Source organism: Phacochoerus africanus, chromosome 1, assembly GCF_016906955.1.
Source record: "Phacochoerus africanus isolate WHEZ1 chromosome 1, ROS_Pafr_v1, whole genome shotgun sequence".
Taxonomy (NCBI): domain Eukaryota; kingdom Metazoa; phylum Chordata; class Mammalia; order Artiodactyla; family Suidae; genus Phacochoerus; species Phacochoerus africanus.
This window is the reverse complement of record NC_062544.1, coordinates 53,391,504-53,679,861: the sequence shown is the minus strand read 5'-3', so window position 1 is coordinate 53,679,861 and position 288,358 is coordinate 53,391,504. Positions and strand designations below refer to the sequence as shown.

General features: G+C 39.6%; 1 protein-coding gene and 1 pseudogene across 3 annotated transcripts; both read right to left on the bottom strand.

Moving 5' to 3' along the window:
* Window positions 1–109,190: 109,190 nt before the first annotated feature.
* Window positions 109,191–110,698, bottom strand: LOC125111830 (NEDD8-conjugating enzyme UBE2F-like; annotated as a pseudogene).
* Window positions 110,699–123,867: 13,169 nt separating this feature from the next.
* Window positions 123,868–278,447, bottom strand: OXCT1 (3-oxoacid CoA-transferase 1). 3 transcript variants are annotated; one of them, XM_047766433.1, is made up of 17 exons: window positions 278,141–278,447; window positions 267,561–267,669; window positions 265,155–265,245; window positions 257,639–257,774; window positions 252,387–252,536; window positions 247,098–247,204; window positions 245,090–245,150; window positions 208,774–208,881; window positions 207,107–207,221; window positions 204,579–204,673; window positions 202,779–202,827; window positions 196,450–196,522; window positions 195,745–195,820; window positions 153,343–153,432; window positions 140,784–140,864; window positions 132,933–133,034; window positions 123,868–124,676 (listed from the first exon to the last, which is right to left on the bottom strand). In XM_047766433.1, exons 1-17 carry the CDS (start codon window positions 278,216–278,218, stop codon window positions 124,635–124,637), a joined length of 1,563 nt encoding a protein of 520 aa, XP_047622389.1. In that variant the 5' UTR covers window positions 278,219–278,447; the 3' UTR covers window positions 123,868–124,634. The 3 variants fall into 3 exon arrangements, with proteins under 3 accessions (XP_047622389.1, XP_047622397.1, XP_047622406.1); XM_047766441.1 differs by lacking the exon at window positions 278,141–278,447 and adding an exon at window positions 276,808–277,015; XM_047766450.1 differs by lacking the exon at window positions 278,141–278,447 and adding an exon at window positions 276,812–277,015.
* Between the last annotated feature and the right edge of the window lie 9,911 nt (window positions 278,448–288,358).

Here is a 288,358-nt window from a genome sequence, read left to right as displayed (position 1 = left end):
AAAGAGTATTCAGGACAGAGAGAAAAATTTGCAAAAGACTGAAGTTTCTATAGACAGCATAGTGTCAGTCTTCTTCTAGACTGAAGTTGAAACTGAGTGGAAATTATATAAAGGAACAAGCAGGGGAAAGAAAAGACTGGAGAAGTAATCAGGAGCCAAATCAAGAAGAGTCTTATAATCACTTCAAGAAATCAGAACTTTATTCTTAAATGTGGGAACCTAAACTAATAGAGAATTGAAGGATTTCATCAAAGAAAAGACATAATTAGATTTATGTTTCTAAAGATAGCCTGGCTGCAGTAGGAGGAATGCAATGAATGATAGCAAAGCTGGAAACCAAGAGATTATTTAGCAGATTGTGCAATAATATTAGTCAAAGGTCATGGTGGCCTGACTAGGGAAGTGGCAGTCACTATAGAAAAAAAGGGGGAGGCAGTAGTTTTAAAAGCTATTCAGAAGACTGGATAAATCAACTGGATTTGCTTCTTGAATGTAGATGGTGAGAGAGATGAAAGAGGAAAAGCTGCCATCCAACTAGTGATTCAAGTTTTGGGGAAGATGGATGGTGCCATTCACTGAGGCAGTGAACAGAGGAAAAGGCTCAGGTTTGGAGATGGGAGTGAGTGTATTTTGGATGCACTGAATTTGAGGTACCAGTGAGACATTTACAGAGATTTCCTGCATGTGGTGAGAAGGAACCTTCACAGGAGGCTAAAAAGGCAGGACTAGAGTTAAAGAAAAGAGTAATGCCATATAAACCAACAAGAGTCAATGTTCAAGAAAGAGTGATCAGCAGTTTCAAATTCACTTCCTGCACATCAGGCACTGAGCTAGAAAATGGAACCCCCCAAAATGACTAAGATATTCTTACTGCCTCTGGAAATATTATTGTGCTGTTTCCCTGTGTCTGATCCCTACCCTGGCTCCCTTGATTCTGAGATTTTTATCTTCCTCTCTACAATTCTCCTGGAATCTGGAGTTCTGGCCCAAATTCCAGTTTGTATGGAATGGTACTTAAGTCATGCTAACTCACTTCTTCTTACAAAATATGTGGTACTTGACTCCCCACTGCTAAAAATTTGTCTATATTCCTTTCTATACTTGATAGGAGTCTGTTGTTTCTATGCTCCTGTTATGATCTGGCTCATTTTGTTTCTAAATGTTTCCTTTCTACTGCCCCTACCAAGCCAAACTACTTGTGTGATATGTATATGGAATGACCCTAAACTGGATGTTCGTAAGACAGAGACAACCTATATTCTTAAAGATAAGAGTCCAAGAGGAGTCTCAAGTCTTGCTTTCAGTTAAGTTTTTTTCTCTTCCCTATAACTCTGGTAACTCCTTTGTGTGTTCTATTAAGAGAATACTGTGAAATTTCTTCTTTCAGAGGACATTTATCAGCAGGATATCAACCTGATAGTATCTTTGGACACTCAGGTTTTATTCAATACGGGAGTTCTGAGTCTTTCTTCCTGTTATATCCTATATGTTAGACTCCCCATGGGATGGGAAATAAGGGCAGACCATGGAATCATCTGTTCCTTGGTACTGCAGTATCACCTGGCAGATGGAACCTTAAGGCTGAGCTCTGGAGGAAGGCATTCTTTCCTGCCACTGGCAGGAATTTAGGGCAGCTTCTTTCTGGCTCATAAAGCTGTCCTTTGTAAACACTATAATTTTGGCTGTCTAGTCCTTTCTCAATTTTCCATGCTAAAAGGAGCTGAGCCTTGGCATAGAAAATGCACAGTATACTACTTGGATAATAATTGGGGAGCATATTATAATGGATGATTTTTTTTGGTAATAGATGTAATTTTTTCCATCTCTGCTTTTCCTAGACTGGTATTAAATGGGCATACAGCCACTGCCAGTAGTTTAATGCAGAGAGAAGATGGTATAGAGTAAAAACCAAGCTATGATTTTTCAAATTTGTGGTGAAAAACTCATATACAGTTTATAAAGTGTCAATTGTGTTTTTCACCCAACAATACACAAGGGAATTAAAGTGCAATTCAGCAAACATCAAATATTTCAGAAGAGTAGAGTCATATCACACAGGATGCCTTAGAAAGAGTATCCTATAAACCCAATTTTCATATAGTCAGAATTATTCTTTTTTTCATTTATAATAATTTTTATTTTTTCCATTATAGCTGATTTACACTGTAAACAAGCTATAATAGAATTATTCTTAAAATTATTTAAGTCTTGAGTTCCCGTCATGGCTCAGTGGTTAGCGAATCCGACTAGGAACCATGAGGTTGCGGGTTTGATCCCTGGCCTTGCTTGGTGGGTTAAGGATACGGCGTTGCCGTGAGCTGTGGTGTAGGTCTCAGACACGGCTCGGATCCTGCATTGCTGTGGCTCTGGCATAGGCCGTTGGCTACAGCTCCGATTTGACCCCTAGCCTGGGAACCTCCATATGCCGCGGGAGCGGCCCAAGAAATAGCAAAAAAAAAAAAGACAAAAAAAAATTACTTAAGTCTTGACAATATTTCATATTTTTGATTTGTGTGTACTTTTAATATGTTCAGAACAGGCACTTTTTTTTTTTCCAGAGTTAACGTAGATGACTATTCCTCTGGTAATCTAAATTATATTCTAGCACCCAAATTCTTATAGTTGGTTTGGATTTCCAGGTATTGAACAAAAAGAATATTTCCTTTAAAAAATAAAATAAAATATACTCAACTTTAAAAAAAAGAAAAAATTTAAATCTTAGAATAAAATTAGCCAGGCAACAAAATTCTACATCTTGAGATACACATAAGCTAGCAATCAGTAGGAGAGCATGAGGACCCCGAATATGCCTCCTTTTCAGGAGACACACAGTTTACACAGTTTTCTTTTACCCTGGGAACACAGCTCAAGGATTTCACCAAATCCTGTGTTAGAGCTCCTCACTGGATGGAGGAATAATTATTGTTATGTCTATGCTGCTTCCCGCTGGCTTGCTGGTCAAGGGATGTATCAAGGGCTTAGCACAGAAGACCCAGTTTAAAGTGCTGGTAGAAACATTTGAACTGAAACATGATCTATATAATATGCATAATTTTGTGAAATAATGGAACGGTCTACATAGCTGCACTAAATATGTTATGTTCTATGGTCAAGATGCAACATGACCATAGAAGGATCCAATCTGAATCTCATTCATAGCTTGAGTAAATTTTGGTTTATCAGCTAAAGCAAAAGGACCTTGCTTCAAACTGATTCTAGCAAGCGTCTCAGGAAGTATCTCTAGTATATCTCTTTTGTGGTAGGTCAATGAAAAGAAAAATATATTTCAGAAAAGCTCCTCCTTATTTCGAATTCACCATAGAACCCCATGACTACAACAATATCATATGACTGTTTCTCCTTAACTAATAGTCCTTAAGTTTCTGTGCAGAATATTCAGTCTTCAGATATTTCATTTTCCAATTGAACCTCAGTAGTATTTTAGATTCTTTAGCAGATGGTGCCAATTAGATAATATTCTAGAAGAATTTAATCCATACTTTTGTTTTGTTGTTGATGCTTGAGGCAGAATAGCATTGTGGGGAGGTATGGGTTTTAATGCAGACAAGTGAGAATGCAAAACATCATACTTTCATTTGCTCTCTATGTGGCTTTGGGCAATTCTCTGACTCTCTAAGCTCCAGTGTCTCTATCTATAAAATGGGATAATATCTATTTCATTAAGTTGTTATGAAGATCACATGATGTATTTTAAGTTGCTAATAACTAAGTCAGTTATTCTCAAATTCAATTTGCATAATAAGTATCATCTTAGGATTTTGATAAAAATAGCAAGGCATTCAGAGGTTCTGATTCTAAAGGTCTGGGGTAGAGGAGTCCTCATCTATTAACAAACACCTCAGATAATTCTGTTTCAAATTTCCAAAGAGCATTCCTTGAGAAACACTGCATTAAACTAAACTCTTAATAGATGCTAGTTTCCTTTCCCTTCAAGGAAACAATTCCTAGGAAAGTGTAAGACTTGGATTTTGGAATTAGACATTATCCCCAACCAGCAGCTAATTCAGAATTTTTGCTAATGATCTCAAAGCTCTATTCCATTGTCAGAAATTGATCTCATACTGATAATACTCTTAGAAAACAGATGCCATCAGATGGTTAACTGTGCCTAACCTACAAACTGACCCCTTTTTCATTAGTCCAGTCAATGAATATTTATTGAATGCCTGATATGTACCAGGCACAATTCTAAGGCAGCTGTTAGCAAATTGTGGCTGGTGAGCCAAATCCTGCCTGCTGCCTGTACTTGTAAATAAAGCCTTATTGGAACAGAGTCATTTTCATTTGTTTACACACTGCCTATAACTGCCTTTGTGCCACAATGGCAGAATTGAAGAATTTTGATAAAGACCTCATGGCCCTCAAAAAAATTATTTACTGTCTTGCCCTTTCAGAAAAAGTTTTCTAACCCCATTCTAGAGATGAGTTTTTAGACACAATTCCTCTTATTAGTCCATTATTTCTTACTTAATATCCCTAAACATCTAGCATTTCCTTTTCACTTTAAGATGTCTCAATATTACAAACTTGAAAATTCCTATCCTACTTCAGAGTCAATAAAAAATATATTAAAAAAATTTTAAACACAGTGCTTTGAGGGAAATTTTCAAAGTTCACCACTTGTTTCATTGGATCATGACGTAGTTAATATGGAAATATATCAGTTTGGATTCTTTACACCAAAAACTAACTTTGACTAATTTAAGCAGAACATGGAATTTGTTAGGGGTATGTATAGTAGCTAAGATTCTGAATAAGCCAGAATTCCAGAGAATCAAGTCAGGAACAGGACAAACTCTTCAGTAAGCTGTAGGAAATTAACAATCGAGTCTAGGTATCATGTAATGAATGGCTGCATTGGTATATCCTGTCCATGTATCATTCCTCTCAAAATGTAAAACCCTAGAGGAAAGTTCTGATTAGCTAATGTTGGATCCATTTCCATCGCCTAGAGTCACACAGGGCATCTCAACTTCCTCCCCACCAAGAGTGCCTGGAACGACAAGGAAGAAATCCCCCCAAAGAGAAAGAGGAAAGGCTATTAGGAAAGGCTATAATTAAAGTAGACAAGAAAACATCAAACGCCCAATATCAGTTCTTTCAGAAAAAAAGGGGAGAGTTCAAATTCTGCTTCCAAAATCTACTTTAGGCCTAGATTGAAAAGGTGATAAGAGATCTGAAATGAGGCATTTTTCAAGAAGCTTGTTTTTTACATCAAAATCATACCAGATTTCATTTAATTCTTGGCAGTTTCATTTGTACCTTTCCAGAATTTCTTCTCACCTATTTCTCACACTCTCCAGTCTATGCAGTGACTCTTAGAGTAGTGTTCTTTACAGTGTTTCTGTGTCCATAAAGTTATCCCACTTCTTCATCCTGATTGAGTCTAGAAGGCATAGGTGATTGCCAAATATTGATAATGTATAATTAACTGCCCATATTTCCCTCTAATTCCCCTTTTGACCAAGATACCAGATCACTAACTAGGAATATGAATGGAAACAACAGCCAAATTTGCTTTTGATTTATTTAACAAACACTTGATCCTTAATATATGCCAGATGTTGTCCTAAGTCCTTCACAAATATTAATTTATTAACAACACCGAGAAGTAGGTACTATAATTAACCCATTTTGTAGGTGACAAAACTAAGTACAAGAAATATTAAGTAACTTAATATCTTCCCTGAGGTCACACAGCTGGTAAGTGACGGAATCAGTGTTTCATTCCAGGCAGCATGGCTCCAAAAGATTTCTCCCAGAAGCATGCTGCCACTCAAACTTTGCACAGTTAACTAATTCACAAAGAGGTTGGAGACATGACATTGACCTTATTAACAACAAAAGATCACAACCAGTTTAATTCTCTCGGGTTCAGCTTTGTGGAATTTAATATAGCCAATTTGCAGTAAACAAACACAAAACTTTCATCTTCTAATTACCATTATCTACTTAATGCCTTACTCAGTTAAGTGATTCTACAACCTATTGTTCTGTCTCTTTATATTTTCATTTACTTGTTTATTTCTACAACAAGCATGTACAGAGTATGTTTTTTCCAGGTAGCTTTCAAAAGAGGCATAAGTTCATGATATGGGAAAAGGGGTATCTAATCCAGACTTGAAGGGGTCAACGGGAAGCTACTATAGCAGGGACCTATAGGCTCCACGGAAGCTACATTCCAGGTTGGAAGGAGGTGCTGACCAGTGGAGAGCAGGCTCCTGGAGTGAGAAGCCTTTGCCTAGACCCCGGGGCAGGGAACTGCACGTGAGTATGACCATAATGTGAAGTGAATAGATGAATATTTTAGAAAGATCATGGGCAGCAAAGTGGTAAATGAATTAGGGTTGGGTTGCAGTGGCAAGGCATGAAATACAGAGCCAAGCTGGGGAGTGTTGTGATAGCCCAGGTGAGTGAGAATTGTGATCCAAACAGGGGCAGTGACACAAAGTATGGAGAGATGGGGGCAAATCTAAGAAATAGTAAAAAGACAGAATCAGTAAGAACTGCAAAATTTGCACCAATTGTAAGCATCTGTTTCATCTTATACTCCCTCACTCTATCCCTTCTAGATGGCTACTGCCCCTTCTCTTTGATCCTTTAGCCTTTGGTTATTCCTATTCCTAACAACCTGTTTTTGGCCTCTGCTATATTTTAATGGATGCATTTCCTCAAATGCTCAAGGCCATTAGCCATAGGGATCCTCAATGAAATTTCCTCACTGGCTCTTGCTTAATCTATAAGCTACAGTTTGATTTTTCTGCCAAGAAAAAGAAGAATAAAACTCAACAGGAAGCTCATTTGTCCAAAAGCAGAGGATCTGACAAACTAGTCTTGTTTTTTCTGGAAATGTCAAATCTCTAAGATAGAGAACTCTTTAAAAAGTTGTTCCAAATGGCTATCTCCCTTTCACCTACTACTGCAAATCCTGTTTCCTCTTTATTTTTCCCTGCCTTATCACTCAGGATCTGCATAACCAGCCAACCATGTCAATCACTCCTTTCTCTACAAATCTGTGGCCACCAGAGATGACCCACACAATCTAACATTTTGCTAAACTATGTTCTATTGCCCTTGTAGTATTCCATGTGTATCTCTGAACCTTCCATCCAATCAGTGCTAGAAGTGCCTGCCTCTGCTGTCTCCCTACCCTCACTCCAAGTGCTTAAGGCAGGAAGTAGGCTCAGTAAGCCAATCTCTGAAGTTAACAAATTGAATTATTCTGTTTTCTTCAGAATACTTCCCAATTCCCTAACTTCCCTGCAATAGATAGGTTTCTGAAATAGCTACCCTATGAGCCTATTTATATTTATTCTTTAACCTGAATATCCTGCCTCTTCACAATCTCCAAAACCCTCCACATTTTTGTTCATTTTGACACCCACAAACATATTTCATTCATTCCTCCTTATTTACCCAGCTTATACTATATTTAAGATGCAGCTTCCTGGAGTTCTCATTCAAGATGGTGACTAGGGGGATCCTGGGCTCTTGCTCACCTCTTCCCATAGATGCACAGAATCCAGCTAAATACGCAATGACTTCCTCTAAAAAAAAAAACTTTGAAAACTGCCCGATTCTACATATCAGGCAAATGACAGAAGGCCCATATGGAAGTGGGTAGAAGAAACTGGGACACAATCTCACCATAAATCTCATCTCAGGGACAGTGGCCCACAATCAGGAGTGAACTCAAGACCCAGAGCTTCCCCCTGAGGAACAGAGGGCTCGAACCCCACATCAGGCACTCCAGCTTTCAAGATGTGCTTCTGAGAGATGAGCTTTGAGAACCAACAAGGCTTATGAGACCCAAGACTACAGTGATCTGAGAAAAGTTCTTAGGGGCCTACACACTTGGACTCACCCACCCCAGGGCCCAGCGCAGAGGCACTCGGACTTTGAATGAAAAAAACTTATTTGTTCATCTTCAAGCATTGGTCTGAGGGGCAGGCATCTAACTCAGCACACAACTAGGGCCCTGCTGGCTTGCAGCCATCTTCCTACCCTCTCTCTTCCTTGCTCTAACTAGCAGGTACCATCTCTTCTTAAAACACTAGGCTCTTTTCCCTGAAGGTGCCACCTATATACGTTCTTTCTGCCTCATTCCAGCTAGTAGGTGACATCTTTGCACCCTCTCTCTGCCATGATCCAAAATACCACTGTCTCCTAGACGGGAGCTTTTTTTTTTTTTTTTTTGGTCTTTTATCTTTCTAGGGTTGCACCCACGGCACATGGAGGTTCCCAGGCTAGGGGTCTATTCAGAGCTGTAGCTGCCGGCCACAGCCACAGCAACACCAGATCTGAGCCGAGTCTGCAACCTACACCATAGCTCACGGCAACGCTGGATCCTTAATCCATTGAGCTAGGCCAGGGATCAAACCTGCAACCTCATGGTTCCTAGTTGGATTCGTTTCTGCTGCACTACAATGGGAACTCCTAGATGGGAGCTTTTATGCATGTCTAATTGCCCAGTTTTTTGTAGCTGCTGCCCAGGGGTCACATTTTAGAAGCAAGGGGAAACTGTGATCTTGGGTCCCATGGGATTATAGCAATCAGAGAGCCAGTTCTTGGCAAGCTACCACCTCCCAGAGCACCACATATACAGCAGACAAACACAGCCCCTGGTCTGTCTGTAAAACAGGCCTATCTGCTTGCCATGGGACTTTGGCCTAAGGGGTAGACTTCTGGTGTGACACACAACCAGAAGCCTATGGAGGGGCTCTCAGGAACCAAGGGTCAGCCTTTGAACCTCACTGTCAGCCATTGGCCACTGGCTCTGGTGGGCGTTTTGAGGAGTTTAACCTCCACTGGGGTAGTTTTGTTTGGCATAGGGCAATCCTCTAGAGAATTCTCCTAAGGCAGTCCTTAAAGTAGCTAGGGGATGCGTGCTCCATCAGGGAAGGAGAACTGGGTGGGGCACCAATAGTCTTCATGTTAGCATGAATTCTCAGTGGGCAATGTTCCCCCAAGAAGATGAAATTAGTTCTTGGAAGGTGTGGGGAGGTAAAATCTTAGACATTATAATGGTTTGTGTCTCTCCAGAGGGCCACAGGATATAAACAAATGTACAATATATCTATGGTGTTAAAACTTCATGGGAAGAGAAATAAATAAGGAAAAAAAATGTCCAAAATGTTCCTCAGAGGGGTAACGATGAAAAAAATAGGTTGAGAAACGCCGCCTAACAGTGTAATCTATTTGCTTCCTGAAGTCCTAATCCTCTGATTACTACATCAATTAACACATGTTCACTACTCATTTTCTATTCCCCTCAGTGCATAGAACAGGTTATTTAATAAATAGTTGTTCCCTATCTGTGGAATTTAAAATACGATACAGCAGTTCCCGTCATGGTGGAACAGAAAGGTTCCAACTAGGAGCCATGAGGTTGTGGGTTTGATCCCTGGCCTTGCTCAGTGGGTTAAGGATCCAGCATTGCCGTGAGCTGTGGTGTAGATAGCAGATGCAGCTCAGATCTGGCATTGCTGTGGCTATGGTGTAGGCTGGTGGCTGCAGCTCCGATTGGACCCCTAGCCCAGGAACCTCCATATGCCACAGGTGTGGCCCTAAAAAGACAAAAGACACACACACACACACACAATGCGATACAGTGCTAGCAGCTGACCCAGCTCATGAGAAAATTCCTATCAGAATCTGTTTAGTTCTTCCTTGATTATAAGGTGGGGTGTTCCCCTCATGCCCTTATCTCCATCCAAAGTGTTTTAGTTCAAAACTCTCCATTAAGGGAGGGATGGACTGGGGGTTTGGGATTGGCATATGAACACTGAAGTATATGGAATGACTGACCAACGGGGACCTGCTGTATAGCACAGAGAACTCTACCCAATTCTGTGATAATCTATGTGGAGAAAAAGTCTGCAAGAGATGGATGTGTGTATATGTATAACGGAATCATTTTATTGTACAGCAGAAATCATCACAACCTTATAAATCAACTATACTTCAATAAAATTAGTTTTTTTTAAAAAAAAAACTCTCCAGCCCGGGGGATTAAATATGTCTAATGCTGGTAAGTAACTCACCAACTTCATCCATTCTGCTCTACTTTCTGAAAAAAGGTCTTTCCTCTACATCTTTCTCTCTAGTTTCATTAACTCCTCCAATTCCCCTCCTTTCTACTGCTTCCAGAGTTACCTACTCTTTCAGTCTTTCTCAATCTGCAGACTGGCTCAGCAAACTTGCATTTGTTGGTTACTGAGCCACCTTCTCAGCTCCAAACTCACCTTTCTGACTCAGCTTTGAGTTGCTGCCACTGGGGGCCTGAACCACATCTCACTTTGCTAGATGGCTCCCAGTTCGGTCCTGGCAAAAGAGACTCCTCTAACTAAAGGGATGCTAATGACAGGCAAAGGGAGAAGAGATATGCTCCTTGCCGAGGACTTGCTTTTCCAGTCACTGTCACCTTAGCAACAGCTTATCAGCTGGGCAGAGGCAGATGATTTTGGTTTCCTGTATTTGTTTACACTCAAATAACTGGCCTCATTGTACCCTTCAGAGATACCAGAAGACTGCTCTATACCATCTCCACAGTGGTGTGGGTCCCAGCTCTGTGATGTTCCTTCACCAAGGACAAGTTCCAATCACTTTCCTTTGTCCTTCCTGTAGTTACTAGATCTATGTCACCTCAGTGTTTCTTTCCTGCCTTTTCATTTCTCCAATTCCTTATATTCAATCCTCTCTGTCAAAGCAGCAGGAGTGATTTCCGTTTTCCTGACTAGACTCTGGGCTCCAAATGTTAATATGTTGCTTTTGGCCTATCACTTCTCTGAGTCTTTATTTTTGCTTGGTGAAAACTGGGGAAACATGGGAACCTTGCCTTCAGAGTACCTGAGAGAGAAAGCTGATGAGAAGGGAAATACACAGCAAGGGAACAGATTGTACTTTGAGATCCTGACCCCAGAACTGAGCTCAAGTCTCACTCCACCCCCAGTCTCCCTGAATGTGACATCCTTTTGAAAATAGAATCTTGGCAGATGTAATCAAGTTAATATTAATATCATACTAGATTAGTTTGGGCCCTAATATAACAATGTTTCCATATAACAAGAAGGAAATAAGGACAGAGGCAGAGAAACAAGTAGAACTAGCCACATGACAACCAAGGCAGAGACTGGAGGGATGTGTCTACAAGCCAAGGAATGCCAGGGATTGCCACTCAAGCACCAGCAGGGAGGAGAGAGGTGAGGAAGAATTCTCCCCTACAGCCTTCAGAGAGAGCATGGCCTGGCAGACACCCTGATTTTAGAATCTAGCCTTCAGAACTGTGAGAGAATATATTTCTGCATTTTTAAGCTGCCAGATGTGTAGAGATATCAGCTCTAGGAAATGAATACAATTTTTCCAGGCATTAAAGCATTTGTTTCTTATGTGCATAATTTCAACATTTCTATGCAAATAAGCCCTTTCTTTTTTTCTTTCCTTTCATTCTTTTCTTCCTTCCTTTTTTTTTTTTTTTTTTTTTTAATAGCTACAACCACAGCATATGGAAGTTCTCAGGCCAGGGACTGAATCCAAGCCACAGCTGCAACCTACACCACAGATGCAGCAATGATAGATCCTTAATGCAATGCCCTGGGCTGGGGATCAAACCTGCAGCTCTGCTGCAATCCAAGCCAGATTCTTAACCCACTGTGCCACAGCAGAAACTCCAAATAAGCCCTTTCTTTAATTTAGGAAATAATTTTCACTTAAACAGAAAGGACAGTGAAACTAATATTAACCCCTGCCTGTCTCCTGCTTCTTAATAAATGATCCCTATTCATTATAACATTTAAATATAGGCCTTTTTGGCCTAAGCTTTTTATGTCCTGTCATCAGGATCTTAGATAATTCCCTTAAGCACAAATACTGAAAATGCACTTAATTCCTTCTTTATTTATAGCCCACAAGGACAATACAATGTTTTACTTACATAGGCAAACAGACACAACTAAGCCATTTTTAGACTTTGCAATTACTTATATTTCTTTTTTAATGATGTATTAGAAAATCATAATGAATATGCCAATGACATGTTAACTTGTTACTCTTCCTTATCTAGTGGACTGTTTTATCAGTAATAAGACAAGAAGCATTTTGACCATAAATGCCAGAGGGAAACAAGTTCCCAAAGTAATTTGCCATTGCTAATTAACGGCAAAATTGGGATTTTCTTCCATTTCAAATGAACTTCAAATAACTAAAAACCAATGACTACAATCAGATCCTCAATTACACCAGGACAAAAATGTATTCTGCTGAGAATTCTGAGGCTATTAGGAGGGCACACCCCAGACCAGTTTTTCCCAGCTGTAACTCCATGACTCTGGTTTCCAGCTCTTGTGATGAGCTGAATTGCTAAAACACCACTGCCTTTGTTCTTCCACTAGATCAACGACCAAGTCTGTCAAAATGGCAGACTAACGACACTGCACACGAGGATCATGGCAAACCCTCTTTGTCTTGGGAAAAGTTCTAGGATTGCTTTTTTTTTTTTTAATAGCTATATTTCTTCCTGTATTCCCTTTACCATTTTCATTAAGGCCATGGCTACAAGCTGCCAAAACCTTCAAGTAGAAGTCAAAAGTATCTCTCAACTCTGTCACCTCAGTCCCCCTCTACTGTCTACCCCTACCCTGAGTGTTCTCCAACTACCACCACCACCCAGAGAGGAGAGCAGCTCATCTTTCTTTATGTGTCCTCCTGTAACTCCTTTGTTTGCTTCTTTCCCTTTTTGTAATGGAGAAGCACCACACTATTGTAACTAAGCACCTAGGCTTTGAAGTAAAATGAAAAGACTTAGGTTCAAATTCTGTCTCCACCACTTATTAGTTGTGTGTCCTCAAGCAAATTATTTAAAATTTATGAAACCTATTTTCCTCATCTATAAAATAGGAACAGTAGTATCTATTTAGGGTTATTTTTGAGGATTAGCAAAATTTATATATATATAATATCTATCTATCTATCTATCTATCTATCTATCTATCTATCTATCTGTATAATGCTTAGCTCTCTTGATATAACAAGTAACCAAATAAATTGGCACTTGCCTTCCTTTGCTTGATGTTTAGACATAATCACATTTAGATTAGACCCAAATAACCTCAGACACATCTTATATTCCAGTGGGGCTTAGCTACTAAATCTCAGGGCAAATGAATACTCCCATTTTGTTCCATTGATTATAGCATATCTGTGCAGAGGCACTGTCAGTACATGGCAAAAGAATGACTATCAAAGGCATGGAACAATGAATAATTATAGTAGGTTCAATACCCAGCTTTTAAAATACACTGTATCTATACAAAAGACAATTGAAAGAGAAATTTTAAATAAACATACTCAGTGAGATCCATAGTCATTTTCTGTTCATCTGAGTTGTCAGTTGGTTTTGCTCTTAGTTTTCTTTTTCCTGTAGAACAGTAAGGCTGTTGAAATTTGCTCCAGAAATTGAACCAAGAGAGGCAGAATTTGCTCTTTTTTCCTCTGAGAAATATTGTGGATTATTGTATTCTATGAATAGTATAATTACTTCCACAATAACAGAAGACTGAACAGTCACAGGTGTTGGGTTTTGCATTGCGCCCTGTGGGTGAGACCATCATTAAAAGCTTTGTTCTCAGTGTCACCAAAAACAGGCATCACTGTGCATTTTGCAGTTGCCAACACTTGAGTGTGTTCAGAGAGTCAGGCTCTCTGAAACATCATGAAACAACTTCTCCTGGAGGAGGCTACCCATTTTAGACTATAACTTTCATTATGCCTTTCCCTCATCTGCAGAACTGAGGAGAGCAGCAGATGTCCAGAACTACAGGACTTTTTCTTGAAAGGCACACTCAGTGCTGAATCTTCACTGTCAATGTCTCCTCCAAACACACTTTCAAAGGCTTCCTATGGACTTGCTAAGATTTCTATTTGATCTGTATGTGTCCTCCATCTTCCTCTTACATATCTGTCAGGCATTGTGTCCCCTGCAATTATCAGAGAAAACCATGGTTCCAACAGTTTGGACCTAAGCAAATAAAGAATGCAATTGTCATTAACTTAGATGAGGAAGAATGCCTAAGATGAGGAAGAATGCCTAAGAGGTAGGCTTCAGGAGGAAAGGGAGGAAAGTCAGGGTAGGAATTCAGTTTTGACTATGTTATGTTTGAAACATCTATTATTCGTCCAGGTAGAGAGGTCAAGTAAATAGTTCAATATGAGACAAGGGTTCCCAAGAGTGGTCAGGACTAGAGATATACCTGCAATAGCTGGTGGCATGTAAATGGTATTTGAAATCATAAGACCAGAGACAATGACCACGGGAATTAGGATCAATGGAAAAGAGAGAAGGACAAAGAACAAAATTTGGTGGCAATTCAGCAATAGTAAGATGTAGAGGAGATGAGAAGAGATAAGCAATTAGTATGTTTTTATTAAATTCATTTGCTTTTCCAGGTAAAATAATCTCAGGTTGCCTAAATTGCATTCATGAGACATGTTGCCTAATTCCTATACGATGGTGAGAAATGAGTGAACTTAGCATGCCAAGTGGAATAGAGTAAGTCATGTCATGAACTGTATACAGAGAAATGAGAGAACAGTACTCCCATAATTTGAACCCCGACTTTTATTATTGCAGACCATGTTTCATATTTTCTTAAGAAAGCAGTTACTTAAAACTTCTAACTCTTAATACCTGAATCATCAGATCTTCAGTTCTCAAAAATATTCTTACCAAGTTGAATTCTTAAACCCCAAAACAGTAATTTACCTTTTTTTGCCTATAGATTTTATATTGTCAGATTTCACTCACCACTGGTCAAACCAGATATTTTTTAACCCTAGGCAAAGTATTCACTATATGGCATTTTCCTGGCTTTATCTTACCACGTACTTGAAAACCATGCCTTTTTTTGTAATTGAAGTATAGTTGATTTGCAATGTTATGTTAGTTTCAGGTGTCTAACAAAGCGATTCAGTCATATAAATATATATATTATCTTTAAGATTCTCTTCCATTATAGGTTATTACAAGATATTGAATACAGTAGGTGCTATACAGTAAGTCCTTGTTTGTTATCTATTTTATATATAATAGTGTGTATATAATCCAAAAATCCTAAATTATCCCTCCCCCAGTTTCCCCTTTGATAACTATAAGTTTGTTTTCTATGTCTTTGAGTCTATTTCTGTTTTGTAAATAACACTATCATGATCAACCAAAACTTTCTCATTTAAAGAGATTACCCTTTGTTCTGCTTTCAGCAGAAAATAAGAGCTATTGAGACTGAACAGACTTACTTGACAGTAAAATGTATATATAGCAGTCAGAAATGCCCAGAAATGCCAGATAGGCAACTTTGATTAAAATATCAGAAACTTTAGTAACTCAATGATAAGTTTATTAGCTTTACTAATTTTTATCAAGTTGCACATGAACAATGTGATTTTTAAGTGTAATTTTTAATTGAAATTTTTTGCGTCTTTAATGAGGTATAACTGACAAATAAAATTGTATATATATTTAAGATGCAGAGCATGATGATTTGGTTTACATTTACATTGTGAATGACTCAAGCTAATTAACACATTCAACTTTTTTTTGCGTTTGTGTGTGGCGAAAACAGATCTACCCTCTTAGTAAATGTCAACTATTTCACACAGAATTGTTAAGTATAGTTACCACGCTGTACATTAGATCTTTAGAGTTTACTCATCTGACATAACTGAACTTTGTACTCTTTGACAATAACTCCCCATTTACCTCACTCTCAGCCCCTGGCAATCACTTTTCTGCGTTCAATTTTTCAGACTTTACGTGTAAATGAGATCATGTACTTTTTATTCCTATGGAAAACATAATCTCTTAGAAGAAAAATGTGATAATGCTTAGGATCTACTCTCAGCAACTTTCACACACGCAAAATACTGTGTTTTAACCATAAACACCAGATTAAACTTTAGCTTCTCAGTGCTTATTCTTCTTATACCTGAAAGTCTGTATCTTTTGACCTACATCTCCCCCTCTCCTCCTCTCCCTACTCTCTGACAACCATCTTTCTACTTCCTGTTTCTATAAAGTTGGATTTTTTTGTTTGCTTGTTTCTAATGTGAATGATACCATACAGTATTTGTCTCTCTCATGTCTGGTTTCTTTAACTTAGCATAATGCTCTTTAGGTTCATCCATGCTATTGCAGATGGAAGGTATATATCTGTAAGAATTGAAATTGCGGTCTTGAAGAGACCTTTCATAGCTGCCCTTTCATTTTATTGATGCATTTTTCTCATTTTTTTAAGCTCTTTGAAAATTTCATTTTTTTTCATAAAACAGGAAGTACTGGTCAGGATTACAACAATCCTTATAAAAAAGGGTGATATTCTAATAATTTAAACAACTCTGATCAATTTAACTGTCTGCAGTTTAACAAGAATGACTAAAACCTTTTCAATTTCTAGTGAGAAAGTCACCAAATTATATGAAATAGAAACTAGGGCCTCTGGGGAAAGAAATACTTTAAGAAATACTAACATTTTGTATTAGCACCATTATAAAGGTTGGGCAATTATTTTCACATACTATTTTTATTGAATTATCCTCAAAAATCTCTTTCATTAGCAGTTAATTTCCTCTGACATGAAATATATAATACTGCTCCATTCATGCTCTGGTGTCTAGGAAATACTTATATATACTCTTAGATATATGAAGAGATGGATCATGTATCTGTCCATCTTTCTTCATTGAAAAACTTACTTTTGACTCAACTTTGTAATTTTCAAGTGAAAGCCCTGACTTCCAATCCATTTTTCCATGGATTATTACAATGACAATCAGAAGCTCAGAAGGTCCTCACTCTTCATAAGTAAGATGTCCTGTAAAAATATCTCCACTTAAAATATTTTGGTAAAGATAATCATATATTCATTGTATAAAGAAAACTGAAATAAATTTTTTATTAAAGTGAAGATTTTTTTACAATTGATGTATAATTTATAACGTATTAGTTTCAGGTGTACAGCAAAATGATTCATATATATATATATGGATATATATATATATATATATAATTTTCCAGATTCTTTTCCATCATAGGTTATTACAAAATACTGAATATAGTTCATTATGCTATACAGTAGGTCCCTGCTGCTTATCTATTTTATATGCAGTAGTGTGCACATGATAATCTCAAATTTCTAATTTATGCCCTCCCACCCCCCCCCACTATCCCTTTTGATAACCATAATAATTTTTTTTTTTTGCTGCTCCTGCAACATGTGGAAGTTCCCAGGAAAGGGGTCAAACACAGACCACAACTGCAACCCAAGCCACTGCAGTAACAATGCTGGATCCTAACCCACTGAGCCACCAGGAAATTCCCCATAATAATTATTTTTAAATGAAAGAGTAGCTACGTTTCCCAGGTCACTTCAACCTTGGAGGGAAAACAAGCACCTAAGTGCAGTCACAGGATGGTAATTCTTCCTCCCAAAATGTGTCAATATAACACTCCACTTATGAACACTCTGAGTGGTTTCTGTGCTTTCCACGATTGGATTTTTTTTTTTTTTTGGTCTTTTTGCCTTTTCTAGGGCCGCTCCCATGGCATATGGAGATTCCCAGGCTAGGGGCCTAATCGGAGCCATAGCCATTGGCCTACTCCAGAGCCACAGCAACGCGGGATCCGAGCCGCATCTGCAATCCACACCACAGCTCATGGCAACTCTGGATCCTCAACCCACTGAGCAAGGCCAGGGATGGAACCCGCAACCTCATGGTTCCTAGTCGGATTCGTTAACCACTGTGCCACAACGGGAACTCCACGATTGGATTCTTACATACACATGTTGAACCTACCATTCCCCTCCTCTCTCCTCACATCTAGACTCAGATGTTTGTGGTGGGATCTTTCCTCTTACTGGCACAATACTACCTTTACTTGCTGAAGGTCCAAAAATGCATACCTGCCAACGCACTGCCTCAACCCTCTGGAGCCTCCAATACTACTGAAACACCACTAATATCTTCTGAAAGGTGGGCCTTTGTCTTACTCCTCTGCTGCAGATAGAGGCTGGTTCAATCAACAGTTCAAGCTATTCTGCTTACTCTATATTTGAGTATTTAACAGCAGTAATCCCTGATAAAGTCCCCTTCTCCCATCTGGGCTAAATTTAGCATAAGCCACAAAGCAATACTGCTTCGGGTTCATGATTTCTTAGTAACTCACCGAGATCATTACAAAAGCACTTTAAAAAAACTCAAAGTCACCTTCATTCTAAGACTGGGTTCAAACCCTTGAAAGGTAAGTATTACTGGGTGGGAGGACAATTTTCCTGAACAGATCTTGTGTTGTACTCAAATCACCCTTTTCCCTCCAATCCCGGGGCATTTTTTCTTTTTATAATCTTTTGAACCCCTAGCAGTTTCCTTAAGATGCATGCTTTCTCTGGAAACCCCAGCATCATTTACAGAAATGGATTCTCAACAAGCCCATTCTTTCAGAAGTCTAGATAAGGTCAGGCATGCATAAGATTTAGAGCTCAAGGTGGGGCCCTTAGCATCCAAGAAATTATCTCCTAATTTTTTGTTTAAACAACATAAGATATTTACCTTCCTTAAGATATGTGTGTAGATGTGTGTGAGGGTTCCTGTTGAATGTCAGTCTATGGTAATTGTAGGGGTGGTTTGTGTGAATGTGTGAGTGTGTGTGTGTGTGTGTGTGTGTTTCATTAGAGTCATTTCTATACTTATTAAGTATTGAGAGACTGCTTTTTTAAATATTACCTGACTGGATTTTTGCATTTAAAATGCCACATTACAGCTTCATTCTTGCCCTGAACTGTATTTTTAAATGTAATAAATGATCTTGAGCCTTCAACTGAGAGTGTCTCATGGTCCACAGACAAAGGAAAAATCAGGACAGTTTTAATCATGGTGAGATGTAGTCTTAGAATTCCCTACAGTTTTGTGTGACTCCATTGACAGTGACAAATGAAAGTGGTCTTCACACACCAATGACCTGTGCACCATCCTAACTGGGACACATTTAGTTCCCAATAAGTAAGGAAGTAAAGTGTTCTCATGATTCTATATTAGCAAGTTGATGATGGGGTTGTGGTCATTTGATTTTTTTACTCTTTAGCTATAAATCATAACAACAAAGAAAAAAGAAGCATATAACTGTGCACAGTTCTTTAGATCTGTGTGCCAGCTGTCCTTTGCTATTTCTTTCTCCTAAAATTGAGTTTCATGTTAATATTAAAGAAAGTTAGACATTGTGGCTCAAAGGGAGTTTCAGGTTATTGGGGAAAATTGTTTCATGGAAGAAAACTGATAACAAAATGCTATTTATGCAATATTCTGAAATGATCACGACATTTGAGAAAAGCAGTTAAACATGACCTTCACCAGGAGTCATAGGATTATATCATTTTCAAGAGAAGTAAAGGACATTAATTCTATCAAGCTTGCTTTTGGAATGAATTTTCAAATTTTATCTACTGACTAGCATTTCAATTTGTGAGATAGTTGGACTTTGTATCATGAAATGTGGACAGTGTTCAGTCCAGGTACAGAAATTGTTGCAGTGATTTCTTCTACAGACGCTAAGATGACAGCATCCAATATTCCAAGGAAATGAAAAGCTATTTACCTGATGAACAGCAAGACAAAAGATGAACTAGGATATACAATTGTACTTTTCTCCTAAATGACTCTTGGGATCTATAGTACGAGACTAAATTAAAACAGAATGTGTTTTCTAATCAGGTCCTTCTGGCATTTCAAGGAGCTAAACATTCAACAAAGTACTAGAAGCAGGGCACTCAATGAGGTAGGTGATATTATAAAGTTCTTGATATTCCTTGCAACAAAAACCTGATTTATTCAAAATTACTTTAGGAAATAAAGTGATTCTTCATCTTGTGACACATGGATTCTAGCATTTTATTTCAGAAACCATTAGTAACATAACCTTATGAAATTGGGCATCTGTTGGGAAAAAAGCATGAAGGGGAGGTATCCAAGAAACATGCCAACACAGAAAGATGTTTAGATTTTATATCTAGCTTATGTCATATTTTAACCTGAGTACAGAATATAATGTCCTTGTCCATTATTTCTAGGACTCTCAATCCCAAAAGCTCTCTTCAACTGAGGCCATTTTCTCCTTAACACTTTGAGCATGTTAACAAGGTCTAAATAAAGGCTGAGTAGTCTAAGCATGTCTAGGGATCACGAGACCATAATCTCATAGAGAATCAATTTTCTTCCTATTTTGATCTCATCCTATTTTCTTATCTCCTTGCCATGCACAAGAGCCAGATTCTGAGAATGTACATTTCCTGAGCTAGGTTGGCAAAAAGAGTTACCTGAAAGGGTGAAATCACATGACCAGAGAGAGGGGAGTATCTAGAAAGTGGGAAAGCCTCAACATCATTGCAGTCACGATTCCAGCCTCTAGTAATCAAGTCTTCAGTAGCAAGTGACAGAAAACCCAATCCAGATTACCTAAGCAAATGAGGAATATAGGCTCCTGTAATGCAAAAATCAGGAATGGTTCAACCCAACAAACATTGTCAGCAGGACAGGTATCTGTCTGCTTTCCTTTGTGTTATTCCCTTTTCAAAGAGGTTTTTTCATGTAGGTAAGATACTTGTTAGCAGCTCCCTACTTATAGCCTCCAGGTCTAAACCCATGAACAAGAGAATGACTCAACTAATGACACCAAAGGCCTGGAATCAGCCTCAATTGGAAAAAAAAAATCACTTTGGTTTAGGCTCTGTGCTGTTCCTAAACCAAATCTCTATAGAAAAAGTAATGTTGGAGATCCTGTCGTGGTACAGTGGAAATGAATCCAACTAGGAACCATGAGGTTGCGGGTTTGAGCCCTGTCCTCAATCAGTGGGTTAAGGATCCAGCATTGCCCTGAGCTGTAGTGTAGGTAGCAGATGTGGCTTAGATCCCACATTGTTGTGGCCATGGTGTAGACCAGCAGCTGTAGCTCTGATTTGACCCGTAGCCTGGGAACCTCCATGTGCTGCGGGTGCGGCCCTAAAAAGACAAAAAAAAAAGTAATGTGATGCCAATCTTGGGTAGCCTGCTATCCCTGGAGCCAGAGAAGCCTCAGTTCTGGTGACAGCACAAAGACCAAGAGCAAGGAGTTAGGAATGGTGTCTCAGGGTAAAGTCACATCACCATGACCAGGAAAAGAGACCATGGATATTAACAGGCAAAAGCCAGAACTACCCCACTAAGCACTATTCCAGGGGGTTAACCCTGTCTATATATAATCCACTGAGCTTTATACAAATATGTCAATCAACAGGGGCATCATTAATTCCAGGAAGGGAACTGGATACTTGTATTTCAAAAAAAGCTCTTGTAGCTGACTCAGTAATGAGCCAGGTAAATCACTACTAAATGATCTCAGTTAATTCATTTTTAAGTGAGTGTGGTAAAATAACATAGCAATTCTTCAACTTTCCAACACTGAGCCTCTTAAACAATGCTAAAAGCACTCGAGCCCACCTACCTACTTGCCCACTCATACTTCACCAGGACCAAACACACCTCCCTCATCAAGGTTGTTTCAATAGGATAGCACTCAAGAAAATCTTCTTTTTAAAGTATTCTAAACAGAACTCTGAGCTCTGCCCTACTTAACAGTAATGTGCTTGTCAAGGTTTCCAGTGTTTCTTAGAACATTTTTAAAGTGTATGGCTGATGGAAAAATTTGGCTTAAGCTAAATATTAAAATATAGTAATATATCAAGTTTACAAATACTTAGCCTCTCCCTTCCTTGACTTTTTTTTTATTATTACTCAATGAATTTATTACATTTATAGTGTACAATGATCATCACAATCCAATTTTATAGCCTTCCTTGACTTTCTCGCTTAGCCATTCTCTGCACAGTTACACCATGGATCTTAGCATTGTCTGAAGCTATGCTACCCTTAAGCTTGAAAATCACGCACGCCTCTCTGACCAGTCCCCTTTCCTTCTCACTAATTTATTTGACCATTTTTACCCTCATGGAGCCTCAAGTTCATTGATAATTCTGTTCTTTCCCTATCCAATGGCTTTTACCTGTCTTTATGTCCTTCCTTACCCAACTTAGATTCTAGAGGAAATAAGTTCAGTAACTTTGCACTTCAATATCTCTGTCTTTTCTTTGTCTTTGCCAACCCAAGCCCAGAACTTCCCCACCCCCAAGTCTGCGCTCAGGCAGCTGAGTTTTTCTAGGAAAAAATCCAACATGCTAGATCTATCATGTCACTCCTCTGCTCAGAACCCTCTGATAGCTTCTCAGCTCACTCCGATTAAAATTCAAATTCTATCACTGGAATCTAAAACAGAATACAAATGAATCTATATACAAAACAGAAACAGACTCACAGACATACAAAATAAATGTATCATTACCAAAGGGGCAGGAATACGTTAGGAGAATGGGGTTAACAGATACAAACAACTATATGTAAAGTAAACAAACAATAGGGATGTACTATATAACACATAAAACTATGTCCAATATCTTGTAATAGCATACAACAGAAAATAATCGGAAAACACATACACACACAACTGAATGTCTTTGGTATACACCTGAAACTAATACAGTGTTGTAAACCAACTGTTCCTCAATTTTTAAAAAATCCAAATCCCTTTCCATGTTCTAGAATACTCTGTGATTTGAACCATATTTTCCATTCTGGCCTGTCTCTACTTCATATCACTCCAGCCACTCGGACTTCATTGCATTTACCTCATTTGCGTTGACCTTTACCTTTACTAGGGTATTTCCTGACCTGAAATACTCTTCTTCCAGATCAGTAAGTATCACTCCTTCACTTCATTCATGTCTCTGCTTAAATGTCTCCTTCCCTGACTACCCCAGATAACAGATGTCCTCCCACAACTGTGATTTTTCTGCACAGTGTTTATCACCATCTAACAGTTTATACATTCAAATAAGTGTATCATACACCTTGACCTTTTTCTGCTGTGGGAATATAAGGTCTACAATGAAACAAATTTTGTTCTGTTTGTTGCTATATCCTCAGTACCTAGAACAGTGCTAACACTCAATGAATATTTGTTGAATGAGTAAGTAAATGAAGAAAGTATATTTGTACTATTATAAGTTCTTGGTCACTTGCTTCAACCAAACCTCAGCTACCTGGTAATTCCACTAATTTCCCACTCTCTATAATGACTATTTCAAAACTCTTCCATTTTCTTTAAAGCTCTGCCAGCCAGTGCTCAATTTCCTTTCTGAACTCAGCCTCCTCTATCTGGCTTTAAGTATTAATATTCCTCGAGACTGAGCCCTGGCATCTTCTCTTACTTTACTTTCTCTCCTCTGGAAATCTTACTACCACCCAAGGCTTTAATTACCACTCACAAACCAGTAATGTTCAGATTTAGACCCCTAGCCCTAACCTTTCTTCTGAGCTCCCAGTATGACTTTCCACATTTTCCATGTATTTTCTCCATTTAATCATCATAAGGAAACCTCAAAATCAACCTGTTCAAAACCGAATTCATCTTCTTTCCTTTCAATATAGCCCTTCACCCTGTTTCCTATCTTAGAAAACAGAGCATCCTGTACCCAATCATAAAAGCCAGAAAATGAGGAGTTGGCATTGACACCACCCTCCTCCTTAATTCTCTCATATAATCCTTCACCAAAATCTGCCAGTTCTACTTCTTAACAGTTTTTTGGTGTCTGTTACTGAGAAAATCTCTTTCTAGAGAGGGTGATATACTTAAAGAGACAGGGGAGAAATACAATTAAAAGATATCTTCACAATGATAACAAAGCAATGGAAAGGCTGAAGTTCAAATTGCAACAGGCTTAAAACAGCAACACTCATGTTAAGCCACTGGCACTGGGACTGGGGCTTGGAGAGAAACTTGAGAAAACACATTTTTTGAGTTGAGAGTTATTAGTACTGGCACATGCTTCTTAGAAGTGAGGAAATCTCTTCCCCCCTGAAAAACAAGGGGAAGCGTGATAAACTGCACCTCAAAGGGGTTCATAATTAGGCAAGAAAAGGTGGTGTTGTCTTTCTTCCAAGCTCTGCTTTAGAGATTTGAATTATAGCTTTTGGAACATATTATCAACTGAGCAATAGCTGTCTTATCCAGACTCAACTGCAAGCAAACTGAGTTCAGAGACTATGGGCATTTTTCATCTATAATGTTTGAGAAAGTATAGATCACTGGATTACAGCAGTGTTCAATTTTAAATTTTTTATTTGATTAAAAACTTGTAAATTTTATACCTTACAAGAACCAAATGAACTGACATGTTTCAAAATTTGAATTACTGATTTTTTTGCACTTTTCCAGCCTTATTTATAAGCTTTTCCCTCTGAGAATGGTAGAGCATGCATTCCTCCATTCTTCTCCTTCACTCAGTCTCTCATAAACACACACTTTAAATCTGAGACTCAGAGAGTGTGCTAGTAAATGATGTCTCCAGGGTGGTGCGGTGGGTGGAAAGCCCTGATTTGTAGTATTTGCCAGTTCCCTTAGTGTAAATATTCCCACAGTAGCTGATTTTGAGCTAGCAACCAACTGTAACAACTGACTTGCAAAATTCCTGAATATTTAATATCAGCTCTCATGAGTCAGTTCTACCCAACACTAGCACTGCTGCTGGGACTGCATTTTCTCTGTATTATGCTCCCAATCCTTTAGCCCTTAATTATCAGCAGTTTATGAGCAGAAAAAATAGTACACAATTCAAGTTCAGAACATAAATAGATATAGGTAGCATTACCTTGCTGGTTAAGTAGCTAAATTCCATTAGGATGATTTTGTATGCTATGGAATTGGGATAGCGGATTCAAATGAGAAATCTTCTCATACCCAAGGGAATTTATGGCTACCTGTTCCAACAAGACATGGAACAACTGGGAGATATTTGTTGAGCATCACTAGCTATGTTTCATTGACAAGACGGCTTTAATCTGTGAAAGCCTAGGTGGTACAAGACAACTTACAGTCCCTGAAGGTATACAACAACCATCAAGATCTAAAAGAGAATTAGGAATAGGTTACACAAGCATTCTACAGAATTTTTATGGAGCACAAGAAAAGGGGGAACATGGGGGCAGAGAAACAACCCAGAGCAGCTTAGGGCATAATTGATGTTGTGAGCAGTTTAGAAACTGCTCCTGTCTGAGGACACTGGCAGTAAAGACCAGTCCAAGGATGCTAAGTGGTAAATGCATGACAGTTTCTGAAATAAAGTGCCATGGAAGCAGATGAGCCCACTCCATCAGGGATGATGAGCCCATCCACAGGGATGTTGCCATAAAGTTTTTTGTGCCTGAAGTCTATATTTATCCTGATTCAGCAAGTGGATCTGAGCCTTGATGGCCACACATGGGAGCAAGAGAGCAGAAAGCAGGCAAAGGGGTTCAGAGCCAAGTGTAACATCTCCCTAGAACCATCTGGCTTTTATTTTTTAGCTACATCTACTGAGAACTCTTGAGACCACAAAATACAGGGAATAATAATTATTCCCAAAATTGTACAGCTGCTAAGATGGTTCCATCTGGCACCTCTATACCTGCAGCTATAACCCAGAGATCTCTGAATTTCCTTGCATGTTAACAGATGGTGTTAGCTAAGGGATGAAGTGTTTTAAGGGATTTAGGAGGTTCTGTACTTCAGTGCTTGTTCCCTTTGAGTCCCTGGCAGTATTTTGTTCCTCTTCTGTTCTATAACTATTTATGTCATAGATTTAAAGGACATGGTTAGAATATTCCAAGAGTTATTAAAAGCTGGTAGAAAGTCTTCTTTTTGCCTGTTTTCCTGTCCCCTGCACAAGTTTGAACAAAAAGGCACCAATCACGTGCTGAATGAGTTCACATATAGCAATAATAATGATCTTAGCTATGCAAAAGTAGTGGGAGGTAGGGATGATAACCAGCCTGTGGTATCTTGCACACTAGAATAAGAAATCCCAGAGTTCCCATCATGGCTCAGTGTTCACAAACCAATCAGTATCCACGAGGATGCAGATTTGATCCCTGGCCTCACTCAGTGGGTTAAGGATCTGGCATTGCCATGAGCTGTGGTGTAGGTCACAGACGTGGTTTGGATCCTATGTTTTTGTGTCTGTGGTGTAGGCCAGCAGCTGCAGCTCCAATTCAAACCCTAGCCTAGGAACTTCCATATGCCACAGGTGTGGCCCAAGGAAGGAAGGAAGAAAGAAAGAGATAAATCCTAAATTGAAACTTAATGGAAATTACAGAGTACTGTTCCATTACAGCAGAAGTGGAATTCAGTGAAGGGAGTCTTGGTGACTTTTCCTCAACATGAAGGAAGCCCACTTGGTTTCCATCTCTGCTTCTCCTTTCCAGTTTGCCCCAGCTCACTTCCCCTCCTCCCCACCTCCTGCACTTTCTTGACTTCCTCCTTCCTTTTTAATTTCCTTTTTCATTCTCTCCCAAATGCAATTTTCTAGGTTCAGCTCAGAATTTCCTTTAGAGAAAGTCACTTCAAAGCCACTTGGGCATAAGGTAACTATGGTTACTGCTCTTCAGGACTGTCCATAAACAGGAGGCAATGTGAAGACTAGATGCCCATCATCTACTTAGGATGTACACACTGAAGAAGCATCATCCAAGAAGCCCAGCACTCCCAATATCAAAAGAAAAATACCTCCCCAAGGAAGAAATCATAGCCAAACAAATCATTTTAAAAGTTAACTTGAGACATGGGTAGAAATTATTTCAGGATGCTAGAGGTGTGCCATCCTTATATACAAAATCAGCAAGCATTTATTTTAACCCAAGACTGGCCCTGGGCAAAGTTTTAAAACAAATGCTGCTTATATTTTTATTAATTTCTATTTTTACCTAAGTAGCATGCATAGAATTTATGAATAAAATAAGAGGAGGAGAATTATTTTGTGGGTAAGAACACAGACTTGGAAATAGATGGCCTGGTTCAAATTTGGTTGTGTATTTCCAGCTGACTTAACTGCCTTGTGCCTCCATTTTCTCATCTATAAAACAGGAATAATGATAGCCCATATTTCACAGGATTATGACAGACTTCACATACAGGCTGAATTGTGTTCCTCCAAAATACACATGTTTAAGTCCTAATCCCTAATACTTTGGAATGTGACTGTATTGAGAGGTAGGGTTTTTTAAGTGGTGATTAAAGCAAAATGAGGTCAAATGGGTGGACCCTAATCCAATTTGTCTTTATAGGAAGAGGAGATCAGAAGATATGTACATTCACACACGTGCACACACACACACACACACACACACACACACACACATGGTCGGAAGGAAGGTCATGGAAGAAGAAGAAGGCCGTCTACGAGCCAAAGAGACAGACTCTCAGAAGAAACCAATCCTACCGACACCTTGATCTTGGATTTCTAGTCTCTAGAACTTTGAGAAAATAAATTTCCTTTGTGTAAACCACCTAACCTGTGGTAAATGCAGCAAGTAATATATCAAATTAATAAAGAACAGGTCTGTTGTGTTCTAAGTGCTCTATTAAGGTTTTATTATTATTATTACCACTACTATTAAAAGATTTACACTAATAAAAATAGCAGCCTTCTACCCATCTTTCACTATCACATAAGCCCATTTTCTTCAGGCAATATCTCTCAACTATTTAACTTTTTAAAATTAATTCATTTGTTTTATGGCTGCACCTGAGGCATATGGAAGTTTTCAGCTCTGATCTGAACTGCAGCTGCCATCACCGGATCCAAGTTCTATCTGTGACCATCATGGCAGCAGCACCAGATCCTTAGCCCACTGAGTAAGGCCAGGGATCAAACTCATATCCTTATGGACACTATGTCAGGTTCTTAACCTGCTGAACCACAACAGAAACTCCTATTTAACTCTTTATTTCCATATTTCCCTCATATTTCTCTCCTCTGTCCTCATCCCTCTCCTCCCCTCCTATGTCTTTCCTCTTCCTCCTCTTTCCCTCCCCTTTCCTCCCTCTCTTTCTCTTTTTCTCTTTCTCTTTTTCTCTCTTTCTCCCTCTTTATGTCCCTCCCTCCCTCATCTACTTTCTGGAACACTTTTTCAACCACCTCTTCCATACATGTAGCAAAATGGATGAGGTTCACAAACACAATTTGAAAGAAGCCAGAATACAGAAGAGTAACTAAGATATGACTGTGTGTATATAAAATTCAAACATAAGACAAAAGCAAAATATGTGCTAACAGTCAAGATGGCGAACATCCTTGGACAGGAAGGGAGCACAAGGGATACTTCTTGGGGCTGGCAATGATTCATTTCTGGACCTGGGTGCTAGTCGTATTTGTGCAAAGTGCTAAACTATTATATTTATCACTATTCACTCTCTGAATGTATACTTTGCTTTAAAAAAATGCCAAGGATTATGATCCAGGAACCTGGCATGTTTCTCAAAATAAATAGCTTTTCATCGCAGTTCATTCATTCATTCTCTTATTCAGTCCATCAATGAGTCTCTGTTTATTGAATATCTAATATGTGTTAGACACTACCTAAGCATTGGGCTCAAAAATTATAAATAGTTAAGATGCTTGCTGTAGAGTCCACAGTCCAGGAGCAGAAGAAATAACCAAAAAATATATATACTAAAATGAACACTCAGTTGCTGCAGCAGATTCATGGAAGCTTAATAACACTCCCATTATAGGGCATAGCCCACATCCCACTTCTGTTATAAGGCCTTTCCTAACTAATATTCCCCATGTTGAGTTGTAGAAATGCCTTAATTTTTCACAGTGGTAAGTCTAATCACCCCAACTCTATTGTAAGCTCTTTATGGGCATTGACCATATTTTACATTTATCTTCTACACCCTGCAACACCAGACACCCCAAGATAATGAACTAGTATTTGTATTTGCAAAACATTTTCATATATACTATGTCATTTGATCATCAGAGCAACCCTGTGGGATATGTAGGATAAATACTACTGTAAGTGGATTTTAACTTTATTTTATAACTAAAGGAACTGAAATCCAAAAAGGGTATGGCCCTGACCAAGACTGCTGGAACCATAATAGACACAAGAAACTGTCTTCCAACACCAAATCCCATTTCCTTCATGGTACAGACTCCCTTTACAAATTCTTATTGGTTTTTCAATTGCACATAAAAGTTTCAATGGCCCTTAATAGACCAAATATGAACTCTTAGCTCTTACAGATCTTAAAATGTTTAGAGAAAGATTTCTCTATCCTGAGGGCCCATTAGCCCCATAATTCCCACCAGCACTCAGCAACCCAAAGGTGTAAAGCATATCACACCCTATGTCTTCCTACCCTCAACTGTGGACATCATCCTTAATCCTTCTAGCTACCCAGTGTCATTCATTGTATCCAGAAGTCCACTCCTCCCCTAATGATAATCTGAAGAAACAGAACACACTGAATCCTCTCAGACTTTAAGACTTTGTCTCATAATCTGCTCTGTCAGGCTCCCTTTTAAAATATCTAACAGGGTACCTGAACAAGAAATGTGATATTGAAGTTCATTCCTCTATCTGCCTTCGACCGCTGATCCCAAGTATCCCTGCTGTCCTGTCCAGAAGGGGGTCTAAAAAGGCTTTTGAAATCAGAGGCAGAGCTGACACCACGTCTCAGCTTCCAAAGGATGCCCATGATTTTTTGCTGGCTTCTGGATGTGCCTGACACCTTAGTCTACTTGCACCTGTAAAAGACTATAGGAGGTTTCCATCTGGATTTCATTTATTCGTGCCATCATGATTTGAGAAGGTTCCAACCTGTCCCACACCTTCTCAGCTTCTGGAGACAAGGTAGAGGCTGGTGATGGGCAGGAGAAGCCTGGCTGCTAGAGTATCAAGCTAGACTGGAAAAATGGAACAATCTTTAACCTTTAAAGTGCATATGTAACCAAATGAAAGACTTTGTATGGCCTTCATCAATCAGCACTGTCCCAACCAAGACACTGTCTCCACTTCGGACACAGAAGCTTTTGGAACTGGGAACAGTTTCCTTATTCTGTGTTGCCGTCTGTGAGAGGAATATGACCACTGGGTTTCTTGGACTCTAGAGTGTTAGAGAGTTCCAATGTGTCTACAGCTCATTTTCCCCCTTGACGCATGCATGTACCAGAGCAGCTGACTAGAATAAGGTCAAGTAATAGCCACACATTCTACCCAGAGCAAATAGGCCCCTCCAGACTTGAGTTCCCATCACCAAGACTCTCTTCTCCCCATGGAAGACTTCTCCTTTATGGTGATTCCTCTTTCTGCTTTCAACCGGCAGGTGACTTTGGTTATCCCTCTAAATCCAACTGCAACTGATCAGTTGTGTCTGTTCATCTCTGAAGCCCTATTCAAAATTCCATGCTGAGGAGCTTCTTAGACCCTCCGCAAGGAAATCAATGCATGCACATAGATCTTTGAGGTGGGGCTGGAAAAGGGGCATTTATTCCTCACAATAGGCAAATCCATCCCAATCTCAGCTCCAGCTCATTCTAGTCCCATGAAACACATGTGGCCTAGTTCTGGCATTTTAACTGAAGCTTCTGCAGAAGGAGGATTCTTCTTTTCTTCAACTGAGAACGTGTTCTAACCATTAAGAACATGGTATACCCAGATAAACGAATTGAGGTGGATCACTGAGTGGAGTCCCAGGCTAGTTGGGTCATGTACAATCAAACAAAAGTAGTATTTGCAGCCAGATCTTCAAAGATGGCACCCAGGGAAGAGAGATGCTCTGTCCTGACTTGAACAATCAGGGATCAGACTAATAATTCTCAAAGATTAAATCTTCTTGGAGGGACCTGAAGTATCAATAGATAGTCTGTCAACATGATACTATACATAGAAAAGTCTAAAGATACTACCAGAAAACTATTAGAGCCATCAATAAATTTGGAAAAGTTACAGATAAAAATTTAATACACAGAAATCTCTTGCATTCCTATATATTAACAGAGATCATAAAGAGAAATTAAGGAAACAATCCCATTTACCACTGTATCAAAGAGAATAAAATACCTTGGCAAAAACCTGCCTAAAGAGGCAAAAGACCTGTACTCTGAAAACTATAAGACACTGATGAAGGAAATCAAAGGTGACACAAACAGATCAAAAGTTAACCAGGCTCTTGGGTTGGAAGAATCAATATTGGCAAAATGAGTAAATTACTAAAGGCAATCTACAGAGTCAATGCAATCCCTATCAAATTACCAATGGCATTTTTCACAGAACTAGAACAAAAAAAATTTTTAATTTTTATGGAAACACAAAAGACCCCAAATAGCCAAAACAATGCTGAGAAATAAAAATAGAGCTGGAGGACTCATGCTATGACCTAATACTATACTACAAAGCTACAGGCTCAAAGCTGTATGGTACTGGCACAAAAACCAAAATATAGATCAATGGAAAGAGATAGAAAGCTGAGACATAAACCCACGCAGCTATCATCAACTAATCTATGACAAAGAAGGCAAGAATACACAATGGAGAAAAGAAAGTCTCTTCAATAAGTGGTGCTTGGAAAACTGGAAAGCTACATGTAAAAGAATGAAGTTAGAACACTATCTAACACCACACCACAAAATAAACTCAAAACGGATTGAAGACCTAAAAATAAGACCAGATCCTATCAAACTCTTAAGAGGGAAATATAGACAGAACACGCCTTGACATAAATACCTGCAATATCTTTTGTGATCCACCCCGTAGAGAAAAAAAAAACGAAAACAAATAAATAGGACCTAATTAAACTTAAAAGTTTCGCACAGCAAAGGAAACCATATAAAAAGACAACCCACGAAATGGGATAAAATATTTGCAAACAAAGCAACTGAAAAGGGATTCATCTCTAAAATATAAAAATATCTCATATAGCTTTATACCAAAAAATAAGTAACCCAATTAAAAAATGGTCAAAAGATTTAGACATACATTTCTCCAAAGACAGACAGATGGCCAAAAAGCACATGAAAATATGCTCAACATCACTAATTATTAGATAAATGCAAGTCAAAACTACAGTGAAGTATCACTTCATACCAGTCAGAATGTCCATCATCAAAAAGTCTACAAACAATAAATGCTGGAAAGGGTGCTGAGAAAAGGGAACCCTGCCGTATACTTTGGTGAGAATGTAAGCTGCTGCAACCACTATGGCAAACAGTATGGAGGTTCCTTTAAAAACTAAATATAGAACTATCATATGATCCAGCAATCCCACTCCTGGGTATATATCTGAAGAAAACCATAATTTGAAAAGACACATGCACTCCAATGTTCATTGCAGTACTACTTACAATAGACAAGACAGGTAAGCAATCTAAATGTCTATCAACAGAGGATTGGATAAAGAAGATGTGCTACATATATATAGTGAATATTATTCAGTCATAAAAAAGAATGAAATAAGGCCATTTGCAGCAAATAGATGGACTTAGATATTATCATACTAAGTGAAGTCATACAGAGAAAGACAAATATCATATGTGATCACTAACATGTGGAATCTAATAAAAAATGATACAAAAGAACTTAGAAAACAGAAATAGACTCTAAGATTTTGAAAACAACTTACAGTTACTTAAAGGGAAATGTGGAGCGGGGGAGGGATAAATGGAAGAGTTTTGAAATAGTCATTATAGAGAGTGGGAAATTAGTGGAATTACCAGGTAGCTGAGGTTTGGTTGAAGCAAGTGACCAAGAACTTATAATAGTACAAATGTACTTTCTTCATTTACTTACTCATTCAACAAATATTCATTGAGTGTTAGCACTGTTCTAGGTACTGAGGATATAGCAACAAACAGAACAAAATTTGACATATATACACTAAAATATATAAAATCTATAGGTAAAAAGGACCTACTGTATAGCACAAGATAACCTACTCAATACTGTGTGATAACCTATATGGGAAAATAATCTGAAAAAGAATTGATATATGTATATGTATAACTGATTCACCTTACTGTACACCTGAAACTAACATATTTTAAGTCAACTCTACTCCAATAAAATTTATTTTTAAAATAAAATAAAAAATAATATTTACAAAAATAAATAAATAAAAGAGAAGGAGAGTAGGGTTGCAGCAGGAGCCGGGGCTCTGAGGAAGTATGTAGGCATTTATTGATTAAGGTCTTTGATTATGAAGGAAGGTCAGTCATGTGAGTAAGGTTTGGGTGAGGCAGAGACTGGTGGAGCAGAGAATGTACTGAGAACAAGAGAACAGCCATCTTGAGTGACCTGATTATACACTTAGAAATTTGGAGAAATATTGAAGGGGCACTTCCTGAGTCATGGAAATGGGAAGTTCAGGACAATTTTGCCTAGTTTGCATGCAGTGGGGAGATAATGATAATTAAAATCTTTGATACATAAAGAATTGTGCTACAAAAAGATATTCTAAAATGTGGAGGAAATTATTAAGAAATGATTAAGACTTTCCACTGGATGTAGGAAGGGGACTATTCTATAATATCTTTTCATGTTATATGTAATGACTAAAATAAGTCTTAAAGAATAAGTATATATTTTCAAAGTAGACAAAGTAGTTATGAATGAAGAGTGTTTCAAGAAGAAAAAGCTATATGTACACAAGCATGGTGGTGTGAATCAGTATTTAAAAAAAAAAAAATTTAGTCAATCAATCTTCACTATGTTTCCCCTAACTATCAGACTTAGACCAATCAGGGAAGTACAGGGGTTTGGGTTGGCTGGTATGCAGGTATCAGAAAGGGAAAGAAGTTCAGAGCATAGGTTCTGGTGTCAAACAGACTTGACTTCAAATCTCAGCTCCACTACTTCTAAGTTGTGTGAACTTGGGCAGGTCATTTAATCTCTTTATGCCTGGATTTCCTCAAACATCAATACTTGATATGAGTATACATGAGAAAATGTAGATAGAGCACTTTGCCCAGTGCCTATATGTGGCAAAATAGCCACTCTAGTATTTCTTGCACGTTGTTAATTTGGTATATAGGAGTACAAAATACTTGTATGGGTGTACAAGATAATAAATTTTTGTAACCACAAAAAAAAGGGACAATCTGCAACTTATCGTTTGGCCTATAGTCTTCTAGTCATCATGCATATTATTTTAGGAGTGGGATGTTAGGGAAAGTGACTAGTATCCTGTCTGTTCCATGTGTTCTAATCCAGGGTATATGGAGGATAGCTACATATAATAACTGAATAAACTGGGTGGAAGACTTGTGGATGTGTGCTCTTGATGTTATTCACACATATTAACCTATCTCCTGATATCACTGTCTTCCACTCCATTGACCTGTTTGTCAGCCTTGTCTTACCCAGGATGAGTTTGTGTATCAATCAATTGTAAACTTTAGAGGTAGGCTAGGTGCCACACATATTCTGACAGGACTTATGAAGCATTAGGGGATGAGGAATAATTACCCTTTAGAAGTACAATCCCTTTACATATGAATTTCAGTGACCCAGTGGACATTTATTTGTTTAACCTCGACATTTGGATATCAATAAGAAAGAAACCAAAATAATCCTTTAGTACCTTGTCCCTTTTTCTACCAACCAAATGTTACCATGCTTACAATCCATACCTCGTTAACCAGGGCCTGTTTAATAGCTTCCCTATGTAGAGAATGTCTCAGAGCTAGTATGTTCCTTTGACATGAAGTTATTTTACAAAGTGAAATCGGAAGGGGAGTATACTGAAATTCATATAAAGTGGCACAATAAGTTTGAAATAGTGAGATCCAAGTAAATTTATCACAAACCTGCTGACTGGGCTAACCAGGACACAAAGAAATGGAGGGTTCTATGCAGAGTTATTTACAGGCTCTTCCACAGCTATAACATCGCCTGAAACTCCAGCATCTACACATCTCCAAAAGAGGCTTTGCATTTTGGCTATGTTGAAAGATTTTATATTCTCAGTAGAGTTAATTCATTGGAGAGACTCGTATTAATCATCATTATATTTTAGTAAGACAAAAAAAATCTAAGCATAAAAGACGTGTGTTAAATAGCATAAAAAAAGGAAAGAAAAATAAAAGAAATATTTAGGAATAAGCTTAACCAAGAAGATGAAAAGCTTTTACATTGAACACTATAAAATATTGCTGAAAGAAATTAAAGATGCAAATAAATGGAAAGACATTCCTTGTTTGTGGACTGGAAGAGTTAGTATTGTTAAGATGTTCATACTACCAAAATCAATCTACAAATTAAATCTAATTCCTATCAAAATCCCCAACATTTTTTGCATAAACAGAAAAATTCATCATAAAATTGAATTCCAAGCCAAAATAATTATAGCCAAAATAATTGTGAAAAAGAACCAAGTTGGGGATTTACACTTTATGATTTTGAGATATAACACAAGCTACATTAACAAAATAGTGTCATACTAGCATAAAAACAAACCAATAGACTAATGGAATAGAACAGAGAATAGAGCATAGAAAACTCTTGTGGATATGTTCAAATGATCTTTGGCAATGGTGCCAATACTACATCCTGGGAAAAGGAAAATGCCTTCAACAAATGATGTTGGGAAACTAGACGTCCACATCCAATAGAATGAAGTTGAACCCTTGTCTTACATCCTTTTCAAAGATTAATTCAAAATGGATTGAATACCTAAACCTAAGAACTAAAACTATAAAATTCCTAGAGGAAAATATAGAGGTCATGCTTTATGACATTAGGCTTGGCAACGATTTCTTGGATAAAACACCAAAGGCATAGGCAACCAAAGAAAAATGAACAAATGGAATTATACCAAACTTCAAAACTTTTGGGCATCAAAGAACATTACCAACAGAGTTAAAAGGCAACCCATAGAATGGGAGAAAATATGTGAAATATTTAAATGTAAAGGGATAATATCCATGATATGTAAAGAATTCTGATGACTCAACAATAAAAAATCAAATAACTCAATTAAAAATTAGGCAAAGGACCTAAACAAACATTTCTACAAAGATGATATAGAAATAGCCAACAAGCATAAGAAAATATCCTCAACATCATTAATCAGAGAAAGGCAAATCAAAACACAATGAAATATCATTTGACACCCAGTGAGATGGCTACAAAAAAAGGAAAAGAAAATAGAAAACAAGTTATTGGCAAGGACATGGAGAAATTGCAAGACTTTTGCACTAACGGTGTAATTATAAAGTTATGTAATCACTGTGGAACAGTACGAAGGTTCTTCAAAAAATTAAAAATAGAACTACTATATTACTCAGCAGTCCCACTCTTGCATATACATACATATATATATACACACATATTTATATGCAAAAGAATTTAAAGCAGGTTCTCATAGAGATAACTACACACCCATATTTGTGGAAGCACTATTCACAGTAGCCATGAGGTGGACATAACCCAAATGTCCATCAATGAATGAATAAATGAACAAAATAAAATGTTGTGCATTAATACAGTGGAAACCTTCAAAGGAAGGAAATTCTGTCACATGGAGCAACATGGATACAATTTGAAGACACAATGCTAAGTAAAATAAGTCAGTCACAAGAAGACAAATACCATGTAATTATGAGGTATCTAACCTATTGAAATCAATAGAAACAGAAAGCAGAGTGGTGCTTGCCAAAGTCTTGGTGGAGGGAAAAAAGAGAAGTTGTTTAATTGACCTAGAATTTCAGATTTGTAAGATGAAAAAATTCTGGAGATCTGCTTCACAACAACGTTAATACGGCTGAACTGTACCCTTATAAGTGGTTAAAGAGGTAAAGGTTATATTATTTGGGTTTTTGTTTTGTTTTGTTTACCAAGAATAAGCAAGTAAACAAAAAGACACACACATTTTAAAAGAACAAAAATTATATGCGGGAAGCTCAGTGCACAGAATATGAGCAACAAAGAGCCCCACAGCAGTACTGTGTGCCTAAAAAAAAGGGCCAGAAATGCCTCCACATTATTTGCTATTTGTGAGTGCTGCAGAAACCTTACTGACTTTATGCTTTTGCCTCAAGCCAGTCCTAAGCCTGGTTTTGCTGCTCTTGAGAGAAGTCAATATTCTGAGTGGGGGCATACAAATATTCACAGTTTATTCATCCATTCAACAAACAATTCCTGGGACTCAACTACATACCAGCCACTGTGTAGGCCCTAGGGATGCAAAAAAGAAGACAAGGCCCAGATTTTTAGAGAGCCCTCAGATCAGAGGCTGAACTACATTCCCAGCTGAGACATGTACTGGTCTTCTGCATGATTGATGGACAAAATAAGAGCCAGCACTATAATGCTAAAGTGATAAAAAGCCAGAAATATGTTAATTCAGTCCTTCCCAGATATCTTGCTCACTCCACCAACCCCAAGTCAAAATGAACAACATCTATAAACTACTCAATAAGCATAAAAGCTTACAAGCAGTACTTTCTCATTGGAATGGAGATCCATGGAATGTGACCCTAGCATTATGCACAATTGCTTTACTAAAGAGATTCCTGTAAAGCCTCTAAAGCAACTAAACCATCTGAAAGTTGTTGTCATGGAAGTGGATCTTTAGTCTCCACTGTGGACAAAAAAAGAACAAAGAGTGTTGCTTGTCATCCAGCTATACAAGGGTTAAATCGCAACCCAGTGCAGTTGCCTCCAGATTCTCGCATCTTCCCATACATAGGAAGGCATGAAAATCATTAACATGAGATATCTGTTCTTTATAATTAGCAGTAATCTTTTACCAAGATGTGTGATTGACCATATATATTTACTAGCCAAAACATTCATTATATCCTAAATCCTCCCCTACCTCTTCAGAGCATTTCTTGAGATACAACAGAGAGGCGATTTCCTGGGCTATAGTCCTCAGTAAGTTTCCTGAATAAAACTGAAACTTACAACTGTGGTTGTGTATTTATCTTTCAGTCATCCTGGTATTTACTTTCCAGCTAGTCTGTGTATTGATGCCTACAGCCTCCTTCACAAGTCACTTTCCCATCATCACTTCAATACTCATAAAAGTAACCAACACATATACTTTAACTGGTAAATGGAAAGGAACAGCTTTATGAGGCAAATTTATGGTTTGAAAAGCAGTCTGGAGTGAACTTTTCGACTGACAAACTAGTAAATCTGCAAATCACTAAAAATGTCTGGGTCATATTTGACTCTTAAAAAGTGAGTTTTTGCTCACTGATCTAGGTTTTTCTTAGATTATATATGAGGTCTTAGAAAAATGATTCATGGGAATCACCCAGCTAAAACAGTGATTTCAAAGGTCTATTTACTTATAATGCAATCATCCTCAAAGTGTGGTCAACCCATGGGTTAGCAGCAGTAGCATGACCTGGAACTTGTTAGAAATACACTCATCCCAGACTTATAAATATTTTATTTTATTTATTTATTTATTTATTTATTTCTCTTTTTGCTATTTCTTTGGGCCGCTCCCGCGGCATATGGAGGTTCCCAGGCTAGGGGTCTAACCGGAGCTGCAGCCACCAGCCTATGCCAGAGCCACAGCAACGCAGGATCCGAGCCGCGTCTGCAACCTACACCACAGCTCACAGCAACGCCGGATCGTTAACCCACTGAGCAAGGGCAGGGATAGAACCCGCAACCTCATGGTTCCTAGTCGGATTCGTTAACCACTGCGCCACAACAGGAACTCCCCAGACATAAATAATAGTTGCTGGAGATGGAAGCCAAGGAATGTGTGTTTCAACAAGTCCTCCAAGAGATTCTCATGCACACTGAAGACTAAGAAGCTGGTTCTGAAGCTTGATGGTAACATAATAAGACGCCTGCTTGGGTTTTGTACCTCATGGATTGCTATGTCCAAGATAGAATTTATGTTCTATCTACAGCTAACCCCAGATGGAACTTTTTATTTACTATACCATTCTTTTTTGCATATGCATCTTTTAAGAATCACTTTATCTTGAAGAACTTATTAATGGATACATGAATGGATAGATAGATGGATGATTGGATGAATTGATGCATTCATGGATGACTAAATGTTTCAAAATCTGTAACACCTTGTTTGAGTAAAAGGAAAGGTCAGTACCAGGCAGCAAGAAACAGTGGATTTGGATTTTAGTGATATAAGACCACTATTCCTGTTCTTGGTCCCAATAATTTTTTTCCCAGCTAAGAAGTATACTTGTAAGAGTACTTATTTTGAGTAACCAACTGAGGGCTGCTGTTGAGTCACTCAGTCCCCCTCAGAACAGGCTGGAAGCATCACACTGATATCCAGTTCTCTCATGTGAATAGGCAGATAACACCTGCCCCATGCCTGTCTCACAGGGACACTGAGCATACTAACTAACAATGACTATGAATTGCTTTTGAGGTTTTGGGGGATGGCTGCTATATAGACAAAGGACATATTAATTTAAAAGATCAAACATTTGACAGCATTTAAAATAAATATTGCCAATGTTGCCCAGGTTAGATAGAAGCAGAGGAGCTATCTTTCCCTTAAACAAGAGTCAAAAATTTATATTATGTGTCTGCTTCTTTCATAACAAACCCCATATGTGTGGCTCATAGACCTCTTTCCTCTAAAATGTGAATAGGCCTTACATCTAAAACAACTAGAGAAGGAAGGATAAAGGCTAAAATTAGCAGAAGGAAAGAAAGCATAAAGATCAGAGCAGAAAGGGATGAAACAGAGACAAAGAAAACAATGGAGAAGATCAATGAAACCAAAAGTCGGTTCTTTGAAAAGATCAACAAAATTGATAAACCCTTAGCCAGATTTATCAAGAAAAAAAGGAAGAGGACTTAAATCAATAATATTAGAAATGAAAGCAGATAAATTACAACTGAATCCATAGATATACAAAGGATCATAAGAGAAATATAAGCAACTATATGCCAATAAAATGGACAACCTAGAAGAAATGGACAGATTCTTACAAAGGTACAAGCTACAAGACTGAACCAGGAAGAAACTAAAAATATGAACAGACCAATCACAAGTACCAAAACTGAAAATGTGATTAAAAACCTTCCCAAAAAGAAAAAATCCAGGGGCCTGATGGCTACACAGGCAAATTCTACCAAACATTCAGAGAAGAGTTAACACCTATTCTTCTGAAACTCTTTCAAAAAAAATAGCAGAGGAAGGAACACTCCCAAGCTCATTCTATGAGGCCACCATTACCCTGATACCAAAATCAGATAAGGATACCATAAAAAAAAGAAAATTACAGACCAATATCACTGATGAATATAGATGCAAAAATCCTCAACAAAATATTAGCAAACCAAATCCAAAAATACATTAAAAGGATCATACACCATGATCAAGTGGGATTTATTCCCAGGGATGCAAGGATTCTTCAATATTCACAAATCAATCAATGTGATATATCACATAAACAAACTGAAAAATAAAAAAAAATGATCATCTCAATAGATGCATAAAAAGCTTTTGACAAAATTCAACACCTATTTCTGATAAAAACTCTCCTGAGAGTGGGCATAGAGAGAACCCACCTCAACATAATAAAAACCATATATGAAAAACCCACATCATTCTCAATGGAGAAAAATTGAAAACATTTACACTAAAATCAAGAACAAGACAAGGATGTCCACTTTACCACTATTATTCGACATAGTTTTGGAAGTCCTAGCCGCAGTGATCAGAGAAGAAAAAGAAATAAAAGGAATCCAAGTTGGAAAAGAAGAAGTAAAACTATCACTGTTTGCAGATGGCATGACACTATACCTAGAAAACCCTAAAGACAGCACCCAGAAAACTGTTAGAACTCATCAATGAACTTGGCAAAGTTGCAGGATACAAAATTAACACACAGAAATCAACTGCATTTCTATATACTAACAATGAAAGATCAGAAAAAGAAATCAGAAAAACCATACTATTTCCCATCACATCAAAAAGAATAAAATACTTAGGAATAAACCTTCCTAAAGAGACAAAAGAACTATACTCTCAAAACTATAAGACACTGATGAAAGAAATCAAAGATGACACAAACAGATGGAAAGATATACCATGCTCTTGAAGTGCAAGAATCAATACTGTCAAAAGGGAATTCCTATCATGGCTCAGTGGTTAATGAACCTAACTAGTATCCATGAGGACATGGGTTCAATCCCTACCCTTGCCCAGTGGGTTAGGATCTGGCATTGCTGTGAGCGTGGTGTAGGTTGCAGATGCAGCTCAGATCCTGCATTGCTGTAGCTAGAGCTCCAATTCAACCCCTAGCCTGGGAACCGCCATAAGCTATTGGTGCAGCCCTAAAAAGACAAAAAGACTATATATAAATTCAAAATGACTACACTACCTAAGGCAATCTGCAGAGTCAATGCAATCCCTATCATATTACCAAGGACATTCTTCACAGAATTAGAACATAATATTTTAAAATTTGTGTGGAAACAAAAGAGACCATGAATACCCAAAGCAATATTGAAAAAGAAAAATGGAAATGGAACAATCAGGGTTCCTGACTTCAGACAATACTACAAAGCTACAGTTATCCAAACAATATGTTACTGGTACAAAAACAGAAATCTAGATCAATAGAACAGGATAGAAAGCCCAGAAATAAACCCAAGCACCCTATGGTCAACTAATTTATGACAAAGGAGGCTATAACATACAATGGAAGAAAGATAGTCTCTTCTATAAGTGGTGCTGGGAAAACTGGAAAGCTACATGTAAAAGAATGAAAATAGAACACTAACACCACACAAAAAATAAACTCGAAATGGATTAAAGTCCTAAATATAAGGCCAGATACTATAAAACTCCTAGAGGAAAACATAGGCAGAATGCTCTTTGATGTAAATCACAGCAACATCTTCTTTGACCCACCTCCTAAACTCATGGGACCTAATAAACTCAAAAGCTTTTGGCCAGCAAAGGAACCATTAAAAAGAAAGAAAAGAAAAAGAAAGAAAGAAAGAAAGAAAGAAAGAAAGAAAGAAAGAAAGAAAGAAAGAAAGAAAGAAAGAAAGAAAGAAAGAAAGAAAGAAAGAGAAAGAAAACCCACAGAATGGGAGAAAATCTTTTCAAATGATGCAACAGACAAGGGCCTAATCTCCAACATATACAAACAACTCATACAACTCAAACAAACAAACAAACAAACAAAAAACAATTGAAAAATAGGCAGAAGATCTAAATAGACAATTATCCAAAGAAGACATATGGATGGCCAACAAGCACATGAAAAAATGCTCAACATCACTAATCATTAGAGAAATGCAAATCAAAACTACCACGAGGTACCACCTCACACCAGTCAGAATGGCCATCATTAACAAGTCAACAAATAACAAATGCTAGTGAGGGTGTGGAGAAAAGGGTACCCTCCTTCACTCTTGGTGAGAATGTAAACTGGTACAACCACTAAGGAAAATGGTATGGAGGTACCTCATAGAACTACTGTATGTTCCAGCAATCCCACTCCTGGGCATATATCTAGACAAAACTTTTATTGAAAAAGATACATGCACCCCTATGTTCATCACAGCACTATTCACAATAGTCAAGACACGGAAACAACCTAAATGTCCATCGACAGATGAATGGATTAAGATGTGGTACATATATACAATGGGATATTACTCAGCCATAAAAAGATAAACTAATGTCACTTGCAGCAACATAAATGGAACTAGAGATTCTCATACTAAGTGAGGTAAGTCAGAAAGAAAAAGGCAAATACCATATGGGATCACTTATTTGTGGAATCTAAAATATGTCACAGAGGATTCTATTTACAAAACAGAAACAGATCATGGCCAAGGAAAGTGGGCTTGTGTTTCCCAGGGGGGAAGGGAGAAGGAGTGTGATGGACAGGCAATTAGGGTTTTGGGATGCAAACTGTTATATTTGGAATTGATGGGCAATGAGGACCTACTGTACAGCACAGGGGACTGTGTGTGATTGGGTCACTTTGCGGTAAAACAGAAATTGAAGAAACATTGTAAATCAACTATATTTTAATAAAAAAATTAAAATGTGAATAGAACACTGAGAACCTAGGAGGAATAGATGAAGATAAATAAAAATATACCATAAATTGTCAGAATGGAATCCTTTCCTAGCATCATGTAGCACACAAAATTGAATTATACTTAACTGTATTTCTGCTTCCTTACCTTTAAGCCTGGCAAAATGAAACACTTCATTTTGAATAGTAGGGAGGGAGGAGCGATAGAAAGAAAGAGAGGGAGATAAAGAGAGAGAGAGAAAATTTCCTAAAATCTCATACACCTCCTTTTAACGAGAACAATATTGCTAGTTTCCAGATTAGACAATTCTAAATCCAGCAGATTTGGCAGATCATTTCAATTTTCATATTCTCAACTTTGATACGAATTAGAAAAAAACACCTAAAAATGTTATCTCATTAACCAGGTAATTCTACACAAAATCTTATAAAAGCTCACATGAAATCCTGAAGTCTTAGAGCTAGAAGTGATTTCAATAATCAGGATGTCCAGTTCTTTCATTTTAAAAATGTGGAAAAATTAAGTTAAATGATATCAAATGATTTGTCCAAGGAGGTTGTCAGTTAAGGGAAGGGCAGGTCTAGAACCAAATCTCTGAGTTTTCAGTCCTTTATTCAGTATACTTTCCCACATTGCCTTTCCTAGTGTGTATCCTGGTGGATTATAAGACAGGGGATAGGAATAGAAGACTCAGGAAGCTTTCATATACAAATACGGTTACAAATTATCAAAGCATCAGCACCAAAAATATTCAGGTTGGATTACATTCCTCTCTACTTAGGAGGAATTATCCCTAATCCTTTCTGTATTCTGCATGGGAATCCCAGGGCAGGAATAGGAAAGAGATAATCAGAAAGCCTCCTGTTTCTCACTTTAATTTCCCCTTCCTCAAGATACTTTCCTGAATCATTGGGGAAACTGTCAAAATAAATATAAAATTTAAGTGCATGATGGGAGCCCTTGAACTGTGCAATACAAGGTATGTACAATCACACACCATGGCCATGTGCCCAGGAAGGTGCTTCTTCCTTAAACTAATCAATGATTGTCTTTAGGTTCATCCTATTTAGGAACCCCTAACCCTACTAGTGACCCTAACCTAGTCTTAACTTTGCCCAAGAGGTAAATGTCTTTTTCTTTTTGAGGGTGTTCTGTGGCCTTTCTTTTGGATCAGTCTTTTTTTTTTTTTTTTTGGTCTTTTTGCCATTTCTTGGGCCACTCCCATGGCATATGGAGGTTTCCAGGCTAGGGGTCTAACAGGAGCTGTAGCTGCCAGCCTATACCACAGCCACAGCAACTCGGGATCCAAGCAGCGTCTGCAACCTACACCACAGCTCACAGCAACGCCGGATCCTTAACCCACTGAGCAAAGGCAGGGATGGAACCTGCAACCTCATGGTTCCTAGTCGGATTTGTTAACCACTGCACCATGACGGGAACTCCTCTTTTGGATCAGTCTTATCTAGATGGTCACTGCATTAAAATTTCATCGAAAACACATAAAATGCATGGAAAAAAACCCACACCACTGTTATCAGGCAATTCCAGGTAGTAAAGCCTAGTAAGGTGTACGAGGCATTCAGAGGTCCAAGCAAGCCAAGTACTGGGATGATAAGTTGGGCTTGGTCTTGAGGATTTTCTCCTCTTTCTACATACTCACTGCCTAGGGGATCCCATTTGGTTCCATGACTTTAAATACCACCCATATACTGGCAGCTTCCATAATTTTATGTCCTGAACCAAACTCTCCCCTAAAGTAATCTCCTATATAGAATTCCCTACTCAGTTTCTCTCTGTACAAAAGGCAATTCAGACTTAAAATGTTCAAAACCAAATGGTGTATTTTCCCCCCTGCAAACTTCTTTCTCATATAATTTTTCTTTTCTCAACAAATAAAAATTCTGTCCTTCCAGTATTTAAGCCAAAAAAAAAAAAAAAGGGAATAAATGCTAGAGGGGGTGTGGAGAAAGGGAACCCTTCCTACACTTTGGTGAGAACATAAGCTGGTGTAACACTATGGAGAACGGTATGGAGATCCCTTAAAATAAATATAGAACTACCATATGATCCAGCAATACCCACTCCTTCCCCACCCAATCCAGTAAGACCCATCTCCTTTCTGTTCTCCAGATAAGCCATGCTCATCTCCGCCTCACTTGCTCATGACCACACAGGGCACATGCCCTGACTTTAATAGAATATGGTATATAGATAACTACATTTATACATTTGCTAAATTTGAGGATAGCTATTCATGATAGCAAATTGGTGTTCATTTTACCAATTAATAAGTTACAAATTTCCTCAAGATATCCAAAATCCTGAGATTTTATGCCACTAAAAATTCCATTTGATTGGCAAACTTTCATTTAGACCTGAAATTTTAAGTCTAGGAGTTCCCACTGTGGCACAGCAGAAACAAACCTGACTAGTATCCATGAGAACACGGGTTCGATCCCTGGCTTTGCCATGAGCTGTGGTGTAGGCTACAGACACAGGTCAGATCCTGTGTTGCTGTGGCTGTGGCACAGGCCACCAGTTGTAGTTCTGATTTGACCCCTAGCCTGGGAGCTTCCATCTGCCTCGGGTGTAGCCCTAAAAAGCAAAAACAGAAATTTTAAGTTTTATCAAAACGTAATTTTCCTGGAGTTCCCGTTGTGGCTCATCAGAAATAAGTCTGACTAGTATCCATGAGGACGCAGGTTCGATCCCAGGCCTCACTCAGGGTTTGAGTATCTGGCATTGCCATGATCTGTGATGTAGGTCGCAGCCACGACTCAGATCTGGAGTTGCTGTGGCTGTGGCGTAGGCCAGCAACTACAGTTCCAACTCGACCCCTAGCCTGGGAACCTCCATATGCCACAGGTATGGCCCTAAAAAGACAAAAAACAAACAAAACAAACAAACAACCAGAATAATACTTCCAAAATGCAAAATCTGTCCTCTGACATGTTGGAGCAACTAATAATTTGATATGCAAAGTGTCCCTGAAAATGCACTCTACCATGAAACTTACTTATAACTTGAATGTCGAAAATCTGACCCAATGGGAACAGTTTCCTCTCTCACTTAAATAAAATAGGAGAGAAAGTAAAGAGAATCAGAGGCACAGAGAGACAGAGACAGACTTTATAGGTTGGAGAAGAAAGGCTTAGTTCATAAGAATTCCATTTATGTGTTAACTACTGTCAAATATATTTTATTCTGTAGGATTTTAACATCAGATGGATAAACATGATAAAACTTTCTTTTTCCTCTAAAGGTTTGCTGAAATCCAATCTTCATCAGAGTGAAAGTTCTGGTTTGAAGTTGACTTAGTGAAGCAATATTTGGATTCATATTTTTATGTCTTGAGAATTCACTCAAACACGATGATGAGACAGTGGCAAGATTTTCTAGCTTTATGCATTTACTTTGTTTTGTTTTTAAAAATCTTGAAATGGAAAAAAATAAAGTACATAAAAGCAATGAAGCCAAAAATGGATTCTGATATTACAGTCACTGATAACTCATTGAATTTGAGCATCTAAGGTGAAAATACTGCTCTCAAAATATGCGTGGAGGAATTCTGCATCACAATTTTCTAGATTCTTAGTAAAAATGATTCCTGGACATACTTCAGCTCTCCTGAGAATAAATCTAGAGATAAGTCTCAAGATTTTTGCTCAACACTTCATGTGATTTTTCATGCTGGATATTTTGAGAACTTATTGCAATGGAGGCTGGGAAGCAGGTAAGAAAGAAAAAGAAAAGTGAGAGAAAATGTCCTGTAACAAGGCAAAATAAAAATCAGATGAAGGCAGGTGAGGGACTCTCTTCCAAAATCCAGGGAGCTGCTATCCTGAGCCCATTTTAAAAGGGCTATTGAACTGGTTTTAAAAAATGCTCCAAATCTTCCTGAAAAAACACAGATCTTAAACACTGAGCTGCTGGATTACTGTCTCTACTCTGTGGGTGCCTGGTGTTTGGTGTCCTATAGAGGCAGGATGTCTAAAAGAGCAACTACCTGTACTGGAGAGGATAAGCAGTTCACAGGGTGACCCCAGAGTACCTTTGAGTTCAGAACACCTTGAATGGGATGACAGGGGTAGGGGCTGGAACAGTGCCACTGGGAACTAATGGGAGGCCTGCAAGGATTCATCTGGAAAGAGGACTGCTAGGAAAGATCTTTGCCAAGAGGACAGCCAGGTTCCTGTGCCCTGGGCTGGCCCTTTTCAGAGGAGTCTGGACCACTTCTTACTTATTCTTGGTTCACGCTTTGTTCATACCTACACATGCCACACTGTAAGTGGCCATGCATAAGAAAAGAATAGACAGACAGATAAGAAGGTCTGGAGACCCCACTGTTTATTGGCAACTGGCACACGGTCACTCAATCTCTAGAATTTAAGTCATCTTTCCTACCCTTAGCCTTGTGGTCCCCACCTTGGCCACCCTGCCCCGGGTCATTGTACACAGACATCTCTCCCTGGATGCCAGCTTCCTGCCCCCACAGATAGTTTCCAGAGACTGAAAAACATAAATTCCCTTGTAACTCATTTCTCTCTTCCCGCTTGAGAGAGTGAAGATATAAAGCAGGCACATTTAAAAAGAGAGGGAAAAAAAGCCTGTTTTCATGCTCTGTGCTTGCACTGTGTGGGCAGGGCTGATAGCTGTTAACTTGTTCTGGGAGTGCTGCCCTTGTGATGGTGGGGGTGGAAGAGGAAACCCAAACAATACCTGATTATGCTAGGAGATGATGTGTGGTAAGGATGGTGGATGAGCTCCGTAAATGACTGCCTCATCCCCTGGGAATTAGGACACACTTTGGAAGTGGAAAGGTCAGGACTCCAAAGAGACATTTCTCTCTTACAGAGGTCCTTCATCTCCCCTGATTCAATATCTCCATCCTAGAGAGAGTGTGAAGGCAGGGTCATAGCTGAATTTGAATATTCATGGCTGTCTCCAGGCTTCCTCATCTCCAGGAGGCTAAGAGTGAAGAGAATTTCTTAGTGAGAGAAATAGATGTGGAGACAACCCAGGGGAGAGAGCCCTTTAATCTTTCTGGAAGCCTTCAGCCCCACGTGTAGTCCTACTTCTAAACCAATACAAACTGGCCAGAGCAGCCATATCCTTCACTCCCTTTCATCTTCCTTCCCCTCTTCTCCATTCTTTATTCCTACTCCTTCCACAGAGCCTAAGTGGCAGAGGACTATTTCTTGGTTTTAGCACAATGGGCAGAACACTCCCAGGTCCTTTTGACACACTTCACACTCAGCTGCAGCCAGTACCTGCCATGAGCTTCAGAACATCTCAGTCTTGATCAGGACTGAGACCCTGCACGTATTAGGAAGTTCCTTCTTTACTAGAACACGCCTACATATAAGACTCAAGACAGAAATTGGCAAGTATGAGTAAAAAAAGTTATGAATTCCAATGGAAATCTACAGGTTTATTCCTTTATTAATTAAGGTTCCCCAGAGAAACAGAACCAACAGGATTACAAGGAAGAAACAGAGGGACAGAGACAGAGATTGATTATAAGGAATCGGTTCATGGAGTTATGGAAGCTGACAAGTCCCAGGATCTGCAGGGTGGGTTTGCAAGCTGGAGACCCAGGAGTGTCAATGGTACAGTTCCAGCCTGAAGCCTGGCAGACTAGAGACCCAGGAAGAGTTGATATTTTAGTTTGAGTCCAAATACAGGAAAAAAATCCATATCCCAATTCAAAGGCAGTCTGTCAGAAGTAAGTCTCTCTTATTCGGCAGGCAGCGGGTTAGTCTTCTTGTATTATTCAGGCCTTTAACTGACTGGATGAGGCCCACCCAGACCACAGGAGGCAATCTGCTTTAGTCAGTCAACTGCTTTAAATGTTAACCTCGGGAGTTCCCATCGTGTCTCAGCGGAAATGAATCTGACTAGCATCCACTGAGGACGCAGGTTCAATCCCTGGCCTTGTTCAGTGGGTTAAGGATCCAGTGTTGCTGTGCCCTGTGGTACAGGTCACAGATGTGGCTCGGATCCCACATTACTGTGGCTGTGGTGTAGGCTGGCTCTGATTCAACCCCTTGCCTGGGAACCTCCATATGCCACAGGTGCCGGCCTAAAAAGACAAAGAAAAAAAAGGTAAAGGGGAAAAAAAATCAAGGCAGGGCCTCTTATAATAAAATAATCTTTAAAAAAATAAAAATAAAAAAAATAAATGTTAACCTCATCCAGATATACCTGCAGAGACATTCAGGATAATAATTGACCAAATACCTGGGCACTCTGTTAAAGTGACACATAAAGTCAATCATCACAGTTTCTGACAGCTGAACTCTCATAAATATGACTCCTACAAAATAAACTAATAAGTGCCTCATTAGGAAAGATTATAACAACTCTATTCTTTATCATCATGAAATCCTACCTCAGGAGCTATTTCCTGGAGTTTTAAGAAAAATAGTTGTGTGACCCACCACTCATCAGAGGTTATAGCCAGAGTGATATCCTATAAGAGAGAGGAATATTGATTAAATGGTTAAAAGGTTCCCAACCATTACATAAAAGGGAGTGATGGGTTTGTTCTTTCCTGGAGGTATTTGGAAAAGAGGAGTTTTGCTATTAGAATATCTTTCTAACCTCCAGAGTGCCCAGAAACCTCCAAGGGCAAGGAATGGAGTGGTGGGCCCATCTGTGCAATTAATTCTTCTAGTCCATGGCTCCTACTTAGTTATATTACTCTCCAACTGTACCGTAGCTCAGAGCTCTGATTAGTTTCACAGATTGTTCTGTAGTAAAAGCCCTCAGGACTTTTCTATTAATAGTCCTTTATGGAGGATACTGATCTTCATGGGAATACTGCTGGCACCCTGAGACATTCCAAATTTAAGGCTTTTATCTTGATCTCATGCCAATCAACCCTCACTATGTAAACAGGAAAAACACACTTTCATCTCTTTGACATTTCCTTTTCCAGGTTGATCCTGGAGAAAAATCTAGCCTCTCTGCCAATTTTTCAAAAAATGGGATCCACTCTCAATGACTGCAAAGAGTGCAAGGACCTCAACTTCCAAAGAAGGTGAATAGAGGGAGCCACTTGAGTGGCCCTGGGAAGGTCTGGACCACCTGAACAATTTTGCCTGAGTGTATATCAAGGATGCCAGGACATTAAGGAAAAAGAAAAATGTCCGCCAATAATGGCAAAAGGGCCACCATCAAACATGCAAGCAGCTCCCAGAACAACCCTGTCTACCAAAGACCATACCATTATTTTATGCCAATCAATCCAGAAAAGAAGGAAGGCAGTGAGATTGCTTAGAGCTAACTCTAACAGCTAACCCTAAGCTCACGGGACTGTAAAGGCCTGGGATTTATAACAAGTGCATAATAAAGTGGCACAATTGATTTATTTAAACATTACCTCACTGGCAGTAACAAACATTCTGATATTAAAAACATTAACCTGAAGAATGGCCATAAATTCCCTTCAGAGAGACAGGCTGTGGTCTCTTTGTATCATCAGTAAAACCATGCCATCCGCTGTCTAATGTAATAACACACACTCAGACTCCCCCCCACATACACTTAAACTACTTTTGGAGGATATGAGGAGCTTGTCTTCCAAACAATCAGTCGATAAGATTCCGCTCTGAGAATCATCAGCATCCAGAAAGAGCAGCTCATCCCTTTTGATTCAAGTCCTAGCTATTTATAGAACAAGACAAAGATTCATTGCTTAGGTAGAGAACTGTTCTCAGTTACTTTCCCCCTCTTCTTTTAGCTATTTCAATGAAAAGTACCCATCCTTTTAATAATACATATCATTTTTTAATTTAACTCAAAAATAAAGGATTAAAATCAACATATTTTCCAATGATGTGATGAAAATAGAACCACTGTACACTGTTGGCAGTAATGTAAATTGGTACAGCCATTATGGAAAACAGTATGGAGGGTCTTCAAAAAATAAAAATAGAACTACCTTATGATACAGCAATCTCACTTTTGGGTGTATATCTGAAGGAAATGAAATCTATGTCTCAAAGAGGATCATTTTTGTTGCATTTCTCACAATAGCCAGGATATGGAAACAAACTATGAGTCCATTAACAGATCAGTGGATTAAAAGAAAGGATAAAGAAAATATATACAATGAAATATTATTCAGTCACAAAGTAAGAAAGAAATCTCACTATTTGCAACAATGAAGGTGAACCTTGAGGATATTACGCTAAGTGAAATGAGCTAGACAGAGAAAGATAAATTACTGTATCATCTTAATTAATACATAGAATCTAAAAAAGTAAGACTCATAGGAAGAGCAGAATGGTGGTTGCCAGAGGCTGGAAGATTAGGGAAAAGGGGAGATGTTGGTCAAAGGGTATAAATTCTAGTCATAAAATGAATGAATTCTCAGGAGTTCCCGTCGTGGTGCAGTGGAAACAAATCCGACTAGGAACCATGAGGTTGCAGGTTTGATCCCTGCCCTCGCTCATTGGGTTGAGGATCTGGCATTGCCATGAGCTGTGGTGTGGGTCGCAGACGCCAGCTCAGATCTGGCATTGCTGTGGCTATGGCATAGGCCAGCAGCTGTGGCTCCAATTGGACCCCTAGCCTGGGAACCGCCATGTGCTGTGGGTGTGGCCCTGAAAAGACAAAGGACAAAAAAAAAGAAAAAAAAAAAAAGAATGAGCCCTAGAAATCAAAACTACAGCATGGTACTGTAGTTAATAATACAGGATTGTATACTTGCAATTTGCTAGGAGAGTAGATCTTAAGTGTTCTCACCATCCACACAAAGGATGATAACTATGTGAGTTGATGACATATTAATTAATTTGATTGTGATCATCATGTCACAGTGTATGCATATATCAAAATATCATGTTGTATACCTTAAATATATATAATTTTGTCAATTATACCTTAATAAAGCTGGAGAAAAAAAACAGATGCTTTTAATGCCATTTTGTTACTGGGCATCAGGCAAGAAAAAGGAAAATGCAAAAGTCTGCAGAATAATGCAAAGAGAGAGGCTTGAGGCTGTCTATGAGGTGAAGGGTGTGTTCTAAGAGTAAAGGGCATGAAGAAAGGACCACTGTAAATAAATGGGTCTGTGGTGAGGGAAGGAAGGGGCAGAGCACGGGTTATTTGAGGAAGAAGGAAGAATTAGCTAGAAAAACTGAAAAAGGAAAACATACTCTAGGAAAAAAACCTACAGTGGTTGCAAAATAGAGAAAAAGTAAGACTCAAAATGGTAAAAGGAATTTATTCTTGAGCACATCAGGGTAAAAATAGGCACAGATTAATATAAATCTTTACCAGCCATGAACTACCTACCCCTACCTCTGGACATGAGGAAACAGACTCCTATTTGATCAAGCCAACATAGTCAGGGCTCTATTACCTCCAGCCAAACGCAGTCCTGACTGATGCAGGGAGAGAGAGGAAGCAAAGGGAAGCATCTGAAGCACAGGTTGCTGACTGGAGTATAAAAGGTGACCAAGGCAGGATGCTGAAGCAGTAGGTCAAATGGAAAAGGGAAAAGGTAGAAGGTTCTTATAGAAAAAGAAACATCTTGACTGTGTTTACACTTGTCCCAGACCCAGCTCCAACTGGGATGGCCTGATGGCTTTTGACCACAGTGGGGATTGACACAGGCTGCACAGCAAGAAGCAACTTTGAGCTTCCTGCCTTCCTGTGGACTAGATTTCCTATTTCTCTATAGGAAAGTGTTCCACATGGCCGCCATATTTCTATTTTATTAGATGCAAACTGGATTAATAATTCAAATTATTTTTGAACAATTTATCATGTTTATGCTTCAAAAAGGTTTTTTCATTGCCAAGAAATGGAGGGTGATAAAAATGGTTGGATACTTTTCAATCCAAGAGCAATGGTTTCTTCTTTTTTTTTTTTTCAGTGCTAAATCAAAACATGACTGGGCTTGATTTTCACTTTTAAAGAAATTCAACTTATTTTAACTGAAATTCATATAAAAAGATACCCTTAAGGAGATGTCCAATGCTTAATATCTGTCAAACCCACAGAAATTTGATGGTTTCTCCCCCTTTTATCTAGGAACTGGGACAGAAGATGTCTGTCCCACAACCCTTGATGATACCATTCTCCAAACCCCATGAGCTCCCAGTGGAGAAACATCAGTTTGGATTGTTGCTATTTAAATAATATCTTAAGACAAAGCAAGGATCAAAATATGGGACTAAAGTGATGCAATGAGTCACCCCTCAAGCATAAAACTTAAGCATGTTCCATAAAGCTCAGTAATCAAGATAAATAATGTTTTATGCGATATTTTTAAAAAAGCAATCCCCCCCAATCCATGTTGAACAGAATATAAAGTTTTAAATAAAGACAAAGTTGGGAGTTGCCATCATGGCTCAGCAGTTAACAAACCCAACTATTATCCATGAGGACACGGGTTCAATCCCTGGCCTTGCTCAGTGGGTTAAGGATCCAGCATTGCTGTGAATTGTGGTGTAGTTCACAGACACGGCTCAGATCCTGTGCTGCAGTGGGTCTGGTGTAGGCCAGCGGCTACAACTCCAATTGGATCCCTAGCCTGGGAACCTCCATATGCCATGGGTGTGGCCCTAGAAAGACAAAAAATCAAAAAAAAAATAGAGGAAAAAAGAGAAAAAGTATATATACATATATATGTATATATACTTTATATATATATATACTATACATATATATACATATGAATGACTGGGTCACTTTGCTGTACAGCAGAAATTGTCACATGACACTGTAAATCAACTATACTTTAGTGGAAAAAATTGGCAAAAAAAATCAAATCAGCAAGAGTAACTTGATATTTTTCTATTTTTGTGTATTTGAAAAAGTTAATACTATATTTTTCTTTTCTATTTTCATAAAAGTAACCCAATAATGTGACTTCCTGATAATAGATGTCTTCTTTCTCCTTAAGCGTGGCTAGAACTACCCAGGCTGAACTGGTCTTCATTGCAAAGTCCTCATTAGTGCAAATAGCCCAATAGGTATAAATGGAACTCCATACCCGAACCTTGTTTTAAATATCCTTGCCATATGTGCCCATGAGTCATGAATTATGCTTTTAGGCAATCCTGCTAGCAACAATACTTGATCCAGGAAGGTGTCTGACTTGAGGCATTAACTAGAGAAAATAATTTATTCCTTCAATTCTGTCCCAGCAGAGCACTACATTTTGAAAACGAAAACAACTCATGTGGATCATACAGAGTGGCATGCATTGCTACAGAGGAAAATGTTTCCAAAAAATCTTTCAGGAGCTCCCACTGTGGCATAATGAGATTGCTATCCCCAGCCCGGCACTGTGGGTTAAGGATCTGGTATTGCTGTAGCTTCAGCTTAGGTTACAACTTTGGATTAGGTCACAACTGTGGCTCAGAGCTGATTCCTGGCCCTAGAACTCCAAATGCTGTGAAACAGCCAAAAATGAAAACAAACAAAAAAATCTTGCAGACCACATTGGAGATGTGGTTGTAGTTCTCTTGGTGGTCATTCTAAGTGACACAATTTGACTGTCACTAAGCCATTTGATTCAGGCAAAACTCTAATCCTCCTTGCCCAGGAGAGCCAAAAATATTCCTGAAATTCCCTTTTTTGTGGAGATGGGACATTATGATTTTTCATAAATTCAAGTTGAAATGGACCATCATGTGTTGTTTTCCTCCAACATCTTTTTATACGGGGCTACTTCATGTCAGTCATTAGATCATTTTTCACATTTATAAGGTCTATGCTTTATAGCAAACATGGTCCAAGTTATTTTTTAATGGTAAATTTAATATCTATTCACTTCTCTTGTATTTCAATCTTCTACTTGCTTCTGGAAAAAAAAAAAAAAAAGACCAAATAGAGATGAAGAGTTTCATCTAATTTAGCTCATGCCTTCTTACTTTCATTATTCTGTGCCTTTATTCTTTCCTGCTGAAGTACCTCAAAAAGAGGCTGGTTCTGTATGTACTGTGGACCTGGATGGAAGCCAACTCAGTATATATGTGCTACTTCAGAGAGAGACCAGTTTCACAGATACTATGGTACTTCAGAGGGTGAGAGGCTCTGTGTATCCTGTAATGGTTATGCAGAGCCCAGGAGGAGGGGAAAGCAAGCCTAGAAGCTCGCTGAGGGATAGGCGCTTTGCTTTTCCACCCAGTGCTCTGGGAACCTCATAGTCCTCAGGTCCTCAGTAGCAGTGTTCCAATGACCAGGGGTAGTAAGATCTTGATGTGTCTGTGGGTGAGGGTGAAGGCTGTATTGAAGGAAATTTGATTGGCCGAGGTAAGGGTACAAGGGAATGAAAAAATCTTTTGTTTGCATGAGGCCTTGTACGAATATTTGTTTTTTGCCCCAGGTAGACAAGCCACTCAAAAACCTGCCTCATTTTCCATCCCTCTTTCTGCCTCTGTGCTCTGTTTTACTCTTCACTTCTTCTTCTTCTTCTTTTTTTTTTTTTTTGTCTTTCTAGGGCTGCACCAGCGGCATATGGAGGTTCCCAGGCTAGGGGTCTAATCGGAGCTATAGCTGCCAGCCTACACCAGAGCCACAGTCACAGCAACATGGGATCCAAGACTCATCTGTGACCTACACCACAGCTCACAACAACGCCAGATCCTTAACCCACTGAGCAAGGCCAGGGATTGAACCTGTGTCCTCATGGATGCTAGTCAGGTTTGTTTTTGCTGAGCCACAACAGGAACTCCACTCTTCATTTCTTTATCTCTCCCCATTTCTTTTCTTTCTTTTCCCAGTTGAAGCAGACAGTAGGAGAAAAGCCCAGTTCTCTCAAGAAGAGTGAAAAGTGGGGTGGGGGTGTTAAGGATGGGGCAGGGTGGAAGAAATCTTATGGTTTAAACCCTTGAATCAGGTTCTGGGGTCTGTTCCACAGGATGCCTGTTCTCTGTAACACTTTCAGCAGCAAGCCTGAATAGAGTCCCTGGGCAAGCCTCCTGCTTCAGAGAGCAGACCTGGCCTCATTGCTTCGGTTGTGCTGGAGGTTGATCCACAGTCATTCAGGGTTTAGCTAAGGTAAACGTAAACGCCAGCATGCACTGCAGTCAGCCTGGGGGAGACTGATCACCTCATTGGCAGGAAACTGTCCTCACAGGTGGTGTCTGCTCTCACCGTGACCCAACTCTGAGATCAAATACTCCCCCAGAGCCAGCATCTCATTCTGTTCTCTCACTCAGCTCTCAGATCCCCACCGATATCAAAGGGTATTCCCACAGGGCACGATGAAAAAGGCCAGCCTGGCCCCTGTAACTGAGCCGGCAGGACCACAGAAGTGTGGAAGTTAAGACTCCTTTGAAGTATGCTTCTTGTAACATGTAGGGGAGCAGGGGAGGCAGGAGACACAGCTACACACAGTCATCTGCACTGGCCTCTGCCAGTTTCATTCCAGACTTTCTGCTCCAAAGGAAAGATGTAGAAAATAAGCTCATTCATTCCATCTGATTTCAAATAAGGAAGGACACAGAACATATTTTTAATTTGTAGGCATTTTCTGCTCTCCTCTACCATTTAGCGAAAGGGTTTATCAATCTATCCACTACACCATTGTCCTGTGGATTAGATAGAGCCTGAAGCTAATCAGGTCAAAGACTTCATTTCCAGAGGGATCAGTCAGTTTTACCTCCTTTCAAGGCTTCATTACTCATGAATCCAAACAGCTTGGACATATCTGCCATTGTCATATGGAGATAAGAAGTTTTTTTCACTGTGTTCACTGTCACCTTCACACCCAGGGGCAACATTGACTTGATGTTGGCACATCACAGCATCACATGAATGCCAAGAAAGGCCTCAGCCAGAAAGCACGAAAGATCCAGATTGTTCTTTCCTCCAACTCCCAGGTTTGTGACTTTGGGTAAGTCATTCTCCTTCAGTTTCCTCATCCCTAAAATAAAGATGATAAAACCTAACCCCTGTGCTACCTCCTACGCTAGACTGTTTTGAAGTTCACAACAGATCCAACATATAAAAGTGTTTAAATACCATAATGTCTTTAGAAATTACTCAGTAGTTATTTCTATTCAGCATTTTGAACTATAATCCTCCATAGATCCTGGGTGGAAACTACCCAGGCACAGACTGAGATAATTCAGGATAATTCAAGCGCCCTACTAGGACAATGCTATCATCAACTTGGAGTAGGGAAAAGGTGGCCCTTCATATTACACATTGGGACTGGATTCTAAGAGCCCATTCTTTCCCAAAGCAGATGAACCAGACATGAAAAAAAGAAATGGGCTCTCATCAGTGGAGTCAGAGTTACGAAAAGAACTGATGTAAAGAGAAGTCATTGTTGAACCTAAAATGGAGGCAGCCCTGCTAAATTTGTGAAACAGAGATGTAAAGGAAATACCAACTTAGAACAGACATGAGTTGGGTGAGACATTTCCAAGTGGAAAAATCTTTTCTCCCTCAGCAAATATTCTTCACAGCACTGCCAAGAATTCTTTGGGTTCTTAAAGCATTTCTTGTATTACTGTAGATACTTATCACTATGGGCAGAGGATTTATGAACAAGGTGTGTGATGCCTTGGACCCTGGGACTATGTCTAGCGTGTGTTAAGCCCCCCAAACTGATGACAGATGAGACATTGCCTGAGCCCCTCCAGCCCCTCATCACCTCCAGCACAGGCCGAGAGAGAGAGAGAGAGAGAGAGAGAGAGAGAGAGAGAGAGAGAGAAAGAGAGAGAGGGAGCGAGAGAGAGAGAGCGCGCGAGCACGCTCAAAACAGTGTTATTCAACAGACAACACAGCTCATGCTTGGGAGGGAAATTTGGGAAGACAGGTAGGTGGGGAACCCTGAGGACTTCTGACTGAAACTTAGAATAGTTTTATTTTGTGGGTCTCTGTTCTGTAGTGCTAATTCAGTGTATCTGGAGGATTCCATTCGCAGGGCTTCGTTACCGTGTCTACTTACAACTTCACAAATAACAACTCGATATTTTACTAAGATATCTGAAGAAACAAAACCACTAACCTACTTTTCTTTGGGTGATTTCAAAGCACTTATCTCCATATCTAAGAAAGCAGACAAAGTTAAATCTAATAACAAGGGAGCAGAAAATATCCTTGGTGTCTCCTAGAGAGAAACCAGGTAAACCTGAATAAACCCGTCTGTTGAGCTCCCTTCTGTCTGCCAAAAAACGACACTGAGATATGGTAGACCAAGCTTTTCAGGATGCCAAAGTTTTTTTTCCCCCTGAATTTGTTGTTTAAATGAGATTCCTATGCTCCACTAAGAATATTTGTTAAACTGAATTATTTCAATCTGTTGTTGACCAGACTGAGTTTTATACAACTTGGGGCATTTATTTTCCCTGCAGCTTGCCAACTGGAGGAAACCAGGCAGGTGCAAACATTTTCTGTATAGGATAGAGACCTATTTTTCTTGCCTCCCTCTCCCCAATCCCAACTCCAGCCATGTGAGGAACAGAGACAATATACTACTGTTAACTTTTACTGGAGGAATTATAATCTCATGAATATTTCAGTATGTCTATGAAATCAAGATTGCATTGTCTGTACTCTTCGTCTCTCACCACATAACTCACCTAACTTATTTGGCATTATCACAAAATGTGGTGTTCCATCTAAATGAATTTTTCAGGTAACCATAACTTACTCGTTAGAGCCTGTGAACATGTTTTATTTGAAGATATTTCTAAAATACATTGACTGTTTTTTTGCCTCTTAAACAGAGGTTACCTGTCATGATTTTGCTCTCTTTATTTTGCCTGACAACTCAAGGTCAACAGCAAGAACATCCGATTACCCTGCAGTGTTGTAATACAAAAATGCTTTTCAATTTGAGTGGAGAGGGCCACTTACCCATACAAAATGGCCCTAGGCTACTGCAGTGTTTGTTTACTTATAGTTCCTGAATCTGCCTTTTCTCATTTCTCTGCATCTCCCATCACAATATGATTATTTTGCGACTCCTGCTCATTGGATTTGCCCTTTCTGATATATTTCTAATATATTATGAACTTGGCGGCTATAGTCATAGGCTTGTTAAAATTTTATATACTGCAAAAATATACAGGTACAAAGTGAAGATCAGACGGACTATATAAAAAAGTATGTGAACTTATATGGATGATGAAAAATCTGTTTGGTTGCTTATAGGCTTTTTAAAATATTACTTTCTGACTGTTAAATTTCAGGTGACCAATACAAAAGGGAAGGCTGGAGTTCCCGTTGTGGTACAGCGGCAACAAACAACTTGGAACCGCGAGATTCTGAGGCCTTGCTCAGTGGCTTAAGGATCCAGTATTGCCGTGAGCTATGGTGTAGATCGCAGATGTGGCTTGGATCTGATGTTTATGTGGCTGTGGCACAGGCCAGCAGCTGTAGCTCTGATTGGACCCCTAGCCTGGGAACCTCTGTATGCTGTGAGTGTGGCCCTAAAAAGCCAAAAAAAAAAAAAGGAAGGTTTCAGGAAGTCTTCTGGCATTTAGACATGTGAGATGGTTTTGAGTCATATTTGTTCATGGCATATATCTTGTAAAAACACAGTTCACCAGCCAGATTGTAATTATGAATATGAGGCATATGTTGAAAGAAATATCTGTATGAGATTATATGATTAACTAATCAATACACATGATTAACTGGCCAATATACAGAGCATTTGATCATTTGACCATTGACAATATTAGCTGGCCATTTTATTTATCAGGAGCCAGTTTAGCTCCTACACAAAGGGCCTTAATTAGGAAGGTTTGTTAATGTCATGTCTTGCAGTTCCCAAAATGCTGAAGGGAGAAAGTGGCTTTTATCATGCCAAGCCTTCTCTTCTCCATGATCTGGATGGAATGGCCATAGATGACCATATGCTCTGTGGGGGCAGGAAGGGGAGAGGAATGAGACCTGAGTGTCTGAGTAGGACTGTCATCATCAGGGTCACCCAGAAAGATGGAAACTTGCCCTGAAACAAGTCAGAAACAGCTAGTTTCAAAGCTATGAGAGCGGGGGTTTCTGACTCTGTGAAACAGATGTCTCTAAAAACAGCTCTTGCCTTTTCTCCCAAACATCTGATACCAGAGGAAGCTAGAAACTGGGGCAGCTGAGTATAGTCAAAGGGCTCTCACAGAGTCAGAGGGCTCTATTTACCCTTACATACACGCCCCCCCCCCCCCGCCCCCAGCCATCTCTACCTTGACCAGTGTGGCCTATAGCTAGGGACTTTCTTGACCTCTGGCTTCAGGTTGAATTTGGTCACTGCAGAGCCCCAGGACAGGGTCATAGGGAAAGGAGAATGAGGGTGTGGTATGTATTTCCTGAGCCCCTCCCTTTGAGGTCACCTGGCAGGCTGGCCACATTCCCTCCAGCTAAGGTCAGGTGCCGCCAATGCAGCCTCTCCTGAGAACTGACTCCTGCAGGTTTGGACAGCTCCTCTTGCGTCTTCATTCGGGTGGTGCTGGCCCTACACTTACTAGAACAGGGGCATGGCTCCATTTCTCATGGGTACCCTATACCCTGCTCACAACCTTGTGCCTCCTTTTGCTTTGATTTTGTTTTTTAGGGCTACCACTGTGGCATATGGTAGTTCCCAGGCTGGGGTCCAATTGGAGCTACAGCTGCTTGCCACTGTACACTGGATCTGAGCCATGTCTGCAACCTACACCACAGCTCACGGCAATGCCAGATCCCTAACCCACTGAGTGAGGGCAGGGATTGAACCCACATCCTCACGGATTCTAGTCAGATTTGTTTCCAATGCACCACAATGGGAACTCTCTGTGCCTGTTCTTTTATTAGACCATCTGTGATTCATCCTAATTGAGCCTGCAGTCTGTTTCCTGCTGGGACTACATGATATAGAGTGGGCGTCATCTGACCCAGGGTGACCACTCAGTAATTGCAAGGTGGGTATGCTTGTACGGGTGAGATAAATAAGTGCAAAGGCTGAGTCCCTGGGGCTGGAGCCTGATGATCTGCCCACAGTACAAGTTTTTTGTCCTTCCCAGAAACTGATGCCTTGTTTCAGAGGAAAGAGCACATATAAATATGCTAGGAGGTTAATTAACCAGGTTAGTTAGGACTACTAAGTAGTGTCTGAAGTGTCTGGATCCAAAATGCACCCAATATTCAAGTGGCTCCCTGCACAGGTCATCCAAACCAGCAGGTGCCTCAGCCTCTGAGGGGCTTTATCAACTTCCAAGGATACTAGTAGAAACTGAACCATATCAACAGCACCTGGCAAGGGCACGTCTGGTCTGGAAGGAGAGGGCCATGGGAAGAACACTTTGACGACATTAAAATCCCTGGTTGTCATATAGAGAGACTGAGACAACCACATGCTTGGGCAGAAGGCTGACTATTCACAGTTCATCTTTCTCCAAGCCTAGTTGGTCTCACCTTTGTCACCTACACACTAGGTTTTGTGCCTTTAGGTTATCTCCTCTTCCAGGGCAGGACTGGAACTCTTTGTCTGACCTACTCTCATCTCTTGCTGATCTGTTTATATAATCATGACATGGCAAATAAATAAATCACATTTATTATAAGTACGATTTATTTACAACATGCAGAGCAGGCTTACTCCCCAAATGTCTTAACCAAGCCTCCCTTTTTACATGCACTATAATTTCACAGACTGTATAATTTTGGTATAAAGAGGTAAGTTCTATAACCATCAGAGAGGCAGCTGGTCTAGCAATTAGGAACGAGAACTCTGAAGCCAGATGCCTGAGTTCACATCTGATGCTATCACTTTACTACTTATGTCTCCGTTTCCTCATCTGCAACATAAGGATAATCATGGTTATCTCCTGCTTAAAACTTTGTTTTGTGCATGACACCTATGTGCACTATAGGAATATTAACAATGACTCTATTTGACCAGGAACCAGAACAAGTGTTTTTGAAATCTTGACAAGACAGGGAGGGAGGTGTCAGGAAGTGGGACCATGAGGAGGTTAAAGTAACTGACTTTCTTGCAAGCTTTAAATAAATCCTAAGAGGAGTAAAATATCATGGTTTCTCAGATGAGTCACTCATCAAATGCTTTTGAGCATCAAATGTATGCCAGGCCATCTTTATTAGGCATTGGTGATATAGCAGTGAGCAAAACATGCAAAAGAAGACAGGGATGTTATAGTCTAGTGGAGGAAGGTAAGCAATAACTATATTATATTATATTAAATTATAATGTTAAACAACTATTTGTTATTAAATATTACTTTGACTCTCAGCCTGTGCCAGTCACTGAGATTAAGACATATAGCCCTATCTTATAAGACACTTCAGTCTCTTTGGGGACTCCAGGCAGTTATAAGGAAAGGTCACATTTACTGAAAACTAATCAGTGTTACTGATGAGTTCTACTGATGATAGAGGTGAAAAGCCTTTTAGACACCAGACATTTACAAGGGCAGGATCTAGTGGAGTCACTGTGCCCACATGAGGTTATGGGCCTCATGCTTGCAGATTCAGGAGCTCAGTTTAGTTATGGTGGCCAGTGCTGTGAAAAATGCATGGAACTGACTCCCAGTAGACATGTTCACAAGAGATTGATATATAAATCAAGATATGAAAGTATTTTCGAGAGCATATTTTATTCCTGTGACAAAAACCAACCACTGATGGGCAATGCGGCCCTACTGCGCAGCACAGGGAATTGTGTGTGATTGGGTCACTTTGCGGTACAACAGAAATTGAAGAAACATTGTAAATCAACTATACTTTAATTTAAAAAAAAAAAATTGAACCAGAAGGGGCAGCTTCCTGCTAGGACTCAAGATACTAGAGGAAGTGGAGGAGGGGATAGAAGCCTGAACTGATAGTCAGATGGGTACTTAGCAAGTTGGAATCAAAGAAAAATGAGTTAATCATAGATGGAAGGAGTTAGGTGGCGTCAGGTGAGACTTCTGCACCATGGCCACTCCCTTCGGGAGTGTGCTATTTCCTTGTGTCCTTCACATTCCCATTCTGACTTCCTGAACTATGCTGGATACACTCTCTACTAATTTTAACTCTTTCTTGTCTCTGCTCCATGCAGATGTCCCCTTCTAAGGCTAAGTAGTTTTAGCTTGATCCTAAGTGCCTTCCAGATCTGCTGTGATCCTGTCCCTTGGGGTAATGTTTGCTAATAGTTAATGTCACATCTTGGGTGACCTCTATGGCTTAAATTCAGAAGGGGCTCTGAGGTCCCACATCAAATAGCCTCCTGTGGACCACTACCACTAGAGGCTGGGGGAATCACTGATGTGGAAAAGCCCAAGAAAAGGTAGGCCTCACAGAGGGAGGCTTACACCCCGTGAGAGGAGTGACAAGAACTTTGCAGGTGGGAAGAACATCTGGCGCCAAAGTGTAGGCAGAAAAGGGCATGACTGATTTGGAGAAATGAGTGAAGCAAATTTCCAGCAGAGAAGAAATCATAAACAGAGTATGACTCAGAATACAAGAGATGGATGTGACCATTATACAGAGAACCTGGAACTCCAAAGGAGAGACTTAGGAATATACTATAGAAGCAGGAGTCTGCTGAATGTTGAACAGGAAGGTGACATAACGCACACAAAAATAAAAGTCCTTTGGAAGTTCCCTTCATGGCGCAACAGAAACAAATCTGACTAGAAACCATGAGAATGCAGGTTCAATCCCTGGCCAGGCTCAGTAGGTTAAGGCTCTGGCGTTGCCACGAACTGTGCTATAGGTCGCAGACAAGGCTCAGATTCCGCCGTTGATGTGGTTGTGGCATAGGCTGGCAGCTGTAGCTCCAATTTTACCCCAAGCCTGGGAACTTCCATATGTCACAGGTGTGCCTCTAAAAAGCAAAAAAAATTTAAAAAATAAAAGTCCTTAGAAAATTAATTTAGTAATAATCCACAGAGGAGAGTGGGGAGGTAGATTTGGAAGAAGGAAGTGGCAGGAAATCACTCTTGTGGCTAGGACAAAGGAAAACATAGTATACCCAACCTTAAGTCCATTCTTATGCCCTATATTTTCATTAAACCAAATAATTACATTAGCACAAAGGCATCAACATTAATACTAAGGCTCAATTATTTAAAGTTATCGAAAATTGCCTTTGGAATGGAGAAGCAGTGAAATCCTGCTGTATAGCACTGGGAACTATATCTAGTCACTTATTATGGAGCATGATAATGTGAGTAAAAGAATGTATATATGTATGTATGACTGGGTCACCTTGCTGTACAGTAGAAAATTGGCAGAACACTGTAAACCAGCTATGATAGAAAAAATAAAAATCATTTTAAAAAGTTATTGAAAATTGGACAATGATCAAAATGGCCAGTTTCATCTGATTCTCAACTGCCTTTCCATCAAACATATTTCCTGGCTCCTTCCAAAAGCACCCAAACTTTCACCAATTATTTTCCTTCCAAGTAAATCCACGTGGAATAGACCAAAGTATCTGAGGGAAAGGCGCTCAATGACAACTCTGGAAACAGACTAAGGAATCTTGTATACTTCCTGTGAAGTAATAGAACAGAGCTAATTAGCATCAGGGCACAAGCCATAGTCAGAAATGTTAATTTATTCATCAAGCTTAGGAAACTATTACGACCTCCTGTGTCAACAAAATGACAGTTGAACTAAAAGGACCTTAGGTCAATTTCCAAGGGCTAAATTCCAGATTCTCTACATTTTAGGAATACAGGCTACAGCATACTGGGGTCAGAAACATGAATTTCTTCATCTGTTCATTGAACAAATATTTGTTGGGAGTCAATTATATGTCAGTCATTCTGTTAGGCTTTGGGGATATACAGAAAGACATGGCCCTACTAGTTTACAGTCTAGTAGGGCAAACAAATGATAAATAGCTACAAAAGAAATAAACAAAATTTAATCATAATGAAGGTTGGGAGATGGCAGCTAGTTAGCTAGCCATAAAATATCTCTTTAAAGAAGGTAACATTATGCTGAATGTCTGAGCCTTCAATACAAAGAGCAAGGGAAAATTTTTCTTGGCAGAAGAAGTAACATCTCCTGAAAGCTAAAAGGAAAATATTACGACAAAGAAGAAAACAAACAAGGAGGAAGGGTTAGTAATGGCTTATTAGACATTCTCTACATGCCCTGTTTTAAGTGGTTACACGTATTGCCTCTTTTCAGCCTCACAATTTTCCTATAAGATGGGTAATACTATCATTTTTGCTTTACATAAAAATAAACAGAGGCAAGAAAGTTAAGTTTTTCACCTGTGGTCATAAAGATAGTGAGTAATGGAGCTGGAATTGGCTCCCTGGAAGCCTGACTTTGATGCCCACATGACGCTTGGAGTGTCCATGGAACTGCAAGGTGGCAGGATGGCTGGAGGAGAGGGAGCCAGAAGAATGGCATGAGATGAAGTTAGAGAGGTAGGTAGGGGCAGATCAGAAAGGTACTGAAGGACTATGATAAATAACTTGATTTAATCCAAAGTGGAGAGGGAATCTCTGAGGAGTTCTAAGTAGAAGAATTACATGGTACAATTTACCTTTAAAAAGATCCCCCTAACCACAGGGTTTAGAAGGCCTTAGACTAATAGCATGACCATCACCTGGGACCCACTAGAAATGCAGAATCACAATCTCTAACCCAGGCATATTGAATCTTGAGAATCTTTATTTCAGTGAGTTCTGTACATGAGTGTATGCACATTAAAAATTTGAGAAGCACTGGATTTTCTATTTCCAGCTTGTTGGGAAGAAGAGGAGAAGCCTGTAAATGAGACTGGAGAGATGTGGGCACTAAGGAAGGAGAATGACTGGGAACAGGTATGGTCACAGAAACCAAGAGAGGAAAATATCTCAAGAGGAAAAGAGGTATGAGTTTCAGCCATGCTGCTGAGATGGGCCAATAAACCAGACAAGAATCACCTGGAACTGGCAACAGGTCCTGGTGAATAAGTAAGAAGAGTAAGGTCCAGTGGAGGGTGGTAATAAAATCAGAAGTCCAACTGTAATCTTGGGCAAAGCCTAACATGTCTCTGGAAAGTGAAGTCAAGAAGACATAAGGCTTGAGGCAAGTTGATGTACTAAGGTCAGAAAGAATAGATGTTTGAAAGAGGGAAGCCTATCACATCAAGGTCAAGATCTGAAAGAGGAAAGGTCAGGAAAACAAATGCCCATCCACCAACAGCTGATTTAAGGGTCTTAACCACCTGCTGCTCTATGTACCACTCTTGACCCATACACACCATGTTACCCATGCATGTAACATACATGACAATGTCAAGAACCTGGGAGGCATATACTCATTCCTCAGGTAGGATCCAGGTCAATCATAAAGCCACAGTCAACTTGGAAGTGAACAAAAAGATTTATTTATTCACCTACTACTTGCCAGGCACTGGTCTAGATGCTGAGGATAAAACAGTGAAAAAGAGAGACAACTGGTTCCCACCTCTGTGGTCTAACAATGGGAGTAGAGTGAGAAAATGGTGATGTCTAGAGAAAGGGGGCAGAAAATAAGCAAATATATACACAAAGTGATGTCAAGTAGTAATAGAACCATAAATCAAACCAACCAGGGTAAGGGGCTGGAGAGAGATAGGGATAGTGCTTTGGATGAAATAATCTGAGAAAATATCTTTATGGTAGTAACATTTGAGCAAAAATCTGAATAAAAAGAAGAAAAAGTACTAGAGTTTCCTCGTGGCTCAGTGGGTTAAGGATCTGGCATTGCCACTGCTGTGGTGGAGGTTCGGTCCCTGGGCTAGGAACTTCAACATGTTGTGGGTATGGCAAAATATTTAAAAAAAAAAAAATTTTAGGAGTTCCCATCATGGCACAGTAGTTAACGAATCCAACTAGGAACCATGAGGTTGCGGGTTCGGTCCCTGGCCTTGCTCAGTGGGTTAAGGATCCGGCGTTGCCACTGCTGTGGTGGAGGTTTGGTCCCTGGGCTAGGAACTTCAACATGTTGTGGGCATGGCAAAATATTTTTTAAAAAAAAATTTTAGGGGAGTTCCCATCGTGGCACAGTGGTTAACGAATCCGACTAGGAACCATGAGGTTGCGGGTTCGGTCCCTGCCTTTGCTCAGTGGGTTAAGGATCCGGCGTTGCCACTGCTGTGGTGGAGGTTTGGTCCCTGGGCTAGGAGCTTCAACATGTTGTGGGCATGGCAAAATATTTTTTAAAAAAAAATTTTAGGGGAGTTCCCATCGTGGCACAGTGGTTAACGAATCCGACTAGGAACCATGAGGTTGCGGGTTCGGTCCCTGCCTTTGCTCAGTGGGTTAATGATCCGGCTTTGCCGTGAGCTGTGCTGTAGGTTGCAGATGCGGCTCGGATCCCACGTTGCTGTGGCTCTGGTGTAGGCCGGAGACTACAGCTCCGATTTGACCTCTAGCCTGGGAACCTCCATATGCTGCAGGGGCGGCCCAAGAAATAGCAAAAAGACAAAAACAAAACAAAACAAAACAAACAAAAAAAGATTTTAGGAGTTCCCGACGTGGCACAGTGGTTAACGAATCCGACTAGGAACTATGAGGTTGCGGGTTCGGTCCCTGCCCTTGCTCAGTGGGTTAAGGATCCGGCATTGCCATGAGCTGTGGTGTAGGTTGCAGACGCGTCTCAGATCCCACGTTGCTGTGGCTGTGGTGTAGGCCGGTGGCTACAGCTCCGATTAGACCCCTAGCCTGGGAAACTCCATATGCCACGGGAGCGGCCCAAGAAATGGCAAAAAGACAAAAAAAATAATAATAATAATTTAAAGAGGAAAAGGATAAAATTGCAACCAGATTTACTGTAAAGTACTTACCTATATAGAACCTTATACAAATTGTTCTGGAAATGTGATCTTTATTCATTCAGCAAGCCCTCAGGTGGGGAGGCATCTTTCAAATTGATAATTATCTATCATAAATAATAAGAACCAGGCCTCCAAGAAATTGTAGCAAGCCCCCTGGGACAGTGGCTTGAAGCTGTCTTTCTCTACATGTCTGCGGCAAGGTGAAGCCAGTGAATCTGTGAAACCCAAGCAGGATGAAGGGGCTGAGCTATCAATCGACTCAGTCTAGACAGTGCTGAGTTCCAGGGTGTGGGGATACTGAAGACTCCAAGTTACTCCTACTCTTATAAACTTCTCCCTCCTTCCCCTATAACTCATTATTAAACCATTTTCTCCCAGTGGATTCCCAGAGCCACAGCCCTGCTACAGTACAGTGAGAGCAATTCTCTAAGCCACAGCTTCTTTGCTACACCACTAACCCCAACAAAGAATCAAAGGACACTGAACTTCTGTTAAAGGGGAAATCTTTTTACCTCTCTTTGCTTCACTGCAAATGTTCCATCATCTGAAGACCCAAACCTAAACATATAAAAGCCCCCACTTAACGGGAGCTTCATGGAAACATCTCTTCCACTGTTAGTTTTGAGGATACCTGAAAACTCTCTCCAAAATTAGAACTCTAAGTCGGTCGTGTCTTTCCCATCATGCCCCAGTTAGGTTCTATTATACGAAAGAAAATGAATTTCCATTCTGTGGACCTGGAAACCAATGAGGGAGTTTGATTTTCCACATTATGTACCTCCATTTGAACTTGTTGGAAGTCATTCCTTTCTGGATTATGCCTAATTTTGAACAGGTGGCCTCCTTTATTCAGTTCAGTATAATACCATTCCCAAAACAACTAATAGAATCCTTGATGCCCTTCTTAGATGGAACTGGCACAAATGTCTGCTTTAATAAAGCTGAATGTTTAGCGGTGTTTCTTTTTCCTTGAAAAATGTCACGTCTATGCTAAATGCCACACATTTAATCCAAATTTCCTACTTCAGCCGGAAGAGGTTTGTCACAATGCGACATGATTTACATTTCCTTATAGTCTATCAAGACTCTCTGAAAGATATATTACTTCAATTAGGTGTGTCAAACCATCTGCCACAGAAAATTCAAAATGTCCTCTCTGCCACCTGATGAAACACAGTTCATTTATTCAGAAGGTGGCTGGAAAGTTAGCAAAGGCTCAGCGCTTCCTGGAGGGGAGGGTTGCTGTCATGAGACTCAAAAACAAAAAACCTCACTCATAGTAAAAACAGAATGCCTGCTGAAGGCAACATGAAAGAGAATGCAACAGATGCCCTTATTAAATTAGTTTAGCTTACAATAGATTGCAGATCCCAGGTTGACTTAATATGAATGAATCTTGGCATAATCTATGGAACTTGGAAACTTGATCAGTTATTCTGCAGCTGCTATGCCACACCACCTGCATATTTTGTGTGCAGATGATGTGCAGTCTCAAAAAACCTCATTAAATGTTGACAAGCAAATTGCCACACATGGACCATCTACAAACCCTCCTATATTTCAGTGGAGGTGAATGGAAAAATTATGGGAATAGGGTGTATCATAAATTGCTCTGGATTTCTTCCTTCCCTGTAGGATTATCAGGAAGTGGGGAAGTAAACGCTGAGTGCTTAGAATCAGCAGTGAGGTGTGAGCAATATTAATGTAGTCCCAAAAGGAGAATGGCCTTTTCATAACAGGAATGTTCTTTATCACTTTAGTCTTTATCACTGCCAAATTGACTTTTTCTCAATGTGGAGTGGATGTGAATTAGGCTTATGGTTCATTCTCCCAGTCCCCCACCAGCTGTCTCTGAAATCCTTTCCCTCAAAAACAGAGTTGCTCAATCTCAGCACTACCGACATCTTATATCTGATAATTCTTCGTTGTGAGGGGTTGTTCTGTTTATTACAGGATGTTTAGCAGCATACCTGGGGAGTTTACCTACTAGATGCCTGCAATTAGACCCCAGTCACAAAAATCAGAAATGTCTCCAGACATTTCTAAGTGTCTCCTGAGGTGGGAGGGACAAACTGTCTCTGGTTGAGAACCATTCCATTAATAGTTTGGAGGAGAAGAGATGTCTGACTTAACCATGGCAAGTCACGTGACAATTTCCAACCCATTCAGCCTGATGGCATGGTCAAGATGGTAGCAGTCCCAATTATTAAGAAGTACCCATTGTTTCTTCATGCTGGTAATGGAACTACCAATGAGTCCAAATTCTTGGGTTTCAGTGATTTGTGGACATAACATTATAACAATCCTATTCCCTAGCAGTCATGATAGCGATAAATACGCCATTTTCATGAGCTGGATTAAGCTGTCCAAGGTCATGAGGTATCCTGCGGTCTTCCCAGTGAAACCAAGGCAGGGCAGATCAAGAACTTATAACCTTCATTTCTCATGTGGTTTACTCAACCACAAGAAAAGCAAAGCATAATTCATCCAGATGACAGGTGATAACAATTCAAACTTCAGTTCTGTCTCCTGTATGAGTGTGTCAGAAAGCAGTGAGTTGGGCTTCCCCCAAAACCATGAATGATGACAGCTGTAAACACTATGATACTCAGCATAGTAAGAAGTTCACACAGCCAAATGATACTATAAACTAACACGTTAAAAAATGTCTTATGCTTTAAATCAAGAAATAAATGTTAAAGAAATTGGCATTGGTCTTTGACAAACTCTCTCTCACCCACCCACACAAAAACACAGAATTGCTCATGGCAATTTTAACCTAAAGTTTGGATTCTACTCTACTCAATAAAGGATAGGATTTGGGGTCCTAAATCACTGGTTTCAGTATCTAGAAGTTTTCCTTCTACCATTACTTATAAAACTTATTAAAAACAGGTTAAAGACTCAAAAAAAAAAAACCCTTTTCTAAAATTTTACTTCATTTTTTATGAAGGGCAAAACGTATCTCTCCAATGCAGAGAGGTCCTCCTCTTACCATCTATTGGATGCTCCTTGGATCTTAATTCTCCTAACACCAGAGCACACACTGCCAAGCTAATAACAGAAAGGTCTTACATTTTTGTTTTATGGAGTTTTTTTATGATTTTTATTTTTTCCATTATGGTTGGTTTACAGTGTTCTGTCAATTTCTACTGTACAGCAAAGTGACCCAGCCACACATACATATATACATTTTTAAATTTTATAATGATTTTTATTTTTTCCATTATAGCTGGTTTATGCATTCTCTCAATTTTCTACTGTACAACAAGGTGACCCAGTTACACATTCATGTACACATTCTCTTTTCGCACATTATCATGCTCCATCATAAGTGACTAGACATAGTTCCCAGTGGATCTCATTGCTTATCCATTCCAAAGGCAGTAATTTGCATCTATTAACCCCAAATTCCAAATTCATCCCACTCCCTCCCCGACCCCCTTGGCAACCACAAGACTGTTCTCCATGTCTATGATTCTCTTTTCTGTGAAAAGTTTCATTTGTGCTATATATTAGATTGCAGATATAAGTGATATCATACGGTATTTGTCTTTTTATTTCTGATTTACCTCATTTAGAATGAGAGTCTCTAGTTCCATCCATGTTGCTGCAAATGGCATTATTTTGTTCTTTATAATGGCTGAGTAGTATTCCATTGTGTATACATACCACATCTTCTTAATCCATTCATCTGTTGATGGACATTTAGGTTGTTTCCATGTCTTGGCTATTGTGAACAGTGCTACAATGAACATGCGGGTACATGTGTCTTTTTCAAGGAAAGTTTTGTCCAGATATATGCCCAAGAGTGGGATTGCTGGGTCATATGGTAGTTCTATGTATAGTTTTCTAAGGTACCTCCATACTGTTTTCCATACTGGTTGTATCAGCTTACATTCCCACCAACAGTGCAGGAGGGTTCCCTTTTCTCCATACCCTCTCCAGCATTTGTTATTTGTGGACTTATTAATCATGGCCATTCTAACTGGTGTGAGGTGGTATCTCATGGTAGTTTTGATTTGCATTTCTCTAATAATTAGGGATGTTGAGCATTTTTTCATGTGTTTGTTGGCCATCTGTATCTTCTTTGGAGAAATGTCTATTCAGGTCTTTTGCCCATTTTTCAATTGGGTTGTTGGCTTTTTTGCTGGCCATCTGTATCTTCTTTGGAGAAATGTCTATTCAGGTCTTTTGCCCATTTTTCAATTGGGTTGTTGGCTTTTTTGCTGTTGAGTTGTAAGAGTTGTTTGTATATTTTAGAGATTAAGCCCTTGTCAGTTGCATCACTTGAAACTATTTTCTCCCATTCTGTGTCTTTTTGTTTTTGTTTTTTTATGGTTTCCTCTGCTGTGCAAAAGCTTGTCAGTTTGATTAGGTCCCATTGGTTTACTTTTGCTTTTATTTCTGTTGCTTCTGACCTGAGAAAACATTTGTAAGGCTGATATCAGAGAATGTTTTGCCTATATTCTCTTCTAGGAGTTTGATGGTGTCTTGTCTTACATTTAAGTCTTTAAGCCATTTTGAGTTTATTTTTGTGCATGGTGTGAGGGTGTGTTCCAGTTTCATTGATTTACATGCAGCTGTCCAGTTTTCCCAGCAACACTTGCTGAAAAGACTGTCTTTTTCCCATTTTATATTCTTGCTTCCTTTGTCAAAGATTAATTGACTGTAGGTGTCTGGGTTTATTTCTGGGTTCTCTATTGTGTTCCATCAGCCTGTCTGTTTTGGTACCAGTACCACACTGTCTTGATGACTGTGGCTTTGTAATATTGCCTGAAGTCTGGGAGAGTTATGCCTCCTGCTTGGATTTTATTCCTCAGGATTGCTTTGGCAATTCTGGGTCTTTTGTGTTTAAGTGTTTACATGTTTGTTTTATTTTTTAGGGCTGCACCTGAGGCACATGGAAGTTCCCAGGCTAGGGGTCAAATCGGAGCTATAGCTGCCAGCGTACACCACAGCCACAGCAACTCAGGATCCAATGTCTGTGGCATACACCACAGCTCACAGCAATGCCGGATCTTTAACCCACTGAGCAAGATCAGGGATCGAACCTCTATCCTCCTGGATGCTAGTCAGATTCGTTTCTACTGAGCCACGATGAGAACTCCTCACATTTTCATATCATTGCTCCATATGGCACTCAGCATCTTCCCACATATCATTTCAAGCAATTTTTATAAATACAACCATCTTTACTTGTCAATTGAGAAAACTGAAACTTAAGGTTTTATTCAAGATCATCTTGGGAAGGAAGGAGTGAGGAAGAGTAAACACTGTTCCTCTGATTTACAACAACAAAGCAGTTTTTTCCATTGCATTTTTTTCTTGCATTTGTCAGGATATAAAAGTGAAGAACTAGTTGCTGAGACTGTTCAATGCTGTTATGTTTAGATGCTTGCATCCAGTGGTGGAAGATGAAATGTTTAAAAAGGAAATGGTAACAAACTGTAATGTTGTTGGAGACCACTAAAACTGCTGAACTTTGCAGTAAACAAATTTGGCACACGTGCAAAAGCACAACCACTAAGAGAGCTTTATCATTACCTGCACCTGATTTTGCTTATTAACCTCTGTCACCTTCCCTAATAAAAGTCATGTGGGCTAAAGTGTAGGAACCTTTGTTCTGTGGAATAGAGTGCCTCCTGGTCACCCACTTTCTAGATGTAAGAGTCTTGTGTGTTCTGTTATGCCGCACCATCTCTCTTTCCAGATCTCCTATTGCCCTGCAGCACTTGACGGGGCGTAATGTGTCATGCTAGACTGGTTCTTTGGAAGGCAAAATGCTTGGTGTATCATATTCTTTGAGTCCAGGAGTTCCAGTGGTCAGGGGCTACTGCAAGGACATTACAGGCTCTAGACTTATCATGCATGTGTGTTTCTCTTTCTCCTTCCTTCACAAATTTACTCAAGTTAAATCACATTAATGTAAACACCAGGGGTAGCCTTGTAGTTAAAGGAAAATCATAAAAAAAAAAAAAAAGAAGAAGAAGATATGTTACATGGCGAGGGAAAGAATCAATTTCCATTATTGTGTCTCATGATGATAGGAAGGCAATTTATATCATATCTTTAGGGGTTTTTTGTTGTTTTCTTAGCACCAGCTCATAGAGCTACCTCTTTTTTTTCTCCCAAGCCAACTGCCTTTTCAACTCATTGCTTTTTCAATAGCAAGCACAGGCCCCCACACTTTTCAACCCAGCTCCCACCCCCAACTGCTGGATCTATGGCAAAGGGCTCTTACCCTGGCATAGTATTGACAGTGGGAGTAAAAAATTAAAAATTGCATCCTAGTTCAGCACTTAGGGAAGAACAAGCAACCCGAATTTCATGGTCTCACACTCCTCTTAGAAACTAATTTACATTGAAATATGTTTTCATGTTCAGTGGCTTATAGGAAAATTGAGGCTCATAATGTAAGCCAGCCTCCCTAAGGTGATGTGAATAGCTCATAACAAAACAATTTTGACTCAGCCAATGTTCAGCAGACAGTCATGAAGAATAGGGCCCAGGTGATGCACATTGTATAAACCTGAAACTGAACAGATTTAGGAATTAAAGCATTTAGAGCTTATCAGCTGTTCCCCATATATCAATGTGTGGTCCTGCCAAATAGTGCTGTCCATGCTTGTCATCCTTTTGCAGTCACTGTGCACCAATTATCTCTGCACATTTATCCTCATTATCTCTGATTATAATAACGAGAATCTAAATTTTCAAGGAGCCTTAAATTATGTCCTGATACTAAGGGGGGGAACATTAACTCTTTCAAGTCTTTAGGGTGTCATTAAGGGTACAGGATGCTAAATGACACCTATTTGAAAAAAACAATCTACCTCTTTTACTGCTTGGCACAAAACCATGAGTTTAATTCAAGTGACAACATAATATCCATGCCACACAAAATAGTGATATGAGTGGTAATCCTAATCTGTGTACAGAGTTGCAATGAAAAAATAGTCCTGGTATTTATCAAACACTGTAGTTTGATACCTTGGATGCAGCAAAGAAGATGTTAATTTCTCCTGAAGAGTTTTTGCAGCACAATCATAGCCAATGTGAAACTTTGAATTTTTTTGGTTTGTTTTTGGTCCTTAATTTCATGGCTCTTTGCTAAACAATAAAGTCTTGGGCCTCATAAACCAGAGGTCTTTTGAATCTGACAGCTCCAGCAAACACATTTTAAAGAACTCCAGGACCTTCACAAAGCCTGCCGAGAGAAGTAAGCTCTCTAGGATTTACACTTCGGAGACTATGGAAGATGTCATATTATGAATCTAAGAACCAGTTTCTCCTCAGTGAAAAGTTATTAAGTAAAGAGTTAAAAAAAAAAAAAAAAAAAAACACTTGCCTTTTCTAACCAGCCCAGCTTCTTTCTCAGTTTTCACAGGAATTCCCATCTTCTATCATAGAACATTTGTGTTCAAAATGTTTTTCATTATGCCCAATCCTCTAAACATAACAGATGGCTTTCCAATTTGTCTAGAAAACTCTTTGAGAGGCTATGTTTTTGCTCATTATAGTGATTTCATTTTACACCCTGACATTTTGGCATATATACCATCACTACAGTGTTTGAAAAATCTATCAGTACAAGTCAGCCCCACTTCTGTCCTGAAAGGAGACATGTGTTCATTTGCTCTCAGATTTGATGTTTGTATATCAGCTAATAAAATACAAATAACAGTATAAGAATTGTTACCTTTTCAATGCAATTCCTGGCCATACTTTTAATATAAAGGATTATATTCCCATTGTATAAATAAAAGGAAATAAAGAGGTTTCCTTGACACAAATAACATTCTTCTCATTTAGGTTAGTAGATTTTTTTACATTATTATTGCAGTGTAAACCTGTATTTTTTCCGAGACCACCTCACATTTCAAATTGAGACATTCACCTATCACATGTATGGTAATAATTTCCATAGCAACTCTCCTCTTTAATTTTTTAGTATTGTCATTTTTAAATGTAAATTATCTGGTTGTTTGGGTACATCAATCACAGGCCAAAACAATGGAATTTATTAAAAATGTGCATAACATTGTGGTTTGATGTCTTTAGAAATGAAAGAATGTTCAATAAAAGCCTAGTTTTTTGTTATTGTGTAGCTTTACACTATTCTTTCTCACAGCTTTAACCTCTGTACCCTGGCCAAAAAAAAAAAGGAACCAGAAGTAACAAATACTTTAAAAACTGAGCCCATCATCAAAGTAGTTAGTTCCCATTTCTTTTATCTTACCTTATTGTAGCAACTAAAATGGGGCTCTAGAGTGCTTTACTTTCCTGAAACTGCTTCTTAATAGATTCTAGGAGTCACTAGGTTATTTGAAGAATCCTTGACAAATATTGCTAAAGGAAAAACACTCCAAGAAATGTATTATCCACTGAATCTAGAGACAACCATGTGAGAATTATGATTCTACTTCAAAGTTTGTTCGTGTACATATCTTCTTACAAAGAGAGTTGCACTCCCCCAAACACCTCTTTTTCCCCCATCCCTCCTCCCACCCATGCCTACAATCATCAAACCATCAGGGAACAAGCCCTCCAGAAGCTTTCTTTCTGGGTATCCCAGTGTTACACTTGTGCCTGCCTCCACAGGACATGTGTGAAGGTTCTTTATGTAACATGGATTGATTTCCCAGGGTTTCTAGAAAACAGAGTCAGTGACTCTGGAATTCATAAACTTATTTAGTCTATGTCTCTCCTAGACCTGTGCAATGTGTCCTGCCCAGAGCATCATGCTTTAGAGAGCCCAACATATCACAGACATACACATAAGTTTTCTTTTTTTTTTTTTTAGGGCCACACCCACAGCATATGGAGGTTCCCAGGCTAAGGGTCTAATTGGAGCTGTAGCCGCCAGCCTACGCCACAGCCACAGCAACTCGGGATCCGAGCCGCGTCTGCGACCTATACCACAGTTCACAGCAACACTGGATCCTCAAACCACAGAGTGAGGCCAGGGATCAAACCTGCAACCTTATGGTTCCTAGTCAGATTCGTTAACCACTGAGCCACAACAGGAACTCCCGTAAATAAAAGTTTTTAAAAATACATGGTGCCTCTGTCACTTAGAACCTGGTGCTCAACTATGGTAACGTTCCAATCATAACCTTAAACATTCAAGCTTATAACTAACACCATTCAAGCCCCGGGGGGAAATGCTTCTTCTCATCCCTTTCCCTATATCCTAGAAACAAAAAGCTACTATATCCAAACACCACAAAGATTTTGGATTATATCCCTATTGACACTGAAGATGGACACAGCTATAGAGTCAGAGGAGGATTTTGGTAAAAAAAAAAAATTTTTAAGACAAATTAAATAATTTGTTAAAATACTTTCACTCAGATGGCATGGATGCAAGTATTTTTTTTTTTTTTTTTTTGGCCTAAGGCATGTAGAAGTTTCCAGGTCAGGGATCAAACCCATGTCACAGCAGTGACAAAGCCAGATCCCTAACCTGCTGAGCCACCAGGGAACTCCTGTATGCAATGATTCTTACAGAATAAAGCACCATTTCTCATGCCAATCATCTTTTTTCTTGATCTTCTTTGTGTTCCAGTTCATGATTCTGGAGATACTCATGGATTGGTGCAATAGTCACAACAATTGCACTTGGCTGAGGAATATTTTGCAATATTAAACAATTTATTTTTCCCTTAAATGTGTATATCTAAGCATAACACTAAGAAGGATGATATCATTTTTTTATGTTGGCAACTAGTTTGAAGATAAATAATATAACTGCCAACTCACATTAAAAATATTTAATGAAATTAAATGACATTTTTGTTGCCAAAGAGGGGGTGGGGAGGTGTGGGATGGAAGGTGAGTTTGGGATTAGTAAATGCAAACTATTACATTTAGAATGGATGAACAAGTTCCTACTATATAGCACAGGGAGCTATATCCAATATCCTGGGAAAGACCATGATGGAAATTGATAATAAAAAAGAATGTATTAATTGGAGTTCCCGTCATGGCTCAGTGGTTAACGAACTTGACTAGTAACCATGAGGTTGCAGTTTTGATCCCTGGCACCGCTCAGTGGGTTAAGGATCAGGCATTGCTGTGAGCTGTGGTGTAGGACACTGACGCAGCTCGAATCTCCGCTCAGATCTCCGTGTTGCTGTGGCTGTGGCGTAGACTGGCAGTTGTAGCTCCAATTAGACCCCTAGCCTGGGAACCCCCATATGCCGTGGCTGCGGCCCTGAAAGGACAAAAGACAAAAAAAAAAAAAAAAAAGAGAGAGAAGTATTTATATGTATAACTGAGTCATTTTGTTGTACAGTAGAAATTGTCACAACATTGTAAATCAATTATATTTTTTAATTTTTAAAAATAAAAAGTTAATATATATACATTTAAATTTCAGCTTCATTTAAATTATATTTAAAATGTCATATTCATTAGCTACTGTTTATGTCTTTGCCTTTAAATTTGATAATTATGAGTATTGTTTTATAAAGATACATAGAAACAATAGCTTTAATTAAATTTTTCAATGTGTCATTGATGAAGGTTAAATTTCAAAGTTAAGAAGACAGAACATATTTTATTTAACAGTGTGTCAATTGACTTATAAATGTCCAGGCCACACAAATGTTAGGGGCAGGACTCTTCCTTGCCTTTAATCAGGAATCCCCAATTTTGTGTTCAGCGCTACCTTACCTGAATGACTTCCTATCAGGCTCCTCTCTCTACACTACTATTCTGGTGTTTTCTCCAGAATTCTGGGAAGGGCATAAAGATGCACCAAGTGATGAAGCTTCTCCACCCTGAATCGAGGATTTTATCTTCCATGTTCTCCAATTTGTTCCAGAAATCAGAAATACACAAAACATGATCTCAAGGCTTAAGGAAATGAAAGCTAAGAAATCTCACCAGAATGGTGGGGAACCCTCTCCCAAATCTATCCTAGAATATTTGTCCAAATAAAAAAGGTTTCCTTCTTGCCCTTCATGTTATGACATTATGGCCCATTTGAAAGTTATAAAAGATGTATTCTCATTGAGTACATAATGCATATTCTGTGAACAAAGCAAATTTTTTCTGAAGAGTGAGTCATCTCTCAAAAAAAAAAAAAGAAAAGAAAAAGAAAAATTACTCATGTGGGCTACAATTATTTGGTGAAAGTTTCTGGAACATTACTTTTTAACACTCATATTTTTAGATCTTCGCTTTATGGTCTAAATTTAAGTTCAACAGCCCTTTGAACTTTATTTAGAATAAACTACTCTTACATCACTATTTTAGGAATGCCAGGATCTAGCTCATGGAGATGAGGATTTTTCAACAATCTGTGTTAAAAAGTCTGCAGGGATTTGTCTCTCAAGATGTATAATACACATGTGAGTTGCTATTAATAATAATTTATCGTGATTAGGAAAAAATTAGGTAGTCCTTTGACTGTCAGGTTGTTATCCTAATGAAAAGCTGTCAAGATAATTTTATTTTACTCCAAAATGACTCCATCAATTAACTTCAGCTGATTGCTAGAACATTAACCTTGGTTTGCCTTTCAGATCTGCTGTTCCCAGAATGTGTAAATAAAGATATCAAATATCTCACTATTTAAAGTTGATTTATTGGATTTTTTTCTAAGCTATATAAATAAAATGTAATATCCCAATCATTTAAGTATTTCCCTGGGATTAAGAAACTACCCCTTCCCTTGTGATGGAACATGATAGAGGATACTGTGAGAAAAACAATGTGTGTGTGTCTGTGTGTGCGCGCGCGCATGTGTGTGCGCGCGCGTACAGCTGGGTCACTTTGCCGTACAGCAGAAATTGACAGAACATTGTAAATCAATTACACAAATTAAAAAAGACAAAAAAGAAACTATCCCTAAAAGTGTCAAATGAACTCTATATCTCATGGCAAGTGTAGGTCCTATTCAGGTTTTTCAATGCTCATAGAACTATTCTATGATCATATGAAGCTGTAAAATAATTGACCCAACAAATGACATCTATTCTTATGATTAGTACAGGAAATGACAACTATGAAATCTCCTTGACATGTTGGTGATGGCCATCTTCCCAGGAAGATTACACTCTGGTTCACTTAAGTGAAGCAGGTTCAGAAAACAGGAGAGAGAAGACTATATTGGCCTTTTAATGGACCCCAAAGAACCATTTAAACAGATAAAGGGAATAAACTCATAGTTACCACTGGGGGGGGCAATATAGAGGTGAGGGAGTGGGAGGTACAAACTATCGGGTGTAAGATAGGCTCAAGGATGTATTGTACAACATGGAGTATATAGCAAATATTTTGTGATAACTGTAAGTGGAAAGTAACATTTAAACTTTTAAAAATTATATTTAAAAAGAGAACAGAATTTAAGCTGGTGGTAATACCACTGGAAATCCCATCTCCATGCTAATTCAGTTCCTAAGTCCCCTTCTATTAAATATTTGTTCCCTCATAGGAACTAGGAAAAAGTGGGGTGTTTGATAGAGTAACATTTCATGGGTTTCTTCCCATAGATCTAGGTTCTAAATTACTTCAGTTGCATTTGGGAAAAAAACAGGAACACTGCATTAAAAATAATGTTGAATTTCTCTACAGTTAAGAAATTTTTAAGAGTCTATGTACTTCCTCCTATACTTGATTGCAAGTTCCTCAAGACATGAATAATACCCGATGCATAATTCCCTGTCCTAAATATCCAGCACAGTAGCAGATGTCCATTAACTGTTTGTTGAATGAAAGAATTAATGAACAGATTTCTGTTTATGATAAAATTTTTGGTCAGGTAGCCAAATGAAACCAACTAAAAAAGATTGAGGAAAGTAATTTTTAAAATATTATCAAATTATAGTTGATTTACAATGTTGTGTTAATTTATGCTGTATAGCAAAGTGACGCAGTTATATATGTATTCTTTTTTATATTCTTTTCCATTATGGCTTATCACAGGATATTGACTATAGTTCCCTATGCTATATAGTAGGAACTTGTTGTTTATCCATATAACATTTAGCCTCTGCTAACCCCAAACTCCCTGTCCTTCCCTCCCTTGTCCCCTCCTCTTGGTAACTACAAGTTTGTTCTCCATATCTGTGAGTCTGTTTTTGTTTCATTGATACACTGATTTCTGTTATACTTCGATTCCACATATAAGTGATATCATATGGTATTTGTCTTTGAGGAAAGTAATTTTTAAGCCTTATTAATTGCATTGAAAACCTTGTAAGATTGTAGGAATTTTTCAGGCAAAATTCTACACGTAGGAGAAAATACATAGAAGTTTCTTCTTATAGGAGAAAACTACTTTTTTTTTTTTTTTGCTTTTTAGGGCCACACTCGAGGCATATGGACGTTCCTAGGCTAGAGGTCCTATCAGAGATACAGCTGCCAGTCTACACCACAACAACAGCAACATCAGATCCAAGCTGCATTTGCGACCTACACCACAGCTCACGGCAACACCGGATCCTTAACCTACTGAATGAGGCCAGGGATTGAACCCACAACCGCGTGGTTCCTAGTCGGATTCGTTTCCGCTGTGCCACGAAGGGAACTCTGAAAACTACTTTTTTTATGAGAGCATTTGCTAACCTGGCAAATTCAAGCTTTAGTTTTCATGGCCTCATTGGTACAGGACCAGAAAGCCACACTCAGAATCGCCAAGTGTGTGGTTTAGTAGGAGCCCTTCCTCTCATAAAACTACATCTCAGTTTAAATCTGAACCACATGTAAACCACCCTTTCTCCCAACATGCTGAGTCTGCAAGAAAAGTTGCTTTGGTGCTAACCGAAAAATGGAGACTGGTCTCTAAGAAGCTATAAACAAAAGTTGGTCATTATGCAGATTTGCAAACTAAACTTAAATTCAGTTCACTATGGAACTAAAATATACCCCTCTATATGAGATGTTGATAGTGGGGAAGGTTATGTGTAGGCGAGAGTAAGTATGTTGGGAACTCTGTACTTCACCCTCAATTTTGTTGTGAACCTAAAAATCCTCTAAAAATAAAGTTTATTATGTTCAAGAAATTAATTAGGGTGAGTCCTCAAAAACCTGAAACTGATGTTTTATTTTGAAAGAGTTTCAGACTACTAATGCCCCATGCTCTTCAAGCAAATGAAAGTCCTAAGAAAAAAAGACAAAAAAAAAAGTCCTCAGAAGGAATTTGCTTTCATTCTATACCTCAAAAATTCACACAAACATTTCTGTGAGTATTTTATATATATAATCAAAAGCTAAAAAATGCCCAAGGAAACAAAACTTCATGAGTAAAATCCAGCAGAAATGGGAGCCTTTAAAATGTCATATATTAAACTAAAGCTCCCAAAACAAATCAAATACATACTTAAAATAGTTTCCATATAAAACATGATACAAGAGATTTGAATGACAATGAAATGGTACTTTTAGAAATATAAATATAAAAATGCAATAGAAAACTCACTAAATGGATTTACCAGCAGATTAGATACATCTGAACAAAGACATTACACACTGAAAAGCAGACCAAGGGAAATATTTCAAAACACTGGACAGGAAAAGAAAGGAAGGAAGAAAGAAAGAAAAGGAGCTAAGAGAGAAGATAGAGTGAGGTGCAACATACAGGTAACTAAAGATCTAGAAAGAGAAGAAGGAAGGAACTGAGGAACATTGAAGAGAAAGTTTTCCACATCTGATAAAAGACATTGATTTATACATTTAGGAATCATAAAGAATCACAAACAGGGCAAATACAGAGAAAATCACATCTAGTCATATCATAGAGAAATTGCCCAACAAGGATCACTGGGATATTTAAGGCAGTTAGAAAATGATTACCATCAAAGGAGAAATCTTTAGATAAACAGCCACAACAGTAGCCACAGGAGAGTGGAATGATGTCTTTCATTTACTGAGAGAAAATCATGGCAGACCAAAATAAAGAAGAAATAAATTTATTTTCAGAAAAAAAAAAGTTTGCCACCAGCAGACCCTCATTAAAAGAAATTCTAGGAGTTCCCGTCGTGGCGCAGTGGTTAACGAATCCGACTAGGAACCATGAGGTTGCGGGTTCGGTCCCTGCCCTTGCTCAGTGGGTTAACGATCCGGCGTTGCCGTGAGCTGTGGTGTAGGTTGCAGACGCGGCTCGGATCCCTCGTTGCTGTGGCTCTGGCGTAGGCCGGTGGCTACAGCTCCCATTCAACCCCTAGCCTGGGAACCTCCATATGCCGCGGGAGCGGCCCAAGAAATAGCAACAACAACAACAACAACAAAGACAAAAAGACAAAAAAAAAGAAATTCTAAAGGAAGAAGGAAAAGTGATCACAGGTAGATGTATGATACAACCAAGGAATAAAAAAACATATAAAGCAATAGCTACTATAAGCATATATAAGTGAACATAAGCATTAAACATATGTGAGTGATAATAAAAATGTATGCAAGTCAGGTCTAAATTATGTAGGTAACTTGACCTCATCTCACCACTTCCATATTCGAAACCAGTATAGTCTTTTGCTTCAGTTGTTGCAATGGTGTTTCTAACCTGTCTTTCTGCTTCTGCCCCAAGTCATGTTGGTCCCTTTAAAATGCAAATTAGTTCATGACGCTCTTCTGCTCAAACCTAATAGTTCCCACATCAATTGGAGTTCAAAACAATACAGATCTACAAGGCCCACATGATCAGGGTCCACATAACTCAGCTCACCATTTTGTCTCTAGCCTTATAACATCATATTTTTCTCATTATCTTTGTTCCCACTATCCTCGAATACACCAGAGTTGCTGCTGCTTCATAGCCTTTAAAAGTTCGGCTCCCTCTACTTAGAATGCTATTCCCTCAGATATACTCTTGACTCTCTCTCCCTTATCTCCTTCAAGTCATTACTCAAAAGGTACCTTTTCAGAGACCTATTAAGATAAAGGTACTCAGAAGGACAACTTCTAATCAGTAAGTAACGTGGCATTCCTTTTATTACTTGGGTAGTTAATTTATAACCATTCTTTAAAATCATTACACAAGGTTTATATACTTCTCTGTGTATTTCAACACTTTAACATTTTTGTTAGACAACATTAAACGAACAAGTAAACTAACAAACAAATGAGCAACGGCTGTTGATTTTCAAGAGAGGTCTTACCTTGGGCTATATGTGACACTGCAACTTTTCTGGAAAGTTAGTTGAGCTAGACTCCATTCCTCCTGAAATTTCTAGCGATCCTAAGCTTCTTAAATACACGGGGTTTTTCTTTAAAATAAATAAATAAAAAACAATATCCATTCTTAGAAACTCATTCAATAGTGTTTTTAAACAATCATTTGTTTCTTTCTAAAGCTTTATCTTCAAAGTTCCCACTTTGGATTGTGTTTGCTTTTTGTTCCTACGCAAAGCAATCTGCATAACAACTATTTCATTTGAAAGTTCCATGCAGCTGTCAGAAGCTAGCTGATAGCCCACTATTTGTGACATGCTATTGGTACAGCTGAGGATTAGCTAGCTAAAGTGATAGTTTTAATTATTTAGGTTGTATTTAACTCCTACTCCTTTCCCAAGTTTATGAATAGGCTTTGGAACTAAACTTACATATAGTCAAATCCTACTTTTACCATTTACTAACTGTATAGCCTGGAGTAAAGCTATTAACATCTCTGAATCTATTTCTTCAACTTTGTAGGGTAGATGAAAGGATATGAAATAAAGCAGGTAAGATTTCTCATAAGTACCTGATGCACACCACATATCCACTAAATGGAATCAATGACTAGACCATAGAACATTTTGCTGATTCAGAGCTAAGAATTGAATTGGCGAATGATCCAAAGAAACTGCAAGGAATTCAATATACCTAGGGTAGGAAGCTAGAGAGCAGGGGGAGACAGGATTAAGATGGCAGAATAGAAGGACTGGAGCTCAACTTCTCTCCTAAAAACAACAAAATTTACAACCAAATACTGAGCAATCTTCAACCAAATGGACCAGAAACTTTCAAAAAGATATCCTACTCCAGAAGACAAAGAGGAGGCCACATAAAGAGGTAGGAGGGGCGATTACACGATATAAGCAACCCCATACCTCCTGAAGAGGAAGCCCCACAGATGGGAAACTAACTGCCTCACAGAGACTCATCTACAGGAGTGAGAGTTCTGAGCCCCACATCAAACTCCCACGTGTGGGGATCTGGCACTGGGAGAAAGAGCCCCTGGAGCATCTGGCATTGAAGACCAGTGGGGCTTATGTGTAGGAGCTCCATGGGACTGGGGGAAACGGAGACCCCACTCTTAAAAGGCACACACAGAATTTCACGTGCACTGGGTCCCAGGGCAAAGTTAAGTTTCCATAGGAATCTTCCAACTAACAAAAGTCCAGGACCAGATGGCTTCACAGGTGAATTCTATCAAACATCTAGAGAAGAACTAACACCTCTCCTTCTGAAACTATTCCAAAAAATCGCAGAGGAAGGGACACTCCCAAACTCATTCTATGAGGCCACCATCACCCTGACACCAAAACCAGACAGAAATACCACAAAATTTCACTGATAAACATCGATGCAAAAATCCTCAACAAAATACTAGCAAACCACATCCAACAATATATTAAAAGGATTGTACATCATGATCAAGTGGGATTTATCCCAGGGATGCAAGAGTTCTTCAAAATCCGCAAATCCATCAGTGTGATACGCCACATTAACAAACTAAAGAAGAAAAACCATATGATCCTCTCAATAGACGCAGAAAAAGCCTTTGACAAAATCCAACACCCATTTCTGATAAAAACCCTTTAAAAAGTGGGCATAGAGGGAACCTACCTCAACATAATAAAGGCCATATATGACAAATCCACAGCTAACAGCATTCTCAGTGGTGAAAAGCTGAAAGAATTCCTGCTGAGATCAGGAACAAGACAAAGATATTTGCTCTAGCCACTACTACCACAGCAATCAGAGAGGTAAAAGAAATAAAAGCAATCCAAATTGGAAAGGAAGAAGTAAAACTATCTATTTGTAGATGACATGACACTATACCTCAAGAATCCTAAATACTCTACCAGAAAACTGTTAGAGCTCATCCATGAATTTGGCAAAGTCACAGGATACAAAATTAATACACAGAAATTGACGGCATTTCTATATACTAACAATGAAAGATCAGAAAGAGAAATTAGGGAAGCCATCCCAATTACCACTGCATCCAAAGAATAAAATATCTAGGAGTAAACCTACCAAAAGAGACAAAAGACCTATACTCTGAAAAGTATAAGACGCTGATGACAGAAATCAAAGATGACACAAACAGATGGAAAGACATACCATGCTCTTGGATTGGAAGAATCAATATTATCAAAATGATTATATTACCTAAGACAATCTACAGATTCAATGCAATCTTTATCAAAGTACTAAGGACATTTTTCATAGAACTTGAACAAAATATTTTAAAGTTTGGAAGCACAAAAGACCCAGAATAGCCAAAGACATCCTGAACAAGAAAAATGGAGCTGGAGGAATCAGGCTCCCTGACCTCAGACTATACTACAAAGCAACAGTCATCAAAACCATATGGTACTGGCACAAAGACAGACATATAGATCAGTGGAACAGGAGAGAAAGCCCAGAATTCAACCCATGCACTTACAGCCAACTCATCTATGACAAAGGATGCAAGACTATACAATGGAGAAAGGATAGCTTGTTCAATAAGTGGTGCTGGGAAAACTGGAGAGCCACATGGAAAAGAAGGAAATTAGAACACTCCCTAACATCATACACAAAAATAAACTCAATATGGATTAAAGACCTAGATATAAGACCAGACACTATAAAACTCTTAGAGGAAAACATAGGCCAAACACTCTCTGACATAAACGACAGCAACATCTTCTCAGAGCCACCTCTTAGAGTCGTGACAGTAAAAATAAAAATAAGCAAATGGAACCTAATTAAACTTAAAAAGTTTCTGCACAGCAAAGGAAATCCTAAACAAAACAAAAAGACAACCCACAGAATGGGAGAAAATCTTCGCAAATGAATCGACTGACAAGGGATTAGTCTCCAAAATTTACAAACAATTCCTACCAGTCAATACCAAAAAAACAAACAACCCCATCAAAAAATGGGCAGAAGATCTAAACAGACAATTCTCCAAAGAAGACATACAGATGGCCGAAAAACACATGAAAAGATGTTCAACATCACTCATTATTAGAGAAATGCAAATCAAAACCACTAGGAGGTACCACCTTACACCACCCAGAATGGCCATCATCAAAAAGTCTACAAACAGTAAGTGCTGGAGAAGGGGTAGAGAAAAAGGAACCCTATTACACTGTTGATGGGAGTGTAAATTGGTGCAACCACTGTGGAAAACAGTATGGAGATTCCTCAGAAAACTAAAAATAGAGCTCCCATTTGATCCAGCAATTCCACTCCTGGGCATCTATCCAGAGAAAACCATGCCTCGAAGAGACACATGTACTCCAATGTCCATTGCAGTAGTCTTTTCAATAGCCAAGACACAGAAACAACCTAAATGTCCATCGACAGAGGAGTGGCTAAAGAAGATGTGGTACATATACACAATGGAATATGACTCAGCCATTAAAAGAACGAAATATTGGCATTTTTAGCAACATGGATAGACCTAGAAATTATGCTAAGTGAAGTCAGTCAGACAAGGAGACATCAAGTGCTTTCACTGATACGTGGAATCTGAAAAAAGACACAATGAACTTCTTTGCAGAACAGATACTGACTCACAGACTTTGAAAAACTTATGGTTTCCAAAGGAGACAGTTTCGGGGATGGGGGGATGTGCTGGGGGTGTGGGGTGGAAATCCTATAAAATTGGATTGTGATGATCATTGTACAAACTATAAATGTAATAAATTCATTGAGTAATAAAAAAATAAAAAATAATAAAATATTAAAAAAAACCTGAAGAATATGAAAATGGGAGTAAGATAAAAAGTCTAGGAGGAACTAGAATCCATTTTGTTTTTTCTACAAATGCTTTCTTCAAAATGTGGCTAGGATTTAGGTCATTAGCCAGTTTTTGTAGATGATAATGATGCCTATAATCATAGGCATATAGGAGCTGAAAGAGGAACACAGGGTTTCCAAGAGACCATCAGGCCAACAGTCTTTCAAATAAAGCTCAGTGCCCCTGGGGACATCTAGTTGTATTCTAGAGCCCTCCTGAAATGAGTTGTGCTTTATCTTTGTCTCAGCCTGCAGCTGTATCTGGCATCTGGGGTCTTACAGATCCCCCCTGTACCCCACGAAGGTTTCACTGGATCTTTTAGCCTTTTCTGACTCCAACAGCATTTCATGATTAGAACCTTCCAGGAAACCCCAAAGTTTCCCCCACATGAGGTTCCTGAGGCCATCATCTCTGAGCTACAAGGAGTTCCGCATCTTTTGTTCTTATGTTAGTTCTTTGTTCACTCACACAACTGTGAATTTACATATTGATACTGGCCTCTCCTCGCTTCCATCAGCTTAAACTCAGAGCCAATCCAACCTAACAAGGGAATTTACAATATGGAGTATGATCATTCACAGTAATCGTAGGTCTCTCTGCAAAATTGTGCTTATAATTTTTACTTCTTAGTTTTTGCCTAAATTTTGGAAAAATCTTACATTTTCCTAGGAGAACCAGGACTGTAAATTATGTCTCACAATTTATATAGCAAATTATATGTCCTATCATTTTGTGTTTTCTTAAAACAGCTTCCTTCCAACAGTCCTCTCCTCATTCCCCACACTCTGGTTTGTCCATTCATCATGTACTGCTTGCTCTGCTGTAATAAATGAGTTTGCATGTTGTGATATGGGTAGGTAGGAATAGGGCAGTATTTTCTCTCTTTTACCTGAATATTTTGCTTCCCTAGCATAGAACCTAAGACAAACCTGTTATGTTTGTGTAGAACCTAGTAGATTTTCATAAGAGAAAGATGGAATCATGATTTTAAAACTTAGAAGACAAAGAGTGTTACTTCTGCAACAAAGAAAGTGACATTTCTGAAACTGCCTATTGAAGCAACAAATATCCAATCAGTATTTTTTTCTCTTCATCCTATCACATACAAAGAAATTTTCCATATAGATCTGAAAGAGTGATTTTCTCTCCTAGCCCATTCCATTCCCCTGCTCCAAACAGATTTTTTATTTTAATCAAATGAGAAGGGGAACTATGTATGACTTCATACTGCTAGAGGCCTTATCTGAATTTTGTGATATTTTTATGTCATTTCTATAGTAGAACTCCAGTATAAGAGAGATCTAAGTGAACATACAATTAAGATTATACTATTATTCCAAACAACAGAAAGATGTACTCCATAATTGAAGAGATAAAATGTCACCTATTCATTTATCTTTGCCCTTAAGAAATTTACCATCTGTTACTGGAGTAAGAAACACAAGTGGAAATTCATTAGTGCAAAATAACATCTCACTTCACTAAAGAGGCACAACTGATCTAGACCTTGGAAAATGGGCAGGATTTAAACATGCAGAAAAGCATTCCAGAGAGAGAGAATAGAGTGAGCCAAGGCTGTTGAGTGGGGAGGAGTTAAGACCATATGAGTACCAACAAGGTGTTAATTGTCTTGCTACCTCAATAACTTCTCACCAAGCAGTAACACAATATTCATTTCCAAAAGAATTTTCATCTCCCACAGATTCACTTAGAACACCTAAGTGATGCCACATTTGGAAATTACCATCTTAGCTAAAATTACAAATGCTCTTTCAACTGTCAAGTGCTGAAAGAAAGGCTTTCCCATCTTTTCCATATCTTCTCTCAACTATTCTTTACTCTTCTCTTTCTTGATAAAGTAGTGAAGAAAGAGGTTGCAACATGGCCCAATCTTCTTTGCAGAATATTTCTGAAGCTCTGGACATTCCAGTGACTGCGATTGCCTGATCCAGCCCATCACAACCTCAGATTCACTGTACTGTGGGAGATGTGAATGTATTCACAAGGAATCTAAGTTGGTTAAGGATCTCAACTATCTGAGATGCAATGTTTCTTTCATCCAGCTAGGCTCTGCCACTATGTTAGAAACTCTGTTCTGTTCACTAAATGTATTTTGTTTCCAGCATCATGTGTAGTATATTTGTTGAATCCATTAAATGGTTACCAACCATGGGGTCTCTTGTGGTTTTAGTCTCTATACTTGTAATATGTGGATCTAGAGACAGAATCAGTTATGATCATCTCTTAATATTCTTTCCATGGTACACACTAAGGCAGAGTTCACTTGGTGACCCACAGACATATTTTGTTTGATCTGCAGTGGTCTAAAACTTTTTAAATTAAATATCAAAAACCTGGAGATTCACACATAAATTACACTTGAAACTCAAAAGACATGACAACATTGCACCAAGCAATTTGCTTGCTTGATGAGGGTCAGGTGGTTTAAATGAGATCCGATCTCTCACATGTGCTACTCTCCACATCATTCCCTATTACTTACCATAGCTCATTTCATCCATTTCTTTTAACGCTGTGGTCCCAATAGACATTTGACTTTGTGATCCCCTAAGTCTTTCCTCAAATATAATAACCTTCCCATTTAATATATGGGAATACAGACACCAAAAAAAACATGTGTGATTATATTTGGGTTTTCATTAAATATCAAAACCTGAAAATGGAAGTCAAATCTACTGAAACTCATAACATCCAAGCCATTATATATTTTTCCAAGCTTTGAAATTTTTTTCACTGCCAAGACATAGCTGTCTCTAATGTGGAAAGCCTCCTCAAGTTTCATTTGGAAAAGAAAAAATGTGTAACTCCATACAATTGTAAAGTAGTTTTTGAAGAAGTTGTAGCAGTACCTCTGTTTTACAATTCTGAATCCATGATTTTGAAAAGATTAATCTTCTCATGAAGCATTAGCTGTACTTATGCCATGAAATTAGACAATTTCTGTCTCCCTGAATCTGTGGAATATTATTTCTTACATTGTTTGGAATGACTACTGTTAAGAGGTTTTCTAGTCCATTGTCAAAGCCATTTTCTACTGTCTACAGAAAGGCTGCTTTTGGAGATGGTGGATGTCTATGGTTTCACTGACAGAATGGGAAAACCAGGCTCCTAAGGTTTGTTACTGGTTCACAGTCACAGAGGAGATACATGGCAGAACTAGAAAAATAACCTGTATCCCTTAACCTCTATTGGAACTCTTTTTCCATGACACCATGCTGACTATGCTGCTCCTATCTCACTCTCCTCTTGCATGCTACAGAGATGTCACTTTCCAGAACAATGGAGGTAGTAAGTTTAGTCCAGGCCCATTCTACCAAGCATAGAGATGTCAGCAAAGTTGTGGATTTTCACAGTTTGCATGGCTTTTTGCTTATTTTAGACTCCTTCCTGTCTAAAAATTAAACTGTCACTCCTTGAAAAAAATATCAGTTAAAACTGGGAAATTCCATTGTTTTAATGTTGGCCATGGCTAAATTTTATATTTTTGAAGCATTCTCAAATCATTCTCAAAGAAACTAATAAATATATTAACCAAGTAATTAAAATTAATCACCCAGTTATGGACTATTCATTTCGTGCATGGGGAGGAAAGGCATTATAGGATCTCTAAAACAAAAACAGATCCTCAGGAACAAGCACTTTCCATTCTGTGTGAGATCAGTTGACAATACAGTGGGAATTCAGTGAAGCGACTGGTAGAGCAATTCGGATTAAATTGAACAGGCTACTTGGGAGAGATGGGACTCCATCTAGATCTTGAAGTAGAAATCAATTACAGATGAATGAAAAGGAAGAAAGATAGTGAAAATGCATGAGAATTTATAAAATAGGAGCAAGCCCAGAGTATCTATAGATTGCAAACAATTATCTCCTTAATTACTAAAGAAAGAATATGTGGGGAGTAGTAGAAAAAAAAGTAGTAGAGGGAGGGGGAGTAGACATGGTATAAGGTATTTAGGACTGAATGACTTTCAAGAAAGTGACTAAGTGTCTAAATCTAAACATAACCAAACAGAATATAAAAATAAAATGGTTTAAAAATTTATACATAAAAATATTAAATAAAAACAATCAAATAGCCAAAATTAAAATAACCATTATTTGTTCATCTGGTTCATGATGGCTTACCCAATTAATAATATTGTATCCTATTCTAGAATAACCACCACCACCACAAACATGTTATATTTGCCACTAAGACCTCAGCAATACCTGCAAAAAAAAAACAAAAAAACAAAAAAACCTTCTGTTCCTATAGGAATTTTGCCTAGTCTTCAGGAGACTTTTCACTCATAAATTTCTTCATGGCATCTTGTGCCTTTCCACAGACTGGGGAATGGTGGGGTGGATCTTTGCCCCATTTCAAGTAAGTCAGCTGCAAATTGGCAGACCTATTTCTAGTTCAAGTTTCCTCATTTTCATTTATGTTTATCAGCCTGACATTTTCTGAAAGGGAGAAAAACCAAATTTTACATTTAAGAAGGAAGGTAATGGTGAGAGAAATAAGTGGTAAGAAAACTTTTTCCTTCATTCCTTTCCTTTCTTTTTTCCTTCCTTCCTTTCTCTTTTCTGTCATCTACATATCATCTATCTGTATCTATCTAAATATTACCTTATATTGACTACTTAAACCATAATTGATTGCAGAGTGGCTTCGTTTATTCTTAAGTGAGAAGATGGCTTTTCCTTGGTCAAATTCCTTGACCAACCTCATGAAATATCAGGACCCTAGATCATGATCTGAAAGGAGACAAATAAGAGGGAAACAAATTCTTCTTTAATTGCAAAATAAAGAGAAATTTGAAGATAGAGAAGCAGAAAATAGGGGTATTGAAGGGAGGAAGAAGCCCATCACCATAACAGCAGGAGGGACCACCAGAGCAATACCAGGTGCCAATATATTTCCAGGGACAAGTCTGGCCAGATGACCATTCAGTATTTCTAAATACCTCCTCTCTCTCATTCCAAATGTAAGCTAAATCTCTACACACAAAAATTACTAGTGGGGAAATTAAAGAGAGCAAGTTGTTTCTCATGAATGGACCAATGGAGTGAACAATAAATAGATAGGAGGCATGAATAAGACGAAGAGTTCAGAAGGAACAGGAAAATGGAGCAAGGTCCAACCATGAGCGTGTAAATTTCTCAGAATTTGAGGAAATCTTGGATAGTATTTGAGAATTTCCATGGTAAGAAAGTTGTTCAAAATAAATTTAATGTGACTCTCAGGACAAAATAATCTCATTGGCTATATAGTAAACATCTACACATAATCAGTATGTCTATATCTTTATCCATAGATAGATATACCATCTTGGTGGGAATGTTCCTTGCTCTACAGATTGAGATCATGGTTTTAAGTACTTGTCAAGAAATGTATCAATATATTAATCATCTCAGAGCAATTTACCTTGCAGCTCTATTTAGTCAACTCTACCTCAGCAAATACAATTTCCCACAATTCCCCCCTCCCTTACCCCTCTCCTCCTCCTCCCTTCCATTTTTCTGTCTCTGGTCATTTTATCCTCTGGTCTCCTAATTAACTGAAGCCTTCCTTTACTTTCTTTTTCTTTACATTCCTCAAGCAAACTTTTGGGTATTTCCTTTATAATATATTCTGTATGTGTGTCCTTGCTTTCCTATTCTTATCACTAGTAATTACAGGTTCTTATAACATTTATTCTCAATTATTAAAATATCTTAGCTAGTCTTACCACCTTGAGCTTCCCTTCTTTTAACAACCAGCTTTGCTTCCAAACCATCTGTGTTGAGTTTGTAATTGGCTAAACTGGAAGCATATTTCTCTATTTCCTTTCCCTGTATGGTTCTGGGTTGGCAACAGGAGAAATTTGTGTGAGATTGGGAAAGTCAAAGTGAAGCAGGTGACATGATATTCTGAAAGCTGGTGTAGAATATAGGAGCTTTATAGTTCGTGCATGTTGTCAATGACCTGCTGGCTAACATTTGGTAGAAGGAATTCCAGCTGCTGCTAATTTCTTCCTCCAGTTTCTGAGTCCTGGCCCAAGTGCACGTGAAGCTCTATGATGACAGGTGCAAGCTTCTTCTACAACAATCATATTATCAGACTGGAGATAATAAGAGACAGGTGCAGATTCTAATTTGTACTAATAGGGTCAAGCATGTCTTTCCTCTCCCCTGCTTCATGTCCAGATGTTCTTCTTCACAGCTGGCCCTGCTGACCCATAGTTACATTACACTCATTCCCAGATGCAGAGGTCTTCCACAGGCTTCTTCAACAGCTCCCACATTGTATCAGTTCTCATTCCTATGATAAATCCATTATTTATCATCTTTCAATGTGGCCCTTCTCCCCTAAGGGATACAGAAATTGGTACTAGAAGTAGTTCTGGGAGAACAGAACTTTACAGGTGGGTTCTCTAACTTACTTCCAGCTTATCTGGAATTGTTCCTCTGATTTGATTAAGTTTAAAGACATTAACGATTACATTGTCCAGTGGTAAAGGACAACAGTGGTACATGGCATGCAACAGCAAACAGTAAAATGATCACTTATGGATATCTGTAATTAAATGCCTATGGAAGGTAAGACTTTGGGTGACAAAATGGTCGCATTAATAAAGTATTTCAGAGAAAATAAGTGTAACAGGACTAGTTGGTTGCTTTTAGGTATGGCGAACTGGCGGAAAGAAATTGATGAGTTCAAGGTTTTAAATCCCCAGATCAAAATTCAAGTAAGTGACCAGAGAGAGAGCTTTTATGACCGCCTTGAAAGAAACCCCTATCTCCTATAGCCACAGGGCTATCTATGTTCTGAAAAATAAACCCAGCGTCTACTCACAGATTGAATTACAGGTCTCTTATGTTGAAGTTAGAGCTTGATTAGTAAGGAATGAACCTAGACAATTTGGGTTGGAACATATGAGTAGCTTCTGTCGAAATGGAAAAGTTCTAGGTTTGGTGGAGGAGATTAGGACAAGGTAGCAGAGTAAAAAGGCTTAAGCTCACCTTCTCTTACAAAAACATCAAAATTACAACTAACCTCTAAACAGCCATCAATAAAATAGACAGCAAACTACAAAAACAAACAAACACAGATATCCTACACCCACAAAGAAGCAGCCACATTAAGATGGTGGAGTAAACTGAAGTTTGGCATTTGCCATCAGCCTCTACATGGGTCACTGCAGCGGCTGACCTGAATCACCCCGAGAAGAGCTCAGGGTGGAGACCAGGAGTGAGGAATTCTGTGCTCTAGGAAAACTGGAAGGACAGGTCGTTAGATATTTTTAGGAGAAGATTTTATGAGCCCAATTCTTGCACATCTTCATATCTAGAAAAACGCTAAAATCCTTCAGTGATGACGGATGTCTGTGACTAAACTTTGTGAGACTAGTAACAAACTCCCATAAAATGTGTGCATGGCTGGAGTTCCCGTCGTGGCGCAGTGGTTAACGAATCCGACTAGGAACCATGAGGTTGCGGGTTCGGTCCCTGCCCTTGCTCAGTGGGTTAACGATCCGGCGCTGCCATGAGCTGTGGTGTAGGTTGCAGACGCGGCTCGGATCCCGCGTTGCTGTGGCTCTGGCGTAGGCCGGTGGCTACAGCTCCGATTCGACCCCTAGCCCGGGAACCTCCATATGCCGTGGGAGCGGCCCAAAGAAGTAGCAAAAAAAGACAAAAAAAATTTAAAAAAAAAAGTGTGTATGGCTGCATGCACCTCCCCCTTCACCTTTATGACTTATTATCTTGATATTCCCCTTTTCCTCTTTGGGACAATAATTCAGAGCTATCTGAAATACTGCCTCCAGGACTGTAGTTAAGTGGACAAAAGAGGTCGTAGTCTTCCGTGAGAACAGCCGTTTCCAAGGGTGGGCCAGAGAACCCTGAGGGAACTCAGGGAAGAAACAAAGAAGACTGCCACAGCAGAGGTGCATATCAAAGGAGTGATTCCAGTCAGGCCAGACCTTTACATCTTCCCAATAAAATTGGTCTTCCATAAATCTGATTATCTGTAAACCTTTTGTTCCTACTACCTTCCCATTGTTGCAAAACCTCATATAGCCTAGCTTCCCCCCTTTCCTTCTTGGAGCTGTTTCTCAGGGCTACCGGAGATGTTGTCTCCCCAGGTAAGTCCTAATTTCACCCCCAAATAAAACAACTTTCAACTTTCGGGTTGTGAATTTTTTAGTCGACAGTAGGAAGGGTGCTTTAGTGATATAAGCAATCCCATACCCACCAGGTGGGTGACCCACAGACTGGAAAATAACTACATCACAGAGGCTCTCCCACAGGGGTGAGAGTTCTGAACCCCTTGTCAGGTTTCCCAGCCCAGGGGTCTGGCATTGGGAGAAGCCCCCAGAGCATTTGGTGTTGAAAGCCAGCAGGGCTCCTGCGCAGGAGCTCCACAGGACTGGGGGAAACAAGAGACTCCATCCTGGGGGTGGGAGGGGGAAATGTGCACACAGGATTTCATGTGCACTGGGTCCCAAGCAAAGCAGGGACTCCATGAAAATCTGGGTTAGACGTACCTGCAGGTCATGGAGGATATTCTGGAAAAGCAGGGGGGAGCTGTAGCTCCCTGTGGCGGGGAGGACATTGGAGGCAGAGGCCCCAGGAATATTCATTGATGTGAGCTCCCCTGGAGGCTGCTATTTTGGAAAAATCTGGCACCACCCAACAGGCCTAAGAAGCCTCAGGCCAAACAACCAACAGGTTGGAATCAGCCCCACCCATCAGCAAATAGGCTTTCAAAAGTCCTCCTAGGCACACAGCTGCCTCTAATCAAGAGGGCAAGAGACAAACCCCACCCACCAGAGGGATAAGAATCAGCTCCACTTACCAGTGGGAAGGCACTCATTCTCCCAACAGGAAGCCTATAACAAGCCCCTGTATCAACTTCTCCCACAAGGGGCAGACACAGGAAGCAAAAGAGGCTACACCCTCTAGTCTGAAAAAGAAGGCCAGAAGAAAAGCTATACAAAATGAAAAGGCAGAGAAACATAATCCAGATGAGGGAACTAGACAAAGCCCCAGAAAAACAGCTAAATGAACTGCAGATTAGCAGCCTCCATGAAAAAGACCTTAGAATAATAATAGATATGATCCAATATTTTGGAAAAAACTGGAGGCAAGGATGAATAAATTAGAAGGAACATCAAAGAAAAAGAAGATTTAAACAAGCAGAGATCCAAAATACAATAACAGAAACAGATTTGGTGAAGAGAAGTCTATCCTAAATGACCAGAATAGAGAGTTGCATTCTTTCAGCCAATTCCCAAAGGCAGTTCACAAAACCAGAGCCCTTTGAAAGGAGGGGAGTTTGGGTTTCCTCAAGAAAGAATCTTGCAACACGGTCTAAACTTTCTACTATAGACTATAGATCTCCCTCTAGTCTTCTTCAAGGAGACATGCAGTTGTTTAGCAGACTGGAGGGTTGCTGACCATTTATTGTGAAATGACCATAATTCGCATAGACCCAAATGCCTCTGAAGTCCCCCAGCTGGAGCAGAAGCTCATGGTGGATAGGTAATCAAGGTGCTTTGGGTTGGGTACATCTCATCATCAGTCCAGTGGGTCACCAACTTCATTCTATGATTATTTTTCTAGTTCTAGAATGCATCACTGGAACAGACATATTCAGCAGATGTCAGAATCCCTATGATAGTTTTTTGCCTTATAGAATGAAAGCTGTAATGATAATATATGATGATAGATAGACATAATACTATAATAGTAATAAAGTAGAAGCCACTTGAACTGCTTCTACCTGCCAAAACTGAATACTCAAAGCAACACTACACTGCGAGAGGGATGTGAGATTCATGCTACTATCAAAACCATGACACAATGGGAGTTCCCATCATGGCTCAGCAGAAATGAATCTGACTAGCATTCATGAGGACACAGGTTCGATCCCTGGCCTCACTCACTGGGTTAAGGATCCAGCGTTGCCATGAATTCTGGTATAGGTCGCAGATGAAGTTTGGATCCTGCATGGCTGTGGCTGTGGTGTAGGCCAGCGGCTACAGCTCTGATTCAACCCCTAGCCTGGGAACCTCCATATGCTACAGGTGCAGCCCTAAAAAGACACCAAAAAAAAGTTAAAAAAAAACAAAAAAAACCTTGATGCAATGGTAGTGTTTGTACCACATTCCCATTCAATTCATCTATTTGCCGAGAGAGCTATTTGGGCAGCAGATGACAGATCTTGACAAAAGACAGTGGATTATCTCAAGCTTAATCAGGTCTTGACTTCAGTTGCAGCTGTTGTTACAGATGTGGTTCCTCACTGGAGTAAATCAATACAACTCTTGGCACCTAGTGTATAGCTACTGATCTGGCTAATGCTTTTTTTCTCTATATCTCTTGCTCAAGACCAACAGAACCAGTTCTCTCTTAGTTCACAGACTCACAATAGACCTTCATTTTCATACTTGAGGAAACATATCAATTCTCCCACCCTGTGTTGTAACATAGTCTGCGGGGACCTTGATCACCTCTCCATTAAACAGGACATCACACATCATTACATTGATGATAATGTGCTGATTGCATCTGGTGAGCAGGAAGTAGCCACTAGGTTAGGCACCCTAGTAAGGCACATGTGTACCAGTGAGTAGGTAAGAAATCCCTCCAACATTCAGGGGCCTGCCACCTTGGTGAAATTCATAGAGGCCCAGTGATCTGGGAATATGTCAAGGCATTCCTTCCAAGGTGATAGACAAGTTGTGGCATCTGGACCATCCTACCACTAGGAAAGGGGTACATTTACTGAGTCTCTTTGGATTTTTGAAGCAACATATACCCAATTTGGGCATGTTCCTCTGACCTGTTTACCAAGTAATCTAAATGCTTGCCAGTTTGAGCAGGGCCTAGAATAAAAAAGGCTCTGTAACCTGCCCAGGATGCTGTACAAGCTATTCTGTAACTTGAGTCCCATGACAAAGATTCAATGATGCTTGACAGTGGCCAATAAGAATACTGTATGAAATCTTTTGTAGGTGCCTTCTCTGTAAGGCAATCTCAGTACCAGTCTTGAGGATTTTGAAGAAAGCTATCCCACCCTCTGTAGTTAAGTCTTCCTTTGAGAAACAGCTTCTGGCTTGCTACAGGCCCTAGTAGAGGCTGAACTCTTGAACATGGGCACCAAATTAGGGTGGGACCAGAACTGGCTCTGGGTTAGGGCTAGCCATAAAAGAATATTCCATGAGATTTGGAAGCAGGAGTGAAGCAAAGCTTATCTACTAATCTGCTGGCTCACTTGTTAGTACACCTGGATCACTAGCCAGGACTGTAGCTCCAGCAGTGTTGGCCAGATTTCCTCCTTCAGCTTCTCCAAGTCCTGAACCAGTTTTGTGTGCTAATCTCTAGAGAAGAGTGCCAAGCTTCTTCCGCAGGCCCCACATGCACTCAAGGTTGGAGGCAGAGACATAAACAAGCATTCTGGTTTATGTACATGATTCCATTTTGTCTTCACTTTCCCCAACTTCACATGCTGCTTTCCTCCCCAGCTGCCTGCCCTAAGTCCACAGAGACTTTAGGCCACTTTGGGTAAGTTCTAATTCTTATGAAAATCTCCTATACCTTATCTCTCACAGTGGTTCTGCTTCAATGAACAAACAATAACTGAAACACCTGCTCTTTACTTTCAAGCTTTCCATATCCTCATACTTAGGGTGAGTCTCTTGTATGCCTCATGAGATTTTATATATTCATAACTAGTCAGTCTGTCTTTCAACTGGAATATTTATTTTGTATCTAATATTATTGTGATGTATTTATATATCACTTCCATTTTTAATTTGTTCCACATGTTCTACATTCCTTTTACTTTTACCTTCTCCTTTCTCCCCTTTTTTGATTTAACCTAGTACTTTTGTTGTTCACTTTATATTCTTTCACTATTTTTTTAGTTATTACAGTCATGAATTTTTATTCAAGATTTTTGGGTTTATTATTATTATTATTATTATTATTATTACTTTGCTTTTTTCAGGGCTGCACCTGCAGCATATGGAAGTTCCCAGGCTAGTGGTTGAATCAGAGCTGTAGCTGCTGGTCTACACCACAGCCACAGCAATGTGGGATCTGAGCCATGTCTGTGATCTAGCTCACAGCAACACCAGATCCTTAACTCACTGAGTGAGGCCAGGGATCGAACCTGCATCATCACGGATACCAGTCAGTTTCATTACTGCTAAGCCACAACAGAAACTCCATAATTTATTTAAATTTAATGAGAAAGTATATTCACATTTCCTGTGGTTGATGATATATTTGGGTTTAAATATGCCAATTCACAATTTTATTTCCATTTGTTCCAATATTTTATGCAAATTTATTTTTGATTAATAACATTTTATTCTTCCATTCTCCCCCTTAGCACGTAATTCTTTGTTTTACTATTCTTTTAATGTTCCCTAGAGATTACAAGATACATTACTGCTTATTAGAGTATGATATAAATTCCCAAAGAATACAAGAAACTTCTACATATTAATTTCACTTATTAGTATGCCATTATTTGTACTATTGTTGTCATGTATCATATTTTCTTTCTTTTTTTTTGTCTTTTGTCTTTTTAATGGCTGTACCCACGGCATATGGAGGTTCCCAGGCTAGGGGTCTAATCAGAGCTACAGCTGCTGGCCTACACCGCAGCCACGGCAACGTGAGATGCAAGCGATGTCTGCAACCTACATGACAGCTCATAGCAATGCCAGATCCTTAACCCACCGAGCAAGGCCAGGGATCAAACCCGCAACCTCATGGTTTCTAGTCAATTCATTTCTGCTGCGCCATGATGGGAACTCCCTGTCATGTATCATATTTTCATGTGCATTTTAAAACACACAAAACATTATTATTCATTTAAATTATCCTACATATTTATTCCTTCCATTGTTTCTCATTCCTAGCTGTATTTTAATATTTTCTTTCTGCCTCAAAAACTCAATTTATTATTCTTCTAATACAGACCCACTGGCAACAGATTCTCTAATATTTTTATCTGCCTGAAGATGTATTTATTTGGCCTTTTTAAAAGGGGTATTTTTACTTGTTGAAGAATTATAGCTTGGCAATTGCTTTCTTTTAGTACTTAAAAATATCATTTCAATCACCCCCACTTTTTTTTTTAAACAAGCCACTCTCCAATTTATTCTTCCTCCTTTAAAAGTAATGTATAATTTGTTCCCCTTACAGCCACATGTAAAAGAATGAAATTAGAACACTCCCTAACATCATACACAAAAATAAACTCAATATGGATTAAAGACCTAGATATAAGACCAGACACTATAAAACTCTTAGAGGAAAACATAGGCCAAACACTCTCTGACATAAACGACAGCAACATCTTCTCAGAGCCACCTCTTAGAGTCGTGACAGTAAAAATAAAAATAAGCAAATGGAACCTAATTAAACTTAAAAAGTTTCTGCACAGCAAAGGAAATCCTAAACAAAACAAAAAGACAACCCACAGAATGGGAGAAAATCTTCGCAAATGAATCGACTGACAAGGGATTAGTCTCCAAAATTTACAAACAATTCCTACCAGTCAATACCAAAAAAACAAACAACCCCATCAAAAAATGGGCAGAAGATCTAAACAGACAATTCTCCAAAGAAGACATACAGATGGCCGAAAAACACATGAAAAGATGTTCAACATCACTCATTATTAGAGAAATGCAAATCAAAACCACTAGGAGGTACCACCTTACACCACCCAGAATGGCCATCATCAAAAAGTCTACAAACAGTAAGTGCTGGAGAAGGGGTAGAGAAAAAGGAACCCTATTACACTGTTGATGGGAGTGTAAATTGGTGCAACCACTGTGGAAAACAGTATGGAGATTCCTCAGAAAACTAAAAATAGAGCTCCCATTTGATCCAGCAATTCCACTCCTGGGCATCTATCCAGAGAAAACCATGCCTCGAAGAGACACATGTACTCCAATGTTCATTGCAGTAGTCTTTTCAATAGCCAAGACACAGAAACAACCTAAATGTCCATCGACAGAGGAGTGGCTAAAGAAGATGTGGTACATATACAGCCATTAAAAGAATGGTTGCATTTTTAGCAACACGGATGGACCTAGAAATTATTATGCTAAGTAACGTCAGTCATACAATGAGACACCAACATCAAATGCTTTCACTGATACGTGGAATCTGAAAAAAGGACACAATGAACTTCTTTGCAGAACAGATGCAGACTCACAGACTGAAAAACTTATGGTTTCCAAAGGAGACAGTTTGGGGTATGGGGGGATGAGCTGGGGGTGTGAGATGGAAATCCTATAAAATTGGATTGTGATGATCATTGTACAACTATAACTGTAATAAATTCATTGAGTAATAAAAAAATAAATAATAATAATAATTTGTTCCCCTTGTGGCTTTTAAGATTTCTCTTGGTCTTTGACTTTTAGCTATTGGCTGCTGATGTGCCCAGGCTTTTGTCTTTGTTTTTAATCCTGCTTAGTTTTGATGGAGCTTCTTTGAATCTGTGGCTTAAATTCTTTTGGCAATCTTGAAAAATTCTTGACCAATATTTTGTCTATTAAAGCTTTAGCCTCATCATTTCTCTAATCTTCCCTAACATTTTTATACAGTTATTAAAACTTTTTACTATATTCCATATGTCTCTTACACACTTTCCAGTATTTTTAAAAATCCTTTATTCTTCACATGCTTCAGTCTGGATATTTTATAATTGTTCTATCTTCCAGTTCACCAGTTCTCTCTTTCACCATCTCATCTATTCTTACACTCATTTACTGAGTTCTTAATTTCACTTTATCATGTTAGAATTTTTCTGGCTAAATTGTCTATCTCATTGTCTCTTTTCTTGACTATATTAATCATTTTTAATGTCTAATGATTCCAACATATGGATCACTGGTCTGTTAAAAATTGTGGCAATAATTTGAGACTCTTTCTGAGGTCCTCTTGAGAGGAGTTTTCTCTTCCTTTTGGGAGCATTCAGAATATGGACACTGCCTTATTGCACTCAGGAGCTGGGTTTTTTGTTTGTTTGGTCTTTTTAGGGCAGCACCTGAAGTATATGGAGGTTCCCAGGTTAGGGGTCCAGTTGGAACTGGAGCTGCTGGCCTACACCACAGCCACAGCAACGCCAGATCCTGAGCAGAGTCTGTGACCTACACCACACACCACAGCTCACGGCAACAGCAGAGCCTCAACCCACTGAACGAAGCCAGGGATCAAACCTGTGTCCTCATGGATGCTAATTGGATTCGTTTACATTGAGCCACGAAGGGGACTCCAGGAACTGGGATGTTTTTGAGACGAGTTTTCATCTTTATAAAGGGTTATATATTTCTGGTCCATCCTTATTTCTGAGGTATAACACTTCAAGGAATTCTAAACTGTTTACTAGGACCTTTTCTCTTCTTCATCCTTGATTTCTAATTTTTGTCTCCCCAACTTCATAAGGCAGTTTAAGCTCTTCTAATCTTTTTTTTTTTTTTAGGACAGCACCCATGGCATATGGAGGTTCCCAGGCTAGGGGTCTAATCAGAGCTACAGCTGCTGGCCTATGCCACAGCCACAGGAACATGGGATCTGAGCTGCATCTGCGACTGACACCAAGCTCATGGCAACACCAGATCCTTATCCCACTGAGTGAGGCCAGGGATCAAACCTGCAACCTCACGGTTCCTAGTTGGATTCGTTTCCATTGCACCATGACCGGAACTCCAAGCTCTTCTAATCTTTTCAGATTGTTAGCTGTTGCCTTATATTTACTTTCTTAGTGGTTTGGTTCCACAAATCTTATAAATTAGCAAGTACCTCAAAGGGGAAACTACCATAGACTGTCAAGTTTAAGAATATAAAGCTAACCTCATGGTGTTTATATATTTTTTTGCTGAAAATTTCAGCTGCTTTGTGTGCTCTTTGATACCCTCAATTTTTTTGTGCATAATGGTGGTGGAGGTGGTGGTGGAGAAGCGTATTTTATCTGGCTCTCCCTGTTGCTGTCTACAACCAGTTTTACCTATAGCAATCTATAGCACATTTCCAGAAGTAGAACCCCCTCCTTGATTTTTAAGAGAGTAATTTTTTTCATTTTACCCTCAAAAATGTTCATTGTTTGCTTCACAGAAGTAGATGAACCTGGAAATACTCATATTTACCAATAATGCAAAGTTGGGTTTTTATAACTTCTCATTACAAGGCCAGAACAAGCTCTCACTGAGCACATTTTTAAATCAACAGGTGTCCTTGGCAATAAATAACTGGGATGCGAGGACACCATGAGATTTATATTCATCTTTAATGGCCTAATGGTTCAGCATTTTAAATTTCCATTAATTTCAATGCCAGTAATTCTTGATTTCATATGCTACACTTGGCCAGGAAGAAGATAGATAATTGACAGATAATCCAATATCTCTTTTTGACTACTAGTTTTAAGCTTTCTTTCCAAACTTTTTTCCTTAATGAGAGACTTCATTGTACATAAATATTTTTCATGTTCCAGGGGACACACAAAGACATAAGGAAATTAAACATGTAAAAAATTCCCAGGGGAGTTCCCATCGTGGCACAGCAGAAACAAATCCAACTAGGAACAATGAGGTTGCAGGTTCGATCCCTGGCCTCACTCAGTGGGTTAAGGATCAGGCATTGCCGGGAGCTGTGGTGTAGGTTGCAGATGGGGCTTGGATCCCACGTTGTTGTGGCTGTGGCATAAGCCAGAGGCAGTAGCTCCTATTGGACCCCTAGCCTGGGAACCTCCATGTGGGGTGCAGCCCTAAAAAGCAAAAAAATTTTAAAAATTAAAAAATAAAAATAAAAAATTCCCAAAGACAAAAGGGAGAGCAAAAGTGGAAAGCATCCTAAAAATATCTGGAAATGAAAAACATGATTTTCAATGTGAAGGGGGATTTTTTTTTTTTAATGGCTACTATGTATCGGGCACTTAAGATATATTTTTCATCCTAACAACAGCCCTGTAAAGAAGATATTACATCCACCTACACTTTAGAAAATAGACTTATTTAACTAGTGAATGGCATCCCTAACAAAGTAAACAATTATTCCTTATTATTAATAGGGAGATTTCAACCTTGTTTTAATTCCAATTGAAAAAAAAGAAGTCGAAAAGAACATCCACCCATACACCAAGGTTTGGAGTAGATTAAAAGGCAGTCTTTGAACTTTTAGTTATTTTTGCACTTATTTTTTCCTTGAAACTTTTACTGAGATAATTTTAGGTTCTCATTCAGTATGATATGTCTAATTCCCCATTAAGCATTTTCCTCCAATCTTGGCAAAACTATATCACAATATCACAAATGAGTTAATAACACGCATATACTCCATTAAATTTATTCATATTTCTCATTTGTGTATGAGCATGTGTGTGTGTATTTAGTTTATACAATTTTGTCACATATTTGGGTTCAGGGATCCACCACTATGGTAAAGATACAAATAGTTCCATCACAAGGATACCTTCTGTGATTCTGTTATAAATACACAACTACAAGCACCTCCCTTCCACTCTCACCTCCAAGTCTCTAATTCCTAACTACTAATCTGTCCTTTACTCCTAAAATTTTATCATTTCAGAATATTAAATAAGTGAAATCATATAGATATAACCTTTGGTATTGGCTTTTTTTCACTTAGCACAAGTTCTTGGAAATTCATCTTAAGTGTTACGTGTCCAAAAGTTCACTGTTTTTAATTTTTTAATTTTCTTGTTATTATTATTATTATTTTGGTCACCCCACAGTATATGGAGTTCCTGGGCCAGGGATCAGATCTGAGCCATAGTTGTGACCTAAGCTGCAGCTGAGGCAACACCAGATCCTTAATCCACTGTGCCGGGCAGGGATAGAACCTGTGTCCCAATGCTCCCAAGAGACAGCTAATCTGTTGTGCCACAGTGGTAACTCCATTCACTGTTTTGTTTTGTTTTTTTAAGACCACAGTTGCAACATATGGAAGTTCCCAGGCTAGGGGTCCAATTGGAACTACAGCTGCCAGCTCCAGCCTATGCCACAGCCATAACAATGCAATATCAGAGCGGCATCTGCAACCTACACCAAAGCTCAAGGCAAATGCCAGATCCTCAACCCACTGAATGGGGCCAGGCATCGAACCCACGGCCTCATGGATACTAGTTGGTTTGTTTCTGCTGAGCCACAGTGATAACTCCTATTCAATGCTTTTTAATGTGAAGTAGTATTCCATGGTTTGGATTTACCCTAGTCTGGTTTATCATTCGCCCACTGAAGGACATTTGGTCTGCTTCTTGTTTTGGGCTTTTATGAATAAAACTACTATCAACATTCACTTACAGGTTTTTTATAAACAAATGTTCTTATTTGGGGGGTGGGGGAGAATGCCCAATGGTGCATTTGCTAGGCCATATGGTAATGCATATTTAGTTTTAGAAGAAACTGCCCAACTGTTTTCCAGAATGGCTTCACCACGTTACATCCCCAGCAATAGCAATGTAGGACTTAATTAGCATCTTCAAATCCACCAGCATTTAGTGTTGTCACTTTTTTATTGTAGTTACTCAGATCGGTGTGTTCATCTCATTGAGGTTTTAATTTACATTTCCCTGAACACTAATAATGTTGATTGTCTTTTCACGCTTTTTGCACTTGTTTTAATTCTCCTATTTAGCACCAAGATTTTCATTTTTAGCGACTGGGAAAATAAAAGAAAATTTGATTTTTAAAAATCTATCCTCACATTCTTTCCTCCATGGAGACTACAATTCCTCTTGACTAAATTTCTTATCCAAATCAAGTAGATCATCATTAAGTATCCTTACACAGAACTGTGGTTATTCTAAAGATGCTGAAATGGATATTCATTTATACACTCCCCTTGGAAACCTTTTTAATAAGAAAAAATTTCAAACATACAGTAAAGTTAATAATAACCATTATTCCATTGTAACCACTCTCATGTAACAATTGTCCCCAGCTTCATTAATTACCAACATTTTGCCAATATTTTTCACCTCTTTGCAATTTGTATTATTTTTTTCCAGAGTATTTTAAAGCAAATCCTTACATCATATAACTTCACTCATGAATTAATAGTTTTCTTGACAAAGCGGTCATGAGATTGTCTAAGCTGAAGGACATATAAGTCGATTTTGGAGGAAAGCTTCAAAATGCTCTTTTTCTGTTGTTGAAAAAACAAAGCATTGCAGAAGATGACCTACTGGGCAGGTATACTTTTTGGAATGTTTTACTGAATTATTTTTTAACGTAATTACTCTTTTTCTAGACTGAACACCACTGTTTTTTATGTACCAGTAGATACAGAGTGGAGGACACCACTGTTTTATATGTATAAGTACATTTTGTGCTATGATCTTGATAAAATGAACAAGATGTTTCCTTATTAAATGGAAGGTCACATAAGATAAACAGAAGCATCTATTCCATGTATAAGACAGTTGTTTCTCTGATTTTAAGCTTTCATTTTTCCCTTTTTACCATGAGAAATGACTTTTCATTTGACTCCTGAGTAACTTTTGTAAATAAGTTCAATTTAAGCACAAACTCAGCTGTCCTTGGCATATTTCTGCTTCTCCATGATACTATAGATGACAATGAGGTCATTTCACAATTGCTTCTTTTCTGAAAAACACAGCTGGCTCGGTTTGGTAGCAACATTCTCATTGCTGCATTTCCCAAGTCACCACAGTACTTCAACTGATCTCTTCAGAACAGATTGTATCTATGTAATACTCTTTCACAATAAAATCCTTATAATCAAATGACTGCAATAGCCAGGAGTGGTATGCCTCTTACTTCGGACCAGAATTGTTCTATCCCATATCCTTTCAATAACTCTAGCTCACTGAAGGTTCAGGTTTTTTCAAACCAGGAATAAGTGATGGTTGACATTTGTCTTCCAACCACTCCTTACCAGGGGTATTGTGACAGAACTCCTTTGGATCTTGTATAGATTATAATAATTCATAAATTACTTGGTTTCCCTATCATTTTGTGGGTTTTTTTTTTTATTAAGAGTCACTTTTGCTCCTTCTTTCTAAACATGGTTACATATCTTACAACAACTTGTGGTATACTTAAGAACGTGCTAAACAGAAGCATGCTCAAGATCCCTCTAAATAATCTCTCATTGTACACATATTTTCCCTTCAGAAAAAAGGAAAATTCAACACAATTTTAACTATTTCTCTCCACTCTTATTGCCATATCCCAAGAACCAGAACTGAGGACACTGCTGGCTCACAGAAGGAGCTATGAGAGCTATCAATTTATTGCCTTTCAGCTCTGAACCTGCCCTTCGCTATCTGCTCCATGGTAATGTAGATGGACTCAGCAAATAGAATTCCTTGGCCAATTGGCACAGTGTTTAGGTTTTGTCAATAGAAGGTGCTACACGGGCATTCCCATTGTGGCTTAATAGGTTATGAACCTGACTAGTATTCATGAAGACGCGGGTTTGATCGCTGGTCTCACTCAGTAGGTCAGGAATCTGGTGTTGCCGTGAGCTGTGGTGTAGGTCACAGACATGGCTCAGATCTCATGTTGCTGTGGCTGTGGTGTAAGCTGGCAGCTCCAGCTCTGATTTGACCCCTATCCTGGGAACTTCTAAAAGGCAAAAAAAAAAAAAAAAAAAAAAGAAGAAAAAGAAGGTGCTAGAGAGACACTGGAGAAGGGCTCTGATGGGCTCCTCTTCTCAGAGTCCTTCAGCCCACAGTTTTTCCACTGTCCAGCCTCTGTAGCACACAGGGCTATACACCCAGGAACCGTAGCACAATTTACTTCTCTGGTTCCTGGCTCCCCGTGGCATACTGTGGCCATTAGGGTCTTGTGTCAGCAGCTTTCCCCAGCACCTCCTCAGGGGTGCTCTGAAGTGAAACAAGACACTTTTCTGTGAATAGCTTCCCTGGCATCTCTTCAGGTGGCTTTCTGGCAACTTCTGAAGTGTGGCACCCCCCCCATCCGCAATGGGACAGCTTCCATTGCCTTAGAGGCAAATTTCAAGCCAGTTCTGCTAGCATGGTACCCTAGCAACTTCTCTGCCACCCAGCAAGTCACAACTACACACTTTCCAACCAGGTCTGGATCTCATTCCTGAAGGCCTCTCGTTTGGATACCACACCTCAACCCTAGCGTAGCGGCTTCTAGGACAATGAGAGGGTTAATATATTTGCAAAGAGAATCTAGACTGTAAAGCCAGTAGAAATGTCCTTGAATATCAGATTTCAAAAATACTAGATTTCAAGACTGCCTTTAACTCAGCTGCATAACACTCTTCCTGTTCTTCTCCCACACTCAACTCCTAACAACAAAGGAATAAATGAATAAGTAAATAAATAGATAGGTAATTTAATTCCTGTTCTTTAAAATCTCACTGTTAGGAAATGCTGCTTAATGTCAAAAATAAATTCCTCACCCACCTTGTCTTCTTTCATTTTGTTTTTCATGTTTTCTTTATATTTCTCTTTGATAGTTGCTTGACCCAACATCTTTCTGTCTGTTCTATACAATGAAAATACAAACTAAATGAGAATAGAAAAAAATAATTAAAGCATTAAATTGCACAAATTACAAATCTGTTCCAAAATATACTTACATTAAGTAAAATACGCATTTGGGTAAGAGATTTACAGTGAATGACTATGCCTTCTGGGAAGCCTCACACCATCCAGGCGGGGCCCCCAGTTGTGGAAGGCGCTAGGAGAATCTGCGGCCAATCACAGTTTGTAGCGGGCTTCTGGTCGCCAACCCGCAAGTTACACGGATCACATCATAAGCGTCATCCGCACAGGGAACGACTTTGGGGGAAAGGGGAGAAGCGAGCTCTAACCTCATTTCTGAGTTCCGTACAACTTCGAGAATCTCAGCAGCAGCCTATACAGTACAGTTTGAAAAAAGCAAACGTTAAGGTAAGCAGACAGCTCTTTAGAACCCCAAACACGTTTCCTTGCGGTATTTACGGGGAGCTCCCCATCTACAACGGGCAGTCGTGAAGAGGTTCTTCCTCAGGACCACATGGTCACAGGACTGGGGAGGAGGCTCCCTTTGGGTTTCAGCAGAAGGCAAACTTCTGACACAGTCCAGGGCCCTGCAGTCTCCTCCTCCTATCATCTGGCATAGCGCTTGATGCAGTCTTCCACCTTATTCTGGAAGTCCTCCTTGACCTGCAAATGATGCTCTGCAGCTGCAATATTCAGTGGATCATCAAAATTCAAAAGATCTTACAGTAAACAAAGTTTAATCCCAAACAACATCCTTCAATGTCCTCGTGGGTGCCCAACCAGTGCCGTCAATCGACTGTTCTCTCAGTAAACTGAGACATATTTCGCCTGTCTCTGTGATGCTGGGGTGCCAGATTCTGGTCAGGCATTTCACTTTGGGGAACACTATGTTGTACCCATCGGGAACTTCAGTTTCAAACGGAAACTTTCCACCTTGGTAGTAACCCTCGTCTGGGGCTACAGTTAGCTGAAAGCAGTGAAGCTTGTTTGGATCAGGAAAATGCACTTTATACGTACAAGGTAAATTAGCTTCAAGTTCCGCAACTCTTTAACAAGCAGCCTGTCCCCCACAGAAACCCGCCGAGTGGAGTTGGAGGCTGCTGCTGACGCCAGGGACCCTTTGAGACCTCCAACCCGCTTCAGTTTGCTTATCAGAGTCAGCATTACGGCTGCCCTTACCCTGGAGCACTCGGAGACAGGCAAGGCGGCCCGGCGTCCAACACCGTGCCCAGCCCGGGCGGCGGCGGCGAAACCCAGTTCTTCACAGCTGCACGGGCTCCCAGCGGCGGAACCGGAAATGGCGGGGCGGGGACTTGGCCGCTTTCTTTCCTTTCGGACCAAGGACATTCTTCCTTAGTTGTGCATAGCAGTTCTTTAAATTCTTATCAAAGCACTCATTTAGCTTCCCTTCTGCAAGTTAAACCGTCCAATTTTATTCTTTTACTATAGTTTATTCTTCTTAGTTCTGTGTCTTCCTGAGCTTGCTCCAAGTTTCTCACACCTTAGTTCAAGCTATAAATACCATAGACTGGGGAGTTCCCACCATGGCTCAGGCGAAATGAATCTGACTAGTATTCATGAGAACCTGCAGGTTTGATGCCTGGCCTCCCTCAGTGGGTTAAGGATCTGGCATTGCTGGTGAGCTGTGGTGTAGGTTGTAGAGGTGGCTGGGATCTAGCATTGCTGTGGCTATGGTGTAGGTCGGCCGCTACAGCTCCAATTGGACCCCTAGCCTGGGAACCTCCATATACCTGAAGTGCAGCCCCAAAAAATAAATAAATAAATAAATAAATAAATAAATAAATACCATAGACTGGGCAGTTTAAACTTTAAATATTATTTCTCACAGTTCTGGAGGCTGAGAAGCCCAAGATCAAGGTGCTGGCAGATTCAGAACCTGGTTGAGAGATCTCTCACTGGTTTTCAGATGGCTGCCTTCTTGCTGTGTCCTCACAGGACAGAGAGAGGGTGGGGAACTCTGGTCTCTTTCCCATAATATAAGGGCACTAATTCCACCACCAAAGCTCCAATCTTATGACATTTTCGAAACCTAAACCTCTCAAAGACCCTACCTCCAAATACTATCACAATGGGGATTAGGGTTTCAACAGGTGACTTTGGGTAGAGCAGGATAAACATTTATTCCATAGCAGCATTCATCCTAAATGACACTGTACTTTCTTTGGCATGCTCTTGTTGACTTTGATATTCCTGAGTAAATGGAAGTGCTTCCTAAAATGCTCTGTCGTTTTATGTTTGTTTATGTATTGGAGTATCAGCTATATGTTAAACACCTTTAATTACAATATTAAAAATTTTTCATAGATAGAGTAAGCCTGTGGATACCTAAAATAGAAGTTGTGTATTTGGAAAATAGAGAAGTTAGTGGAGAAAGACCAGGAGGACATAGAAACGAACCTGGAAGGCAAATCATGATGGAAAGCACTTGGACTTGGACTGCTTGAAAGAAGCAATTTTAAAACACTACTTACATATACACTAATAGGATTATCAACTCTTTTCTATCCATAAAGCAGGTCCATAAGAGTCTTTTTAAAAAATTAAAAATAGTGTGACCACATTATCAGTAGCATCTTCTTGTGTATGTAAGTAATTGAAATAATTGAAATCAGGAACTTGAAGAGATATCAGAAGTCCCATGTTCACTGCAGCATTTTTCACAAGAGCCAAGATATAGAAACAACCTAAATGTCTATGGATGGACAAATGGATAAGGAAAATATTGTGTATACATACAATATAATACTATTTGGCCATAAAAAAGGAAATCCTGCCATAATGTGATGATATGGATAAACCTAGAGGCCATTATACCAAGTAAATTAACCCAGTCACAGGACAAATACCAAGTGATTCCAAAAGTTATAGCAACAGAGAATAGAATGGTAGCTGCCAGTGACTTGGAGGAGCAATGAAGAGTTGCTCTTCAACAGCCATAAAGTTTCAGTTATACAAAATCAATAGTTCTAGAGATCTCAAGTACAGCTTTGCACCTATACTTGAGAATATTGTATTTAAGAGGGGTAGATTTCGTTAAATACTCTTACTATAAATTTTTTTCTTTTTTTTTTCTTTTTTAGACCTGCACCTGCGGCATGTGGAGGTTCCCAGGCTAGGGGTCTAATCAGAGCTACAGCTGCCGGCCTATGCCAGAGCCATAGCAACGCCAGATCTGAGCCACGTTTGTCACCTACACCACACACAGCTCATGGCAATGCTAGATCCTTAACCCACCGAGTAAGGCCAAGGATCAAACCTGCAACCTCAGGGTTCCTAGTCAGATTCATCTCTGCTCTGCCATGACAGGAACTCCCTTACTATAATTTTAAAAACTATGGTGTCATAGTCAAAGAAATATGATAGTAATAATTAACATTCTCATATGATATGTATCTTGATGGCCCTAATGGTAAGACACCCCTGTGTCCACCCTCAATAGCTTCACAGGCCCCAATGTTGTGACTAGTTTTCTTTTTTTTCTAGGAGCCTGTTTTCCCCAGTGAATAGATGGCACTAGGTATCCCTGGGCGATACTCTATGTCACCAATAACATTTATTTTTCAGGCTTTCGATATCAACATTATCTTTGGGGCTCAACTGAATGAGTCTGAGCCACAACTCTGACTTTGAATGTGGGTAAAGGTTAAGTCCGAGAAAATCCTATTTCAGGTATTCAGACATGAAGATAAAGCAATGCCCATCAACCGCCCCCCTCCACCATTCTCTCCCCCGCCCCACCCCTGCCAGTGGCGTCACTTGAGCATTCTTACCTATGGTTGCCTACACAGGGCCTTTTGTATGACCAAATCTAGCAATTGCAAATCTTCCGCAAGGACAATTTTCCTGGTGGGTGTCATTATCCTTTGTATTTTGACAACTACTAATTTCTTTATAACCCGGGTTGTGTCCAAGAGCTGTGTGGACAGGGAGAACAAAACGTGAAGACCTATCCCACTACATTGAAAGGTTTTGACCTCTCTGCTTTGTAGCTTACCAGAGAGTAACAGATCTAGTTCTGTTCAGAGGATTTAATTCACACCTCATTAACTACCTTGGCAAAATCCAACAATAGCCCTGAAAGGCTAATTTGATTAGAGAATCGATGGACATTACTTCTCTCAGACTAATGAAGTTAATTTTAATGGAGATAATAATGTTTCCCCTGCAGATTATTGTGAGAATTAAATACACTAGCTAACCCACCCAAGCCCCTAGGGGGTGCCCCACTCCTGCGGAATAGCTGCTCAGCACCACCAGCCCCCTAGAAGAGCCCCTGCGGCCCAGAAAAGCTGCAACAAGCTCGGCCAGACTGTGAAAAGATCTGCCTACATTCTCAGGCCAGCCTTCTGAGTTGGGCTGCCCTAGGGAAGAGCCTCTTAGGTTCTCAGTGACCCAGATAGCTGCTCCAGCCCCCAGGGGGTGCTGCACTCCTGAGGAACAGCTGCCCAACACCGCCAACCCCCTGCAAGAACCCCACAGCCTAAAAACACCAGAGCAAGCGCTGCATGACCAAGTGAAATCTGCTACCATCGTGGTGTGGACCTCCCAGTCCTGTCTGCCCTCAGGAAGCCCTCCTTTGCTTCAAAGAAACACTGTTAGCCCCATCAACACTCCAGAAAAGCCACACTGCCTCAAAAAAGATTGACCAACAACGCCAGCCCTCAGGAAATAGTCCACTGCAGTGACAAGGCAAACACTGCCCGATAACGGAGACTACAACTCCCTCAGGAGAAAGAAAACAACAAGCAAGATGAAGAAGCTGAGAAACCACTCCCAGTCAAACCAACAGGAGAACTCACCTAAAACAGTCAACAATGAAACAGATCTCTGCAGTCTGACAGACCTGGAGTTCAAAAGAGAAACAGTGAAAATACTGAAGGAATTAAGAGAAGATATGAACAGTAATGCAGATACCCTCAGAAAGGAACGAGAAAATATAAGGAGGAGCCAAGAAAAACTAGAACACTCATTTGCAGAGATGCAAACTGAACTAAGGGCAGTAAAAACCAGAATGAATAATGCAGAAGAACGAATCAGTGATATGGAAGATAGAATAATGGAAATCACCCAATCCAGTCAACAGACAGAAAACCAAATCAAAAAACTGGAAAGCAATATAAGAGACCTATGGGATAATATAAAGCGGGCCAATCTACGCATAATAGGAATTCCAGAAGGAGTAGAAAAAGATAAGGGGATGGAAAATATATTTGAAGAAATTATCGCTGGAAACTTCCCAAATCTAAAGGATGCTGGGTTCAAGATACAAGAAGCACAGAGGGCCCCAAACAAACTGAACCCAAAGAGACCCACACCAAGACACATCATAATAAAAACGGCAAAAGTGAGTGATAAAGAGAGGATCCTAAAGGCAGCAAGAGAAAAACAGAATGTTACCTACAAGGGAACCCCCATAAGAATATCAGCTGACTTCTCTACAGAAACACTACAGGCCAGGAGGGAATGGCAAGAGATATTTAAAGTGCTCAAAGGAAAAAATATGCAACCTAGAATACTCTATCCAGCAAGAATATCATTTAAAATAGAAGGGGAAATAAAAATTTTTTCCAACAAACAAAAACTTAAAGAATACTGCAACACAAAACCCAGGTTAAAGGAAATATTGAAAGGGCTTCTCTAAACCAAAAAGAAAGAGAATGAAAGGGAAGAAAAAAGAAAAAAAAAAGAAGAGGAGGAAGAACTAGGACTGAGGAAACCGCAATCAGAGAGCAGTCACTCAAATAAGCCAGCATACAGATTTAATCATGAACAGGCCTCAAACAAAATAAAAGTAAAAAGAAAAAAATAAAAAAGAGTCATCAAAACCATAAAATGTGGGCAAGGGATGTTAGGAAGTAAATAACCCTTTTTGTTTGTTTGTAGGTTTCTCTTCTTAATTTTAATATAGTAATGAAGTGTTTGAACTTACAGGACCATCAGGCTAAAACACACAATTATGGGAAGGGGTTAGCATACTTAAAAAACAGGGCAACCACAAGCCAAAACCAAATATTGCATTTGCAAAAAATGAAAAAAAAATACACTCAAGCAGATAATAACAGGAGACCATCCAACCAAAAAAAAAAAAAAGGAAGGAAGAATGGAGAACCATAGAATCCACTGGAACACGAGGTTCAAATGGAAATAAATAATCATCTATCAATTATCACCTTAAATGTCAATGGACTGAACGCCCCAATCAAAAGACACAGAGTGGCTGAGTGGATAAAAAGGCAAAAACCTTCAATTTGCTGCCTACAAGAAACTCACCTTAGGACAAAAGATACACATAGATTGAAAGTGAAAGGGTGGGGAAAAATATTTCACACCAACAGACATGACAGAAAAGCAGGAGTCGCAATGCTCATATCAGACAAAATAGACTTTAAAACAAAAGACATAAAGAAAGGCAAAGAAGGACACTACTTAATGATTAAGGGATCCATCCAAGGAGAGGATGTTACTATCGTCAACATATATGCCCCAAATACAGGAGCACCCAGATACATACAACAAATATTAACAGACAGAAAGGGAGATATTGATGAGAATACAATCATAGTAGGACACCTTAATACCCCCCTCACATCAATGGACAGATCCTCTAAACAGAAAACCAATAAAGCAACAGAGATCCTAAAGGAAACAATAGAAAAGGTAGACTTCATTGATATCTTCAGGACACTACATCCAAAAAAAGCAGAATACACATTCTTCTCAAATGCTCATGGAACATTCTCAAGAATCGACCACATACTGGGACACAAAGCTAATCTCAATAAATTTAGGAGCATAGAAATTATCTCAAGTATCTTCTCTGACCACAATGCCATGAAATTAGAAATCAACCATGGGAAAAGAAATGACAAAAAACTTACTACACGGAGACTAAACAACATGCTACTAAAAAACCAATGGGTCAATGAGGAAATCAAGAAGGAAATTAAAAACTACCTTGAAACAAATGATAATGAACACACAACCGCCCAAAATCTATGGGATGCTGCAAAAGCAGTGCTCAGAGGGAAATTTATAGCAATACAGGCCTTTCTCAAAAAAGAAGAAAGACCCCAAATGGACAACTTAACCCTCCACCTAAATGAATTAGAAAAAGAAGAACAAAAAAGGCCTAAAGTCAGCAGAAGGAAGGAAATCATAAAGATCAAAGAAGAAATCAATAAAATAGAGACTCAAAAAACAATAGAGAAAATTAATAAAACCAAGAGCTGGTTCTTTGAAAAGGTGAACAAAATGGACAAACCCCGGGCCAGACTCACTCAAAAGAGGAGAGAAAGAACCCAAATAACCAAAGTTATAAATGAAAAAGGAGAAATCACAATGGATACAGCAGAAATACAAAAAACCATAAGAGAATACTATGAACAACTATATGGCAACAAGTTTGACAATCTGGAAGAAATGGACGACTTTCTAGAATCTTACAGCCTGCCAAAACTGAATCAAGTAGAAACAGACCAACTGAACAGACTGATCACTAGAAATGAAATTGAAGAGGTCATAAAATCACTCCCTACAAATAAAAGTCCAGGACCAGATGGCTTCACAGGTGAATTCTATCAAACATATAAAGAGGAATTGGTGCCCATCCTCCTTAAACTCTTTCAAAAGGTTGAAGAAGAAGGAATACTCCCAAAGACATTCTATGATGCCACCATCACCCTCATTCCAAAACCAGACAGAGATACCACCAAAAAAGAAAACTATCGCCCAATATCATTGATGAATATAGATGCAAAAATTCTCAACAAAATCTTAGCCAACCGAATCCAACAACATATCAAAAAAATTATACACCATGACCAGGTTGGGTTCATCCCAGGTTCACAAGGATGGTTCAACATACGCAAATCAATCAGCATCATACACCACATTAACAAAAAAAAAAAGTCAAAAATCTTATGATCATCTCAATAGATACAGAAAAAGCATTTGACAAAGTCCAACAGCCATTCATGATCAAGACCCTTGCCAAAGTGGGTATAGAGGGAACATTCCTGAACATAATCAAAGCCATTTATGAGAAACCCACAACAAATATAATCCTCAATGGGGAAAAACCGAAAGCCTTCTCACTCCAATCTGGAACAAGACAGGGATGCCCACTCTCACCACTGCTCTTCAACATAGTTTTGGAAGTCCTAGCCACAGCAATTAGACGAACAAAAGAAATAAAAGCCATCCATATAGGAAGAGAAGAGATCAAACTGTCACTGTATGCAGATGACGTGATACTATACATAGAAAACCCTAAGGACTCAACCCCAAAACTACTTGAACTGATTCATAAATTCAGCAAAGTAGCAGGATATAAGATTAACATTCAGAAGTCAGTCGCATTTCTGTACACCAGCAATGAAATATTAGAAAAGGAATACAAAAATATGATACCTCTTAAAATGGCACCTCACAAAATCAAATACCTTGGAATACACCTGACCAAGGAGGTAAAGGACCTATATGCCGAGAATTATAAAACTTTAATCAAAGAAACCAAAGAAGATGTAAAGACATGGAAAGATATTCCATGTTCCTGGATTGGGAAAATCAATATTGTAAAAATGGCCATACTACCCAAAGCAATCTACAGATTCAATGCAATCCCTATCCAATTACCCAGGACATTTTTCACAGAACTAGAACAAACAATCCAAACATTTATATGGAACCACAAAAGACCCAGAATCGCCAAAGCAATCCTGAGAAACAAAAACCAAGCAGGAGGCAGAACTCTCCCAGACTTCAAGAAATACTACAAAGCCACAGTCATCCAAACAGTGTGGTACTGGTATCAAAACAGACAGACAGACCAATGGAACAGAATAGAGAACCTGGAAATAAACCCTCACACCTATGGTCAATTCATCTTTGACAAGGGAGGCAAGAACATCAAATGGGAAAAAGAAAGTCTATTCAGCAAGCATTGCTGGGAAACCTGCACAGCTGCATGCAAAGCAATGAAGCTAGAACACACCCTCACACCATGCACAAAAATAAACTCCAAATGGCTGTAAGACTTAACTATACGACAGGACACCATCAAACTCCTAGAAGAAAGCACAGGCAAAACACTCTCTGACATCAACATCATGACTATTTTCTCAGGTCAGTCTCCCAAAGCAATCGAAATTAGAGCAAAAATAAACCCATGGGACCTCATCAAACTGAAAAGCTTTTGCACAGCAAAGGAAACCCAAAAGAAAACAAAAAGACAACTTACAGAATGGGAGAAAACAGTTTCAAATGATGCAACCGACAAGGGCTTAATCTCTAGAATATATAAACAACTTATACAACCCAACAGCAAAAAAGCCAATCAATCAATGGAAAAATGGGCAAAAGACCTGAATAGACATTTCTCCAAAGAAGATACACAGATGGCCAACAAACACATGAAAAAATGCTCAACATCGCTGACTATAAGAGAAATGCAAATCAAAACTACCATGAGATATCACCTCACACCAGTCAGAATGGCCATCATTAATAAATCCACAAATAACAAGTGCTGGAGAGGGTGTGGAGAAAAGGGAACCCTCCTACACTGTTGGTGGGAATGGAAACTGGTACAGCCACTATGGAGAACAGTTTGGAGATACCTTAGAAATCTATACATAGAACTTCCATGTGACCCCGCAATCCCACTCTTGGGCATCTATCCGGACAAAACTCTACTTAAAAGAGGCACGTGCACCCGCATGTTCATTGCAGCACTATTCACAATAGCCAAGACATGGAAACAACCCAAATGTCCATCGACAGATGATTGGATTCGGAAGAGGTGGTATATATACACAATGGAATACTACTCAGCCATAAAAAGAAATGACATAATGCCATTTGCAGCAACATGGATGGAGCTAGAGAATCTCATCCTGAGTGAAATGAGCCAGAAAGACAAAGACAAATACCATAGGATATCACTTATAACTGGAATCTAATATCCAGCACAAATGAACATCTCCTCAGAAAAGAAAATCATGGACTTGGAGAAGAGACTTGTGGCTGCCTGATGGGAGGGGGAGGGAGTGGGAGGGATTGGGAGCTTGGGCTTCTCAGACACAACTTAGAATAGATTTACAAGGAGATCCTGCTGAATAGCATTGAGAACTTTGTCTAGATACTCATGTTGCAACAGAAGAAAGGCTGGGGGAAAAATGTAATTGTAATGTATACATGTAAGGATAACCTGACCCCCTTGGTGTACAGTGGGAAAAAAAAAATACACTAGCTAGCATATTCTAGATTTTTTATACATTATAAAATGCTAAACAAATGTAGGTGATTATCACTGGTCTCTTTATTTTTTATAGCCTCAAGATTCCAACCCTTATCTCTTTCCCTTTCTTTTCCTACATCTTCCTTGGAGGTTTTTCGTTTGTTTTTTTTGGTTTTTTTTTGTGTTTTGTTTTTTGTGTTTTTTTTTTTTTTTGGTGTTTTTAGGGCACACCTGTGGTATATGAAAGCTCCCAGGCTAGGGGTTGAATCAGAGCTGTAGCTGCCACCCTACATAGCCGTAGCAACATAGGATCTGAGCAGCGTCTGCGACCTACACCATAACTCAACGGCAATGTTCAATATTTAACTCACTGAGCAAGCTGAGGGATACTAGTGGGGTTTGTTACTGCTGAGCCACCACAGGAATGCCTTCCTTAGTGATCTTAATTATTTAGCTGAGGGAAACCCTCTGGCCTGGCCTAGTATTACCTCATGTTTTCAACCAGTAAACTGATTCAATGAACACATTTGGAAAGCTAACACGAGCAGGTCCCAGAGTTGTTTAATACTAACACACAAGATGCTCAAAACAGCACACAGACACAATGTATGCTGCATTCCAAAGCGAGGCCACTATGCACCCATTTTTATACACGGCTAAGAAACAGACAACTCTTAAACTCTTACTTACCGAGTACCTGAACAGGTTGGGAGCTGGAGATTAAAGAATTCATGGAGATTTGGAAAGATATAGGGCACGCTAATCCTAAGAAGGCAAAGTGGGAGTTGCTACCCCCTACCCCCAAATCAAGAGAGAAGGGCCTCAAATGCAACACCAGGGTTTAGAAAAGAGCCTGCTCTCTGATTTCCTCTGAAAATTTTAAAGGGTAAGAGATAAGAATGCCTAAGAATGAACTGACTGCCCTGGGAACCTGGGCTCCCATGGTTTGTCAATGGAAATAGGAGTGTTCCCTCCAGACCTTCTGTGATTTATGCTACAAGAGCCAGGATAGTTGCCTGAGGTTGTTTCCAAGTGGAGAACTAAGAGTGATATCCTATTAAAAGCAATAATGACCATGATAATCAGGCATATTTACCCACCACAAAGAAATAGCATTTGTGCTTGATCATGGCTTTGAGGAAAGGAATTGTCTTATCAATCACTTACTTGATTGGTATAGGCACCACTATCTTGAGATTTGCTGAGTAGTCCATAAAAGGATGTCTTTGGGTGATTTCATATAGACAAGTCTAATATAATGGGAGGGAGGAGACTTCAAGTACATGTCACACAGGCGTGAGTTCAAACAACTTGAAATATATTGATATTTATGCTGAAACCCACTTTGATATTCAGTATGGCAGTGAGAAGTTGGAAAGCAGTATAGACGTTGAAAAATAAAAGGACAGGGACAACTGACGATTCTGGTAGTACTGTAACTCATATTTTTAAAGATCTGCCAGGACTTCTGCAACCAGATGTATTAAATATACCATATAGAACCATGGCAGAAGATAGTACATTCTCCCCATTTTAAAAATGAAGAATCTGAAAATAAGCTAAAGAAACTCAAGATCACATTTTGTTAGAAAAGGAAAAAGTTTAGTGCAAAGAAACCCATCCACTGAGTAAATCTGTTTGCACTTCCATTGTGATGATTTTCAAAGTTGTGCTGACTATACTGAGATGGTAGGAGAAAGAAAACCTCTATCCACAACCTTCCTACCTACTAGGTAACACCTGTAAATGCTTTCTCATGGGTTTTCTGGGCCCAGGTACAAGCAGTTTTGCTCATATTGTGCACACCTTTTGTAGAGGACCAGATCCCTCCCCTTTAGTCTAAGATTCAAGAATGACAAAAGCTGTTTGAATTCACCCTCTGGTGGTAGGTAACTAAGATCCAGCTCAAGCAAAAAGGGAGAACTTGAGCTCCCTCTGTGGTGCAATGGGATCAGCAGTGTCTTGGGAGCACTGTGTAGCGGGATCGATCCCTGGTCTGGCACAAGTGGGTTAAGGATCTGATCCCTGGCCTGGGAATTTGGTATGCTGCAGGGTGGCCGAAGATGGGGGGAAAAAAAAAAAGGGCGGGGAGACTTGTGGGCTCATGTACAAGCTCAGCTGGAGAGAAGTTGGCCTTAGACACATGCACAACCAGGAATTCAAACACCACCAGGATGCTCCCTTTCTACAGTTCAGTATTGGTGTTTTCACTTCTTTCTCTCCAACTGGAGCTCAGCTGATAGAGTGTGTGATGGGGGAAGATGGGATGTTGGTGCCAGACTCGCATGCTTAAGGCTTAGTGAGAAGAGAGAAATAAGAAAAAGTGGCCTCTCCCTCACCTCCAGTTTTTAAACATAGGACAAATAACCTGAATGGCAGCTTTTGGGTCATACGTCCACCCCAGGTATAATCATTCTGGACAAAGAGAGTTACCAAAACAGGCATATCCTGGACACACGCCCAACTCCTTGGCCAGAGGGTAAGTCTGTTATGAGAAGGGCCACACAGATGCTAGATAGATACCACTAGAGCCACAGTACAAGCAAACTCTACACACAGCTAGGAAATTACTAATGTCAGTGTATATGAAAGGAATGTTAGATAAAAGCAAAAAGATATTAACACATGAAGCCTGGGCGAGGGTGAGGGGGTAATCAATTTTTATAGACAAATGATTGACTCTGACAAGGAGTAAAGTCAGAATTCACCTAGATTAACATTGTATTTGTTCTTTCATGAAGGACAATATCTTTTTTCTGGTAAGATCAAAAGAAAAAGCAATAACTTGATTCAAAATGGTAAAGTGTGCTAACTTTACTGTTGGCCACTCCACCAATCTCTGCTGTGTTATTCCCATGTCTGGTCACATCAGTCCCAAATAAGAAAAAAGACAATCACACCAGACTCTATCAGTTTGGAATATTTATTGTATTTCATAGTGCATTTCTTAACATCTATGGTTTAATAAAGAATATAGGAGTTCCCGCCATGGCTCAGTGGTTAACGAATCCAATTAGGAATCATGAAGTTGTGGGCTCAATCCCTGCCCTTGCTCAGTGGGTTGAGGATCTGGCGTTGCTGTGGCTCTGGTGTAGGCCAGTGGCTACAGCTCCAATTAGACCCCTAGCGTGGGAACCTCCATATGCCGCAGGTGCGGCCCTAAAAAGACAAAAAGACTATATATATATGTGTGTGTATATATATATGTATGTATATAAAATCATCTACTTAGGATTTTCCACTCAAAGTGAAGAACATTCTTAGAATCATAGGACAATAAGCAAGTTTGCAAATATAGCAACCATCAATATCATACATTTTCCAAACCATAACTCTAATATGGATGTATATTATTCTCCAGACCTCATAAATTCTTAAAGTCCATTTTACCAGGAGAGCAAGAGTATGCTTGCAACCATTCAGCTAGCTGGAAAGACTATTTCATAAATGGAGTGTGCTCACAAAAAGTCCCTCTCCTTCCTCTAATACGACAGAACTATAGCGTATCTGAAGAGAAAGTGAATTTCCAGAACAACCATCACCTTAAACATGGACAAAGTTCTGTATCTGGTACCAGAGGTATGACACATTGCACTGTACACTGCCTACCTGTGTCTGCAGGGCAGATTCTGGCCTGCCTGCATGGTGCCTGGACTTTTCTCCCATTTGATACCCAGGTTGCTTGGTATACCCTCTGGGCAAGTGTTTGATACCGAGAATACCCCCGAGAAGGTCCTTATAAAACCTTATCTACCATGTTAATTTTCTAAGAATGAAATTCAGTGCTCTTCAAACCCTGGATTTGCTCATCATTATTTTCCCTAGTTGGATAAGGCTGAATTAAAAGTACTTTGTTCAAGGAAGAAGCCTGAGCAGATGAAAGAACATGGTTCTATAAAAAAAGGCATTCAATATTTAGAAACTTTTCTGAGCAGAAAAAAGAGACCCTGAAAAAAAAGGACTTAACTCTCCTGTCATTGTTACTATGGGTTCATGATAAATTATCCCAACAGCCCCTCTTGGCTTAAGCGGAGGTATCGTGCAAGAAGCCCATAGCATAGAGAAAGACTCCTAAGTATCCTTCTGGATACAAAGGAATCCTGCACTGTTTGTAAATGAGAAAAACTCACTACATCAGTTAGGTTTACAGTGCTCTTCCTACAATAAACTTTATTTTATTTTACTTTTTTTTTTAGGGCTGCACCCACAGCATATGGAAGTTCCCAGGCTAGGAGTCGAATTGGAGCTACAGGTCAAATCAGAGCTATAGCCTGTGCCACAGCCACAGCCATGCTAGATCTGAGTCGTGTCCTTGATCTACACCACAGCTCACAGCATGCCGGATCCCTGACCCACTGAGGCCAGGGATCTAACCCCCATCCTCATGGATACTAGTTGGATTCATCTCTGCTGCACCACAGCAGGAACTCCCTTCCTATAATAAACTAATCTTTGGCAAAGCACAGAGGTTGGTTGGCTAGTTTACAAAGGCAACTTCCTGGTTGGATGTTAGCACCAATAGACCCTACATCCTTTAGTCACTCCCACAAACCAGGTTACTCTCCCACACAGATGTTCCTGTTTGCCTTCTTGGGCATCTATTTAATTACAAAAAAAAGGTGGGAGGAAAAAGGATGCTTTAGAGAAACAAGATATAATTAATGACAAAATCAAAGGCCCCCAAAGAAAAGACAGCGGAAACTATAGGAAAGCCCTATTCCTTAAGACAGCGTTTCTTCTAATTCAAATTCACACAAATGTCATCTTTCAGAACTAATACAATGTTGCCTCGAGTAGACTCTGGATGGAATTCTTTTTCTCCCTCATTCTTTTTTTCTATGTCATCATTTAGTTTGAAGGGAGAGTATATCAATGAAACTTTCCTATGGGCCCATCTTGGTACAAACTAACACAATTTAATATACATACCACAGATGATGAAGATAAATTCAATGTGAGCACCAACTACAAAGAAAACCTTCTCAGCACTTAAAAGCTAATAAGAGAATCAAATTTTTCTTTTTGTTTTTCCTTGAAATGTCAGAGTACATCTGAGAGAACAAAGTCTATATGGCTGTATAAAGCATAAGACACTAGAAGAAAACGAATCAAAAACTACTTGTTTGAATACAATTACAATTACTGATGTCTTTTCAATAAAATCCTATGTGGCTAAAATGAAAAGCACACAGCTTGGGACAAATATCTGTTCCACATTTCAAGTTGCGACCTGCTGCATTGGTATCAGTTTTGGTGAAACCTGGTAAAAGAAAGAGAAAAAAATTAACTTATGAAAAAAAAATCTCATGGTATAAACATCTCTCCTTTGAATTTCTAAGCCTGAATGATGTAGGCAACAAGCACTTTGCCATGGACCTCACCTGGAGTTTCTGCATTATTTCCATTCTGAACCACTGGGACAAAGAGATCCTTTTCATTTACATCTGCGTATTTAGTAGTTCTCAACCTTCTGGCACTACAGCCCCTAAATTAAGCATCATTAAGACTTGCAACTAGGAGGAGGCGGATGAGAAGCAGTGGGAGACAAATAAAGGGACCAGATAACCAAATTCAATACTGAGTGGACCACTGAGCTCTGAGACTGATGAAACTTCACTCAGAACAGAGACACACAGAGCAAGGTACAGGTTTCAAAATCCTCAAAATAGGTCCAGTCAATTCACAATTCTTTTAAAAGACATTGAATGTAGTCTTTGGATGACAAAGTTTTATCGGAAATTTCATAATCAGAGTGGAAATGATATAAAGGCAATAAAAAGATTCCAAGTTATTACATAAAGGAGGTAATAGCATTAAAATATTAAATATTAACTATAATTATGTTTTTTAATGTACAGAATAGCAAATATATTCCTAGGAGTATTGAAGCAGAAAAAAATGAGGACAGACCTATATTTAATGGTAAAGCTGATGGAAGAAGAAACCTAAATGTAAGTAGTTTGGCTTGATTTTGACAGATCTTAAAAGGTGTAATGGCAGGTACAGATTTCTTCTTTTAATCTGACAAGTATCCATTAAATCCTAGTAACAAGCCCCATGGAAAGCACAGTAGGGAATATTAACATTTAGGTGATTTTTGAGCCATTCAAGGATGCGACAATTGAAGTGGGACTAATTTGCCTTCAGAACACTTAAAATTTTGTTAAATGAATAAATGAATGAATTAATGAGTGGATTAGATAAGCTTCAAAGAATTAGATGAAAGGTTTCTAATAGAGGACTACCCACTGTGGCACAGTGGGTTAGGATCCAGCATTGTTTCTGCAGGGGCTTAGGTCTCTACTGGGGTGTGGGTTCAATCCCCAGACTGGTGCAATGAGTTAAGGATCCCACGTTGCTACAACTGGGGTGTAGGTCAAAACTGTGTCTCTGAATTTATCCCTAGCCCAGGAAATTCTGTATGCCACAAGTTAGCCAGAAGAAAAAAAAACCTTTCTAATAAGGTTAATAAGTTAGTATTAAAAACAGAAAGAGGCAATTATTTGGGATTAAGGGGATTAAATATTTCTAGTTTTTTGGTAAAATATTTCTTAATAAGTCTTTACAAGGTCAAGAGCTAATGCCTCTTTTTCCATTTTTCTACCAAAAAAAAAAAAAAAGAGAGAGACATGACCATAATAAAAAGGAATGGTATGGCTTTGTACATATCTCAAGAAAATGAGAGCTCATTCAGACTTGTCAGTTCTAAGAACAGATATAGACAAATAGACATTAATAGATAAAAGTCACAGCCCATATTTGCATAGATCTTCAATTTGACTGAAAAGAATAAAGACATATGGGCTCTGAGTATTTAGAAAGTATGTCTCACAAACAATCCATTTTCTTTTTTTAAACAGCAGAGCATCTGTGGAAATAATTTAATGAAATAAAAATTCCTCTTTTTTGAAAACAGATCATTTTCCAATAGGTGCTTTGTAACATTTCCTTCAAAAGGAAACTGGATATCTTAATTTCTGAAACTAAACATCTGATCCCTCTTCTTGCCATGCTGGTCCTATTTGGAGCTCTTAGTATCATTTATATTCTAAATGCGGAAATTGACTTTTATCAGAAAAGAAGAAGCTGAACTTTTATGTAGACTGACTTGGCCTGTCTATTTTTGTAATGATAAACATCTACTAACCCACCATTTTTCATCTGTTCTCTTATGGTCTTGTCAACATTGTAAATCCATGTAAGTGGAAGCAGATTATCCTGCCAAAGTGATGTACAGGCTAAGCACAGGACCATGTGATTTAAGTGCAGAAGCTAATAAGTTGTCTTCCCAGTCCATTGAAATCCAAAGAGTATCCTGTTTAATTCTGGTATAATGCCAGTTCATAATAGAGAGTACAAATTCATTCAACTTGGCAAAGAATGTCTGCAGCTAGCTTCTTTCATATTCCATTGCAAAAATGTTAATAAGCAGGGTTCTGATTTGATTTTTGCCACTAGTGGTTTAGGTGTATTCCTACCTAGAGAATGAGACGAAGGCCCTTTAGAGTAGGAACTGTACCAATTTGTTCTATTGTATTTATATCTCATAGCTGAACATGGGACATACACCAGGTGTTTAATAAATAACTGTGGATGACTAATGACCTCCAAACGTTTATACTTACCACAGGATGTTCAACTATGGATTAAATTTATTTTTAAGTTTCTAAATTAAAAAAAAAAAACAGAAAGAAATATTCTTATTCAAAACAGCCCATAGACATATAGAGTAAAGAAAAACCTATTTTATGTAACTCAAGCATGCATCAGAAAAGAAAGAGGTGAATAACCAATTGAATTAGCTTCCCACTGGAAAAGATACTTTGGAGATAATGGAATTTAAGTGGTAGGATGTCACCTTTCCTTTTTCTCTTTATTTGGCCCATCAAGGAGCTGGCAGTGACACACAGAGTGATGTTAAGTATAGCCCAAAATAAAGAAACTGAACATTTTCATTAGCTTGTCACAGCCATAATATGAAGAACACTTCGGTATTACTTTGACTATTGAAAATGAATTTTTACTGGATGTTTATTTGAGATAATTTTGTCAAAATGTGAGTGCCATGGGAAAAAAATAAACCAAAGAATTCCTTGGTCATAAAAATGGTGGGCAGCAGGTTAAGGATCTGGTGTTGTCACTGCAGGAGCCTGGGTTGCTACTGTGGGTTCACTCCGTGGCCTGGGAACTTCTAAGTGCCACAGGCGTGGCCAAAAAAAAAAAAAAAAAAAGTTGGGAACTAGTAACATAAAAGAACAATAGAAAAACATTTCTGCACAGCATCACAATCAAGGTTTTAAAGGGGGTGAACATGTGCATATGGCTCTTCCAAGGCCAGGGTTGAGGAGAAGCATTTATTCCCACTTCTCATCTTCCCCTCCATGTGGAATGCCACCTATTGGTGTAATACTCTGGCCTCAAGTGTGTCACTTAATGACTCAATTGAATGATGATTTGGGCAGAGGAACTCTGGCGTGTGAAACTCAGCCTGACTCTCCCTCCTCATGGGGATCAGCCTTCTGCAGGGAGCACTGTTTCTGTTTGGCTATCAGCCACATGGAAGGAAGCTCAGCAGTAAAGCCTCACCCCTGGGTAGAAGGCCTCCAATTTTCCAAGGCTGCCTAAAACTAGGAGCTGACATTTCTCCCACTTCTAGGGTTCACACCTGTGAAGGCTTTTGTGGCTATACACCTAAGCCATATCCTTCACCCCAGGCTTTATAATAACGATGATGTTTTTAATTTTACCTGTCCAGCCCCTATAATTGCTCTCAATAGATTGAGAACTCAGGCCCCAAGAAATACAGAGGAAAATCACTTTCTTTATAACAACTGCATTTTGAAGGAGAGTGATCATATTGAATAAGACCTCTGTCCATTATGGATTGGCTTCTCGTGTTGTGAACTACTCCCAACCAGAATTTTATTTTAGATGTGTGGTAAAGGTTCCAGAAATAAAGTCAACACTTGCATTTCTTTTACAAAATTTTCAGTTTCCTTTGGAATTCCAAATATAACATGACTCTTTTTTTTTTTTTTTGGCCTTTTTGCCCTTTCTTGGGCCACTCCCGTGGCATATGGAGGTTCCCAGGCTAGGGGTCTAATCAGAGCTATAGCCGCCAGCCTACGCCACAGCCACAGCAACGCCACATCCTAGCCGTGTCTTCGACCTAAACCACAGCTCATGGCAACGCTGGGTCCTTAACCCACTGAGCAATGGCAGGGACTGAACCCGCAACCTCATGGTTCCTAGTCGGATTCGTTAACCACTGAGCCACAACGGGAACTCCCTAACATGACTCTTAAAGAGACTTTCCTACTAATTGAAAAGAAAGCTCCTTTAGAATACTACTCAGCCATAAAAAAAGAACAAAATAATGCCATTTACAGCAACATGGATAGAACTAGATATTATCATATTAAGTGAAGTAATTCAGAAAGAGAAAGAAATACTATTTGTTTTGGGTTTTTTTGTCTTTTTGCTATTTCTTGGGCCGCTCCCGCGGCATATGGAGGTTCCCAGGCTAGTGGTTGAATCGGAGCTGTAGCCACCGGCCTACGCCAGAGCCACAGCAACTCGGGATCCGAGCCGCGTCTGCAACCTACACCACAGCTCACGGCAACACTGGATTGTCAACCCACTGAGCAAGGGGAGGGACCGAACCCGCAACCTCATGGTTCCTAGTCGGATTCCTTAACCATTGAGCCACGACGGGAACTCCAGAAATACTATTTGATTTCACTTATATGTGGAATCTGAACTATGTCACAAATGAACCTATCTACAGAAAATAAATAAACTCATGGACATGGACATGGACCTACGGTTGCCAAGGGGGAGAGAGAGGGAGTAGGATGGACTGGGAGTTTGGGGTTAATAGATGCAAACTATTGCATTTGGAGTGGATAAGCAATGACGTCCTGCTTTATAGCATAGGGAACTATATCTAGTCACTCGTGATGAAACATGATGGAAAATAATATGAAAAAAATAATATATACATACATACACACACACACACAACTAGGTCATTTTGCTAGTTATACAGCAAAAATTGACAGAACTTTGTAAATCAACTATAATAAAAATTAAAAAAAAAGAAAGCTCCTTTCAACTGGCATTATGGATATTATGAATTTTTTTAAGAAGCTATTACAAGTGATACTTAGAGGACACATTTTCCTTTCATGTATTTTGTTGTTTTTGCTAATTGTACTATATATATAGTATACAAGAAATTCTTAGTGATTCTTTTTTTTTAAATGCCCCAATATTTTATTATAACCATTATTTTTAATACCCTGAAACCACAATTTTGTCATGTACCGCTATCTGATGCTGTCATATTTTGTCTTTTTCTTTGAAGTTCTTTGGATTTTCTCAATCAGTTTACATCCGCATTCTGCATTCTTTGCCCATTCACTTGGACATGTTCTTAGGTATACTGGATCTTTATCAACACATTTTCACAATTACTTTGACCTAGGTTTTACTTTTTTTTTTTTCTTTGTTATGCAACAAACTGTCTGTCTCACTACTCCTTTCTAGAATGCTCATTTCGCAGTATGCAGTGAAGGCTAAGCGGACCTTTTCTCAAACAAATATCTTAAGTAAGTTGCATGTAGTCACATATAAAGTAAAACATCATATGAGATATCTTTTTTTTTCAGCCATACCTGTGGCAAGAAGAAGTTCCTGGGACAGGGATCAGACCAGTGCTATAGCAGCGACAACACAGGATCCTTAACCTACTGAGCCACCAGGGCACTATCACAATGTTCTTTTTAGGCCGACACCTGCAGCAAATGGAGATTCCCAGGCTAGGGGTCTAATCGGAGCTACAGTTGCAGGCCTACACCACAGCCAAAGCAATGCCAGATTTGAGCCGCATCTGGGACCTACACCATAGCTCACAGCAATGCTGCATCCTTAACCCACTGAGCGAGGCCAGGGATCAAACCCGCAACCTCATGGTTCCTAGGCGGATTCCTTTCTGCTGTGCCATGATGGGAACTCCCCAGTGTACTTTTATTAAATGTTTCTTGCCCAGCTATTAAGCAGAACAGCCTACTAATCAGAACACTCCAGTTTCTAGACTTACAGATAATTTGATACCTGTGACTTCATCTGACAGGGTCTAAGGAGATGCCATTGATCAAAAGCAATTCTTCTGTTGAGATGGTTCAGCAAATACTACAAATTTTCATTTCCAGGACAACACTGACATACAAATTAGCATCATATATCAATAGCGTAATTTAGAGGAAAGAAGACTACATGTTAATGTCAAAAGAGAAGAAGGGATGGTACTGTAATAAAAGAAGGGCCATAGAGATATATTTCAATGTAGTAAGATATGGAAACCAGCACTTAAAAAAAAAAGCAAAAACAGTAAAAAATCCATCTTTTTCATTTGTGATTTACTTACATGACTAAAAAAGAACTGTTAACAATGAGGGCCTTCTTTTGTAATTCCCTTTTATAGCAGAGAACTGAACATTCTGTAGATTTCAAAAATACTATCTGCTGAAGAGGTTAACTCATCCACATAGGGAAAAATATAAAGTATGGGAGTTCCTGTCATGCCTCAGTGGTTAACCAACCAGACTAGTATCCATAAGGATGTGGGTTCAATCCCTGACCTTGCTTAGTGGGTTAAGGATCCAGCATTGCGGTGAGCCGTGGTGTAGGTCACAGAGGTGGCTTGGATCTGGCATTGCTGTGGCTGTGGAGTAGGCAGGTGGCTATAGCTCCAATTCGACCCCTACCCTGGGAAACTCCATATGCCATGTGTGTGGCCCTAATGAGACCAAAAAAAAAAAAAAAAAAAAAGAATAGCTTATGAAGTAAGGAGACTTGCTTCGTTTTATCAGTGGACTAAGGAATTCTAAAAAGTTAAACTGTAAACAAATCCCATTTTATACCCCTTGAGGTCACTGAAAAGCTAATTAAAAATGTGCTGTTCGTGGAAAGTTTTGCTGGAAGACTGCTTTTTTTTCCAGAGGGAAATTCAAAAAAAAAAAGTTAATACAAAAAGACCTTCATACAGTACCAGAAACAGCTGTATTAGAAAATGAATTATGCAGAAAACTTGTTTTTACAGAAATTTGTTATGCACTGATAGGTTCCAGCCAAGCATGTAGTACCTAAGGAAGAAATATATGAAATATATGCATGATTTATCAAATAAGTTTTGTCAAATTGTTTTCTCGAGGATGGGTAGATGCAATATTTCTTCTCATTATAAATATATTTCACTTTAACATGTAGGGCTGTTCTTTAAAAGGTATGTGAGAAGCAAATTATTTTTCTTCACTTTTTCAGATATATTTCACCTTTGCTTTTGATTACCTGCAAATGCACTGAGCTGTCTTCCCAATCCCCATTAGGTAGGTGATTGGTGATCCACAAATAAGCACTTATATTAAAGGGTGATTACTTATAGTATTATTCTCTTTGTTTTAAAATGGGATTTGGAGATTTATTTTATTTGCTTTTTAGGGCTGCACCCACAGCATATGGAAGCTCCCAGGCTAGGGGTCAAATCGGAGCTACAGCTGCTGGCCTACACCACAGCCACAGCAACGAGGGTTTGGAGTCACATCTGCAACCCACATCACAGCTCACAGCAATGCTGGATCCTTAACCTACTGAGCAAGGCTAGGGATTGAATCTACATCCGCATGGATCCTAGTCAGGTTTGTTAACCACTGAGCCACTAAAGGAACACCCTGGAGATTTCTTAAGTGGCTAGTCCCTTGGCATTATCTGCTTTGTAAGTCACAGATTTAGGACACTAAGTTTTTCTTCAAAGACAGCAAACACCTATTTTGTGACTACAAATCTGTAGTGTCAAAAGCTCAACATTCTAATATCTCCAATGGATGGAATAATCAGGCATGGAAGTTAATCAAAGAGAAAGTCATAAGCCAGGGATGAGTTTCAAAATAAGGAAGTATCTTCCATCACGTTCTATCCCAAGAGATCAGATATAGTTCCCTGTGCTATACAGCAGGACCTCATTGCATGAGAATTAGAATGCATATAAATGTATGACTGGGTTACCATGCTGTATAGTAGAAACTGACACAACACTGTACATCAACTATACTCTAATGAAAAATTTTTTAATTAAAAAAATACGGAAGTATCATGTATTGTATATGTGGCACACATATTTAGTTAAGTTTGGCCACGGCTGATATGTAACCCAAGAACAGAGGATTGCAAGAGACTTTACAGAAAGTAGCTTAGAGTTCAAGCTCAACCTGCTGTTTTGAACAGCTCCCGGTGGTTGCTCCTCCTCCTGCTTCTGACTCCTGAGCCAAACCCTAGCCCGTGAGTCAGAGCTTGTTCCTGCTCCCACCTGCTTTCATTCAGAGGCACCCTTCCTTCTACTCCTGCAAAGGTCAACTCCAAAAATGATCACAAATTAATGGTTCATGTCCCATAAACACCCATTAATCAAGCTCGGGATATAGGACAAGTGGCTGGATTTGTTCAGAGAAATACTTACTGCAAAATCACACCCAGTGCTCTTTTTTATGTCATCCACTGTCAGGCCTTCCCAGAGTTCAATCAGAGTCAGACCTTTCTTGCTGTCCACATCAAACACTGCCTGTTGAAGTCAAGAAAATGATGATGACAATTTATATCACAGTAATTATTTCATAACATAAAACCAAAATAACCTCTCAAGTTCTTTAAGGACAGAAAAGATCCAGGATAAAAGATTGAAAATCAGCAATGAAAAAATGTCAACGGTAACTACTATATTTCAGGAAGAATAAATGCCAACTCCCTAATTGGCAATCAGTTGTAGAGTGCTGTTGATGCCAGAAAACAGATAAGTGTTGACTATTGATGGCATTTGCTGCAATTATAACCAGTTCTTTAAAATTACTTTCCTTTTGTTAGATCTGACATTTTTGGTCAAAATTTTAATTAGATGATTAATATTGATTTGAAGAAAAGAATGAAGTAAAGCAGGGAGGGAGGAGATATTTGGACAGTGAAAGTACAGGGAGGATGGGGAGAAAGCTGATCAATGCTTCTGGGTATACCCAAGAATTACAGAAAACAAGAGAAGATGCTCTGAAGTAGCTAGGAGTAATTAATTATAAAGGGATAGCTGGCCCTGAAAGACTCCCCCTCCCCTACAAAGGTAAAGACTGAAAGGATAGCTTGTTGGATCTCCCTCTGGTATGGAAATCAAATGAAGATGCTTATGTTTAGGACAAGCATGAGAAAGCTAACCTCACCCTAAACAATATTCCGGTTGGTAACACCAGGTGATGGCAGTGCCAACTGGTACAGCTTGAGGTAGACTCAACCTATCTTGTCTGATTTAGAACACATGAAGTCACACTTAGTCATGTGACAACTTCAGTGGAAGGGACCAACAAAGCCATGTAATATAACCTCCCAGCCAAGAACTCTTCAAACCTTCTCCTGGGGCTCTGTTAGAAATTTCCAGTGGTAGGAGGCTTGCTGTCTCAAGGCAGATTGCTTGATGGGAAGCTATGACTGTAAGAGCCAAACTGCTTCTCTATGACTAACTTGTGGGCTCTACAAGTTGCCCTCTCATGCAACAAGCACTGCTCAGACTTTTGGTTTCTGTGGTTACTATTCTTCAGACTTAAATGTGTACTTTCCAGCTCTCTCCTCTCCTCTCCTCTGGATTTACCTTAAATTCAACTCTAATTTGCAAGCTTAGCAACTTTATTTTCAGCTAGCTTGGAAGTCAAACTCTAAATTGTCATTTTTAAACACACTCTTGGTTAGGAGACTGTTAAGGAGACACAACAACATGCAGGGTAAAGAGCCCTGGCTTTGATCTGGACTGAAAGTCCAGCTCTGCCGACACTATGCAATCTTTGGTGAAGCTGTCTTCGCATCTGTAGATGGATACCAAACAAAGCTACTTCCCCAGATTGTTACACAGGACAAATATAATAATAAACCTACTCTGAGCACATGGCAACATGCCTGAGACTTAGCAGGGCAAGATCAAGGCATAGTCTTTTTCTTTAATAGCTTAACTTGTCAGTTGTGTGTGAACCCAAACCAATGCACCAAAAAGGTTATCTGGCTTCAGTTAATTGATATTTCTCCTCAACAGTAAAATATCAAGGGGACCGGTGATACCTGCCTTCTCTGTTTGCTGGAGGAATTCAAAGGCAACCTGGTTGATCTTACTGGAAAAGATTATTTAAATTTAGAGGAAATATTTGAGCAAACTTCTTTTTTGTTTGTATATTTTTATGTTCCCCCCAAAAACTTTTTTCAGCAGAAATGAGTATTGAGGGGGAAAAAATGATCACTTAGGGATATGTGTAGGCTGCAGTAGGTTATTCAATTACAAAATGACAATTACAGATTTTTTTTTTTAATTGGACACTTTTCTTCTGCAGAAAACATGTCTGGAGAATCATTCATACTGATTTTCTTTCCCCTGTATTGTGAATTTATCAAATTTGATGAGTTTATAAATTCATCAAAATGGAACAAATAAGAGAAAAAGATCCTTTGGGTTGTGTTATTAAGAACAGGCAGGAAAGGGATTTGGGGAGAAGCTAACTTTGGTATCATAAATATAAGGCTTCAGTGATCAAGAAGATAAAAATCTATGATATGACTTACTGCTTTTAAAAAACTTTTAACACTTATCAATTTCTAATTAGTACTCAAAGTCACATATTGGAAAGCTAAGAATCTACAATTTTTTTTAAAAAGCGGGAAATTTACTTTAAAAGTATTTAGGAAGATTTCTATTTAGTGGTATAAAATGTAAACAAAAAAACTTGATAAAAATGAAAACTAAAAGCTACAATGAAATGTTCAGTTACCAAGAATAATATTTAAATTACTTTGTTTTACAGATGAAAGCAATCCTGAGAAACAAAAACCAAGCAGGAGGCATCACTCTCCCAGACTTCAAGAAATACTACAAAGCCACAGTCATCAAAACAGTGTGGTACTGGTATCAAAACAGACAGACAGACCAATGGAACAGAATAGAGAACTCGGAAATAAACCCTGACACCTATGGTCAATTCATCTTTGACAAGGGAGGCAAGAACATCAAATGGGAAAAAGAAAGTCTATTCAGCAAGCATTGCTGGGAAACCTGCACAGCTGCATGCAAAGCAATGAAGCTAGAACACACCCTCACACCATGCACAAAAATAAACTCCAAATGGCTGAAAGACTTAACTATACGACAGGACACCATCAAACTCCTAGAAGAAAGCACAGGCAAAACACTCTCTGACATCAACATCATGACTATTTTCTCAGGTCAGTCTCCCAAAGCAATCGAAATTAGAGCAAAAATAAACCCATGGGACCTCATCAAACTGAAAAGCTTTTGCACAGCAAAGGAAACCCAAAAGAAAACAAAAAGACAACTTACAGAATGGGAGAAAATAGTTTCAAATGATGCAACCGACAAGGGCTTAATCTCTAGAATATATAATCAACTTACACAACCCAACAGCAAAAAAGCCAATCAATCAATGGAAAAATGGGCAAAAGACCTGAATAGACATTTCTCCAAAGAAGATACACAGATGGCCAACAAACACATGAAAAAATGCTCAACATCGCTGACTATAAGAGAAATGCAAATCAAAACTACCATGAGATATCACCTCACATCAGTCAGAATGGCCATCATTAATAAGTCCACAAATAACAAGTGCTGGAGGGGCTGTGGAGAAAAGGGAACCCTCCTGCACTGTTGGTGGGAATGTAAACTGGTACAGCCACTATGGAGAACAGTTTGGAGATACCTTAGAAATCTATACATAGAACTTCCATGTGACCCCACAATCCCACTCCTGGGCATCTATCCGGACAAAACTCTACTTAAAAGAGGCACGTGCACCCGCATGTTCATTGCAGCACTCTTCACAATAGCCAAGACATGGAAACAACCAAATGTCCCTCGACAGAGTATTGGATTCGGAAGAGGTGGTATATATACACAATGGAATACTACTCAGCCATAAAAAAGAATGACATAATGCCATTTGCAGCAACATGGATGGAGCTAGAGAATCTCATACTGAGTGAAATGAGCCAGAAAGACAAAGACAAATACCATAGGATATCACTTATAACTGGAATCTAATATCCAGCACAAATGAACCTTTCCACAGAAAAGAAAATCATGGACTTGGAGAAGAGACTTGTGGCTGCCTGATGGGAGGGGGAGGGAGTGGGAGGGATCGGGAGCTTGGGCTTATCAGACAACTTAGAATAGATTTACAAGGAGATCCTGCTGAATAGCATTGAGAACTTTGTCTAGATACTCATGTTGCAACAGAAGAAAGGCTGGGGGAAAAACTGTAATTGCAATGTATACATGTAAGGATAACCTGACCCCCTTGCTGTACAGTGGGAAAAAAATAATAATAAATAATTTTAAAAAAATTACTTTGTTTTACAGATGAATAGTTTATTTTTTCACCACCATGAAAGGCTGCATTATGGATAAAGCAGTTAGTCACAGCCCAAATGCTGGTGAGGAAGGCATCTTTCATAACATCATTCTAGCAACACAAAACCAAGAAGTCAGGGTCATAAGATCTACAGAGCCTTTTTCGAATGGCAAACTAATGGAATTTTCCTTAAAGGCTGAAAATAGAATTCTAGTCCCATATCTGCTCTCTCAGGGTATCCAGTCATTGCCCATAAAGGCATTGCAGAACTTATTAAGCACCTACAATGTGCAGGGCACAGGGGTAAAGAGGCACCATCCCTTCCCCTGAGGCACCCAACATTCCATACACAGCTGCCTTTCTCTTTACTCATTTTGCTACACAATGCCACCTACAGTTAAGGCTCCAGATAATAAGGTCCACACATTTGTTCCAATGGTGACTTCTCCCTGAGCACCAGATGCACATTTCCAATTGTTTATCTCTGACTGGATGTTCAGGGTGTTAACTTATCTAGGAAAGTCAAACTGAGTATGTTCAAACAGAACCTATTCTTTTCCTGCCTCCCATTGCTCCTCCTACAGACCCTGCCTTTATTAAGGATACAACAGGTCAACCATGCCTCTAGCCAGAAAACTTAGGAATCACCTCTGCCTTAGCAACCATGTCCCATTTGTTACTGAGTCCCGCTGAGTCCATCTCCTAAATCTCTTTAAAATCTTTTGATCTCGTATTTTAGGATCTTGGCATTTCTGGCCAAGACCATGGAAATTGTTTCATCTCTTCTCCCCCTACTTTACATAAAAGCTACAATGCCCTTTGTAATGCAAATCTAATCAATCATATCCCCACCCATAATCACTATATAATTGGAAGGGCTCCCAATTGCCTCCCAGATGAAACACAAATTTTTTTTTTTTTTGGTCTTTTTCTTTTTCTTAGGGCCACACCCACGGCACATGGAGGTTCCCAGGCTAGGGGTCCAATCGGAGCTGTGGCTGCTGGCCTATGCCAGAGCCACAGCAACGCCAGATCCAAGCTGTGTCTGTGACCTACACCACAGCTCACATCAATGCCAGATCGTTAACCCACTGAGCGAGGCCAGGGATCAAACTTGCAACTTCATGGTTCCTAGTCGGATTCATTTCCGCTGCACCATGACGGGAACTCCCTGAAACCCAAATTTTTTAACAAGACACTCACATTGCTTCATAATTTGGGCCCTCATTGTCTTTTCAACCTCAGCCTTCAGAATCTTGAGGGGCCACGCCCTCACTCCACAATGTCCAACTCGCAGGTCCTTGAGTAAGCTATTTTTTCTTAATACCACCATGACTGCCTATTTTCTTCCTTTTGCCTAGAAGGGCCTCTTTGCTCCTCTTCTCACTTATAAAACTCCAACTTATCTTTCAAGACATCACTCAATCTATTACTTTTCTCATCAAGAAAAACATGGCATTTACTCAGCAGGCATTCCCTGTGTATGGGTTAAGCATTACCCTAAGTGTTGGATAAACAGTGATGAGTGAGACAGACAGAGCTCAGAGGTTATTTTAATATAATGATCAGTGCTAAGTTAGGGTGGGTACCCAGAATCCATGAAGTACCCAGAAGACTCAGGGAAGGATAGGGAAGAGAAGAAATATGTAGCTGAGACATAAAAGATGAGCAGGAATTAGCTAGATGGTTGGGGTGGGAAGAGCATTCCAGGGAGAGAGACAGGATGTGCAAAGTCCCAGAAGAACATGGGACAGGGGCAAGTGATGCAACATAGTTCACGGCATTTCAGCCTGGCTGGAGTGGAGAGAATGTGAAAGCAAAAAGAGAGAGACTGAGATTGGAGGAGAAAAGATACCGTGAAATGTCTTGTAAAACATTAAAAGCTTATATTTAATACCACCTAGAAGCTTTCCTTGACTCTCCCCAGGTTGTGAAGTAGGCTTCCCCTCTGTACCTAACTCAGTATCTGGCCTCTCTCTCTCCGTTTCTCATGGACTTTATCACATACATTATTCTAACTGCTGGCGCTGTAGCTGCATGATGTCCAGTCCTGAATATGCTCCTGGAGGCAGAGACTCTCCTCTTTTCTGGAGCTACTGTTGGAAGACTCTGCTTCAGAGAAGGAGCTCAGAAAGGCTTACTGAATGAATGAATGAATGGATACAACGATAATGTGAATGGAGAGAAAAAGTAGAAGGTTTTTTAAATGGCAGTCAAGTTAAATAACAAAGAAGTAATGTTCTGAAAAAATGTAGGTATCCGATGGTAAGTGCCAAAACGAGCTGGCCCCTCTGAGCATGAAGCTGTGAGTGCTAAACTGTCAGAAACTTCTTTATGATGAAGATGGAAATGGCATTAGACTTAAAGGATGGGTAGGATTTGGGGAGACAGAGTCGAGTGGGAGTTGTTGCATGTAGAAGCACTAAGCTGGTAAGAACAAGGTCAGGGCACACATAAGAGTGGGGACATAGGGAGAGGGCTTAGCTGGGAGAAGAGGAAGGTTGGGGGTAAAATGTTGCTGGAATCATCCCTTAGAAGATGTAATACTTTACATTATTAAAGAAAACATAATCAAGGACAGTTGCGTCTTTGATTTCAAAGTAACAGATTCTTTTCAACAAGTCCTGCCCATGGTTTTGGAGTGGTTTAAGAAATGCTAAAATTCAGGGAATAAATGGTGAGAAAAAAATATTCCTTTTATTCACTTGCTTTTCTCTATATGTCATCTTTATAGATTCCATGTAAACAGTCCTAGGGCAAGGCACCATTTAGGAAAGAAAACTCCTTAAAATGTGACTTCTGGAGTTCCTGTTTTGGCTCAGCGGGTGAAGAACCTGACATGGTGTCCATGAGGATGCGAGTTCAATCCCTGGCCTCACTCAGTGGGTTAAGGATCTGGTGTTGCTGCAAGCTGGTGGCACAGGTCTTGGGTCCGGCATTGCTGTGGCTGGGGTGTAGGCCTCCAGTTGCAGCTCTGATTTGATCCCTAGCCTGCGAACTCCATATGCTGCAGGAACAGTCATGAGAAGAAAAAAAAAAAAAAAACTGACTTCTGAAAAGTATTATGAGCCTTCTAACGTACTTCAAAAGGCTGCTTTAGGATGCTCTGTACCACACCTGAATGGGGGTTCTCAATCAGATTAGTGCCAAAAGGAACTGCATCATTACGAGAAACAAACAAACAAACCCTGAGCTAGAGAATACTTCTTTGTGGTTCATCAAGATGTTAAATTAAGAAAATGACACCTCCTAGATCACCTATGAAAACTATGTCATTCAAACAGCTTAAGCTCAAATCTGGGTAAGCAACCACCAGTGATACTTCTCTCTGATCTGAGCAGCTTCAGTTGTACTATTAACCAACAAAGTCTATTTAAGAAGATAAAATCTAGAAAAGTATGAAAACGGCTGGTGTGTTCTGAAGTCTGCTTTATAAAAGCAGGCTGAAAGCTTGCACGGAACAAAAGATTTCTTGGTTCACTGTGGGGCCTGTACTGCAATTTGCACCTATATGATTAAAACCTAATTTTTACTGAGTTTCCTAAAATGAATTCCAACCATTTGTACTCATGATTTGGGAAAGCAATAAAGAAAGGTAGGAATGATAAATATATTCTTAATTTTGTATCTATCATCCATCTGAATAGTCCAATACAACTTTTTTTGATTATAATCACACTGTCAAAGTTGCCAAGGACAGCAATGCAATTTTGCGTATATATGTTTATTTCCAGAGAAATTCTACATTAAGAATTCTACATCCAGAACCATTAAATTGATGAATCTTCCTATTCAGTCTAACACAGATTAAATTAATTCTACGACTGCCAACGTAATACATTTTTGGAAGCTAACAAAAAAATTCAAAAATGCTCATAAATAAAAAAAGACATTAGAGGGAATAAAAGAGAAAGGCACTTTACCTTTTCAGTAATGATGCGGTTGACACATTGCTTTCCCGTCAGTGGTAATGTACATTTCTCCATGATTTTATGTGCATTTCCCTGTTTTAAAAAAGAAACATCAAGGAGCATAGTTAGGGACCAATTCTTATTTATATTTGGTATAACACAGAACAAAGGGGAACTATCAGAGAAACTGTCTCCTAAGCACAGACTGTTTCAAAATCTTTGTGCAGTCATGCTTTTTTTGCTTTCTTCCTGGGGGCAGACTGTATTCCCTAAAATAATTCAGGGAGAATGCCAAATGAATAGCCAAAGGTATAACCAATATAGTTGGGAAACACCCTGCCTCAGATCTGACCTCTCAAGCCTCTGCCTTTCCTTAGATCACTTCTAGCATCCTGCTAATTCTTCTTTTCCAGGGAATAGTCTCCTTGACAGACAAGCTGTTATTTACTGAGGGTAGGACGCATATACAGAATGCAAATGCATAATATGCCTTTTTTAAAAAAAAAAGTTTAATTCTACTTGTTAAAAAAGTAATATATTCATAGAAAATGGCAGTTCTTGACTCCCTTCTATACCCTTAGAATTGTTCTTAACACAAATCGATTTCAATTTTTTTAGCATTTTCTTATATACTTTTATACATTTTCTTTTTACCTCTGTATTTTAAAAATTTCTTTTCTTCTTTTTTATGGCTATACCTCCGGCATATGGGGTCGAAATGGAGCTGCAGTTGCAGATCTACACCACAGCCACAGCAACGCCAGATCTGAGCCACATCTGTGAACTACCCCGCAGCTTGTGCCAATGCCGGATCCTTAACCCACTGAGTGAGGCCAAGGATCAAACCTGCATCCTCACAGACACTATGTTGGGTTCTTAACTGCTACGCCACAATAGGAACTCCTATTTTTAAGTACTACGTTAGCCAAGCTATTTATTTTCTTAATTAATCAGTTTTAGATATTATATAACTTCTTATTGGGGCATACGAAGACTAAAATCTCTTACAAACAAACCCTCATCCTCCAACATCTTTAGTTCTCCAAACACAGCTATGTCACTATTTGCAAGTAACTCCGGAGTCGGAGTTTACACCATGCTGACAAAATGACTATGTAAAGTGGTTCATTGCTGGGCTGGGTAGTGTAGAAAACCCTGATTATATTCACTTTCTTACACAGCTATTTGCTTTTTCTGGAATTTGTCTGAGCCTCAGTTTGCTCCATTGGTAAAATGTGTGAGTTGGTCTGTAGCTACATTTTTTCAAAGTTTCCTTTAGCTACAGAACCCTTTCTTGAAACATAAAACAAAAGAGGGATTGAGAGTGGAAAGCAGGCTTATGCCCACTAACTCCCTTGGAACACATTCCAAGTAGAGAGGTGGCCTCTGGGGCACATCCATGGGGGCACAGTCGAAACATTAGCTCTGATGATCTGATCTTCTAATCATTTCTTCTGATTATGAGTAAGCTCCTTTCAAAGTATCAAGCACCAGGAGCCTAAATTAATATTTCCCTTGAGGCTGAAGGCTAATTTATCACGTTCTAGATCTTCTACTAGAAATGGCAAAAATGCTTCTATTGCTTTTTGGATCTAAAAGCACCACACATGTCATCATCATTTAAGCCATCTCAATGTTTTACCTCCTGAAACACGCACTTGCTACCTGGTTTATATCTCTTCTCAAAACTGCTGTTATACCAAGTATGATCAGAGGCAAGGAATTTCAAATAACTGGGCTTAATTAAGATTTTACTCCTTGTGATAACCTGTCTTTTCACCAACACACCAGTAATTAAGAGGTTTCAGTACACTTAACTCAGTGTACAGCACAACAGACAGTCAATATTTTTTGAGTGAATGAATGGAAAGAAAAAAGGAAGTCTATTTGGAATCCTGGATGGACTTCAAAAAATGACTATTTCTTTAATTTAGTCAGAACTAGTGCTAAACACAAGTAGAGTGGATATATATTACACCTTTAACAAGTTATACACTCCTGTCTCTAACTGTGTAAGAAAATTTATAGCTGTAGAAATAAATTTATAGCTGTAGATCATTTTTAATGATCTATTTTCATTCCCAGATTTCAAAGAAACCTTGCCCCTGTCAAAGAAGCGTAATTAAAGAGCTGAAATTAATGATGAGCATTCAAACTTCTGTAGTTGTCAGGACTCCTTCCTCTTAACATAACTCAAATAAGGCATGTCGCAGTGAATTCCAGGTCCGCCTGGGAACAAAGTGAACAATCTGTGGGCCTCCAAAGAACATTTTCTGCAAGGAGCACTTACTTTGTTCTCATTATTCGAGCAAGAGCTGCATCTGGTGTGAAGGCAGCCACATGGACTTCAATGAATAACCAACTCTGGTTTAGGAGCAATGGTGAATTTCAACTGACAGAATTAACCATGTTCTACCAACAGATCTTTTATAGACCATTTTCCACGTAAACATCTTAGTGGTTCGGAACAGAGCCAAAGGACTGAGCGCAAAGGCTGAGCATGGGAGGAATCAAATCAGCTCCACACTAAGCTAGGCAGGGCTCCTAATCCCAGGCTTCCCTATCGGCTTTACCTTGAGGGGTTGCTGTAAGTGTCCAGCACTTAGCAAGGGCTCATGACACTTGCACTGTTTATATAACCTATATTGAACATTTCTACAGTCTACCAGGGAATTCTTTAGGAGCTCCTAAAGAATTAGGAGCACCATGAAGTTGGACATAAGATTGCACAGAAAATGGCCTAAACAGAATTCCTGAGACCCACAAAACTAATGAAGCCACAACATGTATTTGGGGGCAAACCATATGGTTGGCCTAGGAAGCTGGCACTAAGCATTTTCTTGCTGCAAGAACAATGTAACTAGATGACTCCATTCACGCTGAGTTCCAAGACATAACACAGATCAAAGAAAAGGAGAAAATGAGATGTAGGAAGATTAAAGAATGTCATAATTTCAATATTCAACAATAGGTTAGTTATGAAGCCAAAATATGACTGCCTCCCACTTTAGCACTCTATTCTAACCATGCCAGGCTGAGGCTTACAGTGTGTATGGCAGCTGCAGAGATTAATGATTCACAAAGGAGGAACAATCACTGAGTTTTTAGCATTTAAAAATAAATCGTAAAGAAGAGATGCAGTACAGTGTGGTAGCAAAAAGGACTATATTTGGAGTCCAAAGACCTGGTTTTTTCATCTTCACTCTGCCATTTAATAGTCATTTGGTCCCTTAAGTTCTCTGTGCTGTAATTTTCTCTTTGATTGTCTTGTCTTCCCTACCTGAGCATGGGAGGAATCAAATGAAATATTCTGAAAATCCAGTAAAGTAGGAAGCATTGAATCTACATGAGAATGTGTGGGTTTAGTGGGGTCTTGTTCAACCTTATTATGCTGCTTCTTTCCTTCTCCATGACAAAGTATCAGAAAAGGCAGAGAAATGGATACCAAATGTAGCATTAAAAGTGCTCTGAGGCCCTCCTGTATAGCACAGGGAACTATATCCAGTCTCTCCGAGTAGACCATGATAGAAGATAATATAAGAAAGGGAATGTACATGTGTGCATGACTGAGTCTTCTGGCTGTACAGCCGAAATTGACACAACACTGTAAATCGACTATACTTTAATTTAAAACATATGTAATAAAATTTTTAAAAATGCTCTGAGGTGTCCTGATTTTTGATAGTCTCTTATTTGCTAACTTCTTCATAACCCTGGTTAATAGTTAAGTCTCTTTCCTCCACCTGCTTGTCCAGCTTTTCTCTCCCCACCACCCATCACTTCCAGGCTTCCTGCAAGACCTAGGAATCCACCATATTCTTTTTACAGGATTGAAGGCCTCAGTACTTTCTATTACTTGCTTCATGATGTTCTCTCTTTAATTCTTTAAATATCTGTGTGAAATTTATCACTAAATTCTTCAGTAATAAACAACTCTGGATAAATGATAATAAATTCCTTTGTTATCTATCATTACAATAAACCGTGTCATCGCAATAAACTTCATCCGAAATAACAAGCTCTCTTTTTACAACACGACGACTTTTGCCTTTGATGTCCATATTTCATTCACTCGAGGTAACAGAGCATTCATGAAGATTTGCCTTACATAAAACCTCATTTTATGCCCATCTATTCTGTTAAGTTCTTAAATATGTCTGCAATATAGATTTCTTCTTTCAGGCATCGTCTTTGGGAAAGCCCTAGTGATTAAGTGCAGAGAAGGCAGAATCTAGAAGTTGGCTGCTCCTTCAGTGACCAAGTCATTAAGACTTTGTTCATGCCACCTGCGACACATGTGACCAGGTACCCATCAGCCCACATTCTAACGGCAACACCCTCCCTATTCTTCACAACTTGGTTCAGGTATCACCACCCCAGAAAAACCATCTGCAACATTCCCTTATCAGATGCCCCTTCCCTAGAGTCCCAGGGACACCCTCAGTCTGGTGCACCACTTAGGTGCTCCTGTACTTGCTCCACTCACTACCTATGTAACTGTTGCCCTCTCTCTACCTACCACTGGACTCTGAGCTCACTGAATGCTGAAACAACCTACCTTTGTATCTTCAGCAACAAGTAGAGTATTAGACTAATCATTGTGATCAGTAGACACTATCTGACTATTTTAATTCTTTTTTTTTTTTTGTCTTTTTGTTGTTGTTGTTGTTGCTATTTCTTGGGCCGCTCCCGCGGCATATGGAGGTTCCCAGGCTAGGGGTGTAATCAGAGCTGTAGCCACCAGCCTACGCCAGAGCCACAGCAACACGGGATCTGAGCCGCGTCTGCAACCTACACCACAGCTCACAGCAACGCCGGATCGTTAACCCACTGAGCAAGGGCAGGGACCGAACCCGCAACCTCATGGTTCCTAGTCGGATTCGTTAACCACTGCGCCACAACGGGAACTCCTGACTATTATAATTCTGATCCAAGGAATCCTAACAGCCTTGGAGCCATAAAATACATGTGACTGAGTATCTATGGACCACTGGAGGTTTTCAGTCCTAAGAAATGTATTTGTACCTTCCCAGCATCTCAGCTCACTAGGAGAAGTGTAGCTAGCAGAAGTGTGCAAAGGGGCTTATAAGACTTTGGGGAGACAAAGACATGAGCAAAGTGAAGACCCCTCAAAACTTCAGTATGAAATGTACAAATGCATAAGTAAAGAGAGAAGCTGAGCGAATTATGCTTCCCCTACCTCTTCTGCCTGCTCCCTCCTAAATCTTCAAAGCTTGCATTAATCTGCTGAAAAGAGGGCTTGGCAAGACTGAACTTGGCAAGGGAATACTCAGTGCTTTGGTGACACAATGAAACCAAGTATAAGCCTCTCTTAGGGCTTGCCAAATAATATGGAAGGAGCCTGAATGCCACTGCCCTCATCCCTTCCTTCTACACACACACACACACACACACACACACACACGACCACAAAAAAGATATAAAATATTGGGGAACACCCATGAATGCCAAATCACTATGATGACTGATGTGGCACCTAGGGAAAAAAACATGGGATTTGCTTTTGTTTTGTTTTGTTTTGTTTTAGGGCCACACCTGCAGCACTTGGGAGGTTCCCAGGCTGGGGGTCTAATGGGAGCTGTAGCCGCCGGCCTATGCCACAGTCACAGAAACTCAGGATCCTTAACCCACTGAGCAAGACCAGGGATCGAACCTGCAACCTCATGGTTCCTAGTTGGATTGGTTTCCACTGAGCTATGACGGGAACTCCGAGATTTGCTAAATAAAGAAAATCAAACTACAAAGAATAAAAGGACGGGATGATGATATTACTCACACTCAGTTTATTCTCAGGGGATGTTTTTGGCCTTTACCCAGCACCTATTTGGTAGGGATCCCAACAATCCATATAGGACTTCAGCAAAAGGCTTTGCTAGCTCTGAAGCAGGTAACAGTTGCTATTACAAATGGTTTTCATATGTGGATGTAATAACAGTTTGTGGTTATAGGTACATTTGAGAAGACTAGTTAAATGAGACAACAGACACAGCAAGCCATTTCCCTGAAAACAGTCTTCAGGGCTCTGAGTTCTTAGAACAGAAGGCCAATCTTCTTCAACATAATACAAAATATCTTTATCAAGGCCTTTTGTTTTCTCTCTAGAGATTGCATCCTATAGTCTCTAGCATACGATGTCAGCATCCAGGATGGGAGCAGAATTATTTTCTCTTTCCATCTATGAATTGCTGTGGTACCTTAGAAAGCTGCTCTTAGCCCTAGCTTTCCTATCAAGAACTGTGGATATTCAAAATCACAGAATTTAAAGTTATTCACTTAATTAAATCCCATGAGACAGTTTAAAGGGCTTTATTGGTTGTTGGACTGTGTTCTGCTGTTTTCTTCCATTATAACTTTTTTTTTTGTCTTTTTGCCTTATTTATTTATTATTTATTTTTTTTCTCTTTTTGCTATTTCTTGGACCGCTCCCGCGGCATATGGAGGTTCCCAGGCTAGGGGTCCAATCGGAGCTGTAGCCACAGGCCTATGCCAGAGCCATAGCAACGCAGGATCCGAGCCGGGTCTGCAACCTACACCACAGCTCACAGCAACGCCGGATCGTTAACCCACTGAGCAAGGGCAGGGACCGAACCCGCAACCTCATGGTTCCTAGTCAGATTGTTAACCACTGCGCCACGACGGGAACTCCCCATTATAACTTTTTTTAAACAGGCATTTCTATCATTAAAGGACAAATAGAAAAGGCAAAATCATGTAGGGATTTCTATTTTTAATGGTGAATATTGCTTTTTTTTTCAAACAATCTTAGCCATGAAATAGCCTCATAAACAAAGTATAAAATATTGACAAGCTTTTTGAATGGAAAAAAATTGAACCAGGCAAAACTACATTAATTACAAATTATTCTAACAAAAGAACACTATATTTATCTTGGGATACTTCTCATTGTTGCCGAAAATTATCTCAAAAATGTTTTCCAGAAAGAATTAAAAAAAAAAAAAAACTTTCATATTTGCTGGCACTGGATCCAAAATAAAGACGATTAATAAATCTCATTTACCTTTTATAATTCCTCTGCACAAAAAGCAAAGATGAGGTAAAACAGCATTGAAGGTTTCTATATGACACCTCCACTATCACACATAAATTGAACTTAATAAAAATACTATTCACAAAGATTTATTCTCAACTTTGTAACAATATAATTACGACTCTTTTTATCCTTCAGAATCCAGACCTCCTACGGCAACAAAAATAAAATCTAAACCTGTTTTAGAAATAGAGCTCTCATTTATGGTCTCAAAAATAGGTACCCAAATTTTGCTTGCCTCTAATAAATGACAACTGTGACTGAATTTCTTTGCTTTTGTGCTCTGAGGATTATATACCCTTAGGAACACATTTCCAGGATACAATGCTGAGAACTAAACACTTTCCTTTATATTATTAGTGGTGATGATACTGGCCAGACAGAAAAGCTTAATAGCCCAGAGGCAGGATACATGGGTTCTCAGTTTGCCTTTGCTCTTAATTTTCTATTTGATTTTTGTCAGAATATGTGTGATCTCTGTAGAATTTGGTTTGTTTGTCTTTGGAAGAAAAACAATAAGACCTACCTCACAAGGGTATTGTAATGATAAAAAAGAGGCAGTAAACATGTAACTGCTTGGAGTTAAAAATATTTTATATATTCCAAGTATCATTATTATTAGAAGAATTAAGGAATTCAACAATTAGTTATTGATTCCTCTTAATGCAACAGGCATGATTTCTCTCCATTTTATGACAGAGCCCCTGCCTCATGGAACTTATATTCTAGTGAAGAAAGGAGATGAAGAATCATCAGAAGAGGTGGATTCTGTTTTGTATAATAGAGCAGTTGGGGAGAGAGCTTCTCTGGTGATCTGAGCAGAGACCTGAGCAAACTGTGGAAGTGAGCCATGTAGATACCTGAGGAAGAGCATTTCAAGCATAGGTAATAAAAAATGTCAAGGCCCTGAGGCAGGAGGATGCTTGGGAACTTGCAGGAAGAGTTTGGCTGGAGCTCAGAGGGCAAGTGGGAGATTCCTATTAGATGAGACCAGACAGGTACTGGGATTGAAGATGACAAACTAGGGAGAGGCTTAGAGACAATGTGTAAGGACTTTAACTTGAATCTAAGGGAGATGGTGAGTCGTAGAGGGTTTCTGAGCCCAGGAAGAAGTAATATGATAGGCTAGGGGTCGAATAGGAGCTGTAGCTGCTGGCCTGTACCACAGCCACAGCAACGCCAGATCACTGGGCTACTAGGTGCCCTGATAAAACTTGGAGGATTCTAATACAAAGAGGAAGAAGGGGAGGTGGTTACTAAAGGGGACAATTAGATTCTTAGATTGTTTTCTTTCAAGTATTTTGCTGACATCTTTCTCACCAAAGCAAGGATGGCTTTGATCAGGGAAAACAGAAAAAAAGAGAAAAAGGTAATTCTGAGATCTGAAACTTCTGGAAAAGGGCAGATGTGGGTGGGATGGTGGCACAGAGGTAGCTTTGGTGAGGATGCAGCATGGTATGGTATGATGAGCACAGGTGAGGCCAAACTGAGTGAAACTCCTAGCTCTGCCACACCTGGACAAGTTTACCTGACAATCCCAGCCTTACTTCAGAGGGTCACTGAGAGGCTAGTAGATTCAGTATGTACAGTGATGCCAGGCATGGGGCCTTGCACCTCATAAGGACTCAAACTCCATATTTAGAGGGAAAAAAAAGAAGGACACTCTAAGAGATGAGAAGAAGCCTCAGAAAGAAGGTGGCTAGACACTAAAATCTTTGCCTACTCTGCAATTTTGCCTGGAACCTTGATGACTAAGTTTAAATGAAAATTATGCTACAATGCCAGTTTGACACCAGTGCCTGCCATACATCTCCACAGGTGGTTTTGAGGCAATGGAAATGTTATGATGGTTACTCTAGAGCAAGACTAGTAGGCAGCCAGGTTTCAAATACCAGAAGCTGCTGGCTGGCTGTAAAGACTTGCAAGCAAAGAGTTTCCTTTGTCTGATTGAAACAATGCTTTTAAGGGTCAGGTAATGCTATGTTTATAAGGAACCTGCATCTATAACCCTAAAGATGAAGAAAAGGCACAAAAAGAAAAGCTGCCCCTGAAGACCAGTTGACAGTACCACCCACCTACAGAAAAACAAAACAAAACATGAACACAAATTAATAGCACAAGAATACAAGATTCTATTTCTTTTCTCAGGTTTTAATCCTTCATTGCAAACTTTCTACTTTGGTGTCTATTTTCTCCCCCTAGGCTGATCACTTAACCATAAGGCAGCAGAAGGTCCCCAGCATGTCTCAAAAAACAAGTCATTAATTGGAAAGGCCACCAGGAGTTTAAAAAAAAAAAAAACCCTCTCCTTTCTAACTCCTTTTCAGCCTCTACCACCCTTTAGGCAGACAAAAGATGCAGGAAAGACATGGTGAGGTCCCTGTGTTCCCATGAGCTGGGTCAGGAACAATGAGTCTGGGTGAACAATATACAGTAGCAATCAGATCATGGGTAAAAAGTGAAGGTGGCAAGAAAAGAAACTACTGTTGGTTAGTTTTCAAGGTTATTGAACTACTAAGTGTGAATAAATCACTATTATTATTTTAATCACTAATATTTTTCATTAGATTGTTCAAATGAAAGTATCTAGGGAAAAACATCTAACTTTAATTCTGGTCTAAAACTCAAGGCCAATTTCCTCACTGAGAGAAGAAAAAGAGGAAATTCTAAAAAAAAAAAAAAAATCTTGCCTCTATGAAACACTTTAATAAGAGATTTCTTTTTTTCTTTCTTTCTTTCTTTTTTTTTTAGGGCCACACCTGCAGCATATGGAGGTTCCCAGGCTAGGGGTTCATCAGAGCTGTAGCTGCTGGCCTATGCCACAGCCACAGCAATGCCAGATCTGAGCTGTGTCTGCAACCTACATTGCAGCTCATGGCAATGACGGATCCTTAACCCACTGAGCAAGGCGAGGGATCGAACTGGCAACCTCACGGTTCCTAGTTGGATACGCTTCTGCTGTGCCACAATGGGAACTCTGGGATTTCTAATCAGAAGTTTGAAACACCACTTTTCCTCCATCAGAAATTCTAGCTAAGGAGAAAGAAAAATTTTGGAAGTAAAAAAAAAAAAAAAAAAGAAAGAAAGAGAATTTGCTAGATATAGGCCCAATGTTTTGAAAACAAATGCACAAAAATAATCTGAAATAAGTCGGACTTCAGTGCTTATGCATCAACATCAAAGTACAACAAAAGGAAAGTTGAAAAAGAGTTTTCTCCAAATAGCCAGGAAAGATTATTATGTTCCAGGAAAGATTTGGATTTGATTTGCATGCCTGGCATCCTTTTGCCTCTGAAATGAAGTATTTTGGATGCTTCTACAAGGCATTTCTCAGAAGTCACCTTCGTTGGTTTCATTTCTGTTGTTCCATATTTATGCTTCACTGCTCACTTTTCACTATTTACTAAATAATTTATGATAATTTCACATTTACTATACTTTTCACAATGAAACTGCTTTGTGGCACACATCACTCTGTAACAGAACTCCCCATGGGAAGCAAGTCAGATGTAAATCTGCCAGCTCCTAAGCTCTCTCACAATGCCGCCTCACTAAATAAAAAAGGGCAAACCAACTACCACTTCCACTCAAAATAGCAGGTCTCAAGGAGAGAACAGGAAGCTTTCGATTTAAAACTAAGACTTATAAGAGTTCCCATCGTGGCGCAGTGGTTAATGAATCCAACTAGGAACCATGAGGTTGCGGCTTCGATCCCTGCCCTTGCTCAGTGGGTTAAGGATCCGGCGTTGCCGTGAGCTGTAGTGTAGGTTGCAGACGCGGCTCGGATCCTGCGTTGCTGTGGCTCTGGCATAGGCCGGCAGCTACAGCTCCGATTCGACCCCTAGCCTGGGAACCTCCATGTGCCGCGGAAGCGGTCCAAGAAATAGCAAAAAAAACCCCAAACAAACAAACAAAAAAAACCTAAGACTTATAAAGGAGAACGAACAAAGGGCATAGAGAGTAAAGAGGGTACTTGGCCCCAATATCAACTCTGCAAATCATCAGAAGCCCCGGGATTCAGGTTAGGCAGTCATTTAAGCTCAGCTGGTTCAAAGATAATGAGTTGGAATAAGTAAGAAAATCATACTGATAGCTCGATACATAGAAGAATGGCTTCTGGAGTCAGAGGTATTCAGGTCCAATCTCAGTTTCACTAGTTATGTGATCTCAGGCAAGTTACTTAACTTCTCTGAAGCTCTATTTCTGGAACCATAAGAAAAACCTGTATCAAGTTCATGGGTTTATATAGGCAAATACACGCAAAGTGCTAAGAGTACTACTGGTGCAGAGTAAGCTCAGTGGATGGGAGCCATCACTATCGTAGGATGATATCATCATCAGCATCATTATCAAATGTTAAGCCCCATGAGGTCACTGATTCTTGCCTACTTTTGGTCATTGCCAAATCCAGCAGTGCCCAGAACACAAGAGGCATTCAATAAACAGTCAATGACTTATCAAAATAAACACATAACATTTGTCAGAACAAGGACACTTGCTATCACCAAGTCTATCACTTGCTAACACCTTCTCAAAATGGCACCTCCACAGCTTTCATTAAGAGGCCGTATTATCCATTTGAATATACTGTGAAAAACCCATATCCTATTGTGCTATTCATTTTGCACAGAGATAGCAAACACTATAATCATCTTTAAACTTGAACCAACATACCTGCATCTGATTAAAGATGCTCTGCATCTTTAATCTTGAATCAACATACCTGCTCTTGAATCAACATACCTGCTTTTTTTTTTTTTGAAATTGAAGTATAGTTGATTTACAGTGTTGTGTTAGTTTCAGGTGTACAACAAAGTGATTCAGTTATATATACACATACATCTATTTTTTTCAGATTCTTTTCCCTTATTGGTTATTACAAAATATTTGGTTCCCTGTGCTATACCGTAGGTCCGTGCTGGTTATCTATTTTATATATAGTAGTACGTGTATGTTAATCCCAAAGCTTTTTACCTTGATATAACTTTTACTTTTAATGTGTATATGAGGCAAATAATCAAAGAACACCCTGATGTTTACTTCAAAGTTAAACAACCATTTAGCTCAATGATAATAAATAAAAGCTTTTATTTGTAACCTTTCTCTGTAAAATATAAATGCTATCAACTTGAGTGATTGAGAGAAAACAATAAAAACCACAGTCACGGAGTTCCTGTTGTGGCTCAGTGGTTAACGAATCCGACTAGGAACCATGAGGTTAAGGGATTGATCCCTGGCCTTGCTCAGTGGGCTAAGGATCTGGCGTTGCCGTGAGCTGTGGTGTAGGTTGTAGATGCAGCTTGGATCTGGCATTGCTGTGGCTCTGGCACAGGCTGGTGGCTACAGCTCTGATTAGACCCCTAGCCTGGGAACCTCTACATGCCGCAGGAGCAGCCCTAGAAAAGACCAAAAGACAAACAAACAAAAAAAAAACCCACAGTCACATGACTTGGTGTACAGGATTTCAGCATAGTGTGATTTTTTACAAGCAGCCATCGTTACCTTTGCAGAATGCTCCATGGTGACCACCACTTTGGTTTTGGCACTGGACACTAGATCCATAGCCCCTCCCATTCCTTTCACCAGCTTCCCCTGCAAAACAGAAACAAAATAAGAAGCAATTCTCTTTCACTTTTTTAGTATGTGGCAGAACAAAATTGACCTGCAAGAAGAAGCCACTGGAATAAACACACATTGATCTTCACTGCTTGAACTTTATGACCTTAATATTCTGCTGTTCTATTACTCTATGGTGGAAGGATAAGTTTGGGATAAATATTACAACGTCACATTTTATTAAGCATAGCTAACAGTATTTTGCCAACAATATATTAGCAGTTAGCAGTCAGACAATTGGTGGATAAGAAAAATCATAAAAACCTTTCCAGAATTATGGGCACATTGCTATTACCACAATAATATGAGATTGAAATCCACACATCCTTGACATCCATTTCTTTCTTTTTAAACTTATAATTGACACCACTGAGTCTTCCCTCACAGACATTTTCTAAAGCACTCTCTTGGATTTCCTGCAGATTAAAAAGCCATTACATAGTAAACTAAGGCCTTAGTATTGTTTCCCTAGTAATGATTAATATGGAAGGTGTGTTTCTCTTTCTAAAACTTGGCATTTACCTTACTCTTAGAAAAATAAACCAAACCAAAACAAAAATATATTTCTGTTAAGCAAAAACAAAAAACAGAAGCAGAGTTCAGGATCCTTTCACCAGTACCATTCTATTTTTGTTCATCTGTCCAGCTCCTCATTCATTAAACATTTACCCACCTTCTATGTACCATATATCCTGCCTGAATAATTCCCACTGACTAGTCTGTCTCCTGGTTACAGAGTTTGGAAAAAGTGTTCCCAGAGATGATGAAATAAATTCTTACTCAAGTAGATTGAGGAGAAATGTTTCTAACACTGAAACTTCCTGAAATTTTAATTTAATGCAAAATCCACTTGCTGATTTGACAGTAAACTCTTTCAGGGCTCTCAGCTCCTTTCCCATAATTTCATAGCCATAAGGAGATTAGGCAATGTGCTCACACCTGGCTTTAAAACATGGTCTCAATCCCCTGATTTCAGAGATATTTTAGAGGTCAATGAAACACTGCATGAACATGAATTAGATGGGCAGTATGAAAGAAAGGAGCAGGTAATTAGGATATTTTCATGGTTTGGAGCCTGCCACTAAACGACATGGGAGCTGGCAATGGCCGGGGGGTTGGGGGGAGGGTGTTGTAGAGCAAGAAAGGAGTAGAAAAGTACAAAATTAGTCTGACTTCAGACATGTTAAGTTTGCCATGAAGCAGAATATCTATGTGGAAGTATATATTTTATATTTCTGTAAGCCATGCCTTCATCCTTAGTTGGCTTCAATTTTAATGAGTTAGGCACCAGGTCATGATATTTCTCTAGAAAACACTGATACTTTATAGAATAAAATATGGATAAGTTAGAGATGGAAGTAATGAATGTCTATCATAAACTCCAATTCTAGGGAAGTTTGAGATTTTTTAAAGCATCAAAAAATACTAAAATGGAGTTCCCGTCATGGCGCAGTGGTTAATGAATCCGACTAGGAACCATGAGGTTGCGGGTTCAGTCCCTGCCCTTGCTCAGTGGGTTAACTATCCGGCGTTGCCATGAGCTGTGGTTAGGTTACAGATGCGGCTTGGATCCAGCGTTGCTGTGGCTCTGGCGTAGGCCGGTGGCTATGGCTCCAATTCAACCCCTAGCCTGGGAACCTCCATGTGCCGCAGAGGCGGCCCAAGAAATAGCAAAAAGACAAAAAAAAAAAAACTAAAATTAGTCCACTTTAAAATGTCTCAACCAGCTATGGTAAGAACATCCAGCCAGTCTCAGCTTCCACAGATAATGAGGCAGACTAATGTAAGTGCTAGAAGAATGAGGAAGCCAAGGAAAACCAGAAACTAAACAAGTGTGTTAAAAATTCCTTACATTAGGGAGTTCTCGTCGTGGCGCAGTGGTTAATGAATCCGATTAGGAACCATGAGGTGGCAGGTTCAATCCCTGCCCTTGCTCAGTGGGTTAAGGATCTGGCGTTGCCGTGAGCTGTGGTGTAGGTCGCAGACGCGGCTCGGATCCAGCGTTGCTGTGGCTCTGGTGTAGGCTGGTGGCTACAGCTCCGATTCGACCCCTAGCCTGGGAAACTCCATATGCCGAGGGAGTGGACCAAGAAATGGCAAAAAGACAAAAAAAAAAAAAAAAATCCTTACATTAGAACCCTCCTGCACTGTTGTTGGGAATGTAAACTGGTACAGCCACTATGGAGAACAGTTTGGAGATACCTTAGAAATCTATACACAGAACTTCCATATGACCCCACAATCCCACTCCTGGGCACATAGCCAGACAAAACTCTACTTAAAAGAGACACATGCACCCGCATGTTCATTGCAGCACTACTCACAATAGCCAGGACATGGAAACAACCCAAATGTCCATCAACAGAGGATTGGATTCGGAAGATGTGGTATAAATACACAATGGAATACTACTCAGCCATAAAAAAAGAATGACATAATGCCATTTGCAGCAATATGGATGGAACTAGAGACTCTCATACTGAGTGAAATGAGCCACAAAGACAAATACCATAGGATATCACTTATAACTGGAATCTAATATCCACCACAAACGAACCTTTCCACAGAAAAGAAAATCATGGACTTGGAGAATAGACTTGTGGCTGCCCGATGGGAGAGGGAGGGAGTGGGAGGGATCAGGAGCTTCGGGTTATCAGATACAACTTAGAACAGATTTACAAGGAGATCCTGCTGAGTAGCATTGAGAACTATGTTTAGATATTCATATTGCAACAGAACAAAGGGTGGGGAAAAAAATGTATACATGTAAGGATAACTTGATCCCCTTGCTGTACAGTGGGAAAAAAACAATTCCTTATCCTTGAAAGATTACACAGTCAAAAAAAGAACAAAATAATGCCATTTGCAGCAACATGGATGGACCCAGAAATTATGAGGCTAAGAGAAGTAAGTCAGAGAAAGACAAATATCATATAAGATAACTAATATGTGGAATCTCACAAAAAAATGATACAAAAGAACTTATTTACAAAACAGAAGCAGAATCAAAGATTTTGAAACAAAACTTAGGGTTACCAAAGGGGAAACGTTGGGGGGAGGGATAAATTAGGAGTTTGGAAATAACATATACACACTACTATGTATATACAAAAGGTAAGTAACAAGGAAGGACCTACTGTATATCACAGGGAAATCTACTCAATACTGCATAATAACCTATATGGGAAAAGGATCTGAAAAGGAATGGACATAGGCATATATACAACTGATTCACTTTGTTGAACACCTGAAACTAACACAGCATTGTAAGTCAACTGTACTCCAGGAAAATTTAATAAAATAAAAAAAAATAATTCCTTGAATTAGAATATACCAAATGCAGATTTTGTCCCCATGACACAATGATTACAGGTCAAAGCTTATGACAGTCTCTAACAGGACGCGTGTCCATTTTAGTTGAATACTGAATTACACATTTTAAGTCATCGTCAATTATTTAAGAAATATTTACAGGGCACCCACCGGGTACGAAACACTGTGCTGACAGGAATATAAAGAGCTAAAAAATATGTTGGAAGAACCGTCTCTTTATTTCTATTAAAAAGAACTTTATCTCTTAAATGAAGAGCCTTCGTCCTCATAGATTCTAGGGGATCTAATGCTTTGTTCTTAAAGCACACGCTACAAATTTCAAAGCACTATTCTGATACTTAAATATTTGTTTCAGAGAATGAGAAAGGCATAAAATTAGGTGCAGAACACTTGAGATCATTCTATTAACCCAGTGTGTGACATTGGCAAAATACCAAATACCTTTGAATTTAGGCTCATTATCTCTAAGCCAAGAATAAGACCTCTGCCCTATCATAACGCAGTTGTGAGGAACGGATGAGTTAATGTATAACAATGTGGAGTAAATAAAGTTTACAAATTTAGTGACTCATATTTTCAGTCAATTCAGTTTACTGGGTGTCTAGTATGAGCCTGCTATCGAACTGGGTGTTAGAACTAGAGATTATCAAGATAAGCTTCTTTTCCTCATAAACATCATCATTGGGGAAGGGAAAGCATCCGTGAATAATTAAAGAGACCTGAACCAAATTTTCTCTCTCTAAAGGAAGCATTCCTCAATTTTCCCTTATCCCCAAGGCAAAGCTAAGTGCCCTTTCCCTGTGTCCCTGCACTATTCAGTACATAATTCTCTCTCTCTCTCTCTTTTTGACCATGCCCAGGTGGAAGTTCCAGGGCTAGAAATCAAACCTGCACCACAGCAGTAACCAAAGCCACAGCAGTGACAGCGTGGATCCTTAACTGGTTGAGCCACAAAGAACTCCCTCAATATGTAATTCTAACCCAGTAAATTTCAACTTTTTCCTTCTCTTTTATCATTGTCTTTTCTTTTTCTTTCTTTCTTTTTTCTTTTTTTTTTTTTTTGGCATTATAGGTGCTTGGGTGAATGAGTAGATGAATGGCTTAACCTAACATAGGTATGCTCAAGTTCTAGCACAGAACTAAGAAGGCAACTGCTAACTGTGCCTGGGAGGCAGGAATGGGAGGGAGAAACACAGGGGGATTTCACAGAAAAGGTGTTTCACAAAAGCAGTCTGCCATATGAGACAGAGAACAGCAGTGGCTCCTAGTAGAAAGCATTTCTAGCATAACTGGAAAACATTCAAATATTTGGTTTTCAGAAGTAAGTTCATTGTATCAGAAAAAGAAAATAAAGAAGCTCTCCCCATTTCAATTCCCAAGTGATTTCTAAAACAGGATTAATTGCTTAAGGAAAACAATGCAGTCTATCTATTCCAGGAGAAAAAAAAAAACAGGGTTATATAAGACATACTCTTTGAATTAAGTGGGAAATTCAAAACTGCCTCTCAACACAACTCAGCTGGCACTCTTTTGGACACAACTACTCTCCCAGACCTCTACTGCAGTTGGGGTAGACATGTTCTAGACAATGGAAGAGAGGGAGATAATATCCATGGTTTTCAAGCTCTGGCCCATAAAAACCGTTCTCATGCTCCTCCGCCTTTGGACACTGCATTTGGACTCCTCTGCATTTGGACACTGACATCCAAAAGGACCTCAATGGCTCAGTGGTTAATGAATCCGACTAGGAACCATGAGGTTGCGGGTTCAAACCCTGGCCTTGCTCAGTGGGTTAAGGATCCAGCAATGCTGTGGCTCTGGCGTAGGCCGGTGGCTACAGCTCCAATTCAAACCCTAGCCTGGGAACCTGCATATGCCGCAGGAGCAGCCCAAGAAATGGCAAAAAGACAAAAAAATAAAAATAAAAATAAAAAAACAAGAGGACCTCAAAGACGACCGAGCCTTCCTCAGCCTGGATCCTTAAATGACCATGTGTGGCAGAGCCCACCAACACAGAAACACATGGCATTGCTCATTATGAGTGAAAAATAAATATACAGGGTGCTGAGTCACTGAAATCAGAGGGCTTATTTGTTAGAACAGCTGGTGTGACTAATACAATGATGTGGGGCCCAAATGAGTTCGAAGTAAGAGAGAATTCAGTGTAGAACTGGAACTCACTGTTACAGCTGTACAACACAGAGGGGTCCTAAGCAGGCCTCTTAAGTAGTCGTCTTATCACTGCTCCTCAAGGGAGGTGACTATGCCAGACACTGTCCTCCACCCCGTCATTTACCTCTCTACCCAAATGTCCAACACACTGCTTGACATTTTACAGAGATGACATACAGATCTCACCTCTATCTTCATCTACCTCCCAGAAATCCAACATCCTATTCAACATACAAAATGAAAAGCTAATAAAACAGAGAGGTTAAGGAGCTAAAAACATACCTTTAAATAAATCACAAGAGTGAAAGTAATACTTGGAAAAAAAACTAGCCCTATAATGAAGAAGAGATTCTGGGCGAGATTGAAGCACTGGACCAAGGTGACATAAAGCATCGCTTTCTTTAAAATCTCATCAGCATCAGCAAACATACATTTCTTGAATGGGGCAACTTTAGTTCTAAAATGTATTCTGGCTAGCAAAATGGAGGGAACACTGCTGGATACTCACTTCATGGCCAACTCATCTTTTTGTAGTTAAGGATGGGCTCTGACATCAAATACGGAAAGGATACTACAATAAAATAAACTTGAATGCTGCAAGGCCTATAATGACAGTTACAACACTTTTCTAAAAAGATAATGACTCAAGCATGATCCTCCATTCACAAATATTTTCAAGGTCTATTAGAAACAAAGAACTAAAACAGAAGTTAGGAATAAAAAATGAATATGGACGGGAGGACAAGATGGCTGAGGAGTAGGGGGACACGCTCGCCCTCTCCCACAAACACAACAAAAAAAGCACATCTACAGAATAAATGACTCGTACAGAACAGCAACCAATCGCTGGCAGAGGAACCTAAACTCCAATAACGGCAAGAAGTTCGTGACATTACTGGGCAGAACGGGAGAAAAGAGGAGAGTGAGAGAAGGTGAATCCGAGCGGACAGGCGCTCCCGAAAGGGAACTGCGGAGGAGAAAGGGATCCTGCACCCTGGAAAGTCACCTACACGGGGGAAAGATCAAATGAACCGGAGGAATCTCCAGATGCAGAGAAGAGTGTAGCAGTAAGTTGGAGTACGGAAAAGCTGATCAAGAACCGAACGGACCATCTGAACTACGGGCACAGTCACCAAAATTGAGACGCCTGGGTGGCGGCTGGGCACCGAATCCTCGGCTCCAGAGGTTAGTCCCCGGGAAAGGGCCGGGGGAGGCCTGGGTGGGGGCTGGGCACCGAGACCTGGCCTCTGAAGGTTGGTCCCCCAGAAAGGGCCAGGGGACACCTGGGTGGGGGCTGGGCACCAAGGCCTCGCCTCCGAGGGTTGGTCCCTGAGAAAGGGCCAGGGGACGCCTAGGTGGGGGCTGGGCACCGAGACCTCGGCTCCAGAGGTTAGTTCCCGGGAGAGGGACGGGGGACGCCTGGATGGGGGCTGGGCACCAAGATCTTGGCTCCAGAAGTTAGACCCTGAGAACGGGCTGGGGGGCGGGGCGGAACGGAAACTGCTTGGGAGGTCTAGAAACCATTTGATGGGGCAGAGACTGCCTGGGAGACTAGAAAACAAAGCTGTCGCAGAGGAAGGGAGCAATACTCTAGGGGCGGGGAAGTGGAAAGCTGCATCAGAGGGAACCTGGGAGAAGAGCCTGGTCTGCGCCCATGCTGGGGAGGGGAGGGAAGAAGGGGTGGGTCCCCATAGAATACCCCCCATGCCAGAGCAAGCTTACAGGCCCAATAGCTAGCTGAAAGCTGTGCTTCCCAGTGCATCCCCTCCCTGCACCCCCACCACCCACTATGCTCTCGCCAAACCTGGGGCTGCCTGCCATCCAGGAGGGCTGGCCTCAACAATTGCCTATCACCGCAGGGGCTGTCCTGCTTGCCCTTTGGAGGGGCTACGCTTCCGCAGAGCAGCACCAAATACCACCAGCCCCCAAGAAAAGGCCTGCAGCCCAGAAAAGCTAGAACAAGCCTAGCCAGGCCGTGAATAGATCTGCCTAATTCTCGGACGGTTTTTCTGAGTTGGGCTGCCCCGGGGAGGAGCCTCTTGGATTTCCAGTGGCCCTGCTACCCGCCCAAGCCCCCAGGGGGTGCCAAGACCTAGTGGATCAGCTGCATAGGACTGCCAGCTCCAGGCAGGACCCCCTACAGTCCAGAAAAGCTGCAACAAGCTTGGCTGAGTCAGGAAAAGATCTCAGACGGTCTTTCTGAGTCAGGCTGCCCTGGGAAGGAGCCTCTTGGGTTTCCAGCGGCCCTGCTACCCGCCCAAGCCCCCAGGGGGTAGCCCACTCCCGCAGAATAGCTGCTCAGCACCACCAGCCCCCTAGAAGAGCCCCTGCGGCCCAGAAAAGCTGCAACAAGCTCGGCCAGACTGTGAAAAGATCTGCCTACATTCTCAGGCCAGCCTTCTGAGTTGGGCTGCCCTAGGGAAGAGCCTCTTAGGTTCTCAGTGACCCAGATAGCTGCTCCAGCCCCCAGGGGGTGCTGCACTCCTGAGGAACAGCTGCCCAACACCGCCAACCCCCTGCAAGAACCCCACAGCCTAAAAACACCAGAGCAAGTGCTGCATGACCAAGTGAAATCTGCTACCATCGTGGTGCGGACCTCCCAGTCCTGTCTGCCCTCAGGAAGCCCTCCTTTGCTTCAAAGAAACACTGTTAGCCCCATCAACACTCCAGAAAAGCCACACTGCCTCAAAAAAGATTGACCAACAACGCCAGCCCTCAGGAAATATTCCACGGCAGTGACAAGGCAAACACTGCCCGGTAACGGAGACTACAACTCCCTCAGGAGAAAGAAAACAACAAGCAAGATGAAGAAGTTGAGAAACCATCCCCAGTCAAACCAACAGGAGAACTCACCTAAAACAGTCAACAATGAAACAGATCTCTGCAGTCTGACAGACCTGGAGTTCAAAAGAGAAATAGTGAAAATACTGAAGGAATTAAGAGAAGATATGAACAGTAATGCAGATACCCTCACAAAGGAATGAGAACATATAAGGAGGAGCCAAGAAAAACTAGAACACTCATTTGCAGAGATGCAAACTGAACTAAGGGCAGTAAAAACCAGAATGAATAATGCAGAAGAACGAATCAGTGATATGGAAGATAGAATAATGGAAATCACCCAATCCAGTCAACAGACAGAAAACCGAATCCAAAAACTGGAAAGCAATATAAGAGACCTATGGGATAATATAAAGCAGGCCAATCTACGCATAATAGGAATTCAAGAAGGAGTAGAAAAAGATAAGGGGATGGAAAATATATTTGAAGAAATTATCGCTGGAAACTTCCCAAATCTAAAGGATGCTGGGTTCAAGATACAAGAAGCACAGAGGGCCCCAAACAAACTGAACCCAAAGAGACCCACACCAAGACACATCATAATAAAAACGGCAAAAGTGAGTGATAAAGAGAGGATCCTAAAGGCAGCAAGAGAAAAACAGAATGTTACCTACAAGGGAACCCCCATAAGAATATCAGCTGACTTCTCTACAGAAACACTACAGGCCAGGAGGGAATGGCAAGAGATATTTAAAGTGCTCAAAGGAAAAAATATGCAACCTAGAATACTCTATCCAGCAAGAATATCATTTAACATAGAAGGGGAAATAAAAACTTTTTCCAACAAACAAAAACTTAAAGAATACTGCAACACAAAACCCAGGTTAAAGGAAATATTGAAAGGGCTTCTCTAAACCAAAAAGAAAGAGAATGAAAGGGAAGAAAAAAGAAAAAAAAAAAAAAAGAAGAGGAGGAAGAACTAGGACTGAGGAAACCGCAATCAGAGAGCAGTCACTCAAATAAGCCAGCATACAGATTTAATCATGAACAGGCCTCAAACAAAATAAAATTAAAAAGAAAAAAATAAAAAAGAGTCATCAAAACCATAAAATGTGGGCAAGGGATGTTAGGAAGTAAATAACCCTTTTTGTTTGTTTGTAGGTTTCTCTTCTTAATTTTAATATAGTAATGAAGTGTTTGAACTTACCGGACCATCAGGCTAAAACACACAATTATGGGAAGGGGTTAGCATACCTAAAAAACAGGGCAACCACAAGCCAAAACCAAATATTGCATTCGCAAAAAATGAAAAAAAAAAATACACTCAAGCAGATAATAACAGGAGACCATCCAACCAAAAAAAAAAAAAAAAAAAGAAAGGAAGAATGGAGAACCATAGAATCCACTGGAACACGAGGTTCAAATGGCAATAAATAATCATCTATCAATTATCACCTTAAATGTCAATGGACTGAACGCCCCAATCAAAAGACACAGAGTGCCTGAGTGGATAAAAAGGCAAAAACCTTCAATTTGCTGCCTACAAGAAACTCACCTTAGGACAAAAGATGCATATAGGTTGAAAGTGAAAGGGTGGGGAAAAATATTTCACACCAACAGACATGACAGAAAAGCAGGAGTCGCAATGCTCATATCAGACAAAATAGACTTTAAAACAAAAGACATAAAGAAAGACAAAGAAGGACACTACTTAATGATTAAGGGATCCATCCAAGGAGAGGATGTTACTATCGTCAACATATATGCCCCAAATACAGGAGCACCCAGATACATACAACAAATATTAACAGACATAAAGGGAGATACTGATGAGAATACAATCATAGCAGGAGACCTTAATACCCCCCTCACATCAATGGACAGATCCTCTAGACAGAAAACCAATAAAGCAACAGAGATCCTAAAGGAAACAATAGAAAAGGTAGACTTCATTGATATCTTCAGGACACTACATCCAAAAAAAGCAGAATACACATTCTTCTCAAATGCTCATGGAACATTCTCAAGAATCGACCACATACTGGGACACAAAGCTAATCTCAATAAATTTAGGAGCATAGAAATTATCTCAAGTATCTTCTCTGACCACAATGCCATGAAATTAGAAATCAACCATGGGAAAAGAAATGACAAAAAACTTACTACACGGAGACTAAACAACATGCTACTAAAAAAACCAATGGGTCAATGAGGAAATCAAGAAGGAAATTAAAAACTACCTTGAAACAAATGATAATGAACACACAACCGCCCAAAATCTATGGGATGCTGCAAAAGCAGTGCTCAGAGGGAAATTTATAGCAATACAGGCCTTTCTCAAAAAAGAAGAAAGACCCCAAATGGACAACTTAACCCTCCACCTAAATGAATTAGAAAAAGAAGAACAAAAAAGCCCTAAAGTCAGCAGAAGGAAGGAAATCATAAAGATTAAAGAAGAAATCAATAAAATAGAGACCCAAAAAACAATAGAGAAAATTAATAAAACCAAGAGCTGGTTCTTTGAAAAGGTGAACAAAATGGACAAACCCCGGGCCAGACTCACTCAAAAGAGGAGAGAAAGAACCCAAATAACCAAAGTTATAAATGAAAAAGGAGAAATCACAACGGATACAGCAGAAATACAAAAAACCATAAGAGAATACTATGAACAACTATATGGCAACAAGTTTGACAATCTGGAAGAAATGGACGACTTTCTAGAATCTTACAGCCTGCCAAAACTGAATCAAGTAGAAACAGACCAACTGAACAGACCGATCACTAGAAATGAAATTGAAGAGGTCATAAAATCACTCCCTACAAATAAAAGTTCAGGACCAGATGGCTTCACAGGTGAATTCTATCAAACATATAAAGAGGAATTGGTGCCCATCCTCCTGAAACTCTTTCAAAAGGCTGAAGAAGAAGGAATACTCCCAAAGACATTCTATGATGCCACCATCACCCTCATTCCAAAACCAGAGATACCACCAAAAAAGAAAACTATTGCCCAATATCATTGATGAATATAGATGCAAAAATTCTCAACAAAATCTTAGCCAACCGAATCCAACAACATATCAAAAAAATTATACACCATGACCAGGTTGGGTTCATCCCAGGTTCACAAGGATGGTTCAACATACGCAAATCAATCAGCATCATACACCACAATAACAAAAAAAAAAGTCAAAAATCATATGATCATCTCAATAGACGCAGAAAAAGCATTTGACAAAGTCCAACAGCCATTCATGATCAAGACCCTCACCAAAGTGGGTATAGAGGTTCTCATGGAACCACAAAAGACCCAGAATCGCCAAAGCAATCCTGAGAAACAAAAACCAAGCAGGAGGCATAATCAAAGCCATTTATGAGAAACCCACAACAAATATAATCCTCAATGGGGAAAAACCGAAAGCCTTCTCACTCCAATCTGGAACAAGACAGGGATGCCCACTCTCACCACTGCTCTTCAACATAGTTTTGGAAGTCCTAGCCACAGCAATTAGACGAACAAAAGAAATAAAAGCCATCCATATAGGAAGAGAAGAGATCAAACTGTCACTGTATGCAGATGACGTGATACTATACATAGAAAACCCTAAGGACTCAACCCCAAAACTCCTTCAACTGATTCATAAATTCAGCAAAGTAGCAGGATATAAGATTAACATTCAGAAGTCAGTCGCATTTCTGTATACCAGCAATGAAATATTGGAAAAGGAATACAAAAATACAATACCTCTTAAAATGGCACCTCACAAAATCAAATACCTCGGAATACACCTGACCAAGGAGGTAAAGGACCTATATGCCGAGAACTATAAAACTTTAATCAAAGAAACCAAAGAAGATGTAAAGACATGGAAAGATATTCCATGTTCCTGGATTGGGAAAATCAATATTGTAAAAATGGCCATACTACCCAAAGCAATCTACAGATTCAATGCAATCCCTATCCAATTACCCAGGACATTTTTCACAGAACTAGAACAAACAATCCAAACATTTATATGGAACCACAAAAGACCCAGAATCGCCAAAGCAATCCTGAGAAACAAAAACCAAGCAGGAGGCAGAACTCTCCCAGACTTCAAGAAATACTACAAAGCCACAGTCATCCAAACAGTGTGGTACTGGTATCAAAACAGACAGACAGACCAATGGAACAGAATAGAGAACCTGGAAATAAACCCTCACACCTATGGTCAATTCATCTTTGACAAGGGAGGCAAGAACATCAAATGGGAAAAAGAAAGTCTATTCAGCAAGCATTGCTGGGAAACCTGCACAGCTGCATGCAAAGCAATGAAGCTAGAACACACCCTCACACCATGCACAAAAATAAACTCCAAATGGCTGAAAGACTTAACTATACGACAGGACACCATCAAACTCCTAGAAGAAAACATAGGCAAAACACTCTCTGACATCAACATCATGAATATTTTCTCAGGTCAGTCTCCCAAAGCAATCGAAATTAGAGCAAAAATAAACCCATGGGACCTCATCAAACTGAAAAGCTTTTGCACAGCAAAGGAAACCCAAAAGAAAACAAAAAGACAACTTACAGAATGGGAGAAAATAGTTTCAAATGATGCAACCGACAAGGGCTTAATCTCTAGAATATGTAAACAACTTACACAACCCAACAGCAAAAAAGCCAATCAATCAATGGAAAAATGGGCAAAAGACCTGAATAGACATTTCTCCAAAGAAGATACACAGATGGCCAACAAACACATGAAAAAATGCTCAACATCGCTGACTATAAGAGAAATGCAAATCAAAACTACCATGAGATATCACCTCACACCAGTCAGAATGGCCATCATTAATAAGTCCACAAATAACAAGTGCTGGAGGGGCTGTGGAGAAAAGGGAACCCTCCTGCACTGCTGGAAGGAATGTAAACTGGTACAGCCACTATGGAGAACAGTTTGGAGATACCTTAGAAATCTATACATAGAACTTCCGTATGACCCCACAATCCCACTCCTGGGCATCTATCCGGACAAAACTCTACTTAAAAGAGGCACGTGCACCCGCATGTTCATTGCAGCACTCTTCACAATAGCCAGGACATGGAAACAACCCACATGTCCATCGACAGATGATTGGATTCGGAAGATGTGGTATATATACACAATGGAATACTACTCAGCCATAATAAGGAATGGCATAATACCATTTGCAGCAACATGGATGGAGCTAGAGAATCTCATACTGAGTGAAATGAGCCAGAAAGACAAAGACAAATACCATAGGATATCACTTATAACTGGAATCTAATATCCAGCACAAATGAACATCTCCTTAGAAAAGAAAATCATGGACTTGGAGAAGAGACTTGTGGCTGCCTGATGGGAGGGGGAGGGAGTGGGAGGGATTGGGAGCTTGGGCTTCTCAGACACAACTTAGAATAGATTTACAAGGAGATCCTGCTGAATAGCATTGAGAACTTTGTCTAGATACTCATGTTGCAACAGAAGAAAGGCTGGGGGAAAAAATGTAATTTCAACGTATACATGTAAGGATAACCTGACCCCCTTGCTGTACAGTGGGAAAATAAAAAAAATTATTAAAAAAAAATGAATATGACTATCTACCTTTTTACTAAAAAATATATTTAAACTAAAATCAATACCTTAAATATATTTTATTTACTTTGATTCTACTTCCTAATATCAGAATTATAATAATACAATAAAATTTCAAAAACTTCAATTCATTAAGGTACAGATATTAGACATAAAGATATAGTGATTAAAGTTTTAAATATGAGCTTTGGTGATAAAATGAATACATTTGAACAGTCCTGTGAAATGCCATTTAAAATAAAATATATGGAGTTACCGTTGTGGCTCAGCAGTAATGAATCCAACTAGTATACATGAGGATGTGAGTTTGATCTCTGGCCTTGCTCAGTGGGGTTAATGATCTGGCTTTGCCGTGAGCTGTGCTATAGGTTGCAGACATGGCTCAGATCTTATGTTGCTATGGCTGTGGTATAGGCTGGCAGTTGCAGCTCTGATTTGACCCCTAGCCTGGAATATCCATATGCCACAGGTACAGCCCTAAAAAGCAAAAATAAAATATAAAACACACTGATTCTTGCCATCTTTATCATTAATATTTAAATAGTAATGGCTTATTTGCATATTTGTTACCTATAAATATTCTGCTTTTAAGTGAGAAATAATGTACAATCTATAGAAACAATTTTTAAAGCATTTTTTTTTAATTTGTTTTTTATTTTCTTGTCTTTTTAGGGACTTACCCGTGGCACAGGGAAGTTCCCAGGCTAGGGATTGAATCGGAGCTGTAGCTGCTGGCCTATACCACAGCCACAGCAATGTGGGATCCAAGCAGCATCTGTAACCTACACCACAGCTCATGGCAACATCAGACCCTTAACCCACTGAGCAAAACCAGGGATCTAACCCTCATCCTCGTGGATCCTAGTCAGGTTTGTTAAACACTGAGCCACGATGGGAACTCCAGTAAAGCATTTTATACTAATGCTATGTGCCCCACTGGAAAATGTGAATCAAGTGGAAGAAAAAGAGAAAGACAGCTGTAGAGTGATTTATTAATAAAACTAGGGCTTGTTGTTTAATATTAAACACCAAAAATATTAAGTACCACCTCAATCCAAACGTAAGCCTCTTTATTTCTGTCTCACGTCCCCATTATTAAAAAATGGTCTATGAAAGAAAAGGGCCTCTAAGTGTGTTCCTAGCTAAAGAACAAGAGTGAGGGAGTTCCTGTCGTGGTGAAGGGGAAACGAATCCAACTAGGAACCATGAGGTTTTGGGTTTGATCCCTGACATTACTCGGTGGGTTAAGGACCTGGCGTTGCCATGAACTGTGGTGTAGGTCACAGTCTTGGCTCAGATCCTACATTGCTGTGGCTGTGGCAGCTGTGGCATAGGGAGGAAGCTGTAGCTCCAATTTGACCCCTAGCCTGGGAACCTCCATATGCCACGGTTGTGGCCCTAACAAGCAAATAAATACATAATAAATATTTTTTTTTTTAAAAAAAGGACAAGAGTGAGGGAAAGTACAAAACATAAAATACACATTGCTTAAATACAAAGAGAGAGGTTATAAAAGATTCACAATTTCCATAGTTATGCAAAGTTATAACAAAGATACAAAATATTTTCCTTTTCTGTTACACTATATATTCATAACCAAGATAAATGTGATTTCCTTTCCTTTCAAAAATTAATTGTATTGCCTAGGACAGGTGAATTGATCATGTAAACTGATTAACAAATAACTAGAAATATAATAATTGTCTCTATTAACAAAATTGCTTATAATAAATATCAGTTATCGATCATAACATGGGATGAAAAGAAAAGTACATCAAAAAAAGCAGTATGTGGATAAACTCAAAATTTCATTTTAGTAAGCTCTCTTGCTGCTGGTCTCTGTTTCATCAACATCCCCTCCCTCCATCTCCTCCACATACCCCCAACCCCCACCCATAGATCCGTTCTATAGATTCTTCAACACATTGAAATCTGATTTCTGCCTTGACCATGCCCTTGAAGTGAGAACTACTCAGTCCAGTCTCTAACATTTAATCATTTGATTCAGTAGACACTTTCTGGGTTTATTTTATATATTCCTGGACTTTCTTACTATGTTTTACACAGCATTTCACCAACTTCTTCAAACTCTATACTCACGGGTTTCCATGGTACAAGAGGCTCTCAGGCTCCTTCCTAAAGCATCCTTTTTCCCCCACCAGCTTTATGTGTTGGCCCACTTAAGAGCTCTGTCCTTGGCCTCCTGCGCTTGTCACTACTTGTTCTCCAAGAGTGCCTTCGTCTACTCTCATGATATAAACCACCCTTGTCTTTGAGGTTTCTAAAATATTTCTAGCTCAGATCTTTCTTCTGCATTTCAGATTTCATCATCCAAAAGCTTCCCAGTCTTCCTACAGCACAATCTGCTGGCTGATTTCCAAATCATTTTCTCTCGCCCCTGGGCATACAGGTCACATTTCCCAGCCTTCCTTGAAGTTAGGGTTAGTTATGTGAGTAAGTTCTGACCAGTGGAATGGGGTGAAAATGATACGTAATACTTTCAGAGCTGGACCATAAAACTTTCCAAGAGCAATACTCCTTGTTCCTCCCCCTTTCTTCAAACTACATGTTGAAAATGGTGCAGCCGCAGGAAAGAATCTCAGTCCCTCAATTACTGCACAGAAGAGAGGTGTTTGCTAATCAGGGATACTTACTTTGGTTCTACAAGAGTTGGAAAGAAAAAAATTTCTATTATATTATGTTAATTATTCATGCCTCAACTCAGTAGGTCCAAACGAAATTAAGCATCTTTATCAAGGCAAATCTCATACACCTACTGATTTCCTGTTTCAGTTAGTAGCCAACCAACCACCCACCTCAAGGTCCAGGTCAGAAACTGTTTTACCTCCTTCATTATCTATGTACAATCAATGAGTCATTCAATTATAAAGGACTCATATTTTTCCCAACATTTCTTGAACTTGACCATTTCTCACCCTAGATAAATCCTTATAACTTTTCCATAGGGTGTTGTAACAACGTCCCTACTAGTCAACCCATGTTCACCCTTGTCTCTCTTCAATCTTTCCAACCCACAACCACAAAAATAATCTCCCCAAAATGAGCATTTTATGTCATTCCTCTGCTTACAACTTTTCATTAATTCCCTAGTGCTTTGGAGTAAAGTCCAAGCACCTCACTCAGCCTGCCATGCAAAGCCTTTGACAACCTGGCCATGACCTTCCTCATCTCCTCATACGCTGGCTCCCATTTGTATGCCAGGAATAGTGAGTTGCTTATCTACAGCATATGGCTGCACACTGTGCTGTGAGTCCTGCCTTTGTTCTATCAAGTGTACTCCAGCTTGCCCTTTACTATCAAATTTATGACTCTCCCAGGAAGCATCCACATGCCTCTGTCCCATCCCATCAACAAGATTAGATTAGGGACCTACCTCTCACGGGTGCTCAAACAGTATCCTCACTTATCTCCATTGCTGAACCTGCCACCTGACCTGCATTACAAGCAGGGGCTGATGTTCTACCGACAAGGAATAATGAGACCATCCAGGTAGTTATAATCAAAATTCTTCCTCATAAGAGGCATCCTACCTCCTGCCAACACCGTTTAACCAACACTTGTCATGCCTACCACCAGCACCTAGCAACTTTAAACACAGTAGCAGGCCTCCAAGTCCTACCAGCCATGACTACCATAAGTTCTGATTGATCACATCTATTCTGATTAATCAGTACCTGTGCACTAAAGAACTAAATTAACTTCAAATAGGAAAAATGAATCCTGATCCTAGCTATTAACTATACTGATTCTCTTATTTTGTAAAAGTATAAACACCACTCAGTAGGGTCTCCATACTTCACTTTTGAAACCTCGCCATTCCAAATAAAGAAAAATATCCTAATGTACATAAAATTGATTGTAAGTCATTTACTCCACCTTTGTATAGGAAATTGATAAGCATTTATTAAGTGAATAGTTAACAGTATAAAACTTTCATATTTTCTTTTCCTAAGGTATAATCAATGGTGATGAAATTCCTTTTGGTTATAAATGAAATATTTTGCATATGTTAATTTCTTTGTACAGGGTTAGAAAGACTGACACTGATTTCTCTTTTGGCTGGATTAATAAAACAGAAAGCAAAAGAAAAATCTGTGCTATTTTTAGGTCTGTTTTGAAGCTGTAGTTTCAGTTTTCATAGTCTATTCATAATTCTGCAGAGATGAAAACAAACATCAAATAACCTGGCTAGATGAGTTCCTTGTTTTATCAGGCCTCCTACAGAAGACATCAATGCAAAAAGTTTGAGTAAGCGCTCCAGGTTAGATTATAAGGAGATCTGTTTTTATTTAAAATGATTAATCATTGTTATAAATAAATTATTTAATTGAATTTATTAATAAAACTAAGCACAGGTGGTTCTGGTTCTGTACATTATCCAGAAACAGAATAAGCACAATATTTAAAATTCCAAGGATAAGTTATTTTCTGCATTAATAACGTCTCCCTTCCATTTGGTCACTGAGAGAAATGTAGCAGGATCATATGAAACTGCCCCCACATGACTATGTGTGACCCACCGACACAGGAACTTCACATGGTTGGTGCAAACACATGTTCTAATAGTGGGAACACAGAGCTCATTTATTATGAGAATTTATTATCAGAATTTTTTAAGGGCTTATATTATTTTTAGGAAATCCCTAGGTAATCAACAGAAATGACAGCTAAAATACAAATGGAAGTTAACAATTAATCATTTTTATGTGTCTCATATACTTAAGTATATCAATACCCCCCTCAAACACTCAATGCACATGCAGTATGAAGTTACTGCTGTTTCTTTTGGAAACAGTAAATAGTCTTTCTCAGAAATTTTATTATCTGATTCTTCAAAGGGAGTGTGGGTTGGTTGAGATGAAGTGGGGGAAGTGAGCACTAGAACCACAGGCAGAAGCACATTTTCTCCATCACCTCCTCCCACTGTCGGCAAAGCTCTAAAGAGCACAATTACAGAATTATTATAATTACACTGCCATCTCTGACAGCTGGATGGAATTTTCAGAGAGACACAATAACTAAAAGAATGTTATTAAGGAATACATCAAAATCATTACCAGTGTTTTATCTACAGTGGAAAAGACCAAAAAATAATGTACAAGACAATTTAAAAGTTAAACACACATACACTTAAGAGCAACTGAGAAAGAGTTATATGCATACTAAAGCACATGCTCTATTAATAAAGTTATAGGGTCAGATGAAAGAATATAAAATCATTTTGATTCTACATCAAATTAATAAGCCCTCTGTTTATTCCCAGGGTGTCTTCTAGATTCAGCTGATAGCATAGTTTAATGTCTACCCAGAATTTTCAGCTATGAACATTCATGGGAAATTGATAACCCTTTGGCTGTTGGTGGAGAGACTTTTCATCATTTTCCTTCTATGCAAATCCTAATCTGTAAAATAGGTACTAAGTGTCTTTCACATGTGAAGACAATTTTCACCTCTGGTTTTCTTGGAAGCACACCCCAACTTTGGGATCAGGGGAATTGTGTGCAACATGTTTCCACAAAGATTCAGATTCTGGGGCCATTATGAGTTCTGAGCCCCAAGAGAGAGAAGCATATCATTACTGTAAGTATGACCCACTTCTGGGACCCACACAAAATGCTAAGGAGCCGTGCCACTGTGGGAAGGTCCTAGTATCAAAGGAATTGGAAGGTTTTAGAAACCAAAGATACAATTTCTCCTCTAAAGACCCTGGAACTGAACGTTCATGGAAGATAAAATGGCTCCTCCTCAAACTAGGGTGAATGAGGAAGACAACAAGAACTTTTTTAAAACATTAAGGAGTCCCACCATGGTGCAGCACGTTAAGGATCTGGTGTTGTCTCTATAGTGGCTTGGGTCACTGCTGAGGTACACCTTCAATCCCTGGCCTGGCACATTGGGTTATGTATCCAGCATTGTCACAGCTGTGGCATAGGTCACAGCTGCAGTTTGGATTCGATCACTGGCATGGGAACTTTCATATGCCGTAGATGCAGACAAAAAAAAAAAAAAGTGTTTTGTTTTTTTCTTTTATTTTTTTCCACTGTACACCATGGGGACCTGTACACATAATTTTTCCTCCCAATGTCATGTTGCAATGTTAAATATCGAGACATAGTTCTCAGTGCTACACAGCAGGATCTCATTGTAAATCCATTCCAAGGCAATAGTTTGCATCTGTTAACCCCAAGCTCCTGATCCCTCCCACTCTCTCCCTCTTCCCCTGGGCAGCCACAAGTCTATTCTCCAAGTCCATGATTATCTTTTCTGTGGAAAGGATCATTTGTGCTTTATAATAAATTCCATTTATAAGTGATATCATATGGTATTTGTCTTTGTCTTTCTGGCTTATTTCACTCAGTATGAGAGTCTCTAGATCCATCCATGTTGCTGCAAATGGCATTATGTCATTCTTTTTTATGGCTGAGTAGTATTCCATTGTGTATATATACCACATCTTCCGAATCCAATCCTCTGTCGATGGACATTTGGGTTGTTTCCAAGTCTTAGCTATTGTGAATAGAGCTGCAATGAACATGCGGGTGCATGTGTCTTTTTAAAGGAAAGTTTTGTCCAGATACATGCCCAAGAGCGGGGTTGCTGGGTCATATGGTAGTTCTATGTATAGTTTTCTAAGGTACCTCCATACTGTTCTCCATAGTGGCTATACCAGCTTACATTCCCACCAACAGTGCAGGAGGGTTCCCTTTTCTCCACACCACCCCCTCCAGCATTTGTTATTTGTGGACTTATTAATGATGTCCATTCTTAGTGGTGTGAGGTGGTATCTCATGTTTATTTTTTGTTGTTTTGTTTTTGTTTTTGTTTTTTGTCTTTTTGCCATTTCTTCGGCCACTCCTGCGGCATATGGAGGTTCTCAGGCTAGGGGTCGAATTGGAGCTATAGCTGCAGGCCTACACCAAGAGCCACAGAAACGTGGGATACGAGCCACATCTGCAACCTACACCACAGCTCACAGCAACGCTGGATCCTTAACCCACTGAGCAAGGCCAGGGATCGAACCCACAACCTCATGGTTCCTAGTCGGATTTGTTAACCACTGAGCCACGATGGGAATTCCATCATGTTTTTTTAATTTAGGAAACAAACAAACAAACATTGAAACAGGTTAAAAAAAATTATTTCAGGGAACCTGCCATAAAGTTAATATTATTTATTCTCCTGTGGGCTCAGGCCTCCTCCCAGGTTCCCAACTTGTGGCACACAGCTCCCTAGCCCTTCAGGATATCTCCACACAGAGTCAACCCTGGTCCTCTCCCCAGAACTGACCTCTGGAGCCTGAGTCTCAGCACCCAGCCCCTGCCCTAGCATCTCAGGCCGTGGTGTCCAAGGTGGTGTTACCAATAGTTTGTACAGCTCTCTCTCTGCTTTGCTCTCCTCAATCTGGCTGTTGCACCTCTCTCCAAGGCTTTGAGGTCCCTCCATCTTGGCTGATCTCCCCAACAGCTGGGAGAGAAGCTGGCTGGCTCCCCAGGGTTCGGATTCCTTTCCTCTTTCACAGTTCCCTCTCAGGAGTGCTGGTCCCATCCTGATTTTTTTTTTCCTTCCTCTTCTCTCTCCCTCTATCTTTCTTCCCTTTGTTCTACTCAGTTATGTGGAATGTTCCTTGCCCTTTTTGGAGGTTTAAGTTCTTCTGTTAGCATTCAGTAGATGTACTATGCGAATAGTTCTACATGTAGATGGTTTTTTTTTTTTTAATGTATTTGTGGGAGAAGGTGAGTGCAGTCACTGTTGGGGATGGCAAGAGAAGGGGCAGACTGCTATAGGAATATTTTTCTCTGTGCACATGCAGGCTCTCAGGCAGTGGAATACCTCTTGTGTGGGCTACAGGTGATGGGGCACCTCTTGGAGGGCTATGGGCAGCTTGGTACCTCTTACATGGGCTACAGGTGGTGGGGGCAAACTGCCACAGCCGTCTCAGACTTCAGAGATGATTTCGGCCCACACCAGTAGGGGTCTGTGAACAGGCAACATCTGCAGCCCCAATCTGAGTTCCACACAGAGGAGGGCACTGCAGCCAGAGTACCATGCATTACTGCTTTCACTCCCCTGGGAATGCACACATCCTGCTGCTACCACTGCGAAACATTCTGGGCTCCTCATACACCTGCCTGAGGATCACTGCAACTTCCCAGGGCCCTGTAAGCAGGAGCAGCCTTGCCACCTCCCTGCAGGTCCTCACTACTGTCAGGGACCCAGAAACCAAGCACTGGCCACCAGCCCTGCCCACTGCCTCTATCTCCCTAGAAGCACACACCGCCATACACCAGCACTCCCTATCAAGGGGATAACAGCTTGTACACACTGCAGAAAGAGACAGCAAGCATCCAAAGCAAAAGCAGCCTTCACGCCAAAAAAAAAAATAATAATAATAATAATAATGAGCCCTCATAAAATACCCATGGGCCCTCTCACATATAAATAGCCCTCCAAGACTACAGTACTTGTTTTCCCTAAACTCACAGAATAAGAAAAATATAAGCAAAAATGCAGAAGATCAGGAACCAGTCCCAGTTAAAATAACAGAAGAATTCCCCTGAAGGAGCAAACACTGAAACAGACCTCTGCAGTCTACCAGACACCAAGTTCAAAAAGGAGACAGTGAAAATACTGAAGAAATTAACAGCGAATATGAAGAAATTAAGAGAAGAAATGAACAGTAATGCATATTACTTTAAAAAGGAACTAGAAAATATAAGGAGGAGCCAAGAAAAACTAGAAAATTCATTTGCAGAGATGCAAGCTGAGTTAAGGGTGCTGAAGAGCAGAATGAACAATGCAAAGGAATGAATTAGTGACTAGAGAAGGTGTGGAGAAAAGGGTACCTACCCTCCTACACTCTTGGTGAGAATGTAAAGTGGTACAACCACTGTGGAAAACAGTATGGAGGTACCTCAGAAAACTAAATATAGAATTACCATATGATCCAGCAGTCTAACTTCTGGGCATACATCTGGACAAAACTTTCATTAAAAAGGGCACTTGCACTGCTATGTTCACTGGAGCACTATTCACAATAGCCAAGACATGGAAACAACCTAAATGTCCATCAACAGAAGAATGTGCTAAGAAGATGTGGTACATATATACAATGGAATACTACTCGGCCAAAAAAAAAAAAAAAGGACAAAATAATGCCATTTGCAGCAACATGGATGGAACTAGAGACTCTCATACTAAGTGATAACAATCAGAAAGAGAACAACAAATACCATATGATTTCACTTATATCTGGAATCTAATATATGGCACAAATGAACCTATCAATACAAAAGAAACAAACTCATGGACATGGAGAACAGACTTGTGGTTGCCAACAGGGAAGAGGAGGAAGTGGGATGGACTGGGAGTCTGGAATTAGTACATGCAAACTATCGCATTTGGAGAGAATAAGCAATGAAATCCTGCTGTATAGCACAAGGAACTATATATCCAATCACTTATGATGGGACATGATGGAAAACAATGTGAGAAAAAGAACACACACACACATATATATATGATCACTTTGCTGAATAGCAGAAATTGACTATAAGAAAAATTTTAAAATAAAGTTAATATTATTTAAAAGATATGTAATGAGGGAAATTAAGGAAGCACTAATTTCTATCTTTTTATCTTTCCAAGTCAACTATGCCAGAGCAAGCAAGGGGCAGGAGAGGGGTTTGGAACTGGGACTGAAAATGAAAAGTGAAGTGTCTTTTTAAAAAGTAACAGAGTTCCCATCATGGCTCAGCAGTTAACGAACCCAATTAGCATCCATGAGGATGTGGGTTCGATCCCTGGCCTTGCTCAGTGGGTTAAGGATCCGGCGTTGCTGTGAGCTGTGGTGTTGGTTGCAGACACGGCTCGGATCTGGCATTGCTGTGGCTCTGGTGTAGGCTGGGAGCTGTAGCTCCAATTGGATCCCTAGCCTGGGAAACTCCATATGCCCAAGGTGTGGCCCTAAAAAGCAAAAAAAAAAAAAAAAAAAAAATCAAATCAATGTATAAGCAAAAAAACTTGATTATTTCAGACCCACTTTCTATGGATCCTAAGCTGAGGTACATTTTAAATCCAATACATTTTCAAGTAAGTAACAAGAGCTGTGGTTAAGTGAGAATAATTTATTCTTTTTGGTGGCACAACACTCTGCAGAAGAAATGACCTCATTCACATTCATCTGGATCTCAGGAATGGCCAATATTTGCAGCTGGGATGTACTCGCTAAAAAAAGATTTTCATTCCCAAGAATGCTTTTTTTTTTTTTTTTGGCACCATATTTAGAAGGAAAGATATTCTCCTGGTAAGATACATTCAGGAAGGAGTTGCTTTTCTCCTCTAATCTCAGTGAGCAGGTCTAAAATAAAAAGTTGTTTATCTTTATTTATTATTCAAAATTGTACTAGTGTGGGTTCACATGCATACAGACATTACTTAGCTCTGCCCATTGAGAAGGACCAGAAGCAATAACATCCCAACAGCAACAAGCACACTCAACATCCAGATGTCAGTTTCAAATACCATTCTCAAATAAAATAAACCTGGGATCCTTAGAAAAATAGCTGATACTAGGCGCAAAAAAAAATAAGATGAACATTTTACAGAAGCAGAAAGGAAGTATTCAATAAGAAAATAAAAAGAATGGAGGTATATAGGAGCAACATGAAATGGCTCCTAGTGGTCATAGCTGGAATAATTTGAGCATGAAAATAAATAAGATGGTATTGGATTATAACTCAAGGTATAAAATATACATGAGTCCATAAATGGTAGAGAAGAGACAAATCTTCTCTCCGAAAGAATTGCAAATAATATATAATACCCCTCTTCTAAGAGATCTCTGAGGGTGGGCTGAATCTATTGACTTGCTTCTAAAGAATAAAGCAGGAAAAGGGAAATATAGTAACTTTATTAAAGGTTAATGTCAACATTGACATATGTGGATATTCTATACTCCTTAACATGATGGGAAAAGAGGGACACTTTACCTCTATTATATATATATATATACATACATTTTTTTTGTCTTTTTGCCTTTTCTAGGGCCGCTCCTGTGGCATATGGAGGTTCCCAAGCTAGGGGTCTAATCAGAGCTGTAGCCACCAGCCTACACCACAGCCACAGCAAGGCAGGATCCGAGCCACGTCTGTGACCTACATCACAGCTCAGGGCAACTCCGGATCCTCAACCCACTGAGAGAGGCCAGGGATCAAACCCACAACCTCATGGTTCCTAGTCAAATTTGTTAACCACTGCGCCACGATGGGAACTCCCCTCTATCGTATTCTTTCCAAAAGTTCATAACCTCAGTCATCATGAGAAAAACACCAGACAAAACCTGACTGGGGAACATTCTGCAGGACATCTGGCCAGTACTTCTCAGGACAATCAAAGTCAGGAAAAACTGAAAGTATCACAGACCAGAGAAGACTAAGAAGCTGTGACAACTAAGTTCAATGCTGTACTCTGAACTAGATCCTGGAAAAGAAAGAGGATGTTAATGGACAAACTGAAAAAATTCAAATAGAGTCTGGAATTTAATTAATAGTAATGTAATTAAAAGACTTGTACACTAAAAGCTATAAAACATTGATAAAGCAAGTTTTAAAAGGCACAAATAAATGGAAAGACATTCTGTGTTTATGAGTTGGAAGACAATATTGTTAAAATGTCTATACCACCTAAAATAATACACAGAACCAAAGCGACACCCATCCAAATACCAATGGCAGAGTTCTCATCATGGTTCAGTGGTTACCAAACCCCACTAGGATCCATGAGAATGCAGGTTAGATTCCTGGCCTTGCTCAGTGGGTTAAGGATCTGGCGTTGCTGTGAGCTGTGATGTAGGTTTCAGACACGGCTCAGATCCTGCATTGCGTGGCTGTGGAGTAGGCTAGCAGCTGTAGCTCTGATTTGACCCCTAGCCTGGGAACTTCCAGATGCTGTGGGTGCAGCCCCAAAAAGTCAAAAAAGAGAAAAACAACAACAACAACAACAACCAATGGCATTTTTGTTCAGGAAAAAAAATCCTAAAATTTATGTAGAGCCACAAAAGACCCTGAATAGTCAAAGCAATCTTGAAAAACAAAGAACAAATCAGGAGGCATTACATCAAAATATATTACAAAGCCATAATTAGAGCGGTATGATATTGTCATAAAAACAGACACATAGATCAATAGAACAGAATAGAGAGCCCCAAAATTCATCCGCACATACACAGTCAATTGATCTTCACCACAGGTGCCAAGAATACACAACAGAGAAAGGTAGCCTCTTTAATAAACAGTGTTAGGAAAACTGGGTATTTGCATGCAAAAGAACAAAATTGGGATCTTCCAGGGATAACAAAAGGCAACAAAAGCAAAACTAGACAAGGGGGACTACATCAAACTAGAAAATTTCTGCACAGCAAAGGAAACAATCATCAAAATGAAAAAGCAACAAGAAATTGGAGATATTTGCAAGCCACACATCTGATGAGCTAATACCCAAATATATAAGAAACTCCTACAATTCAATAGTAAAAAAATCAATTAATCCAACTAAAAACTGGACAGAGAACTTGAATAGAAATTTCTCCAAAGACATACAAATGGCCAACATATGAAAAGATGCTTAACATCACTAATTATCAAGGAAATGCAAATCAAAATAACAGTGAAGTACCACCGCATACATATTATCAAATAAAAAAGAAAAGTGTGAAGATACAAAAAAACCCCAGAACCCCTGAACACTTTGGTGGGAATGTAAAATGTTGCAGCTACTAGTTAACAGTATGCAAGTTCCTCAAAAAAATAAAAATAGAATGAGCATATGATCCAGCAATCCCATTCTTCAGTACACATCCAAATGAACTGATATCAGGATATTGAAAAAATACCTGCACTACCATGGTCACTGAAGCATTATTCATAATAACCAAGATACAGCTCTAGAGATGTGCTATATAACATAGACGGTAGTTAACAACACTGCATTGTTAAGAGGATAATCTCATGTTGCGTTCTTACTACAATTTTTTTAAAAAGATAATTAAATCTCTCCATCCTCAAATAATAATGTATTAATGTGTGTTTTTTAGTTTTAACAAATGTACCACCATAATATAAGATTGTAATAATGAGAAATAGTTGAGGGGAACATGAAAACTCTATATACTGTTTCTGCAACTTTTCTGAAATATAAAAGTATTCCAAAATACAAAGTTTATTGTTTTAAAATCTCAACATGTGGCCTGTCCTGTGGTTTTATTTTTCATCAAAATGAAAACAAAGCAGATTAGTTCTCAGATTTCCCTCTGTGAGGGCCTCCCCTAATAACTCTTAGCCTCTCGCTAAAAAACTTTGCAAAATGCGACTCTAAAAACAATAAACCATGACAGTTAAATGAATCTGTGCTTTGTTTTTAGCTGTGATCTGTTTTCTTGTAGCTAGCAAACTTTATTCCAATACAAAGTACACTAGTATAACAAAAAGTCACAAGTTAGTATCTGGATGAAGAACAAGAAAGATAGTCTGAGAAATGTATATGTAAGTTTTTGTTGTGTTGCTGTTTTATTTTTTCATTTACTTTTGGACATCCTTCACACATTTCTCATACCTCCCACCCCCAACCTATTCTCTGAATCTATAAGCTTGTCTTTTGTTTTAAATTTTCTAGATTCCACCTATAAGAGAGAGCATGTGCTATTTGTCTTCTGTTTGAATTATTTCACTTAACATAATGTCCCGGAGGTCATCTATGTTGTCATAAATCATAAGATTTAGTTCATTTTTATGGCTGAGTAATATTCCATATATATTCCATGTATATGCAAAACATACATACACCACATCTTCTTTATCCATTCACCATAGATGGACACTTAGGTTGCTTCCATATATGGGCTATTGAACATATTCTCACAATGAATATAGAGCTACATATATCTTTTCAAGTTAGTGTTTTTTTGTTTTCCTCAGATAAATATGCAGATATGGAATTGCTCTTTCGCATGATAGTTTTATTTTTAACTTTGGGGGAAACTTCCATACCATTTTCCTGTTGCCGCACCAATATGCATTCCCTTTAACATTGCATGAGGATTCCCTTTTCTCCACATCCTCGCCAACACTTACTTTTTGCCTTTTTTATAATAGCCATTGTAACAACCATTTTTTATAATAGCCATAATAGTGAGGTGATAACTCATGCAGTTAATTTTCATTACCCCTACAGATTAATGATGTTATGCATATTTTCACGTACTGTTGGCTATCTGTACGTCCTCTTCAGAAAAATATCTATTAATATCTTCTGTCTATTTTTAAATTGAATTGTTTGGGTTTTGCTATTGAATTGTATGAGCTCTTTATATATTTTGGATATTAGCCCATTATCAGATACATGATTTGCAAATAATTTTTCCATTTTATAAGATGCCTTTTCATTTTGTTGATGAGTTCCTTTGCTGTGTTTTATTTTTCCCAATAAATAAACTTTGCTATCCAAGTTATTATTATTTCGATAAGCCTGCCCTGAAGTTAGATAGCTTAGATTTCTGCTAGAACAGTTTTTTCAAAAAATTGAAACTCGGTCATGAGAACCTTTTAAAATAATGTTTTGCAACCATATTATTACACATTTGAAAAAAAAAAAAGACTGGACCTTTGTTTTATGACATATAATATACCCTTTCTACTTTTTAGCATTGTTATTTCATTTTTCTTGTTATGGCTTACCTTTTCCATACTGAGCATCTTTTAATAAATACAATGTTATGAAGATAATTTCTCATTATGTAAACAGTACTCACAGAAAGTAAGTAGATAAAACTTAAGCTTTCCTTTACACAAAACAGAAAGCACAACAAAGAGAAGTTAAATAAATTACCTGAAGTTATAAGAACAAGTCAGAAAAAAGAATTGAAGTCTTTCCCTAAGTTCCAGAAGAAAGGTAACTGAATCCCCATAGAAAACGCTTTCTATTTTAAAATGGCCATTATGTTGGACTTACTGAACTATTTTTCTTTCTCGTTGGTCCTAATACACTGGATGGTGTTAATTAATTTAATAAAGAGGCAGAGAGCAAATCTAGAGATATCCTATGTAGTTTCAGTTTAGACAACTTCTAAAAATAGTCAGATCCTTTATACTAAAATTACAAAACCTTCCAAGTGTGCTTATAAACACACCATGCATCTTTCACCAACCTAAAAGCCATGATTTAAGAGAATTAAATTTCCTAAAAACTATATAATTATGAGCAGAAGTCACATTCATGATGGAAAATGTTAGCTGGTAAAGCTTATGCCAGACTAATATATTTATTTTTCATAACATTCTGGCAATAAGAAAAATGGTGCATTTGTTGAGGGAGCTAACTCCATATTATTTGTGGACTACTTTTCAGGGTGTGATTATTTCAATGATATGCTTATTTTTCTTCATTCAGACATGCAGTTCTTTAGCCCTTTATTATTTGATAATTAGTACATGATCTCTATCAGAACGTGGTGGTTCCAAAAACAAAAGATAAGACCCAAATCACAACAAGTCACCAATCAGAAATTCTCTTATCCGGAGTTCCCGTCGTGGCGCAGCGGTTAACGAATCCGACTAGGAACCATGAGGTTGCAGGTTCGATCCCTGCCCCTGCTCAGTGGGTTAACGATCCGGCGTTGCCGTGAGCTGTGGTGTAGGTTGCAGACGCGGCTCCGATGCCGCGTTGCTGTGGCTCTGGCGTAGGCCAGCGGCTACAGCTCTGATTAGACCCCTAGCCTGGGAACCTCCATATGCCACGGAAGTGGCCCAAAAAAATAGCAAAAAGACAAAAAAAAAAAGAAAAGAAAAAAAAGAAATTCTCCTATCCAATACTATAAATGTTCATAGCTGTAACTATAATCCATAAATATGTAAAACAGATGAGATGCTAAAACATGTCAAATCTCATATACTTGAATTAAAGTTTATAAGCCTCCCTCAAAGGACTCTGTGTCAGGCCTTCATGCAAAACATATTTACTCTTTTTAAGCACAATTGTAACAAGACTGGTAATCTGGTTTTCCATCCAAAATTATATTTGGAAATTGGTACTTATATAGCTAAATTTGAATTATCTGAAAAATATATATATATGGAATATCTTATTCCCTAATAATCCTCTACAATTAAAGTATTATAAAAATACTCCAATGATCTATTTAGAAACTGAAATGGAATACCCAGCACAAAATACTGACAAACACTAAAACATAATTAAGAATAAATGTAATGCAGGAGACAAGACCTAAATAAATGACAAAGTATACCACATTACTGGACAAGGAGACTTCACTATTGTAAACCTATCAGTTCTTCCTAAATCAACATATTTAACGTTCAGTGCATAAGGTTTTGCACAGCACCATCTCTCACCCCTACTTTATCATATCCACTCCAGAAATAAGATTCTGTATAAGGAGGAGGAGTATATTAGCTTTGCTCACAACTCTACTCATAGTGCTTAATGCAACACCTAACACCAAAAAGGGTGGGGGGGACGCCTAATAAATTTTGTTAAATAAAATTTATCCTGTTCATCCCACTTTAAAAATAAAGAGCTGAGGTATAGAAAGGCTAAGTGACTTCAGACAGACACAGAGCCGCTTCTAAGGATACTTGAAAGAAAAATGGAAGGTTCTTTGTATTGGAATGTTGTATTTCAAAGGTATACTCTTCTGGAAGTTCCTGCCGTAGCTCAGTGGGTTATGAGTATCCATGAGGATGAGGGTTCAATCCCTGGCCTTGCTCAGTGGGTTAAGGATCTGGCTTTGCTGTGAGCTGCAGTGTAGTCGCAGACGTGACCTGGATCCCACATTGCTGTGGCTGTGGCATAGCCAGCAGCTGTAGCTCTGATTCTACTCCTAGCCTGGTGACTTCCATATGTTGCATGTGCAGCCCTAAAAAGACAAAAAACAAACAAACAAAAAAGTATACTCTTCCTCACATAAAGGAAATAGTATCGCCATAAGGCTCAAGGCAGGAGTGATGAATTCCAGCATTGGCTTAGCTACTAACTGGCTTTGTGACTTGGGTCAAGTTACTTCATTTATTTCCTATCAGTAAAAGGAGGGTGTTCTACAGGTGGATAGTAAAGGCTTGTATCCTTGATTCCTTACTGTTATTGGAATAACAGAATTGTGGTTTAAAAAAAGAATCCTTATCTTTCAGAGATAATGTTAAAATATTTGTGGACAGAATGATACGATGTGTGGGATCTGCCTCAAAATAATCTGGGGAAGGGGAAAGCGAGTAACAGTACAGATGAAACAAGACTATCCATGAATGGATAACCACTAAGCTGGATAAGTGCATTTTACTATTCTGTTTTTGTACATCTTTGACATTTCCTCTAATAAAACTTTGTATGACAATAAAGTGCTGATCAAAAATTATCTCTATACCAAAGGAGTAAAGTAAGAAATAAACCTTTCACCAACTGGAAATGCTAAATTCAGTCATTTAATAACATTTAGTCTTTAGGATTCATTAGCCTTTAGCTGCAGGGTCACACTGTCTTCAGCCGTTTGGCTTGATTCCCTGCTAAGTCATATCAGAAGCACCATTATTTATGAAATTACTAATAACGGGTTTCTAGGAGACCTCATCTATCATTTCTAATGTTTCCTTCCCTTCTTTTAAGTGGGCTCTTTAATAAGAAGGGGCTGCTGTGGTCATACAAATACATCATTAGCCAAAGGGATAATAATTGAAAATATCAAACTCACTCATTGCTCATTCTCTCTATAAAGAAGAGAAAGGAGAGAGGCTGATTTAATAAAAATGACCAAACTCCCATTTCATGCATAGAAGCCTGTCTTCCAACACCAGAGGGGATGGAAAGTATATGACCAAATACTTACAGAGCTGCTAGAAGGCCAAGGAGCATCATGGCTTGGAATCAATCAGATGTCTAGCTCACCTTCCTCTCAGTCACTAGCTTGAATACATATGAGTTTCAGTGAACAAAGTTCTTAGAACTAAGCAGGTGTTCACGAACATATCATATGCAACACAGCAAGGAGGAAAATATTTCCTTTCCTCCAGAGCAAAACCAGACTCAGCAATCAAAAGACAAAATTTCTTTAAGATCACTGAAAATTGAGATAGTCCAAAGAGAAAAGTCAATTTCACATTCTCATGTCCCTTTCCTTTCCTAAAAGATTAATACTGGTGGGCATCTAGGCTGAATGAGCTGACTTGCTAATGAATTTGCGATTGTTCCTTTCTGATCTTAACTTATTCTTTTTTAAGCCTCTATTTAGGATTCTTCTTCACACTGATGCCCATATTTCTACAGTAATGTCTCAATATTTCCAATTTAAGAAATATTGAAAGTTAAATTATAAAAATCCTAGTAGAGGACATGAATTATTCCAAAGAACTCTTTAATTGGTATATTATAAAAAACAAAATGGATAGATAAAACAGAATACTTCATACATGAGATTTACGTTAATTACATGTCCTTATGCAGCATGTGGAGAGTTTAGAATTTGAGTGAAGGCTTAAAAAGATAATGAGACAGAAGAAAGAACCAGCAAATGGTCAACCCAGAGCCTTCCAAAACCTCCAGCGTGAACTAGCATTACACCTACAGAATGTATCCATCCAACTGCAATAGACTCTATTCCATACAGTGAAACAAACTTCATCAAGTTTACAGAAATGCTGTAAAGATATCTATTTATTTTGCAGGTAGTTTTGCTTCCATCACAACAAGCATTAGTTAAATACACCCCAAAAGAACCTTGTAGCAGAGTGCAAAGTCCATAAATGCAAAGGATACTGTGATCAAATCCTCATTTCATAACTTGCTACATATGTAAACTTGATTGTTAACTTGATGTTAACTCCCTTGATCTGAGCCTCTTCATCTATAATAACAGGGATTGCTATATTTAACTCACAGAGTTAGGAGGGTTAAATGACAAAGGAGCATAATTGTATGGCCAATGGCATATACTTAAGAGCTGTTAATTTCCTTCTTGTAAACTTCTTAGATTTATAATTTAGCTGTGGCTTTTAAACCTTAATCACGGGTTTTAATCAGCAATAGGACCCTCCAAGTAAGAGAAATCTTCCTTATACAACTAATATATCAATGTTAGTCAAGAAATACACTTTGAGTCTGAAAAAATTAGGTGTAAATAATAAAACTAAGGATAATTTTCAACATAATGTTTTCCAGACAATCATGTATGAAAATATTTTTGGATAACCAAATGTAGTTTCCAAGTAAAGAACAATAATAAACAGCTTATGTTCCCAATAACACCCAAAATTCATAAATTTCACTAGTACAGGTTGTCTTTTTTTAAAATGTATGTTCATTTGCAAATTGCAGTACAAAAAGAAACCATTCTTTGCTCTCAGAAATTCTGCAAGTATCAAATGTGTCTATAATTGGCACAGGAAATAAAGGTCTATCCACTGGGTGAGTGTAGTTTTTATTCCCTGGTAGAATGAATAGGGCTTGGCAAGGTTCTTCCGTGGTCTTCTGTTCTGTTCAGAAAAGAGAATAGACTTGCGGGGGGAGGGGGGGGGATTTCCCTGATGTACAGGAACCATAGATAGAAGAAGACACCCCTACATGTCCAGAGGCTTAGTGAATATGAGCTTGCAAGGAAGAAATAATGGCAGCAAGGAAATAGCCAGCCCATCAGTCAAAACAGCAGTAAACGTTTATGTCCAATTTTGACTAATGTTCACATATGACAACCATGAGATACCAGTATGTGAGATAGATGCTCAAACAGAATTTTCAGAGAAAACATCAAAAACAAGCTTTAAGACTCTTGGATCCTTTGGCAAGATTCAGGAGGACAGTATGGACCCTAGCAGAGGATTTTGTATGAAGGAGTTGGGAGAAAAGTGGGCTGTGATCCTCCCCTCTCCATCCCAATAACCAAAAAGAGGGGTAAGTGAATGCCTATACCTCAATCGACATGCTGTCTCCTGGATGACAACAGGAGAGCCTCCTAGCCTCTAGAGAAGAGCTGACTCGATGCAACTAGAGAATGGCACGTCTGACTTCTACCTGTGAAAGCTGAAATGACTTGCTGTGGAAGTAACTACACCATGACTAAAGGTGGGACAAGAAATGTGCAGGTGCTTCCCAGATGTAGGCCATGTGGGAGAGGGACATGATGCTTTAGTATTTTGTCAACAAGATGCTATGGAAGGAAGAGGGGGTCCTATCAGTGAGAATCTCCGTGTGAGGTGGACTACACAAAAGCGATCCAGACATCATACATCAAGGCAGACACTGCAAAAGGAGACTGGTAGAAGGTATCCAATGACCCTCCACACATACACACAGAGAAAGGGATCAGCTTTCAACATCTGAAAGGACCACAGAGCATGGAGACACCGTCGTGGCACAGTGGTTAATGAATGTGACTAGGAACCATGAGGTTGCAGGTCTGATCCCTGGCCTTGCTCAGTGGGTTAAGGATCCTGTGTTGCCGTGAGCTGTGGTATAGGTCTCAGACGCGGCTTGTATCCCGAGTTGCTGTGGCTCTGTTGTAGGCCAGTGGCTATAGCTCCGATTGGACTCCTAGCCTGGGAACCTCCATATGCAGTGGGATCGGCTCTAGAAAAGGCCAAAAAAAAAAAAAAGAAAGAAAAAGAAAAAAAGAAAACCTAACTATATATTAACCACAAAAATTCACTTAAAGATGCTGATAGACTACAGGTAGAAGAATAGATAAAGATATACCATACAGAGTGACTATATTAATATTAGACTTTAGAATGAGGAATATTCTCATAAATAAAGACAGATATGATTTTTAAAAGAAATAATTTCTTTAAGAGAAGATAATCTTTCTTTTTTTTTTTTGCTTTTTAGAGCCGCACCCACGACATATGAAGGTTCCCAGGTTAGGGATCTAATTGGAGCTACAGCCGCTGGCCTACAGCACAGCCATAGCAACACCAGATCCGAGCCTCGTCTGCGACCTACACCACAGCTCATGGATCCTTAATGCCAGATCCTTAATCCACTGAGCAAGGCCAGGAATTGAATCCATAACCTCATGGTTCCTAGTCGGATTCGTTTCCACTGTGCCATGACAGGAACTCCAAGAGAAGATAATCTTAAATATGTACCAGTACAGTTAGTAATGGAGCTCTAACATATAAGCAAAAAATGATACAACTAAAAGGAGAAATAGATAAATGCACAATTATAGCTGATGATTTCAATGCTCCTCTCTTAGTAATTGATAGGACACAGAAGACTTGAACAACACCATCTATGTACTTGACCTAATTGACAATTATAGAACACTCTAGCCACCAAGAGCAGAATACACATTCTTTTCAAGTGCAGATGAAACAGTCACAAAGATAGATTATATTCTAGGCTGTAAATACCTCTTAAACTTAAAAAGATTTAAGGTTTATCTTCTGACTTCAAGAGAATTAAAATAGAAATGAATATAAAATTTTATGGAAAATCACCCAATATTTGGAAGTTAAATGATATACATCTAAATAACCAAAAGGTCATGGGAAAAGAAATCACAAGCGAGATTAGAAAACACTCCCAAGAGAAAGATAGTGAAACAAAAAATTTGTAGGATGTCACTAATACAGTACTTAGAAATTTGTAGCATTACATGCTTATATTAGAAAAGAATAAAGGTTTCAAATCAATGATCCAAAAGTTTCAAAGTTTTCAGGAATTGTCAAACTTTTCTATAAAGAGCTAAATGGCAATTATTTTCGGCTTGGTTGGCCATAGTCTCTGTTGCAACTACTCAGCTCTGCTGTTACAACACAAAACCAGCCACAGGTAATATATAAATGCATGGATGCAGCTATGTTATAATAAAACTTTACAAAAACAGGCAATAGGCCAGATTTGGCACATGGGCATATCTGCTGGTCTCTGCTAGAAAATCTCTGCTACCTCTATAAATACAGAGAATTTCATCTGTTTCAGTAACTGCTTTATCTTCAAAAGACTAGAGCAAGTGCATGGTCCTTAATAAATGCCTAAAAAATATTTTTTTAAATAAATGAGCTAATTTAATCCCCACAGTAAGTACACGAGTTAAATATTATCATTTCACTAATAAGTATTCTAAGGTGAAATAAATTGCCACACCACCAATAAGTGACAGAACCAGTATGTAAGCACAGGTATATCTAATTCCAAAGTTCTGTACATTTTCCATTATATTACACTGGTAGAGCAAGAGTACTACTGAATAATTGTAAAAGCATACATATTTTCCACTGTCCTTTTCCCTTACCCATGGTTTATAATTACCTGAGCCTTGGGGCCAAATGGACAAGACACCAATACGTTAAAATATCTCTATATTTGTATCTTTGTGAATACCATAATCTTTATATATATACATATATTTTTTTTTTGTCTTTTTGCTATTTCTTGGGCCGCTCCCGCGGCATATGGAGGTTCCCAGGCTAGGGGTTGAATCGGAGCTGTAGCCACCGGCCTACGCCAGAGCCACAGCAACGCGGGATCCGAGCCGCGTCTGCAACCTACACCACAGCTCACGGCAACACCAGATCGTCAACCCACTGAGCAAGGGCAGGGACTGAACCCGCAACCTCATGGTTCCTAGTCGGATTCGTTAACCACTGTGCTACGACGGGAACTCCATCTTTATATTTCTTTATCTGTAGCTAACAACTTAACATTTAGACTACAACCGATGCACTAGATTAAATCTTGAAAACAAAATCCCCTAGCTGTACAAGTAGGAAAACTAGAAAGTTGGCTTATTTAAAACAGACATATCTAGAAAACCAAATCAATTTTATGCACTTCTACATATAGCATACATGAATATAACACTGATTTGTACTTAATCTTCTGAGATGCACAAAGAAATGAAAAATACAAAGTAAAAACAAACACCTAAACATCCTATTCTTTGCCTTAAGATTCCCCCATTTCATGTCTATCAGCAGAGGAATGGATTAAAGAATATGTGGTACATATATATAATGGAATATTACTCAACTATTAAAAAGAATGCAATAATGCCATTTGCAGCAACATGGATGGACCTAGAAATTATCATACTAAGTGAAGCAAGTCAGACAGAGAAAGGCAAATATATGGGATCACTTATAGAATCTAATAAAATGATACAAAGAATTTATTCACAAAACAGAAACAGACTCAAAGATTTCAAAACCAAACTTACCAAAGGTGTAATGTTGCAAGAAGGGATAAATTAGGAGTTTGTAATTAACATATACACCACACTATATTTATTTATTTATTTATTTGGTCTTTTTGCCATTTCTTGGGCCGCTCCCACGGCATATGGAGGTTCCCAGGCTAGGGGTCTGATTGGAGCTGTAGCCGCTGGCCTACGCCAGAGCCACAGCAACGCGGGATCTGAGCCGTGTCTGCAACCTACACCACAGCTCACAGCAACGCCGGATGGTTAACCCACTGAGCAAGGGCAGGGACCGAACCTGCAACCTCATGGTTCCTAGTCGGATTCGTTAACCACTGCGCCACGACCAGGAACTCCACCACACTATATTTAAAATAGTTAAGCTTCAAGGACCTACTATACAGCATAGGAAAATACTCAATACTGTATAATAACCTATATGAAGAAAGAATCTGAAAAAGAATGTGTATATGCATATGCATAACTGATTCACTTTGCTGTACACCTAAAACTAACACAACATTGTAAGTCAACTATACTCAAATAAAATTATAAGAAAAGAAAAAAAGCATCCTTCATTTTAATTCTCCCCACATAGGAGCAGGCTCTCGGCTGTTGTGTTGCTCATTTACGTCAACCTTGTCCAGCAGGCAGCTGTTGCATGCTTTTAATAACCAGCTCCCATAGCTGATCATACACATCTCTTCTCTTCACGAGTCAATCATCTATGGCAGCTGTTTCCCAAAAATAGGCATTAGGAGAGCCAGAGCAGTTCTGAATGGAGAGTCAACGGATTGCATATTTTCCTACATTTCTGCAGCTTGCCTGGGGTTTTACCATCATTGTGATAATCAGGGAACTCGAAGAAGCCAACCACTGTTTTGTTATACTTTCTCTCTTTGGATGCTTAGGGCAGAATTTTCAAAAATCTGTGAAAATGGGACCCATGTGGCATACTAAGAAGCTATTAAAGGATAAGACAAATAACATCCACACCATTTGCCTGCCTTAAAATCTTAATGTTTATTATAATCTGACATTGTTATGATAGATGGAGGTGCCAGGATGCAGAGAAACTCAAGGCTTTACAACCACTGAAAGATTATTAAACTCAGTAAAAAGATAAAAGTTAATGAAAAATGATATAATAAAGCTGAACTTTTCAGCTCCTTGACTGCCATATCTTGCAATAAAAATATATCTAAATTTTATACATCAACATAAATCTTTGGGGCAAATAGAAAGAGATTGCTCACTGAAACTGTATAAGGAAGCTAGGATATATCTTATCCTTAACCAATAAGAATAAGAAATGTGTTCTCAGATTTGGTACTTGAATATGAACTTTGGATAGGCAGGCTGTACTAGCTATTGTCAAAAAAAGCTTAATATGCCAGTGTCTTTTAAGACAAATATTCCCTCTTTAATGCTAAGGAATAGCATATTGAAGAAGATAAAAATAATAGCTACTATTTATGGAGTGCTTTTAGTCTTCCCTTTTCACTTTCTTCTCATTTAATCCTAACAAAAACACATACCACAGATTGTGTACTTTGTAAGGGGTAGAGGTGAAATTCAAACCAAATCTCTTCCAAACCGAAGTTTATGGTCTTGACTTTTAATCTAGTCTGCATTCAAAAGAATCAAAATATATACCATATACCACATATAAAGAATCCAAGAAGTGATTATCAGTTACTAAAAGAACAAAAGAAATGCCCATTCAGAAACGACAGCACCAACTTCCCTGACCAGAAGAGTGAAACCAGACACGAGAGCACTTTTAACTTTTCTCCATGTTCCTTTAGAACTCCCGAGCTCCCTATCACTGCCCCACTAGATCCACTCCTTTGGAAACTTACTAAGCTCCAAACTGCATTAAGAAAACCATAATGGGGGGGGGGGGGGGGGGAAATGTGCTTGGGTTATGGGATGGAAATCCTGTGAAATTGAATTGTGATAATCATTGTACAACTACAGATATGATAAGTTCATTTGGGTAATAAAAAAAAAAGAAAGAAAGAAAACCATAACGTAATAGACACTGATGTTTGAATCATTCACAGGACTCTCCATGGGATATGTAAAATTGTGATACATGCTGGAAAATCTTTCCTACCAATGCCAACTACAGAATGCGTATTCTCACTATGAGAGCTTCCAGCATCCCTATGTGCTGCTAAACCATAATAAAAACAAATGTTATGCTAACTTACTAAAGATGCCCAAGTTCCCTAAAGGCAAAAAATGTGTTGAACATGTTTGTGCTCCAAACCTAGAACTACTGTGTAAACTGATTTCTAAACTCACGAATAGTCCAGAGCAAGAGACACTATCTAAAAATAAAATTCTATGGTTTCTGTTCACAGTCCTAGTCCCTTCCCCTGCCAGGCACCCCCAACTTTTCCTTCTTATCAAATCATAATTACTCATTTAGCAACATGTACTGTGTGTCCAGCTCTGGGATATGTACTTTGTATGCACTATATCATTTCTTTCATTACATAGTCCGATAAAATTGTTACCAGTGCATCTTTCCTATTTTACAGATGAATAAAATTAAGTAACTGCCTCAAGTTACACTGCTGGTAAGTGACAAAAATTGGATTTCGACCCAGGTCTCTCTGGCTCTTAACCACTAAGCTATGAAAGTCAGATAGGACCCTTGAAATGATCTAGTCTCATATCTTCTTTTCTTTTTTTTTTTTTTTCCAGCTGCACCCATGACATGTGGAAGTTCCCAAGCCAGGGATCAAATTTGTACCACAGCAGCAACCTGAGCCAACCTGCGATGATAACAGTGATAACACCTGATCTTTAACCCCTGTACCATGGGGAACTCCTTAAATACTCACTTTATAGAGGAGATGCTTAACCCAAAGAGCATAAATGACATGTTCAAGGTCACACCTTGATTATGGGTAGAGTCAGGGCTAAAATTCAGGCTTGTTTTTCTATGTTCCTACTACTCCCTAGCTTTCTACACAAATAAGAATTCCCATAAAGTATCAATGTGACTTACTGTATAGTTCTCAGGAGACCCTCTCTGATTTCCCTGAAGCTTTCAAAAGCTGCCAACTTCTTACAGCTATGGCTGATTTAGAATGATGGACATCTTAATTTTTTGTCTTTTTTTTTTTTAAGGGCTGCACTGGCGGCATATGGAAGTTTCCAGCCACAGCAACACCAGATCCGAGCCACATCTGTGACCACAGACCATAGCAATGCCAGATTCTTAATCTACTGAGTGAGGTCAGGGATAGAAACCATGTCTTTATGGATACTAGTCAGGTTCGTTACTGATGAGCCACAACAGGAACTCCTAGAATGATGGACTGTTTTAAACTAAAACGGTATAATTTGCTAAGAGTTTTTACTATTGGGGTCAATGATATTTACCCCTTACATTTTTAATATTATTGATATTTATTATTGATTTTTTTTTATGCACTCAAACTTGGTTCCATATTATAATCACCAGGACTGCTTTTAAAATGCCCAATGCCAGGGAATTCCCGTTGTGGCCCAGTGGTTAACGAATCCGACTAGGAACCATGAGGTTGAGGGTGTGATCCCTGGCCTTGCTCAATAGGTTAAGGATCTGGCGTTGCCGTGAGCTGTGGTGTAGGTCGCAGACGCGGCTCAGATCCAGCATTGCTGTGACTCTGGCGTAGGCTGGCAGCTACAGCCCATTAGACCCCTAGCCTGGGAATCTCCCATATGCCGCGGGAGCGGCCCAAGAAATGGCAAAAAGACAAAAATAAATAAATAAATAAATAAAATAAAAAAATAAAATGCCCAATGCCCAACCTACATCTCAGATTAATTAAATTGGAAACTCTGAGGGTGGGACCAAGGCATCAAAATTTATTAAAAACTCCCTCCACTTTCCTCAAAAAATGAATAGAGAAAAATCTAAGAAATTCCAAAAAAGCTTCTCATCAAAGAACACCAGTTACTTAAACCAATTCCTTTTAGCTGATGCCACAGAGAAACATACAGAAATCCTTAAACATACACATAAAAATAATAACCTGAACTACCAGCCAAAATGAGCTCATAATCACGGACATGCATTCACTGTTGTTTCATACACATATCAGAAAACACTAATTTGGAATACAAAGAAACACACTCATAAATCAACTGATTATAATCCTTTTCCCGAAGCTACTTTTAAGAGGTTTCTTCCTTGATTTATGTCATTAGTAAATGAAAACTGTTTGCATTTCACATGAATGGTTAAACATCATAGGTTTTATATTCTATAACAGATGACAATGTGATTGATTACTTATGGGGGTCACATGACTGTCAAGAAAGGATTTTAATCCCTATAAGAAAATAATGGAACATAAAATTAATGAATGTACTAATTGTTCTTTCTAGCTATAAAAACTTAGATATATACTATGCAGCCATAAAAAAGAACAAAAGAATGCCATTTACAGCAACATGGATGGAATTAGAGACTCTCATCCTGAGTGAAGTAAGTCAGAAAGAGAAAGACAAATGCCATATGATAACACTTATATCTGGAATCTAATATATGGCACAAATGAACCTTTCCACAGAAAAGAAAATCATGATCATGGAGAACAGACTTGTGGTTGCCAAGGGGGAGGAGGAGGGAGTGGGGTGGTTGGGGAGCTTGGGGTTAATAGATGCAAACTATTGCCTTTGGAATGGATAAGCAATGAGATCCTGCTGTATTGCACTGGGAACTATATCTAGTCACTTATAATGGAGCATGACAATGTGAGAAAAAGGAACGTGTATGTGTGACTGGGTCACCTTGCTATACAGTAGCAAATTGACAGAATACTGTAAACCAGCTACAATGGACAAAAATAAAAATCATTAAATAAAAAACTTAAGATATAAAAAAATTTGTATTTCTTACTTTTATCAGAGTATAATTACCTATTTTTTAGTCTTCCTTTTTTTTCTCTGTTTCTCTATGCTTTGGCCTTGACTTTGCCTATTTTTAGGCTCAACTACAGAGTAAACTGGCAATGCTGAATAGTTTTTAATGGTTGATTTATTAAGATTTAACTGAAATGAAAAATACATATTGAAATAACACTTATATCTGCACCCATAGCGATATTATAAGTTTCCTTAATTCTTCAAAAATAATTATTCTGACCCAGGCAAAATTCAGAAGAAAACATGTCTACTTACAGGTATCATCCAGTTAGCCAGGTCACCATATTTGGAAACCTGCATGGCTCCTAGCATTGTTAGATTGACATGTCCCCTGAGAAAGAGAATGAGGAAATATAAAGCAAACTTCACAAGCTTTATGTACCATTTGCCTGAAATTACAAGCAATTAAAATAATTCTAATCCCTGCAAAATACATTTGCTCTCCCCCACCCAACACTTGATTTCCAAATAGATTGGCTTAAGTTAATGTAGAGAAATAACCATTAAGGGTTTAAATTAAAAAAAAAAAAAAAAAACCCCAAAAACATGGTCTATAGTTTCTCCAAAATACAGCTGAAAACAGGTATACACAGTGAGTTTGTTTCTTTCTGTGAAGGAGAGTGTGGTTTGATTTGAAGGCAAACACTAGCTAGAAAATGAAAACACAGTTTGTGGAAAATATAAAGATCCTCAGAAAGAGCCTTAAAAATGTTTACTTCAGTTTAGCTGGCACACGGCTACATAGCCCATTTGGAGGGTTCTTTTAATAATAGCAGGCTGGATGTTCCAATTCCCAACATTCAATGTGGATAATTTCACATCTTGGTGCATCCAAACAAGCCCATGATCATTTCCTGGCCGGGAGATGTGGTTATGTTTCAGAGTCTTGCTAAAAGACTAAGGGGATGACTCAGCTCATTCCACACCATGTGAAACAAGAGGGGCTCCGTTATTACATACCCTCTAATCATTGCAAATGATTCATCGCTGGAGAAGTAAGAGGCTCCTGGAAGAACAGTAACTGTTTCCTTGCCTAAAAACACACACACACACACAAGAAAGAAGCGGGGGTGGGGGGGAGAAGGTAATTATACTTCTAGGAGTGGAAATCATGGTGGAGAGAGAAGTTTATACCTTCTGTTTTCTAAAGAACTAGGGCTCCCTTAACCAAAATGCAACAGCAACAGGGGAACACGATGAAAACTGCCCACCTATGAAGAGGAGCATTTTGTCACTAACATTTGTTCAGATTTGTCCTTGCATGGTGATAATAAAAAGCAGACCATTTTAATTTTATTATTGTTTTGAAATTCTCTACAGACAATAGACTCCTCTATTGCCTATTATTATATAACCTTCCCATCTCCCACCAGACCTGGTCCCTTCATAGGCCCTGTTAAATTTTAATAGGAAGAAGCAGGAAAGGGATTCCCAGGGTCCATCTGTCAGAATCCAGTGCTACTCTAAGTCACTACAGCAAAGATATTAAGGAATAGACATGAAGAAGTACAACTTTGAAGGGAATGACACAAGAGATGCCCTCAGATATTTCATAAAAATCAATGAATAATCAAGACTCCCCATCATGGCACGGCAGAAACGAATCCGTCTAGGAACTATGAGGTTGCGGGTTTGATCCCTGGCCTTGCTGAGCTGTGGTGTAGGTCGCAGATGCGGCTCAGAGCCTGTGTTGCTGTGGCCGTGGCATAGGCTGGCGGCTTATAGCTCTGATTTGACCCCTAGCCTGGGAGCCTCCATATGCCGTGGGTCTGGCCCTAAAAAGCAAAAAAAAAAAAAAAAATCAATGAATAATCTAGAAAGAGATGCCCCCACCTAATTCCTTAATGTCGTTGAGCCCAAATCTCATTTCAATCTCTCCTTCTGCCTAATCTTTCCACTCTTGCTCCTCCAGTTTCTATTAAAACCACAAAGGGTCCTCTTGAAAGGACCTCTCCCCAAACTTACATCTCATAATAAAAGTTCAGAGCAGGAAAAGTTCTTCCAGGTCATCTAGTCCTCACATAACCAATAATATCACCTCACCTGCTTTCTTCTTATGACCCATTTCCTGTCTGTTCAGGAGCTTCAGGTGCTTAGGAGAGGTTTCTGGTCTTAACAGAAGCATGCTCACACACCTTTGCCAAAGGTAAGTCAACTGGCTGAGGTCATCTCATGCCACTGCCCCAGTGTAATAGGGCAGACAAAAGAAGGCAAAGGAGAAGTGATCCCAAGATTGGAATAGAGAAAAGCTCTTGGACACAACAGGACCAGAGTGATCTGACCATGCCCAGCTGTGCAACAACTACTGTACCTGCCTCAACTTCTCAACTCTTACCTACAAGCTAACTTTCCCACCAATATCCCCCTCCATTTGAGCTCAAGTATAAAGAAAGAGTAATACTTTTTAAATTATGCCGAATTATTTATTGTCCAAAAAAGTATGATTCTAAACAAGGGAGACATTTTCGCATCTTATAAGGTACCATAAAGCTGAAAAGCTTTGGATAGTACTTTCTGGTACGGTTAGTGAGGGCAGGCTTTTAGACAGCACTTAAGATTTGGTGGATTTGGAGTTCCCGTCGTGGCGCAGTGGTTAATGAATCCAACTAGGAACCATGAGGTTGCGGGTTCGATCCCTGCCCTTGCTCAGTGGGTTGACGATCCAGCGTTGCCGTGAGCTGTGGTGTAGGTCGCAGACGTGGCTCGGATCCCGCGTTGCTGTGGCTCTGGCGTAGGCTACAGCTCCGATTCAACCCCTAGCCTGGGAACCTCCATATGCCGCGGGAGCGGCCCAAGAAATAGCAACAACAACAAAAGACAAAAGACAAAAAAAAAAAAAAAAAAAGATTTGGTGGATTAAATGAAATAATGCATGTAAACTCTAGCACCTGGCACAGAGAAAGGGCTCTGTACACATTAGTTTTTATTACTGTCACTCAAACTTGTTACCAAAAAAAAAAAAAAACCCAAACAATGCTACTGCCCTTTTAGGGAAATGCTACAGGGGCAAACTGTTGGCTTATACAGTGAGTTTAGCTTATGAACTCTAGGTTTCAGGACAAGCATAATATAACTAAATCTTATTCTAACACAACTTTCCTGTTCAGCAAATTCAGTTCCTCACCAATCCTGTGAGGTGGAAAGGCAAGGAAGAATTTGTAGGCTGAAAATGCAGAGAAACAAAATTCTCAATTATTTGATAAATAACAATGACTTCCAAAGAAGGTTTTATTTACCACTTTAGAGGAAACTTTGAACTTTGAGATCAATGCAGAGGGCTTCAGCTCTCCCCATGTGATTTATAAGGATGGTTTTACTGAAGAGCCCAGAAAACAACTCTTAAGAAACAACGTTATTATCAGGCCCCTACTATTACAGTCTGGTATCTTATAAATGCATTCTTTGAAAGCAAAGTAAGTTTTCAGCATTTTTGACATTCACTATTTGAACAAAAATAGATATCCTAAAGTTGAATCCATGCTTTTCAAATACAATGTCCAAATTTAGTCAAGAAATAACTATTAATAATACAATCAATATCTTAAAGAAAGGGGGCTTTTTTATTTGGCTATTCCTAATTGATTTCTCTCTCCTCCTGCTTTGCTCTATATATGTAAGGATCCTCTCATAATATACTGGCAATAGAGTTATTCAATTTCATGGTTACTGGTCCTGTGGTTCATGATTTAACACGTTATTCAAGTAAATGTCTACTATGTGCCTTGAACATTGTTACACACAAAAGACAGATACCCTAAACAAAGGATTCTCAAACTTTAAACACCCATCAGAATCACATGGAGGGCTTATAAAAACACAGATTGCTGAGCTCAACTCCCAGAGTTTGTCATTCAGTAGGCATGTGGGAGGCCCTGAGAATTTCCATCTCTATCAAGTCCCCTGTGGTGGGGATGCTAATTCTGTGGCTCTGGGGACCACACTTTGAGAACTGCTGTTCTAAGAAAAAGGAACATTAACATCCAGCCAGAGAGATGAATACACATGAATAATTACAAAACAAAAATGTGGTATGCTTATGAGACACAAGAGGTGTTGTGGGTTTGAAGGAGGGGCACTTCTGAGCTGCAGAAGGATTTGGAGAGGACAAACGAACAGGGACTTGAAGGGTAGTATAATGCATTTCCACAGGACATTATGGATAGAGATGGGGAATGAAAAAGGAAGAGATAGAACAAAACAAAAAGTGAAGGGCACAGGAAGAGCAAAATCAGGGAGGAAGGAAAGCATGAGTCATGATCAAAACACACCAAGCAGTTCAGTATGCATGGACCCAGGAGCCCTTGCCAGGCATAGTGAAGGACAAATTTGGAAAGATCAGTGGCAGCCATTGGATCTTGAATGCCATACTACGTGTAATTTAGTCTGCAGGCCTGTGATTCTTCAGAGGTGGCATACAGACCTCTAGAGCCAGCATTACTCATGCTTGGGGCTGGATAACTCTGTTCAGGCTATGGTAGGATATTTCACAGCATCCCTGGCCTCTACCCACTAAATGCCAGTAACAGTGGCAATCGAAAATGTCCCCAGACATTGTCAGATGTCCCCAGAGGAGCAAAATCATTCCTCTTTCCTAGTGAGAACCACTGCTCTAGAGGCATATGGCAGGAATCAGGGAGCTTCAAAGTCATAAGATTAACATGGTTGTTCTTTCCAACATAGTTTTAATCAAAGCTAAGGCATTTAAAACATTATTTTCATATTAAAATTTTTTAAAAATGAGAAATAGAAAAGAATGCAAGACAGACATTAATATGAAAGCTAACATGAGATTTATGAGAAATTTCCCAATTGCACTGGGATATTACAAAGCTTCCAGGTGTCTCAGAAATGTTCTAGGTACTGCCTTCCACACCTTCGTAAAAGCAAGGTTATCAGCAGATATAGCTCAATGTGCAGAGAAAGAGGCCAGGGTCTGGGAGCAGGAGACTGTGTGTAAGTCCAGTCGCTGGCAATGTGATCTTGACCTTCACTTTTCTGGGCCTCAGTTTCCCAACATGTATAAAAAGTTTTCAAACGATGTAATACACGTGAAAAAGTACGCTGTAAACTATGCAATGCTATTCAAGTGATCATTTTTACATAACCATGAGATTATTATTTAGAAAAAGAGATCCTTAGAGATAGTTGCATTATTTTTAAATTTTAATATACTGATTATGCGCAGAAACATAATCTTTTATATTCATTCCAAAGGATTTCTATTTTAAAAATCCTTTCAGGAGTTCCCACCGTGGCTCAGTGGTTAGTGAATCTGACCAGGAACCATGAGGTTGCAGGTTCAATCCCTGGCCTTGCTCAGTGGGTTAAGGATCCAGCATTGCCGTGAGCTGTGGTGTAGGTCGCAGACATGGCTCGGATCCCGAGTTGCTGTGGCTCTGGTATAGGCCAGTGGCTACAGCGCCAATTAGACCCCTAGCCTGGGAACCTCCACATGCCGTGGGAGCGGCCCTAGAAAAGGCAAAAAGACCAAAAAAAAAAAAAAATCCTTTCAAATTAACACAGTGGGCTGACCTTCCAGGTAATTTCCAAATTTGGGAAGCTGAGGAAACCATCAATTTACATTCTGAGTTCTCAAGCTCAAAGTATTTCTTCCCTAACTTAGCTCCCAAATTAAAAGCATCATAAATCCCAAAAAGGATTTTGATGAAAGAGTTAGAATATTATGACACTCATTTGTAGCTTGGCTTCCCAAAAGCAACAAAATCTTGTTTTACAAAGTAGTTTAGGACTATACATGGTATCTCAGAAGTTGGAATCTAAGACTGGTAGCTTCATTAGAACTGAGCTACTTTTAAGCTCAATGGAATCAGAAATGCCTACTGTCCAATGATGTCACTGAAAAAATTAACTACTTTTCCAAGGAAAGTGGGTTTTAGGAGCTCAAGGCTGAAATTTGGAAAGTGGAGTTATTCATTTTGCAGATAACTCACTAACATCATAAATTAATTAAACCAAGCAGCAAATATTTTCACAGATCAATGAGCCATTGCTAAAGGGTACAGTACAATTAAATTACAGCCTTGGTTAAATGTCACTGCTTTATCACAGTGGGCCTTTCAGAGTTTAGTCGTGTTAACTAATTCAACTATTCAACCAAGCTGTTTTACTTCCAAAATTTCTAAGCATCGAACATCAATTCTATTTGGCAGCTGGCCTTTATGTTCAGCTCCTATTGCTTCTCTTCTGAAATTTACACGTACTATTTTTGAACATGAAATAAGAATAATACTTCTGCGGGGGTAGAGTGACTAGGAGTAGAAGAAGGGTAAGGAAAACTGTGCTAGAATATAAAAATGAGCTTCTTATGGACAGCCCCACCCTAAGGATAATCTTTAGCCCCTACACAGTGGCGGTGTTGCCTCAAGCATGGGCAGTGACAGTAGCCAAAAGGTCTGACCTGTTTTTCCTCCTCTAGGCTGCTGCCACATGTGACTCTGTGTTCCAGTCAAATAAAAAGCTAATAACATAGCTTTTGAAGTATACAAATGCAGAAACAAAGGAAAAAACAGGCTAGAGACTCTACTTCGAAGAAACTGTATTGATCACTCATATCCCTGGGTCCCACTGAGTGGCAGAGTACATCCTTAAGCACCCTTGAATTTCCAAAGGACACTCTCCCCATTACAATGACATCAAGAGGACAGTTAAGCATCACCCACAACAAAACCCCCAGCATTGGATCTTGCTTTTGGCTGCTATGGGTCCACTCCCCACCTTTTCACCAGGAAAAAGCAGACCTACTTTAACCTGGGATTGGCCAAAGGGAGGCCCAGCAGAGGAGACCCCCACCCTCACCCTCACCCAGGTTTTTATAAGATGGCTGTGTCCCTCTACAAAGATCTGGTTCCTATTAGGTGGCCCTTCCCCACAGCTGCCCCTGAAGGCTAGAAGTGATAATACATCCTTTCTGGTTTCCTTTAGTTCTGTCCACACCCTTGTAAACTGTCCCTTGCTTTAATTCCTTGTTATCCTACCTAAGAGCCTTCTCTGTGTATCGTCACGATACTACTTCATTGACCTACCAAAGCTCCAGCCACTATATATATGCCCTCCTCCAATTTCTCCTCTATCTTAGTCTACCCTAAATAGAGGAGCCCTCTGACAAGCAAGCTGGACAAAGAGGGCACTAGGAAGGCTTCTCTCACCTCCTCCACAAAAAATACAGCGGAGCACTCTCCAGGAAAAGACAAAGAATCAAGCCCAACTCCCAATCTGGCAAAGAATGAAATGAATAAAATGCTGGAAAAACACATAATGAGTGAGTTTACCTGCGTTGATTAGATCTGCATCAACTTCATTTTGTAAAGGATATGGACCCTATCAAATAAAGCACATGTTCAATTAGGAAAAGAAGTTTCTCAATGAATCATACACTAAAACCATAATATAAATAACTTTGCTAAAAACCCAAGGAATTTATCACAAAAGACTTGAGGTGAACCTTTGAAAAATAATCCTGATGTTTTTGTGGCTCTGTTTCTCACATCCATTAGTCTTTTCTACACTGATAACTGTGATTGGGTAAATGAAAAATATTTTCTAAAAACTACCAGACTGAAAGAATAAGCTATTAGAAATACAGGCCAGTAAAAAAAGTAATGATTTAGCACCTACTATGCAGCAATGTTATTCACACATCTTCCTGATAGTATCAGTGAATAAACGGCTGCTTTATTCGGCCAAAAGGGTCTGGAGAGGCACAGTTTCAGTTTTCTGGCTCGCAGCACCCAAAAATTTATTCTTCAAATAAACTGAAATGTTTTAGACTTACGTAAGTTTTTCTTTAAAGAGTGACCACAGGTAATTCACATCAACATATTTCCCTTGTCTTCAAAATGAGGAAATGGGTCACTCTAGGTAATCTCTAAGGTACCTTAAAAACAATGTCTTTGACTGCAACATAAATCTGCTTTCATCCAGACTCACAGCATTTTTATGTTTTTGAAAATGGTCACAATTATTGGAGTTCCCATCATGGCGCAGCGGAAACAAATCCGACTAGGAACCATGAGGTTGCCAGGTTCGATCCCTGGCCTCGCTCAGTGGGTTAAGGATCCGGTGTTGCTGTGAGCTGTGGTGTAGGCTGAGATGCAGCTTGGATCTGGCGTTGCTGTGGCTGTGGTGTAGGCCAGCAGCCGTAGCTCTGATTAGACCCCTAGCCTGAGCACCACCATATGCCTCAAGTGTGGCCCTAAAAAGGAAGGGAAAAAAAAAAAAAGATATATGACAAAATGGTCACAATTATTGCTTCAGTCAGTCAGTATCAGCTACATGCTCATGATCATTGTTTACATTTCAAATACCGAATATGCATTTTACATACAATTTGTACTTTGCTAACAGTTAAGCTCTACTGAGAAGTAATAAAAGATTAGGAATACTATAAATTGGAAAACCCTAAGTAATCTCTGCCATAATTAATAATAAAAATGTTATCCAGGAAGCCAAAGTATTTCTTAATTTTAGTGTAATACTGAATAAAAAGAATGGCCAAATTCTATGAAAATGTTGAGTTCATCTGAAAGGTTCATCTTGAGGATGGAAAAATTCTACCCTTTTGAAGAACACAGCCTCAAAATGGGTATTACATGAGAGGAACTTTTTGAATTAATCACCGCTAAAAAATGTTCTCTCCTAAAGTAGAAACCGTACTCCTCAGGTTCTCACACTGAACTTTACTGATTGTTATTTAAGGTCGGAATTGTTAATGACCTGCATTATCTTGTTCAATCACACAAAGGTTAAAAATAGCTACCTAAACAGGCCTGTGTGAGGTCTCTGACGCAGGTGCAATAAGGGTGGTGGAAGCCAATACACAGACAAAGGAGGCGCAGTTGGAAAGTTCACAGAGCCTGGAAACTCCCATCTACTCCATAAAATACAGTACAACATGCTCACCAGTACCACCATTTTATGAGAAAAGTTAAATATTTTATTATGTGCATAAAAAGAAATAAAAAAATTGGGAATTTTAAGCTAACAACTCTCAGTTACAAGCAGATGTTACTATAAGAAATATCTCATTCTCCATCAAGACTGGATTGATAAAACTTTAATTTCTATCTTACCAAACCCAGGATTCCATTTTCACTTTGCAGGTGGACAGTCATATTTGGGCTGATAAAGTTGCTGGCCAGAAGTGGGATTCCTATGCCCAAATTAGCTGGGAAAAAAAAGATGTTAAGGTCCAGCATACAAAAGGTGGAGCGATTGTGCCATAAATCTTCTACATGTAGAAATCTGAACAGAAGCCTTCTTGAAAGGTACTTACTTGTAATGGAATCATTGACTACATTCTCCCATCACCTTCAAGGCACTATTTTATAATTTTTTTCAAAAAGAAAGTCTCTTCACAAAAAAAAAAAAGAAAGTCTCTTCATTCATCACAGCTTTTCCCATAAAGATATCAAAGTAGAGGCCTCAGAAGACTAGCCAAGAGGTCATTTTTATTGTAAGACATATTTAGAAAATTTGGACTGTGTTATGCCTTATTATGACTGATGACTGATGACTGATGTAACATGGCCTGACCTTTGTTTAAAAACATTTTTCACTACTCAAAACTCCAAGTGGAAAATAAAGATGATTCTAAAAATGGATACCCTGTTTGAATTACAAAAAACTTTTTTGACGACACTGAAATGTCTGTATAGATTCCTTTGGGTCACTGTGATAACATTCCTTGGTAAGTGAATCTTACGAGATACAAAGAGGAAGGTGATTCAGTGAATACAAGATAAAAAGAAGCTGTGCCACAGCATCAAAGAGCTGAGGGTATTAAATCTTCTTTAGATGATGAAAGTAGGGCCCTGACATGTATGCAGTATGTGGATTCCATATTGCCTCTCAACATAAGCAGGCTGATCAGATCAGAAATACTGACGCTGCCTGGAACAACTGTGCATGCTGTCCACTACCACTGCACTACACAGACCTTGCCAGAATTAGTGCAAAGAATGGTGGCGCTCTGATGAGATTCTGATAATAAGTTCTTTGTGACTTATGGCCAGAGAAGATAAAGTTTGTCTATGCAGCCATACTGTAGACCAGTATAGCCAGCAAGACAACTCAATGAACCAGATCACCTCCTGTGAAGACAGTAAGTCTGGGAGTTCCCACCGTGGCTCAGCGGTAACAAGCCTAACTATCCATGAGGAGGTAGGATCGATCCCTGAACTCGCTCAGTGCGTTAAAAGGATCTGGCGCTGCCATGAGCTGTGGTTTAGGTCGCAGACATGACTTGGATCCTAAATTGCTGTGGCAAGCAGCTACAGTTCCTGATTCGACCCCTAGCCTGGGAACCTCCATATGCCATGGGTGTGGCCCTAAAAAGACCAAAAAACCCCAACAAAGTAGAAAAAGAGAGTCCTCCCAGTCAATATCGGCCCAAACGATGATATTCTTGGACTAATGGTAGCTCAGAGAATGAGACATGTGTCATGTTTCTAGTACCTCCTATCCCAGGACTTTAAGTATGGCTTTACTATATTCACCATTTGACAAATATTTATCTTACTATACACTATTTGACTTTATATGGGAGTTCCCTTGTGGTACAGTAGGTTAAAGATCCAGTGTTGTCACTTCAGCAGCTAGAGTCACTGCTATGGTGAGTGATCTGTCCCTGGCCTGGGAATTTCCACATGCCACAAGCACAGCCAAAAAACAAAAAAATAAAATAATGTATTTGTATTATATAGCTAAACAGCTTGAAAATTAGCAAAATGGTGAATGCACTATTATTTAAACACATTCAAAATCAAAATAGTAATTGCACTAAATTACCTCTACCTACCTCTTTTTAAACAAAATATCTAAAGAAGAATTTGGAGTTCCTGTCCTGGCTCAGTGGTTAACGAATCTGGCTAGGAACCATGAGGTTGTGGGTTCAATCCCTGGCCTTGCTCAGTGGGTTAATGATCCAGCATTGCTGTGAGCTGTGGTGTAGGTTCCAGACACAGCTCGGATCCTACATTGCTGTGGCTGTGGTGTAGGCCAGCAGCTGCAGCTCTGACTGGACCCCTAGGCTGGGAACTTCCATATGCCATAGAAAAGACAAAAAGACAGAAATAAAATTTTTAAAAAATCATGAAGAATTTGAACCATTCATTGAATATCGTTATACAACATCAGCTATATAATGGTACACTCACGGGATCTCTGCCAAGGGAAACAAGAGGTTGTTAAGAAGTTGGGTCTTATGTTTCAATGAGTGTGTAAATGTCAGAACACAGAGAAAGTAAATAGCATGGGTTATAACTAGTACTTCTGATATTTGAAACCCTCATCTTGGGTAATCTCTTTTCCCAATTAGCTTTAGCCAAATACCAGAATGTACTGAAATCCACTGTATTTTAGAGAAAAGCTAAGCAAATTCTTGGTAACCACTTTGTTTCAAGAAGGCAAATGGATTTTAATTCTAGTTTCATACATCTTGATATTAGGTTATATGCCACATTTTATAAAAATTGATCAATTGTTTTAGAAGTTAAAATAGTCTAGAAAAGAATCACTATGTAAGAGCCCTAGTAACCTGATGAGGATGTAAAAAGCGAGTACTACATCTTTTCCCAATCACAGAAAGAATAAAGGATACCATACATGCCATCCTCAAATTCAAGAGCCGCCCGCTTGATGATCCGTTCTCTTACATTATCTCCAAGTTTACCAGATTTGGTTTTTACATCTTCCTCTTTCCGGACTGATAAACGCTTCAAAATAAACAGAAATAAATTATTCGTGGTTGAGGTATACCTTGTATTTTATCACAGCTGAAATACAAAATTGTCCCAGAAAAAAAAAAAATTAACTCTCCCCCATTACTATGAGGCAAATCTGCAGTATAATAGAGAGCATTTTTTTAAAGAATAATATGGATGACATTTGATGACAGAAATGATTCTTTAGAAAGTGAGTGAGGGGAGTTCCCATCGTGGCGCAGTGGTTAACGAATCCGACTAGGAACCATGAGGTTGAGGGTTCGGTCCCTGGCCTTGCTCAGTGGGTTAACGATCCGGCGTTGCCATGAGCTGTGGTGTAGGTTGCAGACGTGGCTCGGATCCCGCGTTGCTGTGGCTCTGGCGTAGGCCGGTGGCTACAGCTCCGATTCAACCCCTAGCCTGGGAACCTCCATATGCCGCGGGAGCGGCCCAAGAAATAGCAAAAAGACAAAAAAAAAAAAAGAAAGAAAGTGAGTGAAAGAGGTCAGTTGTTTGAAGAGGGAAATATACTTGTTCTGTCTCTTCAAAGCAAGTAATTCCTCTCTTACTGCCACACTTAGTATTACTAGTGTTAGTCTTAAAATTTCTGCAATTAACTTCTCCTCAGGTGTTCAGGGACTAAACCAGAACGAATGAATAGGCCTTCGGACTCCATTTTTGCAGGGCTGTCAGAATGTGTTTACCAGGTATTGCTGCTGCCAACTGCCTATTTCCACCGGCAGAGTCTAGACTGGCATTTGCTATAAACGATGGCATTACAGGCATCATACAAATATCTAAAACCACCCAGAAAACTATTTCCATTACTAATTCTCCTTGATATAGACTCTGGCTCCTGTTTGCCACTGTCCCATTTTTTCTCCCTGGCTTTTGACATTAGTTTTAGATTTCAGAACATCTCTCCATTTGTCCACAATTAGAAGAGGTGTCTTTGAATCCCTGGTATTTCTTACTGCATGTCTATCGTGCTACTGATCCTTAGACACTTTGGAATCTTGATATCAATAACTCTGGCCCAGCTGCTCTTCATGTTCTCAGAGTACCTCCAGTGCTCCTGGAACCCACTCCTTGCCACAGTCTAATACTCACCAGCTGCCCAGAGCCCAACACTCATGGGAAATTATATTCTTTCTATACTCTCTAACACGCATAGACTTCAAGATAGATAGACAGTTCTAAACACTCAAACACTAAGAGTCCATCAGGAGTATAGCTACCAAAGACCTGATTATATTTCTCTACCCCTGAAGGAAGCCAGCCAAATCTATGCATCATAAATTAGGACAGTTACAAAAGCCTGGAAGACACAGCCTAGAGAATCATGTAACTTAGTGATACGCATGTTGTAAACACAAGTCTGTTGAGCTGGACAATTACATAGATGATCGTGTTCCCTCAAGATGGACACATGAGAAGCTCCTATTAAGATTCAAGGCAAGACTTCCTGTTCAGTTCTAATTCCTTATCATCTGGAGTGGCCCCAGGCACACATCTCTCTGACAGTCAGATCCATAAATACTGACAAACAAGCTAAGTCAATTACCTCAATTCTTTTCTCATATTTTTCTCCCTTTATAAGGCGATGTACATAAATCTTAGGAATATGAATGTCCTCTGGGGCAAATGATCCAATATCCACAATTTCTTCAACCTAGACAAAGAAAAAAATTTTTAATTAAGTAGCAAGAATGTAAACTGAGTATTTTTTTATTTAAAAAAGGTGAATGCACCTTTACCTCCAACTTAGGTCAGATATACAATATAAAAAAGAAATACATACACACACAAATACACATACATATCAAAAAGAAATAAAAAGAATAAATACACATACACAAACACACACACAAACTTTTGGACCCACAAAAAAAGAAATCCAATTACATTTGTCTGAACATAAAATACAGAACATAAAGCTCTAGAACTTTGCTTAAAACAGCCTTGGTTACAAATTGACAAAAGATTTGTCAGTACAGCTGCTTGAACTTTCACAAATTGCAGCTCAACTATGAAAAATCTGAAAACACGTTCCTTAAATCCAGATTTTCAGAATTAGTGGAAAATTTATCATATCAAAGACAAAAATCTATAACAACATCTGCTTGGTCAATTACTTTTTAAATATAGATACAAATGCTAATTGTAACCATTTTTAATTATTGCTGTCATTAGCTTCCTAGGATCGTGATAGAATTGCAATTGCTGAAATAATTTTACTTTAAGATTAAAATTAATTTCAATATGGAAATTTGAAAAAGGAAATATTAACTAATAACTAGAGTTTCTAATAATTAGAATTAAGGTTATTCACAGAGCAAAAGGGCATTTTATAACAATACTGAATGTTCCAAGTTTGCTATTTTACAATTCATTTTTAAGAAGGACAAAAGAAATTGCTTTTTTAAAGATTTTTCAAAGATTTTTTGTTTTGTTTTGTTTCAAGATTTTTAAAAATCCAGAATAACAAAGATCAAGAAACTAAGGTCACCACCGCTGAGATCAAAAAATTATCTTTTTAGGAGTTCCCATTGTGGCTCAGGGGGAGCAAATCTGACTAGTATTCATGAGGACTGAGGTTCAATTTCTGACCTCGCTCAGGGACTTAAGGATACGATGTTGCCGTGCTGTGGTGTAGGTGGCAGACATGGCTCAGATGTGGCTTTGCTGTGGCTATAGCGTAGGCTGGCAGCTGCAGCTCTGAATTGACCCCTAGCCTGGGAACCTCCATATGCTGAGGGTGTGTCCCTAAAAAGACAAAAAAAAAAAAAAATAGGAGAGAGAGAGAGAGAGAAATTATCTTTTTGGTGCCAAGGAAAATATTATCTTGAAGACTGAGAATGCCCACCTTAATAGAACAACCTACTTAAATGAATTGACTTGTACAAGGAGAGTTGTATTAAACTACTCTCCTAAACTAGTAACTGAACTCTACAGAAGTAGGGTTGAGGTTAAGTAGCCCTCTTTATGCTATCCTACCAGGTATGCCCATGCCAATTCCTCCTACAATGAAAGAATAACAAGGATCACAAGTGTCATTTTCATCATTGCACCCTGCTCCCAAATAGCTGAAAAAGAAAAGGACATGGTTGATAAAAGCTATCTTCTTTGTGGATAAGCAACGAGATCCTGTTGTATAACACAAGGAACTAATCTAATCTAATCATTTGTTATGGAACATGATGGAGGATAATGTGGAAAAAAGAATGTATATAAATGTATAACTGGGTCACTTTGCTGTACAGCAGAAATTGACAGAACACTGTAAATGAACTATAATAAAAAATAATTTTTTAAAAAAAGCTATCTTCTTTGATGAACAGAAGGATCTTAATAAAAATCAAACAAAAACTTTAAGGAAGAATCAATAAACATGTGGGCATTCAAGTTGAAATAGTGAATACAGGTGTCTATCCACATTCTTCTGAGAATGAGTTAGGGGGAGTCAAGGGGACTCCCCATCACTATCCTCTTTATCTTCTCCTCTAAACTTCTCTATGCTCTGATATATCAAGAGCAGGACACTCACTTTCTACATATTCATCAGGTTACCAGGCCTCTGGCATATTGATTCCCTTCCAGTCCACTGCAAGCAAGGGAGTGACCAGGTAAACAGGAGGTGGACATAGGAAGGACAGAGCAGCTAAGCACTACTTTTACCTTTTCTTCTTCTTCTTTTTTTTTTTTTTTGGTCTTTTTGCCATTTTCTTGGGCCGCTCTCGCAGCATATGGAGGTTCCCAGGCTAGGGGTCAAATCGGAGCTATAGCCACCAGCCTATGCCAGAGCCACAGCAATGCTGGATCCAAGGCGCGTCTGCAACCTACATCACAGCTCACGGCAATGCCGGATCGTTAACCCACTGAGCAAGGCCAGGGATCAAACCCTCAACCTCATGGTTCCTAGTCAGGTTCGTTAACCACTGCACCACGACGGGAACTCCTACTTTTACCTTTTCAACTAGTCAGCCACTAGGGTTCACTCACATATTTATACTTATTTAAGCCTTCAAAGAAGTTCTTGACTTAAAAAAACTTTATCCTGAGGATATATTATTCTAAGGATATATACGAAGCCATTATTCTGAGGACATAAGCGAAGGCTTGCTATTCCTGAAAATACTGGACACAGCATTTGTTAAAAGAATAATGAGTTGGGAATATCCTAAAGGAGCAACAATAGGATAATGGTAAAATATATATGGTACATCCACATGATAAGTCAATACTGTGCTCTCATAATATTTAATGATGTCTCATGATATAATGTTTTATAAAATGCAAGGTTTTATATAAATATTTACAGATATGTTCTTTTGCTCAATTATTTCTATAGCTACAAAAAACTGAGAGGAAAAAACAAAGGAAATTAATATTAAAATGTTAATAATTATTATCTCTGGATGATATAGTACAAGTTATTTTTGTTGAATTTTACTGTTGCAATCAAAAAGTGAAAAACCAGAGTTCCCGTCGTGGCGCAGTGGTTAACGAATCCGACTAGGAACCATGAGGTTGCAGGTTCGGTCCCTGCCCTTGTTCAGTGGGTTGACGATCCGGCGTTGCCGTGAGCTGTGGTGTAGGTTACAGACTCCGGCTCGGATCCTGCGTTGCTGTGGCTCTGGTGTAGGCCGGGGGCCACAGCTCCAATTCGACCCCTAGCCTGGGAACCTCCATATGCCACGGGAGCGGCCCAAAGAAATAGCAAAAAAAGACAAAAAAAAAGTGAAAAACCTACATTTTTTTCCCCTTTTCTTTTTGACCATGGTGTGCAGCAGCTTGATGTGGGATCTCAGTTCCCAGGTCAGGGACTGAACCCAGGTCACAGAGGTGAAAGTGCTGAGTCCTAATCACTAGACCACCAGACCAAATTTTTGCCCTACAAAAACTCTGCCCTACAAAAAAATTTTTTAAAGATGCGATAGACGCCAAGTACATAGTTTCTAAAACTAGGAAATACTTAAGTGGAAGATGTAATTAATAAATTCCTTAATTAGTTAGACATGTGCCAAAAGGACAAATTATACAGAAAACAGAGACTTAAGAAAAACTGTGGTTTCTAAACTCCAAAAGCACTTATGATGTTATGAAATAAACTCTTTTTTCTTACATGTTTTAAGAAAATACAAATTATCCTCCATGCCTAATGCTGTTCCAAAAGTTCAGGCCCTCTTATCTCTTGCTTGAATTATTGCATAAGCTTCCTAATTGGTCTCCCTGCCTCCACTCTTCAGTAGGAGCAAGAAACACAATGAAGAAGAAAAAAAAAGTAATACTTTTCACTTAAACCAAAAAATGTTGATGGTAACCAGTCCTTCTTTTCTTATGGTTCTGCCAAAGAGAGATTTCACAAAAAAACTCCAAATTAAAACAGAGTCCCTTTACCAAGGACAATTACATCATGACTTTCACAGCAAATGGAATGAAAGAATCTATCCCACTAAAACACTGATGAAAAGCAAGGATTCAGTTAAAAGTAATCAGTTCCAGATACTGTCATCCTAATATGAATGATTTTCCTATTGTCAAAAATGCATGGGCAGCATTTGTCAAAAAAATATCAACACTGAACAGTACTGCAAATTTCTATACAAAATTCAAAGCCTTCCCAGAGTTGGTTAGCAGAGTTAATCACAGAGGAAGAAAATATTTGAAGTACAAACCAAAAGAAGAAAACATATGTTTTCAGACAATCTGTGAAAAGAGTTTACCAAAAAAAAAAAAAAAAAAGATGAAGAAGAGGCAGAACTATCTTAATGCTAGCTATTGAAAGGACTGCAGTCTTCTGTGCTGGTTTTGTGTGATCTTGAGAAAGAACAATGTGGTGAGGGGGAAGTCTGGTAAGATCAGGCAATAACATAAGAGTCAAACGAAATCTGAAAAGAAAAAGATGAATAAAAAGAGTTCATTAAGGAAGAAGTAAAAATAAAAGCTCCTAAGAGCTCTTCCTAAGCACAGCAGAAATGTACCTCCTGAAATCAGAAGTTGGTACAATAGGGAATAAAGGACAAAGAAAAAGCCATAGTGCAAAACAGTGGGCATGTTTTAAGTGTCCTTGGCCAAGCTCAAGAAGGAGGAATGGTGGTAGCTAAGAGCCACCCAGACTTTTCCCTGGCACTATGCATGGTTCTTATGCAGCCCCAGCTGGTACACCCAGAAATCCAGACACTTGAGGCTTCTCTAATTAGTCTTGTCATTAGCAGGAAAATAGAGGCTAGGAAATGTTAATTATTATTGATTTGAACTTTGTTTGGAAAGGATGATTTCTCTGCCCTGCACACTTCCTACTTTACAATTCTGAAAAGTTTGCTTTTAAAGTTTGGAGAAAGGTAAGAATTCATCTTTCAGTGACAATGGTTTTTTGTTTTGTTTTGTTTTGTTTTACATATGCTGATTGACAATGTTTTTGTTTTTACTTGGCAAACATTATTTATATTTCAGCTAAGGTAACAGAGGAGCAGCAAGCCTTCTTGTTTTCTTATTTTAGTGACAACCTCAATCAGTTATAGCCACAAAAATGGGCCTAACTCCAAAGCCTATTAGAGAGAAAAGTGGTGCACTTGTTAACCTCACTGTGCGATTCCCAGTAAGGGCTGTGGTGGGAGGAAAGGGAGGAATCACGTTGCAGATTTTTTTTTCCTGAATCATTTTAACCTTCAAAAAGGCTTAGGATGAATATTCTTCTTCTGTCAAAAAATTTAAAAAGCAGACAACAGCAAGCAATAATGGCTAGAATCATAAAAAAAGAAAGTAACCCCGAATTAGTTGGAAAAAAAAAAAAGACTTGGAAGACTAAAAAAAATGGAAGAGGCAATGAGCCAATAATAGAAAAATAACAAGCTAGATTCAGAGGTGTGCTAGATACTAATTTAACCCCCAAAAAAGGGGTAAGAGGAAGAGAAAATGTGGAGCAAAAGGGGGTCAGCATGCAAGACATCTTTCCCAAAAATCCAAAAGAGCAAAAAATAAATAAAAACAATATTTTAAAAATCCAAGGAAATAAGAAAATCCTCATCTTCTTAAGCTTCATGCTCAGGAGTGATCTGACAAGTACAAAAATACAGGAGAAAAAGGCATGAAAGCTAAAAGGGCCTGGAACAAATACATAGGCTCTTAGGTGCCTCTACAGAAAAGCACCAAGACTGAAAAGATGAGTAACTATTAATGAATTTGCAACCTTATAAATAGTTTTAAATATGATTTCAGGAGTTCCCGTCGTGGCGCAGTGGTTAACGAATCCAACTAAGAACCATGAGGTTGCGGGGTTCGATCCCTGCCCTTGCTCAGTGGGTTAACGATCCGGCGTTGCCCTGAGCTGTGGTGTAGGTTGCAGACGCAGCTCGGATCCTGCGTTGCTGTGGCTCTGGCGTAGGCCAGTGGCTACAGCTCCGATTCGACCCCTAGCCTGAGAACCTCCATATGCCACGGGAGCGGCCCAAAGAAATAGCAAAAAAAAAAGACAAAAAAAATATATATATATGATTTCATAGTCATTATTGAAATCTGGCAGACCGGATCTCATGCCAATGGACACTCCAATGTCCAGTGAAAATAAGCTGACAAAAGAACAAGCTATGTCAAGAAAATATACACACTGACCTAGCAATGAGATCTGGTAAAATATATTTCAAGTGACTTTAAAAGGAGAAAGAATATCACACTAATGGCCATATAATCAGAGGCTCACCAAACTAAAGATGTAGATGGTGTATTTTTAATAGAAATGATGAAATTGGCTCAGAAACAAGATAATGATATAAGATGGTGATACCACGGGAGATGCCAATTATTTGAACATCTCCTGTTCATCATATTCTGCTGATAAATTCTATATTGCCTTCTGACAAGTCCTATTTTTTAGAATGAAACAGTGAGAGAAACCATGATTCTAGACTTCTAACCAATAAGGATAAATTGCATGGTAAAGTAGAAATGATGGAAGCCCTGAGAGAAAGTGACAATATAAAATTGGAATTTGTAATAGACCGGGAACTGAATCCTGGCATACATAGAAATGTATTCTGGTCATTGAAATAAATCAGATTTCAAAAAGTTGAGATAGAGAAGAAAAAAAAAAAGCAATATCAAGTAGTCAGAAACTCTATGTAACAGAAGGGGGTACGAGGGATGTGAGGTTCTTAAACCCCCATTCTGACAATTTGAAAATGGATCTGAAAATGGACCATCTTGATGAGAATGGTATACAAAGAAAGACTATAATAACATGGATAACTATGTGTTTCCTCATTTTTAAAAAGGCTCCTACAAAGGAGAGACACGCATGACGTAGGACAAATGGTGGTCACGTGAAATTTTAAGATGCAGGTCAAAAGACACAAAATTTAATGTGTCCTATCCACATGCTATAGATGATGAAAGCATGGTTTCCGGAAGCAATGACTTCGTTGTTGTTGCTGATGGGGAATTCGGACAAGATCATCACAGCAGTTCAAACCCATTTTGCTCCTCCTTTCCCCATCAGGGAAAAGGAAAGGGCAGAACTAACACAGAACTAACATAGCTAAGGAAGAACTGAACTCCAAGAGGAGATACCTAGATTCTCCAAACTAATTCTAGGCTATAGACCCAACAAAAATTATATCCCAGGACTCTTGAAGAGACTGGAAATATGGTTACAGAGTTAGAATCAAGTGAAAAATGGTAGAGATGTCAGTAGATGGAGGGAGGCAAATATACAAACATACTCCTTTTCAAAATGGAGCTTGATTCACAATAGTGTTCGCAAATGGATTGCTGGAGTTCCTGCCATGGCTCAGTGGTGACCAACCCGACTAGATCTATGAGGACGTGGGTTCAATCCCTGCCCTCGCTCAGTGGGTTAAGGATCTGGTGTTGCAATCGCAAAAGAAACTCAGATCCCATGTTGCTCTGGCTGGCAGCTCCAGCTCCAATTCAACCCGTAGCCTGGGAACTTCCATATGCTGTGGGTGTGGCCCTAAAAAAAGACAAAAAAATTAAAAAATTTTTAAAAATAAATTAAAATGGATTGCTAAACAAATGGTCTGTAAGGTCCTAAACAGAGAAAAGGATACCATTAGACACCAGAAGATTCCCCTCAAACCAAGCCATGAAAGTGAACTTCATTAGTTTGCAGATATAGCTAGCACACTAGTGAGCCAGGAGAAAGCACAGTATTTCACGAAGCACCTAAAAAAACTCCTTCATGCAAGGGTTTTATAGACATGATGGGAGAGTGTAATGACTTTAATGAGTCAATATGAATTAAGCACCAACTAGTTACAACAATGTAGGAAACAGAGCCCATTCTGGTGTGTAGATAGGTAGATAATAACTACTTGAAGAAGCACAAAAGTGGCTTGACATAGAGGTCTCTGATGCTGTGGTTTTTGACTTTAGGGGAAATATATATTTCTTTGAGAATCTGATGAAAGCTTTAACATCTGTTCACACACAAAAATATTTCCTGACCTTTAAAATCCTTCTTAAGATTTCAGGGGATTTGTCCATAAAATACCCCCATTTCCACCCTCCAGCCTCAGCGAGACCTGAGATTAGAAAAGAACCCCGGTTTTAGGAGTTTCCATTGTGGCTTAGTGATAACAAACCTGACTAGGACCCAGGTTCGATCCCTGGCCCCGCTCAGGTGGGTTAAGGATCTGGAGGTGCCATGAGCTGCGGTGTAGGCCACAGATGCAGCCTGGATCCCCATCGCACATTGCCATGGCTGTGATTTAGGCCAGCAGCTGCAGCTCCAATTCCACCCCTAGCCAGGGAACTTCCATATGCCATGGGTATGGCCCTAAAAAGACAAAAACAAAACAAAACAAAACAAAAACACCTGTTTAGTGCTTCAATGTCTTTATCAAAGTCCTCAATGAAGGCAGCGAATACATCCTGAGTTTCTTATGGTTAAGGGGCAAGAATCTGGGTGGAACAGGCAATTCTGAATAGATACATTCCCATATGTATCAGAGAAGACAATCTCAGGCATGTGGAGGTTCCCAGGCTAGGGGTCCAATCGGAGCTGTAGCTGCCGGCCTAGGCCAGAGCCACAGCAACGAGGGATCGGAGCCGCATCTGCAACCTACACCACAGCTCACGGCAACACCGGATCCTTAACCCACTGAGTGAGGCCAGGGATCAAACCCAAAACCTCATGGTTCCTAGTTGGATTCGTTTCCGCTGTGCCACGACAGGAACTCCAAGACCTCCAAGTATTTAGCAAAGGTTTTGGTGGAAAAAAAATTTATTAAGAAGCCCAGCCACTCTTTTAATGCTTCAAGACTAGTATGGTTTTGAAGAAAACCTGTATCTGTACACCACAGTTATAAAGAGTTCTTTTCTAGAGTTCCCATTGTGCTATGAACCTGACTAGCATCCAGGAGGATGTGGGTTTGATCTCTGGTCTTGCTCAGTGGGTTATGATCCAGAGTTGCCATGAACTGTGGTGTAGGTCACAGATGCAGCTCAGATCCTATGTTGCTGTGGTATAGGGAGGCAGCTCCAGCTCAAATTTGACCCCTAGCCTGGGAACTTCCATATGCCACAGGTGTAGCCATTTTATATATATATATATATAAAAGGCCAAAAGAGTTCTTTCCTTGCAATTGAAAGAAGGTGCTAAGATAAAATTCTGTCTAGTTTTAATGTCAAGAATAGTCATACTTCACTTGATCATTAGCTTCCTTTAAGTTGTATGTACTATCGACTATATAAATGAGTAGTTTTTAATCTGACATCTTGTGTTTACCCTTATAGCATAAAACTTCAGTCCAGTCCTAGCTCCATTTTAAAGCCCCACCATTGCTTTTCTTTCTTCCTATAGCCCTACTTTTTAGAAAAAAATTTTTTCTAAAGTATAGTTGACTTCCAATGTTGTGCCAATGTCCACTGTACAGCAAAGTGACAGACATTTCCTTTCTTAAGTTATCTTCCACCATGGTCTATCCCAAGAGACTGGATATAGTTCCCTGTACCTATAGCCCCATTTTTAATTGAGGTCATTATGTATATTTTCTCTTGTCTTTTAAGCTACTTTATATCATCTCTGGAACAAAATGCATAAAAATTAAATGGTATACTTATCAAATTGGAGAATGATACAAGGCCAGAAAGAACACCTGATACAATGAAGATAGAAAATGGTCTCTACTGGTTAGGAGAATAAAATGAGCCAATTAACGAATGAAAGTAAGCAAGGATGAAAGTGAACATTGTAAAATAATATCTGGCCTATTATTTTTCTAGGAATAAAAGGGTTTAGCTAACCACCATCAAAAAGACTATAATGTGACAGAGATTCCCAAAGAACATCAGAGGAATCTTCCTTTACCCACTTACTGTCCAACTTCAGAGTTGATGACAATCACCTTCAACCTATTGACCTTACTTGTAAAACAAAACATCCCTTCTCCCCACAATGTCTCATTTTAAAAAAAAAGTCTCATTTAAAATGTCTCATTTAAACGATGAAGCAGTTTAAACTCATTAGAAGAAAAGCTTTACCTAAAATAACTCAATTTATGAAAACTATGACCAGAAGCAAAATTAATAGGACCTACTGATCCAAAAAAAGGTAGGAATATTATTTCATGAACTATCCCAACAGTTTTTGTAATTGGTTTTACGAAAGAATTGGTTTTTAAACAAATTCAAAAGCAGTTTGTGATGAGTATTATTTTCATTCCCACTGACTCTAATACAATGTCCAAACAGTCTAGTCCATGATGGCATTTTCCCTTAACACTTTCTATCTAACCAATAAATGCCAATCTTCACTATGTATGTGACTTAATAACATGCAGGCAGTATTATAAATATCCAATTTTATTTGTCCTATCTTTTCCTAAAGAAAATCTTATTAAGGCTGTAGCAAATCCAAAGAAGTAATTTAAATGAGTATATCTACCCAAGGGAATTAAAATATTTCCAACGTATTCGTTCAAAGCACCAGTCTTATCTATAATAGTAAGAAAAAAATACACCATTATCGCATACTCCAAGGAAAATAGCAAGACATGATATAATTAATATAATTAAACTGGGAACATTTTTTTCAATGAAGAGAACTATGAAGAAACAGGGAGAGAAAGTTTGTGTTGAGTTTTAAGCCACAGAAGGAGTGCCTATTAGTGATGTCAACTAAAACTTTAAAAGGTTACTTTTTTAATTGCAGGCTGTTAATCATCCTTGGAGCTTTTTATAATGCAAGAAAGAACACAGTACTTAACACAGAAACTGCAAAGGAGAATTGGGTTAAACTCTAGCATTCCAGAACACAGATAATAGCTGTTTAATCCAACAGGGCTTGTGACTCAAATTCAGATTGTGAATGATTCACTTCCTAAATTTAAAATTGTTTATCATGGCCAGACTCACCAAGAAGAAGAAAAAAAGAACCCAAATAAACAAAACAATGAAAAAGGAGAAATCTCAACTGATACTGCTGAAATACAAAAAAAAAGAGAGAATACTATGAACAATTATATGCCAACAAATTTGACAACCTAGTAGAAATGGATAACTTTCTAGAAATACAGCCCACAAAAACCGAATCAAAAACATATAGATAACTTGAATAGACCAATCACTAGGAATGAAATTGAACATTAAAAAAAAAAAAAAAAAACTCCCTACAAACACAAGCCCAAAATCAGATGGTTTCACAGGTAAATTATACCAGCTATACAAAGAAGAACTTATACACACATCCTTCTTAAATTTTTCCAAAAGACTGAAGAAGGAACACTCTCAAAGACATTCTATGAAGCCACAATCACCCTAATACCAAAACCAGACAAAGATACCACTAAAAAAGAAAATTATAGGCCAATATCTTTGATGAATATTGACACAAAAATTCTCCAAAATTTTCACCAACCAAATCCAAGACCACATAAAAAAGATTGTATGCCATGACGACCAAGTGGGATTCATCCTAAGTTCACAAGGATGGTTCAACATTTGTAAATCAATCAATGTAATATGCCACTTTAACAAAAGTCAAAAACCACATGATCATGTCAATAGATGCAGATAAAATTATCGTGTGCCATTTTGAATAAGAGCTTTATTTTTCATTTAATCTTCTAGATGTTCTCAATGTTTTCATTTCTATAAAGCAGTAAGCAAAGTTGAATCTCATTTATTTCATTAAGAAAATTAAAATGCCATGTTTGTTTCCCCTGATTTAGTATAATAAAGTAGTCATAAGGTGCAAAAATAAACTTCAAAACAAAATACACTTGGAGTTCCCATTGTGGCTCAGTGGTTAACGAATCCGACCAGGAACCATGAAGTTGCAGGATCCCTGCCCTTGCTCAGTGGGTTAAGGATCTGGCGTCACCATGTGTGTTGGTATAGGGTGAAGACACAGCTTGGATCTGGTATTGCTGTGGCTCTGGCGTAGGCCGGCGGCTACAGCTCCAATTAGACCCCTAGTCTGGGACCTCCATATGCCATGGGTGTGGCCCTAGGAAAGACAAAAAGAACAAAAACAAAAAAAAAAACAAAATATGCTCTTTCTTCTCTCTGTAATTCAACTTCCAAAACTAGACCTTTAAGTCCTAAAGACATTCAAGCATATTCATCACATTCTCAGTTGCAATTTTAGCATAAAGAGAAAATGACTTTTTTACATAAGCAAATTAAATAGAAAATTAAATTTTACAACAAAGAAAATCATCATTAGAAAAACAGTCAATTCAAAAAAGAAAAATGCAAGGGCAAACAAATATATAAAAATTCAGTGTCAACTGTATTCAAATAAATATAAAATTAATTAAACAACAACAAAAGCTCAAATGACTCTTTCCTTAGGACAACTGGAAGAAACACACAATCAGTTTTATGGCTGGCATCACTTGGTTTCAGTTTTTTCCAAAAAATTGAATTTCAACTTCTAGTCATCACTAGGAAGGCAGCGCCAAACCTAACTCTGAGGTTATCATTCACGACAAAAACTGAAACCTACAGCAAATAAAGTCAACCAAGGTCTCAAAACTAAAATGTCTTCTTGGCATACAGAGTTCATCTCTGAAACTCAATTCAAAAAGTTAACAATGACAATTCAAAGAAGCACTTTGATCTTGAGACAGAATCCCCACCCCACCCCCCATTAAAGAAACCTGGCTGTGGATGATAGAAAACCATAAGCTGTAGGAGTGGAATTTTTGTCCATAGGATTCTAATGCTCTGTATTTCACTGATTTTTCCTATCCTTAAAAAATAAGAAGAGGAGTGCCTTTCGTGGCTCAGTGGTTAACGAACCCAACTACGAACCATGAGGATGTGGGTTCAATCCCTGGCCTTGCTTAGTGGGTTAAGGATCCCGTGTTGCTATGGCTGTGGTGTAGGCTGGCAGCTATAGCTCCAATTTGACCCCAGCCTGGGAACTTCCATATGCCGTAAGTGCGGCCCCTAAAAAGCCAAAAAAAAAAAAGGTAACAGAGTATGATACAGAGTACTAGACTGGTGGTAAAAAAATGTACTAATATCATCTAGTTCTATGTTCTTATGTGAACCACTTAAGGCCATTTCATCTCTAAGATGTGAAAGATGAACTTTAAATGATGCCTAATATTCTTTACAGCACTTGCACGTTTCAAGTCCACATCAGTTGCTAGATGTTCTATAACAAGACCTTAAAGTACACACATTAACCTATAGTACCTTTGTAATTATTCTGGGTTGTTGAGCACTAGATCAATCCCCTTTACTGGATGTACCTTGTTAAATGCAATGCACAATTTTAATTCCATGCTACTTAGTATATACCCCCAATACTCCTCTGCACCTATGTATTTGTTGTGCCAATTCTCTCCTGACTAATCAGGATGTTGCATTTACAAGGCCAGTTTACTTGCCACCAAGTATAATCCTTTGCATATCTAGTTAACCACCATATGGCTTGTTGTTCTTTAGCTGAGCAATAAAAGCCTATTGAACGAGACCACACAATCTACTCCAGCCAGCATTAAAGGGCACACCTTGAGATTAAAGTGATCTCAGAGAAATAAGAGGAAGATAGTCACTGTAATAAGGAAGGGAATTACAGAACACCTGGTGGCAGATTATCAAGCCTCTCAAAGCAGGGCTCAACCAAGACCTCAACTATAAATGCATCAGGAAGAACCACTGAGCATAAGGCATATTTTACTTTCTGAGACTATGGCAGGAAAATGATGTCAATCAACTAGAATGGGCAGAACATTTCTAAGCCCTCAAGGTGATGCTTATATTTTAACCTGCTGGCTCAGTGACCCAAACATCATTTAATGAGCATCTATTGTGTTCCAGCATTGTGCTAGATGCTGGGGATACAGAGGGGAGTAGAACAAGGTCCCACGAGGTGCTCACAGTCTAATGGAGGAGATACATGAACAACTAATCACAATATAACACAGCAATAAATGCTATAATAGAGGGAAAGATCCACTGAGAAGGCAGAAAACGAGCCATAGAAAGAAGGATGGAGAGGGCATTCCAGGCAGCATGAACCAGCCTGGGGTCAGGGGAGGATGTGATCTATGAAGGAATGTAGAGAGATGGTACCTGCAAAAGGGTTTCACATACACAGAACAGGAGTGACAGAAAGAAGTGTGAAATTTTATTTTATGAAATGAGGAACCTAATTTTGGAAGAGTTATCAGAAATGGCAATAGCTAACTTGAACAAAAGAGAAATGTGATTTCCTTTATACTCCAAAAAATTCACAAGAGAGTTCGTCTTAGCTAATGTTGCTAGGGTCACTTCTTTTGATTACAGTGCTTCTCGCCAGAAAGAAATTTTTAACACCTTGGCAATTGTGGTCTCTTACTTACACTAATTTTTGGTTGTGCACCTGGATTTTCTAGGGGCCTGCTAAAAGGCCACTGGGAAATTTGAATATATTCTAATTTTAGGAGGCTGACATATGCGCCTGCTCAAACTACAATAATGATATGTGCAAAAACATTTATAAGAAACAAAACCAGGAGTTCCCGTCGTGGCGCAGTGGTTAACGAATCCGACTAGGAACCATGAGGTTGCGGGTTCGGTCCCTGCCCTTGCTCAGTGGGTTAACGATCCGGCGTTGCCGTGAGCTGTGGTGTAGGTTGCAGACGCGGCTCGGATCCCGCGTCGCTGTGGCTCTGGCGTAGGCCGGTGGCTACAGCTCCGATTCAACCCCTAGCCTGGGAACCTCCATATGCCGCAGGAGCGGCCCAAGAAATAGCAACAACAACAACAAAAAAGACAAAAAAAAAAAAAGAAACAAAACCAGTAACACAAAAGGGGTCAATGAGTAATGTTTTTCATTTTTCTTCTCATACATTTCTTACTTAAATCATTTATGTAAGCCATGACTTTAAAATGCCTTCTTTTTTTAGTAATATTCTTGAACCAGAAAGATTTGAAAAGTAAATCCTATAATAATAATTTTAAAAAACAGCTAATTTTTAAAAGGAAACAATCTTGCATAAGCCCTAATTATCACTTCAGTATTTGTAGACTAGATCTATATTTGAGGTAGAAAAAAATAACATTTTTTGACAAGGTCTCTGGAAAGAGTGAGGAAAGCCACTATATTTTAAGAGGAGTGACTTTAAAATCACAAGCTAAATTCTTAACACCAACATGGAATAAATCAATAAGTAGGTCAAAAGTTGTTAGTTAAAATGAAGGAGAAAGCACAATTGGTAAATGGAATGTTTGTCCTTTTCTGCAGTAAGACAATTCGTAAGAGTGCGGCTTATGTCAGTTATACTATGCCTCATTATTCAATAACCTTTTAGGAGAGAATATCACATGTAAAGATTACCAAACAATTAGATTATGTTAGAAATACCCTCTGGCCCCTTCTTCCCTTCTCTTTTTTCAACAGAATCTATGTCCTCATTTGCAATGAAATGACTTTGTGGGAAATCATGACCCTAAGTTTTAGAAAGCTGTCTCAAAACAGTGAATCAACAGAGAACTTGACTCACACCTTATTTTAGGAACAGGTTCTGGGGTACAGCTGCCAGCCATGGTTACGTTCTCTCTAAGAGCTTATCCATCTTTACTTCCCTAACTGGGTTACTGCCTCAGAATCAAAATGCTCTTCCTTTTATATTTTACTAACTAGAGCCAATCAAGTTCTCGCCTGGGGTCCAGCCAGCAGCTGGTAGCTCCCTCAGCAAGCTGAGTTCAAATCCAGAAAGCCTAAATCCAGAGCTCACCTGGCAACCACAATCCTGTATATCTTCTTTCTCACTCCTATACAACTCATCTAAGAATACCTGAGAAAGAACTACCAGAGACATTCCCACTAAAATAATAACAGTAATACTTATAACACGTAAAATCACAAAAAATACAACGAATAAATATTCAACTTCCCTTGTTATCAGAGATATGCAAATTAAACCACAGGACAGCTTCTTTTAACTAGCAAACTTAAAAAAAATGAAGTATAATATTCATGTCTCAGGTATGGTTCAAAATGATAATTTTATATATCATTAAGAGGGTATAGGTGAAATTACCTTTCTAGGGGACAATTTGACAATATTTATCAAAAGTCTATAAAATGTTGATGTACATATCCAAAAAATTCACTTCTAGGAATTTCATCAAATCATCAGTCATGCACAGAAACAAGGATATTCACTAAAGCACTAGTAATGACAGTGAGTGATAGAAAACAACATAAAAATCCAACAATAGAGTTGTTAACATAAATTTGATGTTATAATAAAACTAAAAAAAATATATACACACTAAAATATCCTCTTTTAGGGAATATTTAGTGATCTCCAAAAACATTCTTAATGTTTTATGTAACTTAAAAATATATAAAATATGATCCTAATTTTATAAAAGCAAACATATAGGTAACAAACAGGAGTTAAGGAAATCGGATCAAGAGATATCCATTCCACTTTTTCTCTCAAGGTCCTTGGTTCCATGGAGGATGTGTCTCCACACTCCATTTTGGCCCATCCTCACCCAAATGTCCTTTGATCTGTGAGCCAAGAAGGAGAGTGTAAAATGCCTGGGGACTTAACCTTCCTTTGCAACTCACCATATATAAAATATCTACAGAAACAAGGCCAAGAGATAGAAAGGGCATCTTTGGGGGTAGGGCCACATACCATGCAAGCAACAACCATTAGGATCTCACAACTGGAAATACTATAAAATTGGGTTGTGATGATTGTTGTACAACTATAAATGTAATAAACTTCATTGAGTTTAAAAAAAAAAAAGGATTCCACAACAATTATTATTTTTAACATTAAATTTAACACCCATTGCTCTATACACAACTTCTAATTTCAGGTTAGTCCTATTTCATCAACTAAAGTGTAAGATCATCTAAGATAGTCACTGTGTCTTATATAGCAGATCCTTATCATCTGTGAAATCAATAGTCGTGTCTGTAAAAAACAACTCCCCAGCAACTCGGAAGGGGGCAATCTGTAGACCTCATAAGCTATGAAGTTGACTCAATGTGGAGATAGAATGGATCTCTAACTAATTGTCCATTTCCCACATTTAGGTGAAATATTGTTCTTATCTATACATGGTCACCCATGCAGTAACTTCTCGAAAGAAGAAAACTTATTTCCTTATAAAAGTCTGCACACAGGACCAATAAAGCAGTTTTTGGATATTTGGACAAATAGAAGAAATCAAATATCAAATTCGACAATGGCTCAGATTTAGACAAGCCCACTATATATTCTATATGGACACAGAAAAAGGCAATTTATTAATCTTTCAAGAAGTGTTCCAACAAAAAGAGCTGGTTAATACTAAAGAGTGAAGTTCCTGGATTATGTAGTAAGAGTATGTTTTGTTGGAAACTGCCAAACTGTCTTCCAAAGCAGCTGTACCATTTTACCTTTCCACCAAAAATGAATGAGAGTTCCTGCTGTTCCACATTCTCGCCAGCGTTTGGTGATGTGAGTGTTTTGGATTTTAGCCATTCCAATAGGTATGTGGTGCTTTCTCATTGTTTAATTTGAAATTCTCTAAAGACATATGATGTTGGTCATTTTTTCTATGCTTGTTTGCCATATACATAATGTCTTTGGTGAAGTGTCCATACAGATCTTTTGACCAAGAATTGTGCTTTTGGTATTGTACCTATAAAGGCATTGCCAAACCCAAGTTCACCTGGAGTTTTTCTTATCTGCTGCAAGTTTTATAGATTTCCATTTCACATTTAAATTAATGGTCCAGGAGTTCCCGTCGTGGCTCAATGGTTAACGAATCCGACTAGGAACCATGAGGTTGCAGGTTTGATCCCTGCCCTTGCTCAGTGGGTTAAGGATCCAGTGTTGCTGTGAGCTGTGGTGTAGGTCGCAGACGCGGATCGGATCCAGCGTTGCTGTGGCTCTGGCGTAGGCCGGCGGCTACAGCTTCGATTAGACCCCTAGCCTGGGAACCTCCACATGCCGCGGGAGCAGCTCAAGAAATGGCAAAAAAAAAGACCCAAAAAATTAATTAATTAATTAATTAATGGTCCATTTTGAGTTAATTATTGTCAGTTATTTTAACAAAGAAAATTTAAATAGGGAATTAGAGAACTAAAAAGGCAAAAAAGAAGCACTGAGGTTACACAGATATAGTAACTGCAGGAAGAGCAAAAGGAACTGGTTGAACTGATGCTTAGGAAAAGAACTTCACAGGCTGGGATGCTAATATCTGTGAAGATTGCATTGGACAGCTGGTGCTGGTATCTCTGAAGGTCATAATGACGATAGTACCATGAGTATGAAAAAAAAAATACAAACAAAAACAAACTGTCACTGCATATACTTCAAGGATTCTTACGTCTTCATGAAGAATTTCTCTCTTTATCACCATGGAATAGCTCTCTTTATCCCTGATACTTTTCCTTGCTCTGAAGTCTGCTTTTTCTGATATAAATATGGCTACTCCACGTTTCTTTTGGGTAGTGTTAGAATAGTACGTATTTTTCTATCCTTTATTTTAATCTGGTCTTTATATTAAAAGTGGGCTTCTCATAGAAACAGAAAGTAGAATGGTGGATACTAGGGGCTGGGGGAGGGAGATATGGGAAGATGTTAGTCAAAGGGTACAAACTTCCAGTTATAAGTTGAATAAGTTCCAGGGAACTGAAGTACAGCCGGGTGATTACAATATTATATTGTATACTTGAAAGTTCCTTAGAGTAGATCTTAAGTGTTTTCATGCAAAAAAGAAATGGAAATAATGTGAGAAGATGGAGATGTTAACTAACACTAAAGTGATAATCATTTCATAATGTGTAAGTGTATCAAGTCAACATGTTGTATACCTTAAACTTATACAACACTATATGTCAATTACATATCAACGAAGCTGGAAAAGATACCAAAGCAAGTTTCTGGTAGACAACATATAGTAAGGTCTTGTTTAATTCACTCTGAGAGTCTCTGTCTTTTAATTGGTATATCCGGAGTTCCCGTCATGGCTCAGTGGTTAATGAATCTGACTAGGAACCATGAGGTTGTGGGTTCGATCCCTGGCCTTGCTCAGTGGGTTAAGGATCTGGTGTTGCTGTGAGCTGTGGTGTAGCTACAGACACAGCTTGGATCCCATGTTGCTGTGACTCTGGTGCAGGCCAGCAGCTACAGCTCCTATTAGACCCCTAGCCTGGGAAGCTCCATATGCCATGGGAACGGCCCTAGAAATGGCAAAAGGAGAAAAAAAAAACAAAAAATTCGTATATTCTAGACCATTAATGTTTAAAATGATTATTGATATAGTTGAATCTATGTCAATAATTAATAGCTACTATATCTCTTACATTTTCTATTTGTTGCCCTTGTTTCTTTTTTTCTGATCTTCTTCTACCTTCTCTGGTTTTAAATAAGCTTTTCATATGAGTCTATTTTTTTCTCCTCTCTTAGCATATCATTATAGTCAACCCTCTGCATCCATGAGTGTCACATCAGCAAATTCAAGTTGAATCTCTGGATGTGAAACCCATGGATATGGCTGATTGTATGCTTATTTTTACCCTTTTTAGTGGTTATGCTTGAGTCTGCAATATACATTTACAACTAATCCAAGTCCTCTTTCAGATAACACTACACCACCGCACAGATAGTGCAACTACCTTTAAGTATTCTCAAGTTCCTTAGAGTATTCTCATCTCTCCTTCCTGTCCCTTAAAACACTGCTTTCACTCATTTCATTCATAATTTAAAATACATTAACACTATTGTTATTGTGAACAAATTGTTATCTGCTGATTTTCAGTTTGTTCATGTTTTTCTTATTGTGAAGATGGGGTGGTGACTTCTAAGCTCCTTAGATGCTGGACCAGAAACTGGAAGTTCCTATTTTTTATGTAGATAATCATTGCCGGTATTTATCATACAGAGTCCTAACATTTCTGTATTGGTTTCAAACTACTGTGTAATACCATCTACATCATTTTTACCTGGGGGAATCATTCTAGCTTCCCAAGTATGAAGGCTCCCATTTTACAGCTTTCAGGAAATTATCCTATTTTATAAGGTTTAAGAGGTTAACATCTCTGAATGATTTTTAATTTTGTGTTTATGGGTATTAACATTGTCCTGGAGCTACACTTAGCTGACTGAAAAATTCAATTACCTAAAGTCTATGACCCTACCTTTAAGGAAGTAATAAATAATATTTTAAATGTTAACACTGCAACATATAAAGCAAAATGCACCTGAAAATGCACCCATCATCCTTCACTTATACTTCAGAACATGGCTTTGGAGGCAGAAAGAAATGTTTTTAGATCTTAACTCTCCTTTAATTAGCTTTATCAAAAGGCCTCGCCTTATCCTCATCTGCTCCCTCTATAAAACAAGAATAATAAAACCTACCTCACTAGGTTATTACAACAGATGATCTTATGTGCTTTGCACATCAGTTCATGGTATAAATAGTACTTGCTGCTGCTGCTGCTGCTGCTGTTTTTATTAACCTTAGGCTATAGCTCCTTTAACTGCTATTGCCACACTTGAAAATACTTCAATTCTAGAGTCTACTTCACTCTGTGTAGGGCATACCTTAGTTGTACCTATTCTACTTGGACCATTTTACTGCCCTGCTATTTCCTAAGAATGAATTTTGTAAAGAAAAGTTTTCCATTCTATTTTCCTCTTTCCTTATAAAACCTAGTCCTCATTAATCCACATATAAAATGCTACTTTGTACATTTAAAAAAACATATGAGCCAACAAAAAGGAAAAGTAAGTGAAAACTTCTTGGGTGCAAACATAATGCCAAAAGAATTGAGAAAAAAATCTATAAATAAAACAGCAGCCAAAATACTTTAAATAGCAGGAATTGATTCATAGAACTGCTTTTAAAATCCCATTTAAAATTTTCTTTCTTTCTAAAGGTTTAATTCCACTTCTGAGATGTCAATTCTCAAAATGAATAAGCTTTGTAAATTCCTCAAGCTGAGAGAAAATTTAAATTACACAAAAATTTTCAAACTCAACAGCCTTAATCCTATAGCTTTTTGTAATCAACCTGTATTTGTTTGCCTGCTAACAATAAATTTTTCTTTCCTGAGTTTTGTTGTGACAGCAAACCTTTTCCGAAATTTCAAATGAAATTCTAAACTGGAAAAAAAAAAAAAAAACTTTTTCAGAATATAAGGCCAAATGTAATTATTAAGGAAATTAAAATAGCTTTTTTAAATGAATAACCCAGCTCCCTTTCACAGCAAGCACAGGAAAGATACTATGTTCTTCAGATTCCTATTTAACTCGCCTTCCATGGGATTTAGATTTAAAATTTTCTTCAAAGTAATTGAATGTAGGCTTAGTTATTCAGTGACAGAAATTAACATTAAATTTCAGAAGCCAAAGAGGACAGAAGGTGACCCATATTTCTGGAGGTGAATGATGTTGGTTTCTTTACAGAATGAACCACAGAAAGAAAACCATTACAGGGGTGCCCCCTTATCCACGGTGGATATGTTCCAAGATCCCCAGTGGGTGTCTGAGACTGTGGATAGCACCGAACCCCAGGTATACTGTTTTTTTCCTATATATACTAATCTACAACAAAGTTTAACTTATAAATTAGGCACAATAAGAAATTAACAACTACTAATAAAATAGGACAATTATAACAAAACACTATAACAAGTTATGTGAATGTGGTCTTGCTCTCTTTCAAATAACCTTACTGTACTGGCTTCCCCTTCTTCCTGTGATCATGTGAGATGACAAAATGCCTATGTGCGGAGAAGTGAGGTAAATGAAGTAGGCACCGTGATGGAGTGTTAGGCTACTACTGATTTTCTGACTATATGTCAAAAGGAGGATCATCTGCTCCAGGTGTGCTGGACCACTGAGCCATCATGTTGATGGCTGGATGTCAGTAGCAAAAGATATTGATGGCTGGGGATCCCAGGTGTGACAGAATTGGAGGGCATGAGATTTTATCATGCTACTGCAAACAACATACAATTTAAAACCTATGAACTGAGAGTTCCCCCTGTGATTTGGCAGGTTAAGGGCTCAACGTTGTCTCCCTGAGGATTTGGGTTTGATCCCTGGCCTGGCTCATTGGGTTAGGGATCCAGCATTGCTGTAAGCTGTGGCATAGGCTGCAGATGTGGCTCAGATTTGGTGGTGTCATGGCTTTGGTGGCTATAGCAGCTGTGACAGCTGCAGAGTAGGTAGGCCTGCAGCTGCAGATCCAATTCAACTCCTGGCCCAGGAATTTCCATATGTCACAGGTGTGGCTGTTAAAAAACAAAACAAAACAAAACAAAAACAAAAAACTATCAATTGTTTATTTCTGGAATTTTCCATTTAATATTTTAGACCACAGTTGACTGTGGGTAACTAAAGCTATGAAAAACAAAACAGATTAAGAGGGGACTACTGTACTTTTTACCAGTGAAGACATTCTTGGTTTCTAATTTTTCATTATTTCTCTCAAATCAACCGTTTCAAACCATTTCATCTAAAAAAACAAACTAAAAAAAACATACTTTTTCATAAGTCTGTGAAAATTCAATAAGGCAAAGCTTTCATAAGGAAGCAGTGAAAACACACCTGCAGACTAATTTATTTATATGAAACAGTGTGCTGCTGTCCTAAGGAAATATGGAAAACATCTATTTCTGGACCCTTAGTCCCTCTGATGTTTGCAGGCAGTAATGTGCACTAGCTGAACATAAATCATCAATGAACAGCTGAGGCTCTCTTTATTCATTTTGTTTCTCTTACACCCCCTACAGTAATAAATATTACTTTTAGTGAAAAGAGGTCAAGGTGGATATTCTGCACAAGGTGCAGCATGCTTCATTAGGGAACAAACTTTAGTCTTCATCCCAAACCAGAATAACTGAATCTTTTGAACAAAGTACAAAGACAGATAAATAGATCTTTGGCTAACTCTCCGCTTAAAATATGACAGCAGAATGGATAAGCCGTGAGGTCTAGCTGTGTAGCACAGGTATCTATATCCAATCACTTGTGATAGAACGTGATGGAAGATAATGAGGGGGAAAATGTATATATATATATATATATATATATATATATATATATATATGTATGACTGGGTCATTATCTGTACAATAGAAATTGACAGAACATTATAAGTCAACTACAATAAAACTTTTAAAAAATAAAATAAAAAATAAAATATGAAAGCAGAGAGAGGTCATCAATTTTTGACTATGCAATTGAAGCTAATAAAATGCGAGATTTCTAAGAATCTCCCTTTCTTCAAGGGGGTCATCATGTTCCCCTTAAAAGTCATCATTGCGTTTGCTTGATGTAAGAGGTCAACCTATTTTAGGCTGATTTTGATGAGCTTTCAACATCAGGTTTTATTGATTTTTTTCTTTTTTTTTTTTTGAATCTCTATTTTATTGATTTCCTCTCTGACCTTTATGACTTCTTTCCTTCAGCTGACTTTAGGTTTTGTTTGTTCTTCTTTTTCTAATTCATTGAGGTGGTGTGTTAAGTTGTCAATTTGAGATTTTTCTTCTTTTTTGAGAAAGGACTGTATCACTATGAATTTCCCTCTAAGCACTGCTTTTGCGGCATCCCGTAGATTGTGAATGGTTATATCTTCATTACCATTTGTTGATATCTGGTAATTTACTGCCGATTAAAGCTAACAATATATTTTAAAAACACTATAGGGAGTTCCCGTTGTGGCGCAGTGGTTAACGAATCCGACTAGGAACCATGAGGTTGCGGGTTCGGTCCCTGCCCTTGCTCAGTGGGTTAACGATCCGGCGTTGCCGTGAGCTGTGGTGTAGGTTGCAGACGCAGCTCGCTCGGATCCCGCGTTGCTGTGGCTCTGGCGTAGGCCGGTGGCTACAGCTCCCATTCAACCCCTAGCCTGGGAACCTCCATATGCCGCGGGTGTGGCCCAAGAAATAGCAACAACAACAACAAAAGACAAAAAAACAAACAAACAAAAAAAAAACCAATATAGGTTAGTTTTGTGATAATGCACTACAATTGTAGAAATTTAAGGCATTTTCATTCCCTTGGATCTCAAGAATTCTCAAAGACAGAGAATGGAGAGGCAGGGTGTGCCTTGCCAGCTGCCATCCACAGGATAGTTCCACAGTCACTGTCACCAGGCCAGTGAGAACAGTCATCTGAGGTTCATTAATCAAAGAAGCAGGAGGGATCAAGGTGCGAACACAGCACTTCGAAGCTTTAGAAAACACACCCAAATGCCTGAACCCACTGATGCTCAAAACAGACCTGTGAAACAGGGAAGTAAACAGGAGATGCTATAAAGAAGCTAGGAATTTTAAAGTAATTTGTCCAAGGTCACAATGCCAATGAGAGGCAAAGATGTGATTCTTAATCTCAGATACTGTCCACAAAAAGACAAAGAAATGTACTGAGACTCTTAGGGCTTGGTTGCAGGACTTTGTCCCTAAGTGGTCTTTTCCATTCCATGACTTCAACACAACCTACATCATCACCACTTGAATGCCTAAAAAAGCCAATCTGTCCCAGCAAGGGCCCTGTTACTCCTTCTCCCAAAAGCTGATCTTCCCAGCTTTCCTCAGCTCAGTAGGTGACACCTTTGCTCATGTCAGCTGGGAATCATTTGCATCTCTGCTTTTACCTCACGCCTGCATTCCACATGCTAGGCATCAGTGAGTCTGATAAGGCTCCTCTTCCAAAACACTATATACCTCAATACCACCAGCTCTCCCCACCTCTACTCCACCACTCAAGCCTGGACCACTGCAGCAGTCTCCTCACTGGCCACCCTGCCTCCCTTCATGTCTCCATAAAATCCATTCTACAGACAGCACCTAAGCTAAAATTATGACCCTTTCATTTGCATTTAAAATAAAGTGCAAGTTCCCATAAAAGCCCATTTATCAACACAGACATTTTTAGAATCACAATTCTCCTTATTGTTTAGTGTCAGAAATAAAGCCTTGGGGTTGTCATGGAAGGGCAGTGACAGAAGGAAAATGGACACTGAGGACTTAAACACAGTTTTTTGTTTGTTTGTTTGTTTTTAATGCCTGATTTTTCTGTTTATCTTTTTTTTTTTTTTGGCTTTTTAGGGTTGCACCCATGGCATAAGGAGGTTCCCAGACTAGGGGTCCAATCAGAGCTACAGCTGTCAGTCTACACCACAGCCACAGCAACATCAGATCCAAGCCACTTCTGCAATCTGTACCACAGCTCACAGCAACGCCAGATCCTTGCACTGAGCAAACCCGCAACCTCATGGTTCCTAGTCAGATTCATTTCCCCTGAGCCACGATGGGAACTCCCTTCAATCTTTTTTTTTTTTTTTATAATCCATTTTTATTGAAGTATAGTTGATTTACAAATTTGTTAGTTTCAGGTGTACAGCACAGTGATTCGATTCTTCATCTATTTTTTTTCGGTTCTTTTCCCTTATAGGTTATTACAATATATGGAGTATAGTTCCCTGTGTGATACAATAAGTCCTTGTTGGTTTTCTATTTTATATACTGTAATCGAGTCTTTCAAATGTCCTTTTCATTAAGCTATTCAACTTCCTAGTGATATATTCCCAGAAACTTATCTTTGTCTCAGTTTTTTTCATTTATAATACTATAATAAAACTGCTTCTCCTCCTACCTCACCTGGTAATCAAGTGAGATAACATAAGTGAAAGTACTTGGAAAACAAAGCATTACAAACATAAGGTAATATAAAAGACATGCTAATGCAGAAATGGTGCTCAAGCATGAGGTTTTCTGGGCCTTTGCTTACAAGAAAGAGGAATTAAGCGAATCTAGCTAAAATAATTGACTTTTGTCTGCATCACCAGAATACATTTTGGCTGGTTGGAGCCTTTTCCATTGCTTCAGAGGACTGGGGCCAGATAAGAAAGCTTGTTAATGTCCTGGCTTCAGGCTTTACCTTACCAATAGCAAGCAATGAGATCCTGCTGCGTAGGCCTGGGAACTATATCTAGTCATTTATGATGGAGCATGATAATGTGAGAAAAAAGAATCTATACATGTATGCGTAACTGCGTCACCATGCTGTACAGTAGAAAATTGACAGAACACTGTAAACCAGCTATAATGAAAAAATAAAAATAAAAATCATTATATATATATAAAAAAAGAAATAACCCAATAACTCTTACAACTACATTCTGACCAAAGAAAATAGGAAGCTAAAAGCCCTGGTTTGGAAGGCTGAGAAAGCCAGCCTCTCCTTACCCCAAGTCTGTCCACAATTCTTTCTTGCCCTCCCTCCAGGATGCAGGGGCATAGGGCTACAAGGCCCTTCCAAACCCCAGGAACAAAGGATAACTCCAACTCTGGGCCATTTCTGCAGCTCCTGGAAACTCGGCCAGGCAGGAGCTACAGCTGCATGCTGGACCCAGCTCAGGCTACAGAAGTCCTCACCCCATCATTCCAGGCCACTGACATTCACTTGGCTATGCATTAATCCCTAAGAAACTAGTCCTCGAGTATAAGTCTACTGGGCAAGGAGAGGCAAAATGCTTCCAATAAAATGAGGCCATCAATACACAACATTATTAAAGTCAGATTTATTGACAAAGGCCTTGAGATATTAAAAGAAATTGTAAAAACTGTGGCAAGATAAAACAAGTTGCTGTATATAATCTTCCTTTCTTCATGGTTGTCCCCAAAATAGGCTGACCAAATTGCAAAATCATTTCACTACTTCTACACAAATTTAGATTATTCAATTTAATATTTCGCTGATTCTCTTCAAACCAGTTAGCATTATTTTATTTCAGGTCTACTTAAGTTCATTGGTCCTTTTAAAAAAATAATACTTAGTGACAATATATTCAGGCTTTACAGGCTCCATACTGTCTCATCATGTATTGTCCTTTTTTTTTTTTTTTTGTCTTTTTAGGGCCCTGCCCGAGGCATATGGAGGATCCCAGGTTAGGGGTCTAATTGGAGCTGTAGCTGTGGCCAGAGCCACAGCAACACCAGATCTGAATTGTGTTTGTGTTCTATACCACAGCTCACGGCAACACCGGATCCTTAACCCACTGAGCAAGGCCAGGGCTTGAACTTGTGTTCTCATGGATGCTAGTTAGATTCATTTCTGCTGAGCCACGAGAGGAACTCTTGCCTTTTTTTTTTTTTTTTTTTTTAAGCAACCCTTTCAAGATATTAAAAATTCTTAATTCTTGGCAGTACAAAAGCCCCAGGCCAGGGCTTGTAGTTTATCAACCTGTGTTGTAAATAACAATCGTTAACTAAAAGTATGTAGAACATGTAAGTACATACAACATGAACCAGGCTTTCACTCAAAACAAATCATACTGGTTCAACAGGTTTCCTTTCTCTAAAGCAAGTTCGAAAACTAGGTATGCTATATATTAGAGAGGGATGAGGACTATGGCCTATTTTTATGAGAGAAAAATTCTGCCCAGATATTTTTTCTCCCTTCCATAGGTGTCAGGGATAAAAGATGTTCACTAAGAACTAATAAAGAGCATCACTTAGAATGCACATATTTACAATGAAATTCAAAAGCCCAGGTTTATACAAGGCAGACTGATAAAACACATATTTGTGAAGCCTCAAAAATTATTTATAGACACAAAGCCAAAAAGCCAAAAATAGCTAGAATAAAATTCACCATTTCATCAAAAAAGGAGAGATGTGTTATTAAAATGACTTTCTTTTAGGATCTCTGCACTCACAATAAAAAATAGCACCAAAATTTTGTAAGGATAATGACATACAAATGACTTGCTGTAATTGGTATTTCTAACCCACAATGCAATGAAGTCCATTGTAGCTGAGATAATGGAACTCTTACATAGTTGCTACATTGTTACCGAGCAACAAGAAATAAAACGTCAGGATTAGCACTTGATTTAATATATTTTTATCATCAATAAACCGTATTTCTATTCTGCTATTCTTTTTGGATATAAATGGTCATTAGGCTAAGAATTCTATTTAGTAATCTACAAGAGTATGCCCCAAAATGCAGTAAAGTTAATATCAGGCATTCACCAACTTCATGGGTTTTTTTCTATTTACTGCTTCCTTGGTAGAAACAGCAAATAATAACATAATAGTGATTCTATTATTGAGAAGATTACTTTGTCAAAATATTCAACTACAATGTCTTCACTAAATACATCTTCATTAGCATTTAAATATTTTCAATCAATGCTCCATTTTATGAAAATTCAAGGAAATGAATGGTCTTTAAATACCTTAATACTTTAAAATAAGTAGAATCAATCAGTTCATTTAGTTTAGTTATATAAGAACATTATCATCTGTCAAAGTAATGTATATATGGCTAAATTTATAGCATTAAGAATTTATAGATATCTCTTTCAGAGTGATTTAGCAATTTTTTTAAACTAAATCCAAAAGCATGAATAAGATCTTATACTGAAAAATTATAAGAGAAAGAAACGTAAACTAAGGATATTACATAATTTAAGAGGCTTAAAAATCAATCATTGTAAACAATATCCATAGCTTGGCACATCCTTCCCAAAAGTTAACAATTGGGAAGGTGACTTTATGCCTCAGGATGTCAAGTTCCAAGGATTCATGGGGACTTGGTGGGAAGAGGCCTTTTTGTATTATATCAAATAGCTCTCTTACCAGCTTTTTTTTTTTTTAATAACTTGTGTTGAATGTTCAACTCAACTGGTGCATGTGAGTGAAGTAAAGAAGGTTGGATTAAACATGTTCTTGCTATCTTTGTTCTTCCAGCTAACTAAGAGAAGCAGTGAGCATTACCCAATAAATATTTAAAGTGCACTGAAGGGCATTTACCATATTATGCTTCACACAGTGAGTGTCAAATTTGACATTTCAGCCAAGTTCTCATAAATATCATGTCTCTACATGTCAATCAGAGACTTGCACATGTGAATGAATTCCACGCTTATGTGAGCAGTAGCTGCCTGTGTATGGATGTGTGTGCCTGACACTGAATTGGTCTAATGAAGTTTTTCACGACTAGAGTTTTTCCTCTTTATACCTATTTTTTATTCTTTTTACTGTCTCTTGGGAAAATATGAGTTTCTCTATAATATCAAAAGGAAGTTGGAGTTCCCATTGTGGCTCAGTGGTTAATGAATCCGACTAGGAACCATGAGGTTGAGGGTTCCATCTCTGCCCTTGCTCAGTGGGTTAAGGATCTGGTGTTGCCGTGAGCTGTGGTGTAGGTTGCAGACGCGGCTCGGGGCTCGGATTCCGCGTTGCTGTGGCTCTGGCGTAGGATGGCAGCTACAGCTCTGATTTGACCCCGAGCCTGAGAACCTCCATACGCCACGGGAGCAGCCCCAGAAAAGGCAAAAAGACAAAAAAAAGGGGGGGGGGAGTAGCAATCTAAGATGAAGAATAAAAGCAATTTAAGATGAAAGGAATTATGTTTATCTCTTGGGCAGGTTCATTTTTTCTAAAGCAGGACAGAAGACAACCAGTCTCGAAAACACCAATACACTAATTGTGCTGCTTGATAGAGAACAAATGTTCACAGGATCCACTGAATTAAGTTGAGTGGTTAAAACCCATTGTGTTCCCACCTTCCAGTGTAAAGTGAGCTAATTACCAGTTTGATTACCTCAGCAAAGGTAATTCATGAGATGACAACACAGTTCTCCAAACAGAGTCAAAGAGCCCCAAAAGCCAGGAGATGCCAATCCCCGTATCACCTTCTCCATTCACCTCGGAGTTTTAAAGTCACATTTAGGCCTAATCATCTTGGGGACTATTACAAAGTGAATTAAAAGTAGAGATCATTCTTCACACAGGCTTAGAGGAGGATATTGCCATTACTTGTCAAGACATTGACCCTCACGCGTGACTCCCTGGCCCATCGCCTTGCACTGCAGAAAGGGGAGCTTGTCCTCCCCAGCTTTCAAGCCCACCAGGAAAGCACCACCTGGGCCTTCCACCTGCTCCTCCTTCCACCCAGCCTGTCCCCCTCAGGAAGCTGCAGAGCCAGTGTCCTCACTTGTCAAGGTCTCTACTCAAAAGTCATCTCAGTGAGGCCTCTTGTTACTGACTATGCCATCACAAATTTCAGTTTCTCCTTTTTTTTTTTTTTTTTTTTTTTTTTTTGCTTTTTAGGGCTGCACCCAAGGCATATGGAAGTTCCCAGGCTGGGAATCCAATTGGAGCTGTAGCCACCGGCCTACGCCACAGCCACAGCAAGGAGGGATCCAAACCACATCTGCGACCTACACCACAGCTTACGCTGGGCAGTGCTGGATCCCCGACTCACTTAATGAGGCCAGGGATCGAACTCACATCCTCAGGGATACTAGTCGGATTCATTTCCACTGCACCACAATGGGAACTTCCCAGTTTCTCCTTTTGATATTTCAAATCCTTTTCCGTGTTTTATCTCAACATTTATTAATATACAATATACTATGTATTTCACTTATTGTACCTACTGTCTTATATTGAGCATCCTAATGTAGGCTCCTGAGGGATATCACTGTTTCAATTATAATATTGTATAATATTGTTTCAAAATAACACAAGAAGATATGAAGCAGGAGTGATCATGACAATAGTCACGGGAGATGGGCTCATTAACTCCTCTGTTTACTGATGTCTATGTCCATTATCCTTCACAATAAACATTAAAGGCAAAATTTGTTAATATTATTTAATCTGTGGTCTTCACCTTTCCTCATCCACCAATCAGAAACAATACATGTTTCCTTGGCAGGATGGCAGATGTACCCCTAATCTTTTCCTCTAGTTAACTTCCTAAGGAGATAGGGCATATGCCAGGCCCCAGGACAGAACACAGAAGTCACAGTTCCCAATGCTGTCTCTTCTAAACAAAAAATCTTGGGCTGTCACCTTGGAAAATCATTTTCCCTATGGACATATTCCTTATGACTTTGAAAGGGATTGATAGCCACAATATTCCTGATAGTGGCTCTTTCTGAAGGAAAGGCAGGCAGATGAAAATGAGAATAAGCAGACCTCTAATCCTTACCTTACGTGGGCTCACAGGTGTTCCATTTATGACTGTGTATCATAACCCACACAGGTTTCATGTATATAATACTTGTATGCATCAAATATCATGTAATATAAACAATTCATCAGCAAATATATAAATAATATAAACCATAATATAAACTTAACAAAAATAACTTAATTGAAGTCGTGATAATGAATATATTTGTTTTAACGTAAAGCTGAAGTGAGCAAAAATAACTGAAGAGGTCTTGTGTAAACCTTGCCATCTTCTAACACCACCCAGGGCACATGCCTGACAAAACCAGCTGGGTTATTTTGGTCACAGGCAGCCTCACCAGCCTTTGGTGGCTGAGTCAGATGACCTTTCCTGACAGCACAGGCATGCCAGGCTGCTTGCAGGAGACAGAGCATCAACAATCTCCTGAGTGAAGTGCTCCTGCCCCTCCCCCTGGGTTTCCTATTATAAATTGCTTTTTCAAAAATGTAGAGAGGAGACAAGGCACTTCCCAGAGAAACCCAGGCTGGTGGAATATGCACCCAGGAGACTGGCTGAGGGGCTCACAGAAAGTTGAAGCTTTAAAAAACCCCCACAAAAGCCAAAGGTGTTCCACTCAAAAGACACCATAGCCTGCTACTCTGTATACACATGGACTGCAATGTCAGGAGTTAATCCCTGGCTGGTTTTGCAGTTAAACTTGTAAGGTTTGTCAGGGAAGACTTCACCCACTCAAAGAGGAGTCCAGAAATAACACTGTCCGGCCTAAAAAGAGAAATGTCTTTCTGGCATATGTGCCAATACGTGCACCCACTTGCACAATTTTCCCCAGAGACTACCCCTAGTTCCTTAAGAGAGGGGGACAGAGACAGCCAGCATTCACCATGTCACAACTTTGTAGTGAAATATGCAAATGGATGCAGGTTTTAAGAAATGCAAATGCAATATTCATAACAGTTTTGTTAAAGAGGAAAACAGGCATAATCAATCACCTCTTTGGTTTTCCACAACTCTTAAGTTTGTTTAGAACACATCTGAAGGCAAAACCTTTCCCAAAAGGAAGAATGTCCCACTTTTAGAGAAACCAGAAATAATTCATGTCAAGGGCAAATGTGATAGTCTCTTCAATTAAAGGCAAACACACCAGTTTACTTCCTGCCAATTAGAGGAAAAACCATGAATCAAAAAAGCAAGAGATGGAGTTCCCATCGTGGCTCAGTGGAAACAAATCTGACTAGCATCCATGAGGACACAGGTTTGATTCCTGGCCTTGTTCAGTGGGTTAAGGATCTGGCATTGCCATGTGCTGTGGTATAGGTTGCAGATGTGGCTCAGATCTGGTGTTGCTGCGGCTGTGGTGTAGGCCAGCAGCTACAGCTCCAATTCGACCCCTAGCCTGGGAAACTCCATATATCTCAGGTGAGGCCCTAAAAAGACAAAAAAAAAAAAAAAAAAAGCAAGAGACAGCTTGTATGTCCCTTTGCCACCCTGCTTCTAAGTCAAAAAAAATTTAAGACATCTAAGGGAATGATCATTAATATTTTACATATGTTTAGTTCTATCCCCTTCCCCCTTAAAACTCAAGTTATAGGAGGTAAACAGAGAGAAAGGTTGAAAAGGTGCAGCACCAAGGAGTGGAGTGGAGCTTTAGAAGATAGGCTCTAACCCAGATCCAATTGCTGAAAAGTCCGCCATGTCCTCATCTATAAGAGAAAGGAGATGAGCTAAGACTTCTAAAAAAAAGTCTTTGTTAGAAATGTAGGGTGTAGTCACCGTTATAGCTCCCACTGCTTAAGATACTGCAGCGCTAGAATAGATGTTCAATCACCATGTTCAGGGTTAAGAAAAGCTGCACTGTTCAGAGGCTACACAATAGAATGAACAGAGTCTAAAAAGAAGACTGAATGAATCCACAGGGCTATTGATTACAGAAGGATGCTCTTCTCAATGCCGTCTTGGAGGTAGATGGTACTGGAGGCAAAAAGACAAGTAGAAAAACTTGCAAGGAAAGCTAGGTTTAGAGGAATATTTTGACCTCAAACTCCTTATCTGCTTGAGTCTAATGTTTAGCATTGAAACTGACCACTTCTGGAGATTTAACACCTTTCAAGATTTTGAAACATCATCCATTCTTGATGATTTGAGAGTATTTCATAAAATACTGGAAAAGGGCAGACATCCTGGAATCCATCTTTCTACGGTTCTATCCTAGCTCCACCAACGTGTATGACATCAGGTATATAACCTAAGTTCTCTGTGCTTTAAAGTCCTCAATATAATATAAGGATAACAGGAGTTCCCATTGTGGATCAGCAGTAACAAACCCGGCCAGTATCCATGAGAATGCAGGTTCGAACCCTGGCCCCTCTCAGTGACTTAAGGATCTGGTGTGGCCATGAGTTGTGGTGTAGGTTGCAGATCCAGCTCGGATCCAGCATTGCTGTGGCTGTGCTGTAGGCCGGCAGCTGCAGCTCCAATTCCACCCCTGGCCTGGGAACTTCCATATGCCATGAGTGTAGCCCTAAAAAGACAAAAAAATAAAAATAATAATAATAATAAAATCCATAAAATGACAGCAGTGACTAATACATAATAAATAATAGTAGCTATTGATATTAATATTTAACAGGTAGGAAAATATGCAGGTAATTTATACTCTCTGAATATTTCTCTTAAACTAGCTCATAATCATCCATCTCACAAGGACCACCATAAAATAAAGCAGGACAGGGCTAAAGGAAAAGAATGACAGAGTCCTGAAGGCCAATGTAGATAACTAAGTGCATGGACAGAGGAGCTAGAGATCTGAGGTGCTCATTAGACTCAAAATAATACAAAACTCACAGTCCAGATACATTTTTCATATCAGAAAATACTTAATCTACTCATCATCCCAATTCCAAATTATTTTCTACTTCCAAGAGCACAGATCTTATAATCCACCCTAAGGGCATGTGGACCTCTTTACTAAGAGTATGCAGAGGGGGCAGGTTTACAAGTAATCTATTGTAAAACAGTTGTTTCACTTATATTCCTCAACTAGAATGACAATTAAGATTTCATCTTGCTCCTTCTAATGAAGCTCTGTCCAATTAAACTTTCTACAGTGTGATAAGGTTCTTTATGTTGATCAATACAGTAGTCACCAGCATATGCAGCTGTGGAAGAGAAAATGACTTCTTAACTTTACTTAATTCTACTTAATTTAAGTTGTAATAGTCCCATGTGGCTGGTGGCTACCATATTAGACAACGCAGGTATCATCAATTGGGAGGCACCATCGGCAGTACGGCATTGTCAGGGATCCTGATGTAGGTCTGGTCTAATGGGATAGACTGCTGTGAACCAGAGCTGTCTGTTCTTGGTCACAGAAGGGCAGCCTTTATTATGTTGGCAGGCTCAGCGAAAGGCTTTCATCTCCCCTACCCTTAGGCCAAAAGAGGACCGCTCTTCTCTAACAGCTACGCTATTTTTCAGACCGTAGACAGTCACTTTCTGCTTTTGGAAGAGATAAGATTGGCTGAAAAGAACCAGATTATAGGAGTTCCCGTAGTGGCGTAGTGGTTAACGAATCCAACTAGGAACCATGAGGTTGAGGGTTCGGTCCCTGCCCTTGCTCAGTGGGTTAACGATCCGGCGTTGCCGTGAGCTGTGGTGTAGGTTGCAGACGCGGCTCGGATCCCGAGTTGCTGTGGCTCTGGCGTAGGCCGGTGGCTACAGCTCCCATTCAACCCCTAGCCTGGGAACCTCCATATGCCGCGGGAGCAGCCCAAGAAATAGCAACAACAACAACAACAACAAAAAAAGACAAAAGACAAAAAAAAAAAAAAAAACCAGATTATAAAAGGGGGAAAAAAAAAAAGAACTTCATCCAGGACAATTCATATTACCCAGAGAAAAAAATACTGGTTTGTGGCAGTTTTACAGAAGTACGTAAAATCAATAGAGGGTATTAAACTACCACTTATTTTAAGCCTTCTCTTCAGTAATGTCAAATATATGCAATGGACAGGTCATGATTTGATTAAAAAAAAAAAAAGACTGCATGGAGAGATTAAACCATATTATCCATTTTAAATGCAGAAAACATACTGAAGCCATTGCAAAGGACACCACCAGGCCAGGGTTGAAAGTACCACACCCGCCAACACTTTAAAAATAATACACTACACTTTCTAAGAAGCAAAATTCTAACATTTGATTATTTAAAAAATAGAGCAGCACTGCCTCCATGAAATCCCATCTTGGCCAAGCATATGGAGGAATCAAAAGATGCCAGAAATACTACTACCATCACAAGAAAAATCAAACACATGTAGTCTCAGACTTCTCTGGTGGCTCAGCAGGTTAAGGATCCAGTGTTGTCACTGCTGTGGCTCGGGTTGCTGCTGCGGCGAAGGTGTGATTTCTGGCCAAGGAACCTCCACATGCCAAAAAAAAAAAGGAACATGGTAGTCTTATTTCCAAATCCTAAGGGGGGTTCCTATAAAGCCCTCCCATGGGAAAGCTATCACAAAAGCCCATGAAAATCTGGTCCCAAAGTGATCCTCAAAGCCTCAAGATAAGTATCATTTTGAACTCTCCTTTTAAGTTCAAATACGTATAAACAAAATGACAAGGTTCTGGTAAAAACACCTATTTCTGTCCCAGAGCTTTAAAGTTCAAAGTAAGGTTCTAGAATTATTCAAGTCTCTCCCAAACCCTGAAATGAATGACCAAAGGAGAGTCAGTTTGTGTCTTAATTCAACTCTTCTAAATAGAACCACATCAAAGCAATGACTGGTGCCACATTAGGGGATCCACGGTATCTAACACAGTGAGATAAAAAAAACTTCTGATACAACTTACTATCTTCCTGGGATTCTGTATATGAAAAATCAACTTGTGACTTTACCCAAGAAGGTCCATTTTCACTCAAGTACCAAAGGACTTTTATGAGCTGGTCAGCCTCAAAGCTTGATTCACAAAGATAGCATTCTAGTAAGACCCTAGCTAACCAGAAAGTGCATGTTCCCACAACACCTCAACTATAATACATTTATTTATTTATTTATTTATTTATTTTTGTCTTTTCTAGGGCCGCTCCTGTGGCATATGGAGATTCCCAGGCTAGGGGTCTAATAGGAGCTGTAGCTGCTGGCCTATGCCACAGCCACAACAACAAGGAATCTGAGCCACGTCTACAACCTACACCACAGCTCACGGCAATGCCAGATCCTTAATCCACTGAGCGAGGCCAGGAATCGAACCCTCAACCTCATGGTTCCTAGTCGGATTCGTTAACCACTTAGCCACGACGGGAACTCCATATAATACATTTAAATACAATCCTTCGACATCCAAAATGAAAATGTGGTTATAGTTTGTCCTGAAAACAAATGAACTGTGTTTTCTTGAGCTAATACATAGCATCAAGTTTAAAATTCAACATCTGGAAATCAAAAGTAAGACCTCTTCTCTTACCTCCACCACTGTGGTTTCCGCAGCTTTGCACATCGGCAGGTTGAAATTTCTTGCACTTTTCCTACATTAGGGGGTTAGGGAATAAGGAAGTGGGAAAAGAAGGCCAAAAATAAGAAGCATCTCTCTCTGGTTTAATCACAGATTAAAATAATTTCTGTATAGGGCTCTGTGCATCTTTTTAAAAGAATGTACCATATTTTACATAAGTTTTATAGCTATTTTATAAATAAAAATGTGATGGCCACTTCATTCAATTGCATAGTTTTTAGAGCATTAAGAGAAAGAGGGTCTTTTTTTTATATTCAATATAAAGAGTATACACAGAAACATAAAGCAGATATTAATAAATCTACTCTAAAACTAATTTCTCTAAATCTTTTAACTGAGATGCCACTTTGTTTCTCTAGTTAGATATTTAACTGAATTTGCTCTTGTTAAAATATTACAGAGAAAGTGCTTTATATGAGAATGTATAATCATTATATTCTCTATTAAAGAGAATATGAAACATTCATGGGTCATTCGTGAGTCACTTATAAAGATCATGCTGGAGATCCAAGTTCTAATGAAATTTTTTCAAGTAAAACCCTGAGGTGTAAAAATTTTAAGAAGGGGCTGATTTTGCTGATGGTTTTGCATTCCCAAGTTCCTAAAGCAGTGCACTTCCTCTGATCATAAAAATTAAAATGCATTTTTGTTTATGAGAGTAGAAATTGAGAAGGAAAATTCTTTGGCAAAGGGAAATAAGTCACAGTTATGTCTTAGCATCTGTGCCACCAATGTTTCTGTCACTTGGATTCAAGGGTAGGTGAGTCCTTGTGGACCTTCACAAGTTACCATGTCGGGCTCCACCAGATGTCCAGCCTTAAAAGCTCTAAAGGCAGAGTGGCCTGGGGTGAAGGCATCTAGGACTCTCCCAATTTAACAATGGCCTAGACAGACTTCTGTGCCAGTTGTCCCTCTGAAAGTGAAGGTCAGCCCAGAAGTCAGTATCTTAGGAATCTAGGCCACCTGACCACTGGCAACAAGCACTCTCATTTCACATCAAAGCTCAGTGGCTACTGAGCAGAAATCACAAGCATGAAGCTTGTGCTCAGAACAGCCCTTGTACTATCTTTGGATAACAAGTAATAAAGCACAGGATAAACTCATGGGATTACTTTAAATAATTCATTTCCATTTGCTACTATACAATTTCATTAATCTTTAAAAAAAAAAAATACTAAGCGTGGCAAACATTTCACCAAGGTGTCAAATAAGGTAGACATCAAGCAAAATGTCCTCTCTAGTTGCCACAATTAGTTATAACTTCAAAAACTGGCTGATTTCAAGAAATCAAATACAATATTAGTGTCAGGAGTTCCCATCGTGGCGCAATGGTTAACGAATCCGACTAGGAACCATGAGGTTGCGGGTTCAGTCCCTGCCCTTGCTCAGTGGGTTAACAATCCGGCGTTGCCATGAGCTGTGATGTAGGTTGCAGACAGGGCTCGGATCCCGCGTTGCTGTGGCTCTGGCGTAGGCCGGTGGCTACAGCTCCGATTCGACCCCTAGCCTGGGAATCTCCATGCGCCGAGGGAGCGGCCCAAGAAATAGCAAAAAGAAAAAAAAAATTAGTGTCATACAGCATCTTCAGAAATAAAAATAGGAGTTCCCGTTGTGGTTCAGCAGTACAAACCCAGCTAGGATCCATGAGGACATGGGTTTGATCACTGGCCTAGCTCAGTGGGTTAAGGATCCAGCGTTGTGGTGAGCTGTGGTGTAGGTTGCAGATCCAGCTCGGACCCAGCATTGCTGTGGCTGTGTTGTAGGCTGGCAGCTGTAGCTCCAATTCAACCCCTAGCCTGGGAACCTCCAAATGCCACAGGTACAGCCCTAAAAAAACATAAATAAGTAAATCTTTAAAGATCAAACACATCAAGACATCCATTTTGCAATCATAATTTCAGAAATATAAAATTGCTGAGGTGCATTACATTTAACATTTTTTTTAAAACCACCATACTACCTGAAAATCACGTTTCCAGCTCGGTCTGCCTTCCAGGCTTTCACCAAAGCAAAATCCCCTCTGATTGCTTCCTCCAAAATAAAGTGCTGACCATTAAATTCCCTCACCTGCAGAAGACAAAGAGGGCATTGTCAGAATCTGCACAGGTCTGCTCTGACAGAGGCAGATAACAAGGATACAAGCCCAGTGAAGGAAGGGTTTCAGAGGGAGAAGATCTAAATTGAGACTTCAAGGATTAATCATGTAGATGACCAGGACTTGGTCAAAGCAGCAAAGAGGGCACTGAGGGAAGCATGCGCTGAGATCCATGTGCCAAGTCTCCACGGCAAGAGGGAGCTTGGGAAATTTGAGGAACTGAAAGTTCTGCAAGCTTAAGGCACAGACTGTGTTTCTTAGCACTCACTTTAATATTTGTGTGAAAAAGTTATACATTGAACATGAAAAATACCCTTTCCCTCCCCACCCCAGAAAAAACTATGTAAGCTGTGTGAAGTAAGCAATGCATTGTTTTTCTACCTAAAATAGTGGTAGAAAATCCATTCTCTCTCCCAACTAATCATCTGCTGAGATTTTAATTGGAATTCCAAAAATTTGTAGACTAATTTGGAAAGAACTGACATGCCATATCTCCCATCCATGAGCATAATCTAGGACTACATATTTTGAAGTCTTTTAGTTCCTTCAATATTTCCATAATTTCCCAGAAAATAGCTTTGTAAATTTTTTTCTTAGGTTCATTCACAGGTGCTTTGTTTTCAATGGTACTGGGAATGTTATATTTTATTCTATTACAACTTCTTTTCTGTCATTGCTGGCCTAAAGGACTGCTATTGATTTTTGTATGTTTATTGACTTTTAATTCTACTCCAAATGGGAAGGGAGGGGAGAAGAGGCATGAAGCAAAACTACACCGTGGCATTTTGTTCCTTTTTTCTTCATGGGGACTTAGCACTGGAAACTGAAGCAAAGAAGAGGAGAAACAATGTCAATAACGGTTTCCATCACCACAAAGGATAGGAGCCATTTAAGGCTGAATTCCATTTTCATTCCTACTGCGCCCCCTAGAGGAAAAATTGCATGCATTTTCTAGAAAGAGCCAGTGGAAAGTTCAGGTACAGTTACTTTTCTTTAACTATAGTTTAAAACAGAAATCCTCTCTAGAGAACAGCTTCCTTAAAGACATTATCCCACTTTCCTGTTAGAAAGGTTAATGAATTTAGGGAATCACTGATGAATGAAGATTATAGTAATGTGAATTTAGACTAATTATATAGTTAATAATATAATTATGTATTTAGTAATAATGTATTTAATAAGTGTATTTAATAATATATTGTTATTTAATTATATATTTATAATATATAAATATAGATCTAATTATATATTTAATAATAATATATTTAATATAAAATATATTTATAAGCTATACATCTAGTTTTTTAAGAATCTAAATGTATTTCAAAGTTATCACAAGTAATGATAATTATTTTATATACAGAGCTAGAAAACTACATATGCATATAGATATATGCTAACTCAGAGCAAAGTGAAAAAAAAAATGGCATTTGTGGAGTTTCTGGTGGTGCAGCAGATTGAGGAGCTGGCAGTTGTCACTGCTGTGAGGAGGATTAGATCCCTCGCCTAGCAATTTCTGCATGCCATGGACACAAACAGAAAAAAAAAATTGGCATTTTTTTTTTCTACTCCAGTCATATAATTCCTGAAGGGCCTACACATCATCAGTTGCTAAGTATTAGCTATTCTAAAATTTTAAAACAAGGAAGGAATTGGTTTTGCCAAACTAGCTATTATATTCACTTGAAAGAGTTGGCACTTCAGTCTCCACTTCTACATCTTTCAGTTCTTTCTTGAATCCACTATAGCCAAATTTTCACTGTTCCTGGAAAATCCTCTCCTCCAGAAAAATCACCCTTTAAGGTCACTAGTGACCTCCATGTTTCCTAATCCTAATTTCCAGTCCTCTGTGACCCACTCTAACATGCTTGATCACTCCCTCCTTTGAAAGTTCCCATCTTTCAAATCACCAGACTTCCCTGGGTTTCCTCTTTACTCACTGGACACTCTCTCCCATCTCATTTGGGGCTCCTTTTCCTCTTTTCAACCTTTTAATGTCAGGCCTTGGGAGTTCCCGTCGTGACTCAGTGGTTAAGGAACCTGACTAGGACCCATGAGGATGTGGGTTTGATGCCTGGCCTCACTCAGTGAGTTAAGAATCCAGCATTGTCCTGAGCTATGGTGTCGATCACAGATGTGGCTCAGATCCTAAGTTGCTGTGGCTATGGTGTAGGATGGTGACTACAGCTCCAATTGGACACCTAGCCTGGGAACCTCCATATGCCGTGAAGGCAGCCCCCCAAAAAAAATAAAAAAAACAAATAATAAATGTCAGACCTCTTCTAAACCCTGAAATGCAGAAGAGGTGTTCTCTGTACTCCAGCCCCAGCCACTCACCTAGTCCACAGACTTCAATGACATAGGCTGACAGCTCCACAGCTCCTAGCCCAGCTCTCAACTCTCTGCAGCTGAGCTGCAGCCTGCTGAGAGCCTCCTCTCAGGGGCCAATGAGCATCCCAAATGCACCAAGTCCTAGACAGAGCTCTTCGATTACCCCCACATCTGGCCCATCTCAATAAGCAACACACTTGATTCTTGTCTTTTCTTATTCACTAAATCCTATTGGCTCTACTGTCAACATCTGTCCCAACTGCAACTATTTCTCACAAACTCCACTGTCACCACCTTAGTCTAAACCACTTTCCACTCCCACCTGAATTAATACAATAGCCTCTTCATTTTTCTCACTGTTTCTGTCCTTGTGTGCCCACCAAAAAACTCACTACCCAACAGCCACAGTGATCTTTCCAAAACATAACCCAGATTACATCACGCTCCCACCATATTCAAAATTATGGTCCTCTCATCACACTTAGTACTAAGTCCAAATTCATGTGATCTGGCCACTCTTCAATCTCCAACCCCAACACTCTCTCTGCCTTACTCTGTTCCAATCTCACTGCCTTGCTGGTCCACACGTGAGGCAAGCCTGCCCTAGGACCCTGTCCTTCTCCTTCTTTCTGACTAGAGCACAAGCCTCACCTCCACCTGGCTCACTCCTCTATCTTAACTCAAGTCTCTACCAAATGTCACCTCCTCCAAGATTTTCCCTGGCCCAGCCTAGAACACACCTTCCTGGCCATTCATCATCCACTGCCTTCACCCCACTTGAGTTTTGCTCACAACATTTCCAGCATTGATGTGACGTGGTTGCTTATCCCTTCCTTGTCGGGTCCTCCGATACAGGGCACTTGTCTAGATGATCCCTTTTTCCACCGCACTTAGACCAGTGCTGGTAAAGAGAAGGGCCTCAAGCACTATCACTGATCTAAGGAATTCATTCACTTCAAGGAAAACAAAAAGCTAACAAGAATGGTTTCAAGAAATTATTTGTCGGAGTTCATGTCATGGCTCAGTGGAAACAAATCTGACTAGTATCCATGGAATCTGACTAGTATCCATGAGGATGCGTTTTTGAACCCTGGCCTCGCCCAGTGGGTTAAGGATTCAGTGATGGCCATGAGCTGTGGTGTAGGTCGCAAAAGCAGCTCAGATCCTGCACTGCTGTGGCTGTGGCAAGCAACTACAGCTCCAATTCGACCCCTAGCCTGGGAACCTCCACATACCGTGGGTCTGGGCAGAAAAAAAAGAAAAGAAAAAAGACAAAAAAAAGTATTTGTTGTACTCCTGGGTAATTCAGACAAAATTACAAAACTGCTAAAATCATACACCTGACTCCAGGCTGCTATGAACCCAGGTATTCAGAACAGATTCAGTCTCTCCTATATTCCCAGGATGAATTCATGCTGTAACTTCCCACAAGCCCTCAAAGCATTCACCCAATTTTGCTGGGCAGCATTTTTTTTTTTTTTGTCTTTCTGCCACTTCTTGGGCCACTCCTGTGGTATATAGAGGTTCCCAGGCTAGGGGTTGAATCAGAGCTGTAGCCACCGGCCTACGCCAGAGCCACAGCAACGCAGGATCCAAGCCGTGTCTGCAACCTACACCACAGCTCACAGCAACGCCAGATCCTTAACCCACTGGGCAAGGCCAGGGATCGAACCCAAAACTTCATGGTTCCTAGTCAGATTCGTTATCCACTGAGCCATGACGGGAACTCCCATGGGCAGCATCTTTATCTACATTAACTAAGATCCATTTTAATAATTAGGTTTCTGCCTTTTACATTGTCAAAAACTTTTTAAACCTAATTAGGCCATAAAGAAAGAAGCCAGATAGTATATGAAAAATGTTCACAAAAGCTTTGAGTCAAAATAGGTCACCCTAAGCAGGAAGGCAAATCTCCAGATGGAGGAGGCTGTTGGAGACAAACACTGGACAGCAGGGGACAGGGACAATGACCTTTATCTTCCCTCAAAACACGGAGGTGCAGAGCTAACATCCCAAAATGCAGAAAGGTGAAAAGAGCCCTTGATTTACCAAGTTTTTGCTTCCCTAGAGATAAGTTCAGCATTTCTGCAGCCTTTGTTAACTCTCTTGAGTGATGTGGGCAGGGCGATGGGAAAAACACTAAAAATATAATGATGAAACGTTGACCTGTGTCATTTTAAAAATGGGCTCAAACTTAAGTATCTCCAATACCTGTAGCTAGAGTTCTTTTCTAATATGTGAATGAATTTACCTAGAATAAAAACACTCCATCCTATCTAGCTCTTTAAATAAAACTAAGCTATTCAGTCTACAGCTCTAATGTGTGTCCAGAATACAAAATGAAGGAAAAAGGAGATAATATGAACCCTCTAATCCCATTATATGATTATAACAGCCCCCTGCTTTTTTAAGATTGTAGACAAACTTGTGATTTCTTTGGCTTTTTTTCCCCCTTCAATCACGTCCGGGGGAGCCTAAGCATGCAGAGTTTAATATCATATACATCAAGCATCTACACTCTTTTCCACATAAACATAATCGGTGACTATAAATGCTCCTAAATGCCTTAAAATCTACCATGAAACTCACTTTGACTTGCACATCTTCTACGGATTAGTTTCTCTTTTTCTCATTTATTTATTCTGCTGTCTCTAAGTGACTTTAATTACTAGCAGATGCTAGGATTCCACTAGAAATTTTACCTAATGTGTTTACGTTACTGAGTGAATGACAGTGTTTGTTCCACACAGGTGTGGCTTTATACTTGCTTCCCCCATGGTTCCACCTGGAACCCTAGGCTCAGAGAGATATCCCGGCTCTTACCTCTCTCGGTTTACTGGCAATGGCAATGCTGCCGTCTTTGTTGTATTTGATCGGGGACCCTCCTTCTTGCACCAGGGTGCCATACCCTGTGCTGGTGTAAAATGCAGGAACACCTGCCCCACCTGCACGGATCCTCTCTGCCAGGGTGCCCTGCATGGGAGCAAATAACACCCATCAGAAGTTCATTCGTGGAGTTACCGCTTTGGTGCAGTGGTTAACGAATCCGACTAGGAACCATGAGGTTGCAGGTTCAATCCCTGGCCTTGCTCAGTGGGTTAAGGATCCGGCGTTGCCGTGAGCTGTGGTATAGGTCGCAGACGCAGCTCGGATCCCATGTTGCTGTGGCTTTGGCGAAGGCCGGCAGCTATAGCTCCAATTCGACCCCTAGCCTGGGAACCTCCATATGCCATGAGAGCAGCCCAAGAAATGGCAAAAAGACAAAAAAAAAAAAGAAGTTCATTCGTTTTTATGGCTGAGTAGTATTCCACTGTATATATGGAATACTACTCAGCCATAAAATGCATTCATCTGTGGAGAGACAGATGATTATTGTGAATAGTGCTACTGCACAGCACAGGGAACCCTATCCAGTCTCTTGGGATAGAACATGATTGAAGATAATGAGAAAAAGAATGTATATATATGTATGACTGGCTCACTATGCTGTACAGCAGAAATTGACACACTACTGTAAATCATCTATACCCTAATTAAAAAAGATTTAGATATGGAAGGACTTTAAGGATTAAAAAAAAATTCATCATGCACGCTTCTGTCTATGGACAGAGAAACAGGCCCGGTTCCTACTCTGCAGATGTTTATCAATCTAAACCATGCCTAGCAGTGCATATGAATATATTTCGCTAACACTCAGGCCAGAAGATCAGCTGAAAGAGTTTCCGATATGGCGCAGCCAAAACAAATCCGACTAGTATCCATGAGGATACGAATTCCATCTCTGGCCTCCCTCAGTGGGTTAAGGAACCGGGGTTGCCATGAGCTGTGGTGTAGGTTGCAGACATGGCTCAGATCCTGCATTGCTGTGGATGTGGCAAAGGCCGGCAACTGCAGCTCTCATTTGACCCCTAGCCTGGGAACCTCCATATGCCCAAAAGTACAGCCCTAAAAAGCAAAACAAACAAACAGAACTGTGTTCTACTGTGAGCTGTAAGTAGAACCTGAATATTATCATTAATAACAATGTCATGATTATATAATAACAATGCAAAATGTTCAAGTTGTATTTAGAATTTATTCTAAACCACTCTCTTGTAAGTATTTTATCTACTACGTTATCTAGCTAAGGAAAAACCCAGAGTTAGGCTAAGAATACAACATACAGGTAAATTGCTTTTTAAAAGCCAAGAGTACTTCAAATTTTGTTTCAGAGTAGGAAGAGCTATATGCAAAGTTTCCTTGTACCTTTTTTTGGGGGGAGAGGGGGGCTATGCCTGTGGCATGTGGAAGTTGCCAGGCCAAAGATCAAACCTACACCATAGCAGTGACCAGAGCCACTGCAGTGACAACTCCAGATCCTTGACTTGCTCTGCCACAGGGGAATTCCTTTTTGCACCTCCTTTTGATTGGCTTTGTCCATCCAGTGATTTCAAACCTGATTTCCGTAGATCTCTCCCATCACCAGATACCTTTCCACCCAGTTTTGCCAGAGGAATAACTCTGAACATTCCTGAACATTCCTGACTTGTTCCCTCACTTGAAACTCATTGTTATGGTCTAGCACGTCCTATTCAGACTAAACAACTAACTAGTTAAGCAGTAGCGTGAATAGGTTTAGATGTTAACGATGGTGTGTTAATATTATCCCAAACAGAAAATAATTTTCTACCTGAACTGGGTCCTTTAAATATTAAACCTGGAGTTTCCTAGTGGCTCAGCAGGTTAAGGATCCTGCCTTGTCACTGCCATGGCCCAAACCACTGTTGTGGCGTGGGATTGATCACTGGCTCAGGAACTTCCACATGCCTCGGGTGCAGCAAAACAAACAAACAAACAAAAACCAACAACAAAAAAACTAAACTCAAAGAAGGGACTAATGGTTGGGATTTCAGACATGGAGGAGGTGGGATATTCTGGGGAAGGATGGACTTGTGACATAACTGAAAACCTTCTAGATAACTGGTTCTTTAGTGGACAGAAGGGACACTTCTCTGTGCTGTGGATAGTTTAATTAACATTCACAAAAATTAAGTCATCAAAACAACCATGATAACGCCCCCACATTAAAATATTTTTATGTCCACACTCTTTGAATACTTTATTCCTTCTCTCTGTGCACAACTGGGCAGAGGCCTGAAAGTAGACGATTTCTACGTACAGACCCTCTGCACATACCAGCAAGCCTCCAACATCCAACCTCTGAGGGAGTCCAAATCCCTCCTGCTTCATCAGCACACCTCCCTGGCTCCCAGGCTGCTCGAGCCATTGTTCACTCATATGCCACTAAGATGGGGTGGGGGATACTTACTTCTTTTGGCTTAAAGAAAAGAATTTGAAAGAAATATTAAGAAAGCTCCTCTCCCACATATATGCCCCCTGACAAAATAAGGGATGATGCAAAAGTTAAAAAAGGGAATTGGAAAGTTAATTTTCAAGAGCTCCACAAACCAAAGGATGTGCTATCTCAACCTATAATGTAAAGATGAAAAGTATATGCTATGAGCTAATTTACATCCTCACCCCCCAAAAAACCTCATATATTGAAGCCCTAACGCCCACTCTGACTGTATTTGGAGGTGGACCTTTATGGAAGTCAATAAGGTTAACTGCAGTCATAAGGGCAGGGCCCTGATCCAAGGGAATTAGTGTCCTTATAATAAGAGACCCCAGAGCACTCACTTGCATGTGTGCTTATGCTCGCTCTCTCACTCTCTCTTTCTCCCTACTCCCTCTACCAAGAACCAAATCAGGATTTCCCATTGTGGCTCAGTGGGTTAAGAACCCAACATAGTGTCCATGAGGACATGGGTTTGATCCCTGGCTTCACTCAGTGGGTTAAGGATTTGGCATTGCCACAAGCTGCAGCATAGGTTGCAGATGCAGCTCGGATCTGGTGTTGTCGTGGCTGTGATGTAGGCCATAGCTGCAGCTCCTATTTGACCCCTGGCCTAGAACTTCCATACGCTACAGGTGCAGCCTTATAAGGAAAAAGAAAAAAAAGAATGAAATCAGCCTGTACCTTGATCTTGTACTTCTCAGTAAGTAATAAATTTCATAACAGTGAGTAATAAATTTCTCTTCTCCAAGCCACCCAGTCTGTGGTGTTTTATAATGGCAGTGCAAGCAACACAGACAGTACACCTTTTGCTATTTTCAGAAAAAACTTTCGATGAAAATTGAGGAAATAGCAAGCACAGTACCATGCTGTGACAGGCACAGGTGCCAACCCTGCAGAGTGATCAGGTATGACCTGAGAAATAACTGTTCCAGGTAGAAGGAACAGTTCTCCCATGCATGCTCTCTCAATAAGCGCACATGGTGATGAAGTTATTGAAAATTTTTAAAATTCTGCTATGTTACATTACGACCAATTTTGTCAGTGGGAATAATACAGTTTGTTGACAAAAGTGAAACAGAATGGTGGGCTCAGTTTCAGAGATGAAAGCAGGCCATGTCAACATGGAAGACCAATGCATCCAGCCTGTAGACCCTTGTTTTACTCACATGGCTTCAAAAATTTCCCTCAGTGACAAACTCTCCCTCCAATCAGTTAGGATAGGAGATGGTGTATAAAATGAGTGGAAACTGGCTAGATCAGCTGCAGTAATTACTTGTTTTGCAACAGCTTCAGTTCCTTGGAGATCAGGACTCCGATCCCAGCACTTACTCTGTGATGTGGGCAGTTTTACTGTCTTCCATGGGCTTCACTTTCCTGATAGGTCTTGGCAAGACCAGATTCCCCAGAAATTTCTAATTCGATGATTCACAAGAGTCAACTTTTAGGAGTTCCCATTGTGGCTCAATAGTAATGAGCCCAACTAGTATCCATGAGGATGCGGGTTCGATACCTGGCCTCACTCAGTGGGTTAAGGATCTGGCACTTCAGTGAGCTGCAGTGTAGGTCGCAGACTCAGCTCGGATCTGAGGCTGTGGTGTAGGCTGGCGGGACAGCTCCAATTCGACCCCTAGCCTGGGAACTTCCATATGCCTCGGATGCAGCCCTAAAAAGGCAAAAAAAAAGGAGTTGACCTTTACGACAAGACTCAAATATTTCAGCAAGTCCTTTTGCATGATTCAGTGAAAAATATATTATAGTGCCAAACTTATTTTATCCTATAGCTTAGATATTTTCACTAGAAATACCTCCTTTTTTGGTGCATAGTGATAAAATATTAGTCCTCTGGCAATCAAGAGGTATGTCCTATAAACAAGTTTTCTTGATTTGGCAAAATAGCACTCTCTCTACCTTAGTCTCTTATATATCCCTATAAAGAAATTTCTAGAAGGAAAAAGGTAAATTTTAAAATAAGTTAGGTTAAGAACCTAACTAGTAACCCTGAGAATGGTTTAAGCCCTAGCCTCTATCAGGGGGTTAAGGATCCGGTGTTGCCACAAGCTGCAGTGTAGGTCACAAATGCAGCTCAGATCTGGTGTTGCTGTGGCTGTGGTATAGACCTATAGCTACAGCTCTGATTCAGCTCATAGCCTACATCTCCCATATGCTGCAGGTGTGGCCCTAAAAATAAAATAAAAATAAAATAAGTTAGTAATAGAGTTCCCACTGTAGCACAGCAAGGTTAAGGATCCTGAGTGTCTCTGCAGGGTGCGTGTTGGAGTCCCAGCCCAGATCTCCAGCCCAGCACAGTGAGTTAAGGATCTGGTGTTGCCAAAGCTTTTCTGGCCCAGATTCATTCCCTGCCCAGGAAATTCCACATGCTGTTGTTGTGGCCAAAAATAGTAATAAAATAAAATAAGTTAGGAGTGCCTGTCATGGCTCAGCGATTAATAAACCCGACTAGTATCTATGAGGATGTGGGTTCAAACCCTCGCCTTGCTCAGTGGGTTAAGGATCCAGTATTGCCATGAGCTGTGGTGTAGGTGGCAGACGCAGCTTGGATCCCGAATTGCTGTGGCTGTGGCATAGGCCAGCAGCTACAGCTCTGATTCGACCCCTAGCCTGGGAACCTCCATATGCCGTGGCAAGCGGCCCTAGAAAAGGCAAAAAGACAAAAAAATAAATAAATAAATAATAAGTTAGTATTATAAAAGAAAAACGGATTTTTTTTTTTTTTTACCTGAGGTGTCAGCTCTACTTCTAATTCACCAGCTAAGTACTGTCGTTCAAATTCTGCATTTTCTCCCACGTATGAAGAGATCATGCGTCTTATCTGCTTGGATTGAAGTAAAAGGCCCAAACCAAAGTTGTCAACCCTAGAAGGAAAATGCAAGCAGCTTACAATCAAAGGAACATCTGATGGAACATTAATATCACTTATATTCAAAAACTTGAAAATATGTATGGCAAACCACTGACATTTCTCCTAACAACCTCCTTTCCTTCCACCTTCACTTCACTCTCCACCCTCCTCCTCGCATGCACAAGTGGCCATTCCCACTCGACTAACTCTTTTCTAATTCTCAGGATGTATCATTCTCAAGCCTCTAGCATCCCCCTCAGGCAGTCCTGACAACACGGAGTTCCTTAAGTTAGTCTAGGTAACAGTTAACTGTCAACCTTCTGATAAACTTGTTCTAGTCCTACCTTTCCAATGCTGGATCTACTAACATTTCCAACCACCATGGGTGTAAAAGAAATAGCTGCATGATTTATTCTTACTTGGTTCAAAAGAAAACTAAAACCTAAATACTAAGTGTCTTCCAGGAGTGCTCTTTTGAGATATGGGGAGAATTCCCTGAAGATTAATAATACACTTGTCCACTAGAGGGCTCCAAATCACTAAAGAGTCTTTCGGAAAACTGGTTACACAATGTTTTCTAGATTTGTTTTTTGCCTGTTCTTAATTAATACCTAGCTAGGCTCTCAGTTCTTCAGGTTAACAATTCTACTACCCTAGCTCCACCTGCAGCCTTCCCCAGCTCATCTTATGGCAGCCCCATCCTTACAATGTAAGTGATTTCTGACACACACATTCCACATTAACTCAAGTGGAAAATTCGGATTAGCTTCAGAATCTATCCAAATCTGAGCAGTTCTCATTCCTGGGACCTCCGCCATCTCTTGCCCAGACACTGCAGTAAGCTTCCCTGTCCGCTATGATCTACTCACAAAATGACAGCCAAAAATACAAGTACAAAATATGTCAGATCAGGGAGTTCCCATTGTGGCACAGCAGAAACAAATCAAATAGTGTCCATGAGGATGCGGGTTCAGATCCCTGGCCTCGCTCAGTGGTTTGGGGATCTGGCATAGCCATGAGCTGTGGTGTAGGTCACAGACACGGCTTGGATCCCACACTGCTATGGTGGTGCTGCAGGCCGGCAGCTATAGATCCGATTCAACCCCCAGCCTGGGAACTTCCTTATGCTGCAGGTGGGGCCCTAAAAAGCTAAAAAAAAAAGGTCAGATCCCATAACTGCTCTGCTCAAAATTCTGTTGGGATCCATTTATTTAGAGTAAATTTTACTCTGAATAAAAGCAAAGGTCTTGGAGTTCCTGTCGTGGCTCAGTGGTTAACGAATCCAACTAGGAACTAAGAGGTTGTGAGTTTGATCTCTGGCCTTCCTCAGTGGGTTAAGGATCCGGTGTTGCCATGAGCTGTGGTGTAGGTCACAGACTCAGCTCGGATCCCCATGTTGCTGTGGCTCTGGTGTAGGCCGGCGGCTACAGCTCCGATTCGACCCCTAGCCTGGGAACCTCCATATGCTGAGGGAATGGCCCAAGAAATGGCAAAAAGACAAAAAAAAAAAAAAAGTGAAGGTCTCTAAGCCTTCCCTGGTAGCACAGTAAGGATCCAGTGTTATCACTGCTGTGGCATGGGTTTGATCCCTGGTCCTCTATGTGCCACAGGCACAGTGCCCCCCGCCCCCCAAAAAGGGTCCCTTTGGGTTCAACACCACCAAGGGACAGAAAAAAAAAAAAAAAAAAGGATCCCTTTCTCTTTGGTAAACTCTCTCAATTACCCAATATATGATCAATTACCATCAATATCCTCTAGAGCCCTACCTAAATAAAGTCATAACACTAAAACAATCCATGAAGGTGAGTATAGTCCATTCCATTTGCTTTCTGTAGTTTTAAAAATCTGGGGAGTTCCTGTCGTGGCGCAATGGTTAACGAATCCGACTAGGAACCATGAGGTTGCGGGTTCGGTCCCTGCCCTTGCTCAGTGGGTTAACGACCCGGCGTTGCCGTGAGCTGTGGTGTAGGTTGCAGACGCGGCTCGGATCCTGCGTTGCTGTGGCTCTGGCGTAGGCCAGTGGCTACAGCTCTGATTGGACCCCTAGCCTGGGAACCTCCATATGCTGCAGGAGCGGCCCAAAGAAATAGCAAAAAGACAATAAATAAATAAATAAATAAATAAATAAATCTGGAACTCCAGGTATAGGTCCATACTACATACCAGAATACATTTGGTCATTCATTGACTTGGGAATTTTTCTAACCACGCTTTCATGGATCTCTGTTTCACTTTTCAACCCATTACACATTTGAACTTAGCTCTGTCTGGAGATGATCTTTCTATATTTGTTGACCTTGGCTCTGGACACTGTGTGTATTTAACCTCTGCTTTATTTATGGACTAGCAATCTGGCATGTCAACCAAGCATTGCATAAGAACTTCAGCCCAGGTTACCACTTGATCATGTACAAATTTAGTGTTTATGCCTCAAAAAGTGTTGTTAGATAGCTTATAATAAGAGCGTTTTTCTTTTTTCTTTTTTTTTTTTTTTTTTGTCTTTTTGCTATTTCTTTGGGCCGCTCCTGCAGCATATGGAGGTTCCCAGGCTAGGGGTCCAATCAGAGCTGTAGCCACTGGCCTACGCCAGAGCCACAGCAACGCAGGATCCGAGCCGAGTCTGCAACCTACACCACAGCTCACGGCAACGCCGGATCGTTAACCCACTGAGCAAGGGCAGGGACCGAACCCGCAACCTCATGGTTCCCAGTCGGATTCGTTAACCACCGCACCACGACGGGAACTCCAGTAAGAGTGTTTTTCTTGCTATGTACTTTCCAGCTCACAAATTCCGTAGACATTAACTCTTATCTACTGTGTATCAGGCACTGACAATATAAAAAGGAAAAAGGCAAGGCCCTCGCACACAATAATAAAGAGAAAAAAGACATTTCTAACAGAGAAGTATATATATTAAAATATCTTTCAGTTTTTTGATACTAAAGATAATTTGGGTGAGCTTTCTTTTCTCCTTTTTAGGGTCACACCTGCAGCATATGGAAGTTTACAGAGTAGGGGTCAAATTGGAGCTGCAGCTGCCAGTTTACGCCACAGCCACAGCAACACCAGATCCAAGCCATGTCTTCACCTTATGCCACAGCTCATGGTGATTCTGAATCCTTAACTGACTGAGCAAGGCCAGGGATCGAACCCACATCCTCATGGATACTAGTCAGGTTCTTAACCCAGTGAGCCACGACGGGAACCCCCAGGTGAGCTTTCAAAGAGATTATCTTGCTTGCCTTTAATAGCCGATATTTTCCTAGCATACCTAAAGAGAAAGAGACTTGATCTTTTTCCTGCAGCACAACAAATTTGGGATTCAAACTAAGTGGTTAAATGAAGTCTAGAGCTAAGAATTCATTAAAGAGGTACAGTAAGGCAAAACAAAAATATACTTCATAGAAAACATCAATTTTCTGCAAATATTTTTTCATTTTCAAATCTGATTATTTCATTTTCTGAAATCTTATCAACTGACAATTCTAGAATAAATTGTCAAAATGAAATTTTAATAATGAAGTTGCAACCAACAATAGGTTAATTTCCAAATATGCAAAACACTGATACAACTCAGTTTCAAAAAAACAAACAACCCAAACAAAAATGGGCATGAGACCTAAACAGACATTTCTCCAAAGAGGACATACAGATGGTTCATGAAAAGATGTTCAATATTGCTAATTATTAGGTAAATGCAAATCAAAACCACAATAAGGTTATCACTTCACACCTTTCAAATTGGCTATTATCAAAAAGTCTACAAACAATAAGTGCTGTAGAGGGTATGAAGGGAACACTCCTACACAAATGGTGGAAAGCAATATGCATGCAGTAGAAACTATACCTCACGTTTTGAATTTTGATCTTTTCTCAGGCTAGCAATATGCAGTGTGATATTCTGTTGATGCTGGGCAGTGGCAGCTGCAGCTCCAAGTCAGCCATGATCATGAAGATAACACACTTACACCTACCCTGTACCCGTACAACCATTCTATTTTTCACTCAGTACAATATTCAATTAAAACAGGTTTTGTGCTAGATGATTTTGCCCAACTGTAGGCCAATATCAATCTTCTGAGCATGTTACAGGTAGGCTGAGCTAAGCTATGAGATTCGGTGTATTAAATGCATCTATGACTTAGGATATTTTCAACTTTTGATGGGTTTATTAGGACAGAACCCCACCTTAAGTGGAGGAGGATCTGTATAAGGATCTGGCAATGGCACTCCAATGGCTCAGGTCACTGTTGTGCTCTGGGTTCGATCCTTGGCCTGGGAACTTCCACGTGCCACAGACACAGCCAAAAAAAAAAAAACTAGTACAAGTTTATTTTTTCCTTCTTCACAATTTCACAGATAGAAGGTTCACCATAGAACTTAGCAACCTCCACATATGCTTTTTTTTCCTTTCCTTACGTCAAGAATGTTCATCTTTTCATTTAAAGGAGGCATTTTATGGGTTCTCTTTGGCATCACTACTCTTGTGCTTTGGGGCCATTAAGTAAAATAAGAGTTCCTTGAACACAAGACCTGCAAAACCATGACAGTGGATCTGGTAATCATGGATGTAATATCCGAGGTAGCTACTAGGTAATTAGTCAGCAGGATATGCTGATCAAAAGGAAGATTCATGTCTGCAGCAAGACAGAACAGGAGGGCAAGAGATTGATCACACTACCCAGAAGGGCTTGTAATTTAAAACCTATGAATTGTTTACTTCTGTAAGATGGAAAGCTCTGAATATATAGACAAGAAGTGCAGATCCTTCCAAATAAAAACAATAGACTCAGCACAGGAAAAAATGAGCACAAATGCAGGATCAGTTGTGATTCCTAAATAATCTGTTTATTCTAAACTGCATTATAAGAGGCTAAACTGCCAACTTAGTTAATTTTTTAATTTTTTAAGATCTTTAAATCTTTCATTGTTAAAAGAGAACTGACAATTTACCATTTGGTATAAAAATAGCTTTTTCCTTCATAACTAAATATATCTTAATGTGAAGGCTATTTGGAGAGATGGGATTAAGACGGCAGAATAGAAGTACTGGAGCCGAACTTCTCTCCTAAAAACAACAAAATTCACAACTAAAGGCTGAGCAATCTTCAACCAAATGGACCGGAAACCTTAAAGAAGATATCCTACTCCAGAAGGCAAAGAGGAGGCCACATCAGGAGGTAGGAGGGGCGATTATGCGATATAAACAACCCCATACCTCCCGGGTGGGAAGCCCCACAGACTGGAAACTAACTGGTTCACAGAGTCTCACCTACAGGAGTGAGAGTTCTGAGCCCCACATCAAAATCCCATGTGTGGGGATCTGGCACTGGGAGAAAGAGCCCCTGGAGCATCTGGCATTGAAGGCCAGTGGGGCTTGTATGCAGGAGCTCCACAGGACGGGGTAAACGGAGACCCCATTCTTAAAAGGTGCACACAAACTTTCATGTGCACTGGGTCCCAGGGCAAAGCAAAGTCTCCATAGGAATCTGGGTCAAACATGACTACAGTTCTTGGAGGACATCCCGGGAAAACAGGGGTGAATGTGGCTTGTTGTGGGGGAAGGACATTGGAAGCAAAGCTCTTGGGAATATTCAGCAGCTTGCCTTTTTCTGGAGGTGGCCATTTTGGGAAAATCTGGCCCCACCCATCAGTCAGGCTGAGAAGCCCCAGGGCAAAGAACAATCCAGGTGGGATCACAGCCCTACTCCTCAGTAAACAGGCTGCCTAAAGACCCTTCAGGCACACAGCTGCCTCTAATCCCATCCAGAGACTAAGCCCCACCCACCAGAGGGATTAGAATCGGCTCCTCCTACCAGTGGGCAGGCATCAGCCCCTCCCATCATGAAGCCTACACCAAGCCCCCATACAGACTTCAGTCACAAGGGGGGCAGACACCAGAAGTAAGAGAAGCTACAACTCTATTATCTGTAAAAAGGTCACCACACCAAAAACCTATAAAAACGAAAAGACAGAGAACTATAACACAGATGAGGGAGAAAGAAAAAAACCCAGAAAATCAGCTAAGTGATGAGGAGTTTCTCAACCTCCAGGAAAAAGACTTTAGACTGTTGATGCTGAAGATGATGCAAGGCATTGGAAATAAATTAGAAGCAAAGATGGATAACTTACAGGAAACACTGACCAAAGAGATACAAGAGATAAAACTTAAGAAGAGATGCAAAATACAATAACTGAAATAAAGAATTCACTAGAAGCAGCCAACAGCAGAATACAGGAGGCAGAAGAACGAATAAGCGAGGTGGAGGACAGATTAGTGGAAATTACGAATGAGTAACAGAAAAGAGAAAAAAGATTGAAAACAAATGAAGAGAGTCTCAGAGAACTCTGGGACAACGTTAAATGCACCAACATCCGTATTGTAGAGGTGCCAGAAGAAGAGAGAGGGGACAGAAAAAACATTCCAAGAGATAATACCAAAAACTTCCCTAACATGGGAAAAGAACAACTCACTCAAATCCAGGAAGCATGAGTACCATATAAAACGTAAAGGCTATTCATCATTAAAATTTTATGGCTGACTGTTGACCACCTCCATATGTGATCCTACTGTCTTAAGTGCTTACTGTATACCCTCTTCCTTCTACCAAGACTACCAACATTTTTGGTGATTGATTGTATTCTTTATTTATCATGTGGGGCAGTGACATAACCAAAACAAAATAAACAGATTTCAAATTCCTGTCCATCTTCCTTCATTATTGCATAATGATCTACTATAACATTTAACATAAAAGAACATTTCTAAATTTTTAAATGCAGGACTCAATTTGAACACATCTTTTTTTTCTTTTCTTTTCTTTTTTTCTTTTCTTTTTTTTTTTTTTTTTTTTTTTAGGGCCATACCCACGACACATGTAGGTTCTCAGGCTAGGGGGTTTGTCAGAGCTACAGCTGCTGACTTATGCCACAGCCTCAGCAATGTAAGATCTGAGCCATGTCTATGACTTACACCACAGGTCACAGCAATGCCAGATCCTTAACACAATGAGCGAGGTCAGGGATCAAATCTGCATCCTCATCCATCCTAGTCCAGTTCATTAACTGCTAAGCTACGAAGGGAACTCCTGAACATATATATTTTAACTTTAACAACATATTTGAAGTTTAGAAAAATAAAATCACATCAGATTAAAATAAAAGGTTATGCAAGTGTGCTTTACTTACAATTAGTAAGTAAAGCACACAATGGTCCCTAAAATGTTTGAATACATGTAACCTCTACTCTTGAGCTTGACAAACACTATCTTTGATGCCCCAGTATATTGCACGTGTAAATGGGAAATTTTTCATTTTATTCATAGATTTCACTTAAATATTACAGATGACTGCAATTACTTTCAAGCCAATTGTTTTAAAAATGCCCACTTACCCTGCATTGTTGCTGACTGCAGTAAGTTCTTTTACTCCAGTCTTTAGCAAAGCTCCTATAAGATTCTCCGGAATTCCACATAACCCAAAACCTATAACAAGCCAAAAAGATAAACAATTTTTGAAGAAGATAATGTTCTTTCAGGGAAATGTATGTTATTCTTTTTAATAAAAAAAAGTATACAAGCATATTATTAGACCTACCAAGTAAAATGCATAGAAATATCTTAGCAAGTCAATAAATGGTCACACAGATGTATCCAAATGTTTCACATCATTATAAAGCACCAGATGACTGTCAAGTCCTTTGATGCATAAGTATAGCCAAGTTCAATGTGTTAACATGGGTACACATTGTTCTTCTTGCACCTTACATATCTGTTATTTTCCCACTTCAAAACTGAACCTTAAGGCATTCCTGTGTGGCTCAGCAGGTTAAGGATTTGCCATTGTCACTGCTGCAGCTCAGGTTGCTGCTGTAGCGAGGGTTTGATCACTGGCCTGGGAACTTCTGTATGCTGTGGGTGCAGCCAAAGAAAACAAAACAAAACAAAAAGTTTATTTATTTACTTTTTTTAATTTTATTTTTTGTCTTTTCTAGAGCCGCACCAGTGGCATATGGGGGTTCCCAGGCTAGGGGTCTAATCAGAGCTGTAGCTGCCAGCCTACACCACAGCCACAGCAGCATGGGATATGAGCTGCATCTGTGACCTACACCACAGCTCACGGCAACGCTTAAACCTCATGGTTCCTAGTCGGATTCATTAACCACAGAGCCACGATGGGAACTCCATACAAAAAGTTTAATAAAAAAAACTGACGTTGGAGTTCCCATCTTGGCCCAGAGGAAATGAATCTGACTAGTATTCATGAGGATGTAGGTTCCCTGGCCTCGCTCAGTGGGTTAAGGATCCAATGTTGCCATGAGCTGAGGTGTAGTTCACAAATGCGGCTTGGATCTGGCATTGCTGTGGCTGTGGTGTAGGCCAGCGGCTACAGATCTGATTCAACCCCTAGCCTAGGAACCTCCATATGCTGCTGGTACAGCACTAAAAAGACAAAAAAATTAAAAAAAAAAAGAGGGAGTTCCAATTGTAGCTCAGCAGAAACGAATCCAGCTAGTATCCATGAGGATGCAGGTTTGATCCCTGGCCTTGCCAGTGGGTTGAGGATCTGGCGTTGCCATGAGTTGTAGTGTAGGTCACAGACGTGGATTGGATCTGGTGTTGCTATGGCTGTGGTGTAGGCTGGCAGCTGTAGCTCTGATTGGACCCCTAGCCTGGGAATCGCCATATGCCAAGGGTGTGGTCCTAAAAAGACATAAATAAATAAATAAATAAATTCAATGATTGCTGCGTTGAATAAATGAATAAATGAATGAAGAGGAGTCCTAAGAATAAGCCTTAGACTCTGTGACCAAGGTCAAGAAATCCAAAGAAATATATAAAAATCAGGCAGCAAGTTTAATGAATGTGAGACAGTAGTTCAGTTCCCTGATGGCCTAACAGTTAAAGGATTCATCATTGTCACTGCTGTGGTGCAGGTTCAGTCTCTGGCTCAGGAACTTCCACATGTCACAGCTTAGCCAAAAAAAAAAAGTAACAGATAAAAGCATTGGAGCTACAGCTCCGATTAGAACCCTAGCCTGGGAACTTCCACATGCCATGGGTGTGGCTGTAAAGGAGACTAAACAAATAAATTAAATTAAAATTTAAAAAAATTTAAGGAGTTCCCATCATGGCGCAGTGGAAACAAATCCAACTAGGAACCATGAGGTTGCTGGTTCGATATCTGGCCTCGCTCAGTGGGTTGAGGATCCGGCATTGCCATGACCTGTGGTGTAGGTCGCAGACACTGCTGCGATCAGGCATTGCTGTGGCTCTGCCATAGGCCGGCAGCAACAGCTCCAATTAGACCCCTAGCCTGGGAATTTCCATATGCCACAGGTGCAGCACTAAAAGAAAAAAAAAAATTTTTTTTTTAAAAAACAAAAATTTTTAAAGGATGTAATAAATAAACAAAAATAAGATCATGAGGAGTTCCCGTCGTGGCTCAGTGGAAAGGAATCCGACTGGGAACCATGAGGTTGCGGGTTCGGTCCCTGCCCTTGCTCAGTGGGTTAAGGATCCGGCATTGCCGAGAGCTGTGGTGTAGGTTGCAGATGCGGCTCGGATCCTGCATTGCTGTGGCTCTGGCGTAGGCCGGCAGCCCCTAGCCTGGGAACCTCCATATGCCGCGGGAGCGGCCCTAGAAAAGGCGAAAAGCAAAAAAAAAATAAATAAATAAGATCATGAATAAATGATAAGTAATCAAATAATTGACCTTTCTATTCTATGTATCTTGTCATTGTAATTTCCCTGCTTTGCTAAAAAGAAAGCTGTTACTACCATAAATCATTATTACTCACCACCAACCAGCACTGTTGCACCATCAGGGATGTCTTTTACAGCTTCCACTGCATCCGTATAAAATTTGGTATGACGACGCGTGCTAGTTGAAAAGTAGCCAGCACATCCCTAAAACAGGAAAAAAATACTTTTAAGTGAATACTCATATGGAAACATGTGTTTACTTTGCATGTATAGTACTTATTAAATTTTATACAAGGATAATTTCCCTAGCCTATCTTTGAAAGGGTGGTTGTTGTAAGTAGTTCATCTTAAGAGTAGGATGGACTCTATCCACAGATTATCACCAGAATCCCCCTATGATCAATATCTTCCATTAAAGAAGGAAAACTCCGCAGTGGTTAACGAATCCGACTAGGAACCATGAGGTTTCGGGTTTGATCCCCCGCCTTGCTCAGTGGGTTAATGATCCGGCATTGCCGTGAGCTGTGGTATAGGTCACAGACGGGGCTCGGATCCCGCACTGCTGTGGCTGTGGCGTAGGCCAGCAGCCACAGCTCTGATACGACCCCTAGCCTGGGAACCTCCATATGCTGCAGGAGCGGCCCTAGAAATGGCAAAAAGACAAAAAAAGAAAGAAAGAAACTCTGTCACATGTAGCCCCTGGAAAGAGTGAAAGGAAGTAGAGAGCAGAGTTCCCACTGTGGTGCAGTGGGTTAAGAATCCCACTGCAGCAACTCAGGTTGCTGTGGAGTCATGGGTTCAATCCCTAACCCAGAACAGTGGGTTAAAGGATCTGGCATTGCCTTAGCTGTGACATTGGTCACAGCTGTGGCTCAGATTCAATCCCTGGCCAAGAACTTCCATATGCCGGGAATGCAGCTAAGGTAGGAGAGAGATGGGCCCCTAGGCTGAGAACAGCCTGAACTTGCTATGCCAAGTAAATTGGGGCTTGTTTCTCTCTGACAATTCAAGGAAAAAGTTAATGGCAAGAGCTGAGCTCTGCTGGAGTAGAAAGGTAAGATGACCACTTCAATCACTCCTAGGGTCAAGGAGACCTCCCCAAGTATACATGCACAGTAAGACTCCTAGGGGTCAAAAAGGGAGGGGGCACCAGGCCTTAATAAGTCCTGATACCGTCCCTTCACCCTTTGCTCTGGAATCCATCTTTGCCAAAAGATGCTTCAGCATATCCAGAAGGGTCCTGTGTCCAGGCAGGTATGAGAAATAAAACAAGATAGTTGGCTAAAACAAAGACCTGGAAACTGTGCTATATAAGTGATTTAAACCACCTCTCTGGTGGGCTCCTCGTTGAGGGGGGACGCCCGCACCCACACTCCTCTTTAGGGTGTGTGTTACATCTTCGCTTCTGACTTAAACTGTGTCTGTGTGCTATCCCACACGTTGTATGTGTCTCTAACAATAAACTTTATACCTGTTTTCACAGTCTTTGCCTCCTTGAAACATTTTTGCTTTCAAGAGGGGGCAAGAAACAGGGCAATTCTGCTTTTAGCCTCTAGTTACTCCAGTGGCAAGGATTCCCATTTTCAACCAGGCTGCTCAGGTTCAATTCCTGAGCAGAAAATTAAGATCTCGCTCCAAGCCATCACTCACTGCTGTCTCTCTAAGATCACAGACATAAAAGAAAGAGAAGGAGAGAGAGGAGTTCCCGTCGTGGCTCAGTGGAAAGGAATCCAACTAGGAACCATGAGGTTGAGGGTTCAATCCCTGGCCTCGCTCAGTGGGTTAAGGACCCGGCGTTTCCGTGAGCTGTGGTGTAGGTCACAGATTCGGCTTGGATCTTGTGTTGCTGTGGCTCTGGCCTAGACCTGAGGCTACAGATCCAAATTCGACGCCTAGCCTGGGAACCTCCATATGCCTCTGGTGCGGCCCTAAAGAGAGAAAAGACACCCCCCCCAAAAAAAAAAATGGAGAGAGAGAGAAAGAAAGGGGATTGCCTGTACACTAGGACTCAAATTCACAATTTGATGTGTCAAATTCACAATATCAGTGTCATCAAGTATCAGTTTCTGATACAATACCACCAACAAATATTTGAGTGCTTACTACTATGTGCTAAGTACTGTGTTATTTACTCCAACCTAGTTAAGTATTTCCGTTTTTTTGTTTTTTTTTTTTTCCTTTACAGGGCCACTCCCTCAGCATATGGAGGTTCCCAGGCCAGGGGTTGAATTGGAGCTACAGCTGTCGGCCACAGCCACAGCCACATCACATCCGAACCACGTCTGCAACCTACACCACAGCTCATAGCAATGCCAGATCTTTAACCCACTGAGCAAGGCCATGGATCAAACCCACAGCTTCATGGTTCCTAGTCAGATTTGTTTCTGCTTTGCCACGACAGGAACTCCCCAAACTAGTAAGTATTAACGCAACTGTTTCTCTCAAGAAAATTAAGTACAGCATGACCAAACCCCCCCCCCCCAAATACTACATATTTGGGCCCTGATTCAATCTTGGGTGTCCGAGACTCCTCCTGAAGGGACAAGTAAAGAAGTACACACAGAAAGATTCATTCCCCATGGGTTTGGCATTTATGGATGCTGGATAAAAATAGCCAACTGTTATCTGCAAGAGAGCCATGGCCAGTCTTACCACAGTGTATTATTTGGTGCAAGCCAAATTATCTAGTGAGCATTCATGATCAGTTTTAAACTATTTCCATCTTGACACTGCATTCCTTTCCAGTATGGACCGGAAAAAATTTTAAGGTCAGTTGTGTTACAATCAGTCACTCACACTCAACTCCTTTATTCTCATTCTACAGTCACCCTAAAAAGAGTGAGAGCAAAGAGAATGACACCTGACTGCTGAGATGCTGCCCCTTAACCAACCCATAGAGGTTGTTAAGCTTCGCATCCACTGCCTATCAGAACCTCCCAGACAGAGAACCCGAGGGGTTCAAGGAAACAGGATAGATGAGCTCTATCACACTTTTCTTCTTCCAAAAACTCCTTTCATAAAAAGTGTTGACTGGAGCTTCCTGATAGCCTGGCAGTTAAGGATCCAGCGTTGCCACTACTGTGGCACGGTTCCATCCTTGGCTGGGGAACTTCGCATGCCGAGGGTGAGGCCAAAAAATTAAATTAAAAATTGTTTTAAAGTGTCAGTTAATACAAAAGGAGATTTAAAAGAACTACACTTAAAGTCTCAAATGAGATCTGCAAAGGTAAAGGTTGCTCAAGGGACCTTTGGCCCTTTAAATTTCAACCTTGGTCAAGGTCAGATGGGGAGAACAGCATATCCCCAGGCACACTGCCCAACCAGGGGGAACTATGCAGAGGCAGGGATAGAAAGGAAAGGGCTTAAGCCACAAAGAGCTATCTCCTCTGAGAAGTAAAATACTGCCTGCCTTATCAGTAAACAAAGGATATCAAAGACATCAGCAATTGGAACCACCTCCAAGGGTGAGCTGGTGAACCCTGAGGGAACTCGGGAAGGAAACAAAGAATACTATCTAGCAGCCACTCCCAAGGGTGAGCCTTCAGGTTGTGAAAACACAGGATACCGGCCCCAGTTAACTGAGGTGCACATCACAGGAATGATTTCATTGAGACCAGACCCTAGCATCTTCCCATACTTACAAAAGGGCTATACTCCTTGAGATATCTGGTTTTCTTTCATTAACAGTAATCTTTTGTTCCTACTACCTGCCCTTTGTTGCACAACTCCCATATATGCTAGCTCCCTCCTCACGTCCTTGGAGCAGTTTTCTCAGGGTTACTTGAGATGTTCCTTCCCGAGGTGAAGTCCTCAGTTTTGTCCACCAAATGAAGCCTAACTCTCAACTGTTAGGTTGTTCATATTTTTTTTTTTATCAACACCTCTTTTCTATCTTCAAGTAACAAAGAGTTATTTGATTCTGTTTAACACACAGGCACATAAAAACACATTTTCAACCTTAGAAATTAGAAGTTTGCTAGTCTGAACAAATAGGCCAACAGGCATATCATAAAGTTGTGGATATCTCCTAGAAAATAAAGAGAAAAATACACAGACATCTAATCCAACCAACTCATTTTACAAGTCAGGTTTCTGAAGCTTAGATCTTATAACTTACCCACCACTGCTAAAGTAAGACCAGATCCCAGCTTTGGCCTTGTATAACACGATCCCTCAAGCACGATATGCTCTTTCTGTTTTTTAAAAACCCTCAGTCTTATACTACTTCTATTTCATTATTTATATACAACAAAACTTTATGTACGTCCTATGTCCTATTTTTTTTAGGAAGAACTCTGCTGTCTTTATCTCCAGTTAAGAGTGAAGAGTCAGGGTCTTAGCAGGAGGAGGAAGAAAATTTAAAAATTTATCTGGATGGTAAGTTCACTCTGAACTGACCTATCTGTAGAGTGACAGAACATGAAACCTGTAGAGAAGTCAGAAGAAAGCTCGTTTCCCCTACAGAGCCAGAGAGGCTTTTCAGATTCATGAGAAACAAAAAGATACAGCACAGTCTTATGAGGAATCCCATTCCTTTCTTTCAGTTGATAACCAGTGTCATCATTACAGTCAGAAATCACAGCGAAGCTTGCCCCACCCCACCCCCAAAAGAGAATCTCAGAGGTATTTTAGAAAAGATCCAACAGTTTCAAATTTACCCAGACAATCAAAAGCTTAAAACCAAGGAGTTCCCGTGGTGTCGCAGTGGTTAACGAATCCGGCTAGGAACCATGAGGTTGCAGGTTTGATCCCTGGCCTTGCTCAGTGGGTTAAGGATCTGGCGTTGCTGTGAGCTGTGGTGTAGGTCTGACGTGGCTCGGATCCCACGTTGCTGTTGCTGTGGCTCTGGTGGAGGCCGGCAGCTACAGTTCCGATTCAACCCCTAGCCTGGGAACCTCCATATGCTGAGGGAGCAGCCCGAGAAATGACAAAAAGACAAAAAAAAAAAAAAAACAATAGAAGCAATTCATGTTTTCAGGGAATGAGAAAGGCTCAGGATAATGAAGAATTTATAGGTACTCAGCATCAGTTTATTCATTTTTCATACATTCAGTTAACAATATTTGTTGACATTATCAACTTGTTATTTGACATCTGATAGCTACTGATTGAGAAATAAATAGTATGGTAATAATAGGCCAAACTCCAATAATCTTGGGGTCAAAAATATCCTTGTTTCAAAACTGTGTAAAAGTATGAACTTGAGAAAATTTCTTAATCTCTGAGTGGCTTTTTTTGGGGGGGGTGTTGATTTTAAGTTTACAAAAGAATGATAACCATTTCTCAGGGGTGTAGTAAGGATTTTTTTTTTTTAGCAAAGATTAAACAATGGTGTCTTATTATAAGACTAAGACGCACTTAGCCCTGAGCCTGGGAATTACAGAACATACCTCTCAGAGGATATGCGCTTCCTTTGGGAAGTGTAAACTTTACTCCATTCCACACACTTCTGATTTTACGAAGAATTCTTTTTATTTTTTTAGGGCCACACATGGAAGTTCCCAGGCTAGGGGTCAAATCAGAGCTGCAGCTGCCAGCCTACTCCACAGCTCACAGCAACGCCAGATCCTTAACCCACTGAGCGAGGCCAGGATTGAACATGTGTCCTCATGGATACTAGTGGGGTTCATGACTTCTGAGCCACAACAGGAACTCTGGGGTTGTTTCTTTTCTGTAGATAGGTTCAATTGTGCCATTTATTAGATTCCAGATACAAGTGCTATCCTATGGTATTTGTCTTTTTCTTTCTGAGTTACCTCACTTAATATGAGGGTCTCTAGTTTCATTCACATTGCTGCAAATGGCATTATTTTGTTCTTTTTTATGGCTGAGTAGTATTCCGTTGTGTATATGAAGCTACAGCTGCTGGCCTATACCACAGCCACAGAAACTCAGGATCTGAGCTGTGTCTGCGACCTACATCAAAGCTCATGGGAATGCCGGATGCTGGATCTCCAACCCATTGAGCGAGGCCAGGAATCAGACCTGCATCTTCATTTCCCCTGAACCACAAAGGGAACTCCCAAAGAATTCTTTTTAACGTGATCCATACTATAGCCAGTTAAGCCAGGTGATGTTTGTTGAGGCTTTCAAAGAAAATGAGCACTATGCAACCACAGAAAACAGTATGGAGATACCTCAGAAAACTAAATATAGAACTACCTTATGACCGAGCAATCCCACTCCTGGGCATATATCCAGACAAAACTTTTATTGAAAAAGATGCATGCACCCCTATGTTCATTGCAGCACTACTCACAATAGCCAAGACATGGAAACATCCTAAATGTCCATCAACAGATGAATGGATTAAGATGTGGTATAGCTACACAATGGAATACTACTCAGCCATAAAAAATAACAAAATAATGCCATTTGCAGCAACATGGATGGAACTAGAGACTCTCATACTAAGTGAAGTAACACAGGAAACTATATCTAGTCACTTGTGATGTAACATGATGGAGGATAACGTGAGAAAAAGAATGTGTGTATATATGTATGACTGGGTCACTTTGTTGTACAGCAGAAATTGACAGAACATTGTAAATCAACCATAATAGAAAAAATAAAAATCTTAAAAAAAAAACGATCCCTGGTTTTATGATTACTTTAACATAAAACACTGCCAACTGTTTATCTGCAATCAAGTTTGCCAGTCTAAGCATTCAAAGATCATGGAGTTCCCATCATGGCTCGGTGGTTAGGGAACCCGACTAGTATCCATGAGGACTCAGTTTCAATCCCTGGCCATGCTCAGTGGGTTAAGGACACGTTTGGTGTTGCTGTGAGCTGTGGTGTACGTCACAAATCATTGGGCAATCCAGCAATAGAAATGCAGGCAATGGAGCAAAGAGGAAACAGGATGCCCAAGGCCAGTTGAGACACAAAGATTACTGTGGATTTTCCAGGCCTGAAACCCAGCCAGCTACTTAGAGCCAGGAGGAGGCAGCACCCCAGACAAAGCCTTTGGGTTTGTACTCTAATGAGGCTTTCTCCCTGCCTACTTTCCCTCAAAGGTAGGGAGGTGAGGAAAAGTGTGTCTCTAATAATATCTACCTTTTTTCCTTAGATAAATGAATTCAAACCACAGCTCTAAAATGCTCAAAAATTTACCTCTAGCTTCTAATATATTTTAAATACTAAAACAATGATGGCAAAGACCCAAGCACCATCTGCTACAAACACAAGTAAATAAACAAATAACCTTCAAGTGTGCTGAGGTTACTGAAAAGAATGAAGAGTAACGGATTATACAACTTTGATATCTATTTATTCTAGGGGTAATTTTTTTCACAGAGGTCTTCCCTTACACTAAGGTAACATGTTTTGTTTTTCCCATTCTCCTACCGTCTGCAAAATTCCATGTTATTGTCACCACTAGTTTCTACTATTATTATTGGGAGAAGGAAATAATAATGACTCAGTACATATTGAAATAAAATTCTTACAGTGCAAAATTGTCTTCTATTTAATGTATTTCTCCTTTTAAAATCCTCTCCATCTTCCCTCTTTCTCCTCTTCTTCAAATTCTTACACTTAACCTTTGAGGTCCGATTCTACTGTGAAGCCCAAGTTTTATCTCATGGACTTCCCAATCTGTAACTCCTTCCTTTCTAACCTTTCTACCACTAATTCTTTCACCTAAATTTCTTTTTCTTCCTGTCATTCAACACTCCAGAACTTAATGAAATGAAAATGCACTTCAGAATCCTCTTGTGGCACAGTGAGTTAAGGCTCCCAGGTTGTTACTGTTGCGGCTCAGGTTGCTGCGATGGCAGGAGTTCAATCCCTGGCCTGGGAACTTCCACATGCTGTAGGCATGGCCAAAAAGAAAAAGAAAATGCACTTCATTTTGAAGCTCTTTCAGGGAAACACGACAAAGCATACTGCATTTTATATTTAAATCAATCTTATCTTAATGAAATGGAATGTATACAGGTACCTTGTGGCCTTACAGGTAAATAAATCAGGACACAGAAAGATTGACATTGCCGCTTTTGGTCTCAAAATTAGATAAACAGAAGTGGGGAGGAGAGACCATATGGAGAGAAGTAAACAGAACCACCTTAGAAGGAAAGGGCAGTTCACATGCAGGTGGATATCCACCAATTACAGACATGCAAGGAAGTGTGGCATCACTGCCAAGAGGAAGTAGTGACACGTGTTAAAATGTTTTAGTCGTCCAGCATTGGACCAATATCTACCAAAGGTGGACCCAGCCACCAATACTGCCAATCACTCACTTATGACAGGAATGAATAGCAAGGCACTCATAGGAGTTGCTGGCACTGGGAAGTTCTCTACAACAATGGCATACTTTGTTTTCAAGGGAACATACATGTTCCATTCCAACTTTGGAGGGATACTCAGCACACTGAAGGATCACAAATGGAGGAGCAATGCATTCTGCCTAGAGGATCAGAAAGCTTGAAGAGGGTGCCAAGAGTTAAAACACTAATGAGGATGAGGATTCCAGAAAGGGAGAGTTGCCTGAGTAAAGGTTCAGAGATTGAAAAGGCTGTGTATGCAGGGATGTGCAGATGATGTCTCATGGAGGGAAGTCCATGAAGTTCAGGCTGGAAAGGGAGACTGCAGCAGGTTGCAAAAGTCTTAAAGACCACACTGAAGAGTTTCAACTTTATCCTTCTATGAGGCAAAGACAGCAAAGCTTTTGAAATGATGTCATAACTCCCATATGAAAGCCTCAATCAGAAAAGTGGCAGGGGAACTCATTCTTTCATTCATTCATCTATTTGTTCAAAAATAGCCATTTGATATCAAATATACTAATTATTGGGGATTGAGAGTTAAACAAAAACCACAAGCATAGTCTCTGTTCTGATAAAGCTTACACACTTGCAAGGATAATGTCACTATATAATTACAAACTTATTACACATGACACTAGTGATCAACTGAAAGTTGGAAAAAGGAGCAGAAGAGAGAATAGTTCCAAGATTTCTTTCTTTCTTTTTTTTTTTTTTTTTTGCTTTTTAAGGCCACACCCATGGCATACGGAAGTTCCCAAGCTAGGGCATCTGCAACCTATACCACAGTTCATGGCAATGCCAGATCCCCAACCCACTTAGAGAGGCCAGGGATCGAACCCACATCCTCATGGATACTAGTCAAAAGAAGGAATGTTATTGACCTTGGTCCAAGGATATCTCTGTGTCCAGGTTTGCATTAGTTTCGGCACCCACAGCAATCTGCCTTCAGGTCAGAGTTCGCTTTTAACAATGCTTTTTATTTCCTAAACTGTCTGTGATCATCGATATGTTTCCTAAGAGGCATTTAGGAGTAAACTGTTTCAGTTCTAAATCACCCCTTAGCACTTACCTACCGGGCTTAATGGCTCCGCTTTGAGTTCACTGTTCTCAGAAAGTGGATTTGGGGAAATCAGAAGAGCAGTGGAGCAAGGCACAAGTTCCCCTGAGTAGGCAAGTGTGGGCAAGGCACGCTTTCAAGCTCAGAACTATCATACAAAATTCATCCAAATAGAGAGTCCCCGTCTGGAGCAGTGGTTAACGAATCCGACTAGGAACCATGAGGTTGCAGGTTCGATCCCTGGCCTTGCTCAGTGGGTTAAGGATCTGGCGTTGCCGTGAGAGCTGTGGTGTAGGTCGCAGGCGCGGCTCGGATCGCAGCAGATTAAACCCCTAGCCTGGGAACCTCCCAAATGCCACGGGAGCGGCCCCAGAAAAGGCAAAAAGACAAAAACAAACAACAACAAAAAACACCTCATCCAAATAAAAACATTTCCCTTTCAAAAGAAGAGGCTCGCAAGGTGACAGATGTAGCCAGAGCTCTAATCCAGTTCTCGCCTCCAAAGGCTCTGGTCAGGAACCGCACCCGAACTTGGGCTTAAAGCAGGAACAGACTATGAGCCAAAGAAGAAACAAAAACACGTCAGGCAACCACCTCCGCCTCGGAATACCACTTGTTAAGACTTTGCAATGAAGACGGGGAAAAAAGGGGATTTCATAAAGGCTTTGAAAATATAAATCCTATAACGCGGATCCCACGTAAGGGCCTTGGGAGAAGGGATGCCCGCGCCCGAAGCCCGAGCTCAAGCCACCGCCAGACTCGTGGGCGCGGCGGGGTAGAACTCGCGGCGAGCGCGGTCGAGTCCGGGTTCCCCTTACAACCTCCGAGGAGCGGCGCTGCCATGCAGGGGAGATGGTGGGCGCGGCGATCCACCCACTTGGCGGTGTACTCGGGTAGACTGCTGGTTAACCTGACCCTGGGTTCCGGGACTCTAGAGGCGCCCCTGGCCGGAGATCCCCCATTCCCTGCAGCCTCACCCCTCCCCCTCCCTAACCCGGGAGCCCTCCTAGCCGGTACTGGCTTCCCAAGCCCCTTCCCAAGCGCGTGCCCGGGAGGAGGCCAGCAAACCCTGAAAGGTACATTGGCGCTGCCAGGCGTCCCCCTGTCCCTGCACAGCCTTTTCCGCGCGCTTCTTTGCCTCTTCTCGCTCCTTCGAGGAAGCTGGTGCAGAACCAAGCTGACAAGGCAGGCGGAGGAGCAGCGAGGCAAGGAAGGCGTAGGGCGCTGGGGATACAAACTCCTAGGCTGGAGAAGGTGGGTGCCGGCAGAGGAGAAAACGCGGGCACCCCTCGGGTTTCGTCCGCGTTCTTCCGACGCGTGGCCTTGCTCTGCACCCGCACTTTACCTGGGACCAGGCGCCCCCGGAGCGGTAGGCGGAGGCGCAGAGGCGCAGGCGGGAGGAGAGGAGTGTGAGAGCCGCCATGGTCGGGAGGGCGGCGGGCGCAGGCCGGGGTTGGAGCGCCTCTCGGTGTGTCAACTGCTCCGCCGGGGCCGCGTCACGGGACGGGAGGAGAGAGGAAGGCACGCGAGGGGCGGGCTGGAGGCTCGACCGCGCTCTGATGACGTCCTCAGCAACCGGGCCCAGGCTTATCTAGAAGCGATGCTGGGAGGCGCCCGCGGCCAGAGCGGGTAGTAGCGAAGGCCCCCAGCACTGCGCTGGCCTATCCTTCACCGGGTCGGGGGTGTTCCAGGCAGCCGTGCTGCGCGCATTTGCTGCTGCAGCCCCTCGGCTTTAAGTAGGTGTGTGTCTTTGCCAAGGTCAAGGATAGGTCCTGGCCTAGCAGTCCAGCAGCACAGCGGGGTCTCTCACCAGCTTGTTGCTTTTTTTACGTCAGAGACTGGAACCTGCGTGCAGTACAAAAGTGAACCCTCCCGGGAGGCATACCGCCTCTCATTCCCCCGCCTCGTCAGCGTTGCCGTGTCTTCCATTTCTCAGCCCCTTCTCTCCGTAACTGTCCCTGGCTTGTGTAAAGTAAGTTTGCTCTGCGCACTTGCCACGAGCTATCCGCCATGAAGTGTGACCAGATAGACCTGGTCAAGATTGTCCCTGGGCAAGAAGGTAAAATTAGGACTGGGCCTCTGAGACCCGATCTTAGCACACCTTCTCCAACCCCTTCAGCCAAGGCTGCAGTTTTTAGAATCTTTCTGGCACTGGAGTCCCCCAAACCCAGAGATTACTCAGCAGGGGCAAATATACAGCTATGTATCCCTTTGACTCCTTAGGCAAGTTTCATAACTTTTCTAAGCCTAAGTGTCATTATCTGCAAATTAAAATTGCTTATAATACTCAATACTGTCTTAAAGATTACACGAGGTAGTTCATGCAAAGTTTCTGGCCCCATTATAAACAAGCAATAAATCTTGGGCATTACAAAAATTTATTCAAGCTGCATATAGTCTCTAAAAGCCATACCTTTTAACCAGCTCCTTGATGTGAGTCAAGTCTGATTTCTTGTGAACCATCTATGCACTTAGCAGCTGAGAGGAAGGACCAAGTGGAAAGTCAGTAAATGTTTGATTAAGGGCAGACCATGGCCTGGGAATGTGGCTGTGTTGAACCAAAGCAAAGCAAACAAGAAAATTAAATGAGCTCTTAGCTTTCTTAGTACACTGAAGCAAGGGACAATCACAGTACAGTTAAAAGTCTATCGGTAACAGCACTTGCCCTTCCATGGTATTCTTTTAACTCCAAATTCTTTTTTCCTATGAATACTATAATTTTTTTTTTTTTTGTCCTTTTAGGGCCTGCACCCTCGGCATGTGGAGGTTCCCAGGCTAGGGGTCTAAATCGGAGCTGTAGCTGCCCGACTACACCACAGCTCACAGCAACACCAGATCCTTAACTCACTGAGCGAGGCCAGGGATCAAACCCACAACCTCATGGTTCTTAGCCAGTTCGTTTCTGCTGTGCCACAACGAGAACTCCTGAATACTATAATTTTAATTAAAGTCATTGAGGGAATAAAATACCAGGTTAGCCTGTCAAATTACTTAGGGAGAAATTCACTTCTTGATGCTCTATAATTTCAACACATTTTGAGATGTTGGCTAGAGGGGAATTTCAGGTATTAGAACTAAAGTCCCATTGCTAGTCCTAAAATAGCATTTAACAGCCACTGTATGGGTCTGACTGTGAAAAAGCTAACTTTCACAATTGGCTCTGCTTTTCCACTTTTGCCCTTCTAGAGGACACATGAAATGAAAAACAGCATTGGCAACTTGGTCCAAGAGTGGTCATATGACTCACTCTTGACTGGTCTCACTCTGTTCCTCCTGGCTGAGGAAAAAACACATTTTAAGTCTTATGCTAAATTCTAAATCTTATGAAAAAAATCAGCCTCATTACTCCATGATTGAAACACACTGTTCTAATTTTTGGTGACTTTACGACTCCATTTTGTACTTTTAAAATAATATATGAATATCTTCAAGAAAATTCCTGGGTCTGATGATCGTTGTACAACTATAAATGTAATAAAATTCACTGAGTAATTTAAAAAAAGTATGTTCCTGGGCCAGGGATTGAGCTCATCCCACATCAGTGACCCATGCTGCTGCAGTGACAATGCCATACTCTTTTTTTTTTTTTTTATGTCTTTCTCTCATTTTTAGGGTTGTATCTGTGGCATATGTAGGTTCCCAGGCTAAGGGTCCAATCGGAGTTGTAGCCACCGGCCTACACCACAGCCACAGCAACTCGGGATCTGAGCCGAGTCTATGATCTACACCACAGCTCACGGCAACACCAGGTCCTTACTTAACCCACTGAGCAAGGCCAGGGATTGAACCTGCGTCCTCATGGATGCCAGTCAAGTTCATTAACTGCTGAGCCACGACGGGAACTCCCAATGCCATACTCTTAACCCACTGCACCACAAGGGAACTCTGGAGGGATTTTTATTTAAATTCCCCCCAAATATGATGTATTAGCATCATCTCTCATTACTGAAAGGATATTCTGCCATCACAGTTGGAGGATTTCTCCAGGTTGATAATCAGGGGCATTTGAAGACTTGTTTTCAAATGTTTTTTGATTGGTTTAACTAGTTATAAGGGTTCTTAACTAGGTCATTTTAGTCTTAAAAAAAGTCGTTGTGGCTCAGTGGGTTAAGAACCAAACTAGTATCCGTGAGGATGTGGGTTCGATCCCTGCCCTGGCTTAGTGGATTAGAGGATCCAGCATTGCCATGAGCTGTGGTGTAAGTTATAAACATGTCTGGAATCTGGCATTTGCTATGGCTGTGGCATAGGCTGGCAGCTTCAGCTCCCATTCAACCCCTAGCCCAGGAACTTCCCTGTGCCAAAGGCGTGGCCCTAAAATAAATAAATAAATAAATAAATAAATAAATAAATAAATAAATAAAAATACATGCTTCATTTTATATAGTGATCCTCTAATATGTGAAAAACAATTCCCTTCATACAAGTATTTTTCCTCTAGTAAATTTGAAACACATAAATTTGAAATTTTACATTACTTTATAAATTTAAGTAGTTTTACAATACAAATCATCATTCACTAATTTGCCTTTTTTGTAAGCTTGTTACTTTCATAAATTCTTTGAAATAGTGCTTTTTAAATGTGTACCAATATTTTTTCAATGGATTAAAAAAATGAATTAAGTTTTACTTAAAAATGTAGTTTTTTCCTCAGGAAAAAATGGTAAAATAAGCACATGAGTTGGTTGGAAAAAGCACAATTCCTGGAATGACAAATGAAAATTATGTTAAATTGCTAAGGAAACTTAAAAAAGCAAAACACGGAGTTCCCGTTGTGGCGCAGCGGTTAACGAATCCGACTAGGAACCATGAGGTTGCGGGTTCGGTCCCTGCCCTTGCTCAGTGGGTTAACGATCCGGCGTTGCCCTGAGCTGTGGTGTAGGTTGCAGACGCGGCTCGGATCCCGCGTTGCTGTGGCTCTGGCGTAGGCCAGTGGCTACAGCTCCGATTCGACCCCTAGCCTGGGAACCTCCATATGCCGAGGGAGCGGCCCAAGAAATAGCAACAACAACAACGACCAAAAAAATAAAAAAATTAAAATAAAATAAATAAATAAATAAAAAAAGCAAAACACACCAGTTACCATGTACACATGTAATTCTGATCATGTTACTTCTGCTTAAAACCTCTCAGTGGTTTTTCCTGTTGCCTCTAAGATCCAAAGTCCGTGCTTCTTAACTTGACATAGAAGGGGATCATCTCTTTTGGTTTTTCTCTCCCCTTTACATCATCTTTATATTCCAAACCATATTTGCCTCTTGATTTTCTCAGGATGAATCCACACAACCTCAAAATCAAATGTTGATAGCAAAATAGTAAAGAACATGAACTCAATAGCTAAGCCACCTGGGTTGAAATCTCATTTCTCATATTCCCTAGCTATGTAGCCTCTAGTGAGTAGTGCAACAGTTAAGGAGCTGCAGAACTGCAAGATGTTTAAAAAAAGAAGGGAGTTCCCATCGTGGCTCAGCAGAAACAAATCTGACCAGCATCCTTGCTCAGTGAGTTAAGGATCTGGCATTTCCACGAGCTGTGGAAATCAAAAACGTGGCTCGGATCAGCATTGCTGTGGCTGTGGTGTAGGCAGCTCCGATTTGACCCCTAGCCTGGGAACTTCTCTATACCTTGGGTGGGGCCTTAAAAGGCAAAAGAAAAAAAAAAAAGAACTGCAAGATGTAAGGTGTCATGTCTGGACCAGTATCTGTTTTTATTACTCCAGTAGTGAATGATTATACCTTGTAAATGTATATATTTCTCAGATATTTTCTATATTTTTATAAACTGGGAAACCTCAGACAAGATTCAAACCCTGTACTGTATGGCATTTAAGACTATTTATGCCTCCCCCTTTATGAGCTATCTTTGAATCTTTCACCATTCTGCCCTAGGACAGGACATCTATTTCAGTTTCTCTCATCTGGATTATTGCAACTGCTTCCTAAATGAAGTATTTTTGCCTTCTAAAGTTAATAGCCCCCCCCCTTCTTTTTATGGCTGCACGCATGGCATATGGGAGTTCTCCAACCAGGGACTGAATCCAAGCCACAGCTGAGACCTGTGCCACAGCTGCACAATGCCAGATCCTTTTAAACCACTGCACCGGGCTGGGGATCAAACCCACACCTCCACAGTGACCCAAGCCATTGAAGTTGGATTCTTAACTCACTGTGCCACAGTAGAAACTCCCCAAAGTCAACCACTTTTTACATTATCATTTCAAATACAAATCTGGTCTTCTCATTTGCTTTTCTAAAACTTTTCAAGAAATCCTCATAAGCTGCAAGTTAAAGTCTATCATCTGATTTATAGCCAAGATCTTTCTAAACCATCATGCATTAAGGACTCTGCAGAAGTACTTTAGGAGTTCCACAAACACTGCATTTTGAAATTAAATTTCAAATTTTAACTTTTCTATTAATTCCAACAAAGCAGCCAATAAATAAATTCATTTTACTGTTCAATGTATAAGTTAGCATGCTGACATGCTAATGACACAACCACAGGTGCTGACAGTTCTGAGGCCAACCATAACAGGCCAAAAAGGGAGTGGTGACCTGATTGCCGGAAATCCCCACCCCTTCCCCAAAATAGCTGGAACAGTCTCTCACTTAGCCTATGAAATTACCCAGCCCATAAAAACTAACCACTCCCACACCTCAGGGCTGCTTTCTGCTGGGACCAACCACATTCTATCTAGCGCTGTGTGTCTCTCTATATTAGCTTTCACTTTAAGATGGCTCAGTTTTAATAAATTCTTTCCTATGCAAAGACAAGGACCCTTACTTGGCAGCCTGTCCTAGGAACTTGACACCTAGGAGCCCTGAGACTTGGGACATGAGCATTCTCTCTCACTGCCTCCTGCAACAGTGACACCACTGAAAAGTAAAAATTTTAAGTATGTGTTCAGGATCATTGTAAAAGGCAGAAATCAATGTGTCCTATATAATGATCACAGCGGTGTGTTAAATATTTTTGTACAGGCTCAAAACTGAAAAGGACCTCCCAAAAATGAGGAAAAAAAATACGATGAGGGCAGGACTTTGGGCACTTTCTCTCATTGTTTAAACATTATACAACTTTTTTTTTTGTCTTTTTGCTTTTTCTAGGGCCGCTCCTTTGGCATATGGAGGTTCCCAGGCTGAGGGTTTAATTGGAGCTGTAGACGCCACAGCAACGAAGGATCTGAGCTGAGTCTGACCTGCACCACAGCTCACGGCAATGCCGGATCCTTAACCCACTGAGCAAGGGCAGGGATCGAACCCGCAACCTCAGGGTTCCTAGTGGGATTCCTTAACCACTGAGCCGCGGTGGGAACTCCAAACATTATACAACTTTTTTTTTTTTTGTCTTTTTGCTATTTCTTGGGCCGCTCCTGCGGCATATGAAGGTTCCCAAGATAGGTGTCTAATTGGAGCTGTAGCCGCCGGCCTACACCAGAGCCACAGCAATGCCATGTCTGCAACCTGAGCCATGTCTGCAACCTACACCACAGCTCAGGGCAACACCGGATCCTTAACCCACTGAGCAAGGCCAGGGATCGAACCCACAACCTCATGGTTCCTAGTGGGATTCCTTAACCACTGAGCCACGATGGGAACTCCAAACATTATACAACTTTTTTTTTTTGTCTTTTTGTCTCTTTTGTTGTTGTTGTTGTTGTTGTTGTTGTTGTTGTTGTTGTTGTTGCTATTTCTTGGGCCGCTCCCGCGGCATATGGAGGTTCCCAGGCTAGGGGTTGAATCGGAGCTGTAGCCGCCAGCCTACGCCAGAGCCACAGCAACGCAGGATCCGAGCCGTGTCTGCAGCCTACACCACAGCTCACGGCAACGCCGGATCGTTAACCCACTGAGCAAGGGCAGGGACCGAACCCGCAACCTCATGGTTCCTAGTCGGATTCGTTAACCACTGCGCCACGACGGGAACTCCCACATAATACAACTTTTAATTAACTTTTTAAAGCATTATATATTAGTTTTACTGTGAGAGTTTAAAATATACATTTCAGTATCTCAAAGAGACATTTTTACACCTGTGTTCTTTGTAGCATTATTCACAATAGCCAGAATGTGGAAGCAACCTAAAGGTCCAGCCATACATGAATGGATAAAGAAAACGTGGTATAGAAATGTCAGTAATAAGAAAAATAAATATCAGGCTAAAGTGCAAGTTTTGGGGGAAAAATACCTTTCCCATTAAATGTGAAAAAAGACCTATAATTCCATATATTTTATGGAAGATCATAAAAACAAGTCAAATTGAATTAGAACTGTAGCCAGCAGCCTATACCACAGCCACAGGAATGTCAGATCCAAGCCACAACTGCAACCTACACCACAGCAATGCAGGATCTTTAACCCACTGAGAGGCCAGGGATCAAACCTCATCCTCATCGATACTACTCTGGTTTGTTCCCCCTGGCCGAACTCCCCCTGACAGGAACTCCCATGATTACTTTTTTTTTTTGTAATTTTTATGAGAGTGTAGTTGATTTACGGTGTTGTTTCAATTTCTGCTGCACGGCCTAGTGACCCAGCCATACTTATATATGCATTATTTTTCTCATACTGTCTTCTGTCATGTTCTATCCCAAGAGATTGGATATAGTTCTTTGTACTGTACAGTAGAACCTGTTTATCCATTGTTTATCCATTCTAAATGTAATAGTTTGCATCTACCAACTCCAAACCCCCCATCTATCCCACTTCTTCCCTCCTCCCCCTGATAACCACAACTCTGCTCTCCATGTCTACAAGTCTATTTCTGTTTTTTGATACAATTATTTGTGCCATACTTAAGATTCCACATATAAGTGATATCATATGGTATTTGTCTTTCTCTTTCTGGCATACTTCATTTAGTATGAGAATTTCTAGTTGCATCCATGTTATTACAAATGGCATTATTTTGTTTTTTTATGGCTGAGTAGTATTCCATTACATATGTATACCACATCTTAATCTGTTCATCTGTCATCCATATCTTGGCTGTTGTGAATAGCGCTGTGATGAACATAGGTGTGCATGTATCTTTTGAATGAAAATTTTGTCTGGATATATGCCCAGGAGTGGGATTGCTGGATCATATGGTATTTCTATATTTATTCTGAGAAATCTCTGTACTGTTTTTCAGACTGGTTTTACCTATTTACATTCCCACCAACAGTGAAAGAGGGTTTCTTTTCTCCACACCCTCTCCAGCATTCAGTATTTGTTGACTTGTTAATGATGGCCATTCTGACCTGTGTAAGGTGTTAACCTCATTGTGGTTTTGATTTGCATTTATCTGATAATTAAGATGATAAGCATTTTTCCACGTGCCATCTGGCTAACTGTACGTCTTCTTTGGAAAAATGTCTGTTTAGGTCTTCTGCCCATTTTTTAATTGGGTTGTTTGTTTTTTCTTGTTGAGTTCTATGAACTCTTTGTGTATTTTGGAGTTAAGGCCCTTGTCATTTTGCATCATTTGCAAAGATTTTCTCCCATTCTGTTGGTTGTTTTCATTTTTTTAATGGTTTCCTCATTTAATTAGGTCCCATTGGTTTATTTTTGTTTTTATTGTCATTATTCTAGGAGGAGGGGGATTTAAAATGATGTTGCTGTGGTTTCTGTCAAAAAGTGTTCTGCCTAAGATTTCCTCTAGGAGTTTTATAGTATATGGCCTTACATTTACTTATTTATTTATTTATTTTTTTGTCTTTTGTCTTTGTTGTTGTTGTTGTTGCTATTTCTTGGGCCGCTCCCGCGGCATATGGAGGTTCCCAGGCTAGGAGTTGAATCGGAGATGTAGTCTCCGGCCTACGCCAGAGCCACAGCAACGCGGGATCCGAGCCGCGTCTGCAACCTACACCACAGCTCACGGCAACGCCGGGTCGTTAACCCACTGAGCAAGGGCAGGGACCGAACCCGCAACCTCATGGTTCCTAGTCGGATTCGTTAACCACTGTGCCACGACGGGAACTCCTACTTATTTATTTTTATTTATTTTTTGCTTTTTAGGGCTGCACTTGTGCTTAATAGGTTAGGGATTGAATCAGAGCTGCAGCTGCTGGCCTACACCACAGCCACAGTAATGCCAGATACAAGCTGGGTCTGCAACCTACACCGCAGCTGTGGCAATGCTGGATCCTAAACCACTGGGCAAGGCCAGAGATAGAACCCTCATCCTCATGGATACTAGTTGGCTTTGTTACTGCTGAACCACAGTGGGAACTCTTGGCCTTATATTTAGATCTTTAATCCATTTTTAGTTTAATTTTGTCTATGGTGTTAGAGAATGTTCTAATTTCATTCTTTTACATGTAGCTCTCCAGTTTTCCCAGCACCACTTATTGAAGAGACTATCAGAGTTCCTGTCATGGCTCAGTGGTAACAAACCCGACTAGTATCCATGAGGACAGGGATTCCATCCCTGGCCTTGCTCAGTGAGTTGAGGATCCGGCATTGGAATCCTAGCCTGGGAACTTCCATATGCCATGCGTAAGGTCTTAAAAAAACAAAGATAAATAAATAAATAGACTATCTTTCTTCCACTGTTGTGTTCTTGCCTCCTTTGTCATTAGTTGACCATAGGTACTTAGGTTTATTTCTGGAATTTCTAATCTGATTCATTGATCTATATTTCTGTTTTTGTGCCAGTATCATACTGTTTTGATAACTGTAGCTTTGTAGTCTGAAGTCAGGGAGTCTGATTCCTCTGTTTCAGTATCCCTTTGGCTATTTGGAGTCTTTTGGGTTTCCATACAAATATTAAAATATTTTATTCTAATTCTGTGAAGAATATCCTTGGTAACTTGACAGGGATTGCATTGAATGTGATGATTGCCTTGGGTAGCATAGTCAGTTTGACAATAATGATTCCTCCAACCCAAGAGCATGGTGTATCTTTCTATCTGTTTGTGTCGTCTTTGAATTCTTTCATCAAACATCTTACAGTTTTCAGAGTACAGGTCTTTTGTCTCTTTAGGTAGGTTTATTCCTAGGTATTTTATTCTTTTCGATGTGATGGTAAATGGGATGGTTTCCCTAATCTCTCATTAGTAGTAAATAGAAATGCAAACAATTTTTGTGTATTAATTTTGTATCCTGTGACTTTACCAAATTCATTGATGAGTTCTAACAGTTTTTTGGTAGTGTCTTTAGAATTTTCTAGGTATGGTATCATGTCATCTCGAAACAGTGATAGTTTTACTTCTCCTTTTCAATTTGGATTCCTTTTATTTATTTCTCTTCTCTGATTGCCATGGCTAGGACTTCTGAAACTATGGTGAAAATGGACATCCTTGTCTTGTTCCTGATCTTAGTGGAAATGCTTTCAACCTTTCACCATTGAGAATGATATTAGCTGTGGGTTTATCATATATGGCTGATATTATGTTGAGAGGTAGGTTCCCTCCATGCCCACTTTCTGGACAGTTTTTATCAAAAATTGTAGCTGAATTTTGTCAAAAGCTTTTTTCATATCGAATGAAATGATCATTTGGAATGATCATTTGGTTTTTTTCTGTCTGTTCATGTAGGGTGGTGATTCTCTAGAGTCCTATGCATAGACAGCTGATTAATCACAC

Bases quoted from the DNA above. Each gene is read 5' to 3' on its own strand.
- OXCT1 (XM_047766433.1), bottom strand. From the start codon at position 278,218: ATGGCGGCTCTCACACTCCTCTCCTCCCGCCTGCGCCTCTGCGCCTCC. The intron at 252,537-257,638 runs GTAAAAAAAAAA...GCTCCCATGCAG, and splicing joins AAGTAGAGCTGACACCTCAG to GGCACCCTGGCAGAGAGGAT. The intron at 208,882-245,089 runs GTAAGAGAAGAG...TTCTTTGTCTAG, and splicing joins CGGAAACCACAGTGGTGGAG to GTTGAAGAAATTGTGGATAT.